Below are 273936 nucleotides of genomic sequence, written 5' to 3' on the forward strand. Positions count from 1 at the left end.
TATAATCAAAATAAAAATAAAAATTATATCATCACACGAAAAAATGTAAAATTATAAATTTAGTTGTTTATCTTTTATTAAAATTATTTGATAAAAAGTTAACCATCTCATGTTATGCATATTCAACTTAATGAATGTATCAATTTATTGGTTGGCATCAACTATCTAATTCATTCTATTATATTTAACGTATAAGAGATTTCGAGATAATTAATAAGGCATTTCAAGTAATTATATTTAATCAATTTATATTTTAAAAAATTACATAGTTTAATTGAGAATTACACATTAAAATTTAACAATCTCTTTTAAAGATAGTTTGGTGGTACTTTGTATTTTGTTTGGTGCACGTGAAATAATATTTTTAATATTACTTAATTCAAAACATTAATGTACTAATTGAATATAACTTAAAGTGTATCAAATCATACTTTTTATTTTGCTCCCTATTATATTATAAATAATTCACTCCATATATATTTTTTATCTCAAAAACTATGTTTACTCAAACTACACTCCATGTCAAATATACAATATTACTTATGAAATACACAAATCAATAAAAAAATTCTCTAAAATCAAACACACAAACCCTTATCACTATAAGTTATTGTCGCTGTGTATACTGGTCATTGTCTACGTGTTTGCTTGTCACTGTCGTAGTTATATCTGCTCACATTATGCTGATGATTGATTGTTTTATTTAGTTGTTTTATACTTTTGATCGTATTTTCTAACTGCATGCACCTCAATCTCCAAATCTATTACAACCGTGGGCTTATTTTGATGACAAATCGGCTTATGCCAACGTTGAGATAGTTGTTGCGAATGAGATATGACGATGGTTGCTTGGACGAGATGGATCGCCAAATTTGGTGAGAAGATTTTGGTTCTCCAACACTTTGACAAATGAATTTCGCGATGGCTAGTAACATTGGATGTCTCGAAATCGAGTTGCCTTGCCACAAATTTAACTTGGCAAAGGTTTTGGTGACATGTAGGATACAACCTTACAAAAAATATCGTTTTGTTTTGAAAGGCTAAACAAACATGTAATTTATATAATATTACGGATGTTTGTCATTTATAACATATTTGTTAAATTTATTTAACCTTATCCAAACAAATCCTCATACGACTTCTTATATAACCTTTTATAAATAAATTTATCTGGTCCACTCCTCCAGATAAATTTATTTGATATTTTATATATAAACTTAAATTACCCACATGCTTCTTGTAGGATAATTAATGTCATTTAATACATTGTTTAATTTTAAATTTTTCTCTCTATATATTTTATTATATAATACAAATTCATCTAACAGATTTTTAAATTATTTTATTCAATTTTATATTTTATTATCTATTATGAAAATATGTTTTAACAAATTTTAATTATCAAGTTTAATTATTGTAATTCCTTCAATAATTATTTTTATTTTCTAAGTATTTTTATAAACTATTTTCAAACATGAATTTATAAAATAAAATAAAAATTTTAATTTTAAATTTTTGATAATTCACATTAATCATAAAACACTATTTTGATCATAAATTTGTTATTGACGCTAACATATAGTTTTGATTGAATTTAATAATATGGATATTTTGATAAAAAAAATAATTTATCTCAATATGTATCATATGTATTTAACAAATATATGAAAAAAAAGTATAATTCTTAATGAATTCGAAAAAATTAACAAATAGTCTGATATAAATATTAAAATTATTCTAAATGTTATCTTGATGATTCTATATTTTGATACAAAAAAATATTTAAATCTTATCTTGACACATTTTTACCTTGCTCATTTTAACAAAAGCTACCTTAGTATGTTAAATAAATGAGATAATGAGAAATTTAAGAAAAAAATATAATGTAACTTATTGTTGCAATCGAAACCTATCTAACATTAGAGAATGAGAGAAAAATCCCTTAATGTAAAAGAAAAATGATGGATAAGAGGAACTGAAGCAGAGAAAATGATGGATATAATAAATTTGGATAATATTTTGAGCAATTTTAAAGTTTAACTACATTATCTAACTATTAAGAAAAAATTAAATGAGATGAATAAAACGAGGCTAAATCTATATTTTTGTTAATAGGCTTTTATGTTTTTGTTCATGTGGTCATTTGAATATTTTGTTATATTAATTACATTTTTGAATATAATTTTTGAGTTAATTTAATGTTTATATTTTGATTATTTTTTATTTGACAATTTAAATTTTTTGTTATTATGATATCATCAATGCATCTGCATTTTCGACTCAATTTAAATTATTTACTTTTATATGTAAAAAAAAAAAGAAAGTGAAATGACAAAACACACATTATATTCTGGTTACGTCAAAGTATAATAATTATGTTAACTAGAAAATATAGATATAAGGATATAATCGAAATCGAAAAGTTCTTATTGCTATACGCAAAATAATTAAAATATAAAAATCAAACTAATTTAAAATTTAAATTTAAAAATATAATTAAAATAATAAAAAATTTAAATGATTATATAGAAAAAAATATGAAAGTAAAAGGAAAAAACATAGATGTGGCCAGATGGGACGAATAAAATGGAGTAAGGCAGGTGTAATTTTTAAAAATATAAGGGCATTTGCCCGATATTATGTTAAACCCCAAGGGAGGTGGTGTACGTAATTATGCCAAGAAATCAGACGGTGGTTTTGTGTTCACTGCTCGCCCTTCGGTGAGGCCACCGCTTCTTCCACCTTGAAGTTTGTTGCAGGAGTTTGGCGCAAGCGCGAGGACAAGGACTGAACGGCTTGGCTAGCTCGGAGGGTGCAGATCAACGAAGGAATCCGATAGCTACCTCCATTATTCTTCGCTAAAATGGGCCACAACAAGCCGAAGCGCTCTAGAAATTACCAATCACATCGAGGACAATCCAGTCGCAGCCGCGAAATTCCGAGGTAAAAAAAGGGGAAAAAAACACTGTTATTTGTCCTTATTCACGCGCACTCGAGTTAGAGATCGTTGTCTCAGTCCTTTCTGAACATCCGGGACTTTTCCAGGGACGACGAGGAGTCTCTTCCGGTTGAGCCAGGTAAAGGAGCCTTCACTGGTCACGCTAACACCGGTGCACCCGACTATTCGTGTTTGCGTTGACGGTGTTTGATATATTGCTTCAGTGGGAACCCGTTTGGTTTTAGGCACGTAATTGGTTTTCTCCTGATGCAGAAGCGGAGGAGGGGCAAGCGGTTCCCAAAATTCAGCTTGCAATGTGGGTAAGTACTTGTGTCGCAGTACGTGCGTGGTTGCTGCCTATTTTGATAAGTCAACTTCACCCGAATGTTTGATTATTTGTTTGTTTAAGGGAGTTAATCGAACTTTTGGGTTCCATCTGCATGGCTATCTAGTTGCTGAAGTTATAAAACACGAATTTCGTATAGTATTTGAAATGGAATTTTGAAAATTATTATGCTACAGCTTTCAATTTAACAAACAAGAAAAAAAAAATGCTGCAAGTCTTTCTTAGCAGCTAGGGAATGTTTCCAAATCTGTGGTCAAGAAAATGCGAATGCTTAGGTGATTGGTCCTGTAGATTTTTACTGTGAAAGGTTCTGTTACTGGATTGCTCTCTACGTACCTTCATTATTTCCTCTTTTTTTGCCCATATATTATGGCCTTTAAAGGCAATTTTTTGAGCCATGTCTAATTTACAAAATCCATTAGAAAAGAATTCCAAAGCCGGGATCCTGATTAGCATAGATTGTACATATAAACCTAATTTGTCTTACTTTTTATGAATTTATGAATGTAATTTGCATATTTTTCTTGGCTCAGGATTTTGGGCAATGTGATGCAAAAAAGTGCACCGGACGCAAGCTTTCAAGATTTGGTTTGTTGAAAGAAAGTATCTATCTTGACTTGGTTTTTTCTAATTGTATCTTGTATATGCACCCACGTCATTAATGGGTTTATCAATACACGCAGTCGTGTTGCTTTTGACCACGGGAGCTCTTCTATTGATTTTACTTGATTGGTAAAGAGGTATTCAACAGGAATGTAAGAGTTGCTTTGTAAAAATAGCTATTTATTTAAATCCCCAAGGGTTAGCTGGTGGTAAGAGGCTATAGTTACGTCATCTGCAACTAGGGTTCTAACCTTCATGGGAGCAAGTCTACACACAGATTTTTGTGTGTTACTTGGTATGCATGATTTGTGAGCTATCGTGCTTCCTCGATGAATTGACCCAATGCGCATCCAAGTGATAGTGGTCGCAGGTTATCATTGATAGCCAAAAAAAAAGAGCTATTTATGTGATTTAATTGGTTAGAATAGTGTTTCATAGCTCTCAACCTAAATACAGAATATGTATTTAGTCTACGACACATTGTAATGGCAAAAATTAGCAAGAGGCATCAATAGTTGATATATCTTTTACATAATACTATATGTCATTGGGTCTCCTTAGGTAATATTGGGATATTATTGTCACCAAGGTGTTAAGAGTCAAAGGGATAGATAGATACTAAAGCTCTCCAGAGGGGATAAGAAAAGAATTTTGCAAAGTGATAGTTGAAATCTAATCTTGTTGCAACTATGCTTCACTTATAGAATTCAGTAATTTATAGGAGTTTATTAGATTATGTGTAGATCATTCTTTCTTGATTGGGTATTTATTCTTGGATGCTAGGTCACATCCCTAGGTTGGTCCACCTTTATGGGAGTGTGATCACGGGAATGCTCCAAAATCTTTCTATTGGATCTCTTATGAGTCAAAGCCCCTTGAGTTGAGGGACAATACTTGAGATGAATCTCTTAGCTCGACAACCAAGCAACTTGAGTGGATGGTTCCAGGTTTTCTTCCTAGAAAGTCCTGAGGTGAAGACTACTTGTTGTGGATGCCATGCCCCGGCCTTGGATTCACTTAGTTGAAAAAAGGATCATGAAATTAGTTAGGTAGGCTTCATAGGGAAAAAGTCGCAGAAGTTGTGACACTAGGGTATTATTGGGAAGAGGCCGATGGGCTGTAAATTTGGGGTACCAAGTGTTGTGAGGAGGTCGTGACATTAGGGCAACAAAAGGAAAGGTATGTGCTGTGGGAACTTTGTTCATGATTACAAGAGGTAGACCTCAAATGGAGATCAGACTCCCTCATCCTAAGCTATGTTTTGCATTCCTGCTGGTAGGTTGATTTCTTACTTGTTAACCCCACCCCATGCGAGGGAGGGACTAGTGGCCAGGTGCATGTACCTTACAGTCTGATTATTTGGCACTCTAAACTTTTTGTTCTTTGGCCACATTTTATCTGACCATTCGATTTTTATGTCAATTAGGGACTACATAAGGGCATGGCCATTTGATAAAATTCTTGATTGTGCTTTGGGATTTTACTATCTCATAAAATGCTGGGCTCACTTCTCCATATCTAAAGGTATAGGTGCTTGCTCATATAATTAATATATTTGACACTAATTTAATAAGGGATGAATTTTTCACTTGTAACTTGTATATAAAGTGTTATAGTAAAAAAACAAAGGTTTGATTTTTTAATTATGGAGCTTGTATTAACATTTATAGTCTTCAGTTTTTGTTTCTAAACCATTCCACTTTTCTAATGGTCTTTTTGCTTTGTCAGAGTTAAGATGGAGAAGGAATGTGTATTTTCTTGTTCTTCTTTTGCTTTTCTTTTTTTCCCCTTTTATTTTCTTTTTTCACTGTCTAGAACAGCGGCCATCAGAAAGGGTTTGAAGGATAATCTACTAGAGCTTAAAAAAGTACTGAGAAGTTTATTTAGATTGATTCTGGGGGCCTGTAATCCTAAGGACAATAAGGAGGAATACATGCATTGAACCTGAAAATTTGCTGGTATCTTTTCCCAATAGTTTTGAAGAATATGTATTCTCTTAATGAAGCAAAGGGCCTGTTGAGGATATTGAAATTTTTTGATGGTCTACTTTATTATGAACTTGACAGTGTTAGAATGCTATAACGACTGACTAGTAGCAATACCCCAGAAACGACTCTTTGCCAGATCAATTTTCTGCAACATTTTTTGATTTCTTATGGCTAAAAAAATGTGGTACCTATGCTAGACTACCAACTACCATATCAGGGCAGGATTAAAGTGGCCTTGCCATCACTGTTCTCTTGGATATTGTCTCATTTATGTTAATTTGGCAATCTTCAGTTGTTTACAAAGATCTCAACAAGATCAATAATTGATGGCAGTGCTTAATTTCTAAATAATTGGTTTTTGCCAATTTTAATTTGCTAATCTAAGGGGCAATAGTTTCAAGTCTGAGATAATCAGTAGGTTCTTGGTTGTGAAAATGAAGATGCTTTTTTGCATTAGAAATGTCAGCAATAGCAACTATACAATATTTTGATAATTTCTGCGATTCATTTTTTATATTTTTCTGCACGTTGTTGACTTGCTGAATACTAAATGTAACGGTTAGCTTGCAGGAGTTGCGCATCAATAATGGTTTTGGAGGGATTGTGTTGAGGTATTTATATAAGAATTCTCTTGGGTTGCTTCTTATGTTTTTGCTTTATCATTTTATTTAATTGCTAAGAATTATTGATCCATGTGATTCTTAGAAATAAAAGAATGGTACGCTGACAGGAAAAAATAACAGAAACTAAAGAACTCTACTCTTTTCTGTAAATTAAATCCCCGCCATGTTTTCTTCATGCAAATTGTAATGAGTTTCACTTCCATCTACTATTGAATTTAAGTGGAGGACAATGGGTTTGTCTGTCTTATGTTTCTTCTTCATACCAGTATCCCAAAACCTTAAGAAAACTGGAATGCTTTTGACCTGTTAACTATTCATTTAGTGGATGACTATGTGTTCATTCCTTTGTCCTATGTTTCTTCTTTCCCATTCCCGAAACTTCAGAAAATTGAAATGGTTTAGGCCTGTTAACAGTCTGCTCGAACATAATTCTCTCTATAAACTAAAAAAGGAAGAATTTCACAAAGGAACAGAAGTATCCAATTGGATGAGCATTAAGCCTTGACAGATTGAGTTCACTAATTGAGCTAATAGATTAATTATTATGAATAATAAGAATGTGCATATGGGAGATATTAATGTCTTCAGGTTTACTATTGTTTTGACTGCACTCTTCTCATGTCTCAACCACTATCCTTTCTTATTCATTTTTTCAATTTACTCTTTTTTATTCATGTTGTCAGTCCTGCTGGAAAACAATGCATCTCAAAGGAAGATTATATTCTAGTGAAGAGAAAAGGTTTAGCTGTTGTGGATTGCTCATGGGCGCGCTTAGATGATGTACCTTTCATGAAGCTGCGTTGTGCTGCTCCACGTCTTTGTATGGGCTTCAAACAATCCACTCCTATCAGTAGTCTTATTTACACTTGCGCACTTATGTTCTTTTTACACATTTTATTAGCTCAAATTCCTTATATTGTCTCCTAGAAATATGCATCAGTGAATTTGTTTGGTTTAATTAAATTCTTGTCATGTAACATTGGAAGTAAGCATAGTTATGGTCGTATCTCACTAATAGAATTTGCAAAAATGAATTTTGTCAGTGCTTAAGCTGACCAGCATTGCTTTGTTTTTAACATTATTGCGTCCTCCTTTTGCAAGCCACTTATGAAAGACTCCAGAAACAAATTCAATGTTTTCCTAGTGATAGATATCATTATGAATGCTTGCCTTTGATCTACAAGAAAGGCTAGCTTCAAGTTTTTATGTCAGGGAAAAGAATAACTCTTTTGCAGTTGAAACTATATAGTTCTTGATGGAACATTGGAGCATTTCTGTATTTGGTGTGTGAACAGAGACATTGGAAGGAAAACTAACATATCATAGTTCCAAACTGTAGATCTTAAAAAAGAATAGGTAGGGTGTGAATGCATGAAACAATTAATATTTGAATGTGGTCCTTTGGACATTGGCTGCATTAAAGATGTAAACTAGTGGATCCTTTATCTTGACAAGCCTTTTACACTTGAGATTGAGACTTAAGCATCAAGTGAGATGTTTAAGGAATATTAGATGGGATTGGATATGAATATTGACCATGAGCGTGTGACTTGGCTTCACACTTATGCCAACATGATTAGCAATAGACATTATGATTTTCATGACGTGTACTTATCATAGCAGGAGGATTGCATTTTGTTATCTTATTGTCAATTTTGTGATTTTGTTTGTTGCTAAGGTGCAAAGCCTGGAAATCCAACTTTTCTATCAAGACATTTAAGTGACTAGACAATGCACAAATTGGCTGTTTTCCTGTTACTTTCCCAGTTAATGTACATGTACTTCAACAATATATTATTTTTGTTTAGCGATTTTCTGGCTCATACTTGTTACTTCGAGTGTTTTTCAATTGGTTTGACTATTGAAAACTGAAACTAACAAAACATGTGGAGGTGCAGTGCCATGGTTAGTTGCGGCAAATCCAGTAAATTATGGTCGACCATGTGAGCTGTCTTGTGTTGAGGCTTTATCTGCAGCATTATTGATATGGTACCATAATTTTATACCCTTTTAACCATTTGTATCCAAGTTTTTCTTGAACTTCATTTGATATATGAAGTTCCCAATTGGATGTTAAGTACCAAACCATGGCATAAGTTGGGCATGGCATGCTTAAATGTTTTATTTGGCAGATGCTCCTTCCATAGTTGCATTCTACTGAAACAAGAAGCAGATTCTCAGTTGCTAGAATTCTGATGTGCATCAGCCTGTTGCATTTCTGTGTAACATCAATATAATGGATGGAATAGAATAACCATGTGAGGCATGAAATTTTGCACAAATATGTCATTTTACTCCCAAGAGATGGAGAAAATAATTGTGAAACTTCAGCAACTCAGTGATATATATGTGCTCTGTCCTGCTATTTGTTGCATAGACAAATCTGACATGGAGTCTAATTCAGTTGATTTGTGTGTCCAAGTCCATCAATGTAGACAGGCCCAACTTGCTTGCATTCATCCATATATCTGCATGAATGTTTAGATCATAATCTTTTCACGACTGTCATATTTTCATTCAGAACTCCCCCTCCCCACTCTCTCATGCATATGCATTCACAAGGACATACATATATATTTTTTTTCCTATTTTTCATCTCTAGATAGAATGCATAAAAATATTCTATACTGACATCATATTTAGATTGGCTTGTCCATTTATTATGCATAATCTCCTGACTTCTAAGTTTGAAAATACCGTGTTGAACTTGTGGGTTAAGAATCATCCTTGTTATTGGAGCTGTTCCTCATTAGTGATGCATTCCTTACACATATTAACAGTGGGGAGGAGGATACAGCAAATTTATTACTTAACAAGTTCAAGTGGGGTCATGCTTTCTTGTCCCTTAACAGGTAATCTATACTTTCTCTATAACCATAAATCTCTGATTCTTTGACCTATTAGTTGGTTAACCTATTATTTGTTGGTTAGGGGTGAGTGTACAATCTTGTTGTACATGGAGCACGTTAAACATTTGTCAACCATCTAGCAGAGTAAAAACACCTGGGTGGAAATCCCCTCTTCTTTTGGAGGGTTCAGTTTGATGATTCAATTTATGATATGCACAGGATAGGCTATTTAAAACAAAGTCAAAAGACGGATAATTTGAAACCATAGATTAGTTCAACAATCAATATATGATTTCTTTGCTGAGACAGTCAAATGTTCCCTTATGCAAGTATTAGACGCAAGCTGCTCCCAGGAACAGGTTTCAGATATATGCTGCTTTTGAAACCTTTTCATGGTTAACTGTTGCATTGTTCAACTAATATGCAGGGAACTTCTGAAGGCATACTCAAAATGTGAAAACAGTGCTGATATTATTTCAGTTCAGAATGACTGGCTCTCACAACAAGGTCGATTCACTAGAAACCTTCCTTCAGTTGCTGAAGGTACTTATCTGTTGTCATAAGAAAAACTCCCTTTTTATATATGATTCGTCTTTGATGTTACAGTTTGTAACTGTGTTTATCCCACCCCAAAGTATAGCCATCTTCTTGATCACTGGCATAAGCTTATTTTCTATTGGAATTCTACCCACCATTTTCCATCCTCTCAGTGTATTGCTGTACTCCTTTAAAGAACTTAATACATTGCCTCCCTGGGGTTTACTGTCTAAGCTAGGAAAATGCAAGTGCTGAGTTTTTTTTTTTTATTTGGGGGGGGTCGGCTTACCCTAAGCTTTCACATGTTAAATCACATGGTTGCCAATCATGTGTTTTCTATTGGAGAAATGCAACATAGTTGAGTTAAGGATGGTGCTCAATCCTCCCCAAAAAATGAAAATGGAGGAGGCCTGACATGTTAACAAGTATCTTGATTTCCTGCAAAAACAGGTCCTAATGCAGCATCTCAAAGTGAAGATCAGGACTCTTGCTATGATTCTGAAGATGGACTTCCACCGCTTGAAAAGAATTTGAATCATCTGAACTTGGAGGAAAGTGAAGAAGAAAGTGACTGAGAAGGAACTGTATTAGTCTTGTGGTAAGAAACATCAGAATTGCATTAATTTTGGTTCATTTTCCTCATGGATGTAAAGGTATCACAGCCTATTATACCTGGAAAAATGTTTTTCTGAGCGTGCTAAACTCTCCACTTTGCAATAGTCAAGAGAATGTCATAATTTATTCAGCTTATTATACTTTTTTTTATAAAGAAACTATTTTTATAACCTTGAAATGCGTATATAGGATCGTAACCCTTGCAATATTGTGGCATAATGGTCGAAATGCCTAGATGTCGATGCAGTTTACCTCTTCAGCCTTGCTTTAGGCTATATTTCATGACATGTTAAGAGTAGAGTGGTCATGGAGTAGATTGGTTTGGGCTTTATATAGACCTATTTTAAGGTTTATGGTAATGTTTAGTTCAATTCAACATATGGTGAGGTCCAGTCCATAAATTCAATGGTTTAGCCCAGATTTGATATGATATCAATTGGGTCTGAAACCTATTTATAAAGTTGTGTAGTTTGTATTTAATCCATAATAAAATATTAAATTGCATCTAGTATGTACCTAATATATAAAAATATATAGATATATAGAAATAAATGGAAACATGAAAGGACCAAATTTAAACCTATGATACTTTATGAGTGTTATTTTATTTTTTTCAAAATAATTTTTATTTCTCAATCCTTAAAATTACTTTATTTGTCAATATGTTCTTATGTTGCTTGCATTAATTCATTTTTAGGTTTTAGTAGAAACAAAGATGTTGATTATCTATCTTGTCTTTGGCTCTACCCACCTAACCTTGTTGTCAACCATCGTCTTTGTCAATCCCACATTTCTTACAAACCCTCTTCGGCCTAATCTCTTGTTTTCTCACTCATTTGCATTCTAATGTCGATCATTGAAGAAAGAAGTTGTGGCAGATATGGTGGTTGACAACGTGTAGAGAATAAATGGATAATTTGGATATTTTAGAGTACGTGTATTGTACATTCTAACTCAATTTTAGCGAGGTGTACAATTGATTTAAAAATGTATGATCTAATAGTGTAATCAAAACAACAAAATGTTCGAATTGCCATATGAAAAAAATATTAAAGTATAATAATTAAATTTTAAGTTTGGCCTATATATATATTTGTGTTTGCATGTGTATGTATATATATAAATGAGTACATATATGTATATGTATAAGTGTGTAGGTATATTTATTTATATTAAAGGGGTAGCATGTGTTATACACATGTAAAAATATAAAATTTTAAATAAAAATTTATTGGGTAACATTTAACTAGTATAAATTATTTTTAATTTTTTTAAAAACAATACTTAAAAAAAATAAGTTTTAGTATAGTTTTATAGTTATTTGACAAATTACTTACTAGTTTAAAATGTTATATATTTATATATATTATGCATTTATAAATTTATTTATAGATATATATATATATATAAAGATGTCTGGATGAAAATAAACAATTTATTCACTGTAGTGTAAATAAAAAACGACGACTTACAAATTTTTAGTTGGTAAGTTATTTTATATTATTTGGTGTTGTTATCAATATATAATAATAAATTTGTAACTATGGGAAAGTTTCATTTTTGAGTCTTTAATCTTTAAGAGAACTGCAAAAAAAAAGACAATTAAGAGTATATGGTGTCTTGTGTGGGTCTTCCAATTGTTAAGTCAATCTCATATGAAAAATAGAGAAATATTTATGTTAAAGTTTTTGCATATCTTAATTGAAGGGATGATCTCTTATTTATAAAGATTGATACTGTTAGATAAATGAATATATGAGTTATTCGGGATTGCTTATTACAAATCTCCAAGTAAAAATTTCAGAGGTTATTTGATTTATTCTTATTGTATTGTACCTTAAGATAAACTTCTAATAATGTCTCTTAGAGGCACCCTAAATAATCTACTAAGACTGCTTTCTCAAGAAGATTTCTTAAACCTATTTCTTTAGACTTATTTCTCTTGTGTCTACTTTAGACTTGGATCCATTTTGTTTAATATTTATAATGATATTCTATATTAATATTTTATATATTTGTATTGATATGGTAAGTGCATACAAAATATTTATACAAAATGACTTGGCTAGGAATATTTGCGAGAGATTTGGTCGAAGAGTTTGCGAGTGATTCTTAACTCGGATGACCTTTAGCCCGAGTAGCTTTTAACCCGGATGACCTTTAGCTTAAGTGACCTTTAAGATTGAGATCAAATGACCATTAACTTGAATTAAGATCGAGATTGAGTGACCTCACTTGAAAGCCTTTATCAATGTTTTCGAGAAACTTTCTCAATAATTTACTAGTCAATCAACAACTTTTATTTGAAAGATTATCGCATGACAATTATTCTTATATTATTGTCTACAAATTAGGAAAATGATTTGAAATACTTGTCGAAGATCGTAGGGTTTCTTTTTATCTGTTAATTTTCTCATTTCTATAAATAGAATAACTCTCTTCCAAGGCAAGGTTAGCTTACAACCTTGTTGAAAACTATAAAATTTCACATTGACCATGCGACTAATTTAAGTATTGAAAGCTTTGTAAATGAATGTACTTGCCCTCATTAATTGATTTATTTTTGTTTCTTATTAGAAAGTCATTCACATCTAACTCATCTGTGAAAGGTCATTCGCTATCTTATCAAGATATTCTCATATACAAATAAATTTATTATTATATTTTGATAATAATAAAAACAATTAATATACGCAAAAAAATGATAAAATTAGTCAAAAAAAAATATGAACATTTCTCAATTCTTGTAGGACAACAAATTTTATTTAAGAAAAGTACCCACCAATATAATACGTGAATTTTTAAAATGAAATTTTCTAAATTTCAAGTTATTATCAAACTAAATTAGGTGATTGGAAAATAATATTTCAATTAAGCGGTATTAGTTGATATTAAAGTATAGTTGAAGGGGTTTTCGCGTAATTAACCAAAACATAAAAATCAAAAATTCCTGAACGTCTGTCATTTCTCCCTTTCGAGAAGCGCACACATTAAACGATTTTCTCTCGCTTTCTTCTCTGCCAAACACCTCTAAGAAGGAGCCCCCGTAGGGTTTACAGAGAATCTCCGCGAACTTTGTCTCTTTCGCGTAATTTGCCGCCTCAAAATCCTCCTCGGTTCGATGCTTCTGTAATTCCCTCCCTGTGTCCTCACCTTGTCCCGGTTCGTTTCGCCCTCTGGTGGTCGGTGCTAGGGTTCCGCGTAAATGCAGTTGTTGAGTTCTCTTTTCACATCTCAGGCATTGCTTGGGTCTCAGCAATTGCTCAATTTGGAACTTACATGTTCTTGTTTCCGTTACTGAAGTAGGGTTTATAGATCGAAATATTGATAAACCGGGCTGGAGATTGGATTGTTTGAGTTGGTTTGATTTAGGGTGTTCTCCCTACCCGTCATTCTCTTTTTGTTCCTTTTTGGTGGGATGAATAGCGTGTTCAGCGAGCAGATACTTGCGGACAAGCTTTCAAAGCTCAACAGCACTCAGCAATGCATCGAGAGTATCCTTCTCCTCTGTTTTTTCCTCAATTTGTTTTGCCATGTTTCCGTGTGTTTTCTTTTCTGCGCATGCTTTTGAATTATTTATCTGGTGGAGTTGCAAATGTAATTGAATTTTATATCTTTTGTATCCAATGGAATTGGTTTAATTTTAAGAAAATACGCTGTCTTGAATATACTGTACTGATTAATACCATGCCACATCCCATATGTGGTCGAAATTTTTTCTAGCCTTTCTGCTGGGCGTCATTTGGTGAGTTTTTATCAATTTAGCAACATGCTGAAAATGGAAAAATTCATAATTTATTGTTACAGTGATGTGAAACCTTTGAGTTTTTTATCCCGTGCATTTCAATCTTCTGAGTTTTGTGCTGCTTCCTGGTTCCTGCTGCCATATTGGCTATCATTCTGGTCAAATGGAAATGATGACATTATGTGACAGCAGTTATGGAATTGGGTAAGCGCGCCTCTGATTTGATGAAGTTCTACTAAAGTGGTGAATTCTCTTTAATTTGTGATTTTTCTGCGAGCTCCGTGATATGCCAATTTCAAATCTTCTTTTTCTTTCTTACTTGTTCATGCCAATTTCCAGTCTTCTTTAAGCATCAGGCGTTCTCTCTTCATTGAAAGTCAAATTTATTTAAATTAGTGTAGACAGAACAGGAGGACGGGAGGCTATTATTCTTACTGATTTGACTTGTGAGACAACCTGCTTCTATTTAATGGTTTGGTTTTTTACGAACATTATGTAGGTTCTAGTTTTGGTGGATGAAACAAAAGAAGGAGTGAACACTAAGCTTGAGTTGTGGAGAAACAATTTAGAATCTAAGGGATTTAAATTAAGTAGAAAGAAAACATAATATATGGAATGCAAATTTAGTAAAAATGCAAGAGTGGATGATGTTATAATAAAATTAGAAGACCAAATCTTACAAAGAAAAGACCATTTTTGATATTTGGGATCAGTGATTCAAAAAGATGGAGAAATCTACGAGGATGTCGCACATAGAATTAAGGCAGGTTGGCTAAAATGGAGAAATGCATCGGGGGTGTTATGTGATGGTAAAATCTCATTAAAATTGAAAGGAAAATTTTATAGGACAGCTATAAGACCAGTCTTGCTGTATGGCTCAGAATGTTGGGCAGTTAAATACCAGCATGAGCAAAAGACGAGTGTAGCGGAGATGAGGATGTTAAGATAGATGTGTGGACATACAAGAAATGATAAAATTAGAAATGAAGTTATTCGTAATAAGGTAGGAGTAGTGCCAATCGAGGAGAAGATGAGAGAGACTAGACTAAGATGGTTTGGTCATGTGAGAAGGAGACTAAGAGATGCTCCTGTGAGGAGAGTTGATGAAATGGAATAATTAGTCACAAAAAGAGGTAGAGGTAGACCCAAGAAGACTTTGGGAGAGACATTAAAATTTGATATGAAATATATGGAGCTGGATATGTTGTTGTTGTTGTTATGCAGGTTCTAGTTTTATTATTTCTTAAAACAAATGCATTGCAAAATCAGCCTAATCTAAGTTCTTTTAATTCTAAATAAACCGTACTGCTATGTTGACCCATACTGCTATAGTTCTGAAGTTCTATTTAGGTCTGCTATTGGTATTGATGTTACTCCTATTGCTCTTTTTTTCCCAATTGGTTACCATCCTTTTAGAGAGATATGTGAACAACTAAACCACTTAGTATCTTGCGTGATGGAACAGTATATAGTTGGCATGTTATTGTTTGTTATCTTGACTCATGTTATTAGCATTATCGCATTGGTGTATTTTTCATCGGAGCAAGGCCGAGCTAGTTGTTGCAACATGGGAAAAACAGTTCCATAGTTCACAAATGGTTCAAAAAGTTCCACTTCTGTATCTTGCAAACGACATCCTACAGAATAGCAAGCGTAAAGGAAATGAATTTGTTAGTGAATTTTGGAAGGTTCTTCCAGCAGCAATCAAAGATGTTATTGAGAAAGGTGATGATGACGGGAAAAATGTGGTGTCCAGATTGGTATGCTCTCATACATTTTCTTTGCTTTTGATGAATTTGATTTGGTAGTGTTTTCTGCTCCCTGTTGTTCTTAGTTTTCATTTTTGTACTTTTGTTCTTGAAATATTAATTGTTTCCAGTCATGGGGCACATAAAGCACTGGTTTCTTATTAGTGTTCTGATATTCTGATGTTAGATTAATGAAATCCATCTTGCTTGCCTATCCTCTGTCTGTAGATTAGTGTTTTTGATCTATTAAAATTAATGTTTTCTTGGGATCTTGAAATGTATTAACTACTACATTTTTCCATCTTACCCTTGTCATTCTCACTTATACATTTTTCCATCTCTCTCTCTCTCTCTCAGATTAGGTTTCACTATTTTGATTCTTCTGTTAAGTGCTTAGATCTCTTACTTTCTGTGAAGAAAGATGTCTTATCCATTATAAATTTCTTTTTTGCTTTTTAAAAGAAGTTCATGTTTCTTACAAAGAAGTTTCAAAATTTTAATTTGTAAAATGTAGGTCATAAGATGGCATTGTTTTCTGGGAACATAGAGCAAATTAATTAGATGTAATGTTTTGGTACTTGATAGGTTGCTATTTGGGAAGAAAGGAGAGTTTTTGGATCCCGTGCAAGGAACCTTAAAGATATAATGCTCAAAGAAGAATTACCTCCACCCTTGGAGTTTGGCAGGAAACGTTCTCGATCTATCAAAATTGTAAAGAGGGATTCACGCTCCATTAAAATGGTGAGAAGCATAAAAAGGGTTTTATGCTTCTTGAAATTTTCTTCTCTTGTTTAAATGATTTCAGGCTTTCATTTCTGTAGATGTCCTTATTTAAATCCAAATATCTGCATTCTTTCATTTTAATGCTTATGTTGCCTATGTGATTACTGTTGAAACCAGAAATTGACAATTGGAGGCACAGCAGAAAAAATAGTTTCTGCATTTCACTTGGTACTCAGTGAACATGCAAGTGAGGATGAAGAGACAAGGAAATGTAAGTCATCTGTACATCGCATAAGGAAGATGGAGGAAGATGTTGATCTGGCCTGTAGCAAAGGTAGGTTGTGAGCAGCTTTCAGCCAGCATTATATATATGTACACACACAAACACAAGTTTATGAAATATAGGGTATGTGTCTTTAAATGCTAAATCAATGTAACATCATACCTTGCACATTAGAGAATGAATCCCACATGTCAGCCTCTGTAAGGGAAATGGCATGGCGGGAGACAGTAGTTGTGACACCTGTTTGTTGCCAACAAACTGGTGTGTCTGATGAACTGGCATCTGGCCAGGGCTCAAATTGCGCTCTTGTTAACTGTCCGGTAGCTTAAGTGTCAAGGAGGATATCATTGCATGATGAATAAGCCATTCACCTCTAACCCCTATAGGAGGTACTAGGATCTTAAAGGTTGTTTAACATATGCAGTCATACTGGATCTAGTGGCTTGTTGGTTTAGGACAGAGATTATGCTATGGGCTACCACCAAACAGCTTTTAGCTGCCTTACGTTTAACTTTAAGAGAGAGACTGCTGTTATTTGAATAATTTATTTATCCGATTAGGAACAGGCGGACTAGTTCTGAAGGCAGGGCTAATCCTAGCTAGATTATAATACCATCTTTTGTAAGTTGGAGGCTTTGGTTCCCATATGAGTAGTCACATTCATCAATGCATAGCCTTTTGATCCCTCTCTCTCTTGTTAGACCGCTCTGTAGTTCAGTTGTTCCACTCATAATCTCTGGTCCTGATTTGATTAGCTTCTCATTAACCCATCCACCATCTAAATTATGATTGCTAAGTGCCTGCAAAGAATACTTTTATTATTCTTGTTTATGATTCTGCTACTAACAATGTTTATGTTTACTTTGGTTGGTCTCCATGTTTGGGTGTCTAATGTGCAATTTATTTGTTATTCAGCTAAAGATCCAAAAAGGAAGACTTTGTCCAAAGAATTAGAGGAGGAAAAAGATGTTTTGAAACAGTGCATGGAGAAGTTTAAGACAGTTGAAGCAAATAGGTTAGCCCTGGTATCCCAATTACGAGAAGCATTGCATGAACAGGTATTTGCCATCTCTTTATCCATTATTGTTTTACTATGTTTACTGGCTATTGGTTTGTATTCTATGTATAGAGAAAAAAAGTGTTAACCTGTTCAATTTTGGAAATCATAACTTTCTGTAATTATTTTTGTTGATATTTTCAAAACTTTCAGGAATCAGAACTGGAGAATATCCGCACTCAGACGCAGGTATATATTCTGCAATTTTATTCTTTACCAGTTTCGCCTGTTTTCTGGATACCTCGTATCCTGCTTTTAAATGCAGTTGTACTTGAGTTGTACTGGAATCCTCCTTTATGTGGATTTACCTTGTTTCAGCAGGAGGTTATTCTTTATTTATTTTATTTTTATTTGTTTAGTTATATTTAGTATTTGAGTTTATTAGGTTTTGGGAACTTTTTTTAGTATATTTGCTTTAATGTGACTAGCATGCAGCTTTTGAAATAGATGGATGGCTCGGATTAGAAGGATTCCTTTGTTATGAAGGGCTAGGATTTAATTTGCTGTAACGCTAGTATAGATAGTCTTTTAAGAACTTTGTAGGCAGAAGTTTTGCTCTAGTTCTACTTTTGAGGTTTTCTTAAATCCTAATTTTAAGATCTTCATTCTAGATTTGATCTTTTGCTGTTTTTGCACAATTTTGCACTTGTTTTTACTGATTCCTCCTCACATTCAGTATCATTTATAGCTTTTGAAATATTTGCCCGATTCTTTTTGATATTGAAAAATCAAATATTTTGCCTTTTCTAATTGCTGATAATGCATGCTTTGCTGGCAAGCAGTTAACAACTTTATGAATGTTGGGGAAAAATATCTTCTCATTTATGTTGGTAGCTCCATAAATGGGATTTATTTCTTGAAGTTTGTGAAAGTAAATATTCAAAATGGAAAGATATAAATAGACTTTCTAGATTTTGAAATAAAATCACTAGGTCTATTTATGATTTGCCCACAGGCATAACAACCATCGGCATGGATTTCATGGGAAATATGCTGTTTTGGTTATGTTGAGTTTATGTAATATACACCCATCTTGTTGTTGGATAGCCAATAAACCTGCTTTTGTAGAATGAATTGGATATTTTTTAACATGGATTGTAAACATAAGCCTCTTTTTTTTTTTTTGTTTGGGGGGGGGGGGGGGGGGAGGTGTAATTCTCAAGGCTCTATATTGCTTGAATATAGTAAAAAATGAGCTAAGGCACCATTGTATTGGCACTTGATTGTAGTACTAAATTTGCAAGGTTTCGAATGTTCACAATGAATGTAAAGATTAGTAGTTTAGGATTGGATTATTAAGTACTAAAACTTTAACAATAAAATCCATGGAGGTACTTTTAAAATGAGATATTTGATGCAAAATTTTATGAGGATAGTAAAGGTAATTGTTGAGTTGTATATAGAGATAACACTTGTGTGTGTATTCTAGACTTAGGGTTAGCCTTATGTCATGCTTATGTCATGGCTTATGTTATGACATATGAATGATTTTGTATAAATAGGTGTATACTCTATTAGTTAAGATATGCAAGAAATTTCCAATCTCTCTAAGTTTTACATGGTATCAGAGCTAGCATAGAAACCTTAGTTGTATCCTCCATTTCCAGCGGTGCCTTCTTTCCTGCTGTGTAATCCTTCCAGCGGAGCCTTTCTTTGGAGCTTGCTCTGCCACCACCATCTCCTTGCTCTCTCAATTCTTCAGGCAGCCAGTCACCGCCACTGCCATCTCTTGCCGGCTCAAATCCGCTGCTCCTGCAACAACAACAGTGAACTCCTTTGCCATCCGCCATTGCTAGATCCGTTGCCATGTGTAATCGTTGCTAAATCTGCTTCCACATCGCCAGCGCTGTTGTTCTTCCAACATCGCCAGCGCTGTTGTTCTTCCAACATCGCCAGCGCTGTTGTTCTTCCAACATCGCCGTCATTGTCCAAATCTTGCCACCGTCGCCATCGTCGCTCGAGTTGCTGACGATCGCCGTTGCCTACCGCACCGCCTTGCTACCGCCACTCGAGTTGCCAACGACTGCCGTTGCCTACGGCCTACCGCGCCGCCTCCAGCATATTGGGCCGGCCATAATCGGATTTTCTTCTCCTTTTGCACCAATTCATCCTCTTCTTGGTCAATGACTTCAGATCTGTCACCACTTCAGCCGCCTCTAGCTCCTCACCGTTGGATCTGCTTGGACCGCTCTTGCTGCCTCCTTCATTACACAGATCTCCAGCCACTCCTCCTCCTCCAGATCTGTCTCTAAATTTCAGATTTGCCAATAGGTGCGATTATTTCAATTTGGCCTTGCAATCTAGATCTATTTTGACCCAACCAAGTGTGTTCCATTTCAGATCTGTTTAGCCTAGATCTGACCCAACCAAGTGTGATCCATTTTATATCTGTTTAGCTTAGATCTGACCCAACAAACCGGATTTGTTTAGCCTAGATCTGATAGATCCATTTCAGATTTCTTTAGCCTAGATCTGACCCAACAAACCGGATCTATTTAGCCTACATCCGACAGATCCATTTCAGATCTATTTAACTTAGATTCGACAGATTTTCCATTAAACATGTCAAGACCCAGTAAATCCAGTTCCTTCTTTGATATCTTGTCTCCCTCTCCAGCCATAGCTACTAAAAAGTTAATGGGTAGTTCAAATTATCTCTCTTGGTCTAAGGCTGTTGAATTATGGTGTATATGTCAAGGTTTAGATGATCATCTGACTACCAGGTTTGAGGATGTGACCATCGACAAAACTGCGTGGGTGAAACCTAATGCTTTGTTATGCAGTCTCATGTGGCAATCAATTGATCCCTCTTTTCACCCAATCTATACTAACTATACCACCTGTTGTGAGTTATGGAGTCAGGTAAAGGCTCTTTATACAAATGACATCATCCAATGCCTGTATTTAGTGGTATCTAATTTGATTAATTTGAGACAACATGGTATGACTCTTCCCGATTTCCTTGGTCAGATGGCTTTACTTAAGGCTGAGTATAACTATCTTCTTCCCGCCGGTAAGATTACTGCAGAAGATCTTGCTTAGAGATACAAGTTCTTCATGGTATGTACCCTTGCTGCCATTGGTCCCGAACTTGCTCCGGTTCGTGACTAGATTCTTGCCAGCCCCAATGTCCCTACAATGGATGAAGTGTATTCTCATCTTCTTCAGGTTTCCTCTGTTCCTTCAGTGCCTACCTCTTCCACCAACAATAATTCAGTTATGGCTTTGCATATTCAGAATCGTGGAGAACAGGGAGGGGGTCGTGGTAGTAATCGATGCAACCGCTCAAGTGTGACTTTTGTCACAAGTTGGGGCATACTAAGGAACATTGTTATAAGTTGCATGGTTGCTTTCCTTGTGCGAATGTTGCTTCTGTTGATAGTTCTCGATCTGAATCTTTTGCTGGACATCATCAAATTCCTTACTTCTTAATGGGGATGACTGTATCGAGTATCTCAAGTATAAGACATCCCAGCAGTCATCATCCACAATTGCCTTTATCGCCCACTCTAGTGACTCCATCGCCTTTTCTCGCTTAGTCATCCTTTTTTTTAACTTTTTCCCTCCTTCTGAGTGCCATCCCATTTCCGAGGCCATCCCTATTCCATATAGTCCTGTTGTTCCCTCGTCTATCCCATTATAGGTCTATCATCGACGTTCTCTGCTTATGTCACATGATGGTCTTACTGATGTCCTTGCGCATCCTCCCGCTTCCCCTCTTACACGAATGACTCCTGTTGCCTCACCTCCCACTCCAGCATCTCCACCTATCGTGACTCTACCTTTCGAGGATCAATTTCCCATTGCCCTTCGGAAAGGTACTCGTTTTACACACAATTCTCATCTAATTTATAATTTTCTTAGTTATCACTGCCCGTCTTCTCCTTACAATGCTTTTCTTTCGTCCCTATCCTCTGTTTTTGTTCCCAAAACAGTTAACGAGACACTTTCTAATTCGGGGTGGTGACAAGCAATGGTAGAAGAGATGACTGCTTTACATTCCAATGGTACTTGAGATTTGGTTCCATTACCCCCAGGTAAATCTCTTGTTGGATGTTGATGGATCTATGCTGTCAAAGTTGGTCCTGATGGGCACATTGATCGACTTAAGGTTCGTTTGGTAGCAAAAAGGTTCACTCAAGTGTATGGTCTTGACTATGGTGATTCCTTTTCCCCGACGATTAAAATGTCTTATGTGCGTTTGTTTATCTCTATAGCCGTTCTGCGCCACTAGCTGTTGTATCAACTAGACATTAAGAATGCCTTCCTACATGGTGAACTTCAGGAAGAGATTTATATGGAGCAACCTCCTGGGTTTGCTGCTCAGGGGGAGTCTGGTTTGGCTTGTAAACTTCGACGCTCACTATATGGGTTAAAACAGTCTCCGCGAGCCTAGTTTGGTCACTTTAGTACTATTATTTAGAAAGTTGGTATGACTCGTAGTAAGTTTGATCATTCGGTTTTCTACAAACACACATCACAGGGAAATTGTATATACTTGATTGTTTATGTGGATGATATTGTCATTACAGGTGATGATCAAGATGGTATTGCTCAACTAAAGAGATATCTTTTCCATAATTTCTAGACCAAAGACTTGGGGTTGCTTAAGTACTTTCTTGTCATAGAAGTTGCCTAGTCTAGCTTTGGTATAGTCATCTCTTAGCGAAAGTATGTGTTAGACATTTTGGAAGAAACTAGGATGCTTGATTGTAAACCTATAGATTCTCCTATGGATCTTAATGTAAAGCTTTTACCACGATAGGGGGAGCCTCTTGTAGATCCTGGGAAATATCGCAGGCTAGTTGGAAAACTTAATTATCTAATTATCACTCGGCTTGGCATTTCTTTCTTTGTTATGTTGTCAGTCAGTTTCTAAAGTTTCCTTGTGATAGCTGACTGCACTCTCACCCTGCAATTAAAACACAATAAAAACAAATCATAATAAAACTTTTATATTTTTTTTATTTTCGTGAGAGGTTTATACTCGCCAGTGTACGAGTGCAGTTGTAGTCCAAATTTAAATTTATATTTTCTGGATGAATCCAGGTCGTCCACTGAGAGATTTATTTATGGCAAAAGAAAAAGAATGTCACACACACGCACACGCACATGCACACGCACACGCATTTGAACAAATTGGCAACAAGGTTTTTTATGGGATTTTTTTTAGACAACAGATACTAGAAAATAAAGTAAGACAGAAATTGAAATAAACATTAAACGTAAAAATATAAATTTGGATAGTGCTTGAGTTAAGACAATTTCAGTACCAACCCGTTGATTCCCAAATTTTAGCATAAAAGATTAGCAACATTAATTTAATTTCAGATATGAGGGTTTGTTATTAAATGCAATTAGAGATGATGATAGTTCTAGGTTAAGCAATCCCCATACATGATATGCGGGATTCTAATTTAAGCAACCACTATAAATTCAATTGCAATTAATACACAAAACAACTAAATTAATTATCCGGGTTTGGGTATGATAGCGTTTCCAGTTCTAGTAACTCTCATACATGGCATGAAAGCTCTAAGTTAGGCTTATGCTCCAATCCAAACCTAGTGATTTTTCAATAATTAATACACACTCATACTGAAATTTAAATTAATGTTACTTATTTAAAGTGCAGCTTTCTTTGGGAATCATTGGCGTTGGACACTGTCCTTGCCTTAACCCAAGATTAGATTTAGCTACTCATCTTTATTTGAAAGTTAATTGACAGGAATTTAAATGACGTAATTTAAATAACAGAATTTAAATGACAGGAATTAAAATAGTAAAAACTAACCGGCCATTTAGGCGGTGGATAATTAAAAGACAAGAATTAAAATTACAGAAATTTAAAGGCATAAACTAACCGGTCATTTAGGCGGTGAATAATTAAAAGACAAGAATTAAAATTGCAGGAATTTAAAGGCATAAACTAACCGGCCATTTAGGCGGTGAATAATTAAAAGACAATAAATGACATAAGAATTTAAAAGAAGAAAGGAAGTAAGTAAGATCACAAGAGAGAATACTAAAGAAAAGGGGAAAGAACAAGAACAATTCTCAAAGAGAGAATTATAAGGAAACAACTAAACTTTAATTCAAGAATAATAATCACACTTACAAATGCAATCAAGTGAGCTATTTATAGGCCACAAGATGCAATACAAACCACACAATTTCAATTATTCAATTAGACATAATTATATCTAATGGGCACTCACACACTTAAAGTTAAATGGATTTTAGCTATAATACACACCTAATATTAAATAGATTTTAGCTAAAATACATACCTAATAAAACACTCATAAAGTTAAATGGATTTTAGCTATAATATCCACCTAATAGTTAAATGGATTTTAGCTAAAAAAACACACCTAATAAAGCTCTCACATAAAAAATAAAAATAGATTTCTATAAATTGGTTTTTTAATCTTCATTAGGATTAAAAATAATTCTTGGGCCTTCTCCAAATAATATCTTCCATGGGTTGCTCAAATTGGGCCTTAATTCTTCATGGGGTTGAATTCTTCATGGATTTGAATTCTTCATGGACTTTAAGTCTTCATGGGTTTGAATTCTTCATGCCTAAAAAAAAATAATTTAATGTTATTAATAAATTATATATTATATATATGTATTACACATGGCACATATATATATATTAGATTATATTATATATATATATTACATGCATGCATATAATGATGTATATGTATTATATATAATTTTATATATTATTATTATTAAATTTTACTTTAAAATTTCATTTCATTCATTTTTCAATTTAAACTTGCATATAACCATAAAATATATATTAATATATTATTTAAACCATTTTTAAGATCAAAAGAAGGGTATAATTATAACAAAATTTTTACAAAATTAACCACTAATCAATAGCTCCAGGGAAATGACTATTGTATGAGGACGGAGGTTATACTTAGGTAATCGGATATTCAGATGCTGATTGGGCTAGTTCTCCATTTGATAGACGATTTAATTCAGGATATTGTGTTCTGGTTGAAGGGAACCTACCCTAGTATCTTGGAAAAACAAAAACAGGATGTTGTTGCTAGGTCAAGTGCAGAAGCAGAATATCGTATTATGGTCTTGGCAACATGTGAACTTATCTAATTGAAACAATTGCTTTAGGAACTCAAGTTTGGAGAAATATCACAGATGAGATTAATTTGCGATAATCAAGTTGTGTTACATATTGCCTCCAATCTAGTCTTTCGTGAGAGGACCAAACACATCGAGATAGATTGGCACTTTATTCGAGAAAAGATTTTATCTGATTGTATTACCACAGTTTTTGTCAATTCAAATGATTAGTTAGCAGGTGTCTTTACTAAATCTCTCAGAGATCATCGAATTGGGTATATATGTAACAAGCTTGGTGCATATGATATATATGCGCTAGCTTGAAGGGGAGTGTTGAGTTGTATGTAGAGATAACACGTGTGTATTCTAGACTTAGGGTTAGCCTTATATCATGCTTATGTCATGACATATGAATGATTTTGTACAAATAGGTGTATGTTCTATTAGTTAAGATATGCAAGAAATTTCCACTCTCTCTAAGTTTTACTGTAATGTCATGACGATTATTATAGATACAACTTTAAAGGATAAGGCAGTGGATGTGAAGAGGATGGGAGTTTGATTTATTGTAGTTAAACGTTCTAAAAGAAAACACTTTGAATGTTGTTAGTGTGTATACACCACAAGTATTGAAAAAGAGATAAAAGGAAGACTTTTTGAGAAGGTGTAAAAGGTTTGTTGTAAGGAATTCATAGAGATAAGATGACTTGAATGGTTATGTGGATAGAAAGTGGATAGGTATAGATATGTGTATAGAGGTCATGACTTTAGAGAGAGAAAAAAATGAAGGAAAAGTTATTTTGAATTTCATTATGGTATACTATCTCATCATAAAGAAGAGTAAGCTTTTAGTGAAGGAGGTGTAGAAAATAGGTTTTAGTAAGGAGGAGGAGGACAGGTTACATTTGGTTGGACAAAATGGTTTTGAAGGGAAAGGGAAAAGGAATGAAATAGAATGACTATTCCATTCCATTGCCATGTTTGTTATGGGCAGGATTGGAATGATCATTCCATTCAATTGTTATGTTTGGTATGCCTTGATTTTGATGGAATAGAATGGTAAAAATAATCAATTGACAAGAATGTATTTTTACATTATAAAAATGATATTTAATTCTAAAAAATATGTAATTATTGAATGTGTTAAACAAATAATCAAAAAGAGGTATGGTTTGTGTTGGCTCTAGTGATGGAAGAGAGGTGGTGGGTTGCAATGGTGCAAGTGGCAAAGGAGAGAGGGGTAGTTAGCGATGGTCTCGACGGTAGATGAAGGTTGGTTTGTGGTGGTTTTGGGCCAAATCTAGTTGGGAGGATGTAATCCTAGATTTCACATCATTAATTCAAACATTCAACCCCCAAAAATACACAGATAGTACTCCACTCACGATACAATAAGTAAACACATAATAGATTGAACAAGAAAAAGTAAACAACAGTATAAACTATACACACAAAGACATAGAAGTTTATCTTGGTTCAGTTCCCTTGGCGGAAACCTACATCTAGATTGCCTTAGGCCTCTTTTCTACTATCTTGAATCACAAGAACGATTACATGCACTGTAGAACACTCTCTCACTGCCCTATATCCAGGCGATACAGAGTTAACTCGAGATTACAAAGCACTTGACAACTTTTCTCTCACATATCACATACTCGCATAACTCTCTCAAGATAGAATGAAGATAGAATGAAAACAGAATGATTTGGGAAAAGAAAAGACCTCTTGACCCCCTATTTATAAAACATAAGGGGCGGACCAAAAAAGACATGACCGGCCATTACAATAGGGCCATTACAACTGACCAACATTCTAAAAGAAACAACCAGGTAAATACCGAATACATCCCTGACATAAATGCCTTCCTGAGACTTTTTAGCTAATCTAATACAAATGTTTCAACAAAATTTTCCACCCATTTGAGTTAGATTAGGCTTCCTTAAGACTTCACGACTATTTGCACCCTCCCATACTACCATGCTACTCCTGCAATCAACATTTGGAATAATCTGCTGTATCTTCATGCAATGCCTTGCTTTGCGATAGGTATAGCTTTAGTAAACATGTCAACTGCATTCTCTTCACCTAAAACTTTGGTTAGAAATACATCTTGCTTTTCAATTATTTCCCTAATGAAGTGGTGACTAACATTTATATGCTTAGTCCTTTCATGATGTGCCTGATTTTTAGACAAATGAATGGCATTTTGACTATCACACATCAAAGTTGCCTTTGACATCTATCCCTAAGAGCTCACTAACTAGACCCTTAAGCCACATAGCTTCCGATATAGTTATGTATTCTACTTCGGTAGTAGATAATGTCACCACATGTTGGAGACTAGACTTCCAACTGATTGTAGAGTTTCACAACTTAAACACATACCTTGATGTGGATCTCCTCTTATCTAAATCAACAGCATAATCTACATCCGAGAACCCTAGGATACTAGCTTTGTCTCCTATATTAGCTCCACCATAAGACAAGACATTCTTAGATGATTCCTTTAGGTATCTAAATACCCACTTCACTGCATTCCAGTGGGATTTTCCTGGATTTGCCATAAACCGACTTACTACACTCATTACATGAGCTAAGTCGGGCCGAGTGCATACCATACCATACATTAAACTTCCCACAGCACTCGAGAATGGAATATTTTCCATTTCCTTCCTACTTTCCTCATCCTTTGAGGATTGATCCAAGGACAACTTAAAATTAGAGGCAAATGGCACATTCACAACCTTAGCATTTGCCATTCCAAACCTAGATAACAACTTTGCTAGATAGTATTTCTGAGCTAGGAAAATTCTCCTTCGTTGTTTGTCTCTAGAGATTTTTATTCCTAGAATTTTATTTGCTTCACCTAGTTCCTTCATCTCAAATTCAGATTTAAGTCTTAGCTTTAATAGCTGGATCTCTTGCTCGGATTGACTTGCTATGAGCATGTCATCCACATAGAGAAGCAAATATATAGAGATGCTAGGTGAGACATGTTTAAAGTAAGCACAACAATTATTGGAACTTCTAAGATACCCTTGCTTCAACATGACAGTATCAAATTTCCTATACCATTGTCTTGGAGACTGCTTAAGCTCATAAAGGGATTTCTTAGCAAACACACCTTCTCCACCTTTCCTTTAGCCTCAAAGCCTTTAGGCTGGTCCATTAAAATTCTCTCATCAAAGTCTCCATGAAGGAAGGCTGTTATTATATCCATTTGCTCCAATTTTAGGTTTAAATGAGCAGTGATGGCCAACAACACTCTTATTGAGGTATGTCTCACAACAGGTGAGAAAAACTCATTGAAATCTATTCCTGGTATTTGGGTAAAACCCTTTGCAATCAACCTAGCCTTGTACCTAGGTTTAGGGTTGTTTCCAGCATCTTCCTTAATTTTATACAATCATTTACAACTCACTATACGTTGTCCTTTAGGCCTATCAATCAGATCCCAAGTCTGGTTCCTCCTAAGGGATGCTATTTCAGATTTCATGGCTTCTATCCACTTTTCAGTGTCTCTAGAGAGCACTGCCTCTTTATAGGTGAAGGGTTCATCTCCTACACTTTCTAATGCACTATTAAGGGCATATGCTACTAAATATGAGTAGCCAAATCGTTGGGGAGGCCTTCGGGTCCTAGGCTGCCTATCCCATGCTACACTATATCTAGAAGGGTTTGGCTGGTCCCCTAGGCTAGAGTATGCGTCACTTCCTCCTTTACTCTCCTGATATTGAGTTGAGTCTTGGTCCTGACCTCCTTCTTGGACCTGTTCATTCAGGTCCTGATCATTTCTAGATATTTCTTGGGTATTATCAACCCCTATTCCAGAAATTTCCACATCTATGGTCTTTCCCTTTTCCTCTAAATCATGTGGGGTTTTCTTATTTCCTAATTTCATGGTAGTACTTTCATCAAATGTCATATCTCTTGTGACTATTGTTCTAGGCCCTACAGGTTCAAGGTTCCACAGCTTATAGCCTTTTACACCTGTGGGATAACCAATGAACAAGCATTTCTTGGCTCTAGGTTCAAGCTTGCCTTGCTTCACGTGAGCATAGGCTAAGCACCCAAACACTCTAAGGTGATTTAGACTTGGTTTATGACCTGTCCACCTTTCATAGGGGGGGGGGGGGGGGGGGGGTTTAAAGTCGATGGTTGCTGATGGAGATCTATTTATCACATGGGCAACTGTCGAGACTACCTCTCCCCAAAATGATTTTGATAAATTTGCATGGAAAAGCATGCACCTAACCCTTTCTAATAGGGTAGGAATTCATTCTTTCGGCTAACCCATTTTGTTTAGGGTTTCTTGGAGCAGTCAAGTGTCTTATAATCCCACTATCCTTACACATTTGGTTGAACTTCCTATTACAAAATTTGAGCCCATTATCAATTCTTATTGCCTTAACAGATCTGCTCTTTTGGTTTTCTACCATTATTTTTCATGTCCTAAAAGCTTCAAAGGTATTATCCTTAGATTTTAAGATATAAACCCATAACATTAGAGAGAGATCATCAATAATTGATAGGAAATACCGAGAGCCTCTATGGGTTAAGGTTTGGGCTGACCCCCACAAATCTGAGTGAATATAGTCTAGGGGTGATTTGGATGTGTGTATAGCTGTTTTATTAAACTTTATTTCGGTAGCTTTGCCATAAATGCAGGATTCACACTGACCAGTCCATGCCTTAAAATTCCTTTTTGGCAAGTTCTTTGAGCCCTTGCTCGCTTATGTGTGACATTCTTAAATGCCATAGCCTTGCCTGATTTTGGATGTTGTTGCTTACTGTTGCAGCTTCACCACTTAAGGTAGTTGCTTGCAGAAGGTTTATACCATTATGTAGCACTGCCTTTATGCACACTAATGATCCTTTTGATATTTTCAAGACTCCACCCTTATCCTTAAATTTTAGGCCATTCCTATCCAACTCACCAAGAGAAATCAGTTTTCTCTTAAGTTCTGGAACATATCTCACTGCAGTGAGGGTTCTATAGGATCCATCATGCATTTTTAATCTTACATCACTCCTAGGACCTTACACTCATGGTCATTGCCTAGCAAGACCTTTCCCTCATTTATTTCTTGGTAATTTTGCAGCCAATTCTTCTTAGGGGTCATATGAAATGAGCAACCATAATCCCTAACCCACTCATTACTTTCTGCTCTTTCAGAAACTACCAATGCATTAACACTGTCGTACCCTAGTTCACACACATTCACACACCCTTCTACGCTCTCCTTATCGGATAGGTCTTTCTCTTTCTTAGGGCAGTGTCTTTTAATGTGTCATTCTTCATGGCAATAGTAACATAGTATGAGATTCTTTCTTGTCCTAGACTTAGATTGTGATTTTCCTCTACCTCAGGGTCTCTTCTCATGCTTCTAGACCTTACTAATAGGACATCTCTGTCACAAACCCAAATGTGACAATGTAATCCGCCCTCTAATTTAATATGAATTAGAGAGGTTAGTCGGAGATGTTAGAAGAAGACGAAGCAAGTAAGAGAGAGAGATTAGAGAGGGAGGAAGAAAAGAGAGAACAAAGTGAAGATGACAGAGAAGAATAGAATCTATTTATGATATTTCATACTGTTACCAGCTGAGTCTAGGGGTATATAAACCTCTAGCAGGGGCGTTGCCACAACAGATCCCACCCCTAATAATAAACTCTCGTCTTTTTTCCTAGGCCCTTTTACACGTGAACCTCCCCTTAAAATATCCTATTCCCTTACAGGTGTAATATCCAAACTAATACCAATGCATAAAGTAAATAAAACATAACAATATAACATAAAGGAAATGGCTAAAAAGATAGTTTAAATCTGCCAATAAACGGTCGATGTCATGCCAAGACCATAATGTGTGACAATCTCCAGGAGTGGGTTTTCCATCCTTAAACCTCAATTCTTTTGAGTTAAGAGCACGAATTATGTCATCTAAGGACAACTTTTCCCAGCCATGTTTTAGTATGTTTACAAAAGTCTTGCATGACCTAGGTAATGAGTGAAGTAGAACTAGGGCCTTATCCTCATCAGCGTATTTTGCATCTATGTTCTCAAGATCTAAGCAAAGTTTGTTAAATTCATCTATATGATCTTGAAGTTTTTGATGATCATGCATTTTAAATGTAAAAAACTTGGCTTTAAGGTAGAGACGGCTGGACAGGGTCTTCTTTAGGTATAGGCTCTCTAATTTCTTCCAAATTTCTTTTGCTGTCTTCATCTTGGATACTTCCCGGAGAACTTTGTCATCAAGACTCAATATTAGAGTGTTGAAGGCCTTCTTGGTGATCTCCTACTTTTGTTCTGCTATGAGGGTCTTTGACATCTCCTTCTCCTCTTTTAATACCTTCTCAAGGCCAAGATTGCTGAGGAGGGCTTCCATCTTAATCTTCCAGGAGGCAAAGTCATTGTTCTCGTCAAACTTTTCTACATCATACCTTGATGAAGTTGACACCATTTCTTTCTACTAGAATTCGTCTCCTTCCCTTGAGTTTTTGAACGGTAGAGACGCCTCGCTCTGATACCAAATTGTAATCCCAGATTCCGCCTCACTAATTCAAACATTCAACCCTCAAGAATACACAACCAATACTCCACTCACGGTACAATAAGTAAACAGATAACAGATAGAACAAGAAAAAGAAAAAAAACAATATAAACTATACACACAAAGACACAGAAGTTTATTTTGGTTCAGTTCCCTTGGCAGAAACCTATATCCAGATTGCCTCAAGCCTTTTCTCCATTATCTTGAATCACAAGAACGATTACATGCACTGTAGAACACTCTCTCACAGCCCTATACACAGGCGATATAGAGTTAACTCGAGATTACAAAGCACTCAACAACTTTTCTCTCACACTGAACATACTCGCATAGCTTTCTCAAGATAGAATGAGAACAGAATGATCTAGAAAAAAGAAAATACCCCCCAACCCCCTATTTATAGAACATAAGGGGCGGATCAAACAAGATATGATCAGCTGTTACAACTGACCAACATTTTAGAAGAAACAACCAAGTAAATACCAAATACACCCCTGACATAATGCCCTCCCAAGACTCTTTAGCTAATCTAATACAAATGTTTGAGCAGAGGAGAAGGATGGTTGTAGTGGTTTTTAGCTAGATCTAGTTGGGAAGAGATGGATGGTGGCGGTTGCCGACAACGGAAGAGGGGGGCTGGGCCTTGGTGGTTTTCAACCAGATCTGTTGGGGAGGAGAAAAAAGGTCATAGTGGTTTTTGGTGATCTACAACGACAGAAGAGAGAGGGGGGTTGGTGTCGATGGTAGAGGAGAAGGGTGGTGTTGGTGACAAAGGAAAGGTGTCTTTCAGAGAGTAGAAATGTATGGTAGGCCTTATGGTGGAAAAAAAGTGGTTTTTTCTGTTATAATTAGATTATATTAAGAATTTGTACCTAGTCTTTACCTATTTGCTTTATTTGTGGATGATCTCACTAGGCACATTCAAGAAGAAGTTCCTAGTTGTGTTTTATTTGCAGATGACATTGTCTTGATACATTATACAAAAGAAAGCATGAATACTGAACTCAAATTGTGGAACATGTAAGTTTACTAAAAATGTGAATGATGTATTTTTTTTTTTTTGGTAAGTGAATATGTGGATGATGTTAAAGGGAGATTTGAAGATCAAATCATTTTAAGAAAAAATTAATTCTGTTATTTCATGTCCATCATTCAAAAAAGAAGATTATTGAGGATATTACTCACTGAATTAAGGTAGGATAATTAAAATGACGAAATGCTTTTAGTGTTTATGTGATTATAAGCTTGATAGGAAATGTGACCCTTTTTTTTTATTTATTTGGACAATATTTTCAGCATTTTGTGTTACTTAGATTTGATTAGATTACTATTTAGTGAGATTTGGTATTTAGAAAAATTTGCTATTAGAAAGACTTAATTAGGTTTTATGATTTGTCTTTAGCCTATAAATAGGACTTACAGATGCAATCAGGATATTATTTGGTGTGATGGTGTTAATTACCATTCTGTTCAAGAAATCGTTTTGGGCTGTTCATGATAACTCGTTACATGGAATTTTATTCCTTAAAGTTTGCATGAGTAAAGATTTAGAAGTGAATAGCTTAAAATGGACTTTCCTATCTTTCAAATGAAATTACTGGGGTCTATTTTTAAGTTAATTATGGCATAATATAAAGTGGCCTGGATTTCATGGGAAATATGCTGTTATGGACATGCTCAGTTAATGTAATGTACATCAATATGGTTGCTAGATAACCTACAAACCTGCTATTGCAGAATGAACCAGAATTGCAGTGAATAACTATAATACTAATTTTAGATAACTGAAAATGTCATTGTTATTAATCAATCGATGAGAAAAAGGATTTTGGGCAAGAGTTCTTAAACTGAGTCCATATGATAATGGCTGTTTGATTCATTACCTGTCTTTTTGTTTTTTCAGATAAATACATTCTCATGTTCTTTTTAACCAGAACTTAGCACTATATTGGGATCTTAGATTATGAAGGGCAGAAAAGGAAAGGAGAAAAAATAGAAAAGAAAATGAAGTACTAAATAAATCTTTTATATGTTTTGGTGAGATAGGAAAATGACAAGTTTTTCACTAACCCAAAAAAAAAATAAAATTGAACGACATTAGCAAATGCAGATGGGCATCAGTGCTGGGTTGGGTTTGTGCTAGTTGCTTCATTCCATTGATACATCAAAGATCCAATCATAATAATATTTTTTTTTCCATAATTCTAATATCTTGAATCTGAGTTTGATGCTAATATATTAGGTTTTTCTTTTCCAGGTGGCACAGGCTCAGATAGAGGAAATCAGCAACATGCAAAAGTATCTTGATGATGAAAATTATGTTGGATCTTTGAAACAAGTAACTGTGATCCCAACATCTGTGCATGTGAATTCTAATGGTGTAGAAGTTCCCAAGAAGACAGCTGCAGACATTGCAGCTGAGGTTGCTGACAAGCTTGCAGCTTCCAGTTCTTCTCAATATATTATGTCTTCAGTTCTATCCACATTTGCGGCTGAAGAGGCCAAAAATGCTGGGCTGACAAAGTCTTCCTCATCATCTGCTACTTTCCCTCCTATGCATGCTCATTCTGTCAGTAGCACGCCAACACGGCCAACAACTGCACCACCAATCAACACATATCAATCAATTTTGGTGTCACAGCCAACTTTGCAAAGTCAACCTGTTACCTCTCTGACACAATACCATATGCTTCCTAACCCTTCATCCCAGCAGTATCTGCCACCATCAGGTGGAATTGTGAATTCATATGCCTATGGGAACGTCCCAGCCTTGCCACCAGTGCGACCCCCATCTCACATTGTCAGTCCTGTGTTGAATCAGCAACAGTTGCAGATGACCCAGCCACAGCCACTAAATTTTGCTCAGCAGCCATCAGTATTGCCTCAACAGCGGTTGATGCCATTACCTCAGCAACAACAGCAGCCTCCAAGTTTCCACCCCATGGGCTTTATTCAGCCACCTGGAATGGTTTACTATGGTCACCCCAACCAACCTCATTAAACATTCTTATAGGTATGCATTTGAATTAGAATATGAGGTCAGGAGATCAACTCCCTGGGAAAGTTTGTAATCTTTGTTTGTTCACATTTTGCGTTGCTTGATTAGATGGGAAGAGGTTTGAAAATAACTATACCAGTGTACATGCATGTGGGTAGAAATGGATAATACGAATGAGGGTAAGAGTTCAGTGAATGAGTCCATCATCTCTTGTTGTCCGTTCTTTTGTTTTTCTTGATTATAACTACACCTCTAAATTAATGCTTTTTAGAGAAATTTTGTAGTTAACCAGTGAAACCAGTTAATGCAACATTTCTTTATTGGATGGTTCTCAGATGTCGTTCTAGAATCAATTTTCCATTTCACATTAAAAACTGAACCTGCTTGTATACATCTATCCTTGTTCTGAAACAGATGTTTCATATCTTCTATTCCTGCAGATATATTCAGAAAGTTACACGTGTAAAGGACTATTGGTTGCCATTGACATCACATTTCATCATATTTTTGTGTTCTTGCGTGATGTCTCCATCAATCTATTTGGTAGTATGAGGTAGCATTGTGCGTTGGTGCTAAAGCTGGAACCATGGATGAAATTTGAGGCTGTTTTGGAGGTAAGAAGTTTTTCTGGCTAAGGCTAAGCCATGCTGCCCTCACTTCAAATTACCATCCATTCACTCTCTTCAGCATCAGAAGCATTATTGTGCTTCTGTTGATTGGTAAAATGCTTAATGCTGCTGTTCAAACTGGGCAGTCTAATTGCTTGACTTGGACTGATTAAATTGCATTTTTTTCTGTGTTTTGGCTAAGCATGCATATATATGTATGTATATATATATGTAAACACATGGAATCACACAGGACTTAGTTTTGTTGTGGGAGATGTTCAAACTTGAACAGGAAGACCCTTATACATTTCTATGTTACACACACACACGGGCTGGTGCTTCCACACTTGCATACAGGGGGAGAAGATTTTTTTTTGTTTTGGGGGGTGGGGGGGCTCATTATATTCAGTTTGATCCTACAAGCTAATAGGTATTTTGGATCGTATGAAAAATTAATAGGTACTTGATCTTTCCTGTGAGTGGTGGCTAGCGGAAGGCTCATTTGAGATAGTCCTTAGAGAGAAACTAGCAAACTCTGGTGCTTCAGAGTTGAACTAAACTAATCTGCCATTGAGCTTGACATTTTTGTTTACAATCTTAGATGCTTTATACTTGCGATAATAGAAGATACTGAATATGCTGCATTTGCATTGGACAGCCTCTATAATTCCCCTAGCTTACCATGTATGCACTTTTCATGCAAATGCTTTACACAGAAGGATGAACATTTCCAAGCTCACGCTTGGGCTTGGTTTTCTGCCCCCTGAGGCGGGGCTAAAGTTTATTAGGTTGTTGGCAACGGTCTTGGAAGCAAACAAATCCAGCCTTTTACCATCAGGGCCTGAAGCTTTCGCCTGCTGCTGTGGACGAAGAGTTACTTCCTGAACACGAGAACTTTTGTAAGTTACTTACAGACTTTTAACCAACTTCTAGACAGCTTGATTTTATTATTTTTCCTGTTGGGTCTCCATATGTAGTACTACTGAATCTTCTGGCCATCCGTTCTCTGTGTCCCCGGCAGCAGTGCAAACCCTGTGTGCTCTAGCAGAATGCGATCCAATCATGGCCTATGAGCACGCCAAAAAGCAATGCCTAATCATGGCCAAGTCTCTCTTTCTGTCTCTGCCTGCCGGTGGCTGTGATTCAAGTATTTGTGCCGCAAAGCCATGAAAAGCAAGCCTAGTGTTACCATATGAATGTGTATATTTATGACACAGTTTCAGGTAAACTTGTTCGAAGGGATTAGATATGTCACTCTGTTTAACTATTGTCTGCTTATCTTGGATAAATTATAGTTGATTTGGTGGAGGAATATTAAAGTATTGGGTAATCCGCGTATTATGTTTGGATGGAGAATTAGTAATCCTGGTAAGGTTCCCTTGCTTGAACTGAGTCTTGATTTTACGATTCACTCCGACAGTATCATACATCGTGTCAATGCAAAGGAAATGAATGCATTTTCATACTATTCAATAAAGATAATTATGTTTATCAATTTCACTTATTCTAATGGATATTACAAAGTTTGCTCATGTATGATGACATGATTCGGATCTAATCATAGAAGAGATTATCTTCAAACGAACCTCCTGATTCAACACCAGTCAGTTCAAATCTTTATATTGTTTCACTTAAGTTTCATCCTGGTCATGGATAGATCGCTGTGGTTGGGGTAACATAGAAATCGTAAAGTGGTGTTTTTGCTTAGTTGTAAACTACAACTAGGATCATCTAGGATGGGCAAGTTAAAAGTATTATATTAGACTGTTAGAAATACTTTTTTTAATTATTTTAAATAACATAAGTTTGGCTATGGTGATATAATTTGATTCATATTTAATGTAAGAGTTCATGAGTTTAAATTTTGTTCACTTGTTAAGTTTTTATTGATAAACGGCTCTAGTGGCTAGGCCCAAGTTTAGTAAACTACTCAACTCAAGTTGGCACATGCGGGTGCATAATGAAGTTGACTTCTACTATTGAAAAATAACCATCCAAATGCCCCACATAAATTATAGTGGTTAGGTCATGATAAATTGAAATTTGTATCAATAGATTGTGGATTTGATTTTTTATCTTATGCAATGAGACAAATTTTTTTTCTGTAATTTACCTCTTCTGTTGAAATTGAAATCGAAAGCACGAACAACGAAAAATTGTGCAAATATGGTAATTTCAAGAATCATCCAAAATGGGATTTGACATAAGTAGGGTGTACGGAAGCTATGATGCACGAAAACGGCTCAGAGGCGTCGTTTTGGCATTTTCAAACCGTTTCCCGTTTCGAAAATGCAAAGACGACCCGAAACGATTTTCAAGCCATTTCTGTAAATTGTGAAACGTTTCGGGAGTAGTTTCGCAATTTACATAAACATGTGGGAAATGTGTTTCCCATTGGAAATGCATTTCCAACGACCACCAATAAGCTCACCTGCAATGAGGAAGACAATGGTCACCGAGAGGCGAGGCGAGATATGGAGTGTGCGGCGATAGTCGGCGGTGAGGCAAGAGATGGAGTGTATAGCGGTAGTCGGCGACGAGGGTGAGAAGCGAGCGACAGTGGCAAAGATGCGTCGATTGAAGGTAAGGGTGAGAGTAAGAGACTCGTCGATGGCGGAGAAGCGAGCAATGATGGCAAAGACGCATTAACTATGAGAGATGCGAGATCGAAGGTGATGGTAAGGGCAAGAGACTCGTCGATGGCAAGAGAGGCTGCGACGATGGAAGAGACGTGTCGACCGTGAAAAGCGAGAGAGGCGAAGACGGTGGCAGAGACGGATGAAGCGGCGGCGGTTGGCCATTGTCAGCGAGTGCACTGAAATGCAATTTAAGGTTTATAAAATTAAACTTAATATTATTTATAGTATATAAATTATAAATTAATTTCACAAACACCCATGTATTTTTTAAAATTACAGTTTACCCTGTGTTTTCTTTTCCTAACTTTTTAAAAAAATACTATTTCTACGTTTCCATTTCGAAATATTTTCCGTTTTTGTTTTCGTGCAACATAATAGGGAAGTTTTCAAGAATGGAATATACAATACTAGCCAAAGCACCTCTATGTAAATGAATGTTTCTTAAAAAATAAATAATAAGAATAATAGATATATTTTTATAAATTAAAAAAAATATTTGAATTATAAATTGAAAAAAATTATCAAGAAAGTTTTAACTATAAAGGGGTGATAGTTTTAGATATTTTAAATTCCTAAAATATTAACAAAATTTATTAATTTGTTATAAAAATTAGTATAAATTTTGAGTGACATAAATAACTCAATAAAGATATAGTTATATTTATTTAATTAAAAGACTGAATTTAAAGGAGCTTTAATTCATTGGAGTTTAGGCTGAAAAGGGTGAAATAATTTTTAGAAAATATTTTTACGGAGATAAAAAAAAATAAAGAATAAAATATAATATTAATTAAAAATATTCGAAATGAGTTGGAGAAGATAGAAATGATGAGAGAGATGCGTGTGGGTAAGAAAGTAAACCCTAAAGCCGAAGCCTAGGGCGCCGCCTCGCGAGGTTCGATCACGACTCTGCGCAAGCAATGGCGAAGAAGGGGAAAGGGAAGGTGAAGAAGCAAAAGCCGGTGACGAGGCAACCACAAGGTAACGTCAAAATCGTCAAGAAGAAACTCAGGAAGAAGAAGAAGCCTCAGAAATACCAAGTTCCAGTCCCAACCAAAGACACCGCGATTCCCATTCAGACCGATTCGGACGAAGACGATGATTCCTCCTCCGGCGAGACCGAGCCCGAGAAGATCCAGAAGCTTCTCGAGCCCTACACCAAGGACCAGCTCATCGACTTCCTCGTCGGCGCCGCCGTGTCCGACACTTCCCTCTTCACGCGCCTCCGCGATGCCGCGGATTGTGACGTATCCCATCGCAAGATCTTCGTGTATGGCCTCGCGTGGGACACAACGCGCGAAACCCTAGTCTCCGCCTTCGAGTCCTACGGCGAGATCGAGGACTGCAACGTCGTCTTCGACCGGGTCACAGGCAAGGCCAAGGGCTACGGCTTCGTCCAGTTCAAGACGAGGCGGGAAGCGACCAAGGCGTTGAAGCAGCCGAGGAAGAAGATCGGGAATCGGGTCGCGTCGTGCCAGTTGGCGTCTATTGGTCCGGTGGCGCCGCCGCCGATCCAGGACACAGGCGGTCGGAAGATTTACGTGAGCAACGTTCAGGCTGATGTAGATCCGGAGAGGTTGAGGGCTTTTTTCGCAAAATTTGGAGAAATCGAGACCGGTCCCCTGGGATTCGATATGCAAACAGGTAAGTCCCGTGGTTTTGCATTGTTTGTGTACAAGAAACAGGAAGCAGCGAGGAAGGCAATTCAGGATCCGTACAAGATGTTTGAGGGTCACCAGTTGCACTGCCAGATGGCGATTGAAGGGAAGAATAAGTCTGGAGGTGCGGCATCCGTGACAACAGCGGTGCAACAGGTGCAGCCTCCGATGATGGCAGCGGCGCAGAATTTGGCTCTGTTCAATCAGAACCCCGGTTTAGTGTATGGTGGATTTCTTGCGAATCCAAATGCTGGTATGCTCGCTGGGGGGATGATAAATCCGATTTCGGCTGGTTTGGGCCGAGGGTTCGTTGGTTCGAGTCAGGTGGGGCAAGTTGTGGGTAGCGCTGGTGGGTCCTATCCATTAAGTAGTGCGACTATGGGTTTAGGGGGTTATAGTGCACCTGGGTCGCAAGGTTTGGGTAATTTAGGTGCGACTCAATCCGTACTTGGCGTGTATGGGTCAAGTGCTACACCAACGCAACAGGGCCTGCAGCACGCGTACCCGAGCTCACAAATTGGACAGATGCCATCAGTTAGAGCTCCTGGTGCTGGTGGGTCTTTCAGTGGGTACCCAACACATATGCGGTACGATCTGATTGCCGTTTGCTCTTTCTATTTCTTTGTTTGTTATCCGGAATTTATGTTTTACGCATTTTTTCTGTTGTTTTTGATAGCTATAGATTATATTGAATTCTTATTGGTTTTCATACATTTTTTTTTTAATTTCTGCATATAATTTTTGTTCACTTTTGAATTTTAGATTTTATGATAACGAATGTAAACATTTGATATTTCCTGATTTTGGTGGGTGAGCCTTGGTTGTTCTAAGGTTTACCCCATTATTTTTGGAAGGTTGTGGGGTTGTGAATCATGGAAACAGCCTTTGGTTGAGTAGGGGTAGGATGCCTTTTCCAACCATTGCAAATTGGGAAGCCTCATGCACTGAGAATGCCCTTCATTTTCCTGATTTTAATTGTTTATGAACTATGTAATTCTACAGGTGCATGATGCTTTGTACGTTCTGTGTGTTTTTTGTCATCTGTAATTTTGATCTTACCTATTATTTTGACCAAAGGTTTGAGAGACCCCGAGTTTATACTTAGTTATGCTGAAATTGATTAGTTAAATGAGATTCTGTTTTTCTTTTAACTTTTCTTTGGATGCTTAGTTTGACCATCTGAACATGGATCCTGCTACTTTAGAGCTACCTATTCTGATATGTAAGTTGAGTTGCGCACATGAGGGCCCGAATGGTTTTTCTTTAATTTCTTCTTCCCTGGAGAATGCCATGTCCAGTATGTAATGATGATTATTTGAGTGTTGAATTTATATTTGGGATATGGAACTATACCTTGTCTTTGTACAAAAGGTGATTTGGCTCTTTAAAATTATTCGTTACATGTGAATTTCTCTCCTGGAAGTAAAACTTTCTCAGTTTAGGTCGTATTTCTTTATCTCATATTCCAATAAATCTTTGCCCATTGTTGGTCAAAGGTGCAAGGTGCATTGAGGCGGAAAGTGCTTGGGGCCTAGGCAAGGGGTGGGATGCCAGGCATGAGCTTCTTGCATGTGAGGTGCATATATATTAGTTGAAACGGAAAAAAGAGAAGTTATACACTTAAATACGTATTTGTTGAGAATAAAAAGAAACAAAAGAATTGAAGAGAAATTGGAAGCAACACAAAAACACAAAGGATGCAGCACTGTGCACGAACAGAAAAATCAAAACAAAACAACAACAGCTGCAAAATAGGTTACGGGAGGATATTCACCTGCCTCTGACAAGCAAGGCAGGTGACCTGAGCATAATCTCACTCGCCTACATGTGCTCCCTTTATGTTGGCATGCGAGGTTCAAGTGCTTCTGAATGCCTGCTTGTGAGAGCTCCAGCTGCCATTCAACGATCTACGTGCATATAGATCACTGGCAGCCTTATCTCTTTCTGATCTACATGTATATACATACATATTGACAGAAAGGATTCCAAGATTTTCACTTAAAAAAGAAGACTTTGGTTTGTCCAAGATTCTCTCTCTCTCTCTCTCTCTCATGACATCGCGGACCTTCCTCTTAAAAAGGTAAAGGAGATCTTTTGACTTCCCATAAAAAGCTGAGACATTCTTTTTGTATTCCGGGTTTTCTTAATTCTTCCAGGGTTTAAAGTCTTTCAGCATAAGGAGCATGGTTTGTAACATAGCTTGAGGTGCACGCCTTATGTTTTAGAGCACCTTTTGAAGGGTGCTGCGACTTGGCCTCAGCTACCTTTGACAACTGTCTTTGCCCCATGAAATAAGCTGAATTCTTGAAAGCTTACTTGTGAATTTATTGAATCTGAAGGGAGATATTTATACAAGGCAAAATATCTACTCTTATCTCCTAGAAAATAGGACCAAATTCAAATTTAGATAGCAGTAACTAATATTCAAAACATACTGGCCTTTATCTTCTGGTTTCAAGCTTGAACCTCTCCCTTGAATCTTAGAGCTTTATCCTATCTTCTAGGCTTCCTTATCTTTTAAATCTTTATCTTATCCAACCATCTTATCTTTCCTTTTCAAACTTGAACACCCAATCTCGTCCAACACCCCACAATACCCAATTTAAATTACTGTGTGTCATATAATCTTCTATATCCTTTTTTAGTTAATATAGGGTATTAGAATCATTAAGGGGAGGCTGCTCATGTGCAATCGGATGGGAAAAGAAAAACAATACAGCAACAATGGGAAATGGAAACCAGTGGTACCAAAAGGGCAGCCTAAACAGACATGGAATACAAAAGAGAGATATAAACCATTGCCACTAAAAAGCTGTACTAAGAAGCCAATAACAGCAATTGAAGAACCAAAAGGTAAGGTTATATTAAAAAATGATAAATATCTAGTTGCATAATCAATGCATGTATCAAAAGAGTAAATAAGAGGCTTTTGATAAAAGGCTAACTATATCACTACTGAGGTGGTAATCTAGTTGTAGGTAGTAAATGTTGGTGAGTTTGGAGCCTTGATTTCAACTCCAGTGAACCTCAGTTCCTTCCCCTAAGTCGTAAGTGATCCTCCACACTGCTTTGTTAGTGTTTAGAGGGTGAAGGGGCTAATGACACCGCTTTGGAAGCGTAGTGGTATTGTTGGACCCATGGACAGCATTTGGTGTTGACCAACTCTATGAATTATAGAACATGGTTGCTTGATGCATCATGGCTAACCTCATAGGTGGAACAAGAAGTTGGGCAAGATTGGTCAACACACATGTTCTCCCTTGGAGGTCTAGTCTTACCCTTTTTATCAAGCAAAAAGAGTGGGGCAACGAGTTGGGTAGGATTTGTCAGCACGCATGGTGTTGCTTGGCCATTCTGTTTTATCCTTTTTAACACCACCACCACCACCAACATATCCAATCTTTATTCCACTATATGGGGTCAGCTACATGAATTCTAGACTTCCATGTATTTATGTCTTTTGTCATATCTTCATTTAGGCCCACACACTTCATATCAAACTTTAATGTTTCTCCCAAAGTCTTCTTGGATTTGCCTCTACCTCTTTTTTTGACTTATTGTTCCATTTCATCAACTCTCCTCACAAAAGCGTCTCTTGGTCTTCTTCTCACATGACCAAACCATCTTAGTCTAGTCTCTCTCATCTTTTCCTTGATTGGCACTACTCTTACCTTATTACGAATAACCTCATTTCTAATTTTATCTTTTCTTGTATGGTCGCACATCCATCTTAGCATCCTCATCTCCGCTACGCTCGTCTTTTGCTCATGTTGGTATTTGACTGCCCAACATTCTAAGCCATACAACAAAACTGTCTTATAGCTGTTCTGTAGAATTTTCCTTTCAGTTTTAATGGGATTTTATCGTCACATAACACTCCTGAATTTCTCCATCTTTTTGAATCAATGATTCCAAATATCTAAAATGGTCTTTTCTTTGTATGATTTGGTCCTCCAATTTTATTATAATATCCTCCACTTTGCATTCTTACTAAATTTACATTCCATATATTTTGTTTTCCTTCTACTTAATTTAAATCCCTTAGATTCTAAATTGTTTCTCCACAATTCAAGCTTAGTGTTCACTCCCTCTTTTGTTTCATCCATCAACACTATGTCATCTACAAATAGCATACACCATGGCATCTCTGTCTGAATGTGTTTAGTGAGTTCATCCATTATTAAAACAAATAATTATGGACTTAGTGCAGAACCTTGATGCAGTCCCATATCGGTGATGGCATACCACGATGTTTATCTTATCTGCATCGTGGATGTCATGAAAGTTAGGTAAAACCTTGCAACATTTTGTAATGCCCTTCCATGAGGCAACCCTATTAAAGCTTTTGACCTCCTTGCTTCATCCCCCCAAAACTTACTCACCTGTGCATCCTACCACACACAAGGTTAATTTGATTCCTGCTGTCATTGGTTTTAGTGGATGGTCATACTGCAGCATGGTTATAATTTTTACTGATCTAATGGCTTGACACCTTTCTCCACTTTTGATTTTTTTTTTTTTTTTAATTTCAACCAGCACTTGCCAATGCTCTATAGTATTGCTTCATTACCTGTTTGCTCTTCTTTTTTTTTTTTATTGAATCTTTTACATCTCTATGGCTTTTACATCTCTATGGCCTGATAAATTCTTGTAATTTATTTGGCAGTGAGCACTTTAAAAGGATACTTGAAGCTGCTCCCATGTTATTATTTGCCCCCAAAAGTCCCCTTGTTGAATTTCTTTATGCAAGAACTTACTATAAAACATGGGTCAGAACCTGTACCACAGATTATTTATAATCGCCTATTATGTGACCTGTAACTAGTGTGTTAAGTGATTAAATTATTCATCCTTTAAGAAACACAAGTTTGCTGTCTAACTTGAAAGTCCTACTCCATTGAGATAATCTTTTCATTTATATTCAATTCCTCTCATGCAGCTGATTTAGAATTTTGTTGTTACCCTTTACATACATCGGCTCCTTACTTGCAGATGAAATGCAGCTCAGCTTGTTGAACGTGTTCACTATTGGAGAATGTTATCTATGGCATACTCTAGGCTAACTGCATGGTACTGGACGTTGCAATTTCAGAGAGAAACTTTCAAGTGATTTATTTTTGTAATTCTTAGTTCCTACTGAGCAAGCTTAATGATAGCTTGGCTGACAGTCTGTCATTAGCCTCCTCGTATGGGTTTGAAGATATTTTGGATGTTCTTTATGATATTTTGATCTTTCTTAATTTTAGATACTCTTTTTTTTTTTTTAAATTAAGTTGGTTATTTTCCTTTCAAAAGGTGAGCTTTATGTCTGCTGATGTATTTTGCTTCCTCTGGCATCCCCCTTTCTCCTTCTAGTATATATATGTGTACAATATGGTCTTGCTCTTTGATTATCACAGAGGAATTTCGTTTTCCATTTGATATTCATTATTTCTCTTTCTGGATTTCATGTTTTATTGTTTTGTTTGCATCAGGCACAGCTTTTTTAATTTATATTTTTCTGAAGTACTTGTTTTTTAATGTATTTTTATTATTATTAGTTCTGAAAATGAAATTTTCCATATTTACAGGATACAACTTTCTTGGTGATCCATTTTTATTGCTTTGCTAACTGAACTGTTAGGTTACTGGACGGTTTTGAATGCTTTTCTGTTGAGATGTTTTGGTTGTGAAAAATTCATATGATTCCATCAACTCCCATGTGCCCATCTTGCTTTTATGCGGCAAGTGATTTTCTAAAGAGAGCACTTCATGTTTCAGGCTTATCTCTTGTGCTTTAATTGCCACAGATGGCTTTACTATCAGTAATACTATTAGTTTCTACTTTAATTACTACTAAAGTTATTTTATTTAAAATCAAATAATTGATGCTCATTTTAAATGCTAATGGTAGTTTCGATGTTCACAGGATACTACGTGCGATACTATTAGTTTAATCATATTTTTTGGTGTCCGCTGCAAATCATGCTTGCAGCCTGGCCATTTGATATATGGATGACTGATTATGTGTAAAAGAAAATGCAAAGAAGAGCCATAGTAGTAGTTAGTTATGGAATTCTTCTCGAGTGAACTAAAATTCCTACTACTTAAGGTTGATAAATAGTGTGCTACATGGCTTTTTTTTTAAAGAGAATCTACCACCTTTTTTGTTTTGGTTTAAAAAAAATAATTTCTAGTTATAAGTTATATCCATGTCTTCTATATTGTGATTATACTGAAATTGTTGTTGGTGAATTTTGGAGCTGTATACATTCTTTGGTAGCAACCGTAGCATACTGTTGTGGCATAATTACTGAAGCTTCACAATATTTACTTGTTTACCTAATTTTACTTTTTTCTAATCAAAAGAACGTAGCTGGCATTTGTTTGTTTAATAAATAATTAAATACAATTCAGATATGCTTGGGCAGTTGGGTTAATATTTGGTACTTATTGCTTCTTTCTGACTAGTAAGGCATCTTGCATCTCTTTTAGATATCTTTGCATATATTTATCTTTTTATATATCCTAAAGGTTAATGGGCATTTTAGGGATAGTTGTTTTGGATCAATTTCAATCCGTTCTTTTTATTCTTTTGACATTTATTTCTCTTCTTTGCTTTCTTTTGATCCCAAGGATTGATCAAAGTGGAGGTATGGGAGAGTCCTTTTATGATGTTGATGCATTTTCAATGGCTTACAGAAATGAATTGGTATTAAATTGTTTCCTTGATTTTAAAGATATAGGCTGGGCTATTTTTGGAGTGCTTAGAAGTTTAAGGTTTTCAAGTGTCTGACCTCTAGTTCTTTTAGACGTGTGCTGACAGATTGTTTTTAGAGGATAAGAGGCAATCAAATATGATAATCGTGCATCCAAGTCATATTGGTGAAAAGGGAACTTTCGGTATATATATACTGGTCATACATTTTATGGGATTAGTCAACAGATAATCTCATACTGAATTGCTGTGCCAACAAAGTGGTAGTGGTTGTGGAGCACTACGAGTCTTAGAAGTTCAAGGTTTTTTTTTTTAGGTTATTGTTGGGATGTGCGTGGAAGTCATGAACTCAGCATTACAAGTGTGATCTCCCCTTGCTTTTTGCCGAGGAAGGAAGGCAGTCAAGTGCTTCTGTTACGCTCATATTGGCATTGGCTTTGCCTTATTAAAGGTGACTTAATGTGCATTATCTATTGATAGTGTGACTTTTTTGTATTTCAATATATATTAAGCGTTCTGCACATTGTTTTAGATACAAGTGCATAAAGAATGCTCACATGTAGCCGAGCAGGTATTGATCTATTCCAAAAAAGTTTGTGTACGACTTTGTCTATTTGTCATGTATGTGCTCATGTTGATAAATTTAAAGATTATTGTTAAGTCATGCTGATATTGACTACCGTCACCTTAATGCCTTAATTCTGTGACCATCATTCCGTTTTTATGTGGCTGAGTGGTAGAAAAAGAATTACAATTTCAGATTGAAATGTTTCATAGAGAATAAGAAAGATGTCAGTACATTGTATATAGATATTGATGTCCATCAGTTAAATTGTCTCGGAGGCCTTTGTTTATTCACATTGTAAAGTTTATGAGGAGAATCTTTTGTGGTAATAGGATTTCAGGTGTCCTGCATTCAATGTGGTGTCTGCAGTTTTTGGGTATATTATTATGACATGGCTATGTTATATTGTTGAAGAGTTGACAGCGTTTCTTGCTAGTACAGAGGTCTAGTGACAGTGCATGATAAATCGGAATTTTGCTACTTGGGAGGCATCTGCTTCTCTCCTTCAATTAGCAACATGTGAAGGGTAAGCTTCTCCTGCCTCAGCACCTGCTAGTCTGGAAGCGCTATTTCTTAACATTACCGTTTGGGTTCATATCTTTGATTTTGTTCAAAAAATACATTGCTAAAGTTGATTTTTATTTTTTAAGTTGTACTTCAAAACTCCTAGAAAAGCAGGAAAGTCTCATCCTAATTGATAAAGTTGAACAATGTTCAACATTAAATCATGTTTATATTTAGTTTCCATTTAATTTATCTATGGAGGTTAGGAATATTCTCTCTTTTGTTGTGATAAAATTGTATTTCGACAAAGAAAAAGAAAACGATTTATTCTTAATGAGCGGAAGCCTCAACCTATAATGGTGAGATGACGCTTGGTATGTTGTTAACTGACTGACTAGTGTTGTAAGTTTGATTGGATAAGGTAAAATGGGCAGATGACATTGTTCATATCCGAGGATGGATTCATCAGAGGTAAACACTTTCTCCCCTTTAATTTGGGTTCTTTTATTAGCTTTATATTTTGATTTAATTCATAAAATTTAGATTAAACATCAGAATGAATCATTTTGATTTTGAATGGGTTCTTTCACGTGGAATATTTTTTCCATGAAAGAAATGCGAGCTGCATCAAATTTTAATATGATATTTCTGTCAGGAACTCAGCAACAAGAACTCTTCCTATTAAACATGGAGCATTAGGAATTCAAGTGTAGGTGGCTTGTAATTAGATTGTGATACCACATTAGCATGAGAACATGGTATCACTATTGCATTTAAGTATTTTCCCAACCTGAAGGGAAGTGAGACAGTTAAAATGTGAGATTGAACTCAGAAGCACATTGCCACTATTATGGATATAAACCCCCAATATTTAAAATACTATTGGAGGTTCCAAACAATATAATATCATATTTATATTTAATAATGACCGGGCGAGGTCATTATAAGATCAAGCAATTTCCCAGTAATGTTGCCGAAAAACATTTTGTTGACTTGTTGTAAAAAAAGGTTTCAAATGCTCATTCCATTTTCTATTTTCAATATCTTCCAACTCCATTGTTCACATAAAATGAGTCAATTAGCCGTCTAAAGGAGAGTTACCCTCCCTAAAAACACCGCGATATACAAAGCATCATTTTAATTCCGGTGAAAGGTTATAGTATCGTGCCTTCCTTAGTATTAAGTTACTATAGTGTTTTTTATTTTATTTTTTTTCGGATGGAAGAAAGGATCGTAGAAACTTAATCTTAGGAAGGCAGGATAGAATCTTGATCATCTCCAGGTAAATTCTAAATTTGAATATCTTTTATGAAAAGTCTAACTCTTTCTTCAAGGGCCTTTGCAGCTAAGGGAATACCGCCACACTTCTCACTTCCTTCCCGATGGCCACGAGATTTGGACTTTATTCATTTTTTGGGTCCAAATTTGGGTTTACTTAAATAACCAGCAATCATCTTTTAGCAAATGTGACAAACAATGAGGTGGAAGTGTCGCGTAATCAGTGCAACATTTTTTGGACAAGTAATAATGACGGAAGTTCCTCTAGATCCATATCCATTTTGATTATCAATTCACACATTGTCTAACGTAATCACGTATATTTCTCCCTTCAATTGAAAGTCCCTGTTGTCTAGCAATTCTATCAAATTTCTTTTTATCTGTTTAATTTTCTTCCTAATTTTGTAATAAAACATGAGGTTTTGTTCTCTTTGCTGTTTTAAACTTATTTTGAATTTTTAGTTTTTCGAACACTAAAAGCCTTTTTTTTTTTTTTTATAAACGTATTTTAAAAAATAAAAAAAAAATTATAAAAAAAATTCAAAATAACATTCGTTATTTTGAGTTTTCAATCCAAACTAACTAAAAACACCCAAAGTATTGAAAATACAAAAAACTCCAGCCCTGCCCCGCACTCGCCCCTACCCCCACTTGCACAGACCCATATCTCTCATCTATCTCCTATATTCTCTTCATTTTGTTTTCCTTTTCTAGCCATCGACAATCACTGCCATCGTCGTCGATTGCACCCCCTATCGCTACCGTGACTAATGTCATTGACCCATCCCCCATCGCCACCATGACCAGTGCTTTTGACTAGTCTCTATCTCCATCGAGACCATTGCCATCAATCGCCCCCTAGCTAGTTGTTGGTTTTGTCTACTCTTTCATCTCTTCTCTTTACTCTTGCTAAATTTAAGGAAATTTGACCGTTGAATCTTTTTGATTTTTGGGTATGTAGATCGATGGGCCATTGGGGGTCAAGTGGTTGCCTCTAATCGGCGGTGGTCGCCAGCGTCGGAGAAGATGTAGGGCGTCAGAGAAGAAGAAAAAGAAAAGAGAAGAAAAAAAAGAGGGGGAGAAAAGATAGAAAAAGAAAAGGGAAAAAATAATTAAAAAATTATTATTAAATAAAATTATATATTTATTTAAAAATTTAAAAATATAATATATTTATATTATAATTAAAAATATAAAATAACGTATGTTATATTATTAAGTGTATAATTTAATATAAATTATTATTAAGATGTATATTAATAATTTATTAAATAAAATATCATAATAATTAAAAAAATAGTTTTTAAAATTTTAAAATAAATGTGTTTTTTAATTTTTTTTTTTTTGTTTTGAAGAACAGTTTTTTAGAATGGTAAAAAAAATATATTTTAAAAAATTTAAAACCGACATTCAAAAATGAAACTCGTAGAGAATGCCATCGAAGTTTTTTTTATCCATTTTTGCAATGCTTTGTCATTTCCCTACTTTTGTTGAGCATCTTCAAGTATTGCTAGGATGGTACGTGGATGAAAGCTCCTTGGTCTCCTCCTCTCCCAAAACTAACCACAGCCCCTCCTCCTTGTATTAAGGACTTCAATTTCTCAAGCGCCACAAAAAACAATTTGTGGAAGCCACAGCGGCTCTCTAAAATGTTCAATTCAAGTTGGGTTCGAAATTGCATGCGCTTGGATAGTGAATGACCGAAAAACTTCTCCCATGAGATTATGTTTCAAGGGAATTATTACATACATTTGAAGCACTTTCTTGCTTGCATGTACATTTCAGTTTTTGCCCCCAAAACTTGCAGGACTTGAGAATACGAGCACCAAGAAGCGTGACTCTTTCTGGTGCTCGTATTCTCAATTACGTCAGATGAGGTATATCGCAAGTGTGAAATTTTATCTCATTACTTAAGATGTGAATTGAACTCATGACTCATCGAATTAACACTGACATATAACTTGTCTAATTGCTCAACCTATACCTTCGTCTCTTACTTATATTTATGCTTGGGTTATATCCTTCATTCACCTTTTCCTTTCTTGTTTAATTTATTTATATAAAATATATATATATAGCTTATAGTATTCTCTGTAACTAAAATGGATACAAGTAATTATAAGATTGAGAAAATAAGTTCTATTACTTAAAGGAGATAAATATTAAAAAGATTATCTGCACTGTAACCAATTTCCGCTCAAGGGACATTCCCAAACTCTAATAAAGCAATTTGAGCCTATAATTTTATTCAGCTGAAGGGAAATTCAAAGTTTTTTTACAATAGAAGACTTCAGTGCCGCCATAGGAAATCAGCACATTTATTTATCATCTCAATAAAAATCACGCATCGGGTTAGGCCAAATTAACTCCCTTTATGTAATTAAGTTGGCATGCTTCTACTCTTGTCCAATAGAAGTATAAATTAAATTAAAATATTAATTAAATATTTATGAGTTAGTTGGTTACGAGTTGTGGCGGTGTCTACTCGAATGTCTCTCTGTTGAGATGATCACCCTTGCATGGTTTTTAATGTTCATGCTCTCAATTACGTTAGGTGAGATAAATTATAGGTGTGAGGTTTTATCTCACTGCGCAAAACGAGGATCGAACTCACGATCCATTGAATTAACACTAGCATATCGTTTGTATGACAACTTGACCTATGTTTTGGGGCTCGAATATCTCTTCTCTTTGGGACCAAAGGTGAACTCTCTCACCTTAATGGTCCCCGCAGCTTAACCTCAAAATTTTTGCAAGAGAGATTAATCACAGAACTCAATAACAAGATTCGAACATGGAATCCTTGACTATATAACGGCCAAAGTTCAGGACTTTTTGAGAGACCAATTCGTATATGATCTTAATCATGTGCTATACCTGTGGGGCTCAGATCTCTCTTCTCTTAGTCCATATCTGTGAGGACTGAGGAGAAAGGTTTTTTATTCTTGCTCAAAGTGAATTAAATTTGTGAGATATTTATATTATATGTTAAAATTGCATCCTTTAAGTCTCAATGCCCCTTACTGGACTTGTATTTGGTTGAAAAATTTTAAATTCCCTCTCAATCCCCATCCCGTCATCTTGGAAGAGGAATCCTCAAACTTGCCCCTATTGCGCTTAACTAGGTTAATTAGGATTGACTTGCCTCGAAGTAGGGTGGGTGTTGGTTGAGGATTTTTTTTCCCAGTCCATACTTGCCCAACTAGTAGGAGAAAATTTTGGGTACATTCTCTGCTTCAAAGGGATTGGATTAATGGGATACCTACAGGCTGGGCAAAATAAATGCCATCCCCGGCCTGTATTTTCGCTGGGACCCTTAAACTTGCCTTGTTTCCCAAAATTAGGTCAGCTTAGTTTTGGCCTTGTCTCAATTAGGGCGAGTTGAGGTCTATTTGTCTCATGCAGTGTGAACAAGTTTTGATATGTGCAATGTGCTGTGTAAGTAAGACCTGAAAAGATTACAGTTTATAATTTTTTCCTACAAAGTGCTCAAGCAACAAAAAAAATCTAAATAGAATTTACTGATTCTTTCTTTTAGTTTCTTTTAATTTCTATTCCCTCTACAAATAACACTGAATACAACACCGAATGGTGTCTTATATTTTACAGTTTTTATTTCTTAATTTTTTAAAGCTTTTTAGTTGTCATTTTTATAAAAAAATTGGAAAAGGCTTTTAAATGTTGGAAATAGGAAAAGCTAGTTTATAATTTAGAAAATTGGAAACAAAGATTTTTCTTTTCAAATTTAGTTCATTTGTTGACAGTAACATTTTACAGAACTCTATTTTCAAGGCGGAGCGCAATTCTTTATGTGTTTAATAGCATTTAATTAAAAATAAAAATATTTATCAACTTATATGAAAACAAAAATAATCTCTCCTAAACGAAATTTTTTATAAAAAAAAAGATAAAAACATGTTTTAATAAAATTTAATTTTATAAAAAATATATTATATCAAGATGAAATTTAACTCCTTAGATGTAATATTTTTCATGTTATCAAACACACCTTATGATCAAAGCATTTTTGGAGAGTTAAAAAAGACCTTTCAAACTTGCCCCAACAGATGGTAGCCAAATGCATGGCATACGTTTACATGGTTCAAACATTTGCAATCTAAGTTATCTAATCATGCAAAGGACATTTGATAATTACTAGATGTTATCCTAAGACAGCCGCCTCCTAATAAACCAAATAACGTACACTTAAAACACAAAGTCAAATAGGTCTATGCGTTACTGTAACATGAGCTTCCAGTACTCCCTCCTCTTAATTCTTCTTCCTCTTCCTGGGGGGCTGAAGTGCTTCTTCATCTTCGTCTTCATCCTCATCCTCGTTCTCAGGTTGATCTTCCTCTGCTTTTTCCTCCTCTTCCTCTTCCTCCTCGCCCTCCTCCTCCTCCTCCTCCTCCTCCTCGTCATCATCATCATCATCATCATTGTTGCCATCCTCGTCATCTTGCTCATCCTCTTCATCATCTTCTTCATCACCATTCTCTTCTGCTCCACCGGCTCCACCACGGCCTTTGCCCGAGTTGCTTTTATTGTTGCCAACATCCTGTTCCTCTTCAGGTCCATCCTCTCCCCCTTCTTCTCCAAAGCCACCATCACCATCGTTATCATCATCCTCTTCTCCGTCGTCGTCTTCATCGTCATCTCCCTCGGCATCTAATGGCTTGGAATGGCACCGAGCATGATGCCCCCTTTCAATCCCACGGATGATGCTGGGTACCCCAAACAAATCCTGAAACCATTTTACAGGGGCACATTACTTGGGTCAAGCAGAGTAATCAATCAGTTAGAAATAACACTCTTTAAAGCAAGTTTGAGCCACTAAAATTCTTCAAAGAGCATCTCTTTCCCAGCACGCTCCCAATGGCTGGAAAACAATCTGATTGACATTTCTGATGCAGTTCAATGAGGTGGATACTTGTTCTAAAGATAAGCACAAGATAAAAATTGTCCCAGTTAGTAAAGCAGAGATTGAAAACTAGATATGACGTATGGGCCCCACTCAGAAGCTTATATAAGCTGTTTTGGGTAAGATAAGTGGGTATAACACGCTATCCGGGAGTAGTGGGGGTAGTATAAACTAGGTATGTAATACCACTAGCTTGGGTTATATACTCTCATTTTAGCCCCCACCAGACAAGGTTATATACGTGATTTTTAACCTTCCATTCATTTTTATTTATGGTCGCATTTTTATTCATATCATAGCCATAGCTAAGGGAACCAAACATGAATTACTTAAATAATAATCAATGAACAATCGAGTAATAATTAAAATTTTCCACCCAAAGCATCAAAAGTTTCTAACATCAGCACACGGATAACCTAACCCAGTGTTCGGAACTAGGAATTTTCAACAAAAAGAGAAGGGAACAACTTACGTACATATATTTTTACATCCAAGTTAGATATATATATGTGTGGGTGTGAGATGCATGTTTATATTTGCATGACTGTATATATATATACAGCAAAAGGGCGATTTGTTTAATGTTCCAAACGGGACCCACCATATCGCACTAACCGTCCAGCCATTCAAATCCTTGAAAGAATAAATCCGGTCAGGGAAGATGTTACGCTAAATTGGGCCCAGTGCGCACCCATAGCGTAAATTAGCAAGATACACCAATCGCGCTACACGGAACCCGACAGGGGTGGGACCATTCGATTCGTCGATCCGGCCCTAGATTCCGCATAAGCGCAAATGCAAGGGCGGTTCGCGAGCAGCGCATTTTAGTGGACGCCGGAAAACATGCAAACCGGAGTTACGAGGACAACAGTAAATCGAGAACATCAAACAGTCGTAGAGACTAAAGTCCATTCAATTACCGTCTCAAAACGCCAAATAGTTCACGAAAATTACGATTAAAACACAAAACAAGATCGATAATTCGATAGCATTATAGAATCTTAATTAATTCTTTAATTCAAAAAAATTATGAAAACAAGAAGGCGAAAATCCAGATAAGGAACGAAGTAACCAAAATCCAAAGCGAAGGGGAACTTACTTTCGAAAGGTGCGCTTTGAGAAGAGCCGAGACCAACATAGCGGCCAAGGCTTCAACGGCGCACGTTAGCACAGGACGGGAAACGAGGCCAGAGTAACTCTCCATTTGTACGGCACTCAGCAACCTGCAAACACAGACGCCAAGAGAACGCTTATCTCTGTATGAGAGAAAATGACGAAGCAGTGAAAAAAATAGTAAAATCACACATGCGCGCACACAAAGTAGGCGGTGGTTGAAGTAGAAGAAGACAAGAAATTACTTTTTTGACGCGAAAATAGACCAACGAGGTGAAATTTTCCCGGACAGTGCAAGAAGACACAAAGTTCGCAGGAAAATCACTCAAAACTTGCTGAAAAAAAGGCAGAGACTCGAACAAATCAAGCATAAACAGGTAAAAATAAGGCCGAAAAGCAGAAAAACCGCAAGCATAGCCAGTAATATCTAGATTTAGCTGCAAATCGCCAGAATATTCACAGAGAGAGCAGGAAACGTCAAAGATCGGTCAAATAGACGATAAAAATTCAGAGTGATGAGCCAATCGAGAGAATCACGAAAGAGAAAACATACCACTTGTACAGATCCGGGCTCGGATGAAGCAGATCTGAAAGTTCCGGGGGGCTAAAACCTCGGGAGACAGAGATCAGAGGAGGCATTCATTGTGGACCGTCCGATCGAGTCGCAGAGACCGAGACACGGATATAATCAAAGAGGAGACAAAGAAAGGAGGGGCGGGGTGGGGGTTCGGCAGGGCAGGGTGTTACTGAGAGAGCTGCCCGTTTATTCATGGGCAGTCGGGCAGCAAGAAAAATATCGTGGGCTGCCATGTGATCTTCTAAGGGCCCATTATTAAGCCTCGGGCCTTCATCTTGGGCCTTATATTAGGCTGGGCTATTCTTTATGCCATATCACACTGTTCCTTTGCATAATCTGGGCCCAGCCCACTAGTAATCTTCTATACATTCATAATTTAATTTTCCTTAATCTTTTATACAACCAATGTGGTAACTTAGACTAAAATAGAAGACAATCGTTGTGTTCTTAACTATTTGAATTTTTATTTTTATCGAAAGGAAAATGATAATTACAAAGTAAGTGGATGTTAATTACACATATTTTGATGCACTAAATATCATCGACCGGTCATATTTTTATGAGCATAACATTACACATATTAATGATATACGAAATAGCTACAAATTGAGACATATTTAGATTAGAGTAAATTTCAAGCAATATTTTTTATAAAAAGCTCTCACTTCTTAATATTTTGGTGATATCTTGTGTATTTATATTGATATGACACATAAAATAAGACAATAATATAAAAATATACTATAAATATCAAACTTAAGTGGTCTAAATAATATTTTTGTTCTAAATATGACTTTGAAAATTCTTGGTCAAATCCATATTTTTGTTCTTATACTTTCACGTTTTTTTTTTTGTAGCTATTCAAACTTTTTGTTATTTAGATTATACTCCGAACTTGATTTTCTAATCAATTTAACCCTTATATTTTAATATTTTTTTTCGTGTACCTACTTGAACTTTTTACTATTTCGATTATATTTTAAAACTTATATTTTCAAGTCAATTTAATCTTATATTTTTTTATATAAAAAAAGATAAAATGAGATAATAAAATATACATTGTACTCTATTAACGTCAAAATATAAGAGTTAAATTGATTAAAAAATATAAGTTCAGGAGTATAATTGAAATAATAAAAATTGTCATAAAAAAAGTCAAAAGTATATTGAGTTAAATTAAATCAAAATTGTAGGTACATAAATATAATTAAAATAACAAAAAAAAATTAAATAATCACATAAAAAATATATAAATTTGAACAAAATTATTCTTTAGTAAAGAAAATGTCTAATTTAACCTAGAAGAAATTGTTGTCTTAGGAGTTTACTCCTCCATCCCAATACCTTGGGATGACAGACTTATGGTTGTCCATTCATAGTGGCAACCCACCCACTAGACAAGTGAATAAAACACCCACAAAAATGGAGCAACAGTAATAATAATGTTATTATTGCTTGAGCCACCTACTCTAAGCTACTAATCTGTTGACTTCTCTCTCCTTCTCTCCTCTCATCTCACCTTCCAACACCTACACAATCAATACAAAGTGTATTAACATTTTCCCTTAATTAAGAGAAGAAGAAATGTCATTTTTCCTTTTAATACGTGAAAAAAAACCCTTTAATATGATCTCACAATACGAGAAATATTTTTCCTTAATAATATCAAAAATTACGTTCAATATGACCTCACAATAACTAAATAATGACTTTTTATAATCTATAGTGAATCTAAAAAAAAATACCCCAAATGGGTTAAAACAATTTCGCTTAGTTTGCTAAAATACTAATTGTATCGTATGAAAAGTTTACTTGCAATAATTGAAATAATTCTTTAAAGTTTTAGGGTGTGTTTGATTGTATTACTTAGAATTTAATTTTAGATAATGATTGTTTAGAAAATAAAAATCATTCCAGCCATTTGAAAAATAAATTTCATGGAAAAAAACTTTAAATACTTATACTGTACACATATTTTTCATAAAAAAAATTTAAAGTATTTGATTATTTTCATAAAAAATATGTGTAATAATTACATATTTTTTATGATAAATGTGTGCAATCAAACACACTCTTAATTTAATTAAATGAAAATCAATCGCTCAATTATAATCATGAAATTACCAAAACTAACTCAAACAAACAAAACACACACACACACACACACATATATATATATATTATGTCTAAAATTCACTATCAATTAATTCTTCAATTCCAATTTAAATTGGAAATAATTGAATTATTTTGGATTATAATTTGATATATCTATTGTTTTATTTTTTATTTAATAAAACTATCCCTTGACAAAAAAAAAATTATGAGCTTACTAAGACCCCGTTTATTGCAGCTTAATTAAATAAATTATAACTTTTAATTTCTTAAATTATAGTTTCTAAAACTTAGAATAAGTTGTGAACTTGTTTGTTACAACTTCTCAGAAGTTGTAGTTAAACAGTTGTGGTGTTTGATACCATAAGCTGTAAAATAACTTATTTTTGTATAATTGTCCATAATATCCTTAATAATTATAGAATAATAATTTAAAAATTAATTAGTGTATATGTATAAGTTTCAAGTGTTATAAATAAATTAATTAGTGTATAGAGAGAAAGGGAGATGGTGAGAGAGAATAAAAGATCTGGAAATGGATATGGCGGTGGAGAAGAGAGACCCTTGATTGCGTAGACAGAAGAGTAATTATTTGTTAAAAACAGGGACAAAATTGTCAAAAAAATGTAACTGTTTAATTAGAAGTTGTAGAAGCTGGGGTACCCAGTTTTGAAAAGGCCAGCTTCTACCATTTTTAAAAGCCAGTGGAAGCCATAAGGTAGAATTTAAAAAGTTAAAACAAACATTATATACTCACTTTTTTTTAAATTAGAAGCTAAAAGTTACAATTTTTAAGCTATAACAAAGAGGCCCTAAGTATGTAAGTCATCTCGTCTCTTTTTACGAATAAAGGTATACAAAAGTCTGGTTTAATTAAAATAATTAAATTAAACCAATCGAAATTATAAGTTCAGTTCAATTTCATCTGAGGGTCGATTTGGTTCAATTTTTAAATTTAACAATTTTGATTCAGTTCGGTTATTGTATTAAAAAAATCAAAATAACCAAATCGATTAAAATTTTCAATTTTGGAGGGTTTTTTTAGTTTGTTCAGCTTTTGAGAATTTTTGGTTTGTTTGGTTTACATTTTTTTTTTCAGTATATTCAATTTTTTCATATTTATTTGATCAATTTAGTTTAATTTTTTTACATAATTTTAATTTATTTAATTTTAACATTTACCTCAACCTATCAATCCATATGAAAAAAAAAAAACAACCTGGAAATATCAAACTTTTTATATTATATAAAATTATTATTATAAATATCATAAGACTTTCTTCTCTTAAACCCGATAAATAAATAAAAAAATCTAGAGTGGATGAGATGGCTCCACCTGGCCATTACGTAACTCCTTTCGTCATATCCACAATGACCTAATTATGCCAATTTTTTGTACTTTAAGGCCTTATCTTTGGATATTCCTCTCTTCTGGATAACCCATGCTTTATATTATTAATGCCCTGTTTGGTAGGCGTTGCTTTTAAGTTTCCCTTTAACAACAAAAAAATTAATATTTTTACATTATTTTTTTTATTATGGGTCCTCAGCCAGTCTTTGACTTCACACATCCCACCCTATTCTATCTATATCAATCTAAAGTGTACGGATATGTGAGTCGTGAATTGAAGTTTGAGAGTCTGATCATTCAAAACAGATACAGATCATCACAAATTACATGGAAGTAAACTCGAACTAAGGATCTTGCGATAACTCAAGTTTTTAAATATATGCAGTAGACTATCTACGCTAACCTGAGAGATTCGTTTTTATTTTTTCCTTTTCTCTTTATTTAGACTTCGACAAAAATGATTTTTCTTATGTGTAATTTTTTCATGATACTTTAATAGCTACCTACTTTTATCGTATTAACAATTAATTACTCAAAATCTTATGATACGATATATTTTTGTAATTATAAATTAATATGATAAGATTTTAATTTTTCAACCAGCATATATACAAAAAGTCATACCATTTAAAGTATTTATTGTATAAAGAATTATGGTTGGAGGAGGATAAAGAAAAGCAAACTAAGTGAAGAAATTATTCTGTGGGCATGATTATGACTTTGTTTACCAAGTTGTCATAGAAAATAATTAGGTGGGTCCATCCTAATTAATTAAAATAATCAAAATCGAAGCAAGAAATTTGGGAATCCAATTCATCAGTTGGACCACTCGTTCGTGCTAAAATTGAGATGGGACGGGTTTAAGATTTTGAGTTTAGGATTGAAAATGTTATCTTGATTTGATATAAAATATAAGATGTTTATATAAAACATTATTATAAGAGTTTAAATAATATTTTTATTCCTTTAAACACACAATAAATAGTAAATTTTGTAAAAATTAATTATGACGCTTGAGTGGTTGCACGAGTTATCGACGCAACTCCTAAACACAAAACGTGGATGGAAACGATATAAAAAATTGAAAGGGAAAGCCAAAAACAAACTATAACTATTGAGCTATTCGAGGAGACACACAAAATATTCTAGAAAAATTAGTAATAAAAATGCTAATATATTTTATATATTTAGTTTGTTTATAGTTTAGTTTATTTTAATGTATTTTTTATTCGGTCTTATCACTGATAAATGTAATTTTTTTGTTAGTACAATCTCTTCATTTAATCATTAAGACATTAAAAACTCACACAAGTGTTATCAAATACTTTCAAACTTAAATTTAGAAGTGCGACTCTCAAATAATAAAAACGAAAAAGAAGCTAATTGGCCTAAGCCATATATTTGACCTAATAAAAATATCATTTAAACACTTATTTATGATATTTTCATAATATATATATATATATTAATATATTATATTTTATGTCATATTAATATAAATATAGAAAATATGAAGTGTTTTAAGTAACATTTGCCATGTCCTAATATATAATGGAAATGGAACAGTTGGGCAACTTGCAATGGCTGGAGGCATCCATGGCCCTATGGGGTGCCCAATAGTCAAAGCTCTACCAACCTTTAATTTGGAAGAATACAACCCTCCAAAGTTACTCTATTAAACAACCTTTTTTGATGCTTCTTTTTTGTTTTTTAGCTGTTGTTTTCAACTTTAAAGGGCAGTAAAGCAGCAGGGAAACTGATAATTTCTTTTTTGTTTGGGTTTTAATGTCTAAATTAGGTTAGACAGTATAAAGGATCACTTAATTTTGTACTAAGATAGAAAAATGTCAATGAACTTTAATTTGTACTAAAAAAATCACCTCAAACTTTAATTTAGCATATAATTATATAATTATGGTCAATTATCGTTAAAAAATGCTAACGGCATATTGACGTGGTTAATAATATGAATAGTTAAATAGTACAAATAGTCACTAAATTTTGTACTAAAATAAAATAACGTCAGCATTTTATTACTTTTTTTAATAGTGATTAATGGTTATTATGAAATTATATATTAAATTAAAATTTAGTGACGTTTTTAATCTTAATACAAAATTTAGTAAACATTTATATTATTTAGTTGTCTGAGTTATACTTATCTTTATTTACTTAATTAATTAATTATTTAACAACCCAATTCAATCGTACTTCAACTATTTACTCATAACATTTTTATGAAAAAATATTGAATATTTTGTTAAAGTTTTAGTTAATTGAAAAGAGTACAAATTTGTAGTTCACTTTCCACCTATATATTTGATGGGATTATTAAATTAACTATGAATTAATTCTAAGATGACGCATGGACCAATTAAGAAATGGCGTATGAACCAATTTAAAGGTAACGTGTGGACTAATCTCGAGACGTTTATTTGGAGGACATCTAGATTGTTATCTGTAGTCATATCCTTCTCTAATTTCTAAAAATATGGTTTTCAAAATGGCTCTACAGTATGGAGTTGACATCACTCCTAAACCGTATCACGAGGTCACATCCCAAGTAAAAGTTATAAAAAAAATATGTTTAGGCTACTTTATCTCAGGGGTCTTGGGAGTTTTTTGAATCTAATGTACTCGTTATTATGCTAATTATACTCATTCCCTGTAATATCGAATATTAACTTGATTCTTAGAGTCTATTTAGGGGGTTAATAATTTTAATGGGAAATCTTTTCTCTTGATGGGAGTTGTTCACAAGTATGACTAAGAGTGTGTGAGTAAAATAAAAAAAAATAAAAAAAAATAAAAATATTGTCCTTTTATTTTCAAAATTTTGAAATGTTTTGAAGGCGAAAACAAGTAATCAAACACTATTTTATTGTTTTTGATGTTAAAATAGTGAAAACAAAAATCGTAAACTATAAATGAAAATTCAATTGAATATACTCAATTTGTTTAATATCAATAGAAAATTTGATGATTAACGACAAATACTAAGTTAACACAATTTAAAAAATTTAACTCCTCAAGTGATAGGAAAAAAAAGGTACTAATTGAACATTAACATATAATACATAAACTAAATTGACTTTTTAACCTAATAACAATTATAAAGCGTTATAAATATATTAATACTTAACCTTTAGAGTAACTAGAAAACTATTAACTTTGAACAAACCACTAGATATAATTAATCAATCACCACGACAACAATAATAACTATGTTCTAGTTTCGTTAGGTGGGATGGTTACACAACTTCCCCTTGTAAGTCATTTTTATCTATTAATTGTATTTTTATTTTAAAAAATGTGCATGTGAAGTTAGTATTTTTTTCAATTCTTACAAAATAATGAATTTTGAGTTGATTTAATATCATTATTCATACTTCTAATATTAAAAAACACTGCTTCTTCTCATTGTTTGAGGTAATTGATATCGAATGTAAAAATGTTAAAAAACACTACTTCTCATTATCCACCATGATGGTAGTTCGGAGGAGTTGCTAATGCTAATAAGGTCAGGGAGTCCATTTCAAAACCGTCTAGTATTTTTTGTATTTTTGGGTTTTGTTTGATTCTCATACATTACTAATTAAGTTTAAGTTAATGAGAGGTTGATAATTTATCAATTCTTTAAATAATTATTATGTCGAACCATCTTAACGAATCTAAACACAAGCAAGACGATAAATTAAATTTTTTTTAGATGATAAATTAAATTTGTTTTAATTATATTTATGGATTTGTAATTTTATCTAATTTTTTTAATTTTAGTAATTAGGTCTAAATCGATTTAATTAGGTGTAATTTTATTCAATATGTAAAATCAATTTTGTGAAAGTATATTCATTCTAATTTATCATATTAAGTATCATATGATAATAATATTTATAAAACTCATTTAGTTATATTTTTTTTTAACTTATGTGTACATATATGTTTTATACATATTATTATTACATGACACTTGACATGTTAAATTAATATAAATATATTTATTATACTTAATTTAGCCAATTTATACATAATTAGTAAATTTTAAAAATTAAATAAAATTATAAGTTTGTAAAAAATTTGAATTATTTTCATTATCAACCCTTTTTTTAATTTATAATCATAATTATAATCAATTTTAATTTATGCGCTACAAAGAATGACTACTAACGCCGGTCCCTGTCGGTCCCGAAATTCGCTTCCGCCACTCCATTTCCCGGGAACCCAACACCACGGATAAAATACCCCCGTCACGCGCCACCATCACGCGTGGACTTCAATCGCCGCCATAGCTCCGATTCGCCTCCGCTTCTGCACCGTCGGCCACCGCGAGTGTCCGGAAACCACCGCATTCTCCACCGCCGGGGAGCGGTGTCAAATGAAATCGCCGTAACACGGCGGTGCCGAAGTGTACGGGCCCATGGACTCGCAAGTTTACGAGTATGGAAATGACCTGGTGCGCATATTCAAAATCTCGTTGTTTATCGTAGTGGAAAACGTGACGACACTGTGAATCTCTTCGACTGTAGCTCACGATAACCCCTCGCATACAACAAAACCAGCATAACATCAAACAATATATAATACTCTATAGCAAGTGTGAATATGTTTGTGCATAAAAAATACAACTATTTGTGTGTGTATATATGTATGTATATGATATAGAAATATATATTTGTATATACAACCTGTTGGTGTATCTTCGTTGAACCGTGTATCTACATGGATTATGGGTTCCTGTAAATTTACTTCATCACATAAATAATTTCCGTTTTTTCAAATATGTTGTGTTAGCTTTCAATGATTCTCTGGTATCAAAGAATACGTGCTAGGTTATTGTGAAGTGCAGGGTTTCCGTTTCGTGTTTGGAGTGCTGGAAATTGAGGCCAGAAGTTTCTCAGAGCGACTTGGAAGGTTCGATTTCTGTTTCTTTGATTTTTCCTCTTTGGTTGTCAAGTAATTTTCAGATGAAAATAAAGGGGCAGAAGACAGGAAATTTGAGAATCAGACTTGACCTTAGCAGATTCTTTCTTACTGGGTTTAATTTATTATCTTGTTATGTGTTTGTTTCGATTTATATTTATGGAAATTTTGTTTTGAAGAATGAAACAGGTGTATGAATTATAAGATAGCCACCTTCTTCTGTTTTTCCTTTTCTTTTCCTCTTTTTAGTTTCAGCTTCTATGTGATGAATTGAACTTGTTGGAGATTATTTATTGCTTGTTACATGCTTAATTAGCTGATGCTACTTGAGGTAAAGAGCCATGAATTTAATGAAGAGAAAGCAACAAAAACAAAACAGATGAAACAGAAAGTCATGAAAACATGGTATGTTGAGAGAGGAGGTTTGTCAAGAACACTCCCTCGAGGTAATAGACTAAAGAAGTTAAGACCCTTCCATCCGTGCATCCTGGATTTAAGGCGAAGCTCTCTATGGGCTGAGGTATGACCAACAGTAATTCGCATTTTAGACACTTCGTTGATCTTGTTTTTAACTTATTGGTTTGTTGTTTCTGATTTTCATGTGAAAGCAAACCTCTCATTAAAGTCTACAATCTATTTGAGCATATTACTTGGAATGTTTATTCAGTTTCATTTCTTCTACTTTTGCTCAGGATTTTTCACTTGTTCCTTCCTCTGCAGTCCTTCAATCAGTCCCAGTAGCATAGCGATATTTCTATACATATTTCTGCTTAAACATCTAGTCATTCTTATGCATGACAGAGACTAGAGGGAAATTTTAAGGTTGGCCTTGAAAAGTAAAAGAACTAGCCAGACATTGGGTATATATTGAATTTGTAGAAAAATTAGGAAGACACAGTTTCTTGTTTTTCAATTTTTTGTTCATCATCAGGCTGTGGACAATGATGCTTGATTGAATTGCATGTAGTGGTATTCAGAGACCTTTGCTGTGATAATTTATGATTTTAGCGATTGAAGTTATTCCAGATGCCACTGCCACCATCATCTTTATCATGTTTATCATATACTGTTTGTTTATGTCCATAAGCGTGTCTGACATGGACGAACCATGTAAGCTCAAGATTATAGGCATGCATTTTCATTTGCATTTGTTTTGTTAGTGCGCCACTGTCATAGCCACATTAACCTGGAAACTCGAACCAGTTTTTGGTTTATTATTTACATTTCCACTGCAAGGAGTAGGAAGGGAAGTGAGTACAAGAATAACCTTTGGGAGTTGTCAGAAGTAATACAAAATTGAGCAATGGGTAATATACTACTAGTTTCCTTTTTGAAATGTGCTGTTTGGACAAATGTAGCTTTCATGGATGGATGCCTCTACACTGTCACAGCCTTCGGGGGGGAGAAACACATGTGCATTATGGACACGAGTTGTTTGTCCTTAATTTATGTGTTTAGTAGAGGAAGACCGAAGAGAACTTGGTGGTAAATTCTTAAGCATTGCACGGGAAATAATGGTCTTACCAAAAATATGATTATGGATAGAGATGATTAGTGAGCTAGAGTCCATGTAGCTACACCTAGTGGGATTAAGCCTTGATGTGCTGTTTTTTTTTTTTTCATTTGCAAGGTAAATAGTTTGTACCCACTTCCCTGTTTCTTAACACTGTTTTCTTTATTTATTTTGTGTTCTTCTTTGGTAAATCCAGTCAGAAGAAATCTTTTATTTGGTTTGGAAGGACCTAAGACAAAAGGCCTTCCCCTTGGGGCACATGTGCTGGGTGGGGGATCCAGTGCACAATGCAGCCTTACCCCATGGGTGCATGGACTGTTTTCTGTGGCTTGAATCCATGAGTCAGGTCACAACAGAGAATCTTTATCGCTGCTTCAAGGTCATACTTAAAAGGACCTAAGATGTGTTAACAGACTTAGAAATTGGTCCTTTTCAGTTTCATTAAGTGGGGTTAGTAATTGGTTATCCTGTTGTTATGAATTACTTTAAGTTTTAATTCCTAGTAAATCTTGTCTTCATCAAAAGTTATAATCAGATCACTGCAAGATCTGCTCCATGTTATCATGACGTTTTAATCTTTTGGCACTGGATTGGTTTTGTTGGCATGTAATTTGTACATGTTGCACCTTCTTCTGCTTGTTTCCATATAAAATGTTTGACTTCATTATGATTTGTTTCCAGCACAAAGTTTATTTTGTTGTTGACCCCCATGACGAGGAATGTTTGCTTTCCTCTGATTGAAGTAATCTGAGATCCATATCAAAATATATTGGAAGTTTGATTCTGCAGAACTGTGAGGAGTGTAAAATGTTCTGAGTCCTCTGTTTTACCCCTAGCTTGCTGATTTGAAGTTTATTTCTCTATCTTGCATCTCAGTTTCTCACCTTCTTAATCTTTATATTAGCCTATCAAGTTAAGAATATATGTGTTTTTGATTTTCCATTTGGATCACTTATAATTTTCATACATCTGATTATAGTATTAAATGAGTCCTTATTGAGTTGCATCCTTTTCCAGTTCCAAGAGCATGAATTCTCCAACCACTCAGTTTGTCACATCGGAAAGGATGAGTATGTATGACCCAATCCACCAGATTTGCACATGGGAAGACTTCAAAGGTAATGTCTGCCCAAATGCACCTGGATCTATGGTTGTGGAGGTGGACATGAAATTAGACAACCAGGTGCATATTGGACTTCTGTGTACCCGGGGTTTTCAATTTGTGCCTTATACTTGTGCCTGTATGCTGAACTTTCATTATGGGTTGATGCTTCTAGTCAGAAAGCTCGTCACATGAACCACTTGGACCTTCAAACAAGTTGGACCAAGGAGCAACTAAACTTACTAATAAGGTAAAAGCATTTCACCTAAATTGCTTATCCTGCTTCCCATTTACTAATATCTATTTTAGTATTTCGTCTTTTGTTCTATTTTTCAATGTCCATTTTAAAGCTAATGATTTTCCAGTCTAGGATTACTGTCTGTAGATTGGTAAGTGCCTTCTAACCATGATAGCTTAGGAATTTTAGTCTAATGCTCTCTGTCTTTTTCTCCTACTTATTCTCCATATTAATTCTTCAATATCTCTACATCAGGTCTATCTTTTTTTCCCCTGATGACTCAATTTTCTGCTCTTTGCAACTGTGAGAGTGATTGGGAGAGAAAACTTGAGAGATTAGCCTCCCAATTCTATTATTTATAGGATAATTGCAATCAATGATGGAGCTAATCATGGAGATAATTACTGATATGGGGATAATTACAGACTAGCTAATTACCCTAATTATCATCTAATCGTCAGTTGACTATATACACATTCTATACATGGAAGAGAATAAATCTCATAGCAACAAAAGGACTTGTGACCACTATCATTTCTTTATTCATGCATGTACATATGTTGCCGAGCTGACCCGCACTTTCCCGTCTTCTTTCTCAGCTAGGTCCTCGAACTTCTAATAAAAAAGAAAACCAGGACAGTGCCTTCTGCTTCTTGAAATGGAAAGTTGAAATAAAAATCAAAGAAAATGACACTTGTCCCCTACTTGATGGCAAAGATTTTGTTGAGAATGTTTTTTGAATTCTTAATAGATAATGAACTCAAGTGGCTTTATAGTGGAACTCAGCTCAACCACAGCTGTGCCTAGAAATGCTAGCACAGAGCCAGTCACAGTTGCATGGTCTGTATTTCAACCTTTTTAATTGTGACAAAAAAAAAGGTAAAAAGAAGAGAAAGAACTTAGAGTTGGCACCTACATATGTGGTTGTTTGCTGCTAAGTCATCCTTTCAATCCTCCACATTGTAAATTGGGTAGTCAAAAACATTGATCCCCTAATTTGATTATTATTCTTGACTTGACTTATTGTTCTAAAAAGTCAAATATCCAAATGAAAGACAAAAAATTGAAAGTAAAATCTTAAAGCATGATGGTTGTTTGTTGATTTTCTATTTCATTGCTTATCAGAAACACAAAACATTGAAAGTTTGTTGCTTTAGAATATTAAATGACCACATTACTCTTAACCTTCTCCTTATAAATTATCTGAGTCTTGAAGAGCCATATTAATTGAGACATCTTTATATTTCTCTTTGTTATTTATGTAATTTCATTAATGTTAACTCAATAAAACTGTGCTTAGCTTCATGGACATAATCTTGTTTCATTTTGTAATCGTAATCTTAGTTTTATCTTTGAGAGGCTTTTTGCATCTATACTTGTTAAGACAATTGTTGCAAGAACTAGACTGGACCAAGTGGTCAAACTGGTTCAATTGAACCATCAGGGCATTGGTTTACAAAACTAGTTTCTTGCGATCAAACTTTTTGTTTGACTTCTTCAAAATATTAAAAATTAGAGTTTATTGAGGCTTGAACCCCAGATCCCTTACCTTGTATGGTACCGTCCAGTGCCTTTTGTGAAATAAAGATTACAAAATTGTTATATTTAGCAATGATATTATCATTTTGAAGAAAACACCCTCAATTTACAATCTTGTTGAAGCACTAGCTAAACCAATGAACTGATAACTTGACAAATGTGATGTCCTGTTTGGATTTGACAACCATCATTAAGAATAAACAAATCTGGTTGCCTTGAGTTTATATTCATTTAACCCTGAACAAACCCTAAGCAAACCTGGACTGCAGCTTCTAGGAGAACCGAGTTGGAAGAAACAGCCAAACTCCTTCAATTGTATTCATGCGAGACTGCCTATTTATTCAGGTTTACTCTATGTTGCTAACCCTATTGTACAAGAGATAGAATCCTAACTAAACTTAAATATGTTACAGATATACAACTACTTAAAGATAGGCTAACTAGAGTACATTATCTTTATTATTTGTTGCATATTATCTCTTATAATATCAGCTCCTATAATTTCTCCTATTATCTAGGAGCTCTTCCTTAATCTCTTGGGACTTCAATCTTCCTTATCCTTATCTTCAGCTAGCTCCGTGTGGCCGTGTCTCTTCCATAAGCTATCTTTATCATAAGATAGCTTGTTATCTCATCATCTCGGATTTCCAACATACCCAATCGAAAGTAGAGGAAGATCTGATTTTTATATCCAATTCAAAACACAAATAACTCATGATTTTTGACCAATCCCTCCTCTATAAATACTGTCCCATTATCTGTGCATTATAAAGAATTATCAAAGTGATTAGAGGATTGGGTGTGCTGGGGTTTTGGGCTTGAAAGTTTCTCTTCTGTAAACCCATTATCCACATGCTGATTTCTGCATGTCTTTTATTTGGATCCTTTGTGGGTTACCAAATTTATTCTGTTCTGATCTTTTCGTAACACCTATTGTTATGGAAGTGTGAGGATGTACTGATATTTGTTCACTAATTGTGAAGTTTTCCCTTTTTCTTTTCACAAACTTCTAGTACCCTATTTCCAACTTCCATATTTAAGTTTCTTTCTTTCTGGAATTTTTGCTAGAAGTAAATAGGCAGACCTAAATTTACTTATTAATTTACAGGTACTCAGACGTCTTGCACAAAATCGGGAGGCTGCTCGCAAAAGCCGTCTGCGGAAAAAGGTAGGTAGGAAGTGTACTTTAAACCAGATTCCTGTGCATGGTCATGTCAGCATTGTTGCAATTCTCGTTGGTTTTACATCATTGAGACCTTAGGACATGAACCCCAGCTGAATACTGTATTATAGGCTTATGTTCAGCAGTTGGAAACGAGTCGCTTGAAATTATTTCAATTGGAAGAAGAGCTTGAACGAGCTAGACATCAGGTAAGAAAAATATTTGTTTAAAATGCATTTATCGACTGATTAAGAAGATTCTTTCTTTGTATTCTATTATTTGAAGAACCTTGTAAAGAAACATAGAAATGATTCATTGCAGGGTCTGCATATTGGTGGTGGATTAAATGCTAATCATCTGGGATGCTCTGGAAGTGTGAACTCAGGTTTGTAGGTTGATGTGGCTCCTCCTCCATCTTTGGCTTGAAGCTTTACATTGGCTCTTCCATCTTTAGTTTGAAGCTTTACATTCAAATGTTGCAGGGACCTAAAATGTTGCACGTCTTATGTATGATCTATCATTTGTTTAGTAGATGACAGTGAAAGCATTAGGTTTCCCATCCCCCTCTCTTCCTGATAAGTAGAAGCAGTCAATGGATTTGCTATTTCTTGTATTCTAGTGATATGGTATTTTAAAGATATCAAATTATATCAGTTAGATGTTTCATAATTGCAACTTGTGGTATCATATGTGTTTTGCTGAGACATTCTATAAAGTTGATATTCATTTTGTAATGAAAGGTATATATCTTTCAGATACTCTCTTTATTGTATGAGCTGGATAATTTTCTACTGCAACATATTTGTGCTTAGATGCCCACACTTTGTCCCTTTAATGAGCTAACTTGATAACTTTTAATGACAACTACATCACGGATTAGACACAAACAATTTACTAGGAAGCTTGGCCATCACCTGCGCACCAATTAAAGCGCCATTGGACCCATGAAAGTATCCTTTTTTGACTAATACACATGGCCTTGGTTTAATCAAGTTGAAGAGGAGCCATAAATGAAACTGAATTAAGCAAGAGATCAATTACCTAGAATTCAATCCAGTACATGGTATACAAGAAGAGTAGTTTTAGTCTTTCTTATCTATGAAATATCATATAGTTACTGGCATTCCAAGATTCCTTTCCCCATCTAGAGGTGTTATTGCATGGTAGGAGTAAGAGTGTTAAGATCCTTAATTTTGAAGAATCTTGTCTTTCGTCTTTCACTCATTGAAAATCAACCCAGAAATTAACTGAACTTGCATTATATAAGAAAGATTACAGAGTTCACTTAAGAACATAGACATCAAAAGACTGAATCCTCATATTTCTCCTGTGACATGAATCTATTTGAATCCTCTTATTTTACACAATGTTCTTCCACATCAACTCCTTGGTGTTCTTCACATACCCCTGAAGTCCGCCAAACAGTTTGGCCAATGACTTGAATAATCTTTGTTCTAAGGACTTTTGATGAGACAGTCTTAGGATTTCATAGCCTTTATTATGTGAAAACAAAAGAAGTTCTAGCTCTCAAGGATCTTGAAAATCTAATTGCCCTTATGTAGTTGGACCAAATCTTGAAATAAGATCTTTCCAAAATTATTTGAAATTTCCAACAGGTGCTAGAATGCCCTTTCCTGTGATGTAGTTTGCAGAGGTGTTAGAATTGCCTATCCAACACCTTTTTAGTAGTGCCATCTATCTTGGGCAACTCACTATCTTAATGCTAGGCTCTGGAACACCCTTCTCATCCTCTTTTCAATGTTGAATGCTAACATGCCTATGTGCTCGGAACTAATTTTAGATCTTATTCAAGCACAACTCAGCCAATTACTTAGTTGATTGCACCCATAATAACTCATCTGAATCATTAAATTACAAGAATTTAACCCATTTTTGAGAAGGATGAACTTAGGACATTCTTTTGGCGAACCAAATAATTCTCAGCAAACAAGAATGTTAGCTATTTGAAGGAGCCTTAAATTTGCTGGAGATTTCAGAGTTAGTCTGAAATCAAATTTATGCATGGGAGTTGGGACTAGTCCAAACTAGTCCTGTCTGGTGGTGTTTAAAAGATTTTTCTATTATTAAACTTTCCAATCAATTTAACTTTGAAGAGTGATTGTATGTTCTAATTCTGAGAATACTTTAAGTCTTAACTATTATTATGTGAAAAAGCAGTCATAAAATTCCTATTTTTTTAATGTTTCCATTAAATAATCACACTCATAGCTTTGCCCCTTAACATTAGTCATATCTATTTATAGCTTCTTTTTTTTTTTTTTTCAGTTTTAATCCTTTTGAAACCTTGCAAATCTGTTTGCCTCCACAACAAAAACATTAGTGACCTAAATGTACATGGCAAAGACGTAAAATATGTTCTTATAATGGTTATGTTTTGCTTATTTGATTCTTGGCAAATGATTTCACTTGGTTTTAGATATGAACCATTGATAGATGAAATGATCAGAAATGTGCACTGCTGTGCTGAGGCCCCTTGCTTTGAGCATCAAAATAGATATCTTGACTGTCTTCACCTGACCAAGAACGTACATCCATAAAGCTGATGGGCATGCATAATGTCGACTGAAACTTATCCTTTGCCTTTTGGATTAACATAGATATTTTGTGTGTTCTATGTGGCACTGAATTTCTTTTCCATCCGTGTGTGTTACTTTGGTCTACCAGTCTTTCAAGTGGTTGTATCCTGCAATTGTCTCCTTTAAAATATCTTTGCAGGCATTGGTGCTTTTGATATGGAGTATGGACACTGGGTGGAAGAACAAAATAGACAAACTTGTGAATTAAAGAATGCTTTGAGTTCTGATATTGCTGAGATAGAGCTTCGCTTCCTGGTTGATGGTTGCATGAAACACTATTCTGATCTCTTCCGCATCAAAGCAAATGCTGCAAAGGCTGACGTCTTTTACATTATGTCTGGCATGTGGAAGACATCTACTGAACGCTTTTTCTTCTGGATTGGAGGCTTTCGTCCTTCAGAGGTTCTAAAGGTGATGCATGGTTTAGTTAAATAGAAAAATCAACAATTTTCTACTGTATACAGAAACAAAGAAGTTGAACTTGGTGGAATTTCTTTATCTTTTCCTTCTTTTTTTTTTGAAAAAGATTTATGCCATTTTATTGATGCTAGAGACTTGGTCTATTATCTATGCCTGAAAGTTGCTTAAATAGAACATAACAACTGAAAACTGAGTTTCTCTTATGATAGAACTCCCTCAATTTTGATTGTATTCTACAGTATGACAGTAGGACTTTTCTCTATTACAGCAAATTACAGTAGCAAAACTGAAACAATTACACCCCAAGGAAAAAAATATGCTAATCGGCCAATTTGAGGGGGCCTCTTCTCTCCTTGACAATCTCCAAATTTTCCACACAGTCTCTCTCCTCCTCCCTCCCCTTTTATACCTATTCCTCATTCCGTTTCAGCCACGTGAATGAATATTTCCCTCTAACCAACTTCTGACTCTTTTGCATCTAAATCAATTTCTTTGGTTGCCCCTATTGTTCCCCTCCTTTTACGACTTTGATAGGTGTGACTAATGGGAGTCCTAACAATACTCCCGCCCACAAGTTTCATCTTGTCCTCAAGGTGAAATTCAGGAAACTGATGCAAAATCTGATGATAGGGTTCCCAGGAGGTGGCTTCTAGGGGTGGCAACCCCTTCCATTGTATAAGAACCTCAAGGCTCCATAGATTCTTTCCATTTCCCACTTAGCTGTTAACTGGTCGGGAAATTCGGTCGTTTCCCGCACCGCTCCTTCCACTTTGCGAAGCTGGGAGACATGGAATACGGGGTGGATTGCACAAGAACGTGGTAGAGACAGCTTGTAAGCCACCTTTCCGATCCTTTTCTCCACTGCAAAAGGCCCGTAGAACTTAGGTGACAGCTTCTTGTTTACCTGAGTAGCCAATGTCTTCTGCCTGTAAGGGTGAATTTTAACATAAATCAGATTACCCACCTTGAATTTCACATCCCTCCTCCTTTTATCTGTCCTTTCCTTCATCCTTTCTTGCACTCGCAACAGTTGGGACGACAACTCTTCCAAAACAGAATCCCGCTCCAACAACTGTTGTTCAATTATCAAAACAGTAGTGGTGCCCTTCTCAAACCTCAATAGTGGGGGAGGTTCACACCCATAGACTATCTGGAATAGAGTCAATCTAGAAGAAACATGGAAGGAAGTGTTATACCAATATTCTGCCCATGGAAGCCAGCTGTACCATGGCTCAGGCTTGGAGGAGAAGCAACGAAGGTACGTCTCCAAGGTGCGATTTAAGACCTTCGTTTGGCCATCGGACTAAGGATGGTAGGATGTGCTTCTATTCAATTGAGTGCCTTGCAGCCTGAATAATTCTTCCCAAAATTGGCTAACAAAAATTCTATCTCTATCGGAAACAATAGAATTTGGAACCCCATGTAACCATACAATCTCCTTCACAAAAATCCCCACAGCACTAGCCACTGTAAAAAGGTGTTTTAAGGCAATAAAATGTTCATATTTACTTAGTCGATCCACTACCACCAAGATAGTATCCATCCCTGCTGACTTGGGTAACCTTTCGACAAAATCCATGGACACGTCTTCCCAAACCCAACTAGGAATTGGAAGTGGCTGCAGCAACCCACCGGGTGATAGAGCCTCATATTTATTCTGCTAGCACACATAGCATTGCTGGACATATTGCTAAATGTCCTACTTCATCCCCACCCAATACACATTGGCGGCTATCTTCTTATAAGTCTTGAGAAACTCGAAATGACCCCCAACCGGTCCATCATACTCTTCCTTCAACATTAATGGAATTAAAGTAGACCTTTTAGGAAGATACAACCTGCTTTTGAATAGCAAATGACCATCCACCAACACAAAGTTGGGTTTGCTAGAAGGATTCGTCTGTACTTCTCTAACAATTTGCTGGAGTGTCTCATCTCCTTCCACCTCTTTTTTAGTTGGTCTAGCTACAATATTCGGGGAATGGAGAGGGCCATTAACGTGGTGGGGGAATGGAGGTGTGAGAGAGCATTAGCTGCTCGGTTCTCTAATCCAAGACGATATTGAATCTCAAAATCGTATCCCATCAACTTCATGATCCATTTTTGACACTCTGGACTGACCACCCATTGCTCCATAACAAATTTAAGGCTTTGTTGATCAGTCCTAATAACAAACTTATGCCTGAGTAGATAATGCCGCCACTTCCTCACTGTAAATACTATCGCCATCAATTCTCTCTCATACACCGACCTATTTCAACCAGTGGGATTTAGGGAGTGGCTAAAAAAGGCAATTGGCTGTTGTTCCTGCATCAAGATTGCCCCTAATCCATGCCCAGAACATCGGTCTCAACAATGAATTCCCTCGAAAAATCCAGCAAAGCCAACACGGGCAAATCGATCATTGCCTTTTTAAGGGATTGAAAAGCTTGCTTTGCTAATTCATCCCAAAAGAAATTACCCTTCTGGAGGCAGTCTGTTAATGGCCATGCCAACTGTCCGTAATCCTTTACAAATCTCCGATAATACCCCATAAGGCCCAAGAACCCTTGAAGTTCACGCAAGGATTTAGGGTTGGGCCACTCCATAATTGCCTTAACTTTAGAGCTATTCGCAACCACCCCTTCTTGAGAAATGACATGCCCCAAATATTCAATCTCTCGCTGCCCAAACTGACACTTCTTCGCATTAGTATACAGTCGGTGAATTGCTAGGAGCCCCAACACACACCTTAAATGTTCCCTGTGTTCGACCATGTCCTTACTGTAAACCAAAATGTCATTAAAAAACACCAAAACGAAGTGCCTCAAATGCTCCTTAAAGACCTCATTCATCAAAGATTGGAACGTGGCGGGGGCATTTGTTAACCTAAACGACATAACCAAAAATTCATAATGTCCCTCATGTGTGTGAAAAGCAGTCTTAGGAATGTCATTAGGTGCTATTCGTATCTAATGATACCTCGATTTCAAGTCTAACTTGGAGAAAACAACAACCCCATTCAATTCATCCAATAATTCTTTAATAACTGGAATTGGAAATCTATTCGGGAATTGCTACCTTGTTTAAAACTCTGAAGTCAACGCAAAATCTCCAACTTCCATCATTCTTCTTAACTAGCAACATTGGGCTAGAAAAAGGACTCACACTCGGCCTGATAAGCCCTGCTGCCAACATCTCTCGAACTAGCCTCTCAATCTTATTTTTTTGAAGGTGGGGGCATCGATAGGGACGTACATTCACCGGAGGCACTCCCGGTTGCAACGTAATCATGTGGTCCTGCCTCCTGTGTGGGGGAAGCCCACACAACTCCTCAAACACATGCTCAAACTTTGCTAGCAGCTCCTGCAAGTTGCCTGGGACTGCCCCTCTCGCTTTCTTTTCCTTGGCAGTTAAACTCCCCAACTCCAATTGCACCCCTTCTCCATTCTCTCTAAACGCCTTCATCATCGACTTCAACGTTACCAAGGTTTTACTGAGGTTGGGATCCCCGTGCAATGTTATGGTAGCTCCCCTCGTTCTAAACTTCATAACTAATTAGCCCCAATCCACTTGTGTCTCCTTGAGTGTGGCCAACCACTTCATTCCGAGGATTACGTCTGACCTTCCCAGCTCCAATGGTAGGAAATCCTCCACTACTTCCACATTTTGCAGAGTTAAGGTTACCCCCTTACACACTCCGGCCCCCTGAATAGCCATGCTCGACCACATGATCATGCCATAACCTTTTGTTTGTGTCCGGACCAGTCGCAATTTTTGCACCAATTCAGATGCTATAAAGTTATGGAAAGCCCCTTGTCAATTAAGACCGCCACCTCCTGGCCCTCTATTTCCCCCTTGATCTTCATGGTCTGTGGAGGGGTTAATCCCACTACTGAGTTTATGGACAGCTCCACTACTTCCCCCGTTTTGATCGTGTCACCTTCCTCCCCTGTATTCTCCCTTGTTTCAGCTCCTTCTATATCTTCCTCTTCCTCTTGCCTTTCTTCCTCGTAAATTACCATCACCTGCAACTCTTTGTTCTTGCATTTGTGCCCAATCGTATATTTCTCATCACAACGAAAACGCAACCCCTTAGCTCGTTTGGCTTGTAGTTCACTCTCACTTAGTTGTTTAAACAAGGGGTTGCTCCACTTACCGACATTCGGAGGCCGGTGAGAGGGCCCGGGTCTGGTGGTTGCTGATCTGGGTGACACCACCGGGGGAGGTGAGACCACTACTCGCTGGAGGTTGGCGACCGGGGTTGTAGGGGCCTGTGCTTTGTTTGGGCTGGGACCGAAATGGCTCCCTCGAACCACCAAATTCCTCTCCTCAATTCGTTGGGCAAGGTCCATCATCTGCTCCAGCCCAATCAGTCTCAACACCCTCATCTCCGCCCGTGTGTTGGGTCTCAACCCATTTATAAAGTGTCCCTCCAGCAACGCCTCTGGCATGTCCTCGAGCGGTGAAGCCAGCATCTCGAAGTAGAGGTGATAGTCCTTAACGTACCCTTACTGCCAGAGCACAAGGAATCGCTCCTCCACCGTGCCTTCTTACGTGGGCCGAAACCTATTCCTCATCATCGCTTTAAGCTCCTCCCAACTCCTTACATGTTGCCTTCACTACTCCCACTGGAACCAAGCAAGAGAAGCTCCTTCAAAGCAGAGAGCAACGGAGTCTTAACTTCTCCACATCTGACAACTAATTCACAGAGAAGTACCGCTCGGCCCGAAACACCTAACCGTCTAAGTCGTCTCCTTCAAACACGGGCATCTCCAGGCATCGACTCCTTCCTTCCGACCCCCCCATAGCTCTTGTACCCACTGTTGTCTTCCCTGTTCCGATTCCCTAGTTTAGGCGTGGCCTCCCTAGTGAGGGATGAACATGTCGATAGGTTCTCGCCAGACGATTTCCCCTTCCTTTCTCTTGGTCCTCCCATCTCTCCATCGACAGGATAAATTGTTCCATCATCGTTGCTGTGAGAAAACAATTATGAGAGAAAAACCTAAGAGATTAGTCTCTTAGTGTGTTATTTATAATAGGCACAATGAGCCTAATAACCTACGGGCTTAGCCTATGGACTTAGCCTAATTACACATAGTTATAACAAATAAATAAATAAATAAAAACACTAACAACAATATGCAATATATCTAATTATACTAATAATTCTAATACTCCCCCTCAAGCTGGAGCATAGATATTATATGCACCAAGCTTCTTATAGGTATATTCTATTCGAGGACTGTTTAGAGACTTGGTGAAGATATCGACAAGTTAATCACTGGAGTTAACAAACTCTGTAACAATAACACATTCAACCAGCTTTTCTCTAATAAAGTGACATTCGATTTCAATATGCTTAGTCTGCTCATGGAATACTGGATTGGAAGCAATGTGCAAGACAGCCTGATTATCACAAACAAGCTTCATAGGAGACACTTTAGAAAATTTGAGTTCCTCCAGGAGTTGCTTAAGCCAGATGAGCTCACAAGTTGCATTAGCCATAGCCTGATACTTTGCCTCTGTACTGGATCTAGTTACTACATTCTGTTTTTTACTTTTTTCAAGAAATCAGATTTCCTCCCACAAGAGCACAATATCCAGAGGTCAACTGACAATCAGAAGGAGAGCCGGGCCAATCTGCATTTGCATAACAACAAATATCTATGTGTCCCTTACCCTCATAGAGTAGCCCTTTACCCGGTGCTTGTTTGATATATCTCAAAATCCGGATAACAGCATCCCAGTGAGAATCACATGGAGAATTGAGAAACTGACTCACCACACTCACAACAAAAACAATGTTAGGACGAGTGACTGTGAGATAGTTCAGTTTGCCTACCAATCTTCTATACCTTCCAGGATCTGAGTAAGACTCCCCCTATCCTGGCAAGAGTTTGACATTTGGGTCTATTGGGGTGTCAATCGGTTTGCAATTCACCATACCAGTTTCTTCTCAGATGTCAAGTGCATACTTCCTTTGAGAGATTGAGATCCCATCTCTTGATTGAGCAACTTCAATACCTAAAAAATACCGGAGTTTGCCTAGGTCTTTAGTCTAAAAGTGTTGATGGAGATGTTCCTTTAGATTATGTATACCAACCTGATCGTTCCCTATGATAACAATGTCATCTACATAAACAATGAGGTAGATACATAAAGAAGAAGAATATCGATAGAAAACTGAATGATCGGCTTCACTTTGAGTGAGACCAAAGGCTTGAACCACAGTGCTGAACCTGCTGAACCATACTCGTGGAGATTGTTTCAGGCCATAGAGAGACTTCTTGAGTTTGCAGACTAAATTGGACTCCCCCTGAGCAACAAAACCAGGTGGTTGCTTCATATAAACCTCCTCTTGCAAATCATTGCGAAGAAAGGCATTCTTAATGTCCAATTGATAGAGCGGCCAATGACGCGTGTCAGCCATAGAGAGAAATAGGCGAACAAAGGCCATTTTAGCAATTGGAGAGAAGGTATCACTGTAATCCAGTCCATAGATCTGTGTAAAGCCTTTGACAACCAAATGGGCTTTAAGACGTTCCACCTGTCCGTCGAGGCCCACTTTAGGGGTGAACACCCATCGACAACCAACAAGAGTCTTTCCTGGTGGCAAAGGCACCAAATCCTAAGTGCCAGTAGAATGCAAAGCACCCATCTCATCTAACATAGCCTGACGCCAACTAGGATGGGACATGGCTTCACCTGTGGTTTTAGGAATAGAAACAGAAGAAAGGCTTGAAACAAAAGCACTATAAGCAGGTGACAAACGGTCATAACACAAAAAATTATAAAGAGGATGTGGATTGCAAGTAGACCGTGTACCTTTGCAGAGTGCAATATGAAAGCTGTTGGGCTGAGGATCCATGGCAGGAGTGACCACTGACAGAGAGAGTGAGTCAGGAGAGTCGCAGTCAAAAGGAATACCAGTGCCAGGAGTAGGATGAGGACGACGGTGATAAGTAAGGAGTGGAGGAGTTGGGGAGTGTGGGCCGAAAGATGGAAGTGAAGGGTCCATCGAGGAAGAGATAGACGAATATGATAAGGGCAACGGAAGAGAAGGAATAGGCAATACTTGGTCAAGACGCTGTGAATCAAGCTGAACAGCCGAGAAGAAGGACTGTTATTCAAAGAATGTGACATCAACAGACATAAGATAGCGGTTCAACTTAGGAGAGTAACACTTATAGCCTTTCTGCAACCGGGAGTAACCGAGGAAAATATACTTGAGGGATTTGGTAGCAAGTTTATCCTGTCCCAGTGAAAAGGAATGCACAAAACAGATACATCCAAATACACGAAAGGGAACAGAATAAAGGGACTGGGAGGGGAACAAAAGAGAGTGAGAAATGTTGTCCTTTAACACTGAAGATGGCATGCGATTGATCAGATAACATGCAGTAAGAACATCTCCCTAGAATTTGGTGGGAAGATTGGCATGTAAAAGTAGTGTTTGTGCAGTTTTAATGAGATGGCGATTTTTATGCTCGGCAACATCATTTTGTTGAGGTGTATAAGGACAAGAGGATTGATGCAGAATGCCACGAGTAGTCATAAAAGTAGTAAATTGAGAAGAAAATTGAATTTAAAGATAAAGACGAAGTGGGTGTGGTTTGGCCTATCCCTTTAACTGCAGTTTTGGTGCCATAAGCCAGGGTAACTGTAGGCAAGGTATCAGAATAAGTAAGTGAAGAGAAAAGAAGTTCATTACTACACATATGATCAGTGGTGCTAGAATCTATAATCCAAGGACTAAGAGATGGGCTTTTAGCAACGCAAGCAACATGATTACCAGGATGAGACTGTTGGGTGGCCTGAAACTTCAAAAAAACATCATACTCAGCTGCAAACACAAGTATCAACTGTGAACCCGGTGTAGATTGGGCAGAACTAGGATCACTCTGGAATGCATGAGCTGCACTGGGAGATGATGTAGGCGGAGCAGCGGGCCGACCATGTTTCTTCCAACACATGTCCTCAAGATGCCCCAATTTCTTACAAAAGGTACACTGTGGACGTGTCCGATTATTATTACGGCCTCTATTTCCTCTTGAGTGAGAAGCCTGAGACACAAGAGCTGAAGATTTGGCTGGAGGAACAACATGAGAAGAAGAGGACATACCATGTGCACCGGTCATGTTCAACAACCTTTTAAAAGAGTCTTTCATGGTAGGATTAGTGGAGTTGGTTAGGATTTGATGCCTGATGGCGTCAAATTCTGGGTTTAGACCGGAAAGAGCAATAACCATAAAAAATTTCTCTTTTTGAGCAACCTGTTCGGTCTTGGTCATAGTAATGGGAAGAAGAGCATCAAATTCTTGCATGAGAGCCCAAACCTGTCCCAAATAAGATTCCATGGACGACTCTTGCTTCAAATTCTTGATATTAGAGACCACAGTGTATAAATACTGGATGTCATTTGTATAACATTCTTCAGCTTCCTTCCACACGTCAACACAAGTTTCAAATGGCCGAAAGAGCTGCATGATGGATGGATCAATGGACTGTCATAGGAGACTGCATAATTGGGCATCAACTTGTTCCCATCTAGCCCGATTGGCTTCTGGCACACTTTCAGCCTTTGTGGGTAAGATGATCGACTTGGCCTTGCCTTTTAAACCACATTTTGATAGAGGCTGCCCATGAGAGATAATTGACAGACCCTATCAACTTGACAGTGGTGATATTGGTTGTTCCGAAATTGGAGACAGTAAAGGACTGAGAGGCAGCAGGGGCAACAGGTGCAGTTGCGGGATTAGCATCAATAGAAATTGCGTCACTGAGGTTAGACATAGCAAGGATTTGACACCGGAAATAGGCCTAGGGAAGGGAGGCAAGTTGATCTGGAGAAGCCGGGAGAAAATGGCCGGTGGACGCGCCTTCACGCACCGGATCATGGGAGCTCTGGTAGTTGCAATTTTCTAGCGGCAACTCAGCTTGAAGGCGGCGAACCCTAGGGTGGGGTTGGTTCTAGCAAACGACGGCCGGACAATGATGTTCTGGCGTGAACAGTGACGGTGAAGGAAAACTAGGGTTTTTTTTTTTTTTTTTTTTTTTAGCGTGAACAGTGACGGTGAAGAAAGAAAACTAGGGTTTTTAGGCCGTTGGAAAAAGATACACAGCGGTGGCTAGGGTTTTTCTCACCGGTGGCTCTAATACCATGTGAGAAAACAATTATGAAAGAAAAACCTAAGAGATTAGTCTCTTAGTGTGTTATTTATAATAGGCACAATGGGCCTAATAACCTACGGGCTTAGCTTATGGACTTAGCCTAATTACACATAGTTATAACAAATAAATAAATAAATAAAAACACTAACAACAATATGCAATATATCTAATTATACTAACAATTCTATTAGTTGCCATGTTTTTCTCTATGTTCTGCACCCTTTGGAACTCCTTTTTCATCTATTCCAATCCTATTTGCAAACCCTCCATCTTCCCTTCAATCTTCTGTTGATAACTCTCCGTTCTTCCCTCCAATTCCCCCACTCTCTCAAAGATGGTCACCCCCATGGATCGTTGCTCTGATACCAAAATGATAGAACTCCCTCCATTTTGATTGTATTCCACAGTATGACAATAGGAATTTTCTCTATTACAACGAATTACAATACCAAAACTAAAACAATTACACCCCAAGGAAAAAATATGCTAATCGACTAATTCGAGAGGGTCTTTTCTCTCCCCGACAATCTCCAGATTTTCCACACTCTCTCTCTCTCCTGCTCCCTCCCTTTTTATACCTATTCCTCATTCTATTTTAGCCATGTGAATGAATATTCCCCTCTAACCAACTTCTGACTCTTTTGCCCCTGAATCAATTTCCTTGGTTGCCCCTATTGTTCCCCTCCTTTTACACCTTTGATAGGTGTGACTAATGAGAGTCCTAACATCTTACCTCACTAACTAAGAATTGATGTGCATACATCCAAATATACACGTGTATATATACATTCTATTAACAATATGGCAATACTCAAATCTAAACTAAACCGGTATGCCTATGGTGACTTCCAACTGATTTTGATTGTTAAATAGATCATTTATTGAAAATGAGATAAATGGGAACAATGACAAATAAAAGATTCATTCACTTAATAAATTGTATATTGAGTTTCTTTTCTTGATAGAAAGGCAGTGATTTATTTATAAGAAGAAAAGCTACAAGAAAACATAGCAAACAGATTCCCGAGACAGAACATTCACCCAGGAACAGAACATCCCCAAAAGATGGAAAAAAAAATACAATCCTACCAGATGATTGATTGGGGAATCAACAGAAGAAGAAAAATGGATAATCTAACAGAACCTGTCTTCAGGGGCCAGAAGAAATGAATAACTGTGAGCCAGCATAAGGAAAAGTTGAGTCAAATCCCTTATTCCATTCCACCATCCTCATGATTGTCAGGTGGAAGAAATCCAACCCAGAACTATCAGCTCCTTCAAACACGACATGATTTCTTTCCAATCAAATTGTCCATAGCTCTATAGAAAATCATAACCAGAACTTCATTAAAAAGTAGGCTGCCCAGACATTTGTTATTTTTTCTGCTTCTTTAATATCCTCTTCAGGTTCAACTTCATTGAATTTTAGTGTTCAGTCTCAAGCAATTTTAGATAGACCTTTCTCATAACATATTGTGGACATATGCTGCTTCTACCTAAATTTATTCGAGTCACTGAATTTGTCAGTATAATCTAGAATAAGAGTAGCCTGAATTTAGTTGTGTCTGATTGTAGTGGTGATGAATAATCTTAATTTATATAATTGGTTTGCCTGGATTCCCATCTTGATAATTGACAGTTCTACGACCAATGATCTTGTACATGCTCTTTCCAATCTGTCTACTTATTCCATTTTTATTACAGTTTAATTTACTACTTCAATTACTGTAGCACTGATCAATATGTAATCCGCTTTTATCCATTTTATGCACCTCTTACTTTGTTTCCTTTCTGGTCTTTTTGCTAATTTACTTTGATTCCTTTTTGTCTTTGGATTTATTTCCGTTTCTTTCTCCCAGGTTATTTGTAGTTGATATTCTTCTTTGTATATTTTTCAGAGAGTTCCTCAGTGCAAGTCCTGGTCAATATATAACTTGTGTTTCTAATCCCTTACATTCTAAGCAACATGTCAACTTTTACTTTACTATGTTTCCTTTCCATTTTTTCCGCAGATACAGTCTCCATGTTTATAATTAATATTCTTCTTCATATACCTTCAGGTAGTTCTGTTTCATGAACCTACATCTCTTTAATGTTTTCCCTGTTATACTCTCTCATCTCAAACGTAATGTGTACCTTGGGAACTCTTTGAAACCATCATCCTGTTATAGTAGCTTATTCACGATTGTTTGCTTTGGTCTCTACAGATAGGTGCATTAGTTATTACACAAGAAATTTGTTCACAACATGACTAATACTTTCTTAGAAGTGTACGTGCTTCTTCAGTTTTCATGCCTATTATAATTTTCTCTTTACATTTCCATTTTTTTTTCTTCTGTGATTTTTTTAAGAGGGGGAGGGAGGGGGGCTATCCAAGCTGACTACTAGGACCTGTATACATAGTGGCATTTTCTGTTTTGCATTCCTGCTGTAACTTGTAAGTTATATATTGAAAAGCTGACCATATCAATATGGGGTTCATGATGTGTACGTTTGATAGAATTTTCTTTGGGAGAAAGGTCGGAGATGGATATGGTAGTGTATCTCCACCTTGAAGACTGTTGGTAATGAGACTCTAGGTCTACCACTCAAGATTCAAGGATCCACATGTTTGACTGATGAGACACTAACAGACTTCTAGAGATCTGAGGCAGAGAGATCATCCATCTTATTGCAGTACTCATTTTGTTGATGGAGGCTCTATCGTGATGATCAAGACTGCACAGGAATTATATGCTGCACTGTTATATTGGTGGGGAAGCACAGGTGGTTCTTATTTGGTGCTTTCTTGTCTTCCAAGGATGATACCGTTATCTTGTTTGGGTCTAAGCTGGATATGTTAAGACATCTTTGGTGTGTGTTAGTGTTTTTTGTGACACCCAAAGAACTCCCTAGTGTGGGAGAGTAACTAGAAGTAGCTGAGTATGGAGGAAGTTGGGGACAAGCTTTCAAATAAGGCTAATCTCTGAATTTGAGCTGGGACATGGGAGAGAAAAGGGAGGGTTGGGGGTTCATGAGTGCCTACTGAATGCCTATAAATAACAGCTGAGGGATGGGTTGAAGCATCGCTAATCGAAGCAAAGTCAGAAGAGATTTGAGAGAGAGATCTGTGAAGAGAGAAGGAAGCCGCAGCAAGTCAGAAGAATAAAATCAAAAAGAAGAAGGAGAACCAGAAGAAGAAGAAGAGCTTACCGGAGCTTTGCTGGTGACAAATAAGAGGTAACAGACATCCTCTCAAGTTCAGTTTTCTTTGAAGCCCTTCTACAAATCCCCTTTGGCTGCCCACCTTTCCTTCTCAAGTGATGGCCATTGCTTTCTTTGGCACGTTCAGACTAGAACAATGCCCCTGACCTTCTCTGATTGCCATCGGCAAGCATTCAGCCTGTCAAACCAGATTTTTTTTTTTTAAATTAACACTATTATTGTTTTTATTTTTCATTTAGTATCAAAATATAGTTTTTACCAAACAAGCATTGGATGCTATCTGAAGCTGGGTCAAGCCAGACCTGCTGGTCGAAGCAATGAGTCTAGGCCAAGGAGCAACCTGGTGGTTGAACCAATGGGTTTCAGCTAACAATTAACAATTTTTTTGTGCTAAGTGTTGTGAAGGATAGTATAGCGGTCAATCTCAGACCTGCTAGTTCAACCAGTGGGTCTAGGCCAAGGATAGGCCCCCTAGTTCAACCAATAAGTCTCTCCTTAATCAAGAGCCTCTGGTTCGACCAGCAAGTTTTTCTTGGCCCAAGTTCTAGTAGTATCCAATGCTTGTTTGGTAAAAAATTATATTTTGATGCTAAATCAATAATTAAAAAATATATAATGTTAATTTTAAAAAAAATACCAACACAAGGGTTTGGTCATGGTTGAAAGAGAGGGAGGCCCAAAGTGTGACATCCCAGAAATTATAGAAGTTCAGAAATAAATTGGAATAATGTTTAATAATGGAATATGAGGGTTTGGAGATCAAGAATAAGTTTTGAAGGTACAATGATAAAAGTGACCCTAAGGGAAAGATGGTCATTTTACACCCTTAGAAATCATATGTGACCAAAATGTCCAGAGGAACCATAGAACACTTTAATAATGCCCGAAAATCAAGTTGGATATAATTTGAAGCTTAGAAATGCCCGAAATAAGAAGAGTCTAAAAGTGTGATAAAAAGCCTAAGGGTAGAGCCGCGAGATTAGGAAGTTCACTTTGAGGCTGAATTTAAATGGAAAATTAAAAAAAAAAAAAATCCAAAAGTTGATGGTTGATAGACCTGAAGTAGGTGTATGCCAAATGGTGTGAATTTTGGAGGTCTTTCGATCGGTTTAAGAATAGGCAAGAGTTGAGAAAAATCAGGAGCTGGCTGCTAGATGCAGCAATCATTTTAGCCTATCTCCATTCTCCAAGACCCTAGGGGTTAGGTTGGCGTTCCAAACCAAATCCATACTCCTTTCTTCTCTAAACTCTCCACAATACATCTTTAGACTTCTATCATGTCATGACCCAAGGACATAGTAGTAATTAGATAATAGATGAAATTCTTTTAGTTGCATTGTAGTTGTAGCGGTTCGTATCTAAAAGACAACTGCCTTCAGCTGTATTGATTTGAATATTTAGCAGCCCTATTGGCACCAAACCTTAGGTATCGGATCAATATATAAGGCTGATCCAATCTAATTCAAGGCAGACAAGACTATTATTGAATGAAATCTGATTTCAAACTCTCTCAATTTCCCTTTCTTTCTCTTGGTTCTCCCTAATCTCTCACTGTTTCTGTTCTTCCCTAATTTTCCTCCCATTGCTTCTGATCTATCTTCCCCATTTCCTTCCAATTATCTCTTAAACCCTAGGTTGAGCCATAGGTACATGACATATCACTACGATTTACCTTGTGTCTCTAGGCATGATTTCTTCATAGGCCACGACACCTTGCTTAGCTTTTCGGTTCTGTAGTGGTGGGCATTGAGGATCAGTTGAGGCTCTGTTGGCTAGTGTATGTAAAACCAACTCTCTTTTTTTTCCTTGGTGGTGCTTTTGAAGATTCTATCACTGTTAAAGGGATTTTGAATTTGGTCTGAAACAGACCAATTTTTATGCTTCAAAATGTGGGTTTCCAAGTTAAGCTTCATACCAAGAAACCCTGTTTCCTCCACTGCCATGCTGACCATCATAGAGAAGCCTGCAAGGGAGTGGAAGAGAGGAGCTTCTTGGGGTCAGTCTAGTGCATGTGCAAGGGGAAGTGGAAGAGAGCAAAGACCTGTTGGAGATGTGGAGTCAGATTCGATTTATGACACCTACACAGAGCCAGTACGAGGGTCCCACTGCCCGACCAGCAAGGTCAAGGGGGCAACACCCCTTGCTGGGGCTTGGGGGCTGAGCCCCCAAGACCTAAACAGGCTCAAATTAAGAGTTTTATTTTTGTTCTAGTCTTCGTATATAAATACGTGGATATAATTCTTGTAATCATAACATTCTCAAATAGTGAAAAAACACCTAGTGCAGCCGTGGACGTAGGCATTCTTTGATGAACCGTGTAAATTTGATCTATTGTGTGTGATTTTGTTCCAAGTTTTCTTTATCGCTTGATTTGTTCCCTAACAAGGCCTCCAAGAACAAAAGTCCATGAATTGCTGTTTGGGGTTTTTGCTCGTAAATAGACACCCAAGATTCTTAAAATGTGACAACATGGTTTGGCTTGTTACAACCTTCCCCTTTATGCACTTGCGTTCTGGAAGGAAGCCCTTTATCAATCACGGAAATGGAACAAATGACCACAATGAATCATAGACCTTAGGCCACAGTGTCACCAAGCCCACATGATTCTAATGTGATTTATGACATCATTGAAACTCACCAAAAAGGATTATTCCAGAGCTAACAATTAGCTTCTTTTTCCTTTTATACTCAAGATTTGCAACATACAACTTCTAATTACACAATACCAAAATAGGTCAGGTTCATAATACATCAACACAGATTTTTTAGCTGCCACATGAACCAGTTATAGTATGCCATTTATTCTCCTCCATTTAGGTTCGCATGCCAGAAGTGAATATTTTCCTTTCAAAAGTTTGTTATCTTACAGAATTTGTTGATATCTTAAGAATACCACCGACTAAGCATGATCAGTTCTTGATTCTCCTTTTCTTGAATTCTGGGGCACAAATTGTTCTTTTGAGTATAGAACTGTGCCCTCTGATAAATCTATCACTACAGGTTATTCTGCGCCAGCTGGACCTGGCAGGCCAACAATTTGGGGATATGTATAACCTAAGACAATCTTGTCAGCAAGCAGAAGATGCTCTTTCACAAGGAATGGATAAACTCCAGCACATAATTGCGGAGACTCTGGCAGCTGGTCAACTTGGTGAAGGAAGTTACCACCCACAGGTGAATATGGCAATGGAGAAGTTGGAAGCACTGGTGAGCTTTGTGAATCAGGTATTAGCATTATGTTTCCTCACTAAATCTGTTATAAGTATATTTCTCTCTCATATTAGTTTATGCTTTGTCTGAATCATTGTCCTTGTCCTTTTTTATTTTCCTCATCAAGTGTACCATATATGCATGTCTCTGTGTTGTGAGAGAGTATATCTGAGTCCTCACTTGATATCAGTAGAACTATTAATTGACAATGCAGTTTGATCCTGAAATATTGTGTTAGAAAGTTTAATATGCATTGTTCTTTCTGTTCCTCATAGTATAAGCTTTTAAGATTAGTAGTAACTTAACATCGTATCAGAGTTCTGGATTGAAGTTTTGTTATTTGTGTTTACTTCCCATTGTTGATGTTCGTCATGTTCTCTCTCTCTCCCCCCCCCCCCTCTCTGATGGTGCACTTTTAAATTTAGTCCATTCACATTCAACCTGGTTGCATGTAAGGGAGAGAGTCAGATAACTTCATATACATTGTTGGCCTCATTCCCGATAGCTTAAGCTTTTAGGACAAGTGGTGACTTAACGCTGCACAATCTAAAGCATCACTAATAATAGGTAGAAATGTACTCCATCAGAAGGCAGCTGTAACTGCAACTGGTAGATATGACTTATGAGATGGATTTTGAAGCACAAAACTGGGAGAATTTTACCAGGGTAGCATCAACATCAGCTGCCTTACAGGTGACAATTGCTACTGAAACGTTGTTAATCGCATACTTGTTCTTGCGAGTCTGGAATTCCATATTTGAATGTTCAAAATGGCATGAAATTTTAGAACTTAAAGGATTGTGCTTAACCTTGACAACTAGAGAAGTGGCAGAGTCTTATGTGGAATGCTAATTACTTGAAGCAGGTCATTGAAACATATTCTTGTTCATACAGTTAAACCTTGTTATGTGGGTCCATCATCAAATTCCAAACAAAGCAACTAGTTTATATGCCATTTGATATTAGAGAGTGAGTTTTGCATTACTACACCTTTATGTAGGTTTCACAATTATGGTTGTGAGGTTCCATAATCGGTTACAAGTTGGAGAATATCTAGATAGAAAAATTAAACGTTGGGAATATTATATATACCCCTATGCACACGTATTATGTCTTCAACGTTATAGATTATGCCATATATACACACATATATGTTCATAAAATCAGCATACAGATTTACTTTATCATTTAAGAGCATCAATGAGATTGGAACCTCCACCTTCTGAACATTTACTGGCACATTGAAGTGTCTTGATGTTCTTCCTTCTCAAAACAGGCTGACCATATTCGCCAGGAGACCCTGCAACAGATGTCTCGCATCCTAGCCACCCGCGAAGCAGCACAAGGCCTGCTTGCCTTGGGCGAGTACTGTCAGCGCCTTCGAGCCTTGAGTTCCATTTGGGCTACCCGCCCACGAGAACCTGCCTAGTCATAACACAAGCTGGATGCAAATTTTAGGGATATACAATCACCAGCAGAAACCTTGCTTCAGCTGCCAAGTCCACCTCTTGCTAGCCTGCGATGCAAATATGTGACAAAACCCCAGCTGCTGTCATTTTTTGAGCAGCCTCCCACAAATGAGAAGTTGTAGATATGATATGAATGATGAATGACTGTTTTATCAAGAGGAAGACTGTGATGACTGCATTAATCTTCAGGGTTTGTACATGATGCTGTCTTGTTGAAGGCAGATTTCTTGGTTGGAACTTATCATCGATGGTGTAAATTATCAAAAACCGTCTTTAGAAAGCAGAGGGGCATGCTTTGATCCTTAACAATTAATGTGGGTGATGAGTTTTTAGTCTATGTAATTGCTTTTCACCTAAAGGTTCTATATCATATGGTTTACAGATGGATTTAAGCAAGAGGATGAATAACTTTATCAACAAGGTCTTGGTAAAATATAAATATGTATATGAATATTATTGATTTGTGGGTTCTCTAGTGATGGTTCATAACTTTAGGTGGATGTTACCAACATATGTAATTGTCATTGTGGAGTTGGGAACTTCATTTAGCACATGGCATTCTGGAATTATTGCTGGAGTTGCAAGTTTTACATATGCTCATATTATGGTTTATTATTATTGCTATAATGGCATTATTGTAAGTTTTCATATGTTCATTTCATTTTGCACATAACTTTGTTATGTGGACACATAATTTTTATTTTTTGCATGATATTTACATAATTTTAATAGAAAAATTTTACACAAGAGAAAAATTTTGCACATAACTCTAGAAGTGAATGTATATCTCAATCTCTTCAAGAGAAAAAGAGAGTAAATTAGAGTAGATTTGGAAGTGAAAGAGATAACAATGATCTCGATGATAAGAAAAAAAAATGATATAATAGAAGAGTGTTGGCTAATAATTAGTAGTCTCGATATAGTCTTGTTATGGAGATAAGGCGATGGAGGTAGTGAAAAGGAGAGTCAATAATGGTTTGTGATAAGATGGTATTTGTGATGGTCAATAATTTTTCTTATTATAATGAAAATAAATAAAATAAAAAAAATTATGAGAATGGGAGAGGAGAAAGAGGTTGATAATTGTAAAAAATATAACAAAGAAAGAAAAAAAAATCACTACAAATCTATATAAAAATAAAAATAAAAAAATCTTTTTGAAAAATCTCTGTAAAAATAAAAAAAATGTGTTGAAAATTCAAATATAAAAAACCCAAACTATAAAATAGAAGAATACAAGTGTTCAAATTTAAAAACCGTTGCTTGGTCGGTCTCCCGCCTGAGGTTCAGCATCCAAGATCACTGGTTCACATGTAAAAACCCACAACCGCCTCCCACCACCGTCCCCTTTCCCTTCGCGAACCCACCATCCCCCAGTCCTTCCGTCTTCCTTCTTTGACGTCAGGCCGCCATTGTCGCCTCCGCCTTCTCTGCATTTTCCGACGACCGGCCATCACCTCGCCAGACACTGCCTCTCCTCCACCATCCATCCGTCCGACCACTGGTAAGGTTTCCGGAGACCTTAAAACTTCCAATACACACACACACACACGCACATAGGGTTTTCCGAAAATTGAAAGTTAGATCTACTAAGAACAACCGTTAGATGATTTTTGGGTTTGTGGGTCACAAGGCCAATGCGAGTCCGATGGTCGGTTCCGATCGTAGGAATCTGCCGTGGACGGTGACGGTGATGCTGTCCCTGAAACAGGATATTCCGACAAAAGTTAATTAACATCACCGGCTCCGATCATCGGAATCAGCGACCGGTGTTGGCCGACGGCGACATTATATCCGAAAATTAATTTTTAGATCTAGGCAAATCGGACCGTTGTATTGCTTTAAATTTTGGATATGTTAATCACCTCGACCGGGGGAATCCGATGAGTGGTTCTGATCACCGGACCACAGGCCAGCAGTTAAGTTTTTTTCGTTCGATTTTCTGGTGGGCCAGTTTGAGAAATTATGTTTGGGCCCTAAAGGTTATATAAAATATGTGTTGACCTGTTAAATTATAAAAATAATGAATTTGATCTTTTAGTTATAAAATTTCAGAATGACCCTTAAGTTTTGAAAATATGAATGGGCCTCTAAGTTTCTAAAATTTGCAAAAAGGGACTGGATCTTTCTAAAATTTACAACAAAGAACGGGACTTGGTAGAAAAGGATAGTTGAGTGGACTCAGAGGCGGTTGAAAGGTTAGGACATCACTATCTATACCTTCTTCCTTTAGCCCCAAATTTTCCATCCTACACTAATGATATAGTATTATGCTCATTTAAAATGTACTATGGTAGCATTCATGTCTTTCTTGTAGCATGTCTGTTTGCATTCTCTCTTAATAGGCATGGCATATCTTATACTCGCGAGTCCACAAGACTCAACTTTCTCCCCCCAACATTTTTCAGGGAGTTTGTTACCGGTATAGCTGGTCATTTGGTAAGGATCTCTGGTAATCCTGTCCTCAGCTGCTTGTTGGATAGACACATTCTGTGGGGGCACACACACTGAATCCTCTGTTTGTATAAGGTATGATCGTCTCCGTTATTTGGGGATTTGTTATTAAGATCCTGGTGTATTTACTGTATTCTGATTTCTGTTTTGGTTGATGGACTTCCCACCTTATTTTTGATGTAATTTGTATTGGTGGATGGGTTTTCCACCGCATTTCTGTCGTATACGTATCTGATATTTGTCATAGATTCCTTAGTAAAGGATGTTTTTCTGTCTAATTTCTACATCTGTGGCTTACTAATTCTGAGATGGGTCCCCTCTATCCTGGAATTAGTGCCAGCCATGGGCCCGCCAAAAACTGGGTCGTGACATCACATTCCTCCAACAGTTTGCTCTCTCGCTGTCATCCATTTCTTGAAGCTACTTCTTTGATTGCAATTCAATTTGGCCACCAAAACCAACCAAAGAGTATCATGGCACGTCCTTTTGGGGTTTCCATTTTGGATTTGTATCTGCTTAGATGTTTATTTGATTTTGATTTAGTTTGCTTTTTCCTCTGAATGATCTGAACTTGTTTGCTTCAGTTTTGCCCCAACTTCCAAGTATTTCAATTTTTGTATGGTGGAAAACTAGCATTTTGGAAAAATAATTTTCTCTGCATTCAACACTGCTTTTCAGATTTGCTGCAGAAAATGAAAATTGAAAACAAATCGATCACTTGCTTCGACATCAGTGGGCTAATTTCAGTTCAAGTCTCTTCATTCTTGTTTCCCATCATCAGTTAGGTAATTACAAAATAGGGACATCTTTACACTACATGATTACCATATCTCTTTAGGCGACATTAGAATAATTTTAACTATTCTCCATTTGATGTCTATGTGAATGCTTCCGCCTCAGGTCAGGGTGTCCAGGTTTTGAGGATGTATCTCTATCAGTCTTAACTCGGACATAGACAACTTTCTGACAGAAGCAGCAACTTGAATTAGGTCTTTCTGGATTAGTCCGTCATTTTGAATGGCAAAACGAAGAGTGAAGAAAGCTGTTAAACAATCTGCCCCATCTACCTCGAGTAACACGGATTGTGCTGCTTTGAAGGTTCTTTCAGATGAAAAGAAAGATGGCTCATTTAGAGACCATGAAGGTATGCATTTAATTGTGTGTTTATCCTGATCTACTTATGGTTTGATGCCAATATCCAATACCTATCTGTCTTGGTTTCCAAACTTTCTCTTCTTCATCCAAATGAGGCAGAAATTTGGACTGACTTTTTATTAGAAGGTGATAGAATTATTAAGTTTTTACATAAAATAGCTAAAGCCCAAGAAGATTTAATCATATGATAAGCTTTGAGTGGGAGCTCGTTTGTAAAAAGAAAGATATTTAGGTTGGGGTGGTTGATTTTATTCTAATCTCTCCTTGAAAGAGGAGTTAGAGACTATTTGTTTTGGTTCAGATTTTAAAGTTAGGAGGCTTTCTCCAAGGAGGAAATTAAGGGCCTTGAAGAATTTAAATGGTGACAAGTCTGATGGCTTCTCTATCATTCTTTCAGAAAGTCTGGGAGTTTGGTGGAAGGTGAGGTCAATTTATGAATTCTGTCATTCTAATTTTTTCTCGAAAGAGTTTAAATGCCACTTTTGCTGTCTTGTTTGGCAAAATGGAGGTGTTGAGAGTAAAAATAACAATGTAAAGGATAACCTTACCCCCCCCATCCCCCCTTCTCTATCTATATATCTACAAGCTCATTCATTGGATGAGATGGTGATTAGCAATTTAACCTGATATGAGAGCATGAAGAAGTATTGAGTTAAAACCTCACCCAACCCTATAATATACAAGTATTAAGATTACCCCTCTCCCTACAAGCTTAGGTTGTTAGGTGAGGAGGTGCTGTGATGGTGTTGCCAAATCGGCAAAGGAGATTTTCGCCCCATTAGCCTTGTGGCTAGTATTTATGAAATTTTGGCCAAAATAATGTAATGCTTTATTTTTATGTTATTTTGGTTGGTGGGGGGGAAGAATACAAATAAATAATATAATGCTTTATTTAATGCTTTGGTTAGTAATGAGTGGGTAGGGTCTCATCTAGAGGAGAACAATCTGGTTTTATTTGTAAATTAGATATTAAGAAAGCTTATGGCCATGTTTCTTGGATATCTTATATTCATTTTAGTCAAAATTGGGTTTGGTTGTAAGTGGAGATCCTGACAAGTGTTGCATCTCATTGTCTAGGTTTTGTCTTAGTTGATGATATTTGTAAAGGTGTTTTTTAATTGTTCCAGAGGCTTAGGCAAGGCTACCCCATCTCCCTTGGTTATGGAGGCGCTTAGTAGCATTGCAAAGCCAAGAATTTAGGATGGTTTAGGCAGAGCCGGCCCTATAGTAAGGCCAGCAAGGCGGCCGCTTGGGGCCCCCAAATTAGGAGGGCCCCAAATTTTAAAAATTTGTTATTTATATATATTTTTATTTTTTAATAATAAATATTTTATTAAAAAATTAAATACAGAACACAATTTGATAAAAATATCAATGATGATAAAACAAAATCTGTTGAAAATTCCTTTAGAGTTTATTATTTTATGTACACAATTGATCAAGTCATTTCTTCACTTTGAAATATGTTTTGAGTAATTTGGAATATATGAAAAAGTTCTATGCAATTTTAAGAAATTAAAATCAATGGATGAAGATGTTTTAAAAGGATATTGTTTGAATCTTAAAAATGTTCTTAAATTTGATGGACTTTCTGATATAGATGGTTTAGATTTATTTTTAGAATTAAGAGTGTTAAGAGAAACTTTTTAAAAGGAAAAAAATGGTACATTAAAAATTCTTCACTACATCAAAATAGTTGATTATTTTCCAAATGCATATATTGTTGCTTATAGAATATTATTCACAATTCCAATTTCAGTGGCTTGTGCTATAAAAAAATTTCAAAATTGAAATTGATAAAGTCATATTTGAGGTCAACTATATCACAAGAAATATTAAATAGATTAGTTATATTATCCATTGAACATGGTTTATTTGATAAACTTAATTATGGAGATTTAATCAACGATTTTGTATCTCAAAAAGCAAGAAAAATTAATTTTACATAAAACTGAGTATAGTTCAACGCATATTTGTGGAATAAAATTTGCTCATTATTGGTGAACTTTACCTTTTTAATGTTATCAATTTAATGCTTTATTTTGTTTTCTTCTATAGGAAAATCAGGAATGTATAGTTTTTTACTCAAGTTGCACTAATCTTCTTAGAGTTTCAAGAAAAAATTAGTTTTATTTTTTCTTTGTTTATTGTAGTAGGTTGTTTAGCATTTTTTAATCTTTGAGATATTATATTTTAGTTAAAAATTCACTATCATTAAGAAATTATTAGATTTTGTAGTTGATTGAACTTTAATTTTTTTTTTAATTTAATGAAATGATAAAATTTTTTAGGAAAAAAATATATTATTTATTTTTTTATAAAAAAATTAATACTCTTAAGAAGGCCTCGATAAATTTTTTAGCCTAAAGCCCCCAGATTGTTTAGCATTTTTTAATCTCTATGATATTATATTTTAGTAAAAAATTCACTATCATCAAGAAATTATCAGATTTTGTAGTTGATTGAACTTCAACTTTTTTTTTAATTTAATGAAATGATAAATTTTTTTAGTAAAAATATATGTTATTTATTTTTTTATAAAAAAATTAATACTCTTAAGAAGGCCTCGATAAATTTTTTCGCTTAGAGCCCCCAGATTGGTTGGGCCGGCTCTGGGTTTAGGTGTCTTAAGGCTGCTTTAGAAGTGGTTCTGGCCTCAAGGTTTCACGTCTTCTTTTTGCTGATGATACTATAATGTTTTTGGGACCCTAGCTTGTAGTCTCTCAAATTTCTTGGGGACATCCTTTTTAAGATGTTTCCCATCATTATTTAGTGTTGTGAGGGATAAGAACATCTTTGTTGTGGGATGTTTCTCTTTTAGGTCAGGTAACTTACTTTGTCCCCTTTCTTGATTCCTTTACTGCTATGGGTCTGTGTGGTTGGGCTTGTCCAGCAGGACTTTGACTCAGGTAGAATGTTATCATCTCTTTCTGCAACATGTGGCATATTTGGCACAAAAGAAATTTGAGTTTTTCTGAAGGGGCTGGGAGTATGGAAAATGTTGTCACCTTAAAGGAAACATTCTCATTTCTCATAATTGGTGCTTAGGGAGGATTCTTTTTCATCTCTTTAGTCTTTCTTCAATTTGTTGATGATCTTTTTGCTGTATAAGTTTTTTGTCTCTCTTTCGAACAGGGTTGCCTCCCATGTAGAAGTTATTTCTTAATGCATTTTTCTTATTAAAAAAAAAAACAAACTGACTGTACTTATATGAGCTTTGAAAGGGGATTGTAGAGTGATAAAAAATATGAAGACCCCTTCTTAAAAGCAGGCCAATTTGTAAAGTTCACTCTTTCAGACTTTAAGCTCTGTATGGGTTTTCTCTATAAACCCACAATATAACATCTCATGCAGAAATTTACGACCTATTGAATTCTGGTACAGAGCATACTTGTTACCTTCAGCTTTTACTTCCATCTGTTTCTCTTACTTTAAAATAATAACTTGCAAACAGTTACGTAAGGAAACTGTGCAAAATTGCTATTAGGCAATTTGGAATTTCTAGAACTGTTATTTGAAGTGTGGATATATGTGAAAATGTCTTTCCCAGGGTGATGCTTTAAACTGCTGATTATTATCAGCACCCCCAAAACATACAATTTTATTGGCTAAACCCATTTGCAGTAGTTCTTCATAGTGCCTTCCTTGAAGTTGTGGTTCCAAACCACAAGTTTAGTTTAAACGTATTCTGAAATGAAAACTTCATGGCTCCATAAGCCCTTAAATTCCTGTAAAACCTTGAAATCATGGTTCAGAATCCTCATTTTACTTTAAAGTTGTAGTTCAGAACCAAGTTTTACTTGATACATTGGTTTTGGGAGATGAGTTTTGGAGGTTTGAATTTACAAGACTGGTCTGGGAATAGAACTTTTTCGTGTCCAGCAACCACTAAGATCAAGTTGATACTCTTGATTTGTTCAACAGGTATAGGAAATATTGCCAAACAGAATTCTTAATCTAGAAATAAACAAAAATAATGTCACTAGGACTGGTAATTCCTACATCAGCTCCTCTAAGCCCAACTTAGATCAAGTTCATTCTTCAAATTTTAGATGCTTTCTTTGACTTAAATTCTCTTGAACTTTTTATGGACTGCATCAAGTTGTCCCTCATTTCATATTGTGGATTCCTATTCTTTTACAGTGGAGCGTCGAAGTGCTGCTATCAGGGCTATTCGTGATGTGGAGATTGATCATTTGATGACTGGGTTGCGTTTGCTTCGATCATATTTCAACAAGGAACAACTGCAAACTCCTGTGCTGCAATTTTTTAATGAAAACCTACCAAATCTGTCAGTTATAATAAATGGAAAAGATGGACAGCACGAAGTGCAGTGGAAGGATAAAGATGGTAACTTATCAACGAGCCAAGCTGATGGAAGAAATGTGCATGCTTCCCTTCTACATCGGATGTCCATAGCTTATCCGGATTTCTCCGCTGCAATGCGACCCTTTGGTGGCTTTGAATTTTCAAACAAAGCAGGTAGTGCTAATATCTTTGATCCATCTGAAATTTGATTTCCTTCAATTGTGTCTTATATGACCCTTTCATTGGTGACAGGGAAGGCAAGCCTCCTTGATGCTGAGATTTTGCAGATCAGGGATTCTGTATGTTATATGATACCTTTCTCTCTCATATTTGGGCCCTTTTTCTTTGTTCTTGTTGAACACATCCTTTTTCTGAGATGTTGCCAGGTGGATGATAAGATGATTAACAGCAGTATTATCAAACAGTTACCTGCTATAACTACAAATTAATTAGTGAAGTTCTTGAGTTTATGCTTTCTTGGGCTAACATGTTCCATGTCTCTTTGAATTGTCATTTAAATCATTTATCTGTATCTCTAGGAAGTGCAGATGTAGAAAAAATATGGTCTAATTTTGTACTCTATTTAAGTTCTTCTTTGTTTTGTAGGTCTTGCATGAGCCATCTGATACTCACATGTTTGGTCTGCAAGATGCTCTCAGAACTCCTGGGGTTTGTAGCTCTGATTCTAGCTGTTCTTTTCATCTATGCCTTGTTATTTATTACATCTAGAATTATACAGTTAGTATATAGAATATCAAACTCAAAATTCATGTTTCATTCGGGATGAAGTGTAGATGGGTCAACCAACTTACTTTTACTGTATGATTGAGTTTGAAAGTTCAATTTATTTTATCCCACTTCAGACTCTTGAGTATTGCCCATAGGGATACAATTGCGTTGATAGCATGCTTAATCTCATTACGCTGAATGATTTGATTAGAATCGAAAGTTGCTTCTGACGTTGTTCATCCGAAATTCAGGAATCAAGAGCCTCTCAAACATCCTAGTTAGGGGAAGACTAGGAAACCTCTCCACCTCATAAATAACCTGCCAATTTCTAAACAAATTTGCCAAACCTTCCTTCGTAAGCCACGCATTTGCAGACTTGAAAGGAGGACATGACGTATTACCACTACAATTTAGTAGGATGGGATTATGGTCCAACAGTACCCTAGGCAACACGGACTTATTCACATCAAGACAATGCTTCTATCAATTAGGAGAAATCAGAAAACAATCTAAGCGAGACATCAAAAGAACCTTCATGTATCTAACCCACGGGAAGCAATGCCCTTGCAAAGACAATTCATTGAGCTCTTTACTTGCCATGAGATGAGAAAACTGTAGCTCTACTAATACTGACACACGTTAATGTCTTGTGTGGGAATCTCATGACATGAACCCCCACCCCACCCAGACGCGCACGCAAATTGATGCACACCTGCGCAACACCAAAAGACAGGCCAGAAAATTCCACCCATATTATCGTTTTATTGACATCACTATTAGGACCATAAATTGTCGAGAAAACCCAAACGAAGCTATCCTCCATGTTTCTGAACAGGCAGGACACAGAAAAGGAACCCGAGGGTCTTTGATATCAATCTCAAGTCCCAAAATAACAAGATACCAGCAGCTATACTCTCTGCATTAAGTGCTCCCAATCAACCGAAAGAGCACCCAACAAGCTTCTTACCATTTCCAATGGAATGGAATATAGCTTTGTGTCTTGGTGAATCGAACCACCCTTCCACTTCCTAACCAGACATTCTAACCACCAATCTCCTACTTGGGACATTAGGATCCCTACATTAAACCACTAATCTCTTACTTGTGCCATTAGGATCCCTAAAATTCCAAGAATAATATAGATCTCCCTCTTTCTTACCCAGGTAAGCACTACTACTCCTAGTTGACAGATCATTCAAGCATTTCCAGAGTCGCAGCTTTTGCAGCAGCTGCTTTCTCCTTAGACTTCCTTTTTCCACAATTTTCTTATCCCTGATCCAAACAAGGCAAAAGGTTAACAAAAAGGTCAGGCAGAATGTCATGCATGTTGTTTTTTTCATGTCACTGGAATTTCACATGAATACACATTACTTTAATCTGATTCCCCCCTCCCCCTGCAGGATTATGAAATTGGGGATAGAAGGATCTGTCATCTGTGTATTCAATGTCAATGCTTTCCTAAAATCAAAATAAGATTTTCACTTAGATGCAGAGGAATCAATGAAAGAAAGATAAAAATGTTTCCTAACTAACCAGTGATGCAAATAGATTTAGGAAATGCACTTGCCAAATTTAATAGGTCAATCACACACTGCCTAAGTCTGTAAAGTAGATATCCCGTGTTTTCTTGGATGCCAAAGATGTGTGTAGCTTTGTATATGCTTTGTGCTGCATTTGTACTGGAAATATTTTAGCTCGAATTGTAATTGCAGGTCACTAGTCATAGGATGTCTGTTGGAATGACTCCCAAAACTCTAAGGCTTCCAAAGCCGGGTGAGATGCTTTTATCTGTCCATGGTTCCCCTCTTGGCGTCTACAAGGAAGACAACATGGAAGCTATACACGGTATGTTTCAATTCTAGTTGAGATCCTGCACCAGCTTCTATTGTTTTATGCTTACATGAGGGACAATATATGCTCATTCTAGAATTGTTGCTCATCACCACTGTTCCAATTTGCTAACTCTTGATTGCAGAGTCCGAAGAGGGTTGAACTGCTACTAGTTCAGTCGTCGAAGTTTCTAGAGGGCTTGCCAAACCAAGGCTGCTTGCAATACCCATTTTCCATCTGTAACTGGAATTAACATGTATTGAGGCTTATGTGAACCAGGCTAACTTCTAGTTAGACTCTTGAGTTTTGAAGAAAGCATATTATTATTATTTTTTTTTATGATTATAAGAAACAACTTATATTTGTCTCTGTATCTTTAAGTTGCAAGTGTTTTAAATATTTTTTTTTTCTTTTCGAAGTTTTAGTATGCATCTCAATTTTGATTTGAGTCTTAACGAGAATCTCATTTCACAAGAATATATTTCAATCTCAATTGGAATTTCACTTAACGGGAATCTCACTTTATGAGATTAAAACAAATAATTTTTGTTTACTATTCAAGTAAAAAAGTAAGCGTGATAGCATATTCCATGTATCACCGCTATATGCATGCATACAAGTGGTAGTGATTGGTTTAATTTAGGTGCATGGAAATCTATTTATTGCAGTAAATTGAAAACCTGAAAATTATCAATTTAATCATAAGAACAAAAAGAAAATATAATTGAATATATAATTATGGATTACCCATTGCATGAATAAGCATAATATCAAAAGAATATTTAAGAAAATAAAACATAATAAAAAAATATTATAATTTTATTCACATTATGAAGAATATGATCGTTAACGAACTAGAGCTCGTATGATTAATTTCATCTAGTGATATTAAAATTTGATATATTATAATATATTGGCATATTGAATGTCAATATAATTTTCAAAGTATATATATATAATGCAAAGTTAATGTGGATTAAAAGAGACAACCAACAGCAAATTTAACTCCCAATTAAATCCTTCACACATTTACTGAATCCTTAAATCTCATGGTCAGGTTCTTTTTCATACAACTAATGCAACAAATTAAATCCCTTCTCTCTCTCTGGGGGCTAAACCCTCATCAATTCATAAGCAGAAACCACACATCATATTCCTCCACTTTGAAGAAAGATGAAGTCTTCTGCAGTAGTTCTTCTACTCCTCATGCTTCTCATGTCGTTAACTAATGGTGAGAATGTACCCACAATTAGTTTTTGTTTTCCTTTTTAGATATTTTTGCTTCAAATTTTTATTTTTTTTTATTAATAAAATGAAAGTATCATTGTTTATCCGGTGACAGGAAAAAACTATAAATTAACAGTGATATGCAAGAAGGAGATGAGGTCCCAACCACCTTTCCCTTGTGTTCAGAAGAATTGCGATCGCTTCTGTACAACAGCAGTAGTTATGACAACAACAACAATGATATGGGGAAAGTGCACGATCAGCAACCGATATATTTGCCAGTGTTTCTACATCTGTTACAAAGAGCTTCCATTTTCACCTCAATTGAAATCTCAGCAAGATAAAATCACTTCTTCATCGTTGTCTTCTTCTACCCATCTTTGAATTTTATTTTATCACTCTGAGTATTTTCTCACCTTTTAATTTCTTGAAAGGTTTTTAAAGTCAATGCAGGATATTTGAGAATCCATATTAGTTAATTAATATGCATACTAAGTATTAGTAGGGTTAGCATTAATTATTTAATGTTAAAAGAGTTTGATTATAATTTTATTAATTAATACTTAAACGCACAAACGCCATATATGATTCACAAGTTCAAATAAAATTGGTTAAACGAAGAACATAACACAATATTTTATCAAGGGTAAATTTTGCAAACTATTCTTGAAATTTATCTAAATTATATTAATCATTCATGCCTTTTCAAAAATTGCACCAACTTCCCTTACCATTAAACGACACATATCTCGTACCAATACTAGTGCCATATCATGTCAACAATAATAGAATTATTAAAAATGTAGAATTCATCTCTGACTAGACTCTCCCAACATCGACTGCAACAAGCAACGTGGCTCTAGAACTTTTTACCAATGGATTTCATTTTTTGTAATTAAAGGGATAAATTAGAAAAAATAGTTAATTTTAACTTAATTTAATGAAAACTAATGTTGCTTGTAATAAATGGGATGTCAATATAATTAACTTTGTTACTCTATTTAGGAGACACTATGTGGTAAGCTTTATGTTAGATCCAAAATAAATTAATTACTAACTTTTTACGTAGTTTCAATTCTAAACTTAATCTTTAATTTTATGGGTATGTCCTATGCTTTTAAAATCTAAATAATTTACTCAAAACCTTTATAAAATAAAATGCTTTAAATTATACTTTGACCCCCCATGTGACAGAATGTTGTTTATAAACATCCCTCGTAATTTGCTTTTAATATTTTAGATTCCAATGATTAAAAAAAGAAAAAAACAACCCAAAGTCTATTTTACTCAACCCTTCTCCTATATCAATACTTAAAATTAGAATAGAAAGAACACAACCAATAATAAAAGCAAAAGCTTTGATAGATGCACTCAATCCACAGACTGGGTTTTCAGTAAATAAGACATTAACCTAATATAATGCAAGTGTACCTCAGCAAGAGTACAAATATCTAAATTACTTATTCTCAAAAGGTTGTCCATCTCTGCATGTGTAGTCAAGCATATTTAAGCGAGTGTGTGTGTGTGTGTGTGTGTGTGTGTGAGAGAGAGAGAGAGAGAGAGAGAGAGAAGCCATCCTCTTGATGGGCGAGCTGCTTGCCATGGAATCAGGAGACAGGTCAAATGAAGCTCAGAATCGAATCAATCTTCTGTGCAACAAGTTACTGCTTGTACATAAGAGACTGCAACAACTCTCAGTCTTGCTTTGAAGATTTCAAATCCAAAGTTCAATTAAGCTTCCTACACTCACTCCCACTCTTTCTTCTCACTAGCTACTACCACTCCACTCTCATTATTCTCTGCATTTCTCCTTGCAGAACAAAACCAGGCTCAATGAAACCATCAGCTCTCTCCCTATTCTCTCTCTTCTTCTTCTTCTTCTTCTTCTTCTTCTTCTTCAGCTTGGTCCAAGCTGAGGGTGATACAAACACACTGCTGGTGGGCTCTGCAACTTCACTAGATGCGGTAACTCTCTCTCTCTCTCTCTCTCTCCCCCAACGTTATCAGGATATCATCGTCGTTACAGGAGATATTTGGTACTTGACTGCAGGAAAGAGCAGAATGTAGCAAAGAGAGGGCTAATTGCAGAGAAGGCAATGGGGATGAACAGATGTCTTTTGAGAATGAGGACTATATCTACACTCAGTCCCTTCCCTAGATAATATTTTGTGTGTCGTGACTAAGTTTTGGGTTCTCAAACTCAATAATATGTGCTCTGATTATGATACAGCTTGTTCAATCTCCTCATATTGATGTGCTCTAATATTACGGGTAATGTTATTATACAAACAGAATTTTGATAGACCACCGATTCACTGGACATACCAAAGGCGTCCAAGAAATCAGGGATAATTTTGGAATTAGGAAGATGAGCTGTTAGATGAGGGGTAGACTAGGAATTGCAAGGTTGTGTAACAACCTGCATGTGCGGATTCCAATTCCGTTAGAGAAGAAGGAATAAAAGAGAGGTGCTGGTGGTGAGCATGGGGTGTGAAGAATTTTCCAGAAGTAGGAGAGATCAAGGGCCTCTTGAATTGCTCTGTTTTCTTTTCTTCTTGGGCTGTAATCGGTTAGGACTTTTGCTTATTGAATCAAGTATTCTTACAATTCTTAGAATTCTATCATTTTGGTATCAGAGCATTGCGATCCCAATGGTGAACTTAACGGATCGAGTGGGAGATTTAGAGAAGGGGTTAGATAGTGTACAACTAGGCGTGGACGCTATGAAGAGTGAATCGAATGCCATGAGAAGTGAGATTCGATCGATGGAGAAGAACGTTGCTTCCTTGTTGGAACAGTTCGAATGGATGAGAGCGAGATGGGAGGAGCAACAACGAGAAAGGAAGAACAAGGAGAAGTGGGGAGAACAATCACCGGGGGTAGGTGACTCGGAGGCGACGCCCGAGGCGGGTGGGAGGCGGAGGGGGTTGAGGGTGGCTTGCGATTAGAATCTCGCGGACGCCGGCTGGAAATGCCGCTCTTCGATGGAGGTGACCCAGATGGCTGGATTTTCAAAGCCAAGCGGTACTTCACGGTGAATGGGCTGACTGATATAGAGAAGGTGGATACAGTAGCTGTATGTTTGGAAGGACCTGCCCTCTCGTGGTTTCAGTGGGAAGAAAAAAGGCGGAGAATGAGGACTTGGGAGGATTTCAAGCTGTTGTTGCGAAACCGATTCCGACCCACTCAAGAAGGGTCGGTAGAAGAGTGATTTTTAGCTCTTCGGCAGAGGGGGTCTGTCTCGGACTACCGTCAAAGCTTTGAGGCACTCGCATCGCCTTTGGAGAATCTGCCAAAAGCGATGCTAGAAGGGCACTTCATCAACGGTCTCAATCCGGAGATCAGGGCTGAGTTGAGGGTGTTGAGGCCAAGGTGTTTGGAGCAAATGATGGACTTGGCGCAACGAATAGAGGAGAGGAACCTGGTGCTCTGGGGAAATGTAGCTGGACCGGTTTCGAATAGAGGTCAGTCCGCTTCACTCGCTATCCAAATTACCAGCGTGGGGGACCTCAGCTCCAAGCGCAACCTGCTCCTAAATCTGTGGCAGCAAATTCTCCCTATCCATTTCGACCCCAAAACAGTGGGAGGGTGAGCAACCAGCCTTGGAAACGGCTTAGTGAGGCCGAATGGAAGTCCAAGCGAGATAAGGGTTTGTGTTTTAGGTGTGACGAGAAGTATACGATCGACCACAAGTGTAAGAACAAAGAGTTGCAGGTGATGATGATTTATGATGAAGAAGTAGGGGAGAAGGAGCAGTGGGTAGAGGATGGAGATGCCAACCATTGCCTCAGCCAAAAAAGGGAGAAAGTAGGGGAACCAGTCCAAGGGGGTGAGGTTATTGAGCTGTCTATGAATTCTGTAGTAGGATTGACAGCACCTCAGACGATGAAGTTAAAAGGGGAGATAGAGCAACAGCCAGTTGTGGTCCTGATTGATGGAGGAGCAACCCATAACTTTATTTCTGTGGAGCTGGTGCAGCTGTTGGACCTAAGTAGGGAGGAAACAGCCGGCTATGGTGTGATTATGGGGACGGGAATGGCAGTTCAAGGGGCTGGAATTTGCAAGCGGGTGAAGCTTCAGCTCCAAAACTTGCAGATTGTGGAAGATTTCTTACCTTTAGAGCTGGGAAGCTCGGATGTGATTCTGGGAATGAAATGGCTAGCAGCGGTAGGTAAGATGAATGTGGATTGGAAGACTCTCACAATGAAGTTTCAGGTAGGAGACATGGCTGTAACGTTGCAGGGGGATCCTAGCCTGAGCAAGACCTTGGTATCCTTAAAGGCTATGGTGAAAGCATTTAAGGAGGAGGGGGAAGGAATGCTGCTGGAATTGGATACATTGGCAGCTGAAATTAAGGAAGATCCGAGGGCAGTTCCAGAACTCTTAAGGGGCGCATTGGCTGAATTTAGAGGGGTGTTTATTGCTGAGGAAGGGCTGCCACCAAGCAGGGATAGAGACCATGCCATAAACCTCATTCCGGGATCATCTCCGGTGAGTGTAAGACCCTATCGTTATCCTTATTTACAAAAGAATGAGATTGAGAAGTTGATGGGAGAGATGTTGGCCGCGGGGATCATTCAACCCAGCTCCAGCCCATTTTCTAGCCCAGTATTATTGGTCAAGAAGAAGGATGGGGGGTGGCGCTTTTGTGTCGATTATAGGGCCTTGAACAAGGTAACGGTTCCAAACAAATTTCTCATTCCGGTAATAGATGAGTTACTTGATGAATTGCATGGTGCTAGGGTTTTTTCCAAACTTGACTTAAAATCTGGTTACCACCAAATTCGGGTTAGGCCCGAGGATGTCCCGAAGACAGCATTCAGGACTCATGAAGGACATTATGAGTTCCTAGTGATGCCTTTTGGATTGATGAACGCTCCGGCTACTTTCCAAGCGTTGATGAATGAAATTTTCAGAGATTATTTGAGGCGTTTTGTGTTGATGTTTTTCGATGATATCTTGGTGTACAACAGCAGCTTGGAGCAGCATGAACAGCACCTAAGATGTGTGTTAAGGGTGTTAGCGGACAACCAACTGGTGGCCAACAGCAAAAAGTGTGTGTTTAGGCAGCTGGAAATTGAGTATTTGGGCCATGTTATTTCTTATTTGGGAGTTTCAGCTGATAGCAACAAGGTGCAAGCGATGATAGATTGGCCTACTCCAACAACGGTCAAGGAATTGAAGGGATTTCTTGGGCTTACAGGGTACTACAGACGCTTTGCGAGAGACTATGGTAAGCTTGCTCGGCCTCTAACTGATAAATTAAAAAAAAACAACTTCTTGTGGGATGCGGTTGCTGAAGAGGCCTTCCAACAACTCAAGGCTAAAATGGTATCCTTACCCGTTTTAGCCTTACCCGATTTTGAGAAGCCTTTCACCATCGAAGTTGATGCCTCGGGGCATGGAATGGGGGCGGTTTTGATGCAAGAGCAGAGGCCGATCGCTTATTTCAGCCAAGCGTTCAGTCAGTTGGGGAGTAAGAAATCTGTTTATGAACGAGAACTCATGGCCATAGTGTTTGCTGTAAAAAAATGGAGGCACTACTTGTTAGGCAGAAAATTTTTAATTAAAACGGATCAAAAGAGCCTCAAGTTCTTGATGGAGCAACGGGAGGTAAGTCCGGAATATTTGAAATGGATAGTGAAGTTGATGGGTTACCAATTTGAGATACATTACCGGGCTGGAATGGAGAATAAAGCGGCTGATGGGCTATCCAGAATCTACCACACAGCAACTTTGATGGCTTTGACAGTGCCTAGAGTGGTCCATTTGGAGCAGGTGGCAAGTGAGGTAAACAATGATGCAGGGCTGCAAAAGATTATCCAAGAATTACAAGCTGACCCCTCCTCCCATCCTAATTTTCAGCTAGTGGACAAGCACCTCATCTACAAGGGACGACTTTACTTACCCAAGGGATCCGCACTAATTCCGTTGATGCTCCAAGAAGGGCATGATGGGAGCATGGGAGGTCATTCGGGGTTTTTAAAAACTTACAAAAGGGTGGCGGCGAATGTCTATTGGCCAGGTATGAAGAAGGATGTGCATCGATATGTAAGTGAATGTTCGACTTGTCAACAAAACAAGTATATAACCTTGTCACCGGGGGGACTGTTACGGCCACTACCAATTCCTAACCAGATTTGGGACGATATCGCCATGGACTTTATTGAAGGACTTCCAAAATCTAACAAGGTAGACTCAATCTTGGTTGTGGTGGATCGACTTAGCAAATATGGGCATTTTATTGGACTTAAACATCCATTTACAGCTGGGGAGGTGGCTGGAACTTTTATCAAGGAGGTGGTAAGGCTCCATGGGGTTCCTAGGTCCATTGTGTCGGACAGAGACAAAATTTTTATGAGCAGATTTTGGGAGGAGATCTTTAGGCTGCAGGGCACCAAACTCAAAAGAAGTACAGCTTATCATCCACAAACGGATGGGCAAACCGAGGTACTCAACCGGACTTTGGAAACCTACTTGAGATGTTTTGCTTCTTCCAAACCAAAGGCCTGGTTCACTTGGTTACCATGGGCTGAATTATGGTACAATACTTCCTATCACACAGCTGCTAAATTAACTCCCTTCCAAGTGGTGTATGAGAGGGAACCGCCTCCCTTAGTGAGGTTTGAGAAGGGAACTACCCCCGTCTCGATGGTGGAGCAGCAGATGATTGAAAGGGATGAGGTCCTAGATGACTTGAAGGTGCAACTTTAGAGAGCACAAGCCATAATGAAGAAGAGAGCAGATGGGGGAAGAAGGGATGTGAAGTTCCAGGTAGGCGACTTAGTGTATCTGAAATTAAGACCGTATCGGCAAAGATCTTTGGCTGCCCATGCAAATGAGAAGCTAGCGGCCCGCTATTATGGCCCGTTTGAGATTGAGAAGGAGGTAGGCCCTGTGGCTTACCAGCTAAAATTGCCACCGCATTGTCAAATCCACCCAACATTTCACGTCTCCCAACTACGGGAGGCTAAGGGGGCAATGAAGGCCACGAGGGAGCTGCCTGCACAGCTTACTAAAGATCTGGAAATGGTGGTGGAACCCTCAGCGGTGCTAGGAGTGCGTTCGGGGAATGGTAGGGGCCTGCAAGGAGCAGAAGTGCTGATTCAGTGGAAGGGCCTGCCACCATTGGAAGCTACTTGGGAGCCCTACTCAATGATCCAGCAGCAGTTTCCATTCTTCCACCTTGAGGACAAGGTGAAAGTTGGGGGAGGGAGTATTGATAGACCACCGATTCACTGGACATACCAAAGGCGTCCATGAAATCAGGGATAATTTTGGAATTAGGAAGATGAGCTGTTAGATGAGGGGTAGAGTAGGAATTGCAAGGTTGTGTAACAACCTGCATGTGCGGATTCCAATTCCGTTAGAGAAGAAGGAATAAAAGAGAGGTGCTGGTGGTGAGCATGGGGTGTGAAGAATTTTCCAGAAGTAGGAGAGATCAAGGGCCTCTCGAATTGCTCTGTTTTCTTTTCTTCTTGGGCTGTAATTGGTTGGGACTTTTGCTTATTGAATCAAGTATTCTTACAATTCTTAGAATTCTATCAAATTTCTATATAAAAAGACAAAATGCTTCAATATTCATGCATTCCAAAAGGAAAACAAAAAACTGACAAAGGACTGTCTAATAACAAAAATGTGACGCTCTATCGTCCAGCAAGAGCTTAAATACTTCACTTCGACGAAGTGACATTGCAGACTAAGTAGATATTTTCATTAGATCTCTCTTTAAATTCCTCTTTTTAAGCTGGTTTATTTTCTACTACCATATTTAAGGTATGCCTAACTTTGGTTGTGGATTCCTATGATCTACAGCTGGTATCAAGCCCGGACAAAGGAGATTTGTGTTAAGTAACTGACAGCCAACATAAAACCTGTCAAATCAAATATAACATAAAATTCTACATATTACGGCATGCCTCCTTGAGAAAAGTAAATACACAAATAAAGGCTAGTAGTTTCATAAAATTGGATTCCAAACATTAGCAACTCAACAGCAATTACATTTGAGTTTCTAAGAAGTCAAAGCAGTGTTTGGTTGACCACAGCATGTGGTAGTATCCTAAAAGGACAGAAGATTTTGTCATCAAAATGAAACTAAAATTTATAAGATACCATTCTTCCGACACATCCCTTGGCTGCTGTGGATGTTCAGCCAGGCATGGCTAACAAAGTCTTTGGTCTTACCTTGATGCAGCTAACATGATACTACAGATCCAGATCAATATCTGTCCAGCATAAGTGACATATAAGAGTATTGATGGGCAGCAAGTTTTTCATGTCAATATATAAGGAAAGGTTAGAGCACCATTGTTCTCATTTCATTTCAATATTGTGTTTGCATTTTCAAAAATTTAACAAAAATTGTGTTCACCTTGTGTCTATATTACATTTCCTAAGAATTGTTCTCAAAACAAGGCTCCAAACTGAAGGCGCAAAAGACTTAAATCTCTTACAAAAAAAACATGGAGACTGAACCAGAAAAGAGATCTAGTTTGCTATTAGCAAGCTAAATTTGTGATAATAAAAACACAATTGGACATAAACAAGTATCTGATACAAGGAGAACATTCAGTTTTTTCATCTAAGCATCTGAAAAATAGTTAATCACTACATATAATTTCCCAGAAAATCTATTATTGACAGTTACAAGAATCCTACCTCCTAAAAGCGGGTTGGAAACCACCAAATTCTACTATGGTCTAATCATTCACTAGACGAAAAGAAAAGAGGGAACTGAAAAAAAATATATATATATATATATATGCTCTGGCAGATGAACTCGTTTGAAGAATATTGCAGTAAAGCGATGAAAATTTTATGTTGCCTAACCTATCTACATAGTTAGATTAGTGAATAAACATGATAAGACCATAAAACACTATACAACAACGGAGGCCAGATATATGGCCTTACCACAACCAGGGTGTTTTGCCTGAATTTAAAACTTGGCATCAAGCTCTTGCAGCCAGGGGGTTTATGTTGCAATCATGAGCTGGTCTCTCAATATCTATCCAGATTGAGTTGGCAAAAGTACTGCACAAATGCAACAGAATATAAGATGTGGAATACAAATTTTGACAGCAAAGAAATAATAATAAATCAATAAATAAATTAAGGACCTGATAAGCTCTTCAAATTTACACATCAATGCCTAGGTATGGTTTCTCTTTTATTGATAAATATTAAGGATTCATTAGAAAGGGGCATAAGCCCAGAACAGAGAAAACAGAAAAAGAAAAATAGAGAGCCAAAGAGGATGAACCAACCCTCCCATTTTCTCAAGAGCTATCATAGGCTTAATTAATAAGGCCATCCAAAGGAACCGCCAAACAATTGTGGAAGTCCTTTAGCACATTTGTTAACCAGTTTAAAACTTCAGACTAACACCAAGCCTACCAACAGAGAAAGTCTCCATGTCAAAGACTCAACCTCAGTCACTCATTGGTCGTTTCTCCTATCAAACTCCTAACAAAACACCTGCAACTCCGTCCTCAAGATTGAACAAAGGGATAGTACACTGTGGAGGCATGCAGCCTTTGGACTCCATACAGTGAGAAGAGCCCACTAGCTTAGTTGATAACATGTCATCCATTCAGTACTTGCAAATTTTTGCAGTACCATAGTTAACTGATTGCTAATCATGTAAGAAAAATAATCATAAACTACTTTGACCATGCTAAGAAAATGATGCAAGTTTGATACATGAAATGGTAAAAGCACTTTTGTAAAAGAAAACTCAAAATGGGAAATAGCATGTGAAGGATCAGGGCAATTCTTCCAAGAACAATAACAGCCACAAGAATACATAACATGTTAGAATATGCCAAGGTTTATAGTTTTGAAGTTCAGAAGCCTAAAGGCGGGATTAGATGCAGTCTATACCTAAAAATTTTGTATCTTAATCTCCCATTTCATTTTCTTGAAAATATGTGTCAGGACCTAATAAGCCTCTCACCTATGTCCCAGAATAGATGTGTGCAACTCATTTATGCTCAAAGAAGAGTCATTCTATTCTAAAGGTTTACAGTCTGATAGTTGACAGCTATGTTAAAACTATTCTGCAAGACAAATACAAAATGGCAAAACCACTGGTCATGATAAAGAACCATGCAGCACAAACAGGGGATCACATAAAAAGGGTTGTCATTCCATATTATGTCTCATGTTGCTCATAGAAACAAAGCTTCTAGTTTTGACCAATTGGTGTTTAGAGGAGGACATATAGACACTGTCAATTGAGCTTTCACCTAGTCAAATTATCTTCCTAATTTTTGAAGGCTGGACTTAAATTCCTAAAAGACCCGCTGAGTTAATAAAATTATTGCAAGCCGTTGCCATTAACTCGCTCCAGGGAATTTTTTCTTTTATGGATGCAGATGGTCCTGGAGTCGTTCATTTCTCAAGTTGGCTGCAAAGAGAAGGAGAAAAAACTGAGAACGTCATTGCTGCCAGAAGACTACTTCCAGCTACCATGTCCTACAAAAGGGGATGCCAAAGTAGTCTCCATCACCTTTTACAGCATATATTTGGGCATATTCAATTAAGAACTACGTGTGTAAGGATAATAATGCAAAGCAAAATGATACATCTTTACTACAAAACTCAGGATGTTTGATCTTAAAGAATGGATATCCTAACTCTACAATGTGTAACCCCATATGGAACAACACGGGAATAGAAGTCCTGACACTTAAATTGGGAGACATCAGCTATAACAGGAGCGTGTAGTATATTTGGTTCCTGTGGGTGTTCCGTTGGAGTCCATGCTCCATAAAATCATTGGACCTTTTTCTTTTTATTATTTATTTTGAGAAGTAAACAAACAAACACTTTACTTACCAGTAATTTAAGCAGTTCCTGTTATCAATCTCTCACGCTGATCTAACTTTTTAACCTTAAGAATGCCAAAAAGAACTTGGAAGCCAAAAACAGCACAGAACGCATATGCCACCATAGAAGGAACCTGATAAGTGATAACAAAGCCACTTGAGTCAAGAGGTTACTGGAAGCTAAGGACAAAACAGACTAGAATAAACAGAACAACCAAGTTTAATTGTGGCAACAGATCATTCAAACAGAATAGAAAAAACAGCATACCCGAATTGAGTTGAGATACAAAATTGTTGCAAGGTTAACTAGAGTTCCAGCAGCTACTGCCTGTTGATTAGTTCAAAAGAGGATTTTAAAATGGATGAAATTTCCTGCTCAACCAACAAAGTGCAATTCTTTTTTTTTTTCTCGTCATACACTATAAAAGATTTAAAGTAACCGAAAAATAAAAGGGTGTCCACAGCGCACGAGGCTCCCGCTTTGTGGGGGTGGGGGTTCAATTATAATTTTCAATAATCATATTCATTGAAACAGTTTCTCAATATTATGCCAGCTATAGAATTTTTCATATTAAAAGCTAACAGAACTTACACTTCCTATCGTCTTTTGAACAGCTGCAACACGCTGGAAAGCCCTCTCAGACTCCAAAGCTCGAACTCGGAGCTTTAAATCACCTTGCTCCTGTAGAATCACATGCATTATGGACAGCAATATAGCGTGCAAAAATGATGAGAATTACAAACGCTATTCTACCGCAAGAAATATTTAATGAAACAAAAGAGAGCTTGATCACTACCAATCGTTGAATAATTTGAGCAAGCTTTTCAACTCTATCAGCTTGTCTAAATAAGTTGTAAAATGCACGAGATTGACGGTCCCATCTCTTCCTGAAGTCCTGAAATATTCATAAGATAAAGTGTCAGGGGGAATAATGACATTACAGTTGTACAAAATCCTGACAAAGAGAGAATATTTATCAAACTTGCCTTTAAGATAACTTCAACACCAGCTTCGCGAAACCTGAGTAACTCTAGGGCATAACTACACCATATAGATGCAATCCTCATCAGCAATACAAAATGACAACTAACCCCAACAGCTGAGAGTTCAAATGAAACACTTCAGAAGGATCGTGACCGCTTGAAATAAACTTACGGTTTAGCAATCTCTGTAATATCAAACCGTGGGTCAAGGCCTTTCCCAATGCCATCCAAGACTGCAGGAACCAGAGTATCTTCAAGTTATTGTTGCAACTACAACACAACATAGAGCAATGATTTGGCCAGACTTTGGGCAATACCTGAAAATGCTCTAACAACAAAAGTGAAAGTGGCAGGAAATCTGAAGGGTTGATCTGCTGCAATAGCCAACAAATCTTCTCCTGTTAAGAGAATGAAACGGCCATGAGTAAAAGACAGCCTGATTGGTAACAAGCAGGATAAAAGAGCAATAGACACCATAACTAGACCAACAGCTGTGAGTAGCAAACATGTTCCCTCTGATAAGGACCAGGAGAAAAGAGCAAGAGACAGCATAATAGAGCCAAAACTGAGTTTTTCCGAAACAAGTAATCTGAGTCTGGAAACTCCAAACTTCCTTAAAATAAAGCACATCAAATAACTCAGGCTAAGCAATGTGAAGAGTTGAAGTCCCACCACTGCTATTATTGTTGCCCACTTGGAACTAAGACAGATTTTTCATTTACCTATTGAACAACACGAAAGATTTCTTCCTCTTAACTTCAAAAGGTATGCACAACTCCTTTCAACTTTAGATTAGATGACAAAGTGAGGTTTCTGTTCAGATTTGTAATAAGGAAATCATACAGAATATAAAGACAAAGTAAGCAAATGTATGGACTCGTTGCAACACGGCAGTACTTTGTCAATAAATGTATAAGTTGAATTTCATGAATCAAGCAGTTTAAACCATCTGCAACTTTATCAAAAGATTAGCATGCAGAAATTACCTATTGCTGCTAAACGCTGCTTCTTTTTCTCTATCTTCTCCTCCCTGCTCAATGGTTTCTTAAATCCAAGTTCTGCCATTGCCATCTCTCTCTCTTTTCTTTGTGCTGCTAAACGTTCTTCAAAGCTGCAAAAGTAGATTATCAGATTATTTGGTCTTAGAATTATTCTTCTTTTGCTTTCTTCTTTTAATTTTTTTCTCTTTTTCTTTTTCTTTTTTTTTTTTTTTGGGGGGGGGGGGGGGGGGGGGGTGGAGTTGGAAAAAACTACACTTAAGGTCAACAAGTCTAGTCAAATTTCAAAAAAAGCGAATGTTCCACACTGAAACTGAGCTAGCAAGGTCAATCTATGCCAAAACAACAATCCAACTCCCACACTCTGTATCTTCCAGAGACCAACTCTACAACTCAAAACCAATAACTTCTACTGTCCATGTAAAATAAAAAAAGTATACAAAAGTGAAATCCCCACAAATAATGAGCGGATAATCTAATATTAGCTACACATAGTTAAAGTCAAAAGCATGCTTAAAGCCTCTCTCACAAGCTCCAAAAATAGCCAAACATAGTTTCTGTAAAATTTCCTCTTGCATTGAAAACCAAACCGAAGATGGATGGAATATGCATTAGATTAAACAGCCTTAGAACTAAGGTGCAATGTAATGCCATGCCATGGAAGAAGAACAAGGCAGGGAACATCCCACTTATTGTTGGTAGCTAAGAAATGATACACAGAGCTAACAGCCAACCATCAGGCAAGCTGCCACTTGAAGATCAAAAGGAATCTTGGGAGTTTTGTTCAACTTGTGAAGCACCTGTTAAGGAAGAATTGTGCTGTTCGTCTAACAGCTGTCATATCCCCAGTAGGCACAAGAACACCCATCCGAATCATTGCTTGAAGAACCTACATGAAAATTTAGCAGACACTGAAACGTAAATCACAGCTGAAATGAAGATTGCCTATGTCATTCAAATAATGTGATCAACTTCATTAAACCAAAATTCAGCCAACTGGAAATCATTGTATTCAACAAAGCAATTACCTTATCTGGATCCTTTTCATAAACTCCATAAAATGTCTCCAGCAGCCCCTCTCTTATATTTGGGCTTATACTGCCAAAGCCAAACAGAGTATTCATTGAAAGGAAATTACCACAATGGAGCATAGAATTTATTTGTAGAGAGGTGGCATGGAGTGTCTAGAAAAATAACCTTCCCATCATTCCAAAATCATAAAAGATCAGTCTTCCTCCGTTAACATCATCAACAGCTATATTCCCAGGATGCTGCAGAGAAAATTAAGCATCAGACCAGCTCTGCAAGAATAATCAAGAGAGAATCGGCTAACAATATGAAACTTATAATGTTAATTACGTAGCATACTAACAAGACATTAACATAGTTTATTTAAAACTAGCTGATACATAGTTTGGAACAGAAACATATTTGACGCCAACACCTCACAAATATGTCCCAAAATTTAAATATAAATATCCATTAATTGGACATCAGCATATCTTGCATTCTGCAATATAACCAAATCCAACAATCCTTTTAAGGAAATTTGAAATTATAGATGGAAATGTTGCTTTAAATGTGTATCAGAATTATGAAACAGGGCTCAGAATTAGCCAGTTGGCCCACATTCAGAAGGTGTGGGATGACAGTGCAGGCCTATAATATCAGGATGGGCCTGAGCAGATATCTTAGGCCCGACCGATATTGTGGTCACAGGGTTAATTAGCAAGAATACCGGTTCCAAGAGATTATGATTTCACTTGGTGCCCGTGTCCCTCACATGTGGTCATGAAAGCTGCCTCCAAATTCCAATAATAGATCCCTGCCCAAGCATCATGTGAGGATCACTCTATCTGCCTGTATAGCTTGGCCAAGGTCAAATGTATAGTTATGGCTAATTTGGGTCTTCCCCAGCCGTAGCACAGATAGGAGTTGCTAAAGACAAATTTTGGCATAGAATTTTCCTGGTCACCTTCTCCTTACCTTTTTAGTTAGCAAAGAAAAAAAAAAGTTTTGTGGTTCAGGATTCAGGAGAGAGTTTAAGCAGCCAGACTGGAAAATTGATATGATATGCCTAACACTTCCAATGTGCCCTTTTTTAATGTTATGTTACTCTGTTCTTGGATAAAGAGATATTTGCAAACAAATCTTGTGAAAAGGATAAGTTTATAGCCTTCAAATATGAATTTTTCAAACTTATTTCAATTTTAAATGGATAATTAGGGGCTTATTTTAGTAAATGTTCAAATAAATTTTATCTGTGGCTCAAAATATGAATTTTTCATAATCGTTTTGAATTTAAATGGGTAAGTGGGACCCATTTATTGACCCATTTCCATCCCTATTGCGCAGATTATTACTAGCCAATTACATATATTATGTAGAAGGCTGGCCCTCACACACATTCACTCTCAGTTATGATGACAAAAAATTAGGAAGGGAATAGCAGTAATATACATTGTAAAGCATCAAACTTGTTATGTTCTATGTTCTACATTATGAAATACTTCCTAGAAATTGAATGTATCATCAGAGGTTCCAAAATTATCCAATTACTCGGTTTTCTGGTATCCCCATCCACGTTGCTTAGAATTTAACAATGTAAATCATCTAAGAGAGAATTTAAGTTGTAGACCAGTGGTCTTAAAAGGTTTAACCGTTGAAACAAAATACAAGACATCTATGCCAATCTCAAAGAAATTTCTAACACTAGCGATGCATTAAGAAATAAATATGAAAAGATTTCTTATTCTAGAATTAAAACAATTAACAACTCTCTTTTATGAAAGTTAAAATTCATGGTAGCTTATAGGATATGACCCGTCATAGCAAAGCTCTTGTTGGCTTCATGAGCAGTTAATATGTTAAAGGACAGCTCAGATATGTCCAGTAAGAAAGGCTACAGATGTGAGCAACTTCTAGCCTCAAATCATACCACTACCGCACATGTATTCATCTTCATATAAACTAGTACACACATGTTAGTAAAATTGCACCTGAAATCAGCTCCATTTTTAATCAACAAATAAGTCATATAGTAAACCATAAAAACTGAATGATTCTATTTGAAAGACCTGCTCTAGCAATAAGAAAGAAAAAACAAAATTAGAAAAACTCACTGGATCAGCATGGAAGAATCCATGAGACAGGATCTGTTCCAAGTAAGATTCAACAGCATACCGTCCCAATCTGGGGAGTGAAACATCAACATTAAACTCATTTACGCAATAGGAAAAGGAAACATCGCATATTAAGAATTCAAAAGATAAGGATCAATGCTAGATGATTAAGTGAAAATGAATAGCAGAATATTGGATTTACCTTTTACGATCGACACCCAACTCATCTAATGCTTGTATTCTGTTTATTTTGATCCCAGGGACATACTCCATAGTGAGAACCTAACAGCAAAGGAAAACCTATTCAAGCAAGGTGATCACACAAAAAATGCAAATATTCACTCGCCATGTTTTTGTTATTACTGAAAGTTTAAACCTGTGGTGTGGTGTATTCCCAATATATTGTTGGGACTTTCACATAATCCATGTTTCTGAAGTTATCTGAAAATAGTTCTGCATTGGCAGCTTCCTTGGTGTAATCAATCTCCTGAAACATGATTGATGCTACCAATCAACAGTATACCATCAAACTGAAAACTATTCACTACTACATAGAGTTGAAAAATAAATTAAGATTGAGAAATAACAAAATATTTGAGCATATCCCTATGGTATAAAAACTAAAGGACAAATAGTAAAATATATTACCCTTGGAACAATTGAGATCAAATAGGGCCTACTTACAGCACAATAGCAGTATTATCCCCCTTCCATCCCCACACCAAGGGACAGGCTAATCCAACAATAATCTTTTTATCTACTTTTATCATATTCTCATTCATAATTGGCCTTTCACATTCTGAAGAACCAATATTACTGTCAAATTACAGTCGTGACGCTATTTTCTGTTTGGTTTAAATGCACTAACCCCCCCCCCCCCCCCAACACACACACACACTCTCACTCTCTCTTCTATCTATATATATGTATCCATTACTTCTAATTATTTGCAATTCAACTAAAATCAGAGACAATGCTACACTACACCTAAGAGTTAGTTTGCACATGAATTCTGAAATCTTTTCTTACATGTCTAGCAATAACAAGAAGCTACATCTTAGAATAAGACAAATACGCAGAATCTTTTTTTCTATATTAACCTTATGAAACTCAAAATCTAACCATTTTTAAGACCGAAAATAATTTTGACAATTGAAAACTGTTTTTTGGGCCACTTAGTTTGGCAAAGTCGTTTGTTTCATTTCTTTGAAAATGCAAATAGAAATGGCATATGGCTGCTTGTTTTCAATTTCAAAATTTTTGAAAACAAGGAATAGGTGTTTTCACAGCTTTCCTTTCATTTTCATTTTCTTCCCTTCCTCCACCTCCTCATTGCTGGCAACCAAGGTCACCAGAAAATCGCCTAAGGGGTCAGCTACTGCCTTTCTTTAGCAATCACCAATCACTGGTGATTCTGATGGGTGTCGAAGTTGGCAACTCCCATAGGAATCATTGGCATGTTAGTGACTCATCGAAGGAGTTTCCAATGACTCCATTCGGCAACAATGGAAAAGGTTGCTAGAAAAAAATAATAAAAATAAAAAAATCAAACACAAACTGAAAATAACCATAGCTGTCAAAGATTAAGTTTTTATTTCTTAAATGAAAATTAAAACAGAACAAAAAAAATTAAATGAAAACTGAAAGCGCTGCTGTATGACCCCTAAAATAAAACCAAAAATTGATATTTTCTTATCCTATTACCTTGTTTTTTTTCATAAGTATTGTATTAAATCGATTGAGGAAAATAATACTCAAAGGCCTACATTCACACCAGCTATTGGATCAAAAATTAATTCCATCCTCATTCCCACCAGATAATCAATATGCTTAACAAAATCACCCCAGCCTCAAATAATACCCTTCCAAGCACCATAACCAAAGGGGCCCCTAATGTTCCCACTGGACCACCCTCCCTGCAAAATACCACATTTTCCTATTATAAATCTCCTCCAAATGTTATTGTCCTTAGATGAAAACCTTCAAATCCACTTACCAATAAGGCTCTGCTGAAACATATCAAGTTTCTAACACCTAGACCACCTTCTAGCAGTAGATAACAAAACCTCTCCCAAGCAAATATGTAAAACTCGAATTCGTCCTTGAGACCACCCCTCAAAAGGAAACCTCTCTGAAGCTTCTCAATTCCATTGGCAACTCACTGCTAAGGAGTGTTACTCTGCCTGCTTTTGCTAGATACTATCTTTTCCATAAAGCAACTACATTGTCCCAACCCAATTTGATTTAAATGAAGGCCTACTAAGCATTCCCAAATAAGAAAGGGGTCAATACGCTGACTCTACACCCCAAAGACAGGACTAAATCCTCCACTCACTCAACCTCCCCACAGGGATTACCTCACTGTTCATCAGGTTAATCCATAAACTGAGACAAAAAGTAAAATGGATCTTACAATTCTCAGTTCTCTCTGAACCCCACAAAATAAAATGATATCATCCACAAATACCAAGTGGGATGCTAAAGCCTCTCATCCATCGTCATAATCTTTCCACCTTTTGGACCACAAAACCAAAAACCTCAGCACCAAGATCACCAAAAACTGGGTAAAGAATCCCTTGCCTCAAAACCATAGTGCTATTCAACAAAGATCTAGGCACTCAATTAACTAAGGTGAACTTAATAGTGAACGCACAAAAATTAATACATGTTCACCAGTTATTCCCCCAACAAAGGCATTCTAGGTTCCCGAAACTACTCCCTTCACCAATTAAACCAGAAGCTAACATCTTAGTTAAAATCTTATACACCCTTCCAACTAGACTAGTATTTTTAAAAATTTTGAACTCCTCTGATTCACTTTCTTTAAGAACAAGTTTATAAATGAAGCATTAAGACTCCTCTTGACCAGCCCTATCCCATAAAAGGCCTAAATGGATGCCAAACATCTTTCCCTGCTATACTCCAGGATTTTTGGAAAATGCCCTGAAAGCCATCAAAGCCCAGAGCTTTATTCTCTTCAAGACTTTCAGTGCACCCAACACCTCATCTTCCAAGAAAGGTCCCTCAAAACACAACTTTTAAGTCTTCCAGGATGGTCTTAAAGGCTAATTCATTAAGACCCAGTCATCACTCCTCTTTCTCAAAAAGGATCTGACAGAAATTCACAATTTTCTTAGGCATGTCATCTTCTTTCCTTATTAAAACCCATTAACCATTAACCATTAACTCCTATATGGTTAAATCACTAATGAGAATGGTCCACCCACTTCCCCTTTCAAGTCATCTTCCTATAAACATCACTCTCTAAGAGCACGGCATGCCCCTCTTTTTGGTTGAAAATTTGATTCTCGCCCAAAATCATATCAATTCTGACTCTCATGTAATGGAAAATATTTTATTACACTTTTTTAAGATCTTCTTTTTGCATATACAACATCCTAGCTAAAATAGAATTGTAGGAACCCCTAACTCATAACATTCCACCAACCCCTGATGGCCTCAACAAAACCCTGCTCCCTTATCCACATATTCTCAACAATTAGAACTTTAAAAAACTTGTCCTTGTATACTTTTAAAAAGTAAAAGATTCCATTTATTAAAAAGGATTTTTCACAATGCTCACAGGCATAATGCTATTAGCATAACCTAAAACCTATACTGGGAGAACAAGGTATCAATAAACTTAATTGTCTTTTACTAAGCTCAAGTCTTGAAAAAAAGGCATGAAGGGAGACTGTTACCTGGTACAAAACACTTGCACATTCATCATAGATAGCAACCCAATCCCTTTTTGCACCATCTGACTTGGGATCAACCTTCTGAAGATATTCTGCTATCACCTTGAATAATCAAGTCAACAAAGAATTAATGCATAATTGCAATATAAAAGAATTAATGCTTTCCACAAAGAATCATGCAAAATGGTTTTATTTTACTTTTATTTTCAGTTGATTAAGGCATTCTAGGTCTAAGAAGAAGAGATTTTTGTGGGGAGCAGATGCTATTGTTGCTATTGCCCAATGTCTGAAAGGACATAAAGCATGATAAGGAAAGTTTGGAGCTAAAGAAGACACAATCAACCCTTAATACACAAAAACAAACTCCGACGAACAAGGCATTGAGAAAAAAGCCCCAATTTCAAGTGAACTTCAAACTAACCCTCAGATTTTTCAGATCAATATCAAAAAGATCCTTCAGACCAGGCCTTTGTACTTTAATAACAACTTCCTGCCCATTCAATTTTGCACAGTGGACCTGACCTGCACAAGCAAACAGCCAACGGCACTTCGTTTCAATCAGATTACAAAAACACAGCCTAGAATATCTCAGATAATTGAATGAGTTTGTTACAGATACAGCTCCAGTGTAATCAAGATTTACCAAGACTAGCAGCTGCTATTGGCTCATAATCAAACTGCTCAAATATGTCATTTATGGGGGCTCCAAGCTCTTCTTCAACTATAGATATAGCTGTGTCAGATGGGAAAGGAGGAACTTGATCCTGCATAGAAACGGGGGATAGTTACTGAGGTTGGAAAGCACCAAGACAACATCTATATCACCAAACAATGCTTCAGGGAAAGAAAACAACAAAAACCAACGGAACACAGATAGATATGGATCATGGACACGTGACCATGAGGACACCTTTGCAATACATCCTTCAGAAAATTGAGGACATCATAAAAATGTATATTATGTGAAATAACTATTTCTTCATTTCTTTTCCATTATGAATACATTCTAGCAACTCTGTCAATAATTAAGTTGACAATGTTGGGTTACAAAGTTCTTGAAATTAAAAAGTAGAGAAGGAATAATAGATATAGATTTACATTATTTTTTTAACTTATAATTGATTTCAATTTTTTTCAACTTGTAATATGAATGTAATTTGTTTAAGCAAAGAACACACATGTTCTTATTACAGGCATGGGTGTCTTCATAATGCCCAAGAAGTGTCCAGTTGTAATTAAAAGATAAAAGGACAAGTTTGGATGAGAATTTGATACATATTTGAAAGTGTCAGCCACATGTCAAAGTCTGACACAAGAAGTCACCTTCTTAGAAGTATCCATGCTTAGATAAAACAAGGACATAGTCAATACACAAGACTCCCACCACTGCAGGGTCTAGAATGGGTTAGATAACGCACCATCATAGTCAAATGAAACATAAAGAGAACTGCACCGTTAATGCGTACATTCTTTACTTGAGATGTAATAGTCTTCATCTAGATGAAGGAACTTAAGGAAAATATTGCATAACCATGTATGTGATGAAACACACAATTTATTTTTCAGGAATATCATTTGCCCCTATATGTTTTGCAACATTTTATCATTTAGCAATTACCTATTTTTCTCACTGTAATTCTTATATGTTCCCAACAATGTTTCTCCATGCTGGATTCTTCTCTACTGTAGCTTTCTCAGTAAGTATTTTCTTAATTGAGAAATAAATAAGAGAATAGAGCCTCTATCCTACTGCTTAACCTAAATTTCTTAAACAGAGTGGATAGATCATAAGTTCATAATATGTCATATGCATGACCAAAATAATAAAAGAACATTGAGAAAAAAATAACCACGAAGAATAAATAACCACAAAGAACAATAGAATGGCAGAGTTTGAAGGCTTTTTGAAGATTCACAGGATTGAAGACAACAAAGAGAACTTCTCATTTCGAAATAACAAGCAGTAGTATTACTGAAGAAAAAATATATATGGCAAGCACCACCTAAGAAGTAGTACATGCTGAAGCAGGAGCCAGGACACACCAAGATGTTCATGCTGGAAAGCTACTAAAAGGCTATATAAACCATACAGCATGATAACCCATTTTTACATGACAAGTGACATGTAAAACAAGATACGCATTTCACTTTTGGCTATATTCATTCTTAAGAAAAGGAAGCTGTAAAGGATACAAGTATTGAAGCATAGAATAGACCAGTGACAATTGATCATGTTTCTAGTCCAGTAATTTTGACCTGAAGTTCTGACAATTGATCGACATATTCTTGAGGAAGAATGTCCACCCTTGTGGAGAACTGCTGCCCAATTTTGATGAATGTCGGACCTAATCTCAAAATATTTTCCTTCAACCACTTGGCAAGGACTTTCCGCCTTTGGACTTTCTTCTCTTCAGTCATCCCACCTGCATATTAAAGTCTTTTGATTAATATATTGAGCAAGAAAAAGAAAAAAAAATCTTGCTTGCAATTTGTCACCCGTACAGGCTTTTAGAAAATTAGCAACAATTGAAACAACAACATCAAAAGCTAAATCCACTATACTCATAATAGTCTTACAATTTTGTTGCAGACCAATTCCTGAAACAGAAAACAAAGAAAAGAAATACTACCTTTTTGGGGGCTCTTATGTCATTTTTGTTCAAGATGAATTGACTCATTGATTACTTGGTACTGGAGAAGGTCTATAACGCTGAAGGTATGAAAATATATTTTTTTCTTTTCTATTCATTATTTTTCTGTCTATCATTACTAAACAGTCCATAAATTCCCCTTATTCCATAAGATCAATCATTTTATTTTATGTGGTTATCTAAAAAACAAAAATCATTTCATTTTATGCTTCAACTTCCTTTCGCCATTACCCTCATGTGAATAATACCTGGCTCAATGTAGAGTTTATACAAGACCTTTAAATAGAGAGGTTATTTGACCAGACATTTGTTTTCTTCAATTTCCAAAATATTCAACAAGAAACAACTATTTACAGGTTATGTAGCTGCTCTAATGCACTGATAATCCTCTAATTGGGGATTGCAATACAACCAATTACAGATGATGAGATTCACCATGAACAAAAGTTAACTTTTTCTCAAAACAGTTAATTAGATCAGACACTTCTAAATTATATGATTAAAAAAACAGCACATCAAGCTTTTATCCCACCATGTGAAATTGGCTACATGAATTCTAACTCGCCAATCACTTCTATCTATGGCCTTATCTTGTCAGAGGTACTTGTATACTTAAAAAATAATAAACAACTCTTGGATGGTTACATGGGATAGCTGTCTGACGAAATTAGCAATCTAACTACCATAAAGAGATATGAACAATTACCAAAATTGATCGTTTGTTCAATTGTATCAAGAATCCCACTTTCATACAAGTGACATACCTCGATAAGAAAATTTCTGATTGCTCAACCAAGTCCTAAAGATAAAAGTTAAAACAAATCCCCAAATCTCCAAAGTCCTTTGAATTGTTGAATAGGTTTTGAATCTACTCCAGCGGCCACCAGGGGCAACAGATACCTGTTATAATCACATTCACATTTAGTAACAATAATTTGATATACAAAATCAATACTCAAATTTTCAGACATATGCATTCATAGATTTTCAGTCACATAAGAAAAGTCAGATCCATGCAAGCATAACCATGCAGTCTTGGGGGACTTAAAGATATCTATCTGCCTGTGAAAAGGTATAAATAAGAATAAGGCCAAAAGTGGAATTCTAACAACAAATGCTTGGGATCTCATGTAATAAATTTTAGCATTTGATCTATTTAGTTTTATCTAATATGTTTCTCATAATATTTATGATTTTATATATTGTTATCGGCAATAGACATCAAAAGTTGTTCAGGTAATCAGTGGGACACAGGTCATCGTATAACTGTAAAAACCCAAATCCTTGCAGAAATAGAAATATACTACACTAAAACCATGTATGAATAGAATATATACTTTACCAAATCCATGTTGGCATTGGTGCACCTTGATCTAACCCCAGCTAGTAGGAGCATTGCTAATTCCATGTGTCAGCCAACACACATGGATTAATTATTTACTTTGACACAAGCATGGTCAATGGTGGAATTGTTGTATAGATTCATTCTGCTTAGCGTCCCATGAAATTGAAATTATTGGTTTGTTTATCAGCTGCAAAAATGGAAAAGAATTTTATCTGAAAAGAACAGAATTTTCTTGAAACAATATTTTATTGTTTTAAAATGAAAAAAAAAAACTATAGTTTTCTTGATGATTCCAGGAAAGAAGCATTATTGTATAAAAACTCATGTATATAACTTCTTGACTACGTCATAATATACATTGTCTATTCACTGAGTTTTGACTCATTCCTGTTCAGCCTCACATCCGACCCATCAGACAATTTAAGCAGTTCAGTCCAATTTAGTTCAGTTTAGCTTAGCAGTTTTGTTTTGGTAGGCCTCACATTCGTTCTTGTGGGCATTAATTATTTTCTTAGATTTAATATTCTTAGTAGTTTGCTTTGGCTACTATAGGCAGGATTGTACGAACACTGATTCAGTTTATTATCATGGAGTTGATTTTGTTATGGTTCAGTATATTTGTTAGTGTTTGTTATTGTTATGATATGGTATAGAGGTTTGCTTGACCCTCAGGCCTATGGTTCATCAAGGGTTATGCGTCGGTCATAGGCCCCCTTTCAGTTCATGATAACAGTCCACTCCCTTTTCTAGGTCAATATATGTTATTTTTACATTATTTTAAGTTTTTATCAAGTCCATAATATTTGAGGTGGTAGAAGTTCATTAATTTCCATATTCTTAAGTCTTAACAATCGTAGGGTACCCTCCCAAGAAGAACAAGAAGGTTTACTTTATATCTCCCTTATGCTCGGTTCAGTGCATACATTGTGAAAGCAATTCGTTTCATTAACATATAGGATATTGCGGTATAGGATGAAGTGCCTTTTACTATAAATTGGATCATGATTTGATGAGCAAAAGTAAATAAGCCTTTACTGCTGTATAACAGAACAAAGCGAATAATTCCCTTCCCCTGCCATCATCCATTTTACTCAAGAGAAAGAATTGAGTCTTGATAATACACAACACTTCCACCTCCAACACCAACAAAAATTTGGAACCCTTCAGCTTGTCTTAATAATATCAATTGAACGATCTAAGCTGGGTCACTCCAACTTTGACAGCTATATATATATATTTGCTATAAAAAATAAAATCACTCAAATCTATAGTCAATCTAATCTTCTTTTTCCACATAATTACCTCAAAATCCAAAGAGATATTCAAAATGCGTGGCTAAATGCTTAGACAATTGCTTTCACATGTCCAAAGAGGGTAAAAAAATACACAAAACAACAAAAATGAGAGGGAAAAAAAAAACCTTGATCTCTCAAATAAATGGGACCAAAATGAAAACGAATATAATGCAAAACTTCAAAAGCACATAGCATTCTTTACCTCTATCTGCTCTTTCCCAACCCGCTTAAACCACGCCTCCTCCTGTCCAATCTCCTCTATAGTTCTCTTCTTCCCAGCCGCCGCCGCCGCCGTGGTCTCCGATTCCACGACAACTTCCGCGATTCCCGCTGCGGCGCCGTTCCCGTTCACGTACTTCACCAAGCTACCGTTGCTCGCCCCATTCTGACTCTCGACCACTCCAATACCCCCATTAGCCATCCCATTGCGACCATAAACACTCCCATTACCATTAAGCTCTATCTCCTCAACTACGGCTTCTTCTCCCTGAACTCGAGCTCGGAGAAGAAGGCGAGGCCTGGTGCGCCTCGAGAGTGCAATCCTGGACAGAGAGACTCGGAATTTGCGGGCAGAGTCTGGCCGGAGAAATAGAAGCTCGGGTGATGAACGGGCAGATAGAGAAGCAGCCGCCATTTTCAAACTAACTGGCCGGTACTATTCAATTCAGAATTTCAAACCCTAACTCTGAGCTCAAATTTCATCCTTCGGAGAGCGAGCGAGTGAGAGGAGAGAGTGAAGGGAGCTGAAGCGAGGCGGACACGGTTGGAGAGTCGATGATGATCGATCAGAGGTTCGACTACCGCCGCTTTAGGGGAAAAAAAATAAATAAAATAAATGAAAGGGGTGGCGACAGGGGCGCCACGTGGCGAAAAGGTAGGATATCGTGGGGGGAAGATCCGGCGCTTCTGATTGGCCGATAAAAGGCTCCCAGAGATGTTCTGGTCCACGTTGAATTTTGTCGGCTTGTGGGTTAAGGTGGTGTCTGTGTCTTGACGGCTGTCTGTCAGCTTACGTGTCAACCAGCGCATACTCTCATTGCAAGAAACACTTTTTCTAGGCAATCGCCTGCGCTATCTTCATAAACTGGGTTTTAACGAGGTTGATAGATTGCTTATTAGTTCATTAATTAATCTAGATTTCCAAATTTATATTATTTTTATTTATTAAATTAAGAGACGTCTAGTTGGTTATTGAAAATTTAGTAAAAAATAATGTCATTTCTTATATTTTAGTTGGTTTAATTATTTTAATTTTTTTTAATATAAATACTAAATTAAATCGAAACAATTGAAAGAATCAAAATGTTGTTCACCCAAATAAACAATTCTTATACTAGATTAGATATTATTTATTTTTATAATTCTCATAATATAATTCTATCACAATTATAATTGACTTAGATATCAAAATATTGATTTAAATGGGCTATGAGCATCTTACCTATCTTTGTGATTGTCAAAATTTGAATTCCAAAAAAGGGAAAGTAAATAAATTATGATCGGCTATAATTTAAGTTTACAAATATGCAAAATTTTAACCAAATCATATATATAAAAGAAGAAATTGTAAATGTTTAATTTTATATTGTGAACCAATCCGTGTGGCCTATAGGTGAAAGCAAGGAACAGGACCTAAGGTGAATAAAACAAATGCAGAGGGTAGAAATGGAAATACGGGCTGGTGGTATTGGTTTGGGGATGTAAGAGGAACAAAGTTAAGGCCCAATCACATCTTCTATCTTTTACAATTGGCCAGAAGGCCCAATACAGATTGATAACTGGGCTTTTACATTTCACCCAACAGAACCCACAATTTGGATGCCTTTTTCTTATCAGTCTCAATTGTAATTTATTCTAATAAAAAATAAATAAGCCATGTTAATTGGTGAAAAATAAATCATTTATGCTATGTTATGGTATTATGAAATCATATTAATAAATTATTTTTTAAAATACCTTTTATATATATTAGTTATTAATAAAATAAAATTTAACTACATTAATAAGTGATGATAGGATATCTAGTTTGTGAGGAACAAAAAAAAGTGTAAGCCCACATCAACCCATATTTAATTTAAGAGCCCAACGAAATGAACCCTGGAAGGGTAGGCCTACTAAAAACCCAATCCAAGTTTATCTAAGTAGGGAGTGTGGGCTAGGCCCAAGCCCATGTCTATAGCTGGCTCACAAATTCACCTAAAGGATTAAATTTAACCATTTATATGGGCATTATCTTGATCTCTGTTAGTCAACCTATATAAAGGTGCAATATTTTAAGATTAAAGTATGATATATTACACCTCAATTATATGATTATTGTGTCATTTTTAAGTATAGTAACTAATTTGAACGTTGAATAATCTATTAGGGGACTAAGTACCATCTTATTTTTATAACTTTAGATAAGTCTAAATTGAAGAATTATTATAATTAAGTCAAAATAAAAAATAACACAAATTGAGAGATAATTGACGACAAAATCCTATTCAATGAGATTTGAACTCCTATCATCTAAATAATAATTGATCTATTAAATAACTTAACTATTCATAGGCTTGATAAATTTTTATTTATAATTATTTTAAACAAAATTACACATATTTACACCACCACCCTATAGTGTAATAATAAGATAGAATGTCTTTACGGGCATGACTTAGTGGTAAAGCATGTGAAGTTTCACATGGAGTATCAATGATCAAATTATTGTAATGACATTTATCTCATATAGATGTGTAAACTGAATATCCTATTTTATGTGTGTATAGACTATGACCGTATTTAAGTTTACCCGATAAACAAATTAAGGGGATTGCCATCTGTTTCCCAAACTAATCGGGCAAACTCAGAACCTGGGTTATAAAAAAAAAATTAAAGTGAAAGGACTCGTAAAATGATTAGACATGTAACGTTGCAGGATCATTAGCTAACAGCACGTTTCGTAAAGAAAAGGGCCGTGACATGGGCCCACCCCGCCATGGAGTGATTTGGGCCGGGCCCGGTTCATTTTGCAGCACGCCAGACAGGGCCCCACTCGCTGCCGTCGTTCGCCCACACTAACAGTGATCTATTTTGTCCGTCGATGTCAACGCCGAATTCCACGTCACCTTTATCATGCCACGTCATCTTTGCCCCCCCCCCAGTTAAAATATTCAATCATTATTTAATTTAATACATAAATAAACTTAATAGACATAGTGAAAATTATATTAACCATCTCTTAATTTGACATAATTAGGGCACCATTCTTTTAGTTTGAAAAATTATGAACGTTTTTATACTTAATTTATTTCCCCTTTCTTTATGTAGTTAATTTTTTTTAAATACTATTGGTGGTCGAATAATTATAACTCACCAATCTTGAAGCTTTATTCGTTATTAAAAATTAAAATAACAAAATCAATATTTTTACTCATTTATTTTAATATTTTTTTTGTGTGACAATTCAAATATTTTATTATTTTAATTATACTCCATCACTTGATTTTCAAATCAATAACCTTTGTACTTTTATAATTTTTTCACGTTGCAATACGAATTTTTTGTTATTTTGTTTATACCCCTATATTTATATTTTTGAATCAATTTAATTCATGTATAAAAAATAAATGTAAAGTGAGATGACAAAATACACGTCATACTCAATTCCTATTAAAATACAAAATTTAAATTAACTAAAAAATATAGGTCTAGAGGTGTAATTTAAATAATAAAATATTTGAATTATTACATAAAAATATCAAAATATATGAGTTAAATTGAATCGAAAATATAGACTTATAATATAATAAAAAATTCAAATAACCAGACGAAAACAATGTAAAGCTTTTTATATGGCTATTAGCCATAACAAGTTTTAAATCGTGAATAAAGTTTTTATAATTTTTTTATAATAAAATAATGATTTTTGTAATTATACCAAACTTTAGAGGTTTTAAACTGTGAAGAAAGTTTTATAATTTTCTTATAATAAAATAATAATTTTTGTAATTATACCAAACTTTAGAGGTTTTAAATCAGGAAGGAAGTTTTTATAATCTTCTTATAATAAATGAATGATTTTTGTAATTATACCAAACTTTAGAGTTAATTAGTGCAATTAACTTTAACATTTGAAATTATGGTGGGAAGGATATGTAGTAAAAGTAAGTTAATAAATACAAAAATAGGAATATCATTTGTACACTCAACTTTAATACTTAAGATTACACTTTGCATTGGTATGGCATAAATTATAATATATCAATGCACAAGTGTTCAACACTAATGATTGTCGATACAAAATGCAAATAATTGGGATACAAAATGCAAATAATTGGGATAATCGTTCTTGTGCGGCATTTGTCACTTGTGTCTTTAATTTCGATAAAGAAGATAAATAGTAAGTGTAAGACTTTATCTTACTGCATAGGGCGAAAATTGAATTCACGACTCAACGATATGAACCCAACATATCATTTGCTTGACCACTCGACTTATGTCTTGAGAGCAATAAGATACTTACTTTAACTCTTGAAATTCATGCCTTTATATATGTAAATTATATCGCTGATAGAATATCACAATCATGTCTTGTGAATAGTCATATATGGTCTTAATGAATGATTATGAACATGCTAAGGGGGTGTTTGTTAATCAATATAAGAGGGAAAAATGTCAAATATGGAAAGCATTCTAGATGTTTCGTCTTTCCAACGTGTTTGTTAAGCTTATCTAACCATTTTTGGAAAAACCCTCACGTGACCTCTTATCTTCCAATTTCAAGATAAATTTATTCAACCTCCTATATTGGATAAATTTATATAACTTTTTCAAGATAAGACTCAATTACTTATATGCCCCTTGTAGGATAGTTAATGCCATTTAATATATTTTAAAAATTTAAATTTATTTAAAAAACTTATTTATGTATGTCTTATAATTAATATTATTTAATAAATTTTTTAATTATTATATGTTTTGACAATTTTTAAAATTTAAATGACATTATTCATTTCATTGATTTTTAAAATTTAAATTCCTTTCTCTTTATATATTTTATTAACTAATATAATTCCTTTAACTAATTTTTAAATTATTTTATTTAATTTTATATTTTATTATCTATTATAAAAATATGTTTTGGCCATTTTTAATTATTTAGGTAGAATTATTGTAATTCTAATAATAATTATTTTTATTTTTCAACTCCTTTTTAATTTATTTTTGAACATGAATTTATAAAATAAAATATTATTTTTTTAATTTTAATTCTGTTGACAATTCATATTAATCATAAAATACTATTTTAATCATAAATTTGGTAATAGGGATATTCTGGTAAAAAAACTCTTATCTTGGTGCTTATCATATGCATTAACAAACACATAAAAAGAAAAAAATACAATTATCAATGAATTCTAAAAAATTTAACAAATACTCTGATAAAAATCTTAGAATACTTTTTAATCTTATATTGATCATTCCATATCTTGATCTAGAATACATTATAATCTTATCTTGATATTTTTTATCTTGTCCATTTTAACAAATACCCCTAAACGAATAGTTGAATTTGGACTCATGAGCAAATCTTGACGAGAATTAATCATTTGGCCTTATTATTTCATTTGAGCTTAGCATCCTGTCAATTTAAAAATTAATTTTGGATATAACTTGGTGATATCACTAACTTTGATTTAAATTTGAGATATTCTTAGTCACGTGAGTATTTTAATATTTTTTAATAATTTTTTTTAAAATTAAGATGCCCCAACATAAAATACGTTCCAAACATATTATATGATCATTTACTCGTAACGCTTTTAATAATATTAAAAATATAACATATGAGTGTCAAAATAACACTTTTGAATAAATAAACAACAACTAGAGCTTTCCCGTTCAAACGTGAGTCCGAACACTATGATGAGGACTTTGACCGTATCCCAGTTGGCGACTGTGGGCCCCGCCTATTCGATCGTTTGACCACAACGTTAAAAGTGCAAGCCAAGCCATGAATGAGCATTATGAAATGGAACTCTTCACAGAGAGAGGGAGAGAGAAAGAGAGAGAGAGAGAGAGAGGGCGCGTGCAGTGAGTGCATGGAAACACCAAAAAGGTTGCAGAGCAATAAAGAAAGCAAAAAGGGGAACCAAAATCTATCCAGCCAGACAGAAAGTTTAGGAGCGGAAGCGAAGAATCTACGGAGCAATCCACTGGTTCTGGCAATACGAGGAGATCGCCGCTTGATTCCAATTCGAGCGGTGTAAGCTCCGCTGAAAATGGCGGAGCTTTTGGCAGCATTCCTCCTCAGCTAGGGTTTTTGGGGAGGTTTGAAGTGACGCATCCGGTTTTTGCTACTGGTGGATCGGCAGGGGGGGGGGGGGGGGAGGGGTGTGGAGATTGAAGAAGTAGATGAGAGGTAGAGAGAGGAAAGGCGGCGATGGAGCGAGCAATCGCTGTTTCGGTTCTTGTGTCGTTGCTAATGGCGTTTCATCCCCTGAAGATGATCTCTGCTAATATGGAAGGTCTGTACTCAGCTCAAGTGTTCGTTCTTCGTTCTCTGTTTTCTCGCCATTTTTGTGTATTTATCTTTGTTCGATGTGTATGTGCTTCCGAGATGTACAAATTGCTGGATTAGTGGCTTTTTCCTTTCTGTTTCATTTAGTGAACAGAACTTCGAAGTTAGTTTGATTGTTGTGATGTCCCATCCTTGGGAATCCTAGAAGGTGGATGAGACTGGCATTTGGCGGTATTTGAATGTGAAACATATGGTCATTTTCTTCTTCCAAATCCAAACGTAGCCTAAGTAATTTATTGAGAGCAATATTTACTGTATAGAACATTGGCCTATCGAGGAAACTTGTCTTATTTGCGGAAATTTTTTGTATCATATCTGCCAGTAATTTCCTTTTGACTTGACTGGTATATATCATGGTTACTCTCTCATATATAGCCCAGGGTACAAAAAACACGCAGTCTTGTGTTGAGATGGTGAAAGATAAATATATAGTCGAAGCAACCAGCACTCCTTTGCTCAGATGGGATAGTTAAGTGCCTATACTGTAACATGTCTGCAATGCGGGGATTATTCTTGATGTGATAAAGATGGCTACATAGATCTATTTTAAAAATTAATTCGACCAAGATCATCTTTCTGCAGCATGACATATCTACATGAATACAAGTGCTCGTACATGGATATTCCAAGTCCATGGGCGCCTGAATCTTCTACCCGAGGGTTGTAACAGAATCCTTCTTTGTTTTGAATTACCATATGAATGCGTTAGTTTCTTACATATTCAGCTATGCCCATATGCTTCTCATGGCCCCTTTTTAAATTTGTCTTCTTGATGTATTACCGTTTAATTTATCCTTTTTCAGTTAGTCTTCTTTTACCTTTTAATTTATTAAGAACAATTCCTTTATTAATGTTTTTTATTGTCCTTACAGCAGCTGATGCTTGTTGCTTGTTTCCATGAGCAGGTGATGCTTTGCATAGCCTAAGATCCAACTTAGAAGATCCTAACAGTGTTCTACAAAGTTGGGATCCCACCCTTGTGAATCCTTGCACATGGTTTCATGTTACGTGCAACAATGAAAACAGTGTTATAAGAGTGTAGGTACCTTCTTGCTTAATTCCCCCCCTCCCCTCTTCTCTTTCTTGATGATGGTTATGTACATTGCAAAAATTATTACTTCCTACGTAACTTTATCCTAGTTGCTAACTGATGCATTGGATAATGTTTATTGTGTTATGATCAGTGATCTCGGAAATGCAGAACTGTCTGGTCAATTGGTCCCTCAGCTTGGCCAGCTGAAAAATTTGCAGTACCTGTAAGTATTATAAATCTGCATTAAAGTTGATTGTCTTGGATAGCTTTTTTGCATTTTCACTTTTAAGAGCTCCATTCTGTCTACTATTTATGATGTCTTTTATGTTTTTGCTGTGGTGTTTACATTCAATTTTTGTTTCTCCATGCTAGGAAAATAGTTTAATCTACTGATGTTCCTGAACAGAATGCATTCTAGTAATAATGTTAAATAGAAAATTCTGAATGAATAAAAATAGTTTATTATCTTTTATGTTTGAGCCACTACTCTTGTTAACAGTAGGTTTTCTTAATCTAGCTGCTTGATTGTTGTTTCTGTGTGTGTGTGAAAACCCTAATGGCCTTCTCATATCCAACATAAATCTTGTGAATCCAGATATGCAACATAAATAAGGGATTGTTGGCAAGTGTTTATGTTTCATCTGCTTGGTTTCTAGTATCTAGATCTGTCTGGAGTTTCTGCACCTATATGTCCAACTACTTTGTTTGGGATTTTTGTTCTCACATAGGGTGGTCAGTAGTTATGACTCTTGTATCATATAACATACTGTTCTTTCTATAGTTATGGTAAGTAGCAGAATTGGGTTGTTTTGGCATTACCATTTCTGATTTATTGCTGCAAATGATACATATTTGCAAAATTATGTGTATTTACTTGCAGAAGTTGATGTACATTATATGGCGACTCTTTTGCAGAGCTGGTTCAACAATTAAGAAACATATCAAACACAGTGTATATCCAGAAAGACTCAATGAAGAAATTCATCCTCCATTACATGTCCATCGAATGTTCTAATTGACCTTGTTTATTTAAATAAATCAATAAAAATGATATTAGTCTAACAATGTACATATATTTTTTTTGTCTTTTAAAGCAACTAGATACAGAAAGATAATTTGAAATAGAACACTAAATACCTCTAGAAATGGGTGAATTATCCTGGTACAGCTGCTGCAGACTAACATTCAATGATAACAAAAATGAGCCTTATTTTCTTCCTGGTTTTGGCTGATACTTTTGTTCTAGTTGTTCAGGTGTGGGATTACCAATTTATGAGTTGCTCTTCCCTTTAGGAATGTATATTCAATGTGAGTATAGATTTCATGGACTTGCCGTTAGTCATCCTTTCTTATTATCTATTCAACAGTTGGATTACATGAAGCTCTTGAAATGTGATGCCAGTGGAAAAAGGTATTTGCCCAGGGGTCTAGGTGTATTCTTAAAGGATTTGATTTTCCTCCCCCAGGGAAAAACAATGGGCCTTGCACCTGTTCCTTCAACAATCATATCCTGGATCCAAAATAACACAAAGGCTTATTGTTGCTTCCCAGAAGTATTCACAGACCTGGAAGAGCCTGTGAACAGACCAATGACTTATTTTTAGTGACGAGCTCATGTTTTTACATGCAAACTTATAAACTAAACATTTACCAGGCCTTTACCCAATACCTGTCATAAAATTTGAGCCTAAATTTTTTTTTTTTTTTTACCTTGCTTTACATTAGTTTGGGCTTACTACATATGCAAGACTGCTTTGTGCTTTCCTCCCACGTTAAAATATGAAGGCTTTTGCTGTTGACAGTGGACCAAATCATTTTAAGATGATATAATCTCTTGTATTGAAGTTAAAATTAAACAATAACAAAAAGGACTTAATTTTTGGTTTGATTAATGCAGCTTATCCCTCACTTATGTCCCAGATTCCTGTTTTAAGGTGTATGTTTACCATTTGAACTTTGAAGCTTAGTCCAACTGTATGCCTTATACGAACTTCTGGCACAACAAAGTGAATAATGCTGATATGATCATGTGATAAAGATGGCTGGTTTTAGATGCAAAATTTGATAACTAGAATTAAAGTACTTGTTACATATTATTATTTTTTATCTTACATTTTCATTGTAACCTTTTGCAGTATTGGTTGCCTTTTCTTTGCAGAAAATCTTAAATCCAATTTCATGTGACAGGGAGCTTTATAGCAACAAAATCACTGGACCAATTCCTAGTGATATTGGGAATTTGACAAATTTGGTGAGCTTGGATCTGTACTTGAACAGTTTCACTGGTCCTATACCTGACTCACTGGGCAAGCTGACAAAACTGAGATTCCTGTATGCATGCCTATCCTTCATCCTTCTTTGATTACTAATAAAATAAAATTAACTCAGAGAGCAGGCATATAATTTAGCACTCAATTGCTCGATTATCCCATTCTTTTTCCTGTGTCTAACAAACAAATTATTCATAATCCTACAGAATTTCACGGTACTCATAATCCCACCTATTATCCTATGGTCTTCTTAATCCTCCAAATCAATCCTTCCAAACAAGTGTACCATGTGTTGTCGTTGGCATGGGGGATCATATCAAGGTCATAAAATATATACAGATATGGGAATTCTTGGGGATGCTTTGCTTAGTTTCCATATTCTCATGCTATGTGTCTCCAAGCGAATTTGTCAATATCTGCTACTTGAAGTCATTCTAGTTATTGAACTTGCCATTGTCTTCTCTGTGCAAGGATAGCCGGCTCAACAACAACAGCCTGTCTGGTAACATCCCAATGTCCCTGACTAATATAACAGCATTGCAAGTACTGTAAGTACCTGGATGCAATCTCTTTTTGCTGAAATTTTGCTTTTTTCCACTATTACAGTGTGTCTGTCTTTTCCCCCATCAGCAAATTTGTTTACAATTATATGATGAATCTCCTAACGTTGTGGATTGCAGTGATTTGTCAAATAATCATTTATCAGGACCTGTCCCAGACAATGGTTCATTTTCATTGTTCACTCCCATCAGGTTTTTCTCTTAGAAATTTTTTGTTAAACATTGTGAACTTGTATGAGAAATGTGAAATACCACATTATTCTTTTAATTGTTTACCATCTGCAGTTTTGCTAATAACTTAAATCTATGTGGACCTGTTACTGGGAAGCCTTGCCCTGGATCTCCACCATTTGCCCCTCCTCCTCCATTTGTTCAACCAACAATTTCTTCTCCAGGTAATGGCTCTTACCATGGCTGATTCTACTTGTTTTTACCGAGTGAATTGTGACTTTTTATATAATAAATTGTCTATAATAAAATGCATCAAAAGGGATGCAACTGAGGCTTAAAAAATTCATAAAACCATATGCTGCCTTATATTTGTTGATAAAATCCAAAAAATTATTAAATTGAGTTGAACCTGACCAATGGGGAGCCAAACAACATAACTGAAATTGGTTTTTAATCTATAAGTTAATGCACAGATATCTTAGGTTCTATCAACCCTCTCTCCAAACTATGCAAAAGAGGAATAGATTTTGTTGGAATTCCATATATTTGTTAAATAGTATTATGGTAGTGTCATGTTGGAGTATAATGTGCATGTTTTGTTGTTTTTTGATTTTTGAGAGAAGTTAATCTTTAATATTTGTTTTTCAATGGCATTTCAGGAGGGTATAGTGCTACTGGAGCAATTGCTGGAGGTGTAGCTGCTGGTGCTGCCTTATTATTTGCTGCCCCTGCCATTGGATTTGCATGGTGGCGGCGAAGGAAACCTCAAGAATATTTCTTTGATGTACCTGGTGTGTGCTTTTAACTCAAAAAAATAGATTAAATGGACCATTTGGATGGGTAATTTTTTACTCCGTGTATTCCTCAGCCGAAGAGGATCCAGAAGTCCAATTGGGACAGCTCAAGAGGTTTTCTTTGAGAGAATTGCATGTTGCAACTGATGGCTTTAGCAACAAAAACATTCTTGGAAGGGGTGGATTTGGTAAGGTGTACAGGGGACGTCTTGCTGATGGTTCTCTAGTGGCAGTGAAAAGACTTAAAGAGGAACGAACGCCAGGAGGGGAGTTGCAGTTCCAAACAGAAGTGGAAATGATCAGCATGGCTGTGCATCGAAATCTTTTGCGACTACGTGGGTTTTGCATGACACCGTCAGAGCGAATACTTGTTTATCCTTACATGGCAAATGGAAGTGTTGTGTCATGTTTGAGAGGTATTACTTGTTGCCTTTCTCTGTGCTTTCAGGCTAAATTTTATATTTGTAGTAAAGGCTTCCCTTGGTATTCCAAGTAAAAAAATTATCTTTGGAAGCTCCTATCCAGTAAACTCTCTGAAGAATACTCATTGTTCTACCAATTATATTACGGGGAAGATAATAAAAATGGTTATGCTACTACTTTGAGCCTTACTTACCAACATGCTTGTTCTGTAATGACTTTCTTTTTTAATCAAGTGGCGCATGGGGATTCTATTGCTGTTGATTATTTATGGCCTCTTCTTTACTATATGATGCACCACTTGGATGGTCTAGCCTCTCTAACTCTGCATTCATGCTGGGTACACTGCCTCTGATTGTGGTATATCACATAAATTTTAATCAAATGAATCTTTTATGATATCTACCCACGTACGAACTATGATTTAGTTCTTAGTTTTGTGATACACCTGCACTGTGACTGTGACATAACCTTTTGTGTAATTTACTGTAGAACGCCAACCATCTGAACCACCACTTGATTGGCCAACCAGGAAGAGAATTGCACTGGGATCTGCAAGAGGGCTTTCTTATTTGCATGATCACTGTGACCCAAAGATCATTCATCGTGATGTGAAAGCAGCAAACATTTTGTTGGATGAGGAATTTGAGGCTGTTGTTGGTGATTTTGGATTGGCTAAACTAATGGATTATAAAGATACCCATGTTACAACTGCAGTACGTGGCACCATTGGACATATAGCTCCTGAATATCTGTCTACAGGAAAATCATCAGAGAAGACTGATGTATTTGGTTATGGAATTATGTTGTTAGAACTCATCACAGGACAAAGGGCATTTGACCTTTCTCGGCTAGCAAACGATGATGATGTTATGCTGCTAGACTGGGTATTGCTTCATTATTTTTCTTATGCTGTCTCATGCGCATGCTGTTTTTCTATGGTTTTGATTATTCAATTTTCAAATTTGTTTGGGTTATCTTAAAGCTAATACATGTCCTTTTGCAAGAATTGTTCTTTTGAAGATGATAAATAGGAGTACAAATTACCTTCCCCCTGGCCCCATCTTCTCTTGTCAAAACTCTATTCTTTCTCATCCCAAAATTTGTAATATCTGATAATTTTTCTTAAAAGGAGAACTAGGAATTTTGGTTCTTTTCATAACGAACTGTAGTATTTTCAGCTTTTGCATTCCAAAATTGTAAAATCTGTAGGATATAATATATCCATGTGATAACTAGTGGCCAAGATCTCAAATATCCTATTTCCAGTTTCCTGCTATTTGTAGTTAATTTCTGTGTTAGTACTTTTAGTTCTTACCTGCAGCTCTATTTTTGCTCTTTTGTTTTTTTTTTTTTTTGCCAGGTAAACCTGCAACTTTTCACTTTGACTGTCTTTAGGCCATTGTAAACACATTTTTGCAATTTTTTCTCAGGTTAAAGGTCTCTTAAAAGAGAAAAAGCTAGAAATGCTAGTAGATCCAGATTTGCAGAACAATTATATTGAAGCTGAAGTTCAGCAGCTAATCCAAGTAGCCCTACTCTGCACCCAAGGATCTCCAATGGATCGGCCTAAGATGTCTGAGGTTGTCAGAATGCTTGAAGGTGATGGTTTGGCTGAAAAATGGGAGGAATGGCAGAAGGTGGAGGTAGTCCGCCAGGAGGTTGAACTGACTGCACCTCGAAGTTCTGAATGGATTCTTGACTCAACTAACAATCTCCATGCTGTTGAGCTGTCTGGACCAAGATGACTTAGATAATGAAATTATTCACATTTATTTATTTTTCCTTGTGGTGCACTTGGCATTCTCCTGTGAGCCCGAAGTGTATTCAGCTTGTATTAATTAGGATTTGTGCATATGCATCTTCTTGTGACAAATGAGCTCGCATTTCTTAATGATGTTGTAATGTTTCAGAGTTTGTGCAGTCTGTAATTTTCAACTTTTGTAGCTGCTTGGTCAATCTAGAGAATCAGAAGAAGCATATCCGTGTATCTCATGTTTTATGCACCCTTATTGGTCTGTATTCTTTACAGTGTTCATATTCTAGGATCAAGATATTGCCGATGTATTCATTTTGACAAAGCATTCTGATTCTCTTGAAGGGCATAGTTCTGTTTTTGAGAAATAAAAGGGCAGTTCTACGTTGTCAATTCTCACAGGTTGTCTTCCCGGGGCATTCTTCTACCTATTGATCCAAGTCATCGATCATCTCCCAGGACACTCTCCCGCCAAAAAACTTCGTTGCTTCAGGTAAGGATTCTTTCTTTCATTTAAGTTGTGATCATGACATGGTTCTCAGGTGGACTTGGGCTACATCATTGTAGTTGCTCTTTGAGGTTTTCTTTCTAATTCTTTTGGTGTGTTTTTGGAATACTGATATTTCTTATGTGCTTTCCATGTTGTATTTCTATGTAATCAAGACATGTCTCTTGGCAGTTTGGTTAGAAACATTTGTTGCATAAAATAGAGTCAGCATGATCTGTTGGTTATAGCAAAAGAATGCTTTTGTCTTTGTAGTTGAGAGAGAGCTCATGTTTGGGCATTGCATGGCTAAACAGCCCTTTCAACAGTTAGAATTAAGTTGTGAATTTATGATCTCATTTTTATATGAACATATGAGTTCATATTTAACTTTTTTAAAGGAAAAAAGAAAGGTATGAAGGGACTCAAAATATACTTTCCTTGCCAATTCTTGATATTCAATTGCGGATTATTCTTGGTAGTATAATCAATCCCTTCACGTAAGCCTCTAGATCATGTAACATGAGATCATTCTAGGAATGGAGGGGCTTAATAAATTTTAATTTTTTTTACCCCTTTTTCAATCGCTGCTCTGCCTTTTGATTTTATAGAAAAGATATACATATAAAGCTGTGAAGTCTTAATCTCATTATGTGGATTGACTACATATCATATCTAGGGTTTGCAAACCATTTTTTATTTGTAGCCTTATCTAGTTGACTTTTGCAAGATACTTATATCATATCTAGGGTCTCCCACAAGGCTTTCAATTTATTATTTATTTTTATTTTATTTTTTTTAACTAAGGACTTGTTTAATTTGATTTACCTTTCTCACATGAATTTTAATTATGGTTTGTAAATTTTAATTTCAATAAGTGAAATTTAGAATAATGAATCATATAATTATATGCTTATTTGCATAGATCGATGTGTGAGTTCTCTTGAGTTGTGTTCAAACAAATATTAATTACTGTGCCTCATAAGTTAATGCTTGTACTAGGTGAGCAGTCTCTTTTGTTTGGATGCTTTTTCTTACCAAGATTCCATATTTTTAAGCTTTTCCATCTACATTATATATATATATATAGAGAGAGAGAGAGAGAGAGAGAGAGAGAGAGAGAGAGAGATCAGTATGCCTCCTTCAGCAAGATGATCCAATAATTAATTAATCTAATTCTAAGTTGGTCCTGGAAGCTCCCAGCTATGTCAAACCCTAGTTCCTGATATTATGAGTGATTGGAGCAAAACCCATAAAAATACCAAACTTGTAAGTTGGATTCCACTTCCAAAATTTCTATTTGGTTAAGAGACGCATCAATTTACTGACCCCCAAAGTTTTGAACATGGTTGAAGTTTCTAGGAGTGCCATATTTTGGGTGCAGACTCATCTTTATTAGAGGTTATCAAAATGTGGTATGACATGACATCTTCTTCGAAACTTGTCAATCATTTTAATAACATCATTGATGCAGCTAGTTACCGGTAATAAGATTAAGAATTGATATGCATTTGATGTTGTTGAGAGTTGGGAACCTAAGGCATCACTTGTTATACTCTTATAAGCATAGATTTTTGTTTATTAGATAATTTTTAACGATCAAATTAGTACTTAAAATTTAAGAAACGAATAAGAGAAAAAAATAACGAGCAAGTAAAGTTATTCTTCGCTGTCTTACCTCTAGAGAATATAAAATTTATTTAATTTGACTTAAAATAGTCCGAGCATGATTTTTATTTAATTTATGAGTGATTCATGGCCATAGTCTAAGCAGTATTTGACATAGAGAGATACAGTGATATGCTGCATTATATTAGGAGGGGCATGTGTCATATTGGGATTGGTCCACTTATTTTCTTGGTTTTTGACCAACTTAATCACCCCGTGAATTGAAAAAATAGACTATTTTGGTTAAAGTTTTAGAATGACAAGAACATAGAGGAGATTAAAAAAACAAATTGAGATTCCTTCTCTACTGGTATGGATTTAAGGTTGAGAATGAGCAATACATCTGAACCAAACAGTACGAGGGGGATGGGAAATGAGTGGTTGCCTCTCCATTGAAGTCCAATCAACACTCAGCTCCCAGCTATAAAGACTCAATTATCCAATCGCTTTTGATCACAACACTATTAGGTCATATGTTCCATTATTAACTTCAATGTGGTTGGCACTATGCCACTTCATGCTTCACTATTTAGAAGACAAATTAGTAAAGGGTAAAGTCATACTTAGTCCTTTTTTAACTTTTTCAATTTAACTATTTTGCTCTCTGGACTTTAAAAGTGGCCTATCAACCCACTTTCTATTTAAGGCCTATTAAACACTTCAAAATTTAAAATCACGTATATGATACGCATATTTATTTAATATTAATATAATTTTTTAATAAATAATTATGTATAATTTATTAATATTAATAATAAAAATTTATCATTTAGACATCAACATATATATTTATATTGTATTAATATAAAATTTTAATAAATAAAAATATATAATTTATTAATATATAAAATTTTATTAGACATCAATATATTTGTATTGTATTAATAATAAAATAATAATTTATAATTTATTAATATATATCATATTAATATAAAATTTAATATTAAATAAATGTGTATGTCACATATGTGCAATCTAGAGGTGATTTTGAATTTTGAAGTGTTTAATAGGCTTTAAATGGAAAGTTGAGGGAGCTAATAACCCCTTCTCAAATTTAGGGGGCAAAATGGTTAAATTGGAAAAACTGGAGGCAAAATGATTAAATTGGAAAAACTAGAGGGACTAAATATGACTTTAGCCAATTAGTAATTGCACGTAGGCATGCACGAATTTAAGGGATCTCTGGCTATTGAATAATCTTTAATATGAATTTATCTCACTCTCTCTAAAAATCTACAGTCTTCTTATTTTATAATTTTAAAAAGAATGAATAGACTCATCGCGAGTCAAAACTCAAGAGATTTACCTTTTTATATAGACATAAGCAATTGAGCAATATTGCACAAAAATAGGTTCAAACTCTCGACTTCATAATATCCCAACCTCTTGAGTGCGTGTAGTGTACTATTTGTGTTATTCCAAAGAGTTATTCAAATAATATTTTTAAATTATGATATATAATAGTTATTATTTTTTATAGAACTATATATTGATTACTATATCTCAAGTATTTTCTTTTGTTATTTTTGAAATTAAGGCTTAGACCACTAGAAAAAGAGTAATGTTGATCATTGCTCTAAAGGTAGTGATCAAGTAATAATAAATGTATTTTATTTTTTGATAATGTGTATTTATTGTATTGTATTTTTAATATTTCAACAATTTCATTAGTTGGTTAAATAGTTCGAAAGACAATGTATTTATTATTAATTAATAATATTATTTAAATATTAAAATTAAAATATAATAAGTATATATTATTTGAAAATAATATCAAAATAAATATTAAAATTAAGTATTTTAAGTAACATTTTATTGTTTTTAGGTCAAACGGCCTTCCCGCTCTTTCAATTATTTCTCCTTAATTCTGTCGCAAGGTACCTAAAAAGCTTTAAAACCCCAAGAAGCTGCCCCCTCCTTAGCTGCAACTCTCTCTCTCTCTCTCTCCTCGTCGTCGTCTTCTTCCCCGGCCGACAATGACCAGAAAAAGATGTCAAACGGGAAGCCCATCATCATATATAACAAATTCAGCAGCAGTGGTGGACAACGACGACGACGGCTCCTCCAAAGAGCAGTTAGATCGGTTCCTCCCCATCGCCAACGTCAGCCGAATCATGAAGAAGTCGCTGCCCGGCAATGCCAAAATCTCCAAGGAAGGGAAAGAGACGGTGCAGGAATGCGTGTCTGAGTTCATCAGCTTCATCACCGGCGAGGCTTCCGACAAGTGCCAGCGGGAGAAGCGGAAGACCATCAACGGCGACGACCTTCTCTGGGCCATGACTACCCTTGGCTTCGACAACTATCTTGCCCCCTTGAAGCTCTATCTCAACAAGTACAGGGAGACCGAGGGGGAGAGGAGCTCCTCCTACACGCCCAGCCGCCATGTCCATGTCGCCCCCGGATACCAGCACCAGAACAATATTTCCGGCGGCTTATCAGTCAATAATCTTCAGGGTCGACGTTTCATGGACGACGATAATAGTATTGATGCTATAAAGAGCTATGGGAATGGTAATTGTAATTGTAATGGTAATGGAGATTATCATCTGGTAAGTAGCAGTACCACTACTGGTGCTTTAATTTGATGATCATATGGGCATGGTGGCCCATGAGCTTTGGAGCTCAAAGAACTGCTAAGATGGCTACGGCAGCTCATCATCTTCATCATGGGGTTGAGTGATAACTAGCTAGGGATGATACTAATAATATCAAGAGTCCTATATATATATTTGCTATATAATAGGAGAACACTTGAAATCGATTATCTATAAGATATATACGTGCCTCTAAGCAACTGATCAAAAAAACATATATTATTTGAACTGGAGACATCAAGTTTAGAATGCAATTTTGTTCACCCTCCTTTAATGGGGGTAACGCCCCGTTACCCCCCCGGTCAATTTTTGGGGCCCCGTCTCTCTCATTTCCTCTTCTTCTCCAGCAAATTCTCTTGTCTCTCTCACAGCCGCCTTGTCTCTCGTTATCTTATCGCCTCTCGTTTGCTGCTGACTGTTGTTGTATTCTCCCTCGCCGACCACCACAGAGAAAGAGAATGCAGCGGCAACAAGATAAAAGAGAAATTGCGAAAAATATATTGTTCAACATAAAGAGAAATTACGAAAAATATTCCTCAACTCTCCTGAAAGTCTATTTAAATGGTTAAATGTGCGACATATCAATTAAGATAAAAGTGAATCACAATTAACATTGTTTAAACACAGAAAAGAAAATAGATAAAAGCGTTTAAGAGGTGAATGAATGAAATAGAAAAACATTTATAGTGAAAAGAGAGACTAAAAAACTTTATGAAAAATTCTTAAACATAACATAAAATATATTAACCTTAAAAAGATAAGAGCAGTAAATATCGACCACTGAAAATCTAAAATTATTGTTGTTATAAGACAAACCCTATTGGATTGTCAATATATATTTATAGAGAGTATATATTAAGAGACAAACATATACTCCCCTTAACATCTAAATGTGTACAATTGTTCTGGCATTCATGAGGATTAACGAGAGAGAAGCGAATTCAGGTGTTACAAAAGTGTTGTATTTTTCTGGGCAATAAAGAGAAAATATAAATAAAAAATGAAGTAAATGAAATAAAAATGACCAAAGAGAGATTAAACTAAAGAGAAAATACTAATTCCCAGCAAATGAAGCCGCCTAATCGACTGGAAGGCTCTCACCAATAATCATTTGTATCCTACAAGTACATTCCACATTACAGAAGCAGGCAGGCAGGCAGGCAGGCCACCTAATTTGTCAATTGTTTCTTTCCTTTTCTCTTTCCGCCATTCCAAGACTCACCAAAAATGAAGAAGCTCGTGGCTGGCCTGTCATTCCCTCAACACAAATATTTGGCATCTAGGGTTTAGCTTCTTGTGGCACAGCCAAAACGAGCTGAAGATACAAGCTGCTTACAACTATCTGCATCTTAACCATCTATGATCTATCTCCGCTCACATAACTTTATGGGCTTTTCCGTAATACCTGTTTATGAAGGGAGACTGCAAAGCAAACACCAAAAACAACCAGAAAAAGGCTCGAGGGATTAGCATCTGGTGCCATGGCAGTAGCGCGCCGCCAAAACAAGTGTTTAGGGGCGTGTCAACCAATTAAAGATTAATAATTGCATTTAACTCATAATAATTCCTTTTAATTGAAAAGTTGATGCAAATGCAGCAAGGGAAAAAGGAATAAAGGCTGACATCTAATTGGAGTGGAGGCGGAGGCCCACAGAATGGAAAGATTCCTCCTCTTTTTATAGTTCCTCCTACTACATGGTAGCAAAATTCACCAACCGGGAGCATAAAATGCCGGTGTATTCTCATCTGTAATATTTATGGGAAAACATCATATCAAAACAAGAGGTCCGGTAGCAGGTATGCTGGCCCTCGCTTGAATCAAATAATAGAGAGAGATCATTGACTACTACCCTGATGGTGTCAAATCAATATCCTAAAGCCTCATAACTTTTTAAAACCCTAGCCGGAGTCGACCTATAAATCTTATATAGGTCCTCAACCAAAAATGCCTCAAAAAAATTTAAGCCCTCCTTTTATGCATTTTTAGCAATTCCTTACAGAATTTACCACAAAATATTGTACATAAACCCTCTAAAGCCAAGTTGGCTCTCTTAATTAAACAGTGCATGAACTACTATAAAACATCAAAAATAAATTATTACAAAATTTGTGTCTTATTTTGCAATATTTGATGTAAATAACTGGGCCCCAATTAAGTTGTCATCTCTGTAACTTAGCATCAACAAACAAACTCCATTTAGTTCATTCCACAGCTCAGCGCGATCAGCTTTTCAAACTCACTTCACAAGCTATCTTGGCTTGTCTTCCTCTAAATGAAAATTTGATTTGATAACAAATTTCCATAACCCTTGTAACCCAATCATCAAGAAACTACATGGATCATATATACCTTCTGTCATACCCCTGTTGTAATACCCAAGAAATTTGGATTATTTGAAAATAAGCGATTTATTAGAAAAATAAAATTTCGAAGAAGATTGGTATCTAAATAGCCTGAAAAACTGACCGAATTGACTGCAGGGAGTGCCCTGGAGCCGAGATGCCAAAGGAAAATGATATAGCCGTGATGTGTATTTCGAAGCATGATTTATGGCATCGGAAGAAATAAGGTCGGGAATAATTTTCGGTATAGTTAAAATGCAACTGCCAATTAGGCTGCAATACCGAATTGTTATAGACGACTTCTGGGAAATCAATGGAAACTTGAGGGGGCTTCGATTTTTCATAAGGAACAACCCTTCAGAGGTTTCAGGAAAAAACGCAAGGGTTTAGGGCCAAAACAAAGATTCGGGCCTAAGTGCAATTTTTTGAAATTACCAGAGGGAGGCCGAAACGACATTTTCTTGAAATCTTCGGGGGTCAAATGAATGATTTAAGACTTGAGGGGCTTTGTAAAATGGGCCAAAGGAAGAAAGTCAAAATTTTAGGGGTCAAAGTGTAATTTCAAGAAAAGCTCTAAAGCATCCATGGCTAACCAACCTTCCAATCGCCGAAATTACCCATGAGAGACCCAAGGCAGTGGCTGGGGGGCCTTTGGGCAAGGCCAAGACAAGCTTCTTGGCCAACAAATGGCCAAAATGGCGTTAAAATCAGGCTAACTTTCAGCCGAAAGTGGCCGAAAGTTTAGCCACTGAAATGGCAAGATTGGAACTCTTTCGGTGAATTTTGGACTTGTTAAGGGCAAAAGGGAACATTAGAGGCCTTGAATGGAGCGAGATCCGTCATTTAGGGTCCCAAAATCGCCTATAAATAGAAGTATTTAGAGATGCCAAAATATAGAAGAAATTTAAACTCTCAGATTCGAGAGTTTGTGAATAAATTGGGAGAATCAGATAAGGAGCTTTTGTTGCCCATATCCTAAGCTTCATTTCTGTGCAATTTGAGCCATTTTGGTTGAGAGATGAGTGAGATCAGAAGGCTCGTCGGAAAAACGAGCTTCGCCGGAAAATCGTGTTGAGCAGTCAAAAAATGGCTTAAATCGACCGATTTTAAGCTATTATCCTGTAAAAGGTAAAGAGAGGAAGGGGTAGGTTCAAACGGGGGGCAAAACGGAGTTCGAAAGAGGGAGAAATCGCGAAAAAACCAGGCGAGGCGTGCCAGTCCGGCAAACTGCCCAAGGTAGAAGACACCGGCGCGTGTAACACACGCGCTCAGCAGCAGGTGCACGTGGCAACAGCTTCAGGTGGTGCGTGGGGGCGCGTGCAGAATCAAAAAATCTTGAATTTTTTTTGTAAAATCTTCTAAAATCGAGATCTAGGCCCCTGTGCAATTAGTTTTGAATTTGAGCTTCCTGCTGTCTCGATTTTAGCATCAAAGAGTCTCGTTTTGCGTGAAAACGCAACATCCAGATAATTTCAGTATTTTTTCCTTGAAGTTCATAGTTTATTATGAATTGTTGTGGAATTAGATTTGAGAAAATAGTCTCGATGGTATTTATTGGGATTCTTAGAAGGAAAAATGGAAGAAAATGAAGGAAAATAGGAAGAAATTGAAATATTAAGATATTTAGTGATTAAATATCATTTTTATGGTTGAGGTGATCAAGATGATGTGATTGCTGCGACTTTTGAGAGTTGGCACGAAAATTGAGGTCGGGCACGCATATCGAGGCGATGCGCGCTTTTCAAGGTGTCTTGATCTTTAGGGCAAATGTGAGTTTTTCCTATCTATATGATATGATTGTTTATTATGCATGATATTTATGAAAGATATGATTGCTTATATATGCATAATATTTACGAAAGATATGATTCATTTTGTCATATTACATGAAAAATCGTGATAATTGCATGACATGATGTTATTGTCATATTGATGTTTGTGCATGGGAATGAGATGTCGCCCCCAGAGTGTAGCCGTAATTCTCATAGGGCAATAATGGAATAACATTAGGCTTGTCCTGCAGAGGTTCAGGATTTGCCTACGATTCTGTGCCGGACTGGTGGGCCTGAGAAATTATATTAAGGGCAAATGTTGTTCATGTTATTGCATCATGCATTCGTATATATGTTTTTTTGGATCCTCACTAGAAGTTTTATCTTCTAATGGGTTATGCCCCTGGAACATTCAACGTTCCAGTTTAGACCTGCAGCTTAGGCAATGAGCAAGTTAAGATGAGACGGCACGTGATGGCGTGGCTAATGGATTCAGCAAGCTGACTCGGATATGTTTTAGTTGATGCTTTATTGATGATTAGTCTTGTTAGCATATTATGGAATCTCCATGTATTTTATAATATGATGTAATATGTGGTACGAATTTTCTATGATATAAAATAAGGTGAATTCAGGTATGTACCATATCAGGTTTCGATTTTAAGCTTCCGTATTTATGATGATTACCTGTCTTAGCTTATTGATTCTTGTTTAGTATGGTGGGAAGGTAAAACGGAATTGTCGGGAAATGGTTTATATTGAAAAAAAAAAAAAATCCTGAAATTCCTAAGTTATTTAACGCTCCAAAAACGGGGCGTTACACCTGTCCTACTTTGGGTGTCCCATCCACAAGATAGTGTAGCATGGTCACGACCACCCACCCAATGCGATCAACTTGAAGCATGGAGTAAGAGTAACCCTGACCAGTGTGTGGACTTCGAGAGTTAGTGGTCAACCTTCAAGTTGGGAGTTTGGAACTCCGCTTGGTGTTTTGAACCTTCCCTTCAGAGTTTGCATTCTTATCGACCTCCTGACTTCACTGTGTGCTTTCCAAGCTATGCCCCGTGTTTTTTGTTTACTCGGTCCCTCAGTCAACCGATCAACCCAGTTTCCTCACTGTTGCGAGTAAGCTTCCTATAGTCAATTATCTCCTTCGACAATTGATCCTTCAATCGACTATCCTTCTACATAGTCAAGGTGCCTTGGCTACTAGATTGGTCAGTCAATTTCACAGTAGATTACCTTCTCCGTAGTCAATCTCTAGCTCCCAGCTAGCCCACATCTGACTGTGGCCCGACCTAGCTCACCCTCCAGGCCCCTCTGGTGCTTAACACAGACACAATCGACTCTTACCATCAACTATAGCCTATTTTTCTTCACTTGGTCGGCTCCTCATTTTGAATTCTAGCTAGTCCCATGCCCCCTCTGTTCCATGCTACTTCTTATCAAATAACATAAGTTGTGCGAGTCTTTAAATCTAAGTAACTAAATCAACATGGGGTTTTTGTATACAAACCAAAATGTCCAAACACAAGTGCATAACTATAACGTGCTTCTTGTATGAACATGTAGCACACTTATCAGGCTTTAGTACATTTCTTCAAAATGAGGAAATCTTCAAAATTCATTAGTAGCTCTCCAGTTTCCCTTGCAAGTCTTCCTTTCTCTCTATGAGGCCTTCCACTTGCTGGGTCTATGTCAACGATTGAAGTTTAAAGTTTGAATAGTTGGCGATTGAATAGAAGAGGATAAGGAGTCGAGAAGATAAGAACTAAAACTTTGTTTGTTTTAAGTTTTTAATCTCCTATGTAAATCAATAAATTATAAAACTATTGTTGTAACATAGTCCTACTAATTAGGATTGTAATATGTTCCTAGTTTTTAGGAAAATTATTAGGAGCTCTCTTGTATATATAGATTAGCTTACACACAGAATGAAATGAAGGAATTCTATTATCTTTAAAGTTCCTTTTTGACATGGTATCAGAGCCAACCTTCTAAGGGGGCTCCTTTTCGGCCTTCATTGCCCTTTTTTTCTCTAAGGCCTCCATTGCCTCTTTTCTTCACCCGATAAGCCCTATTTAGTTCTTTTTTTCTCACCCGATCTTTGATCATCTATTCCTTCACCCGATAGGATGTCTAGTGCCTCTAACACTAATCCTATGTCAGAGACAGTTGAAACCAGCAGCACCACAAAAGTTCCATTTGCTGGAATTGGCAGTACATGCAATGGAGGAGAGTTGCAAAATCTCCAGGCAGCCTACCGGTTGAGTGGGAAAAATTATTTGAAGTGGTCCCAACTGATCCATACTTTTCACAAGGGAGGAAAAGGGAAACTAAGTCATCTCTTGGGGACTAGTCCTAAGGAGGAAGATCCTATGCTTGCAGCATGGGATGAGGATGATTCCTTGTGATGTCATGGCTATGGAATTCAATGATACCAGAGATAAGTGATATGGTGATATTTTTAACAACTACTAAAGATATATGGGAGGCAGTCAAACTCACCTATTCCAAGGTGAAAGATGCTACACAGATCTAGGAAGGACCAGGATTGTTGCCACCAAACAAGGGGTAAGATCTATCACTGAGTATGCCAATACACTGCAAACTTTATGGCAAGAATTGGATCATTACCAATACCTAAAGATGAAATGCAGTGAAGATGCAACATTACAAAAACGGTTTGTGGAGAAAGAAAGAACCTATGATTTCTTGGTTGGATTTAATATGGAGTTTGATGCAGTAAGAGTTCAAGTTCTTGGTAAGGAGGATTTACCCCCTCTAAATGAAGTAATCTCTATAATCCAAGCTGAAGAAGGGAGAAGGGGAATGATGCTGGACAACTCTCTGATAGAGAGATCAACACTAGTGTCACTAAAGGCTCTTAATAGGGGTCCTAAAGAGGAGAAGGTGGCTGGGAATAGAGATTCTCTATGGTATACCTTTTGTAAAAAACCTAGGCATACCATGAAGAGGTACTAGAATTTACACGGAAAACCATCCAAAGGAGGGTAGCTGGGGGCCAAAGCCAAGCCTATATGGCTAGCAGCAAAACAAAAAGGATCAAAATAGGGAGAAGGCTTGGATCTCAACCGGGTAGAAATCAAGAAGCTAAGGAATTTTCTAGAATCTCTTGACAAGAAAGAAAAAGGTACATGTTCTCTTGCATTTACAAGTATTTCCTCTCATTCTCTTACCCTACATGCTTTGAGAATAACTCAACCTAACTCTTGGATCCTAGACTCTTGGACAATAGATCATATGACCCTCTTTCCCATTATTTCATTACTTATAGTTACAGCCCTTGTTCAAGTTCCAAGAAAATAACCATGGCAGATGGGTCCGTAACCACCATTGTCGGCCAATGAAATATCATTCTCAATGAATATCTTACACTCAAGAATATTTTCCATGTCCCTAAACTATTCACTAACCTTATTTCCATTCAAAAGTTAGTCCTAGACAACAATTGCAGTGCTAACTTTTATCCTACTTTTAGTGAAATTCAGGGACAGGAATCAAAGAAGATGATTGGGCTTGCTAAGTCTAGGGTTGGCCTATACTATCTTGAGGGACCAAATGTGCAGAAGAAAAAGGAAAAGGTGAATTCTGTGTCATGTTGGGTGCAATCTAGTAGAGATCAAATTCGGTTACATCATTATCGTCTTGGTCACCCCTTAGTTTTCACTCTTAGAGTCATGTTTCCAGTTTTATTTAAGGGTCTTGATGTTAAAAAAATTTTAGTGTTCAGTTTGTGAATTTGCTAAACATAAGAGGGTGACTTATCCTTCATCAAATAAAAGAACTTCTGTTCCATTCTCTCTCATTCATGGTGATGTTTGGAGCCTTGCAACCGTTCCCAATATTTCTGGGGCACAATGGTTTATAGTGTTTGTGGATGATTGCACTTGAGTAAAGTGGTTATTTCTTATGAAAAATAAATCTGAAGTGAAACACTATTTTTCCTAACTTCTATAACATGATTAGTACTCAATTTGGAGTGAAAATCAAGAGACTAAGATCTGATAATGTCAAAGATTTCTTTAACCAATCCCTATCAAATTTTTTCCAACAAAAAGTGATTATCCATGAGTCCTCTTGTCCCTATACTCAACAAAATGGGGTGGCCGAGAGAAAAAATTGGCATCTATTGGCTATTACTAGAGCACTCCTTTTCCACCACCATGCTCCTAAACACTATTGGGGAGAAGTAATTCTAATTGCCACATCCCTTATCAATCGGTTGCCTTCCCAAACTCTTGACTCTCTCATCCCTATTCAACTCCTAACCAAACACTTCCCTGACATTCATATCCCTAGTTGTTGGAAACCAAAAATTTTTTAGTGTATATCATTTGTCCATGTTCATAATCCTCATAGAGGCAAATTAGACCCTCGAGCTCTAAAATGCATCTTCATTGGATACTCCTCTACCCAAAAAGGCTATAGATGTTACCATCCCCCTTCAAAAAATTTGTGTCTAATGTGGAAAACATGCCTTATTTTGACCATTCTCATAATAGCCAAACAGTCACAGACAGAGATCAATTTTCATCTCTACTTGACTTGGATTTTTCTTATTCTGGTCCGGTTAATTTTAAGGATTCATCAAATATGACTCAAGAGGAGCCCACTTCGAGTACTCCTCCCCTAGAGGTCTATTCAAGACGGAAGCAGCTAGTTTCTAGCCCTATGCATGTCCAAGAATCCAATTCATCTCTTGAACCTGCTGCTACTACTAGCATTGATAGCTCCATTGAAATCTCATTAGGTAAATCTCCTATTGATCCCTTTGTATCTATAACCAAACTTATTGAACTTGTAAGTGAGCCTCAAATCTCTCAAAGTGACCTTGAATGGCCTATTGCCCTTAGAAAAGGCACTAGGACCTGTACCAAGCATCTGTTGCATCTGTTTCTGTAACTTTTTGGGTTTTTGTAACTTTAAACTTCAATCGTTGACACTCCCCCTCAAGATTGAGAATGGATATCATCCATTCCAAGCTTGCTAGTCATCCTCTAATACACGGCTGTGGGTAACCCTTTAGTTAGAATATTTGCAAGTTGTCATGACCCTAGGGTTTAGCTAGGGTCTTAGAAGGAATTGGAAGGAATTCGGGGAAGAACAGAGAAGAATTGAAGGGGGAGATTGAACAAAATTAGGGAGGAAGTAGGGAGAAATGAGAGGGAGAATGGAAGACAATTCTAGAGAGAAATCAATTCTTGTTTATCAATTCAAAACATAATCCTCTCCTCTTACAATTGGCCTTTTTATAGGCGTAGCTAGCTTCTTAACTAATTTCTAACAGCACCCATGTGCTCCTAACAAACAGCTAAATATTCCTAACAAACTATTATACCTCATTACAATAATACCCCCTAACTATAATTATAACTCAATTACAGCTTTGCCCCTATAATATCCAAGGGTCATGACAAGAATCTCCCTAATGCACCTTATCAGTCACACACACTTGTGCATGCACGTGCACACACAGATAATTGCTTGTTCATTTAATCCCCCAGGTTAAAGGCAGACGTGAGACAATTCTCCTGCTTCCAGAATGAACGCAACAATTGACTCTTTGATTGACTATTGGCTCCAACAAATCAACTCCTCAGATGGTCGAGCTCCACAGTTGACTTATGGTTGGTTGCCAATCCCATTAGAGGACAATCAATTCCTAAGTCAAATACCTACAGCCAACCCTCTTAAATTGACTATTGATTGATCCTTGGCCCTTCTTCCAACTTACTTCTTACTTAGATCCCCAAGTGAAATACAGGATGTTACACATTCCCTCAAAGCAAATAAATAAACCAAACAAATTCATGTATGAAAGTAAACCAAGAAGTGTTTGGAGGTCCTCCCTCAATGGGCATATGTCATTCTAGGCCCTAATCTTGACCTATCAAGTCTCAAAATGAGAAACTTTTACTCTGGGGATATTTGGCAGTTGGCAGGAGTACTGAAATATCCAAGAGGATTACATTTCAAGCTACATATTGAATATTCTGATTCCTATAACACTGAGAACTTAATGCCCTTTTTCTTTTCATTTTCAGGATGGAACTACTAAATTTCATGCTCTTCATTAGATATAAACGTGACCATATTCATGTTTCAAACTAGCATTGGCATTAGTCCTATGATAAAAAAACAAAGTTGCATATTTTTAATAGTTATCGGTTCATTATCTATCCATAGGACAACCTGCCCTGTTCCTACCTACCATTGGCATCAGATGGAGTATTGTTCTTGTTCATGTTACTTTTTGTTATGAATATCTAGATGAATTGACACATGCATATTTATGTCTCGAACTTCTAAAAACTATAGCAACACATTTACCTTTCTTTCTAAATGTGCCAATACATCTATTATTGGCATGGCCATTCTCTTATATGAACCTTATATATCAGCAAATGTTCAACTACACGAGCAAAATTTTGATTCTAAAGGTTTTAAGACTCACAAATTGTTTGTCTGAAATAGTTGCTATAATAGTTTAACGAGGAAAGAATAAAATACGCCCTCCTAACTTAATCAAGATCTTGTTATTAAGTTTTATCATATTGATAATTTATCAGATTAACTTGGTAATAACTTACTGTTTTCCTATAACATTGGCAACCAATAAGCTATAAGTATATAATGTCTGAAGATTCAACTAACCACAAAGCAAGCATTACCCTTTATGATGAAAAAAATAGTAATTCCTTTTATCTTGAGGTGGGAATCATGAGACTCTGCATATGTATGCAATGGTGGTGATATGTTCCCTACAAAAAAAAAAAGAATGCGTGCTTGACAAAACTAAGGTCCATATCTTTTGATAATACTTTATACACCCTTTTTGTACCAATAAGAAAAAACTGTAAATGCCAAGACCACATCATAAGGCTTGATGATGTATGAAGCAAAACCAATTGAACAAGTCAGTTGAACAAGACAGAGAAAAGTTGGTTGAAATTTACCTTAACATTGGATACATCAGGAGAATCAGGTGTTGAGACCGGATAGAACTTGTAAAACTGCATATTTTGGAATGCTGCCTTTGTTTCATCACTCATTTCTTCTAGCGCTTTCTTCCTTGCTTCCCTTGCCTAAAAGAAAGAATCGCAACAGCATAAAAATGCACAGATCGAAACATTATATTGAAATGCTATAATCATAAACAGAGCTTCTGCCAAAGAATACCTCACGATTGGCTTTTTTTGCCTCTCGAACCTTCTCTTTCACAAAATCCTGTGAAGGAAAAGAAGTAATCGGCTCATTGCAGGTATAGATTGTAGTTTCAGAGTATGGAAATATCAATTACTATTATTTAGTGAAGTTCACCTTGAAAGCATCTTTTTGATCTTCAGACAACTCTTCCTCTTCAATGAGCTTATCAGTGAATTCCTGAAGATCAACAACAGCTTGCAGACTCAGTACTAAACTAAGAGGAGCTTGTTTTATTTGTGGTTATACCACATCTTGAACATAACATGCCTACAAACATATCATCAACTAGTACACAGTTTAGCATTTTAATAATGCAAAAAAGTAAAAAAACAGAAAAGAGGTCCAAATCTGAAAAGGAAGAAAAGCAGATCTATCATTGACTGGTACATGGACACCAAGACAGATAACTGATACTGTGATATGATTATCATATCCAACTAAATACATCTGAGTGTGTTAATAGTAAGTGGCTCACGTTAAAAAAATAAGTACTTTACCAACCAGACATTGCCCTTTGCTTTCAATTTTATTGACTAAAAGGTGCACTAAAATGCAAATGTTATAAAGTCATGCATACCTCAAGTTCGTCAAGTTCCCAATCAAATTCACAGAATACCTGTAGGAAGTAAAACAAAAGAGAAGCCTTCTTACAAATACGAATGAGCACAACTGCTTGGTAAACCTCATTTGAGACTGCAATATGCCAGAGTAGGAAATCATCCTAAATCAACTTCCCAAGTAATGGTTTAAAGAAATTTATAGAATCATCCCACAAAATCTACAGGTATATAATATATATATATATATATATCCTTATATAGACATCAATTCTCCTAACAGCCAACAAATATTACCGGTTTTTGTTCAGCTGGAAATATGATTTCCACAATGGTGCTCTGTTCAAGCTCATCTTCCTTGAAGGGCTGATAGAAATCTGTTTAAAGGAGAGAATCTTGTCACATTACAACATTCCATAAGACAGAGCCAAAAGCAACAAAGAGACAATCAGCATAAACCAAAAGGCTAATGAAGTATTGTGATAAGATCAACCCCAAATAAAAAAATAGACAGTTCAAGGAATCAAAATGCTAGCTTTATGTTGTTTCAAAGTCATACCAACAAAGAAGATGCCCCCCCAAAAAATGAAATGACATATCCAAAAGTTAAGTAAACTTCAGACTACTTTACATCCTCAAATATTTTATTTTAATGAAAAGTTAAATGGAAACAAATCTTGTAACATATTCCCAACACGTGCTCAAATGACTTATTGCCTCAATATGTTTTGTAGAGTTTCAACAAATTTCATTATGTTTCACTGGAAATGCTAGAATTTAATTCTCCATTTTTTTTTTTGGTCAGTCACCAAGGAAATGGAAACATTCAGCCATTTTGACAGGAGATATTTTGTTCCTTGCATCTGGTATACTTTCCGTCAAAATATACAATTCCAACATTCACGTTTATTTGCAAAAAAAAGAGAGAGGTCACTAAACAAAGACTTATACAAGTGAACAGTATAATTAAAATTGTCATTGTATACAAGTGAACAGTATAATTAAAATTGCCATTGTATTATAACTGCTGTCCAGTTTGTTAATTGTCATGAATGTGGTTCTAAGATATAGTTGTTGAGGTTTGATTCATGCACACAATGTGAATATGACATGATGCTTTAGTTTGCACACTGGTTTCTATACTTGATCAATGGATATTTGCATGTTTATATTTGGAAGTTGGACTAGTTGGACAAAACTGTAGTCATGGCGGACCACATTTACTATTGTTAGCAAGGATTTGCTAACCCTGTTTAGAGAAATTATTTTATGCCTTGAAGGCACCACATTAGCAGAAAATATTGGTACCCTAAATCAATGATTTGTTGTCACATAATGTCTTCTGATCAAGAAAAATAATGATGTTAATATATTTACAAATTTAACCTTCTCACTAACATGTGGCAGGAAAGCATTAGTTTGGGACACCAAGATTTTCTGCTGATCCCCCAAGGCACAAAATAATTCTCCCCCTGGTGGACCAACAAATATGGCATGATGATATAAACTTAGTTGAAAGACACCAACACTCAACCTTTTGCCTGCCAGATATGATGTAGACTACTTGTCCACTCCCATGGTTTATCTTACTCGCGTTGTATACACATGTATCGCATTAGCTATTATCTTCTAACCCAATTTATTTTTGATCATTACACCTTATTTTGTGGCATTGAACTTGCATAACTTATCTTCCTAGGATCATAACATACTCTTATCAACTCACAATGTCTGTGGACTCACTTTGCATATTTTATCTTCTTTTTCAAATTCTTTTGTTATTTGTGAGAGACAGCACTGACTTTCCAATTAGTTATGCCAAATGGTAGGATGTCCTCCATGATCCGGGCTGTCTCCAGTGTTTTGTGGGCACACTTTGTGAATGTATATGATAGGGCATATGCACTTACAGGGATATTCTGTACCCGTGCATTTAGACACATTGATGTCCCTTCTTTGTCTTCTTTAACTTTGATTATGATGATGATGATGATAAGTGTATATGATGGCAGGGATTTGTCCATCCATAGATGATATTCTTTTGACTCCATATATATATAATATATATATATATATATCCAAAGGATATATCCAAATATTAGCATTAGGCACATGCTTGTACATGAGATGATATTATAGTAGGCAATTCATCCTATTCATGTACTGCCATAATTAGACTTATTGTGTGAGCTTTTCGGTTATTTATCCTATCCTATGTTACCACATGATTCATGTAGGGCCTTATCCAGTCATTCATCTGCTTAATCCTATCCATCAATAAGATCTATGGCAGGCTTGATAATCTTGTTGCAGGTCCCAAGCCTGCTTCGGTGTCAGCACCATCCATGAACCCCACACCAGTCATGACAGGGGAAGAAGACAACTGAGAGTATGTACAAAATTCAAGGACCACTGAGAGCATTGAAGTCCTCTGTATATTAGTTACCCAACTTCTAGTTATATAGTATTTCTGGAGGACATCTTCACATTGATTGACCAGTTCATATTGTAACAATTCTCTAAATGTTGAATATTAGAAACTCTAGTTAGTCATCAAATTAATTCAGATAACACTACATAATCATATGTCTTGTTTTGGATGGAGTATGAGTTATCTTGTTATTCAGACATTTCAAGATGCCGTGTTTGATCAGCTACATTAGTTGGTCTTAGAACTTAATTCAGGTAGGGTTTTGCCCACAACATGACTTATCCAAGATAAAGGAGCAAAAATCAGGAAAAGAAAATGAGAAACAGGCAGCAATCCTTTCAGGTGAAACAAAGAAGAAAACCAAAGCATAAAACTTCCAAAAATAAAGTTTCTGCTTGTAAAATCCCACAGATAAAGTTGCCCAAATATTTTTCTTTTTTTTGTTTGTTTTAGTTTTGATAGCTCAAACTATATGAAAAAAAAAAAAAAAAAAAAAAAAGAATGTAGGATTGCATCTATTATTTAGATCCCCGGGCATTGGAAGACAAATAGAACTCACAAGGTAAGCAGTACTCGAATTTCTTGACACGGTCCAACTTCAAATGTCTTAAACCAGCCCTGCAATAAACAATTCCATAGACATGAACAACAACAAAGTTATATCCTTCTACCCTCCACACACACACATGAACTACACCCCTAATCTGAAATTAGTTGAAGGGCAAGAAAGCCAGAGAGAGGAATCATCAAATAACATTTGAAAAGACAGAAGATGCTTCTATGTCAGAAATTAAAACAATGACACCAAATAGACAGCAAGATTCAGAGCCCACAAGCTACCTAAAGTGCCTCCAAGTGCATGGACAATATGCCATATGAAATAAGTATCCAAAAATACATAAATGATTTCCAAACACCTTGATTTCTCTACTAAAAAAAATGGAACTTCTGTTTGAAACAAAAACAGAACCAGAAAATAAAATTATTTTAGACAATATTACACCCAGTCAATATTTAAAATTACAAATATTACAATAAATGATTTTTTTGGTTGAAAATGATTTTTATAAAAGCAATTTTTACAAAAGTGATTCTCACAACAGCAAAAATTTCATGGCAATGCCAAACGAGCACATCTCCTTCCTCTTTCTTTATGCTATACCATTAGGATTTCCCATTTCTTTTCTAAACTACAAAATAAAAAAAATAAAGAAAAAGAGGAATTAGTTTTCAAGAGCTTCAACTCCAAACCAAAAGTTTACTCAGCAAAGGGTTTCATGTATTGTGGCATGTAGGAATAGGTATTTGATCCTTACCCATCTATATAATTTATATCCCACAAATCAAATTGTCAATCATAACAATACTATCCACACACACACAGCATATAGCGTGATGGGATGAAAATTAAACCCAATGAAAAAACAATTGAATATGCAAAATGGTCACCTATGACTTTGTTAGCCACCACATTGTGCCTAAGTTGGATACAATTTTCAAATCAATGAACTAATTGCTTTGTGGGTATTAACTAATCGGACTTCCTTTGCATGGGAATAGCATAAAATAGCTGAAAATCCCAACAAACCATGCGTATGAAGTATGAACAAATTCAAGGCAGAATGAAGAAAGAAAAAGAAGCCAAAAAAAAAAAAGGAAAATTGAAGATAGAAAAAGCAATTGTACCTTCTTTGTGTGCAGCTAAGAATAAAAATTTGTGATTTAAGTCTTTCAACTTGAGAATCTCTGTAGGACAAAAAAGTTGCATGATAACCACAGGTGGTTGACCAAAAAAATTGAGTGGTGTGAAATGCGATATTCCATGAGATGAAACAAGAAAAACTGGGAAAAAGGGAACTAAGTCAGGCTAGGCACCTATTTTCCAAGGGAATATACGGAACCCAATCCATCTTCATCTGCTTCATGGGCACAATTTCCTCTGCCTCCCTTTGAACGGAGTTAATCCCAATCTTATCTGATGGTGGAAAAGGAGACACAACCTGTTCAGCAAGACAAAGAACAAGAAAAACTTGTGGGTGACACTGAGCACCAAAAAAAAAAAAATTGTAGGTGGCTAAAGAAGTCCCAATATCTGCAATCATTTTGGTCACAGCCAAAAAGCATAAATACCTAAAAGTTCATTTTGGTAATATTCATACAAACGATAAGGTTCTGAAAATCCTGTTTTTTGAGATTCTAATATTCCAACTCAATAAAATATATCAAAAGCATGATAGCACAAACAGCTCCGGCCAATGAAAGCATATATTCATTCAATAGTTGTTGAAAAGAGCAATTTGCTATAGTGTTGGCACCCATATGGGGTTTAAGCAAGACATTCTATATCCAACATAAAAAGCTCAAGTACCTAAGTTCCATTTTTTGGGAGTGCATATTGCGTAAGCAGCAAAACAAATCATACCAACTCACAAGCACATGAACTTAGGAGGAGATAAGAGTTAAATGCCATGTAAATTTGACAAACATAGACAAAAGTCCAACTGTAGAACAACATAAAACATATAGAACAATAATTGAGAGTACCAATATTAACTGTGAGAAGAACTTAGGCCATTATATGCTTAAACAAATATCAGCAACTAATTATTGCAAGCATGGCCTAGTACTGCCATTAAAGTTCTCAAGCATAACACAAGAGCAACCAAATTACACTTTTTTTTCACCCTTCCAACAAAGGAAATATGATAGCAACTTACAGCAACTACAACAGGTATGCAGGTGACTTTTCCTTCACCCTTGAAAAAGACCAATTGAGCTGAAAAAGAACATCAAAGTGAAAAGGTGGAACATTAAAGTAAAGCAGAAAAGAGAAGGAAAAATTCCATTTATACTTCATAAACAACACTAGAAGTTATGTCAAACAAATTGATAGCCATATAATAACAGCTACTAATAATTACATATAACCACTATGATTACATCATACATATTAAGCACGTGTGCACATGCAAACAATCTCTCAGTACCTCTCATGTCCAGTTAAAAGCAATTTTTTCCTTTTCCTGGTCCCATTATCCAACATAGAGATACCAGATTGAACAGTTCTGAAGGGCCTTTTTAAATTATTGGCAACTGCTCTCCACTTCCTTACTCTTATGTCTTTCTCTTCTCTTCTCAAAATGTGAGCTCTTCAATTGAGCTCCTACTTTCTAACTTCATAGTCATATAGGACCAATAAAAATACTTCTAGATAAGAGCATATTGAACAACACGACTGCATCATTTCCTCAATTAGGAATATAACAAAACATAGCTTTGATATTGCAAAGACATAATGCATGACGTATATTAGAGTAAAGAGATGCAAGAAGTCCAAGTTCTGGTTGCCACTTACGCTCAGTACAGCCAAAAAGGTAGACTTTCTGCCCATGAAGTTCTCCACCCTCTTCAAATGCATTCTGGCCACAATAAACATCACTTAGCACTAAATAAGATTCTAAAATCTTTCTTCTTTTTACACTTATTTTAATTTAGCCATTCTTCTCTCAAGCTTTAGACGAGAGAACCAGCAAGGTTATAAACCATACTGAAATGAAAACATGACACTGATCATGCAACTCACTTCTAGATTTGAGAAATTCCACTTGTACTGATAGACCTGGTCTAACTGATCCCACTGATACACCAAAAAAATAACAACAATAACAATAAAATAAATAATTTATCAAGAAGCAAAGTAACAACTGTGAGTAATATGAGAAAGCAGCAGCAAAGCCAAACCTCAGTCCCAACTGGAAAAACCTGTTGCCACAAGTCCTCCTGTAAATATGGCACAACAGTTAACTATCAACCATTTTATTGCAGCAACGTACACCTAAAACAATGCTACTATCATGTCAACCGTAAACGTTCAACAGGAAGTAATGCTAATTAGGAAGCAACAGCTCCATAGTTCAGACAATTCAATAAACAGAAACAAACACTCCACGGTACCGATGCAGTTATTCAGGTTCACTGGATTCAAAATTTGGTGCGTGTAATCTCTACAAGTAATGTTTTGTTCATAATACAGAAAAAACAAAATCCAGAAACAGAAGCTCAATAAAGGCCATTTTTGGAACTGTTTACGAAGGAAATTGAATGAAATTACTCTTGCATAGACATTTGTATGCACAAATAATTTTATTTTTCCTTTCTTCTTTTATCATCCACTTGCTTCTTATTCTAAAAACCGACCAAAAAATGAATAAATTAAGCAATCCCAGCTTCAGTTTCTTCACCATCCGGGGCAGCCACCTCGTATCCTAACAAACCAAAGCAAGATGACTAAAAATTGCAAAGCAATTCCAGGCCCACGACGAGAACATTCAAAACACAATGGCACAAACTAAAGAAATCATATACTGATGCAAAGCTTTAGACTCGAACTGAAGAACAGTCCAGAGGACAACATCGAAAAGGGAGATTGATATGACCAGATTACGCTTGTCGGGGAAGAACTCGGGGTCGGATTGAGGCTTCGAAGCTTTGACTCCCTTGGCTCTTGCACCAGCTTTGCTCGAGTCTTTCCTCGTCTCCTCGGCGGGTTTGGAATCCTCTGGCTTGGTCCGCATTCTCTTGGTGCCCCTCCTCATCGCGATTGCCCAATTCGGCCCCAATTGGAGGGGAGATTAGGGTTTATACGAAGAGATGAGAGGAAGGGAATAATTACAGGAGCAGATGGAAAGAGAGAGAAGAGGGTGGGGTGGAGGGCTATATATGTTTATGTATATATATATATATATATAATAATAATCATCAGAGTTATATATAGCGGCTGGGGGAGCGTGGATTGTACGCGCGTGGATCGAACGCGGGTCTGTCCAAATTTGAAGAAGAAGAAGAAGACGAAGAGCGGATTGAGAGGCTGCTCCAAGTCAAACCTGCCAACGACCGACCCAACGAGGAATGGAACGGGAACCGCCTGAGAATGTGAATAAATAAATAGAAAAACAAAAAAAAATCATTTTTAAAAAAAATATATATATATATAATTATGAATTAACCATTTTAACCTTTTTTTTTTAACTTTTTTTTTTCTTTTCCGCAACCGAAATATCATTTTAGGGTTCCATGAAACTCGAGGCTTGGGTCAAGTGATAGGGTTGGCAACTAATGAAGAATTCTTTATTAATTTTTTTTTTAAGATACATCAATTATAAGATAATGTATAATTTTCGTTAAAACGTATCACGTGCTATGATTTTTTTATTCCATAAAATAAGTTATTTGTATCTTAAGAAATTCCGTAACCAATTTAAACGACACAAGACTAGTATTATTGAGAGTCGTCCAAAAGTTATAAAGAATATCATGTTAAAGATCTCGCCAATCTATTTTATCTTGAAGTATATAAATGATAACATTCTTTAGAGATAGAAAGAGAAATTTATGTATTTATTCGTCCTACTACTTTATTGCTCATTCTCCTAATTTCAAATGTCAACTTGATCGTTAAAGTTCATTTCAAGAGATAAAAATCTACTATTGTAAGAGTCTAACACTTAATATTTCAAATATTGATATCATAAGAAATTTCCAACTAATTGAATTTAAAAATTTAACGACAACTATGGACCTCGTTAGGAAAAAGTGATATATGTTTAACAAAGATTAAGAAAGTTTTTGTTATTTTTTATAACTTAGGGTATTTATGATTTTTATCAAATTTTAAGGTGTCATGTGTAATTTATTAAAATTGTATATAAAAAATTATTTATGTGAAATAAAACCAAATACTAGAAAACATAAACACTGTCTTGTGTGTATAAAAAATTATAACCAGCAGCCTTAATTAGTACTTAGATTTAAATCAAATCTTTATTTATTTTTAAAAATATAAAAATTAATCAAATTCATAGCCTAAATAAAATTATATTTTTCATTTGTCCATGTGGCGCCCCGTAATGTACCCTCTCCACATGATATTCAGTTCAATTTTCATATTAAAAAAATTAAAATAACTTGACCAACTGAAATCTTATTTTTATTAGAGTGATATCATTTATATTTGAGTATCGAGTAATATTATTTTTATTTGATTAATAATTTTTTAACTAAATAATATTTATGAATTAAAAATTACTTACAAAGATTAATTGAATAAAAATTATTCTTAATAGAATAATCTTTTTTTATTCGATTAATACTTATTTTTATTTAAATAACAAATTTTTTTAATCAAATAATATTTTTAACTTGAAATCTATTCATAAAAGTTAATTGAATAAAAAATATTCTTACTCTAATAATATTTATTTTTATTTTTTTCAAATTTTTAATTAAATATATTTTTTTTATATTTGTCCAATTTATTTCACATCACTTACGAATTCCAACAATTAAACCACTCATGGGCAGTGGCAAAGATAGATTAAGAGGTTATTTGGCTTAACGTTTTTTATTAGAGCCTTTAAGTTAGTTGGCAATTAATATAAAAGTTGTGTAGTGTTTAAGTTAATAACGAATTTGAATAAATATACTTTTAAACTATTTGTTAATAGTTATGTGTTTGGTTTGTAAAAGTTGATAAGCTATCAGAACTTGACAAAAATACTAAAATAGACATGATGTTAAATAATTAATTAAAAAGCATAAAAATATTGTTTTTGATAAAAAAAAATTATAAATTAATTTCTAATTAATAAAATACTTATAAGTACAAGTTAATAAATTATACATAATTATTTTAAAAAAATAATACATGTAATATCCAAGAAATTATGATTATTTGAAAATAAGCATTTTATTAGAAAAATAAAATTTCGGGAAATATTGGTATCTAAATAGCTAAAAAAATTGACCGAATTGACTATAGAGAGTGCTCTGGAGCCGAGATGCTAAAAAAAAATGATATGCAGTGATGAGTATTTCAAAGCATGATTTATGGCATAAAAAAAAAATCGAATCAGAAACGATTTTCGATACAACTAAAATACAGTTTCAATTTAGGCTGCAAAACCGAATTATCGTAGGGGGCTTCCGGGAAGTCAACGAAATCTTGAAAGGCTTTATATTCGGTATATAGGACAACCCTTCAGTGGTTTCAGGAAGAAACAAAAGGATTTACAGCCAAAATGAAAATTCGAGTCTAAGTGCAATTTCTTAATTTTACCGGAGGGATGTCGAAATGACATTTTTTCGGAATCTTCAGGGATGCAATGAAAAGTATAGAACTTGTAGGTCGCAATAGCACTATTGGAAAGCTCATGGGCTTCAAGAAAAGGACCAAAAGTTCAAAATAAGAATAAGTTGGGATCGAAATACAATTTTGCAAAATTGCACAAAGAGCAATTTTGCCACGGCCGACCAAACTTCCTCCACCACCTCCCATCACCGAATTCGGTGGCAAAATACTCGAGGAAAGTAGCCTAGGATGCTCTTGGGTCAAGCCTAGGCCAGCAATCAGCCTTGGCTTAGTTGGAAACGGCCAAACTTTCAGCAGAAAGAAATCAGATTTTTACCCACTGTAAATTGATTTTTGAGGCAACTTTCGATGGGTTTTGGACTCATTAAAGGCAAGATGAGACATCAGAGGCATTGGGTTGCTCGAGACTTGTCGTTTTGAGGTTTGAATTTGGATATAAATAGAGAATATGGTGGGCGAGGATTTTGCAATATTTTAACTTCAAATTGACCTCATTATTGAACAAATGAGGTACCAAACCATAGGCCTTTTGTTGCCCATGAGGTGAGGATCATTTCTAGAAAATTTGAGAAATTTTTAAGTTCATCTGAGGGGTGATCGGAGCTTTGCTAGAAAAATTGAATCTCGTCGGAGCGGGACTGATTTTTGCTAAGAATGAGGTCTTCCGGTGTTGTTCAAGCTCAAATTTGGCCAAGGTGATCGACTCAATGTAGGCTATCTTATGGTAGAGTCAGTTTAATTTTCCGGTGTGCCGGCGCCGGAGAAGATGACCGGAGGTAATTTTTATTATTTTTAAATATTAAAAATAAAAAAATAGAGTAAAAATAGAAATAAAAGGGTTAAAATTATGAAAAAAATGTCCATAAATACAAGAAAAATGAATAGTTTACGTTTATGAATTTTTATTTGAGAAATTTTATGAGAAAATAATTATTTAGAATTTTTGAAAAGAAAATTAATTAGAAAAAAATAGGAAGAGATTTTGAAAAATTCCCAAAAAATGTTTGAGATTAGAAATATTATTTTAGAAATTTTCATGAAGAAAAATTCAAGAAATTACTTGATTAGGTATTTATTTTAAATTTTGGAAAAAATTATGACTATGAAAAATAGAGAAAAAATAAGAAAAAGTCTGAAAAAAATTAGGTTATTGATTTTTCCTTGGAAATGATTGGCCAGGAAGTGTTTTGGCCAATGATCTTGACGATTTGCGTTATTTTCCAGGTTGACACGTAAATCGAGGCAGTGCACGTTTTTTGAGTTATTCCAAACTTCATGCTAAATGTGAGTAATTTTGTCCCGAGAACCTATTTATGACATGATTGCTTCATTATGCATGATATTTATTGAAATTATGATCATTTTGTCATATTGGATGGAAAGTCGTGATTTTTGCATGGCACGATATTATTGACATATTGATACTCGTGCATGGGATTAGGATGTTGCCCAGATAGTGTAGCCGTAATTTTCTAAAGGCAAATGATGGAACAACGTTAGGATTATCCTGAAAGTTGGTCGGAATTCTGCTTAGGGTTCCGTGCCGGGCTGGTGGGCCAGGGAAGTTACACTAGAGCATATGATTGTTTATGTTATTGTATCATGTTTCTAAACCCTCACTAGAAGATTCATCTTTTAATTGGGTTATGCCCCTGGAACATTCAAACGTTTCGGTTAGGATTTGCAACTATGACAAGGGGATGATTGATGATGTGGCCAATGGGTTTGACGAATTGTTCGGGTATATGCTCATTCGTGAGGATTCAGGATACGTCTTTAGCCATGGTTAGAAGATTATACTATATTGAAGATCATGTATAATTATGTATTTCTGAGGAATCGTCAGATTGTGCAAATAAGTCTCCATGTATTTAAGTATTTGATGATATGATGGTACAAATTCTTATGTTATGATTAAGTGAATTCAGTTATGTACCATATCAGGTTTCGATTTTAAGCTTCCGCATTTATGATGATTATCTGTCTTACCTTATTGATTCTTGTTTAATATATTGGGAAAGTAAAACGAGATTATCGGGAAATGGTTTATATTGAAAAAAAAAATATTCTTAAAATTCCTAAGTTATTTAACGCTCAGAAAAGTGAGGTGTTACAATACAATATTTTATATTTATTAATTTAGGTTTAGTGCATAAAAATAAAATTATAAAATTAAATTAGATTATTTAATTGATAATTAAATAAAATTAATAATTACAAAGGCATCAAATATTTCTTCAAAGCCATATTTGAACTTGAAATCAGAATCCAAGGAACTGGAAGTAGAATGAGGCAGCAACGGAAGCAGAGGTGGCAATGGCGTCACAAGGAGGAGATCCACTACCAACGACAACGGTGACGCCGGATCTAGAGAGGAAGTCCGATGTCTTGCGGCGGCGGATTTGGAGAAGAAAGAGGCGACAGATAATGGCAAGACTTGGATCTGGAACGAGGCTGCTTGCGGTGACCCAGCTGGATGAAGACGACAGTGACGACGGTATGGAGGAGAGGCGACAACTGAGGCGACGGTTATGGCAGAGCAGAGCTTTGGAAAAGATGATGGGAGAATAGAGCTTTGGGGAGAAGAAGGATCAACGTGTAAATATGGAAAATATTTGAGAGCATTTTGGTATTTTTCTTGATCAATCTAGTAGCGTTTTTGGGCAAAGCTGGGGGTACAAGCTTTTGTTAAACGTTGCTACAACAACATATACGTGAAATAGCTTTTACGCCTATTATTGATCACAAACACTTAACCATCAAACGCTATATAGCTTATCAGTTGCAAAATAGGTTATACACGGTCAAACCACTAAGCCAAACAGCCTCTAAGATGGAGCTTAATTAACCGACCATCGCAAGAGACACAACAGTCGTGTGAGAAGTGAACTTCCCTTTTGTTTTGGCAAGTGCCGGCCACATACACAAGCATCGCTAGTTTTAAGACGAGTAAGAGGAGTTGGTCTAGGCTCCTCTCCCAGTGCTTAGAGACAGTTGTGGAGGCCTTCTTGCAACCACCGTCAACTTGCCACCGCCGCCTCCTCTATGCTTGCTTTGAATTTCCACCTGCATTGCCATCATAACATATGTATAATATTATGCAAACATATCACTTTAGAGAGAGAGAGCGCATCGTGGTGGATCTTTGGAGTGGGTTGAGATGAAAGCAGTTGAAGAAAGCTCCGATGGCTTGGTAAAGAAGATAGCAACAGGGGTTGCAGTAGTTTGAATTATTATGAGATGTTTCACCTTCTTCTTATTCTCTTCTATTCTCATCCTCCTCCTACCCATCTATTGAGTTTTTGGGTCCTTTTCCATATGGAGAAGTTCAAAATTTAATTGGCCCATAAGCAAGAAACCCAAGGCCCTTAGGGATTTCTAAAATTTCAGTATAAAATGAGAATGGTGTCTAGGTGCGATAAATTTTAACAAAAAGAGGAGAGTTGGAGAAAAAGTGCGTGAAGTGTATAAATTTGATCAAGTGATCAATTAAGGCATCATTTGTGGTTCGATCTTGCTAATTTTTTATCAATTTGTAAAAGACATCTGGTTCTTCATTCTGACCGGTCAGATTAACGTTTTGAGATTTGTAACTTTGGTTATTGTTATCCAAACAGAGGGTTTGTTGTCTAAAATTTTCTAGATTGAAGAGTAGCAAACGATTTTTAATCATTTGTAAATTGAAGGGTCATCCGCGATCTAATTGGGTTGATTTTTGGTCAACAAACTAAAGACATCTAGAACTTCAACCTGGATAGTTGGACTGTTTATTTGACCTCTACAACTCTAGTTTTGCACTTTATAATAACTTAATTTTTGTGATATCTCTATAGTCTCTTTTTTGTGTTATGCTTTGAAATTATTCATGATAGCTAGTTGATTTGAGGTTGTGTACCTATTATTGTTATTGAACAATCACTTGTGGTTGCTTATTATTCATAGTAGAGTTTTGGAGTGAACCATTGAGTCTCGTGATTTTTACCCTTTCACATTAAAAGGGGTTTTCTACGTTAAAAATTACTTATCTTGTGCATTGATTGTTTTATTCTTGCTTAACTTATTTTTGTGCTTCATATATTGTGATATTTGCTCTGCTATTGTGTTCACTCCTCGTAAATTCACCCAAATAGGGAGAGCAAGTGAATTTTTGGTTCTTTTCTCTCTCTCCGATCACCATCTCATCCTCATGATCAGCTGAGAAACCCTTCATGCTTTGCTTGCTTAATTGGAGAGTACTGCTAAGTAGGGCAGTTAATGTAGAATAAACTCCATCTCTCTCTCTCTCTCTCTCTCTCTTTATATATATATATATTTGTGTGTTCGTGCCTTAAGTGTGTGTAAAAAATAATAAATAAAAATTTATTGTATGATATTAGGGCATGGAGTTACCCAAAGACTTAAATGAATTACATAAAATTTATGTACAAGTGGAGACATGGACAGACACAAGCTTTGAAAGATCAAGACTCTTTGTCTTGGGATAATCAAGAACCTCTAGAGGTACGTAGCATCAAATAAAGCCCAAACACTTGAGGAAAGCTTGTTTGGCTAATCCCAGATAGAAGCAGGGGTGGTGATAGTAAACTGATGAGGCATCATCCTCATCCTCATCATCATCATCATCATCATCATCAGCTAATATTGCATCCTCCTCGTCTCCTTCTCCTTTGTCTTCTTCTCTTCCCCCACTTCTCCTGCTCGTGCTTGTTCCAGCGTCGCCTTTGATGGCGTCCAGTTCCCTTGTCTGCAACTAATTTGTAAGCTCTTTCAATGGATTATGTACCAGAAGAAAGCACGAGAACAAACTTTTCCTGTTTGAAGATCATGCATACAGAGCGAGCGGCTTCATGTTCTAGCCCATTTTTTTACTATTCCAAGTGTTAAATTTGTCAGAATGTTCCTGTTTGAAGATCAGCTTATGGTCATATATGATCTTTTTTTGCTGTTTTTTCTATTCCAATTTAAAAAATATCAACACATGTATCCTATCAGAGTTCCAAAATTTATGGTTTGTCCATCCGTTTATATCTCGGGTCAGCTTGTCATCTCGGATACATTCTTTAGGAAGAAGGGAAGATTATGGAGGATCTTGCTCATAGAATCAAGGTAGACGATTAAAGTAAACAAACGCATCTAACATTTTATCCACCTGTAGATTCGTTAAAAGGATTTTTTTTTCAAATGGCTTTAAGACTATCTTTGTTGTATGACTTGGAATGTTGGGTAGTTAAGTGCTAAGACGTGCAAAATATGAGTGTAATTGAGATGGGGATATTAAGGTAAATGTGCGGCATTATATGGATCAACCAATAACCAAAAAACAGAGAAGCGGATCTTCCCACAAGAAATTCTAAAGCTGCAACCATCACTTCTCTTATGAGTCGACTCTACTCAATATGAATCTAGAGCCGATACCTTTACCTTTACTGGATCTTTGCACCAATGTTCATCTATCCTACCATTCGATTTATTCACACACGTCAAGCATGAAGCGACCTGAAGATGAGGTTGGAGTGACACTTATTCAAGCTAAAATGTAAGAGTCATGATTAAGATGATTCGAACATGTGGAGAGAAGACTGATAGAAGCTTTTACGAGGCAAGTGAATGAAATAGAAGAATTTTGTAGCAGATAGGGTGTGAGAAACTTGTAAACATAACAAAGGAGATTCTAGCCTGACATAGTGTGATCAAAAGAGACCCATGTAAGTCTAGAATTCATCTAGTTGACCTCACCTAGTGAGAGATTAAGCATTGGGATTATTGCTGTATGCATATAAGTAATAAGTAGAATTCATTTTTCTACTTATTAATTTGCACCTCACCACAAATTATTGGATTACAATATCCTTCACTTCTTCAACAAAGCCATCTTAAATAAAAAATATTCAAATATTACTTATAGGACCAGGAAGGTTGCTCTTTATGACTAACAGTCATGTCTAAGTTGTGAAAACAACACTCTGTAGAGCTCCCCAGACCCTCACAACTGCAAAGCAGGGAACTTAGTGCGCATTGGGAACGCCTCGTTTATTATAAAGTCATCTATGTGATAGAAATAGGTTAGCAAGTTTGTCCATAGAAGGGAACTTTTCCAATGAAGAAACTTAAGTCGCAAGAGATCCAATGGGATTAGATAATGGGCTTCTTCCTGGTAAGTATAAAACAGTGATGATTGGGTCCAGATTGTCCTTGTTACAGATGAGGACAGAATAGGCTTCTTCCTGGTAAGTCCAGATTGACCCTGTAATTCCCAAGTCCTAACAAAGGGTTTCCTTACCCTCTTCCTAAATATCCTGTTTCAATCAACACAACAATGTTCATATATCTTTGTCTATGCAAGGTATGCTTAGACAGGAAATTTGGGGGAAAAGATGGTTCATGAACCACAGATAAAATTGTTGAATGTTGCTGTTCTGTTAGTTGTTCTTGTTTCACAGATGGGATAGTGCCATGGTGGGGTTAATATTGAGTGGATGGAACTAGTTAGATGATGATAATAGTCCACTCAATATAAAGCATCAAAGTTCCTAACAACTACCCTAATTCTTCCATCAACAAAGGGACAATTGAAGCTGCTCTAAGAATAATTTTTGATGTGTGATTCTATTGGTCTCTGGCTGATCAGAAAAGATGTGTCAATATCATTCAGGTTAAGGGTGTGCAATGGTTGATTTGGGCGATTTGGCTACTTTTTAAACTATAACCAACCTGCTACGTGTTTCTAACCACCCGAACCATAGCTTAGTGGTTTGGTTTGGGTGGTTTGAGGATGTAAGAAATATTGTCACTGAAGTTCAAAAATTAATACACACCCAGCAAAATTAAACCAATCTCATAAAATATCAAAAATCACAAAACACTTAAAAGTTCAAAATTGAAAAAATATGCCAATGCATCCAACACACTTCATTTCAAAGATTCAAATTAAAACTTTGTCCAGGTTTTTCTTTTTGGTTAAATGTGGTGTTGGGTTAGTGGCTGCTGAGGGGTTTTTTGAGCTTCAATTAAAGGGTGGGCAGTCAGTTTTATATATTGGTTTGCCGAACCATGAAACCAAAACCAACCGCCCATACTCAATTTTTCCTAAACCCCAAACTGCCACCGACCGCCCAGATCAAAATACCACGGTTTGGTGGTTTAGGTCAGTTTGATTTGGGCAGTTTGGCTTTTTTCTGCACACCCCTAGCTCAAGTGAACAGATTCAATGCTTTACCCACTAATAAATGCTCAAGTGTGTTTTGCAACTAAACCTTCCCTATAATTGCAGAAATGCTATACAAAATTCATGCTTCCACCCACCAAATTGAGGAGCATATGCAAACACTATTTGCAACCAAAAACTGTCATAAATTTGACTAGATTACCTCTAATCCAAAGTGAAAATGAAGGCCGATTTGACATCAAGGAAATGCTCAACCAATTAAGGGACCCCACAATTTTATAAAATATTCACAATATCCCATAGATTGGAGTCAATGTTTCTGAGGATTCAATGTTAAAAGACACCGCCCTTATGAAGATTTCAACAAAGGGAAGAACCAACTCCCAGTAGTGTACACATTTTTCTGCAAAAAAAGCTTTTACTTGCCTTTTAATCTAAACCAAAAGAGTCCATACTTACTGTTCTCCTCAATTTTCTAATCCTATTGTTTTCCTCTACTTTCCGTTTCTCTCAGACATTCATTGTTTGCCCCTCGCACTTGCTTTCATATCAGGAATCATATATAAGAAGAAACAATAAAAACCAGCAGATTTTCCAGATTTTCTTGGGAACCAAACAGGGGAAGAAGAAGAGAGAAATAGGTAAGCCATGACAAACCTTTGTGTTGGCAAATCGGGTGGTGGTGGTGGTGGTGGTGGAGGCCAGCAGAGGAGCAGAAGATGAAGCGGTGGAGGAAAGGTGGAGCCCAAAAGAGAAGAAGGTGAAGTGGAAGAATATAAGTATGAGGAGGAGAGTGACCAGGAGCTGGATCCAGATTAGCCATGGTGCCCTGTAGCTTCCATAAGCCAGTTCCTCCCCCCGATCAAACATTCCTTCTCAACAAAATCTATGCTTGCTTTCAGAATTCAGGAGAGAGAGAGAGAGAGAGTGGGCAAACATGTGTTTAAATAATATAATTGGTACCTTAATTTTATATATGTTCAATCCCTTAGCCTTAGGTGGAGCATAGACGATTCCTGTATTCGTTCGGAAGCCATATTATAAAATTGTAACTTCCATTCTATCTTACTACAAGACTGTGCATTCATTTGTGTTTGTTTTCAAGATTAGGCTTTCGGGCTCGTGCAGACTTTATTCTTATATCTAAATCGAGTCAAAATAGATCATAAATTTTAAAAAGAATCACGTTAGATGTACATCATGAGTTACACAAAAAGATATTATGACCAAAATATTTCTCATCTTCATGCGCTTCACGTGCCTTTATACGCCTCATGAGAGACATTTTTATCATTGATACACCTTTGTGTAATTTAAGGTATACACAAAACTGTACCAATAGCATTATTTTTTTAAAAAATATGAAACAATTTTGAGTAAAAAAAAAAAAAAAGTTTGTTAAGCAAAAAGAACTTTTTTTGGCCTGGACGGTTTCTAACAAAGAAAAAAAAACCTAGCCAATGAGTTTTTCTATCACTAGGTATATAACAACAGTTATTAACTGTGGCCAATAACATTCAAATAATTCTATTAGTTGATCAAATAATTATTGACTTTTCAATGATAAAAAAAATCACATATTACTTGTTCTTAGTATCCAAATAATATTTTTTATAAAGAAATGACTAATAAATTAATTCTTCAATTATTGGTCTCTCTCCGACCATATTTATATATTTATTATTTTCAACATCTAAATAATAGGGTTGGTTGATTAAATATTTTTATACATGAAATTTAGAATTAAATATTTTTATTAATGTTTGTTAAAATAAAGATATTTATTATAATAAATTATTTAATATTTCTCAACTATTGGGAATTGGATGATTGAGGGTTTGATTCAATTTGTCTCTATTGACGCAGCCAAACACATCCTTAATAAAAGATGCATAATCAATCTGTGGGCTCCACTGGCAAAAAATACAGGAAGTGAAAAACAAACTGAAGTCCTGACATTTTTTATTAAATACAACAAAGAATTAGAGGCAAAACTTTTTAGGTTGACTTCTTCTTCACTCATAAAATTGAAAATTATAAAACAATTTTCAATAACAGATTTATAACGACGAAAAAATAATTTTCGAATTTTTAAGAAATTATAAAATAAAAAATAGTTAGGACAGATGTTTATGTCTAGATCTTTTAATGCTTAAATCAATCATAAATAAAAAATAAAAAAATATTCAAATAATGTGTATAAAAATTCTTGTGTACCTGAAGATTAAAATGTCACTCTTATTTATAAAAATTGAAGTTGACAAATGATAGAGTATCTGTATTTTTCAAAATTTATTTGTTTTGACTTTTAAAGTATCCATTTCAAAAGTTAGTGCTTTGATCAATACCTCATTCAAAAGGGCTTTGATCAAGACATTTTCTAAGAATTTTATTTTTTGTATTTGTCACGTTGTATTTGGCTAGAACTCTTTTTTCATTTGTGATAATTTGGTTATAAAATCTGTGAATTTTTATTAATATGCACTTATTAGTGCAAAATTTGTATTTACAAAAGTAAGCATGAGAAGGGGACAAGTAATTAGATGATGATGTTGTAAATCATTATTTATGCACATTTTCTAGGCATCAAACTCGATCAAATCAAACTGTTCAATCTGAGGATCAACGACCTAATCAAAACTCATTAAATAATAATATTAATTAATTAATTAATTAATTTTTCATTTTATTAAGATTGCTAATTGATCAAATTAATCCCCCAATTACTTAATTAGTTAGCAACCACAACAAAGCCAACCCCTATCCACCATCACTTCCTCCTCCCCCCCGACCCCTCTCTCTCTCTCTCTCTCTCCCTCTCTCGTGCATGGCCATCTCCATTTCTCCTGGTTTTGAAGGTCCGGTAATGGCGGAGCCAACGCCCAGGGCCCCCGCGTCGCGGCCGTCATTTTCGTCTTCCACGTCGTCCACACCTCCAAAATCTTCTCCTCCTCCTCCTCCGCCGCCGCAACGGCCCGGCCTCCAACCGGCCCTGGTCGAGCCCTCCAACAAGAGCAAGAAACGCAAATCCTCCAAAGCCCTTCGCGTGTTTCGCTCGGTTTTCCGGTCCTTCCCCATCATAGCGCCAGCCCCCTGCAAGCTGGCCTCCCTCCCCGGCGGGTTCCTCCCCGACGTGCACCTCGCCGTCTCCCGGGACCGGATCACCGGCACGCTCTACGGCTACAGGAAAGGCAGAGTCAACCTCTCCCTGCAGGAGAACCCCCGGACACTCCCGACCGTCGTGATCGAGCTCGCCATGCAGACGAGCGCGTTGCAAAAGGAGATGAGCGCCGGAATGGTAGGTAATTCGTTCATTCAGAGCAATACGATTTTTCATATATGAACACAATATTAATTGTTTTGATCATTTTTTTTTTTTTTTTTTTGTGGTGGCGCGCGGCGGCGGCAGGTGAGGATTGCGTTGGAGAGCGAGAAGCGGGCGGAGAGGGAGAAGGCACTGCCGGTGCTGCAGGAGGCGGTGTGGACGATGTACTGCAACGGGAAGAAGAACGGGTACGGGGTGAAGAGGGAGGCGACGGAGGAGGACTTGCAGGTGATGGAGCTGCTGCGGGCGACGTCCATGGGCGCCGGAGTCCTGCCCGTAAAGTCTGACGTGGAGTCGGCAGACGGCGAGCTGGCATACATGCGGGCCCACTTCCAACACGTGGTGGGCTCCAAGGACTCCGAGACGCTCTACATGTTGAGCCCCGACAGCAACAGTGCCCCTGAACTGAGCATCTTCTTTGTCAGGATTTAATTACTTAAATTTCATAATCTCTTCTTCTTCTTCTTCTTCTTCAATTAATATATAATTAAATTAATGTATGGGCCGATTAGATAATCTAAGGTTTAGGAAAGAGGGCACATATAATCTAAGGTTCCCCTTCTATTTCTCTTTTCTTTAATTTATTTAATTGAATTTATATGTATGCATTAATTTGCTCTGTCAAGCCAAACTTAGCTGCTCAGTAAGAGGTGGAAATGTAAAAGAAGATGTGGGCATCTGTACTAATAATATTTTCTCTGTTCCATGGATGGTTTCTCTAGTGGTGCAGACAAACAATGGCGGAAGGTGTAAAAATGGCGTTTAGTGGCTAAAAGAAGAGACAAGAACATTACTTGGCAATTCAATCATCTTGGGCTCCAAAGAGGCTTCAATCATAGCGCAGCCTTCTCAATTGTCTCGATGCACTCAAACACGGTTGCCTTCCTTGACATTGCCGACATCAGGGCCTCATGGATGACCTTGTTATTTTTGAGGAGTGACCCAGCAAACAGAACCTGCGTTAGCATGATAATACCTTGTTGAAATCATTTAAAGTTTAGGGTTGATGGCTTAGTTGAGATTGCGGGAACTTGTTGTAAATAGGGATACGTAGTCGAAAAACTCACAGCCCATCTGGTAAGGTTCTGCTGCTGTTCTTTGCTAAGCTGCGGCTTGCTTCGGTTGATGAATCTCTGTGAAGGGAGAAGGAAATGTTAAAGCTTGAATGCGCAGAGAGATGCATATATATGTGGAAAGCTTGAGTTCAGGCTACTGGTGTTTGTTAACCTGAAGAGTGAAGAGATCAGCAGATTGGCCGACCACTTTATCAAATTGGAGACCTTCAGCTGCCAATCCAGCCATAGATACAACTGCCAACCTGAGAAAGGTAACTACAATTGATAATCTCTTTTAGATTCTCCAAGACTTAATTTTATCTGGATGTGAACACCACTCCTGGAGTAAAGATTTAAGTGATGTTTATGAGGCTGCCAATATGGCATTCCTGCTTAAACAGGTAACTTACAGATCTACCAATCTAGAAGCCCAGGCCGAAAAAGGGAAAATAAAAAAAGAAGAAAATACATTAAAATGACCAAGTGCCAAAAGGATACCACACTAGGGAATTTAATTTTTTTTTTGTTGATTAACCTAGGTATCCCGGGCTTCACCCAATTAGTCCCTAGGGGAGGTGGGCCTCACCCCAACCCACACTCCAAGTAAATCATGGTATAATCTCCATATAGTGCTTTCAGGGGATTTCGAACCAAAGACTTCAGGCATGTCCATACCTGTTCTTACCACTAGAGCCACCCATGGGGTGTAGGGAATTTAATTTTTGCCATTATGGAGAATGCACACAAAAGAGTGGTGAAGCCACAGAAATTATCTTTGCTTGCCAGTATGGAACTAAAAATGTGATGTCATAATGGTTAGTAAATCTTTCTGACCTGCAATTAGAAAGATATTTTAGTGAAACAATTACTGCATTCAAATTGCTAGGGTTGAGCTATGCAGGTCATTGCATGCTGCTTTTACTCTATCCATGGCTACCGACCATTATGTTTATGTTTTAGGGCATCATCCATTCTGTCAGTGCAGCAAACAACATTATTTTAGTTTTCCTCATCACAGTAAGCACCTTGGTATCTATAAAGCACGGACACTCCCTGGGGACTTAGGGACTGCTGTACCAGTGTTGCTGATATGTCGGACACTATGGCACACCTCCGATACATGTCAAACACACCCACATGACAAGTCCAACAATGTTTTAAAATTTTTTGAAAGGATATGGGAGGTACAATTCTTTTGTTTTTCCATGTCTTGATTGAATGCCCTTCACGCTTTTATTCTCAAGCATCACCTGGGTTGTAAGGGAGGAAGATAATTGAACAGTGAGGTGGTTGTTAATTAGATTAGAGTTATTCATTTGAAATTTCGGCTTACAAATTTTAAATGCATATTATGAGTTTGGAATATAGTTTTAATACTCTATTACGCTACTTTAAATATAAAAATTATTTTATCAATTGACATATTTTGAACGTGTCATGTCTACTTTTTTTAAAAACTATTGTGTGCCAATGTCTATATTTGTGTCTATGGTTTAAAAAGTATCGTGTGCCTGTGTTTGTATTCGTGTCTCTGCTTCATAGCTTGGTACTCTTTTGCACACCTCTAAGGTTGTAATAAGAGCCCAACACTAAGAATGTGTTCAAGAAGTTACTATAATAATATTAAAGCACACAACGTAGCACTATCAATTTAAACTAAGACCTGATACATTTCATCGTTACAAACTTGATGAATCGTACAATAAAGTAGTGATATAATGAACGATGCAGAGAAAAAAAGATGAAAATGACAAAGAAAGCACAATTTTGTACCTGTCTAGTTCCTTTGCATCAAGCTGTCCACTGTATATGAGCTTTTCCAGCTTTTCATCAATGAGATTTACATGCTCCTTTCCAATGTCCAAAGAATATCCCAGTATAGGAAGGCCAAGCAAGTAGCCAACTGAAATGATAGGGTTACTTTGTGTCAAACCATATGCGAGCCACCACCCCCCTTAGACAAAGATAAGGGCATCTCAAGTGCACAAGGCTCCCTCAATTGCAAGGGTTACACAAAAATCAGTGCCAATATTTGATTCTACAAAGAGGCAGCGTGGGTTCAAATCCCACAGGGAATGTTACAAGCCATTTTTTTCTTATTTACATTAGTTGTTTTGTCAGCCCAATTTAGATTGGGCTTTCCTTCTAACTATTTATAAAATTATAATAAATATAGATTATTTTAATGTAGATGTCGGCCCAAGTTACATGTTTAGTTATTGTTGGCAATGAAGCATCCAACGGCACTGTTTCACTCCTAATGACCCGGGCAGGAGGGTCAGCTGCAACAGTGCCATGTGGCACTGGAAGGCAACTCGGCAACCGCCCGAGTGTCCTTCATCTCGATCGTGCCCCTTGTCTCGTCCTTCTGAAATCTGAACCGTCGATGCTGCCTTTTATCTGGTGCAATCCGAGCTCTTCAAATGCATCATGCGACCCCTATTTATTTACTGTGCATCGGGATATGTAAGTGAACAGAAGAGAGAGAAAGAGAGTGTTGTTGTTAGGGTTCGAGGGGGGTCTTTCTCATTCCATGAATCAGACTCTCTTTGGCTCCTTCTGGGTTTTTTCTCTCTGATTCAAATAGGGTAAGCCTCTGATCTATTTCTTGTTATGATTTTGAGGCATTGTTGATAGAGAAATTGTCTCTGTAAATACGAGTGATTGTGAGGCTTGTATACAGTATGTTTGTAAACCCTATTTTTAACTCCGATAGTGCAGTGAGCTTTCCGTTACCGGAGCTCAACGTGGACGTAGCCCTTTCGGGTGAACCACGGTAAATCTCTCGTGTTCATTCTGCTTTCCAATTTTATTCATACTGTTTGTGGTGTATATTGTTTTTCGATTTCGACTCTGTTGTATGATAAGAAAAGGTTTTATATCAAAGATTCAGATTGTGTGTATGTTTGAGTTGCCTTCTGTTTGCGCAACAAGTGGTATCAGAGCCTTTTTTTTTTTCCTTTTGATACGCACTGGGTGAGTCCTTGATTATTTTCTAATCCATTCAGAGTCGAGTTAGGGTTGTTAGTCGCCTGGTTAATCCTATTTTTTAGCCTCTAAGGTTTTCTGAAAAGTCACGGTCAGTAGGTGTTTACTGTGCGTCTTTGTCAATATCTAGGGTTTCATTAGGATACCTTCGTGCAAGGCGAAGATGACAACAACCCGATTTGAAATCGGAACATTTGATGGAAAGGGGGATTTCGAGAGCTGGAAAAAGAAAATGAGAGTATTACTCTCTCATCACAAAGTGCTAATTGCACTTGAATCAGACGACATAAAATGGTCCACTGAGCAATCAACCAGGACCGATGAGATAAGGGAGGAGGCTTTCAACCTGATATTCCTCCATTTGGGGGATGCTGTTATCAGAAAGGTAGACAGTATGACTAACCCCCTTGACTTATGGAATAGACTTGAATCTTTGTATGCTGTTGTCTTTGCTCCTAACTTAGTTTATTTGAAAGGTAGGTATGCTATTCAATTTTAAAATGAATGCATCGAAATCTATAGATGATAATATAGATGAATTTACTAAACTTACTGTAATGTTAAGAGGGACTGACCAAGCCTTTGGTGATATTAGTGAGGCAATGATATTATTAAATTCATTACCTGATGATTACAATGTGGTTAAACATGTTTTACAGTACACTGGTATTGTGCCTACATTAGAACTTGTAATTTCTAGTATCAAGGCTAGGGAATTAGAACTTCACACCTCTAAAAAATCCGGTAACAACTTATTTGTAAAGGGAAAGTTTGAAAAGGGTCAAGGTAGCTTTAACCAAAATCAGAATAGGGGTACGGGGCATAAGGGAAAACAAAATGGCAAGAAGGGAAAACAAAAACAATCTAAATGGAAATGCTACCACTGTGGGAAAGAGGGTCATATCAAAAAATACTGTTATGATTTCATTAAGAAACAGAAACGAGGTGGAAATGTGACAGTAGCTACCAGTAACTCAAATGACTTGGCTGAAGTTTTAAATATCTCTTGTACATCTACTGTAAATGAATGGATTATGGATTCTAGATGCTCCTTTCACATGTGTCCAAACATAGATTGGTTTCAAAACTTTAGCCCTAAAGAAACTGGCATTGTTTTTATGGAAAATAATCATTCATGCAAAATTAAAGGTATAGGTGACATCTCTCTGAAACTACATGATAACAAAATTAGAATGTTAACTGATGTGAGATATGTACCTGGACTAAAACGAAACTTGATTTCTCTTGGCACCTTAGATGAATTAGGGTTTTCATATAAAGCTGAAAATGGTTTTCTGCATGTTCTTAAGAATGATGATCTTATTCTCTCTGGTACAAAGAAACATGGCTTATATGTGTTGAATGGTTACTGCCATATTCCATCTGTATGCATGGTCAAATCTGATAGAACAGATTTGTGGCACTTGAGACTTGGCCATATGAGCCAGAAAGGACTACAGGCACTGTCTAACCAAGGGTACCTTGGTCCAGTGTCTGCAGATGCCTTAGGCTTCTGTGAGCCTTGTACCCTAGGCAAGTAACACAGGCTGAGCTTCCCAAAGGGAACTCACCTGGCGAAGGTATGCCTAGAGTATTTGCACGCAGACCTTTGGGGCCCCTCCCAAGTTCCTTCACATGGAGGTAACAGGTACTTCTTGTCCATAATTGATGATTCTTCTAGGAAGGTGTGGATATTTTTGATGAAATCTAAGGATCAAACTCTAGAAAAATTTAAATTATGGAAAATTTTGATTGAAAATCAAATTGATAGAAAGATCAAAACACTAAGAACTGATAATGGATTGGAATTTTGTAATAGAGACTTTGATGAATTGTGTAAAGCTCATGGTATCCTTAGGCATAGAACAGTAAAAAACACCCCTCAACAAAATGGAGTTGCTGAGAGGATGAATAGAACCCTCTTAGAAAAGGTTAGATGCCTTTTGTTTACTGCTAGTATGTCTAAAACCTTTTGGGGAGAAGCCTTGTCTACTGTTGCCCACCTAGTGAATAGGACCCCCTCTACAGTTATAAATTTTAAGTGTCCTGAAGAGCAATGGACTGGGAGAAAATTGAACTTAGACTATCTAAGAGTGTTTGGTTGCGAGACTTATGCCCATCAATCAGTTGGAAAGTTAGACCCTAAGGCTATTAAATGTGTCTTTGTGGGATACCAAGAGGGAACCAAGGGTTATAGATTATGGGACAGAACTTCAGGTGGAGTTAAAATCATTATTAGCCGAGATGTAAAATTTAATGAATCAAATTTCCCATGCAAATCAGATAATAATGAAGATAACTCAACACCTAGTGAGCCTAGTGATATTGCTTTAGGCGGTAGCACCCAAATTGAGGTGGAGCAACAAGATTCTCCTGCCACTCCAACCCCAAATGACCCTCACACTCTTAGTGAGCCCTTAGACCAAGAAGAAACCTCTGATCAAGAAAGTGATCATGAGGCCCAAACTGATGATCCAGAAGTTGAGGAGTATGATTCTCCTCAACAAGACCTAAGTAATTATCAACTCACCAGAGACCGAGTGAGGAGGTCAATCAGGCCTCATGTTAGATATGCATATTCACTGGTATTCTGTGCTTTAGTTGCCAGAATGGATATGAGGAGCAGTGAGCCTACCTGCTATGAGGAGGCTGTCAGCTCCCATGACAGCATTAAGTGGAAACAGGCTATGGATGATGAAATGACCTCTTTAAGGGTCAATGAGACTTGAAAACTAGTTCCAAGACCTGATAAGCAAAAGTTAATTAAATGTAAATGGTTGTTTAAGCTTAAAGAAGGGATGTCTCCATCTGATCCTCTAAGATTTAAGGCAAGACTTGTAGCTAAAGGTTTTTCACAAAGAGAAGGAATAAATTACACTGAAATCTTTTCACCAGTAGTTAAATTCAAAACCATACGAATGATGCTTGCTGTTGTAGTGCAATTTGACTTAGAACTTGAACAAATGGATGTCAAAACTGTTTTTTTACATGGAGACATAGATGAGATAATTTACATGGAACAACCTCCTGGGTACATTGATAAAAATCATTCTGATCATGTCTGCTTACTTAAAAAATCATTGTATGGATTAAAACAATCTCCTAGGCAATGGTATAAAAAGTTTGATAATTTTGCTGCTGAGATTGGTTTTAATCGAAGTAAATATGACAGTTGCTTTTACTACATACTATCAGATGTCCCTGTATATCTCCTACTGTATGTTGATGATATCTTGATTATTAGCAAATCCAAGTCAAAGATCTGTGAGTTAAAGTCACTGTTAAACACTAACTTTGACATGAAAGACTTAGGACCAGCTAAGAAAATCCTAGGGATGATAGTAGAAAGAGATAGAAGCAAAAGAAAATTGAAAATACACCATCGTGATTACCTTCTTAAAATGGTTAAAAAAATTGGTATGGCCGAATGTAAAACTGTCAGTGTTCCCTTAGCTGGACATTTTATATTATCTAAAATTCAGTGTCCATCATCTGAATCAGAATCTCTAAAAATGGAAAATATACCATATACAAATGCAATAGGAACCATAATGTATTCCATGATAAGCACTAGGCCAGACCTAGCATATTCGATATCCCTATTAAGTAGGTTTATGTCCAATCCAGGAAAAACTCACTGGGAAGCCTTAAAATATGTATTAAAATACATTAATGGTTCTCTACATGTTGGCTTAAACTTTGAGAAAAGAAATGACACTCTTGACCTAGTAGGATATGTAGACTCAGACTTTGCAGAAGATAGGGACTCCCGTAAGTCCACCACAGCATATTTCTTCACATTGGGTGGCAACTGCTTTAGCTGGAAGTCCCAGTTACAGCCTTTAGTTGCTCTGTCTTCCACTGAAGCTGAGTATGTGGCGGTCACTGATGCTTTCAAAGAAGCTATCTGGCTTCAAGGTCTCTTAAGGGAAATCAGTCTTCTACAAGGTAAGGTCAAGGTATTTTCTGATAGCCAGAGTGCAATTCATTTATGTAAGAATCCTGTTTATCATGAAAGAACTAATCATGTTGATGTGAAATTTCATTTTGTGAGAAATCTGGTAAGTAATGGAACTATTGAAATCCTCAAAGTGCCTACAGAGGAAAATCCAGCAGATGTTGGGACAAAGGTAGTAACTGCAGCTAAGTTCAAGCACTGCTTGGGCTTACTGCATGTTGAAGTTGGTTAATCCAAACCAACCAGAGCAATGAAGGTAAGGGTAAGAGTTTACTGCACTTATTGGTTTTCTGTCCCTTGTATCGCTGATGCTTCAAGGTGGAGATTGTTGACAATGAAGCACCCAATGACACCGTTTCACTCCTAATGACTCGGGCAGGAGGGTCAGCTGCAACAGTGCCATGTGGCACTGGAAGGCAGCTCGGCAACCGCCCGGGTGTCCTTCATCTCGATCGTGCCCCTTGTCTCGTCCTTTTGAAATCTGAACCGTCGATGCTGCCTTTTATCTGGTGCAATCCGAGCCCTTCAAATGCATCGTGCGACCCCTATCTATTTACTGTGCATCGGGATATGTAAGTGAACAGAAGAGAGAGAGAGAGTGTGTTGTTGTTAGGGTTCGAGGGGGGTCTTTCTCATTCCATGAATCAAACTCTCTTTGGCTCCTTCTGGGTTTTTTCTCTCTAGTTCGAATAGGATAAGCCTCTGATCTATTTCTTGTTATGATTTTGAGGCATTGTTGATAGAGAAATTGTCTCTGTAAATATGAGTGATTGTGAGGCTTGTATACAGTGTGTTTGTAAACCCTATTTTTAACTCCGATAGTGCAGTGAGCTCTCCGTTATTGGAGCTCAACGTGGACGTAGTCCTTTTGGGTGAACCACGGTAAATCTCTCGTGTTCATTCTGCTTTCCAATTTTATTCATACTGTTTGTGATGTATATTGTTTTTCGATTTTGACTCTGTTGTATGATAAGAAAAGGTTTTATATCAAAGATTCAGATTGTGTGTATGTTTGGGTTGCCTTCTGTTTGCGCAACAGTTATCAAGCACTGTCATGTATTAAATAATTCCACTAGTCTAGTTTCAACGATTCTATGGTAAGCGAGAAAGCTTTAAGCCTCAGGGGTTATAACACTCTTTACTTTCCAAGGTTGAAGAGAAAGATTTGATCTATCAAGAGATTGGACTTTCTGGTTAGTTTTTCGTCACAATTTTCTATTTTACATGTTTTCACCCTCGTTTTCTTAATCTCTTCCAAGCTTAATCTTGAAGATTTATGTCTACTACATATTTGTCCCTTAGTCTTGAGACAAATTTATAGATATTTATTATGAGAACTCATACTGTAGATATGCATATACTTTTTTTTTTCCATTTTGATATTTGTTTTTTTTTTATCTCATTTCAAAATTCATTGACTAGAATCTTGTTTCCTTTAAACTTATTTCTTTCGATATAATTTTATTTGTTTCGTCGGCCCGAACCAAGGAATCCCTTAGATATGATGCAAAACGGATCTTGTTCTATCCTTGATCAAAAATTTTTTAATGAAAAATACAAATTGAAAAAAAAATTATCCGTGTATTTTTGTCCCCCACTGAACTAATTTTCTGAGTCTGCCTCTGTCTATGCCAGTGAACTGTAAGGGAAAATCCATCTGGGATTTTGTATGAAGAGGGGGAAAAAAAAAAGAAAGAAACTGGCAATGGCACTAATTCACATGATAATCAATGACTAATTCCTGGCATTATGAAAATTTTAATCACTTCACTTTCTCATTTTGTATAGAGGTACTGTATCCACTATCCTCCATTAAAGTGGCAACACTTTGGTAGTTGGAGGCGTTACTATATATAAGGCCTCAAGGAGTCATTAAGAATTTACCTTAAGCAATAAACCCTACCCTATTTCTTGGCATTTGAATTCCTTTAGTGATAGTTTGAAACTTGAAAAGCATGAAGTTAGGTGAATTCCATGAAAATGGACCTAAGCGCAAACATGCACATGCACATGCAGAAGTGCGCATGAATATGCATGAATGCCAACAACATCATATAGAAACTTTGGCATTTGACAATCCTGATGGTAATTTGAAACTTGAAAAGCACAAAGATATTCCATTGCACGTATGGAAACATAAGCACAACTATGCGCATGCCAAACCACAAGTACACATGGATGAACACATACAATTAGTGGTTTCCATTTCCAGTATGAAAACACACGCCCCTCTATATGTAATGTCATAATGGCTGAACAAAAAGAGCATCTGCCTCACGTATTCAAAAATATAAGTACATACTCATGTTATTTTGACAAACAATAATATAAAAGCAAAGACACATTTCATTTCTCATCATGTCACAGTAACTTCAGATGTTTTATATATGCACTACTCAGTATAGCTTGAACTTTGAATCTAAACAGAAAAATCACCTAAGAAATGAGCTGCTTCATGTCTAGCAATCCTCTCCTGGTAATCAGGAAAAAATGCTGAAAATCCACTAATGGCAGCTTGAAGAAGCCTACATCAAAGATCAAAGACTCATCTTTAGGACAAGGATTCATAAAGCCACTATATTTCCACATCTGTGCCTGTTTTCAACGAGTCACTACTCAATTTACAATTGTCCCAAGCTTATTAAAATAAAATTAACTATACATATAAAGGGCATCCCTATTGCACGAGAGTCCCCACTTGGCAAGGGGTTCGGGATGGTTGTTTTTGTATGCAATCTTACTCTAACTTTGCAAAGGAGCAACCATACCATTGCTCCACACACAACCCTCCATGTTTTTTTTTTTCCCCTGATTGAAAACCTCATGAGAAAATCATATGATGGAAAACATAAGACATCCAATTGGAAGTAAGAACTGATATACACTAAAGAGCACACCTAGGTGAGAAACATAAAAAAGTCAATTGCAAGGAAGCACTTAATAAATACCAAACAACATACCCAGGTGAAATACTTCCCACAGCCAGAACTATTAAAGAAATGCTCCCGATCAAGTATGGCAAAAAGAAGCCCCAATCCTGAGGGAAAGTTTAAAGTTAACCAAAAATGTAAACAGATGTAAGATGCCTCAATTTCTTCCCACTTTCTATCCAAAAAGTTGCATTCCAACAGAAGTTACAGAACAACAATATATGTTAGTGCAAAAAATATTTTTATTTGTTATCCTAGATAAATTAAACATGAATTTAGAACCTATACTCACAAAAGAAACAAAAAAATGAGGGAAGGGGGTATTGTTAAGGAATTCATCACTCAATGTGCATATTAAAAAGTGAATTTTGGTAATTGAACTCCAAAAAGAATTGTATGGGCTACTGCAGAGAAGCGTGTAGCTTGTGTGTTTTATACTTCTACTACCACTTCAAAACGTATCAGGAGTCACAGAACAGCCAATCGATGAGAAATGCATAAACAATGAAGCTTTGATTGTATAATTGACAGCTACAACTTGACTCTTAGGTTTTTATCCTGTAAACTTACAGAGCATCAAATAATAGGAAAAATAGATGTTCAGCACTCATCTCGCTTGCAACTAAAAGTTTTCAAACAGGCTGTCCAGGGCCTGCCACAGGCCTCTAGGTAGCCAAACAGGATAGGCCCAACTGGCCTTTTTTTTTTAATTGTTTAATATGTTGCTGCATATATGCAGCAGGGTGGGGGCAGGGCAGGCATAGCCCATGCTAGCAGATTATGACAGGCCGCAGGCTTCAAGGCCCTCTGCCCAGCATGACCTGGGGTGGTGTCACATTGTGCCAGACGCAGCCTGGCCCAGTTGACAGGGCCCACATCATTGGCCAAGGGGGGTGGTGGCAGGTGTTCCAGAGGCGGCCCGACGCACTTGACATCTCTACTCATTAACTATTAACTATAACATCTATTAACACTTCTAAAAAGGAAGCAACAATAACCTTATGCACCGATGGATTATACGTAAGATGTCATGAGAGCTGTAACTAGAGTTCCCAACAGCCCCAAGGTAGGATATGCTTTCACTTATATTCCTTGAAGCAGAAAGCCAAAGATGGAGTGCAAGAAAGTCTTACCAAAGATTACCCATTTCACAAACTTAAGGAGCACATGAACAAAAATAAAATTATGGTATGAAGTTTACAGTTTCTTGAACTCCTGTCCAGGTATCGTCTATATTAGGAAACATCATCTCCCTTGAAGAATTCTCTTGGCTAACCATGTTTAGAACAACTTTTTTAACATTAAAATTGAAAACTATCAAAGTAGTTTCAGTTTAGGTCAGGTCAAAATTTACAAGAAATTGATTCTGAGTATCCATTCTTGATCAGGGTAATGCGGAAGAAACTGCGAGGGTTCAAACGACAATATGTATGCATGCTCCCTAAGCAGAAATAAACAGTGATATGATCTTCAGTTCTGAAACATGCAGAGTTCTGGCAGACGAAACTAAGTATATCCAACCACAATGAGAAGAAATTTTGCGTATTTGCCGCATATCAAATTGGCATTCAGGACAACATTCCCTGTCTAGGGTTCCAATTGCATTGGAAGCCTTTCAATTGACAAATAGATAAACAGAGAGAGGATATATTATGAGAAATTACCCCTGGAAGCTGTCCGGCAAGAACACCCAGAAAGCTTGTTGTCCCTACCACTGTAAAGAGAAAAGCTGCCTGCATCACTAAATATAATCAAATCCACGGAGAAAATAATAGTTACCATTTATAGAATTATGAATCTAAGTTCTACAGAAAGACAAAAAATTGAGTGCAACTTACATCATTTCTAACACTCGGGATTGCAAGGTTTTCCGCATTTTTAATTCCAAGAGTTGTCAACTCCCTAAGAGAGGTCTGATGCATAATTGCATGATGTTATAACATATATTCACCTACCAATTAAATTGATAAATAATTTTCTAAAAGCAGTAAACAGATATACATTATTCATGTACATTTTATGCATAGTTTTGTAGATGTGGCAAATGTTTCAGTAGCACTTTCCCAGAACTTCACACTTGTTATGGAGACTGACCATACGACGTGAAACATATGGTTGAGAACTCCATTTTTTTGCCCAACCAACTTCACTCAGCCGATCAAGTGCTTCTTTGACAGCTTCACTGTCTTTCTGCAGCAAAAAAAAAAAGAGCCTATTTTAGCAAAATTAAATACAATTTTTACTTATATTACAATTCAGACTCATAAGAATGAAATTTCTAAAATTGCTAGCATACTTTTAGCAATGCGTTGCATGGCCCAATTGCAATGCAAAACAAGTTAGGGACACTACATCAGAGCTCAGATATATTGTTAAATTCACAAGGTTCACGAATGAATGTGAGTAAAAAAGTTAGACCGAGACCAAAGACTTAGGATTGGATAGTAGAATATTGGATTTTTTACAAGAGAATCTATGGAGGTGATAGATGTGATTATTGGGAGAAGAATCGATGTTATTTGTGTCTAAGAGATTAGATGGGTTGCTGAGAAAGATACTTGTGAAGTCAGGATGTAAGTGTTAATATTTACGGAAAGGACTACACGGGGAACGGAGTGGGGGATTCTTATGGATAAAACTTTAAAGAATGAGGTTTGGAGATGGGATTATTTTAGTTAAAGTTGTTCTAGGGGATGAGATTTTGAATGTGTCAATGCATATACACCCACAAATTGGATTGCGAGGAGAGAAAAACGCTAAATTTTGTTGCTAGGAATACCTAGAGGAGAAAAGATTATAGTAGGAGCTGATTTGAATGGTCAGTTTGGGCCATCTTCGTAAAAGAGGGGGCAATCAAGGAGAGATGGAAGGCGTAGAGAAACAATTGTCATGTTGGGGAATCTTAGTAACTCTGAAGAAGATAGGAATTACAGACATATAGGGAAACATTAAAAAATGAAGAACAGTAAAGCAGTTGTACCGGAAATATTCTCGTAGAAGCAAGGAATGCAAATGCATATATGGGAGAAGAAGAAATTATTTGGTTAACAAAATTATCTGATGTGATCCTTAAATAAAAAAGGAGAGAATTTTCGCGATTCAGGCATGCTATTTCCAAGAACTTCAAATCATCCAAACGAAACAAAGTTCATGCTAAGAAATCATTCGAGCACATTTATTGAAATAACTACGTGAAGGTATATATGCGTATCAACAGACCGGCAATAAGTTTGTAAATGAAACTAGAATGGCGAAATAATTCTGTAAAGATTAGTGAATGAAAGAGTAAGAAGAGAATTTAGAGAAAGAGAGAGAGAAACCTTGGCAATGGCGGATTCGAGAGTGGTGAAGTCGACTCCAGGAGCAGCGGAGGAAGCTCTGATCTGCCATTTCCTAGGGTTTGCGACGCCGTTCCGGTGAAATTCGAAGGCCGAGTGAGTAGGCTTAGGTAGAGGAACGGAGAACGCCACGGTGACGGGCATCGTCAACCTCTCTCTCTCTCTCTGGCCCGCGCGCGCGTTCGATCGACCGACCGTTGATGCGCCGATAAGTGATAAGGTTAGGCGGGAGGACTCTATATACCACTCCAAAGATGTGATTCTGATTTTTTTTTAAAGATATTTTTTATATATATATTTTTACTTTATTATAAAGTTAAAATAATTTGACAGACTTTTAGTTAGAAAAAGTAAAATTTTGATTTACTTAAAATAATTGAATTGAAACGCTCAAAATTACTAATTCGGTTTGATTTAACTTAAGGATTAGTTCAGTTTGATTTTTAAATTTGATATTTTTAATTATTTCAATTTTGTATTAAAATAATTGAATTAATTAAAATGTCAAAAATGACATTTTTTCATTTTTTCTGTGGTTTAGATTTTTTTATTTTTTTTTTCAATTGAATTTCATATTTGTTTAATTTTTGTATTTATTTGATGAATTTTGTTCAATTTTTAACAAAAATTTAGTTATTTTAATTTTAGTATTTCGATCGATTCAATTAACGAACCGACCAAATACTCACCCATTCATTTAGTATAGAATAAGTCTTCAATAATTATGATGGCAAAGATCCTCTATTAATATTGGGTTCTTAATTATTTTTTATTTTTGTATAATTAAAAACATATTTTCATATTATATTTATTTATGGAAGAACTTGATTGATTTATGACTGACCGTGATGTTAATATTATAATTATATTAAATAACCAACTCAATTATAAGAGTTTTAAGAATCCACTTGTGAATTTTAAAAATTTACTATAACACCCAATAGGTTTAAAAATTTATTGATTTCCCCAAACTTTGCCCAATTCAGAGAGAGAAAGAGAAGAGAAGCAACTCCCAAGAATGACCAGACTAAGTCTAATAAATAAGTTGGGTCTTAAGCTCAAGTCGTTTGACATTATTAATTTAATAAAAAATACTATTTAAACACTCACATTTTTAATAATTTTAAAATAATTATCATTAAAAATGTCACAACTAAACGCAGTACTTTAATAAAATTACATAATTATTTGAAAGGCTAATTATGAAAATAATCTATTTTTTCTTATAAATTTATATTTTATTCAGTTTTGACAATTAAGTTTAAATTAAACACTCAATTCCACACTTTTTGATCTTGCGAATATAAAAATAAAATATAGTAATACACAAATATTACCAAAAGCGCCGCAATTGAGTGTTCAAATCGTTTCCTATTATAGTTTATTACTCACATTACCTCTCTATTGCAACCTAATTTTGAATCGATTCGATAGATTCCAGAAACGAAAGCCCCAAAATCAACAGAATACCCTTTCAACAGAAGAAAAAGAAGCATCATCCTGGCTGGACCACAACCCACAAAGACATCATCATCAATGTTCCTAGCCATGCAATTTTACAATGGAAAACCATTACTAGACCATATATATAACACATGAAGTTGCTGCAGCGCCGCCTCCTCAAGCCTTCACGCAACAGTTGAAGTAGCTGAGAATGCCCCTCCTCGTCTGTCAACGAAAACAGTTAAAACAGCATTAGAGAGTTCTCATCTCATGATTGATTTGATGGGGTTGTTCAGACTGCGACGAAACGAAAAATATCGAGTAACCATGTTGTCTGTTTTTGCTGTGGTCACTCGACTAGAGGCCCGAGCATTAGTAGCATCGGGTAGATGGTTGATGGTTGTTCCTTCATGACTGAAAGGTTCGGTAATGAAAACTACTTATTTGCATAGAAAGAGTAAGGCTAGTGAGTCTCTCCTAACGCTTGCAAAGCGAGGACTTATCGGCAAAATGAAGAGTGGAGCCAAAACAGAGAACAAGAAAGAAAAGAAAAATACTGATCCACCCTACACCGCTATTATATATATATGTATGTATGTATGTATGCATGTATGTGTGTGTGTGTGTGTCTTAGAACGTCGATGGCATGTGCAGAGAAAGAGTGAAGGGTTTTCTATCAAAGAGAGAATGAAGCCAAAAAAGAAAAAATTCAATCAAAGCTCAATATTATATGGCCTAGAACATCCATTCCATGTGCACAACTTAATGCTTGCATGTGCCCAAGAATTTGCAGGTGTCCTAGACATATATTCCATTAGGCAACTTCTTCCTAATGTGGCCCTACAAAAATGCCTAAAAAAATATATTTGGCCCAAGAAAAATTCTTATTGCAAAGGGATTGTTTATCTTTTGGTTCTCATCAAATGCACATGCACAAAGCACACTCTTTTAATAATATGAGAAAGTATGGGCAAAGGGCAGTTGGCGATTTAACGAATCGTCCCAGATTCCTAGCATAATCTCATAGAAAGCTCTACTGTAGTAAATAATTTGGGTCTCATTACCAGAAGAGTATGGGTATTCCCTGCAAATTTAGGGATTGTTCGATTGGGGGATTGAGCTCAAAGTTTGTCATTTCGAACGAAAAGAGTTGCATAATAACGAAATGAAATTCTATTGTGGATAGCGTGAAAAATCATACTTGAAAGTGCTGAAATACAACTAATTTGATGCAAACTTTGTGCTAACTTTCTCATTGTCTTCAACCAGTAAGAGGTAACTACGTGCATCATCAGATGTACGACAAACCAGACACTCATGTTCCTTCAAAGAACTCCAAAACTATAACGCACAAAATGATTGCACGAACCATGGGATAAACTACCATAGAAGATAAGAGTAAGGACACAGGAAACTAAAGCAGCAAACTACATGGGTATCGACGAAGACGAACACTCAGAAAACCAAACTGGACTGGCCTCTTCGATTGAAAAACCAAGAACAGATCACAAACTGGTCTGGCAGGCAGCAAAAATCGGTCAAAGAAAGCTGGGCACTGAACTGTTGAACGAGCTTGATTCAACTAATCGAGTGTTTTATTTTTATTTTTACTTTTCTATTTTAGCTTTAGGTGTTAGAAAATCTGAGTCCTGTTGCTGCAGAAAGTTGACAGGATTCTGTCATGACACGATATAAAATACGATAGGAGGCATAGATGCCTATTTGCCAGCATGCTACAACCAAGCAATTGTCCCCACCGTCCTACCAACAAGAATCCCGCTATCTTCATTTTCTTTATTACGTCTACTACCTCATTAATGACTAGTAACTACTACTGCCCTTCGTGTATCCATTATATAGGGCATTAAATCAACAAAAGTAACAGATAGCTACCATCTTTCCAGCTGTCCCCAGTATTCTATCAAATTCTAATTGGAACAAGACTCGTATCAAATGAGCAGCAGCTAAGGGTCCATTTGGTTTTGCTGTTAGTTTTTATATGCTAGCTTTCAATGTCAATTATCAAAATTTTTGTGATCAGTTCCCATTTTCAGTTAGAATATTGAACACTAAAAACAAGCAACCCATCAAGCCTTACCGTGGGGGAATGGTTCTGGTGGTAATGTTGATGATCGTTGATTTCAGTGTTTGTGGCAGTAGTGGCCGAGGGGACGAGCTCTTCTTCATTTCCAAGACTGGCTCTTGACGGATCCCTCTTGTTCTGTTTCCTCATTTCTCTGATTTTTGAGAAATCCAGGGAGTAGTCCGGCAATGGCCCCTTTTGGTCCCATTCCCCAAACTGGGGAACTGATAGCCACGGTGCGTTCTTCTGCAACAAATAGAGATAACAGTCTTTTATTACCCCAAATCAAAGCTTCTTCCAATCCCCAAACCCATGCTTTTACCCATTCTCAGAAGTCAAAACTTGAAATTATTTCACTTCTTGCTCTTCCTTTTTGTTGTATGTATTTTCAAATCATATTAGCAGGATTGTCAAAACTCTTTTTTTTTACACTAAATAAAATTCAATTGTTGAATAGCCTACAACAGATCAAAGAAGGAAACTGACCACAAAAAATAAAAAATAAAAAATAAAATCAACCTTTATGTCTACGTTTTCAAAGGAAAGAGAATTGATAAATGTAGGAGGCTAATCATGGCGCCCGCTTAATTTGAAAACATCTCCCAAAACCAAAGAGAAAAAGTTAAAGATGACAGCTCTGACTGGTTCTCAATTTAAACAGGCAAAGCAATTGCTATTGACCATTTCAACAAGTATCTTTCCCAACAGAAGGAACCCAGCTACAGTACAGACCCAAAAGCACGACAACGACACCCAAATCCGCGAATCAAATCAAGAAAATGGCGGAAAAACAGCAATCGTGACATGAAAATAACGGAGCTACGATCACAGCAAAAGACTGCAGAAACCCATGAGAGTAAATCTAAGCTTCAAAACCATAACAGATGCTCTTGGAATTATGAAAAAACCCACAAAGACAAACAAACTGGTGCACGTTTTACGCATTCGCCCGGCATGAAAATGAACGGAAACTGATCCAATCCCTCCGTATTACCCAGAAAACACAGAGACGGGAAAAGAAGAAACGACATTAGCACAGCGAAAAATACCCAAAATCTCATGTTTGAAGGTTGAAAACTGAAGGCAGAAGCTAGCTAATGAAGTCAGAGAGGGATTCATAGGTACTTGATTTACCTCTTTGCGGTCTTCCATGGAACGAGAGATCAGATCTCCTTTAGAAATTCTCAAGGATCTGGTGGTGAGCGATGCTAGAAATTTGTTCAAACCACGCTAGACAATCCACAGACAGCAAGAGCAAGCGAGAGACAGAGAGAGAGCTATCTTCGCTTTATAAGGGAGGGAAGAGAGAGGCTGTGAGTACAGCCCGATCACAGCGCAGACGATAAGCTCTTACGCGTGTTCCGAAACCATGTTTAAGTATGATATTATTTAATCATTTGCTATAACACTTCAATTAATTATCGATTAAGTTCGTTTAATTGAGACTGTATCTAAGAGTATTCTAAAATAATAATATAAAATTGGGTCATGTTAATTACATCCTAACGGTAATGATTAAATTTTAATAAATATATTTATTTTTAGATAATGTATATTATTTTTAATTTTTATTAATTAATAATATATTTACGCAAAATTCATAATTTAATTCTTATACTTTCACTTTCTTTTTTCATGTGTTGACTTAAATTTATTATCATTTCAATTATACTCCTACCTAATACATTTTAGAGTAATTTAATCTTTATATTTTAATTTTTTTTTCATGTAATAACTCGAGTTTTTCCGTATTTTAACTATGGCTGTAAGCCATACATATATTTTCGAGTCAGTTGCACATCTCGCCTCTAATTGTATTTTTGTCATTTCAATTATAATTTTTAAGGTGTGTAATTGATATAAAAATACATAATTTAATAAAAAAATTAAGTAACCAAACAAAAAACCATAAAAATTCCAAAATAAAAATATAAGTGTGGTTATACATTTATCATTCATCAATAAAATTATTTTAAAACTAAAAATAATGCATTGGTTGAACCATTGTCTTTAAAAGCATTGCCCTATGGCAATGGTTTAAACATTAATGAGTGTACATTATTTTAAATATTCAAATAGTTTTATTAATTAATTAAATAATTTAAATATAAAATATATTTATTGGGTACTCTTTATTGTGGAGATTCTTATTGTTCGATTCTATGATTTTGACAAAAAAAATAAATTTGAGTCTGATCCACAGTGACTACATAGGAAATAGATTTAAACTTAAGGACTCGACTTGTCCACCGCTCTTTATTGACCACTGAAACAATTCTATGAGACAATAAAATATATTTATTGATGCATAACCACTAAGTCAAAGACATTATCTTTTTATAAAATCAAAAATGCTATTTAGACTATCATCATTTGTGACACTTTTAACGGAGTGAGTAACATTTTAGTTAAATTAAAATAATTAGGTATAATCTATTGAAATTATTGGTACAATTTAGTTCAAATTGTAAGTCGATTCGGTTCAATTTTTAAGTTTGACAATTTCAATTATTTTGATTCAATTTAATCTTTATATTTTTAATCAATTTTTTTGGTTTTTTTATTTTTAATTTATTCCATCAATTTTTTTATTTTTTTTATTTTTAATTTAAACACCTATTCAATTGGCTCGATTTAATTTTTAACACATATTCAATCTATTACCGAACCAGATTGTTCATCCCTAACTTTTAATAACTACACAATGTACTATATTAATGTGATATAAAATATAATATATAAATACATAAATATAATAAATAAATGTCTAAGTACCTTTGAAAACGATAAAGTTAGCCTCGATTATAAGGTCATAATCATCATGTGTCCTACGTATTCTCTAAATATGACAGCACACGTTTTTTGATGTAATTACGAAACAGCCACCAGGCCGCGACATGATTGCAGCGTGTTGCAGCGGCGTTCCTAGAATCGTCACTGTCCCACCATCCACGCGGTTGCTGGTTATTGCATGTGGTAAGTGCTTTCCATACAACAATAAATTTAGTTACACTCATAGAGTGTATCGTATATAATTTTTGAGAAATTTATAAAGAAAAAATTAGTTAAAAGCATAGATAAGCTATGTTGTACAAAAATATCTCATAAGAATCATTTTTTTATTTTTGAAATATTTTTTATTCTCATTTTGAATTCTATTTATACTTATTTTTTTTTAAAAATATACTTTTTACCGTTTATGTTTTCCGTTTTCGTTTCCGTATAATATAGTAGGTAAGTAAGTCTCCCACATGAATTCTTTCGATACTTAAATTAGTTTTGAATCTGAAGTGTAAAATGCAAAAAGTAAATAGAATTTTAATTTAAGTAGAGTTATGAGCATACATTTGTTATGGATAAATCTTTTATTTATAAAAGGGTGGAAACTAATAGGTGGAATGAGATCATAATCCTCAATAGGTATTTCGAGCTTTCTTTTAAATTTATAAGTGAAAATATCAGAGATAGAATTGACTTTGTCATTCATGATCTCACATAAATAATGTATGGAGATTAAGTTTCCTAGGGTTCGTAATCTTCTTAAAGAGTCTCTCGAGCGGTTAGAAGATAGACTTCCGAGTCTAAGTGGGCTACACAAAATTTTCAAATAGTAATTATCAAGTGACTTGTGAATTTTTGGAAAGATCTCTCAAATTAGTTATGCGACTCTCGAGTAAGATCATTTTGGTCTGAATCTCAATCACTTGGACTAGTATTCCTTTAGTTTCAATCATCTGATGATTTTATGTACATAGGACATGTTTTTGTAGATTTTTTTTTTTTTCAAAAGGCTTTTGATCATCTTTTTTTGAATTTGAATCCACTTTCTTAGACACGACAATAACTTTTCTCATTCTAAACATAAAAAATTAAAATAAAAAATAAATTCAATTAAATTTTATAAAATTCATTGATTCTAAACAAGGACAAAGATAATACGATAAATTAAATTAGAAAAGTCAAATAAAAACGTACAAGTATCAAACGATAATAATGAACAAAGACCCATTTTTTAATTCTTTGGAAGGATAAGATTGATCCAAACAGGGCTTTGTGACATCATCATCTCCTTATCAACTGAGAGACCCATTTTCTTTTTTTTTTTTAAATAAATAACACCAATCCAAACGTTTACTTGTCATTTTGGCTTACTTCTTTAACTAACAAATCAATTTAATTAAACCCCATTAAAATATAATTCAATGACTCCAAATGTTATATAATCAACCTAAAATATTAATTATCATTATTATCATTTTTAAATTGGAATTTTATTATAATTTATTTTTTTTAAAATTGTGTTAATAAAAATTTACACGATACACAATAATATAAAGTTAAGATCATTTAATATTAAAATTATTATTATCTAAATATAATAATAAATTTATAATTACGAATTAGTGTTGAGACTTGAGTCTATGTGAGATTTGTGAAAAATAAAACAATAAGAGGAATATTTCTATTGAAGAAATATAAATATAGTTTAAGTAGAGTTTTGATCCTATTTCTATTAAATAAATTATTTTTTATTTATAGATATTGAAAATGTCAGGCGAATAAACATTTAAATCTTTCAAAATTATTTGTTACATATCTTTAGACGAAGATCGTAAAGGCTAGTTAACGTATTTTTAAACTTCGAAAAATCTCTCGAAGGTATCGAGAAGAGACCCGAACAAATGTTTCCTAAAGTGCCCACTGAAAAGTCTTCCAATTCGGGCTTTGTTCTCTTGGGCCTATCGAGATCTATTTTCTTAAATACAACAAAAATTAACATAAATCTCACATTCAATTGATTTTGAAATCTATATTAATATATATTGATGATGGTTTTTGAGACCGATCACCACGTGCTACCTCTGCGACTGGACCTAGGGAATGGAACCTCGGATTTGGAGATGTCGGACCTCGGGTATAGGACCTGGAAGACAACGGAGTGGCGGAACTAGGGTTCCCCGGGGTGGACTCCGACGCTCAAATTAGTAGAATAAATGCAAGTAGTAGTAAATAAGAAAGCTGTAGAGCTTGAATATACCTGGCGAGAGTCCTTGTCTTTTATAGACAAACCCGTTTTGGGGTACCTGAGATGAGCGGGTACGACCCCAAGAATCCCGGTCAGGTTGGAACTGGTCTTGCGGTTCGGCCCGGATTTCCCGAGCTCCGCTCCGGAGTGTTGACTTGCCACGTGTCGGTCTCTCAGGTGATTCACGCGACAGGTGAGACTATCAGCGCGTAGGGGTATTCTAGTAATTTCAGTTGGTGCCACATCATATATCATGATATTTTGAACTTTAAAATTAAAAAAAAATATAACATAAATTAAAATAAAGCGACAAATTTCAAGAAATAAAAAATATAATTTACCCTCTGACAGTAACTGCATGACGCGTGGACGGAGCACGACCTTACGCTATCATGACACGTGTCGACAAAACGAGAGAATGGAATCAGCAACAGGAGGTTTGGGAACGGTGCTGGCACCATAGAACTTGCCTGGAATTGCCACGTGGTATTATCTCTATCTCCCTGCGCTCTTGTTTCTATGTCTCGTTGCCACAAATGTAAAATATCTCAAAATTACGAAATCGCCACATTGTTTTCGTTTCTTTTTACGTTAAACGCATACGCTATTTGTAATATTTATGTATTAATAAATTATATTTTGTGTTATATTAATATATACAAATTATAAAAATGTTATAAGTGAGTATTCAAATAATATTTTTTATTTCGTTAATATACACATTAGATGGCTTTTGGAAGTTATTATTTAAAATTTAAATTTTTTAAAATTATCATTTGTAAAGGCGAATAAAATTTCAGTTAAACTGAAATAACGTAACTGAATCGAATCGTTAGTTCGGTTCAATTCAATTTGTAGATGAGTTTGATTTGATTTCTAAATATGAGTTTTTTGATTTTTTTTGTTCAATTTTGTCTCTTTATTAAAAAAAATCAAAATAATCGAATTGATCAAAATATTATTTTTACTAGAATAATATTTTTTTAAATCAAGTAAATGTTCGATCTATTTGGTTTAAGCAAATTAGTTGGTTCAATAACTAAACCGAATGAATGCTCCCTCTAATTTCATATATATTAAAAATTTAAAAGTATTTTTCTCTTTTTTATATTTTTATTTTTTATTTTTTAAAAAACTAAAATTTATATAATCGCTTTCAAAAGAAAGATGAACGGTAGATATTAAGGTTGTCTCTAATAATTCGCCAAAACTCTTGGTAAGCCAAATTTTTAGTGAGAAGGACGATTGTGACATGCTCCAGCAGTGCTCGCCACCATATTTCTTACTTGTCATCCACATAGCAAACCTGAAAATCCTCGTTTTTTTTAGCTAGCTCGGAGTCCACAGCATCCCTCACCATTCCTTATCGCAATGATCATCGTTAGAGAAGAGGTATCGCCATTATCATTGTCAAATCATGAAGCTTCATTGGAGAAGAGGCATTGCCATTGCCTACGGTTAGAGAAGACCTTCTATGAGTTGTCATTGCCCACAATTAGAGAATATAGAAAGTCGTCATCACCCGCTGTCAAAGAGGGCAAAGCATTGCCATCACCCAAGGCTAAAGAAACGAATATACAAGATATGTCTTTGATTTCTATAACTGCATTTTTTGATTTCTCTTTTGGTTGTTGGATAAATTCAATCAGTCGATCACGACGATGATTAGATGGCTGCATTTCGGTTTTGGTTTCTAATTTTAGTTGTATTTGTGTTTTTTTAGCATATTTAGGCTATTGGTGTATTATTATTTTTTATTTAATTTGAATTGATTTGAGTATTAATTTAACATATTTGGGCTATTGGTAAAGTAAAATAAATTAGAATTGAAGCTTATTAATAAACAAATAAAATATGGAGACAAATAAAAAAGTTGAATAGGGAGTGCGGTTAGAGCAAACACAATTTTTGAGATAAAATAAAAATAGAGAGGGAATTGTTTATAATAATATAATAGAGACTGAGATAAAAAGTGTGATTGAAGATAGTTTAAAAGTTTCCCTAAATCCTAAGCTCCAACAAGAATCCCTATCACGCTATTTATTATATTAAAATTAATTCATTTCTTATTATGATTTTGTCTTGAAAATTATGTTTGTTTAACAATATTTCATATTCTTCTCTCTACTTCATTCCCTATTTCATTTATTTATTAATATAATTATATTTATTTTACTTTACATATAATTAATAATTAAATACACGAAATAATTAAATACACGAATATACAAAATTAATAATTAAATACACAAATGAATAATTAAATATACAAAATAATAATCAGATATATACATACACAAAATTAATAATTAAATATACACATATACAAAATTAATAATAAAATACACAAATACATAATATAACTCATCCAATACACAAAAATCACAAACTAGATTTGTGCTTGCTGCCGAACAACCCATTACTAAAAATCTTGCTCATTGTCATCGATAGATCTGTTGCTCGTCGTTGCCACCGCTTTTGTTGGTCGTCACCATTGTTGGATCTGATGGTCGTTGCTCCACTTGGTCCGTTGCTTGTCGCTGTCATGTCTACAATAGTTTTATTGTGTCTGTAACTTGTCGTTTTTTATTAATTTTTATCTCTATCGTGTTTAGTCATCATTTTTCAATATTGTGGGGAAGAGATAGTAGGACAAGCTTGGGCGAAATCGATTGCCAACTCTAACAACGATTTTGGGTTTTGACAAAATTTAAGCAAAATAATTTGGTGATGAAAAACACCATTGAGGTTTTCAAAATCGATTGGCTCGGTATTGATTTGGCTTGGCGAAAAGATTAACCACTTATTGGAGCCAGTGTCATATGCAGCCACATGTCATTCCCTCCAACCTTGTGGCTGAAAAAATTTTAATTTTCTCTTGGCTTTTATTTTAATTTTATTTTTTTATAAATAAAATAATATCACCCCACACAATATTTAGTCTTTTTGATTTTACTAAAAATGTCACATAATATTTTGAGACACATTAAATTAAAATTTATTTTAATTAAAAAATTAAATTATTTATTACTTAAAAAATTTAAAATCTCAAACATCTAAATTTCTGAATCGCTAATGTAAAAAATTATACAATTTTCTATTATTAATTACAAAATATAACATAATTAATCTTCATCATTTATTTTTATTGAATTCGATTCCACCACTCATTCATTTATATTCTTTGTTTGTGTCTCGAGATAATGATTTAAAATAATAATTTTTAATAATTAATATACGAAATATTAATGAGAATCAAACATTATATTTTTTAATTATTGAAGAAGTACAACAAATCAGTTAACTTATTTAAATACTATTAACTAGTAATGTTAGTAATGTATCACTTACGAAAATAAACGCGTTCATACGTGAGTTAACGTTTTGTTACAATACAAATTTAAAATAATAATTTTTACTAATTAAAATATTATTTTATATATTAAATATTAAACGTTATATTGTTTAATTATTGAAAAACACTTATATATTAAGTTTATTTTTTTATCATATTATTTTCTTTTTTTAAAAATGAAAGTATAGATTCGGCAGCTCCTCGTGGTCGTCCTCCTCCTTGTTTGTGGACTGGGAAGGGCCAGAGATGCAGAGATAGGGGAAGACAGTTTCTCTCGCACTCTGTTCTCAGAGTATCCGCAGCAGAGAAGCTTTATCGATCTTCATTGCTCTCTTTACAGAGCCCTATAATTTTCTCGCTGGGTGTTTTCTCAGCGTCTACATATTTTCCTGCAGTTTCTCGGCCACCAAACATGGACTTCGCAACCAAACTCCAATTCATCGATCTCCGCTCAGTGTTTCTCACCGGTTCCGCCCTTCTGGATGCTCGGAAACCTTGTCTCGGGCTTCGCCTCCGCCCAATTTCGGCAGATAACAATCATTCGATCAAAGCCAGCCCTTTTGTATGCTCTAGAAAGCCTAGAATTCCAGCTAAATTATCGGCTGTTGCTGTGGAAACGTCGGTCGCGGAGACCAGTGTTGTAGACGACGTTGAGTCGCTGCTTTCAGACAATTCGGTGGACGATGTTGGTTATAAGGGCGGGAACAAGAAATCAAATAGTGGCGCATCGAGTGTATCTTCGGGCGTTAGGCTAGAGAATGTGACCAAGAGCTATAAGGGCGTGACTGTATTGAAAGATGTGAGTTGGGAAGTGAAGAAAGGGGAAAAAGTGGGGTTGGTGGGAGTTAACGGCGCTGGGAAGACGACTCAAATGAGAATTATTGCCGGCCAAGAAGAACCGGATTCGGGAAATGTGATCAAGGCCAAACACAATATGAAAATTGCCTTTTTGAATCAAGAATTTGAGGTTTCGTTGAGTAGGACTGTTAAGGAGGAGTTGCTGAGCGCGTTTAAGGAGGAGATGGGGATTGCGGCCAAATTGGAGAAGGTGCAGAAGGCGATTGAGGGTTCAGTGGATGATTTGGAGTTGATGGGGAGGCTTTTGGATGAGTTTGATTTGCTTCAGAGGCGGGCACAGGCAGTGGATTTGGATGAGGTGGAAGTGAAGATCAGTAAGCTGATGCCTGAACTTGGTTTTGCCCCCGAGGATTCAGATAGGTTGGTGGCCTCGTTTAGTGGTGGGTGGCAAATGAGGATGTCACTTGGGAAGATTCTGCTTCAGGTATCATTGCCTTTGGATTGCTATTCAGTTTTGAAGTTTAGTTCATTTTGTGTTTGCTTGATGGGATTGTAATTTCCTGCTGACAACGTTGCAACAATTAGGTGTTGATATTTCAAAGCAAATAATATCTACATTCCTTGATAATTAACCCTTGAAAAACTTGACTGGAAATGAAATTTGTAGGCTTCTTGTGGTGCATGCCTAATACTGAATTAAGTATGGGAAACTTCTTTAAATACTGTAAGAGACATGTTTAGTGCACGAAAGGTGATGTGTGGCATTCAAGTGTGGTAGTAGACTACAGTTATTTTTGCAAACATGAAAAGAGAATCTTACTTTGACTACTACTTAGTGAAGAAAAACTAGGATAATGAAATTAAATCCCATCAGGTTTGGTTCCTGTACTTTATCCATAAAACGTAATCCACATTTAATTTGTGGAATTTACATGAAGTCACTTAGCATGTTTGGAACTTGGAAGATTGATAAAGAAGGTTTTTTATTTTATCTATATTTGCTCTAACCCTATTGCCAAGTCCTTCGTGCTTCAGCATCCTATTCCCAATAACAATATATACATAACATATCCAGCCTTTATCCCATTATGTGGGGTCAGCTACATAAATTCTAGACTTTCATGTATTTCTGTCTTTTGTCATATCTTCATTTAGATCCATACATTTCATATCAAACTTTAATGTCTCTCGCAAAGTTTTCTTGGCTCTGCCTCTACCTCTCAGCATCCTATTCCCAATGTTTTAGATTTTTTTTTTTCCTGGTGTTTTCATGTGGTCTCCATATTTTTATATGTACTTATGCTTTAACTTATGTGCATGTTCTGTGTTAATCTAGAACGAATAAACTGATATTCTACTTTATACTGCAGAATTGTTAGTACTGGTCTGGATACAGATATAGACAAATATTTAAACTGAATTTGTCTACAAACAGATTTACGCCTTATTCATGTTATTTATCCCCACAACTTTAAGATTTTAGTAGTTAACTAAATTCTGGACATGCTTCAGAATAGAAGGTGTTTTTGGTTGTTTGTTAACTGATTTGCTCATATGCAGGACCCAGATTTGTTACTATTGGATGAGCCTACTAATCATCTTGATCTTGACACTATTGAGTGGCTGGAAGGATATCTTAATAAGCAAGATGTGCCCATGGTCATCATCTCACATGACAGGGCTTTCCTTGACCAGCTCTGTACAAAAATCGTGGAAACTGACATGGGAGTAGCAAGGACATATGTGGGCAATTATTCAGAGTATGTTGTTGCAAAGGCAGCCTGGATTGAAGCTCAGTATACCGCATGGGAGAAACAACAAAAGGAAATTGAAAAGACAAAGGGCTTGATAAACAGACTAAGTGCAGGAGCAAATGCTGGCCGTGCATCTTCTGCTGGAAAGGTGTCTTAAAATCTTTGTATTGACTGAGTAGTCAATATACATTCTAATTCATTTTTCATCTTAAAACCATAGCAGGGACATCTCATTTGTCATAAATGTTCAACTTCTAAGATATCTAATAATACCAAGCCAACATATATTAATTAGTTTGTCACTTGTAAAATTCATCCTTTTGATTCATCAAGATAGAAACTTCCCATATATGCTAAGTATCAACAGGAAGACAGATGCATTGTTGTATATCAGGTCCTGCCAAGTGATATATCTGGTGTTGCATGTTTTAATGATACAAACTAATGCATTTGAATCATAATGTGTAATATGTTACACAGCACAGGTACACTATTGTGTTTAGGTGGTGACTGGTGAACTCCACTCTTTTTTTTTTTTCTCTGTGGGCTTTTGAGGAACATATAGTGGATACTCCTTCCTGAATCCTGATGCTCAATTCCGTACCTTGAAACTATAAATATTGTCAATAATTCTTGGGAACCTAAGAATAATTTATGTACACGTGGAACTTGGATTTGCTAGGGGAAAAGGACCAGGAAATGAAAGGAAAGTGAGAAAACCCAGTTCTTTTGTGTTTTCCCACCTTGAACAGATAGTCAAATCATAGATTGAGATCATGGCCAAGCATGTCCCATTTTCCTGAATTCAGGATTTGCTGCTGATATGCAGTATTTAGTTGCTGGCCTTATTATCTTAGCGTAGTGTTCCAATCCTGTTACTGTCTATATTCATATGGGAAGCTGCTTGGCAGGTATAATGGGGCCCCTGAGACTATTATGTGTTATATTCATTGAATGGGCCTTTATGTGTAGCCCGTAAATATTATTAACTCATTTGATGTTTTTAATGATTGAGGAATCACATACTGATACTTTGATATTGTGATTTTTATGCTCTGCTCTGTGCATTTTGTTCTCTGGTGGCTGTTCTTTGACTCTAAATCTGTGCATTTTATCTAGCATTATTATTTTAATTTTTATTTACTTTATGAAAACAGAAACTTGAAAAGCTTCAGGAAGAGGAACAGGTTGATAAGCCATTTATACGAAAGCAAATGAAGATTAGATTCCCTGAGCGTGGTAGAAGTGGAAGATCTGTTGTAACAATTAAGAATCTGGAATTTAGCTATGAAGATGAGGTAACTGATAATTTGAGCTCGGTAGCTTAATGAAGAAAATTTTAATTGTGGTGAGGTTTTCGTTTCTGATAACTATCTGCACAAAATTCTTTATCAGATTTTATTTAAGAAGGCTAATATTACGATTGAAAGGGGTGAGAAGATTGCAATTATTGGCCCAAATGGTTGTGGGAAGAGTACCTTGCTTAAACTTATTATGGGTATAGAGAAGTCAACAGGTGGCAAAGTGCTGCTTGGGGAACATAATGTTCTGCCAAATTATTTTGAGCAGAATCAGGTAAATTATTGTGGTCACCCTGAGCTGTTATGATTTCTTTGATCTTATGAGTAATCTGAAATTCGTTATCGCTGGCAGTTCCATTTTTGTGCATGCTGGTATTTCTCATTTAGGGTAAAATCATTCTATTGTCAGGCTGAGGCACTTGATCTGGATAAAACAGTGCTTGAGACTGTAGCAGAAGTTGCGAATGATTGGAGAATTGATGATGTAAAGGGTCTCCTAGGCCGTTGCAATTTCAAAGCTGACATGCTTGATAGGAAGGTTTCACTCTTGAGTGGTGGTGAGAAGGCAAGTACTTATTTATGTTTATATGTCCTTGTTCATAAAGTGTTCTGTTTGTACATCACAAGTCTTTTGTTGGACACAACTGTTGGTTTCTTATCTTTGATGAGGTATGTTTCTGGTCCAAGTTCTATCAAAATCTTGTTATGCCAATGGTTATTAATGCTTCTTTTGTTTTGTTAAGAATTATTTAATTGCCTTTGTTGTGAAGAATGATTATAGTTCTAGTTATTTGGTTGATGGTTAGCTTATAGGATTAGAATTAGAATTGAACATAAGAAATTCATGGCTCAACCATTTGGAGTTGGCTATATGACAATATCAGCGAAGCCAAAAAATAATTAGGGCGGGGGGGGGAAGAGATCCATTGACTGTTTAGGTAGAACTTTACTAGCCTTGTTGCTGGTGGAACATTTTTGGGGAGTTTAATTGAAGTATTTTGGCTGTCTTTGGATGGGACATAGACCTGAACAGATAAATGATGAAGTGATTTTTATTAACTCCATGGCTTAGTTCCTTATACCTGTCTTCTGTTGATTAATTATCTTGGCCATTTGGCATGCGCTTTGTTTCTTTATGATACTTATTCTTGTAAGTTAATGTTATCTAATTTTGGGAAAAATATAGAAGACAAGAAAGAAAATTTACCTGTTGACGGAGAATACATTAATCTAACAGTCATATACATTAAGCTATATTGTAGTTCTATGGGTGCTCCTTGTCACGCCCTGCGTGTGACACTACCGAAGGCAGCCACCAGTGGCCGAGAGAGGCACAGAGATATGTGCAGGAGGTGCACAAGGCCAAAGGCCGAAGACGCAAGAGGAACACGCTGCCAAAGTTGAGGGGCAACGAAGGTGAGAGGGAGTGCCATCGGGCACGCAAGCAGGCCGACGTCGAAGGAATGCACGGGAGGTTCGTTGAAGATTCTGAAAGTCTAGGGGACATGGTCGACTTGGCAACATCCGGAAAACTCCATGGTAGAGCCTTGAAGGAACTCTCTAGAGGGCTGAAGAGAATTGCAGAAGAATGGGGCATTCTAGAGAATTCCAAGGGAAGATTCTAGGGGCTTATTCTAGAGAGCTCCGTTGTAAATATCTAAGATATTTTGTATAGAGAATTCTAGAGGGTGATTGAAGGCCGTTGGATCAAGTTAATCCCCACCATCCATTCTAAGGAGGTGGACGGGTAAGGCCTTCATTTGTAACCATCAATCCAACAATCTAACACTCAAGAGTGGGAAAGCTAGAGAGCTAGAGTTAGGCACTTGGGTGAGGGCGGGTGAGGACTTATAGTCACAAGTGTTCTACGAGGGTCGTTGTAATTGTAAAGAGAGTTTTAATAGTATATTTCTCTCTACATTCGTCGGTTTTCCCTTCATTCTGCTTAGAAGCACTTGAGTAGTGCTTGTGTGAGGATCAGGCTGACTTAGCTAGTATCCATGGGGACAGATCAAGGAGCTAAGGCCACACGGAGCTTGCAAATTTCCAAGTCCGTGACATCCTGCTTGGAACAAGGTTTTATCATGTGGTTTATTTGAAAAGGGATTTGATCAACTGGCAAGTTACTTTTGATGAATTATGCATGTTCTGCTAGCTTTGATAGGGCTTGCAGATGGTGTTTTATATTTCTGTCTTTATGTTGTTATTGGGAATGGACTGCTGTTAACCTGACTTGCCTTTTGGATTTAGGCACGTCTTGCCTTCTGCAAGTTCATGGTAAAACCATCCACTTTGCTAGTTTTAGACGAACCAACCAATCACTTGGATATACCTTCCAAAGAGATGCTTGAGGTTGGTTTATGTTCCTTTGGTTTTTTTAACTAAGATATGTTTTAAGTATCAAATGTATGCTGACCCTTGATGTTCATTTGAACTCTTTGTCCTTATTAGGAAGCAATAAGAGAGTACAAGGGCACTGTCATTACTGTTTCACATGATCGGTACTTCATAAGACAAATAGTTAACCGGGTATTGGAAGTTAAGAATGGCAATCTACAAGACTATGCAGGCAATTACAATGTAAGTATTGTCATAATTTATTGATGGGACTTTCTACTTGCAATTTTGACCTTCTTTTCAAACTCGCTTCTGTTTTGTTGCAAATATAACCTTTTCTTTCTTTTTTTTTTTCCTTTTGTTTTTGGGGTGGTGGTTGGTGTGTTTCTTTTCTAGTGTATCCCAACTTCACTTTTTATTGTCCTTGCATGAAAATATATCATTGTAGTCTCGCAGGATTGTAATACAGACTGATGATAATAACTAATGACCAAGTAATAAGTTGGAAAACAATTTGAATGCTGCAGCCAGGCATGACTTTATTTGGATCATGCAAGATTTTCAAATGGCAGATTTTTTGTTTTTATTTTTATTTTTGCTAACTAATGGCAGATAATTTGAATTGCTGAACTTCTGGTTTCTTTTGGTAATTCATGTCATTCCCTGTTGTTGTTTTCATTGTCAACTGTATGGCAATCCTCTTTTATAATCTCTATCATCTAGTAACCATAATGATGAGGTAGTTTTTTATGATAACACATTTCACTTTCATATTAGGGGTACTACACTTGAGCGCAAGCTTTGGTAGCAATAGTAAGATCACTCTTTTGTGACCGGAAGATTATGGATTGGAGTTATGGAAATAGTCTTTTGGTAAAAAAGTAAGGGTAACACTTTGTACAAATACAACCTTCCCATGACCCTTGCAAAGCAGGATCCTTGTCTGCTTACGATGCCCTTTTTATTGGGGGTACAACACTTAGGGTTAATAATGATTTCTATGGTTATACTCATTTTCTTTTGGGGGGTTTGGGGGAGGGGGTAATAAGAAGGAAGCTTATCAGAGGTTGGGGATATATGGCACACTCCTTTCTATTTGTATATATAGTTGCAGTTGCATCTGCATCTGTGCTTGATCACCACCCTCTTGAATTTTTTTTTTCTTGAAATTGCTAAAACAATTTTTGAGGGCGACCCTTGGTAGCAAAAGTGATGTTGCTCCTTCATGACTAGAAAGGTAACTCAGAAACAACTGCCTCTTTGCAATGCAAAGGTAAGGCTGCTCATGAAATGACAGTCACCGAACCCTCGCTAAGCAAGGAGCTTCGTCCACTGGGGATGCCCTTTTTGCTAAAACCGAATTTTACATAACATCCACAAAATTAGATTCATCCACTGTTTCTTCTTGAAATTGTGTTAATTTTACATGCTCGTAACCACAAGCTTGACGGTGTTTCACAACACAAAGGAGGTGCTGCCTTCTTTATCACTATGACAATATGGGTTTATGCATCTCTTGTGAGCTCACCTACAAAAGTTTTGACACCAGAATTTAGGCTTAGATGCTAAGATATATAATTTTCGAGTATAAAAGCTTGTTTCTGACGATCCAAAATTACAGTATTATCTAGAGAAGAACATTGAAGCAAGGCAGAGAGAGCTTGAACGGGAGGCAGATCTTGAGGAGAAGTCTCCCAAAGCAAAAGCCAAATCAAAAATGTCAAAGGTATGTTACCTCTACTCATTTGATGGTAAATCTTTTTGCTAAGCCAATGAATGCTCCTAAGTTTCCTATTTTTATTTTCACACAGGCTGAGAGGGAAGCTCGTAAAAAACAGAAAATGCAGGCCTTCCAGAATGCCAAATCAAAATCGAAACCTCTGAAGAATGCTAAAAGATGGAAATGACCACCCAAGCTTCCTGCTCCTTACTACATCAAAGTGCTGATATCTTGTAGATTTCCACTTTGTTCAAATCCTAAACCTTAAGCCTTAAATGGTCGGATGGCTCACTCAGAGCGATACCTTGATTGTGTTTATGTATATAATGCATGCATAGAGATAGTTTAGCTGATTGCGATTAAATGGAAGCTTCACATGAAAATGTTCACTGCCCCGGGCATCATTTCAGCACAAGTTTCCTACCTACAGGCATCATTTCCACTTGTCATTAACATTGATTGTTTTGATTCAACGAGTTTTACGATGACTATCGGAGATTTGAAATTTGATCACATTACAGAAATGAATGATGGAATCATTTGGCGTTAGCATTGACAAAGGAAAAATTTTGGTTTAAATTACACTGTTTGCTTGAATAGCAATACATATGTTCAGTTGTTTAATACTGTAAAAAGGGTGTTTTTAAGAAGAAAAGCGTTTTTTGTGAGTTTTTAGCAATACAATTGCATCGATTATTCTTATATTTTGAAAAATGGCATGCTCTTTTCTTTGAGTTTTATAAACGTGCATTTGTTATTTTTTTTAAATTTCTAAAATATCCCTTTTACCATGTGATTGGCAATGCATCTTGATGTGACGGGCGAACCTGCGAGTTCAAACTTTCAATCCAAACTATTTGAAGAAAACCCAATAATTATATGTTCGAAAAGAAAAGAGAGAAAAAGAGACTTATGATCACACCATCTCCATCACTACCTATACTGTTGCCACCACCGTGGGAATCAACTAATGCAGCAAAAAGTTTCCAATAGATCACATTAGCATTTGATGATTTTTAAGATAAAAAATTAAACAAAGATTAAAAATTAAACACTATTGAAGAAGACGAGTCTAGGGTTGAGTCGAGATTCATAAGTCATAACTGATCCACTCAACCCATCCAACAGATTTCATCTCAACTATCCACGCTATTTCATCTTTGTTACCATCTTAATACATATCACTTATATTTGTTACCATCTTAATACATACCACTTATATAAAGGTATAATACTAAATGAATGAGGTAAAATATTTATTACTCTCTTATTATATCACTATTACATTATTTTCGAGTATAGTGATTGATTTAACTGTCGAATGATTCACATGAGACAAGATCTCACTTTTTTTTTTTATAAGAAGAGCTAGTTTAGTACATACTCAAGTTCAAAGATTGTCAAAACAATCCTATATCTAAAAAGTACAAAAATAAAGAATACAAACACATCGTGATGAAGCGAGTGGGTGGTCGGCGTTCCAATGGTCGTCATTTTGTTTCTCAGTAGAAAGTAAGCTAGTTCACAGGATTTTCTCAACATAATTTCTTCATCAAAATATGTTAACAGTAAGGTTCTCCCGTGGTACCAAATTTCATTTTTTAATTAGATATGTTGGGCAGCTTAAATTAGTAAAGTTTTGAAGGTCCCGATGTCTATCTTTCTATTTCCCCTTAGTTTTACATGTTACAACAATTATGTGTGTAATACATACATATCATATATACACAGATGCATACACGTATCATTTAACTAATCCCCAAATTGGAAAAATTGACTAGCCATTAGGGTATGATTCCAGTTGGTGTGGAGGAAAGTATTTTGATTTGATGACTACATTGTTGAGGTAGCAAATAGACATACATTCATGACATGCGTGTGGGGGAAAGAAGGAGCTTCAAATTTGCGTAAGTAAGGTGGTGGTTGAAGGTTTGAGTTTGCAATGATTTGATCAATTGAAGGAAAAGAGGTAAGAGGGAGGGTTGCTCATGTGAAGGGATTGAGATCATGGTGATGTAATTTGAGCATCGGATATGTCGTTTTTTTGTTAATTAAAGATGTGTGAGTTTTCGATCATTTAAAAAAATTAAACCAAATTAGATAAGAAAAATGAATCGAATTGGATAAAAAACAAACATTAGTTCTTTCGGTGACTCTCATGATTTCATTTTTTATTAAAAAATAATAATTTTTAATTTTTGGTCTGAATTGAAAACCAAATATACAAACATAAATCGAAGGGTATTTATAAACTTATGAAAAATAGTGGGATATATATTAAAAATTTCAAAAATCTTATCTAAAACCTTGCATCTATTCACTTGTAAATTATTATTAGTTAAATATATGTCACAATATTATTATTAGGCTAATGACTAGACTGCCCCTTCTAATATATTATTTAGTAAAAATTAAAATAACAATAATATTGAAGTTTCTAAAAGTTATTATCTTTTTTCTAGAGATTTCATTCTACAGAAATAGGAATAATTAATACAGAACAAGCACACAAAACAATAACAAAAAGCTAACACAACAAAAGAAAGCAATTCTTCTTCTAATCAGGGCCACCTCCTGGTCACCTTAACCTTCAAGCCATGGTTCATATACAGAATGATGGAAGTATTGGGCGCCACCGGGTGGCCCTCCACCACCTGAACGTTGTAATTGTGGATTATGGCCGCCGCCACGGCTTTCATCTCAGTGAAAGCCACGTCTTTGCCGAGACAAGTCCTTGGCCCGGCATTGAAAGCCAAGAACTTGTAGGACGGCTCGTGTTTGATGGTTCCTCCATCAGAAATCCATCTCTCCGGCCTGAATTCCGAGCAGTCCTGTCCCCATGTAAACTTCATTCTCCCCATTGCATAGAGAGAGAGTGCTATCTTCATCTGTGGGCGAACATGGTGGCCGCTTGGGAGGGTGTCCGGCTTTATAGACTCCTTGTGCTGGAATGGAACTGGTGGGTAGAGCCTTAGGGTCTCACAGAGAGCACTGTGGAGATAAACTAGCTTGCTCACCTCTTCCACTCTGAAAATCCTCCATTTTTCACCTTCCTTCTCTGGTATGACCGACTTCAGTTCTTCCCTAATCTTGGCTTGAACTTCTGGGTGGGTCGAAACTAGCCAAGTAAACCATGTTAGGGCTGAACTGGTGGTGTCTCGCCCGGCTATCATGAAATTAAGAATGGTGTCTCTTAAGAACTTGTCATCAAATTTCAACCCTTCTTTCATCATCTCATCTTCCTTCAAGTATGAAGTCAGAAGATCAAACCCTTCTTGTTCCTCAGAAGCAATTCCTTTCCTCAGTTCATCTCTCTTCATTGATATATATTTAGCTATCGTGTTGTCTAAGGTTTTAGAAGCCTCACTCAACTTCTTCTCGTGTCCAATCCCTAGCCAACTCTGTAGCTTCCAAATGGTTTCTGGCACCACGTGGCGAAGAAAGATTGCTTCCTCAGCTTCATCCATTGCCTTTGAGAATGGAACTTCGGGGAATTCAGATGACAAGCAGCCAGGATCATAGCCAGTGACAAGTATGCAAGTGGTATCGAAAGTGAATCTTTGGAACAAATCTTGCATGTCCAAAACCAGGCCTAGTTTGGACACATGCTCAAGAATTGGGACCAACCCTTTCTCCACCTTCTCATGGCTGGTCTTCACCAAGAAACGGTGGAAGGTCTGATGATTAATTAGAATTCGAGCCAGTTTTCTTTGGTTTGACCACAGATCCGTGTCAGAATTGAAAATCCCGTCTCCCAAAACCTCGAAAATCTTCAAGAACCGAGGCCCCTTGGGGAAATTTGCAAAGTTGGAGCTCATAATGTAGTGCACATTGGCCGGATCCGCAGTGGTTAACATGTCCATATTACAGAACCAAGGACCTTTGTGTAGGAAGGTGCCCCCAGTTTGAGCTACAAGAGTCGTGCAGCGCTCGTGAACTTGTTGGACATGGAGAAGAAGCTCCGGCAGCATTCCCACCAAAGGCCAGCTCATTGGAAGCCCATCACTAGTGCTTCTATAGTAGGAAACAAAGAGGAAGCATATAACTACTAGGAGGACCAATTCGTAGAACCCTAGAAGGGCCATTTGGGTTGCGGGTAGAGCCCTAAACTGAAGAAAAAGAATATCAACTGTAATTGAAGAGGACTGTGTGAAGAATATAGCCTTAACATCACATGCATATATATAGGGAGAATTTGAGGGTACTTGTTGCCTAAACTAGCTATTGCCACGCAAATGTTTGTTTTGATCATCATCGGCTCGATTCCTCTCTCTTCAACCTAAGAAATTAATTAATAATTCATTTGGCTAAGGACCAAAGCCCCAAGAACATTGAGCTATATATATAATATGTACATTGAGCTACCAACTACTAGCTGTAGCTTCTTCACTTGTTTGGGTTGTCCTTTTCTCAACTAGAAAAATGACGTGTCTAACGTAAAGATCAACACAAATGCCATTTGCACCAGCCGTACTGATGCTTCTTTCTTATAGATTCATTCGCACCGCTTGCACGTCTATGCTTTTTCTTGAGAACCAAACAGACCCGAGAAAATTCTTGAGGCGCGCAACCATACTTAATACGTTGATGACAATCCACCACCATTCACCAACCTAGCTAGCTAATTTGATCAAGGATTTTATGTATTTATTTCTTTGCTGACCTAATAGTTCTTAACTTACTTATTTTAGCTATCTCAACTTTAAATAATGCATACTGATACTTGTGCCCTTGATATCTGGTCAATTTTATTTTATGAATAAACAGTATCAACAATCAAAAAGTGCTTAATTTATAGTTTCGAGAGTGTAGTTCAACTAGTTAAGTTATGATAAGTTAGGATTCGCATTAATAAGTCGTGAATTTAATTTCTTTTTTTGTATAATGAGATAAAATTTTCACATGCGATTTACCTCTTCTACCAAAAATAATTTTAAATACTTAATTTATATATTTTATTTATAATAAAAGCTAATGGTCCAATACCTCATTAAAATAGAAAAATAAGATACCAAATAAGCGATCCCTTTTAATATCCATTACAAAATTGTTGCAAACTACAAAGTCTTATAGGCCCCCCAAAAAGAGCCCAAAAATAACACACACATATGAATTTACTATATATAACATATATATTGCTGTCATTTTTCTGCTATATATGGAGGATGTGATGCATTTGTGACGTCACAGCCTTGCAGTTAAATTGTTAGGAAAGAGGATGGTCAAACCTATATTTTTATATATTTTTTTGTATGATCACTCAAATATTTTATTATTTTAATTATATCTTTAAATTTATATTTTTTTAATTAATTTAACTTTTGTACTTTAATTCTTTTTGTGTGACAAGTTGAACTTTTGATTATTTCGATTACATATTTAAATTTGTATTTTCAAGTCAATTTACTCCATGTTCTTTGATCTTTTTTTTTATTTATTAATTTAAATTTTTTATTATTTTAATTACATTTTGGACTTATATTTTTAAGTCAATTTAAACTATATATTTTGACATAAATAGAGTGTAACGTATAATTTATCATATCACTTTATTTTTATGTTTACACATGATAAAAGTAAAGAGATTAAATTGACTTAAAAATGCATGTCTAGGAGTGTAATCGAAATAACAAAAAATTTAATTTGTCACAAAAAAAATAAAAATAAAAATACAAAGGTTAAATTGTGTCAAAAATTAAGTTTAGGGGTGTAATTAAAATAGTAAAAAATTTGAGTAATCATAAAGTCTGAAAGGTGATATTTGGCCAAAAGACGATATATATATATATATATATGTGTGTGTGTGTGTGTGTGTGTGTGTCTTTTTCACGTTGTTGGAATCAATTTGGTCCTTGCTTTAATCCTTATTAATTAATGAGATTAATTTGCTTGGAATTAACATTCAGCCATTAATGACTAGAAGAAGCTGATATTTGGCATTGCTTTGCATTATTCAGAAAGATGAGAAAGATTTATTATTAAATCCTCTATCTCCAATTATTAGCATCTCAATCAGCACTGCCACTGTTACAGAATGCTCAAACACAGTATTAGTACGATAATTAGGTGAGAAAATTAATTAAATTGTGAGAATGGGGGAAAGATTTAATGAATTAATTAGCTAGATAGAGGAGTTAGGTGAATTGGGATATACTCAGTCGAAGTTATATCTTCAAAATTCACGAGCTTGATTATTTTAAACTGGCTTTGAATCTATTAGATTGGGTAGAGATAGCATCGGGTTTAAATTTTTTGAAGATGTAGTGTTTTGGGATATTTTGCATTATTTTCGATACCTATGTGTTTAGTTATCTCGAGTTGGAGGAGAATTTGTTAAATCAAATCATAGATTTAGAGTTAATGAATAATCTAACAAACCAAATAGACATAGAAAACTTGTCAGAGAATATAGAGATGGTTATTGTCGACGTTCAATTTCAGCCGATCTCGATTCATTTTTTGGGCCGCGGTGAATAAGTCCAAGGTGTCAAGAAGAAGGAAACAAAGATCTCGGATGCGAATCGACACCATAATTTTTACGTGGTTTAGTCAGAATGATGCCTACTCCACGATCGTACTCTGATTATTCCTTCAGAATGGCGGTATTTGATTATTCTCTCTGTCCCTGCTCTTCATGATATCTACGATTCTTATTTATACTGAGCGACTTTTCCAATTTAGATAACATAAAGAAATACAATGATTGTATAATGGGAGACAAACAACCCTTATCGTCTATACAAAATCGGGAGTGAGATCCTCATTACGAGGGGCATGAGTTGTTGCAGATAAAGTGAATGAACCCTACCTCTGATTTCTCAGTAGTTTTACTACTTATGCGAGTTGATAGTTTTAGACCAGCGACCTGGGTGATACAGCGAACTGAGGGTTTTATAGCAAACCCGTTAGTCGATCGTCGAGAGCTCGCTAGGAGTTTTATCAGGAGCTCGCAAGGTGCTTGCTTTACGGGTTTCGGTGGTGTTTGGATTTTATTTGATGACGTCATCGGGGTCTTCCGAGTTCTGGGTGATTGGGCCGGCCCATTGGACTAAGCCTGGCCCATAAAGAAGTGATGCGGGAATAGCGTATAACAGTTATCTTTGAGAATTTTGAGCTTGAATGTCTCCGGCTATATATGTCGATAAACGAAGCTCGAATATTTGATATTAGGTTTCGGGAGTTAGATTTTTAAAACTTACCCTTTAAATCTAATTAAGCTGAACAAGATGATGTGTGTCATCTCTTGTCAAAAACAGACACATGAACAAGATGTGATTGGTTGATCTCTAGAGATAATTTAATTAATTTATTTCTTTGGATATTCCCCCCACCACTTCATAATCCAAAAGTTATAAAGAGAAATGTTATATCTATAAACAAGTATGATAAATAACTCTTATAAACTGAGATGACTTATATAAATTCATATAACGGTTCTACTCAATTCCTCATAATTTTTTATAAAATTAAGAGTAAATTATATGAAATCCCCTGCATTTAGAGTCATATGTAACTTACTCCGTGCTTTCAATTGCATAAAAAAAAACCCTTACACTTTTAAAATGTTCAATCAGTCACAATTTATTATTATTTTATATAATTTTATGTAATTTATTGGTTAATTAATGCAAATTTTTTTATTTTTTAATATATTAAAATTATGTATGTAGAATTATATATTTTGTACGTAGATTATTATACAAAATTATGTAAAATAATAACAAATTGTGACTGATTGCAATATTTTGAAAGTGTAAAGGATTTTTTTTGATGTAATTGAAAGTATATGGAATAAGTTGCACATGACCCTAAATACATGGAGTTTCATATAATTTACCCTAAAATTAACAATAAATCTACTTATTTTTGTTAATTTTAAATAAAATTATATATGCCATGTCAATTTATGACAATTATTTCTCGCTATAACATTTTTAAATTAAAATGATTGGATGCTTACACATAATTAAGTGGATTCCCATACGATTATATGAATTAATGACGAAACTATGCCAATTAGCACAATAATAGTCAATCCTTTCAAGCACAGAGAATTGAAGGTCTTGAAAAGATTTTAGAGATCGATCATAGGACAAGAAGAAGATCAACAAATTAACTTCCTAAATCACTAAATTATATATCCAATTATTAGTCGAAAACTAATTTGTAACTAAATTAATTAAAGCTCGTCATGTCTACCGGAATCCGATGCCGTCTCCATCATCTTCTCGGCTGTCTTGTGCACGGCTTCTCCGACGGCATCGGCCACCGACTTGGCTGATCCTCCGACAGTCTCCGCGCTCCTCTCGAAACTCTGCCTGGCTGCCTCTTTCATCCTCCCCCCGGCGCCGCCGCCACCTTCAGGCTCGGCTCCGTGCGTCTTCCTGAAACTATCGAACCCATATTCTAATTTTATTTTTTCTGGCTTAACAAGCCATCACTACCATATTACTCCATCTAAGTATACCCAAACATTTATATATATATATATATATATATATTAACAAATTTTAATGAGATTACAAACTCCGGAACTAATATTTTTAGATGAGGACCCTCCTTATAATAGATGCTAGATTGTTATTTAGTGGGTTTGAGTTGATGTCTTCTCCGGGAGGACTTCTCCCGGAGGATGTGCTGCCGTCTTTTTTAGCTAGGAAGGCTCACTCGAAGGCAAGGGCAGATTCAGAAATTTAGAACGTAGGGTCTGTAGAGGTAAAATAAGAGAAAAAGAATGAGAAGGCAGGAGCTGGTCTGTGACCTCCTCTTCTCCTTACACAGGGGCTGGTCTGCTACTTAAATAATTAATTTACATATATATATATATATATTTATGCAGGGACTGGGACTGGGGCTGGCACGGGCTGAAACCCAGTCCAGCCCTCCCTCATATCCGGCCCTACCCGAAGGAATGAACATGGAAGAAGAAGAAGAAGCTGTGTATGTGACACGCTGGAAGAAACTGAGAAGACTTTTAGAATCCCAATAAAATCTTTTAACTATTGTATTTATTTTCTGTTTAAGTTTTTGGCTATAAGTAGGCCTTGTATCAAAGCATTTAAAGGATTTCGGCAATATAAGAAACTCTTCCTCGTCATTAAATTTTGTAAACCCATGAATTACCTTTTCCTATCAGATTTGGGCTCGATTGAGAGAGAGAGAGAAGGGGGGGGCTTACTCAAGATCAGGGGGGAAAACTTGAGCCTGGAGTTGATAGACGAAGTATTTGAGTTTGTCCCAAGAGCTGAGAGAGGATCTGGCAACGAGTGAGTAGATGTCTCTGGCCATCTCAAGGGGAGATGGCTTCTCTTGTTGCTTTGGGGCCATGGATTGGCTTCCATGATCATCTCCCCTCACTGTGCCCGCAAATTCACGGGGCATCGCCGCCACCCACAAACCCAACACTAACAGCAGCGCCGCCGTCGTTCCTCCCCGGAACTTACCCATCGGTCGCCGGAGTTCACGATCATATGATTGGATCGATTTGGAGGTTTAGTTTTGGCAGTTATTCTTTCATGGCTTAATTAGTTAAAAGCAACTGGGACACGATCCATCTGAACAACCAAAACGTGGGGCTCGTATCTTGCTTCTAGGTTTCTTCGCATTTGAACAGTTCAAACCTCTCTGCATGCCTATGATCAGCGCATCCACTGCATGAAATCATCTTTTTATTCCTTTCTTTTTTTTTCCAAATCGATATTTTTATCTTATATTTTCAATTTTTTTTATGTAATTATCAGAACATTTATTATTTTAATTACACTATTATATAGATGTACCTAGCTATATCTTCGACTCAATTTAACCCTTATATATGAATATTTTTTTTTGTGTGGTAACTTGAACTTTTAATTATTTCGATTATACCCCTATACTTATATTTTTAAATCAATTTAATATATATACTTTTATGTGTAAAAAAAAGAGTAAAGTGATATGACAAAATACATATTACACTCTATTCACGTTAAAATATAATAGTTAAATTGATTTAAAAATATAAATTTAAATGTATAATTGAAATAATAAAAAATTTAAATAAACACGAAAAAAATATAAAAATGTAAAGAAAAAAAATATAAATATAATTTTTTTTCCTTAAAAACTTTTGATACATGCTTGTAAGGTAAATTAATTATATATCTCGTAAACTTTAATCTTTTTACTTAAAACATATCTTAAACTTTAAAATTTATCAAATTAGTTTATAAACTTTCAAAAATTAGCCATGACACTTTCATTGCTAACCTCATTAAATAAATTAACTACACAATCCTCTAAATTTGGACTTTTTGCTTATACACCCTTTGAACTTTATTTTTTTCATAAAAGTCCAGAAAACTTTTTGGAAAGGCCAAGACACCCCTACGGGGGAATGAAGTTAATTAAACTAATTTAAGGAGGTATTAGAGATCATTTTAACTTAATTTAGTTTAATTAACATTATTTTTTAAGGAATGGGTGTTTTAGCCATTTTCAAAAAGTTTAGTAATTGATTTAACGAAAAATAAAGTTCGTAAGTTGTCTAAGTTAAAATCTCAAAATTTAGGAGTTTACATTTAATTTATGTAACATCATTAATAACGAGGTATCTTACAACTAATTCAGGAAAATTTAAAGATATTTTTGAATAAAAAATTTTAAAAAAATGAAATAATAAAAAATACACATTGACAGGAGAAGTAATTTTGAAGAAAAAAAGTTTTAAAAAATAAAATAAAATTTGCAATAATCACCCTTAAAGTTTGATTAATTACCAAAACACCCTTACATTTCAAAAATAGCAATAATCTCTCTTGCTGCTAAATAAAACATCATCCTCTTTCCTATTTTCTCTTTTCATTTTTTTTAAAAAATAAAAAATAAAAAAAACAACCAACAACGACTATTATTGTGGTTGGTTCGTTGTTGGTTTGATGAAACTCGAATGAACATAGATTTGGGTTTTATTGAACCCATGTGTCGAATTTAGATGAGTTTGGGTTTGTCAAACCCAAAATAGAGAAAGAAAGGAGGGAAAAAATTTTACTGAGATGGTGGTGAAGGGAAAACGAAAAAAGATAAAAAAGAAAAATTAAAAATGAAGAAAGAGAAATAAGTTTTTGTGTAAGGGTATTTTAATTGTTTTTTAATATTTAACTAAAATTAATTAACGACACGAGACAAATTACATCAAAACATTAAATTTTAAAAATATTCATATTTTTTAAATTATTAAAATAATTATTGGGATGACCTCTCTGTGATCTCTGACGCTCGTGCCCCCGATTTTGATATTAAAATAATTCTTGCAACTATGGCGAACCTCATAGATACATCTATTTTTATAAATGGCCTAAAGTGCTGACTGTTGCTACTCGCGGGGCAACGACTCCCGCTTTTGAATGGGGACTCGCCTGGTCTGGTCTTGCTGTTGAGGCCGTGGTGATTGGACCTATGGCTTATTCTTAGAAATGGTGCGACGCTTCGGCCGAAGAAGCATGAGAAGGCAGGAACCTCCCGATTTCCACAATAATAAAAAAAAATCATTAATGTCGTGATATTTCACTTAAAAATATATTATATATTTGATTAAAATATATTAATCTATTATATATTTATAAAACATAAAACATCAATATATAAGAGTTCTATTATGTTATCTGCATTGAGTTTGTGGCACTACAAGAGTTTTGACTTTTTTCGGCGGTGAGAAAATCGCCGGGAAAAGTTAAAAAACTGCCGGTAAAAGTTTTACCGGCGGTTTTAATAACCGTTGGAAATACCTCCGTCGGAAATTCTTACCGGAGGATAAAAAACGCTGGAAAATATCTTTTACCGGCGGTTTTAATAAATCGCCGGTAAAAATAATAATACCGGCGGTTGTAGAACCGCCGGCAAATGAAATATTTTACCGACGGTTAAAAAACTTTTCCTGGTGGGTTAAAAGCGGCTTAGTAAAGTGATGAATATTTTTACCGGCGGTTTCAAAACCGCCGGTAAAAGTAAACCGCCAAAAAAAAAAAATTTAAAAACCTGTATATATTCATTATAAAAAAAAATATAAACCTGTATTGTAACAAAAAACCATGGCTGAACACATAGCAATTTGAACTCAGTAAAATGAAATACATAGCAAGCAGATAGTATTAAAACTAGAAATAGGTTGCCGATGCAATAAAATCAAAGCCAAAAGAATTAGGAACCACAGTGAAGTTCAATAGTGATGATAATAATTACCTCATTCAGAGTATCCAACTCTGAAATGGCCTCATCAAAAGCTTGCTTTGCAAGATGACAAGTCCTGACAGAAGCAGCTCATACATCAAATAAGACATTGACCAATTTGTACAGATTTCAATTAAATAGAATGCACTGCTAACCTGGTGAATTCATAATCTCATAATAAAAGACTGAGAAATTCAGGGCCAATCCCAATCGGATGGGATGTGTTGGAGGCAAATCAGCCTCTGCTGTAGCGGTAGCTGCTTGCAAGAACATTTAGTTAGAGAACATGAGAGAGAGAGAGAGAGAGAAAGAGAGAGCATCATTTTTCATGCCATGTCATTCAACAACTTTTAGCGTTTTATAAGTAAAAAAGAAAGGGGGGGGGACACAAAGAGCCACTGGAACCAGCCATATCTTAAATGGAAAACAAGCTGCATTTTGTAGCAAAAACCAGACACCAATTCCATACAATCAGCATTCAACATAATCCAGAGCGCTGAAAACCCAACTGTGAAAGAGCAAGGGGGAAGACAATCATAAACTGTAACATCCCGCTCGAGCGATAGGAAAAACTGGAACAACTTACCCTGATGGGCCTACACGAACTTCCCAGGGGGGTCACCCATCCTTGAATTGCCCCAAGTCAAGCACGCTTAACTTGGGAGTTCTTTGCCAACATTCAGCCCAAAAGGTATCCAGCTGGTGTTGTTTCCTTTCTTACACTATCCTCGATATATACTAACCTCTCTAGGCTCTCGGGGTATTACATTCTTCCCCCCTTAAGCGCATGACGTCCTCATCATGCGACCTTACAACTGGTCCCAGACCTTCTCCCCTTGGGGGCTGCCATCCTAGAAGCCTGCCAAAAGCCGCTCCTTGTACAGGCCCTCGAGCCCCGGCGCCACTCCTCGCCCTCATCGGACCGCTTTCGCCAAGGGTCAGCTCTGATACCACCTGTAACATCCCGTATCGAGCGATAGGAAGGATCGGAACAACTTACCCTGATGGGCCTACATGAACTTCCCAGGGGGGTCACCCATCCTTGGATTCCCCCAGGTTAAGCACGCTTAACTTGGGAGTTCTTTGCCAACATTCAGCCCAAAAGGTATCCAGCTGGTGTTGTTTCCTTTCTTACACTATCCTCGATATATACTAACCTTTCTAGGCTCTCCGGGTATTACATAAACAATGCTGAAAAAACAATGTTCCCAAAACACAATACCCAAAAACTAGTAGTGGAGCTGAAGCAACCCAAAAACTTCATTTAAACAGAAAGCAAAACAGCCAATCTGCTACATAGACACAATATCCACAATGCTTGATGAAGATAATAGTAATCCCTAATTTGAATAGGCTACACGAAGTCACAATCATAGACTTCTAATAAGTTTAACAATGTTCAAATGATCTCATAAGACAGTATTAACTTTATAGAATATTACAGGAAAAAAAAAACTTTATAGAACTCAGCACCAAAATTTTGGAATCTAGACCTATTTGATTTCATACTTATTAATGACAAGTCCAAAAATAAATGACTACTCTTTAATGTCCTTTTGAGTAGGCTGAGCATGGCATTGAACTAGTTACATTCCCTTCAATCTAATGATTCATTAATACATACTAGTGTTTCAAGTGTTTCAGGGCACTCTTCATACTGAATGGTAAACAGGTGATAATGCCAACAATAACCATAACAACAATCATAAGTTCTTAACAAATAAGTATTAATAGAAGTAATACTACTTTAGGCCTAACCAAGACAACACAATTTCAACCACTTCAACATTTTAATAAAGTCTAATAGTTTACCTAGTTAATAGAAAATCAATGGCAATGAATGTCCACAGAATCAATAGAACATGTGCATAAAAAATTAGCACATGTTTGAGGAGAGAGAAACATCTCAAATCAACCATAAGCTTACAATTTTCTTTAAACAAGATCAAAATAAAATAGTTTGCTGGCTCCAGGGAACACCTTAGGAGAGTGAGTCAGCAATGGACATCATTGGGATTAAGAAGCATCGAGTAATTCTATCTCTTCCTTCTTCTTTTTTAGTTATTATTATGGCCAAGACTCACATCTAATCGGTTTGAATACCCCAACACATAAAGGAGAGCCATAGGATGGGTGTGTGATAAAGGCTGGGTACCTACCACCCCTCGGCGCGGATAAACCACGGGTAAGATATTATAAATTTGAACATGAGTAAACAAAATTACAGAACAAACATATCTATTGACAAAATTATTGACAAGTCAAAGCCATCTGATTGCATAAAATGAAGAATAATCCATATAGGCATTCACAAAGCCTACGAGGCGCTATACAAACATTGGTGAAAGACACATTATGGTGAAAGACTTAATATCAGAAGCAATTCTAGCTCTGTCGAGAAGTATCTCAGCCAAAAACCCTGCCCTTCTGCTCTTAAAAATGTTAACAATAGTAACGCTATCTTTGGCAATAGGCGCCAGAAGGCATAGCATTATGACAACATTTTCAATTTTTACAATCGATTAATAAAAAAAAAACCCTAACCCCAATTCGGATAACGCCAATGCCTGAACAAAAATCAACACGTAATATTCACCCAAATAACTCAGATTCATAACATAAAGGCACGTATACGCGTGAATACACATAGAATTTCAGGGATTTGGAGGAGAATCTACCTGTTTCCGAAGGGAATCCCAAGAAGTGGTTGGATCCATGTTTGCGGAAGAAGAGAAAGGGAGCAACTGCGGATTCTTCTCCTTCCGGTTCCGAATCACGGCACAGCGCTTCGAATTGCAAGGAGCAGAACGAGATCGCCCAGTTCTCAAGAATTTCGAGAGAGGCGCTCTCGTTGGGGAAGAAACGAACCAGTCATCAAAGACCACGAATTTGCTACCATTATTAATCAATCAATAGACTAATTAATCTGGTTTACCCACCAGTAATGACACCAAAAAAAAAAAAAAAACAGTAGTAGTTGTTACCATACCAAATGGAGCAGCAGGTAGCAGCGATCAAGCGAGACGAGAGCGAGGGCAGTGAGTGAGCAAGAGCGATTGAGAGGCAGTCAGGTAGCGAGGGCAAGCGCGACTGAGAGTGAGCAAGCGAGGGCGAGAGCGACTGAGCGTGAGTGAGTGAGCGACATTCAACGGCGAGAATGAGCGAGAGAGACACAGCGAGGCTCGAGCGAGAGGAATTTTGGGGGTTAGGGTTTGCAGAGGGAAGTTTTGGAAGAGAAAGGGAGGAAAAGATTTGGGCGCGGGCGGGGGATTTTAGGGGATTTATATAAGTCATATCCCCGGCGGTTTCAAAACCGCCAGGGATTGGTCTAAATCACCAGCGATTTTTCAAACCGCTGGGAATGGGTCTATATTCCCAGCGATTTATAAAAACCGCCGGAGATATCTGTACCATAGCCAGCGGTTTTCAAAATCGCCGGTTATTGTGTTAAATCCCCGGCGGTTTTGTAAACCGCCGGGAATTGTAGTGTTTTCTCGACGATTTCTCAAACCGCCGGGAAAAATTCGCCGGCAATACCAATTTTTCTTGTAGTGTGGGGGTGAGACCCATGCCCGTCCTCTCATGTTTGCCCAATGTAGACATATGTTATATTGCTCGATCGGAGCAATATAATATATTTTTAATATATAAATACAAAATTATTATATTATTTGTATCAGATAACATAACGTTTGTCTGACGTAAACAAAAAGAAGGCATGGGCCCCACCTCTTTCACCCTTCTATATGCCCACATTGATCAAATCAAGAAAAGAATATTTCTTACTCTCAGGGCATAGGTCAAATGGTTGGATGAACAATATATCGATGTCAATTTGATAGGTTGTGAGTTTAATTCTCGTTTTATACAAGAATCAAAAGTCCAACTTTAAATTTATCTACTTTAACATAATCAAGGGAATAAATATCAAGAACTATACAAGAACAATCATCTCAATAAGAGAACATTTCAACATTATAATTAAAAATCACATCATATGCGATAATCATTAATCACGAGTTGGACATATATATATCTATAATAATCAATCATCTCATAAATGCAAAAGTTGGTTGGAAGATGGCAGTTATAACAGCTAGCATTAACAAAATTTAATGCAATGCAAAAATGAGGCAACGTGACACTTAAATTTGACTTCATTTAGATATTTAGTTATCATATTTTTATAAAATTTATATATTAATATATTATATTTTATAACACAATAATATACATTATGTGACCTGAAAAAAAAAATAGAAAAAAGAAAGAATAAAAGAAGAATCGACCGATAATGATATTTCCTTTTGCCTTTTTCTTTGTCTTTGACTGTAGTCCTTGCTTTGTTGACCCAAAATGAAGAATCGAGTCTTCTGTTGATCATCGTCGTATTGGTCTCGATTTTTTCTCTTTACTCTGATCGACGACTCACGAGTTGCAACCTACCTATCCTTTGCCTTTTTCAATCGGCGACGTGCGATTGATCTATCTTTCTTTTTCCTCTTTGTTTCGACTAGTGACCCGTGAGCCACAAACCATCCATCCCTCCATTTCTTCTTTGCTCCGACCAGCGACTTGCAATTGACCCACCATTCTCCATCCTCTTTGTTTCGACCGGTGACCCACAATCTATCTATTGGTGAGTTTGAAATCTGATAGTCGCTAAGTGTGATATTTTGTTACTTTGTTTCAGGTGTTTAATGACACCTCTATTACACACTTAATGCTAGCTAACTAGATAATTATATAGTTAATAGGTGTAAATTATAAATATTAAATATTTAATAGATCAGATTTACAATTTAGGAGATGATAGGCTTTTTATGTAAAGTTCGGGTGAGAAAATATGTGTTTGGGTATTTTTAAATGACTCATAATCTGCGGGCCATTAAATAAAAGTTTAAAATTTATGTAGCTAACTCACACTGCCATTTCATTTCATGGATAAATATTTGATATTTTTTTGTTTTTAAAAAAATGTAATTAAGCAAACATAAATTCAATATTTTTTGAATAATTGATTTTTATTTTTATATTAAAAAAATTAAAAATAAAAATAAAATCCTATGAAACATGGCCTTTGTGGAGGCCATGAACTCTTCATTGAGTGGTACTACACCTCATGAAGTGAACGTAAAGTGAACTTATGATCCATGAAAATTTGTTGGGAGTTCCATTTCAGTATTTTTGAAATGTTTTTATTTTTAAAATAAATGTTTTCAAATTATTTTTTTAATTTTAAAATTTTTTGTGGCTGTTTTATAATATTAAAAAATATTAAAAATACATTTCCAATTTAAAAACACATTTTCATCCATGAATTGAGATGAATTTTTTTAGTCTTTAATTCAAAATTTTATTTTTTTTCTAGAATTTGTTTGAATGTATTATAGAATTTATGTTTATTTTACATTGAATAATTATTTTTTTATATTAAAAAAATTATATTTATAAAAGATCTCTTTATTTTTTTTATTTACGTATTTTCTTCACATTTTTATTTTTTATTTTTTAAAAAAAAATAATATTTCTCTATTTTTATTTTGTATCGTATTTGTTTTTTTTATTTTTATTTTCATGTAATAAAAAAGTAAATCAATAAAAAAACGTGTCAAATTTATGTCCTTAAATAGCATTTCGAATTTATTTTAGTTACCTTCCCTACACATTACCCACTCAAATTTAATATTTAAAGTTGTGCCAGTAAAGTCGGTTTTTAAAATATCTTTTTCCATTTTTATTTACGTTTCTGGTATAATTTTTTATGATGAAGTTAATTTCAATGCAAGCGGCCAAGATGACAACAGTATATAATAAATTATTTATTTTTTAAATTTTACACTTTTATACACGTACAATATAAAGTCAATGAAAATCCATGATTGTGTCACTTGAATAATTAAATCTCGACCTATGTGTCTCTCTTGGGTGTAAAATGGTGAAATTCCTTATTTTAAAGGCCTTTCACATACTGTTTCATGTATGTGAGAGGGGTTAATCACGGTACATAACAGCACACCAAGTAGGAGGTACAATACATGGTGCCCACAAAGAGCCACCCCTATAGGAGGGTGAAACTCCCACACTACGGCTGTCATGACTCGAACCTATATCATTGGGTGTAATCTGCTACCTGAGAACCAACTGTATTACGCTCGTGAAGACGACCTATGTGTTTGTCTTGACAAGAGGTTTGGGCGTAGATTTAATGATTTGGGAAGAACTTTTTGCCAAGGATAATCTTAGATGAATAAACTAATGGACAACTCTAAGGAAATTACATATTTAACCCTTATTTGTAAAAGATAACTTTACTCTTAACCTCTCAGTCTCTCTTTCACTCTCATTTCTCACTCTCTCTTTAGAAACTCCATTATTGCAATTTATTTTCTTTCTTATACTTTCTCTCTTACCTCTTTTTGCTCGTTCTTGTCATCTGTAGCCATTGAAGCCCCCACCGATGACTCCATCTCTTTTTTTCTCTTTTTTTCTTTTTCTCATTCCTCTATCTCTCTTATTGTTTCTTGTCGTCGTTGCCACAAATGTAGTTGCCTACGCTGATGTCCGCCGCCATCAACGCAGCCGTCGATGCCTCCATCTTCTCTTTTTCTGGATCTTCTGTCGATTCTCTTCACCGTTCGTCGTTCGTCGTCTGTCTCCACTGTTCCAACTTTTCTTTCTCTGGATCTCTGTTAAACCAACATATATATAAATATATAATATATGATATTATATATTACTTGCATATTATTTATTTTCTTACCTATTTATATTAATTGTATAAATCTAAAATATGATATTATTGTTTTGTTTAACTTTAAATATGATTTTGATTTTTGTAAAATATAATATTAAGATTTTGTACAACTTTACATATAATTTTTGACCTTTCAATTCAAGCAACATAAGTAAATAATAACATAAAATGTATATAATTATTTATACATAAAAGAATTATAAAATACATAAAATTTTATGTTTTGCATGAATGATAAAGAAAAAAAATATAATTGGAATTATAAATTATGTAAACTTGTTATTTTGATCAAGTGGAGAATAGTGGACAAAGAAAAACAAATTTGTTTGATGCAACTCTCATAGACACATTTGGCTTTTCATGGTGTTCCTTTAACACCATTTTCTTATTTTTTTTTTACCTATTTTGTTAGTTTTAAAAATTTTAGCTTATAAGATATTGAAACTTTTAAGAGTATAGTTTGACTTACGATTTTTTAAAATTTATTTTGTAATTTTATTTTATTTTTTAAGTTATAAAATGCAAATCAAGTATAAACCATAATATTATAATATTTATTTTTAATAAAAAGATATATTCTTATATCCATCCCAATACAATTATATTTCTTTTGTTTATTATTCATACAAAATATAAAATTTTAAGTATTTTTTAATTATCTTATATACAAATAATAGTAAAAAAATATATTTTAACTCAAAATATATTATTTATTTTTATTCTTGTTTAATCTATATTTTTGTTTAAAAAATATGTATATTTAACCCAAGTTATATTCAAATACATTTTTAGTAAATATATTATATATTTATATATGTGTAATGGCCGAGAGAGAGATGAGAGATGGAGGTGTGGGTGGCGAATGACGGAGGCGGACGATAGAGACGTCGATAGAGATGGAGGTGGACTGTGATGGAGGATTCGAATTTGTCGGCGAGAATGAACAGAGAGAGAATAAGGCGAGAGAGGGGGAGATGGGGGCATTGGTGATGGAACGACGGAGATGGAAGATAGAGGTAAGAGAGCGGAAAGGAAAGAGTGAGGGGGTGGGGGGAGGAAGGATAAAAAGAGTACAAAGAAGAGGGCATGATTTTGGTTGGACATTCAAACATTTAAGTTTAATTTATTATAATATTTTGATATCAAAATATCACGAGAATGTAAAGTTATCTACCGAGTTGTCCAAGCTTTTGAGCTTGCAACAGTATCCTTTTGGCAAAATCTAATATATGGTCAAGTCAGATTCAGAGTTAGATCCGGAATCTCTACTCGAGCATGTATCCCCCACCCCTAGCTAGCGAGTTAGTCGGCCTTAATTAATAAGATTAACTTTCATCCGTACAGCTTGAAAAGGAAGCCGTGGAAGGCCAAGCCCAACCTCTGACCGATCATATGATCATGTATATATATATTAAGGGTCTCAACTGATCAATAAGATGAAGGGCAACTAGCTAGGCTGGGGAAATCCAATTCCGATATATTATTATTCTTGAGGAATACTATATTATGGCATTGCTGCACTACTATGAAATCCTTTTGGCATTCATGAGCTTTCTTTTGATTTTTCTTTTGGCCAACCAAGATGGGATTCCAGTAAACTGGCCAATTCTTGGGATGCTTCCGGGTCTTCTTATTCGGATCCATAGGATTCATAGTTGGATAGCTGAAATCTTGCCTAAAGTTGGGGGTACCTTTCTTCTCAAAGGTCCTTGGTTCACTTCCATGGAAGTGTTATGCACTGTTCTTCCTGCTGATGTCCACTACATCATGAGCTCCAACTTCTCCAACTTCCCCAAGGGTCCTCAGTTCAAGGAGATGTTCGACATATTGGGAGATGGGATTTTCAATTCCGACGGAGATGTATGGCAGGATCATCGGAAGGTTGGGCAGCTGTTCGTTAGTCACCTCAAGTTCCATAGGTTTTCCGGGAAGACCAGCCGGGATAAGGTCAAGAAAGGGCTGGTCCCGGTGCTTGATCATGCGTCCGACCTAGGCCTAGTTGTGGACTTGCAAGACGTGTTCCAAAGGCTCACCTTTGATACCACCTGCATGTTGGTCACTGGCTATGACCCTGGATGCTTATCTCCTGAACTCCCTCGAGTTCCATTTGCAGATGCCATGGATGATGCTGAGAGAGTCATATTGCTTCGCCATGTAGTGCCAGAAAGCATTTGGAAGTTGCAAAGATGGCTTGGGATTGGATCTGAGAAGAGACTCAAAGATGCTTGGGTAACACTTGATCATGTCATATTGAAGTATATAGCGAAGAAGAGAGAAGAACTGAGCAAAGGGATCAAATCACAAGAAGATCAAGAGGAAGGGGTTGATCTCTTGACATCATATCTAACTACAAAAGATGAGACAATCATGGGATCATTCAAGTGTGATGATAAGTTCTTGAGAGACACTACTCTGAGCTTCTTCATTGCAGGAAGGGACACTATCAGTTCAGCTCTCACATGGTTCATCTATCTGGTTTCAACCCACTGCTCTGTTGAAGCCAAAATCATAGATGAACTCAAATCAGTTGTCCCAGAAAAAGAACCCAACAAATGGAGGCTATTCACTTTAGAAGAGGTGAACAAGCTAGTGTATCTGCACAGTGCTATCTGCGAAGCTTTGAGGCTCTACCCACCCGTTCCATTCCAGCACAAGGCACCCCTAAGGCCGGACACACTTCCAAGTGGTCACAGTGTTCATCCGAAGACGAAGATATTGTTCTCTCTATATGCAATGGGGAGAATGAAGTTTATATGGGGAGAGGATTGCTCAGAATTCAAGCCAGAGAGATGGATCTCCGAGCAAGGAACAATCAAACACGAGCCATCATACAAGTTCTTGTCCTTCAATGCAGGGCCCAGAACTTGTATAGGCAAAGAACTGGCTTTCAACCAGATTAAGGTGGTGGCAGCAGCCATAATCTACAACTACCGTATTCGGGTGGCGGAGGGCCACCCTGTGACTCCTAACGTTTCCATAATTCTGTATATGAAACACGGTTTTAGGGTTAAAATCACCAAAAGATGGCTCGGAGTTGATAGTAGCTAGTGTTTGTCGATTTGAAAGTTTATTTTGTGTTAAATCTTGTTATTATTATTATTATTTTTTATAAAGGGTCTTATGGATGTACATGTATTGTCTTTATTTGTATTTATTTATAAAGATTGCGAGTACTATTAGGCGACCTCAAAGTCTTTAAGCATTATCTATCACGAATCCCTAAATAAAGGTTTTAGAGACTATTGAATGCATTCTCATCACATCACAGCAAACCGTGAAAAGACTCTTAAGAAAGTCTCTTGTCAGCGAGCACCCAAAAGTGATCGACTAATTCTAGCCCACAAATTTACTTTCCATAGTTCATTCCCCATCAAATTTTTTAATAATTTTAAAATTTTTATTTTACTACCACAACCTGCGTACAACTCTTTTTCTTCGACCACCAATCATCCTCTCGTCTACTTCTTTCTTTCCCATATAATATACACAGACAAGCGCGTACACACACATATATATATATACATGTGCAACGGCCATGACGATCGACTCACCACCATCAAAGATGCGCGCACACACTCTTACTCTCATTCTCTATGAGATGGTCACGAGATGGGTCAGCAATGTTGGCCGATCCACTGTGATCGGGGGGGTTCCAAGAGCCTTTGATGGGCATGGGTCGGGGACACACACACTTTATCTCATATCTACTTTTACTCACGACCAATCGCAATTTGGCCATCATCGTGGCTGATGGCAGCCACAATGCCACCATAGTCGTCGAGGGAAATCGCTGAACCCCGATATTCAGGAGGTCTCTAAACCCCAGGGTTTGGGGTTTTGACTCGAACCCCTGAACCCCAAGGTTTAGTGGTTCCCCGAATCCCATCACTTTGATCGTGGTGGGTCAACTGTCATGGCGGACCCACCTTGGCAATGGCAATGGGTCGGTCGCCATTACCGACCCACTTCACGATCATCGCACACGAAAAAAGAGAAAATATATGTGTGTGTGGGTCAGTCATGGTGTTGGTGGATTGATAACCATGGTCGTCGTGCGTGTGTGTATATATATATATATATGTATATATGTGTTATGGTGCGGAAGAGAAAGAGAGGTGAGGCGGCGATCGGTGGATGGAGGAGAGAGTGGGTTGTGGGGATAAAATAAAAATTTTAAAATTATTAAAAAATTTGATAGGGGTGTAGGTTGTGGAAAGTAAATTTGTATGTTGTGAATAGAATTTTTTAAAAAAATCATTAGAAGAATATTTTTTAAAGGTATTCAAATAAAATTATTATTTAAATACATCACATCAATAAGAAGAGATGTGGATGATATATATTACTATTGGTGGTCCATTTATTTATATTTTTATTTTGTAAAAAAAACCTTACGTCCAAATAAAAATAACTGTAAGGTAAGTGTAAAAATGAAAGAAAATTCGGAAGGAAACTGAGATGATAGGGGAAGAGCGACGCATTATCGTTAGTTTGTTGTCGGTTTGTCTTTACAGGCTGGAGCTCCGTCCCAGCTGCAGCTAGCTAGCACGCCCCCCCGCCCCCACCCACCATTAATCCCTCTCCTCTCCTCTCCTCTCCTCTCAGTACAGTTGCAGAAAGAGACACAACATCTCCTCTCAGTACAGTTGCAGAAACAGACACAACATCTGACCTTTCTTTGTCCACACCTAAATTCTGGTTCGTGTATTTTTAATTATTTTTTTTTTGTCTTCATTCGAATATATCTGTATTTTTTATTTAATTTAATTTTTATATTTTAACTTTTTTTATAATTTAAAATTTTTATTATTTTAATTATATATATGTAGTTATATTTTTAGTTAAACTTTTTATTATTTTAATTACATCTTTATATTTACATTTTTAAGTTAGTTTAAATTTTATATTTTAATTAATTGTTATATGATAATTCAAATTTTTCGTTATTTTAATTATATCTTTGAACTCCTACTTTTAAGTTAATTTAATTTAATTCTTATATTTTTATGTATAAAAAAAATATAAAATGAGAAAAGTGTATAGATTAAAGTACATAGATTAAAAAATACAGATAGATACAGTAGTGTAATTAAAATAAAAAAAAGCTTAAGTTGCTATATGAAAAAAAATATTAAAATATAAGATTAAATTGATTCAAAAATACGCATCTAATAATATAATTAAAATAACGAAAAATTCCAATGATTATATAAAAAAATGTCAAAGTATAAGAAAAAAAAAAATATAAATTTGGCCACTTGCTTTAGACCACATAAATGGGTACGTGTTAGCGGGGATTTGATATTTCCTATCCTAGGCAATGGTCATGGCATTGCTGGGCTGCTATGATATTCTTTTGGCCTTCATAAGCTTTGTTTTGATTTCTCTATTGCTGGGTAAAGGAAATGGGATCCCAAGAAACTGGCCGTTTGTTGGTATGCTTCCTGCTCTTCTTCTTCATGTCCATGAGATCCACAGTTGGTGCACTCAAATCCTAGCCCAAACTGGGGGTACCTTTCTCCTGAAAGGCCCTTGGTTCTCTTCCATGGACTTGCTCTGCACTGCTCAACCCGCCGATGTCCACTACATCATGAGCTCCAACTTCTCCAACTTCCCCAAGGGCCCTCAGTTTCTGGAGATCTTTGACGTCTTGGGAGATGGGATTTTCAATTCCGACGGAGAATCCTGGCATGATCAGAGGAAGGTTGCGCGATTGTTCATTAATGACTGCCGCTTCCATCGGTTTTCCAAGAAAACCTGCCGGCGAAAGGTTGAGACAGAGTTGGTCCCAATGCTTGATCGTGCCTCTAAACTAGGCTTAGTTGTGGACTTGCAAGAATGGTTTCAAAGGTTCACATTTGATACCTCTTGCATGTTGTTCACTGGCTATGACCCTGGTTATTTATCTTCTGAACTCCCTCAGGTTCCGTTCTCAAAGGCCTTGGATGACACCGAGGAAGCCCTATTGCTTCGCCACGCAGTGCCGAAAAGCATGTGGAAGTTGCAGAAATGGCTTGGGGTTGGACACGAGAAGAGACTCGATGATGCTTGGGAAACCCTTGACCGTGTCATATCTGAGTATATATTGATGAAGAGAGACGAATTGAGCAAAGGGATCAAATCACAAGAAGATCAAGAAGATGGAGTTGATCTCTTGACATCATATCTGATTGCAGAAGATGAGACAGTCATGGGATCATTAAAATGCGATGATAAGTTCTTAAGAGACACCATCCTAAATTTCCTTATTGCAGGAAGAGACACTACTAGTTCAGCACTCACATGGCTTATCTATCTGGTTTCAACCCACCCCTATGTTGAAGCCAAGATCAGAGAAGAACTGGAATCAATTGTGCCAACAGATGAAGCTAACAAATGGAGGCTATTCGAGGTAGAAGAGGTGAACAAGCTAGTGTATCTGCACGGTGCTATTTGCGAAGCTTTGAGGCTCTACCCCCCAGTCCCATTCCAACACAAGGCGTCTCTAAAGCCAGATATACTTCCAAGTGGTCACAGTGTTCATCCGAAGATGAAGATACTGTTCTCTCTATATGCAATGGGGAGAATGAAGTTTATATGGGGAGAGGATTGCTCAGAATTCAAGCCAGAGAGATGGATTTCTAAGCAAGGAACAGTCAAACATGAACCATCATACAAGTTCTTGTCTTTCAACGCAGGACCCAGAACTTGCATAGGCAAAGAAGCGGCCTTTAACCAAATAAAGGTGGTGGCGGCAACCATAATCCACAACTACCATGTTCGAGTGGTAGAACGCCACCCTGTGACTCTTAATGTTTCCATAATTCTCTATATGAAGCACGGATTAATGGTTAAACTGTCCAAAAGATGGGCCTAATATGATTGTTGCTTAGGAAGCTTATCTTGTGTTGTATGTTACCAATAATTAACTCATATTAACGAAGGTTTATCACCATCGAATTTTACAGTCTTATCTGTGGTGTGGCGATGAGATTCAAGGGACCACGGCCCATATAAAACCCAACTAATAGACCCAAATCAAGGCTAAGATTGGAGGTGGTCCAAACCAAGCCTATAAATACAAGAAGGTTCGTGTCGCGGCTGACAACCAAATACGAATCACAAGATATGGTAGCACCTAAGTGTTTCACAAGAGATCCAACGATATCGGATTAGCTCTTTTATGCCAATCTATTATAAATATTTATAATAGGCAATAGGCTCATCAGTGCTCACCATAGGCTTAAGCGATGCCGAAAGCCACAAACATTTATATATATATATTGTGAATTCAAAGACTTTCAATGCCTTTACAGTTCTACAATTTCTCTCGAGAAGAAACTAAGGAACAACAATATATTGCGAATGCTAAGCTGGGCATCGGACATAGACCACTCATCATACATTTGAAATACACGATACATAAACTAAGATAAGAGGCTTCGCAATGAATCAAAGAATGATTGGACCAGAGTTGCAAACAAATGAAGGAGGATTCTAAATGGCAACTGCAGGGCTTTCTTAGATCAGAATCATCAGACATTAATGTCGGTGCGCCTTGATCTGGTGCTGCTGAACTCCTGGGACCCTGCCGCCAAGGCAAATCTTGGGATTTTATAGTTGTCAGGCGTAGACATGGGCTGCTGTGGATAAAGTGTGGGAGGCGGGGTAAGATTGCGTTGAGCTGGAAGTGGAGGGAGAACATTATTGTACTTGTAAGGGTTACCGATTAAGCTGCACAAAACAGGAAAGCAATAAGTGGCAGTTTAGAAACAAAAATTTCAAAAGAGCAGCAGCTGCAATCCAATCACAAATGACCAAGCTTGCTGTTGCTACTAAGACTCGTAATATATCCAAGTCCTAAATTCCAAATCCCAGGTTGGAACCAATTTTGCCTGACAATACTAAAACCTGATATTTTAGGTTTTTCCCCACTCATTGGAATTGAAATGAATGTCCCTCAGCCATCCTGGATGATATTAACAGGCCACTAGATCATCCTATTTATGAGGTGCCTAAAACCTACAGAAGAACAAAGTCATAAACTTTCTCACATTCAGGTTCATTTTCATAACCATCAATTTTTATTTATGACTACCATGTCATTTCACATTTTAAAACTCACTTTCACCAATAAAGGAAAGAAATGATATTACACCTGTAAGTCTATTAAAAAAGGGTAAACAATTATGACTGAAATTCTTGGTCATGGTATCTGTTCATGTGACAAACAATGATCCAGAGCCAGAGGTTCTTTACCTCTTTTGTATGGTCTAGATGTGAGAAAATCAGAAAGAAGAGGACACTGACATATCAGTGTAGCCAAGAAAGAGACAAACTCAGCCATTGTAGAGTAGCGTGCTTGTTGTTGAAATACCTCAAGGATTGTCAATGTAATTTATCCACAAAAACAGGAAAAGGGTGCAAGTGTTATAAAGCTATTCGTATCCTGCCAAATTGAAACACACATCCATGGCATTCTACCGAAACAAATTCCAGATCTTGCCACACGTGGAGGCAAGGAAACTGCTAATCATTGTTGAGTTGTAACAATCACACAAAATCAACGTCCAGTTTAGGATGCACCACTAACTTTTTATCGAACAGCCATGAAAACAAAGAATTCAGCAAATCATACCTTGTATTCTTGTACAAATGATCTTCATCACTTATTTCACTTGGCTGCTGAAATGGGCTTTGAAGTGGTGGGGTAGACCACGGGTTTGATGCGGGAAGCTCATCTGAAAAATACCTCCTCCTTATCAACTGAGAAAAGGAGGGCTTGGTAAAATTAGTTTAGACCCTACATAAAAATCCAAACTTAAAAAAGGCATTTGGGAGCAAGAGTTCAGACCATACGAAAGAATTTCATCAATGCTTCTTTGTCATATCTTGCTTCTGTGGCAGCCTGTACATGTTAAACGGATAGGAAACTCTCAATGAGTTTTCCACACATAATATGTTTAGAAAAAACATAATGAATGTTTAGAACTATTCATTTTTTTTTTTTTCTGCCATCCCAAGACATTCAGGAAAACCTGTGACAGGAGCCATCTAAGATAGATTCATCAGCTCCTCCACTCTTAAAACCCATGGACCATATGGTGGACGATCACCCAAGCAATGCTGGATACTAGACTTAAACCTAAGACCTCAAATCTCAATGCAAATAGGACCACCAGTGGAGCTACCACCTTGGGTGGTACTTAACCTTCATGCATGCCATTGCATGCATGTTTTCTGAAAAGAAAACACTTACTCCATAAATCCTTGTATTCGTTTGTCCCCATTTATCATAATGTATATCATCTGCATTCTGCTCACTGATGTCTGTGCGACTCCTGTTGTTTTCTCATGTCTTCAATTTTTAGTGGGTCTTTTTGGGAATGTCTGCCCCTTATGTATAACAACCGATTTCTTTTGGTAGGTCCAGCCTATCAAATTGTGTACCTGTTCCATGTTCTATAGATGTTGGCTCCATTCTTGAAGTTAGGAGAATGATTTTTTACCTTTGATTTATTCCATATTTAAGTTACATTCATGATATTTAAGTTTAAATGTTGAAATTTGCCTGTTAGGATTGCTTGGCACCAGTGGGCCCATGATCCATCCAGGACATGCCAATCACGATTCCCAAATTTGGTTCATGACAGGATGAGGCTTTCGCTTATGTGGATCTTATCGGCAATCAAATTAAGAAAGCTCCACAGGACACTAAAACTCTCTTGCCCAACACCTATAGGGAATTTCTATCATGAAGTTATGCTTTTGGCCTAAAGAATACAAAAGTGATGTATGCTCCATAGAGGAAAGTTACAAAGTACACAACAAAAATTAACATAACAAGCCTTAAGTAGGTAATTTCATAAAAGTTTAAATTCTAACCGCTATAAGGCCTCCGGTGCCAGGAAAATTCTCAACCAAAGGAAGTTCCTCGCTTGAGCTTGAGGGAAGTAAACCCTGCCTCTCAACCCACTGGCGAGCAACATCAACAAGATTGCCACTGCTTCCTCTTGTGCCCTCTTTTGCTGTAATATCTGCTTTATTACCAATCACAATGTAAGGGACAGGAAGGCCACTAGGACCTCCAGATCCTAGAGGGGCAGAGAATGTCCCAGTTGATGCAATCTCTGCAGCCCACTTTTGCAAGCTTGTTTTTGTCCTTCTCTGAGATAGATCATGAACAAAGATAACGCCTGCATGTGAATTACAGGAAAGCAAGATAATTTAAGTAGTAAGTCTAAAATTTAATTATTATTATTTTTGGGGAGCGGGAATTCAGAAGAATATATATCAAAAGCTAAAGACGTAGTTGCAAGACACTGCCATTGAATCAGGAAGGCTGTGAAAGTACATAATTTCAACTCATTCATTACAGGGCACAAATTAGTTCACAATTCCCCCAACAAATATTAAATTTACTGAGTGTGTCAATAGGGGATTCAAAAAGAATGTTCAAATGCTAGAATCTAGATGCTCAGTTCTCACCGTTTATTTGTGAATAGAAGAGAGATCTGCAATCTTTATACCTCTCATGCCCAGAGATATCCCAAAGTTCAACAAAGAAATCCCTTTCACTGTCACCTTTCATGCTATTTGATGAAGAGCTACCAGAACCCCCATAAGTTGTGTACTTCATAGGAAAACAGCATAAATTTTAATGAGATTTGAATCTTTATCTGCACAAACAGAGGAAAGTTGAGCCATACCTTAACACCAACTGTACACCCAATGGTTTGAGGAGGATGAAGAATAGAAGAACCTTTTACAATCAAATGGACAAGAGAAGTTTTCCCAACTCCTACCAGGAGAATCAAAAAATAAATTTATATCAGGCATTACATTATTAGGATAAGTGATGCACTGAAACACTAGCCAGTATAAAGAATATTTTATTTTTAGCAAAATACAAAAAGCATCTACTGCTTTAGTGTTCCAATGTGAGGGAGGCGTGGAGGGTGTTCTCCTTCTAGAATTCATTAGCTCATGCCCAGCCCTTTGAATCTCTTTTGGATTGTTAGGGGAGAAGTTCTCCAACTCAAAGAAAAATTTCACTCCTCAATGCATCATGTTGACTGTTTAAAGGACAGATGGTAGAATTATTGATAGTGTGATAATTTAAAATTTTAATACATGATTAAAGATATATACAAAGGATTTTTTTAAACTCATTTTAAGCCTACTGTTTCTTAAAAATATTTTTATCATCTTGACCAACAAATTTTTAAACAGATGGTTGATCTAATATTGCTTTTCTTAACAAAAATAATCTATAAGTATAATATATTTAAAAATATGTTTTATTTTAAACCTAGATATTACTTCAAAACTATCAATTAATAATTGATACACTTTATATAGTCAGTGTTAGAATTATAATCAATTAAAAGGTATTTATTCCAAAAAATAAGTTTGATTATAGCATAAAAAAGATAGGGGCAATCAGTGTTAGAATTATAATCAATTAAAAGGTATTTATTCCAAAAAATAAGTTTGATTATAGCATAAAAAAGATAGGGGCAATTTTCAAATTGACCTACATTTCAAATTTTTGAATGGGGGCAATTTTGAAAAATAATTTAAACACTATACTTTGAGTGTATATTTTAGAAACTTGAGATGAGGGGGGGGGGGGGGGAATTTTTGAAAAATAATTTAAATACTACACCTTTTAGTGTATATTTTAGAAAGTTGAGCCCTCAGCTCAATGTGGCTCCACCACTGTTTGCATTTGCTGGTAATACATGGTTCCCCTCCTTCACAAGCATTTATTAATGAATATTTTGATTAAAAGGGCATTCCCAAGGCTCCCCATTTTGGGATGATCGTTTCTATATGCAACTTTCCCCTTGCCTTTTAGCAAAGAAACTGGTTCTACAACTTGAACTCATGCCCTTCCATATACAAAAAAGCAACATTATAGTTGCTACAGTGGCTCGCCCTAAAATTACAGAAGAGAAACATCCAATTTATGAAAATAAATTGAATTTTCCTCCATTCCTCTTCCACTTAGTCAAGGTTGAAGCAAAATCAAGCAACTTCATTTCAGATTCTTTTTTTTTCTTTTGATAAATAACTTCATCTCAGATTCATTAGGACCAAGCACAGAAAATTCAACTGAAATTTTCATGCTCTGAAAGGATGCAGAACAATTAACAAGACAAGTGTAAATTTATTTATTTTTTCGTTCTGGAAGGCCATATATAAGAATTTTGTTACCCAAATAATAGACATATTAGACTCTCAAAGGGATCAGCATGTGCACCCAGGAGATTGATTTGTAAAGCAAAGAAATGATAAGCCATGTGCAATAGGAAGCTCAAAGACTTCCATGGTACTAGGTTTTAGTCATTGTCCAAGAGTGTTGTAGTATGTCCAACTAGAATTTTTCTTTTGGCAAAACCACACATAGAGGACATGTGGCATCAGATAAACACCTGAAGTACACTTGAGGAAACATAGAAAGAAGCTCAATTTCAAAACAAGCATGGGTTTTTGGATGATCAGACCACTTGTTCTCTGTTTCCATGTATTGCTTGTTACCTAACTCACTTCCACTTGGGTTTGCATGCTTCTGCCACCTTTCTAATGTGGTGTGAACCAATTTTCTTTTTATTTTGTTGATAAGTAGTGAATACGATCTGTATGTAGCATGTATTTTAAGCTGCACTTCTACTTCTCTTTTGCCTGCTTTTGTCACCTTATAGTGAATTTTCCTCCAGTTGTCCAAGATATATGAATAAAGTGCATGTAAAGCTCCAATTTAACAAGATAGGAGCACAGTTACGCTGCTGGTTTTCCAGTGAATGAATACCACAAGGAATAATCTATATGGTTTTAAAGTTAGCAAATTTAAATACTAGATACCAAGAAGCATTGAAATGGATGTGGACATCAATATGGAAACAGAAATGGACTCAGTACACATCAACATAGAGAAACAAGGATATGGATATGATAGGGATACCAGGAGAAAAAGAAAAAAACATTTTCTATCGGCAATCTATGAACATAGTAACCAAAACTGGCTAAAATTACTGAAATAAGGACATAGATATGATAGGGATACCAGGGGGGGAAAAAAAATCTATTAGCAATATCTATGAACATAGTAACCGAAACCGAACTAAAAATTACTGAAAAAACACCCTAATCAACTATGAATATACCATTCAATCAATAACAAAGACAAATATAAAAACAATGTAGAAATACTACTACTATATGTAGATGCTATTCAATCCATAATGGTATAAGCATAAATCAGCAACAGGGAAAAAAAAAAGAAGCAACCATGTGGGCTACAAGTTATAATCAGGGCTCAATTTAAAATTTTAGTGTAGTTCCAGATTTCACCCTGAAATAAAATCTAAAAAGCCTATTGGCATCCTGACACGTCCAAGACTTGGCCAACCCCTGGACAACCCTGTCACGTCCAACCCATCATACACATATTCTAGCTGTGTCCAAAAACAAACTATAAAAAAGTGTATATCATTTCATTCGGCAAGTCCAAAATGTATCCTGGTGTATACCACACATATCCATAACTGTTACATCCCAAAAATTGAGAGGCACCCAAAATAAAGTGGTTATGCTCCCTAAGACAACATATATTACAAAATTCAACTAACCAAGAAATCTACTTCAAAGTCACAAATGAGTTATGAGCTCATAACCATATACTATGTTCAAAAGGGGGGATGAACACCTAGTCAAAAAAAAAAAAAACTACTTTCTTACAAGACAAAAGGATTGCTTATGTTGTAAGAGGACAGTAAAAGAGTAAGCTCCAAAAAAAAAAAAAAAAAACTAGGCAGTGGAATGAAGAGGTAAAGAAAAAATCAAAATCAAAACAGCTTGCTACAAGACTTTATATACATGCTATAACAAAGAAAACTTGAAAATGTAAATTTTGGCTGAAAAAGAAACAAAGAAGGTAACTGGTTAAGCAAAGGGAAAATTTTATGAAAATTTGTACCACCAACTTGAAGGTTTCTGCAAATTTATCAGATCACAGAACAGAAAAGGCGATATGAAAGATGTAAAGATATATATATATATATATATATGTTTGCTAAAGCAAGAGAAAGAAAAGTAGGTGATTTGAGCCAAGTAAAATTCACAAAAGATAAAAAATAAAATAAAAACACCGATAAATGACGGGGCGATCAAAGAGAGATAAAAAGAGTAATTCTCAAAGTTATTCAATGAAGGTGGAGAAACAAGTGTTATAGTGAGGCATTTGAATAACTCAAAGAAGATAGAAAGTACATGTTTACTACACGTATTTGTCTAAACAAAATCAAGCAAGCTATGAAAAGATAAAAATAATAAAGCAGTTAGACCAGCTAATATCCCGATAAGCATGGAAATGCATGGGAGAAGATGGTATTTCTTTATTAACAAAATTATTCAGAGATATTTACAAAAACTTACCTGAGTTTTTCCATACTATTAATTTTCCATTTAACTTACTATTAACCTAACGAAAACTTACCTAAGGTAGAGAAAAGTATTGACAAAGTTGCAGGTCTAAAAAAATCATTTGAGGTGTTTTAGGTATCAAAATGTCAACTAAAAGGGTTAGTTTTAAATACCTATACCTCTCAAATAATTTTTTCTAGACTTACAATTTTACCAACACTTTTCTCTAACTTTGAGAAGTGTGTTGACTATTTTTGCAGAATTTTCCTACATGAAAATCTAAACCTTAGGTAGGTCTCTATTAAGTTAAAAATTATTTCAATAGGTCTTTGTAAGGGCAATAGTAAGTTTAATAGAAAGTTAATATTATGGCAAACCTCAAGTATGGTTATTTAATTATCCCAATTATTTAATGTGATCCTTAAAACAAAAAAAGATGTTAGATGAGAGAAGAATGAGTTCTTTAGTGCCTAAAAATAAATTATACATTTAAAGTTGAGAAAATATAGAGGGATCAAGCCAATGAGTGATATTTTGAAACTTTGGGAGTAATTGAGGAAAGGTTAAGGAGAAAAACCAAGGTCTCCCAAAGCTGATTGATTCTATGCCTAGTAGGTCAACAATATAAGTTATCTATTTATTAAGATGTCTAATGGAAAGGTCTAGAGATATATAAAAAGATTTGCACATGGTACTTGTAGACTTGGAAACAACATGTGAAAGAGTTATTAAGGGCACGCATCATCAAGCAAAAACGTGAGCTCGAATTTGTGGAGAAGATACTAAGGCTTCTCAAATTAAAATTGGATGACACCAAGAATATGCATTGAGCCCTTACCTGTTTGCTCTTGTGATGGATGAATTCACCAAGCACATCCAAGAGAAATGTATTGATGTATGCTCTTGCAAATGATATTATCTTGTGGACGAGAAAAAAGAAAGCATGAATAATAAACTTGAACTATATATAAATATCTTAGTCAAAAGTTTTAAGTTGAGTAGGTCAAAAACTGAATATATGGCATGTAAGCTCAATAAAAGTATAAGTGTGGAATGGATGATGTCACTTGACATCAAGTTATCCCCGCAAAATATCAATTTAGATGTCTTAGATCAATTATTCAAAATATAAAAATAGATTATGGAGGATGATACTCATGGAATCAAAGTGGGAAGGTTAAAGTACAGAAGTACATTTAGTATCTTAGGCAATCATAAAATCAATTTAAAACTTTAAAAAGAAATTTTTATCAGCTAATTATAAAACCATTTTTGTTCTATGGCCCAAAAGCTTAAACACTTATGTACTAACATGTGCAAAATATAAGCATAACTAAGATGAAGATATTATAATAGATGTGCGGTTATAAAAGAAAAGACAAAATAATAAATGGATTACACATAACAACGTTAAAGTAGCACCTATTGAAGATAAAATGCAAGACAAGATTAAAATAATTTAGTACTTCTCTCTGACCGACGCACACATATGTGAGGTGAGAAGATGAAATGAAGTTTGTAGCAAAGAAAACTCCTTAAAGATGACGTAGGATATAATAGTTTCATAGAGGATACGGTCATGGATAGAGATAGTTGGAGGTTTAGGATTCATTTAGCTAACCCCACTTGATGGGATTAAGACTTGTAATTGTCGTCATTTTAGCATATGTTCCCGGACTATTCCCATGATCATCACCAAGATATGCAAATTGACATATACAAGAAGCATTTGTTATTCCTACCTTATGGACCATCAGTAGAATAGTAACATGAATATACATACTAAACAAGAATCACATGCCTTAATCCTACTAGATGGGTAATATATATACCAAAAATATGGATATAATTGATGCATACAAGGGTAGATATTCACCTCATTTTGGAGAAAAAATTTATATTATGAATTTAAGAGAGAATTTTTTTTTTTGTGAAAAAGAACATCAAGTTCTTGACCCTATAGATGGGCACATATATTTGCTACCCCCAATAAGTATGACATGCAATTGGCTAAAAAGAAACCTACAAAAGCAACAAAAAGAATAATAATGTATGAAAAAAATCAGCCCAAGCATTGATTTTCATACATCGGGGAATGAGAAACAGTCCTTCCCCTAAAGAATTCATGTAAACAACCCCACCAAGTGGGATAAGGCTTGTGATTGTTGTTGGGAAATGAGAAACAGTTGGTACAGGACGATGGAAATTTAATTTAGATGTCTTGAGTAGCACCTCTTTTTTTTCTTTCTTAGAATTTTTAGATGTCTCAAGTAGCTTTTTTTTTTTTTTTGGCTAGAATATTTAGATGTCTCAAGTAGCATATTTACTAGGAAATTTTTTTCCCGGGCTGTTTAGCCATCATCTTTTACGCTGTGCCATATTATGAATTGGAATATGATTTCATCCTTAAGATTTGGTGTCCTAACTTGCAGATAACAACAGCACTCTGAATCTGGTGGTTCACTGCACAGAGTTTCTCTTGACACATCAATCAAACAATTGGAACAATATCTTCAAAGAGGCAGTTCTCTCAGAATTCTGAAAGCATTAAAATTCCAAGCAAGTACTAACCCTCTGCCATATACCACCATATCAGAGAAATGTATTAATATTAATCCAGAGGTAGCAATGAAGCAATAAAAATATGTATCTATGTCACACTTCTCTAACCAAATATGAAAATGTTACCTAAAGCCAATTCAGAGTCTCAAACACTTCTTTTTGCACTTCCACCACCACCAAAACCTCTAAGTCTCCTAGAATTGATGGTGTCCTGCATCATTTCAGCATGAGACCATGCAAGAACTCATTGGTTGCATGATCAGTTCTTGGATGGACTACAACACAAACCGATTGCTGTGTTGCTGTAGCTGTAAGTATTACTTTGCTAAGATTCAACTAATTGATGTCTAATTGACCTGTAACTGAGGGTTTCTCCTTCCTCAAATATTGTCATACATTCTTGTGATTTCCCTATAACTTATGCAGTACTACCAATCATTATATTGGGTTTCACTGCTTGGCATATTTAAGCTCAGTAGAAACAATTAAAACCCAAAAAAAATGAAACAGATCAAATTGAACATACAAGACTACTAGGAACAAAAGGAAAAGGGAAAGAAAATACTACATCAATAAAATACCTGAATCTCCAACAACAAGAACTCGAACCTGTCCACAAGGCGGTCCACCACCATTCAGTTCTTTCTTCTCTTTCTCGCGTTCCCTCCGAAACATGTTTCGCTCCAAATTCGCCACCAAACCAAACAAACCCACAAAAGAAATTCCAAACTGGCCCCCGCTATAACATGAAGATCAAATCAGTTTTGTCCCGCGAAGAAGAGACAAATCCGTGAAACCCAACAACAGCTCTCAAAAATGGGTCCTCAAAAATTCAACCCAAGATCCATACCAGGATAAAAAGAGAAAAGAAAAAGAACAAGGCCAAGATCAAACTAGAAATTTTGAGAACCCAAAACGAAATATCCCTAAAGAAAACAACAAGACCCTCAATACCCAGTTCATAAAATCGATTCTCCAACGCAAAAATGCTAACGGATCTGATGATGAATCCTCAGATGGGTTTGCTCGGAATGCAATTCCAACACCAAAACTCGCCAAAAGAAAACAGGTGGCGTAATCAACAATAAGATCTGGGCCTTGCTCCAATATTCCGGTAGGCTATAGTAATATATTTGCGATATATCTGTTTGCGGTAATATTATATACAAATCTATGTACAAGTAGCCAGATCGACGAAAAGACAAGTGAACTGCAATCCAAGCTAAAGGTGCCAAACTCTGACGAGATGTTGCGGACAATTTAGTAAACTCTAGTTGCTGAGGAGAGCGAGGTCCGAGCACTTGAACGTGATCTTCACCAGCAGCAGTTGCAGCAAAGAGCTCCCGGAGATTGGAAATTTTAGTGTGGCTTCATATCACCACTGTGCTGCCAAAAGCTAATTGGATGCCTCAAGAGGTTTTGTGGGTGATTTTTGCGTTCCAACCTATCGGAAGTTATGAACTACTGAATCCACTCCAATTAAAATCTAAATATATATTCCACATTAGAAATTATCGGTGTTCATTCACTACAGACCGTACCGATTTACTCTTAATTGGTCTCGAACTTTTTTTTTATATTTTTAATATAAAAATTTTAAAAAATATTAATATAGCATGTAATAATAAGATAGGTGATTTATTCGCTTTTATATTACTTAAAAAAGCAATCCACGTCTAAAATATTTTATTCTACAATTCAAAAATCTCAAAAAATGATCATATCAAAAATATTATCCTATAATCTCAAAGAATGATTATATCGAGTATCTATCTACTTAATCGTTGAAGATTCGACTTATATAAAATGTAAAATTTTTATAAGTAACTCTATATGATAATTCAATTTGTACTAGTCCTTTTAAAATTTGTCTTAATTATTTCTCAAATAATAAATTAATTCTTCAAGACTGTGCTAAAAAATAAAAACATCCTCTTTATATGGAAAAATTTGTTATATGGAAATTATTTTTTCATGTAAAATAGTTAAACAAGCACAGGCCTTATTTTCTTTCCATCGAAACGATAAATAAGTTACTGACTCTTTGCTCATACGAGATCGCTAAGGGATTTCCAAACCTCCCCCTCAAATTAATAGAATAAGTAAATCTGGGTGAGAAACAATTTCATGTCAAAAAAAAGATGATTCATCTCGCTTTCTTTTGACAAATAATTTATTTTAGAATAAATAAAACTTATATCACATTATTATTTTGTTGACTCATTTTAATCGATAAAATAATAATTAAATATGAAACGTATGGTATATATAGAAGTCTAGTAAATGAATTATTAATGTGATAAATTAACAATTGAATTTATCAAATAGAGGTAAATGCACCTATTATTTTTTTCTTTTTATTTATTCATAATTTTTAAGAAATTTTATTTTATTTAAATTTACTCAAACTCCCTTGTGTGTTTGGGTTATTGGCCGAGTGGCACCTTATTTAAAATTATTTTTAGAAGTTCTAATAATTTAGTTTTTTGACACAGACACTAATTCAATTACTTACTTCATTAAATTAACTTAAATTATTTTAAATATTATTTTATTTAAAATAAATATTATTTAAATCATAATATCCAAATTAAATAAAAATAAAAATTAAAAAAAAAATTATCGTTGATAGGCTCCAGCTGGTGGCCAATATTCCTTTGGCCCTAGGTTCTAGTAAGTAGGAACCCACCACCAAAACCCATCGACAGTGAGCTTTTTCTAGTGATGGGTTCCAAAAGAATACCATCCAGACAGAGAAAGAGAGACAAGAAAAGGGGATAGGGGGAGAAGAATAAAAATATTTAGTAAAGAAGATAAATCAGATTTAAAAGAAAAAGAAGATTGAGAAGAAAAAAAACAGTAATTTATGAAAATAACAAAACAAGTGTAATTAATCTTTGTCACGATCAACATCGTTAGCTACCTTGCTATTCACCATCGTCTTTATTGATTGCATTTATCATTAGTTATCACTATTAACATTGACTCTATAAATGGCTTCAATGGTAAGAATAAGAGTTGGACATGTCTGAAATCTCAAATTTGAAATTTTCAAAAAATATTGTACGAAAATTATATTATGATTTATTTAGAGGTGGGTTGGGGTGATGTCCATCTCTCTTTAGAACTAGTTGGGCGAATCTCACAATAGCCCAAGTTTTTAAAAAAAAAATCATAGTAAATTCAAAATTTTAAAATTCTAATTCCCTCACCCTCTTAATTATTTTTAGGCAACAAAAATAATATTGATGAAGTAGTGATATAGTTTATTGATAATATATTAACGAAAATAATTATTATGCTATAAATATGTAAAATGACTAAAAAAGACACTAGAATATTAAATAGTTATTATGAAATTAATAGGATAATAGTTACAACAATAATTAGTTTATTAACAATTGAGTCTCATCAAACGTCGTTATGTTTTTCCTTTTTATAAAAATCATGAAGTCTCTTGTATTTACGTAAAAATAGTTTAACTCAATTTTGTTTATTAGAAGAGACGAGTCCTATTTTAAAAGGATAATAATTTCTTTAACAGATATGCACTTAAACTTTGTTTGTTTAAATAAAAAAAATTGTTTATTTTATAAAATAAATTTTATATGAAAATATGTTATACAAATTTTTTTTTCTCATTTTTCAATGATTTAATTTCATTTTAATTTAAAACAAATGAATTTTATCTTCAAATGCTTGAGAATTCTAGTTTTACTTTTTATATAAAATCTATATGTGGAAACAATAAGTTTTACTTATTTGTTGAAAAATATTTTATGTAAAATCTATTTTATATAAAAATATGTTTCATCTAAGTTTTCTTATACCATTCCATGTGAAAAAGAAATTGATATAAAAATAAAAAACCGCGAAAGGAGGATAACCTCAAAAAATTGATATAAAAATCAAACCAGCCATGAACGAAGCTAAAACTATAGATGGAAAGCATGGAAAAGGTGTTTGGATCACCCTAAACAGTTGTAGTAGTCCACAAGGCATATCAACCCATTTTTTATGCCTCATTTCCAAAAGGAGAAAAAAAAAGATTACAAATCAAAATAACTAAACCCATGAGCTAAACATAAAAAACATAGCGAGATCTCAATAAGCCATTGCCAAATGCACAAAATATTTCCTAAACCTTAAATCCAACAAAAACCAAAATACATACAACTACTTGGGCTCCATTTTTAGCCAAGCAAGGTCAAAGAAAAACAAAAGAAATCCATCTTCGTATGTATTTAACATTATTGAAGAAAAGATTGATCTTGAATCTACTCGATGATCGTTCTTTACAAACTAATTAATGTGAAGAATAGGGGCTTGGATCTTAAGTTCATTTCGTAAGGATGCATGCATGGAAAAATCTCTAATCAAAGGTTCATCATGAAAATCAAAATTGTGATTCTTAAAAGTCATTTTTTTTTTCCCCAAGGGATCCTTCAATGGATAACACCCAAAACCAACATAGTATTTGCAAAATGAGTTCCTATACCAAATTTGAGTTTCATCAAGGGAACTGGACATAGGCATCGTGAAGATTTCAAAAGATAGAGAACAAGGCAATATAAGATTGGGGTTAAGGTAGATTGTATGCACTGATAGGGAGTAAATTAGGTAAGAAGGTGAAAAACAATGGAAAAAGTGTTGGAAGATTAAACTTGATACATTAAACATTTATTTTGAGATGATGTATTTACATGGTTCATGTACCCACATAGTTCATTGCATTTTATCATTCATAGTATGTAGGTAATGTTATTAATTTGTTCATTGAATAATTTTGGATTTGTACAATGTATTGGGAGTCTCTTGTACCTTTAAAAGGTCTTGTGCTTGGATTATTTGGGTAAGCCAATTCAAGAGATCAAGTATCATTTCAAAAAATCTCTTGTGCTCTTTCTCTAGCTTTTCCTCCCAAAATTGTTTATTTCAAACAAAGTGGTATTAGTCTTTTTTCAAAATGAATAGTTATTTTCCCTTTGTTGTTCCCAAACTTACGGAAAAGAACTATAGACATTGGTGCATTTGCATGAAGGTGTTGTTTGGCTCACAAGAAGCATGATGTAATACTCAAAAATTTTGTAAATGAATGTTTTGGTGGAAATATAAATTTTCGTGGAAAATTGATATCGAAATATCTTAAATAGGTGACTGAATCAACTGCAGAGAGTACCATGGAGTTTAGATATCTAAGCAAAAGGTTATGTAGTCAACGAGAATCCTGAGATAAGATTTATGACAAAGAGAGAAATTTGATCAAAAACAGTTTTCGGTACAACTAAGTTGCAGTCTGAAAAATTGAATGGTTGTAAGGGACTTTCAAAAAGTCAACGAAACACAGAAGAGCTCCGATTTTACGTAAGGAACAACTTTGAAGTGATATCGGGACGAAACAAAGGTCCTGTGAGGACACTAGGGTAAAAATGTACCTATCGAGTAACTTGGAATTATTAATATTTGATTTTAAGTATCTCGATGATTATTAATTCGATATTTGAGGATTGTGCAAAGTCTAAAATGGGATTATGAAGTTAATTGTGAGGGTATGACCTTGGTTAATTATGAGGAGTAATGAGGTGAGTTGTTAAGTATGGGAAAAAGTGAGTTAGTAAAGTAATGATGGCATAAATTAATTAAAGGTATGGTGAGAAATAATGAGGAAATGTGTTAGGAATGAAAAAAGTGAGATGTATGGTTGTGGATTTGAAAAGTTATTCCATTCTAATTTTGGATCACTTTGAGGTCCAAGCCTATAAATAGGGGCATGTGGTTGTTCTCAAAACTATTCCATTTGAGATCCACTTGAGAGATTGAGGAGAGGGATTTGTGCTAGAGAAAGAGAAAAGAAATCTGCAAGAAGAAGAGAAGGAATTAGAGGAAAAGCGAAGGAGAACGGGCCTCATCGGAGTTCGTGCCAAACAGTTAGAAAAATGACGAGAAATCTAGGTCGTTTGCTATGAAACCGTAAATTTCAAAGATAAACCTTCAAGGTGAATGGTTTTATTACTAAAACTTGGTTTTATTGTGAGAGTTCCTAACCAAACCTTGGTTTTATTATGAGAATTTCTACTTTAAACATAGTTTATTATGGGTGGTTCGACCCTATACTTGATTTGATTTCATACAAATAGTTTAACCTGTGAATGGTTGGTTTCATGTGAGAGATTCGTTCCAAAATGTTTAATGCATGTGCATTGAATTTCTTGCCTTAAAATACATACATTAAAATGTTGATTTTATATGATGCATGTTGTGTGTTGTGCTATTGACATGTTTATGTGTTGTTCCATGTAGGAGGTGGGATGTCAACCTGGGATATAGCCCTTGAGAGATAGCACTAGGGATGTGTGCCAAGGAGTAATGTCCACTTGTTGCTAGGGCTAAGGCGGGTCCACAAGTGGCGGGGCTGAGAGTGGATACCACCCTAGGTTCCTTTGAGCGATAGCATTATTGTCAATGTGGACGTTGATTCTAGGGATAGTGCCGATGTGATCCTCTTGTGGCCAGGGTTGTGTTGTGTTGAGATCAAGAATGCTTTTGAGTAGGAGCATAAAGCCTAACATGATAGTAGGGTGATACTCGGGTTCATGCATTAAGGTTGTCTCTCTTAAGTATGATTGTGTTATGCCAATGTGTCGGTGTGGTTGTGTTGCTTTTAGAGATATTACATTTTTTTCGGTTAGGGTTAAGTGCTATGTGGGATTCTCTTGGGCTGGGACATGTCGAGATATGTCTGTTTTATTCATGATTTCGTATATATTCATGAAAATATTTTTGAACCCTCACTTAAATAATTCAACATCTAATTTTGGATTATGTTTCTGGAATATTCAAACGTTCCAAGTGAAAGCAACGATGACAAAGGAAAAAAAGTGATCGAGATGTAGCCGTTGATTACATAGGTGAGACCTCTAGCATATATTTTGATTATGTTTGAGATGTTTAGTTGTGTTGTTAAGGGATTAATCTCTATGTATTTTGTTTTGAAGATGTCATATCAAACAATGGTACGGTTTCTATATTATGAATAAAGGAATTTCGATTATGTATCATTTGAGGTTTCAATCTTAGTTTCGCATTTGAGAAGATAGAACTGGATTGTTAGGAATGATTTAGGTTGAGTGTATGTTGAAAAAAAAAAAAAATCATAAAATCTCATGTTAACGCACATTTAGAAAAAATGAGGTATTACACATGAGACGTTATTGAGAAAGGCTATGATGAAACAAAGAATGATTGAGCCTTAAGCCAAAAAAAAAAAGCCTTGCAAAAGAATGGCAAGTTAGATCAACACGCCTTTTCAATTATTCACATGGGCTTGGATGAAGCTATATTCAAGAAAGTTGCTTCAACAACAAAGCTTAAGGAAGCTTGGAAGATTCTTGAGAACAAATTTAAAGGAATTGACAAAGTGAAAAAGGTTCGTCTTCAAACTCTTTGCGGTGAATTTTAATCTCTTCAGATGAAGGAGTCTGAATCTATTTTTGACTACTTCAATAGAGTTTCCTCTATTTTCAATCAAATAAAGCAATATGGTGAAAAAATGAAGATATTCGTGTTATAGAAAAGATTCTTAAATCGTTTAACTCAAAACTTAAGTTTGTTGGTGTTGCCATTGAAAAGTCAAATGACTTAGATACCATGACCCTTGATCAACTTACGGGGTCCTTTCAAGCATATGAAGAGAGATTAAACAAAAAAGGAGAGTTTGTAACGTCCCGATCGAGCGATAGGAAGGACCGGAACAACTTACCCTGATGGGCCTACACGAACTTCCCAGGGGGGTCACCCATCCCTGGATTACCCTAGGTTAAGCACGCTTAACTTGGGAGTTCTTTGCCAACATTCAGCCCAAAAGGTATCCAGCTGGTGTTGTTTCCTTTCTTACACTATCCTCGATATATACTAACTTCTCTGGGCTCTCGGGGTATTACATTTTCCCCCCTTGAGCACATGACGTCCTCGTCATGCGACCTTACAACCGGTCCCAGATCTCCCCCCGATGCATGGCCGATGTGGGATTCGCCTAAGGTGCCTACACGCACCCCCCCTCAGGGACTCAGCTTCCTCGCTGAGGTTTGCCCCACCACCGCGCTCAGAGGCTCAGGGGTCGGCTCTGATACCATTTGTAACGTCCCGATCGAGCGATAGGAAGGACCGGAACAACTTACCCTGATGGGCCTACACGAACTTCCCAGGGGGGTCACCCATCCCTGGATTACCCTAGGTTAAGCACGCTTAACTTGGGAGTTCTTTGCCAACATTCAGCCCAAAAGGTATCCAGCTGGTGTTGTTTCCTTTCTTACACTATCCTCGATATATACTAACTTCTCTGGGCTCTCGGGGTATTACAGAGTTGGTGGCCGAAGTTTTACAAGTTAAGGTCTCTTTGAGAGATCAAGAGAAAGAGCAAGGACGATATCAAGGACAAGGTCAAAGTTGTAGCCAAGGTCGTGGTCGTGGTCGTGGTCGTGGACGTGGAGGAATTTTTGGTCTTAACCATGGCAGAAATAGAGGAGACCAAAATTCCAACAATGAAGAGTCAAACAATTAATCAAAAGGGCGTGAAAATTATGGCTCCAAGAAAGGTGATGGAAGAAGGTATAACAAATCCAATGTTCAATATTATACTTATTATAAATATAGCTACTATATATGCTTTTGATTGCAGGAATTCCACCACCAATAATGAAGAAAAAGTTGATTATGTTGAATTAAAAGAAAAGAAAGAATTATTGTTGTTGTTGGCAATGAAAAAAAGAATTATTGTTGTTGTTGGCAATGAAAAAAAGCATGGTACCTTGACATTAGCGTTGCCAATCACATGAGTTGCAACAAGGAGCTATTCTCAATTTTTAAAAGTTGGTGAAAGGCAACATTAAGATGATGTTCTAATCTGTGTTAAAAATTTAAGTTACCTTTTGATTTTTCAAGTTTATTATGTGTCTACTTTGAAGTCTAATATTTTAAGTTTGAAACAATTACTTGAGTTGGGCTATGATATTCACTTGAATAATCATTGTCTTGCTCTGAGAGATGATTCACACAATTTGATAGCAAAGGTAACCATGGAGAAGAATACAATGTTCAGATTAATCATCCAAAGTGTTTGAAGGCTTGTGTTGAAGATAATTCTTCGCTTTGGCACTTGAGATTTGGCCATCTAAATTTTGGTGGCTTGAAGGCTGTGGAGAATGAAGAATGGTGAATGGATTGCCCAAAATTAATTACCCCAACCAACTTTGTGAATGATATCTCTTTAGCAAGTAAACTAGGAAAAGTTTTCTAAACAAGGCCTATTTTAGAGCAACTAAACCACTTCAACTTGTTAGTGCGGATGTGTGCAGACTAATCCAATTATCATCATATGGTAAAGCTAATTATTTCTTTCTCTTTATTGATGATTTTTCTTGTAAGACTTGGGTTTATCTTTTGAAGGTAAAATGTGAAGTTTTTGGGGTGTTTCAAAAATTCAAAGCGCTTGTTGAGAAGGAAATTGGTTACTCCATCAAAGCTTTGATGATTGATTAGGGCAGAGAATTCACATCCAAAGAGTTTGAAAAATCTTGTGAGGTTAATGGAATCTTCTATTTCCTTAACATTAATCTAAGGTCCCCATAGCAGAGTGGTGTCGTGGAGCAGAAGAATAATACCATTCTCAACATGGTTTGAAGCATGCTTAAGAGCAAAAGTATGCCAAAATAGTATTGGGTTGAAGCATTTACATGTGCAGCGTATTTGTCTAATCTTTCTGCCTTAAGGTGTGTTTATGATATGACACCATAAGAAAGCTAGAGTAATAAGAAACCTAGTGTTTCTTACTTACGTGTATTTAAGAGTATAGCTTATATTCATGTTCCAGATGAGAAGAGATCAAAGCTTGATAAAAAAAAATAATAATAATAAGTTTGTCTTCATGATTCAAGCTCCAAAGGCTACAAGTTCTACAATCCCTTTAATGAGAATATTATCATTAGTAGAGATGTAGAGTTTGATGAAGAAAGCTCATGGGATTGGAATGTCCCTCAAAGTGAAGAATATATCATTTTTCCTTTGCAAGAAGGAGAATCTAGCCAAGAAATAAGGCAAGATGTTAGTACTCCACTTCACTTTCCTACTCCTTGTAGTTCTTTATCCCTCATGGTAGCTTTTCTGAAGGACTAAGGCATATAAGGAGTCTTGGTGAGATTTATGATCAAGAAATGAAGGTGACTGATAATTCAACTTTCTTTTGTTTCTTTACTGATATCGAGCCATTGAACTTTGAAAAGGCTATGCAAGAAAAGAAATGAAGATATGCAATGAATGAGGATACATTGGCAAGTAAGAAGAGTTTGTTAGGAGTGGATTGGGTTAAATAGAGTTTCTCTAATTTTTTCCAAAGTTCTTGAGTAGTATTATGTTTATCAACTTTGCGTAAAACTGAGTCAGACAAATGCAAAATAACATAAGTATATGCTATTTCACCACTTTCTTATTTTTCTTCTTTAGTGGTAGATTTATCAAAAAAAATTGCCAATAGCTTTTGAAACCTTTTGTTGAACCAAAATTCCTTTCACTTTCTGTTGCCAAATTATAAAATCACTTTTTCCATTAAACACACCTAACTCAAAGTAGTGTGTAGCCATTAGATGCACAAAACACACAAGTTGCAACAAGAAACAGATTCAAGACTACAAATACACACTACTTCTAGACCTTCTAGATACCAACATAAACTAATTCTTAGGCTAAGGAAGATGACTAATGCAAGTATGGTTTCAATGTGCAATTTTAACAGCAAATTAACAAAAAACAACAACCACACAGAGGATTAAATCACAGTTAATGAAGACAAGTAATCACATATATAACCCTAGTTCTACCAACACGTATTGGTTACCACCACAGGGTAACCCCCAACCTAATGGCCACCCCCACCCGATGGCCTGCTAGTTGCTAGAAATTTAAATTTGGGTTATGAAATTTCTAACCAAGCGGATTGACAAATCAGTCTGTAAATGAAAATGAGATATTGAAAAATTGACCACGTAGGAGTGACGTGCTCGTCAGTCTGAGCATGCTATTTGGAGTTGCAGTCGTCGGAGCTGCCATGCGTCGTTGCCAGACTCACCACGCACTGCCGCTACCGCTGTTGTTGAGTGACACGCACTGCATCTACTGGTGCGCCTCAACGTTGGGAAACCTACAGAGGGTCTCACGCGCCGAGATATGAACGGAGCATGGAGATCTAGGTTGATATTCAAATCTGGGTTACGTTTTCACTAAACATCCCAGATTTGAAATCGGTTAAGAAATTGTCAATTTCTTCCACCCACGAAGCAACCAAGGCTCTGATACCAGTTTGTAGGGTTTATACCTCGCAAAACAACCACAAGATCCAAACGTTAAGGTAAAGAAATATCAAGATCAATAAGTAAAAAATCAAAGAACATAAATTGAACAACAAAAACAGTAAATTCCTTGTTGATGCTTGACAATAGAGAAGAAGAATGTGGATTTGTAAGGCTCAGTGTTGATCAGGCTGACACCTACAAAAGGTAACCCAGAATCAGCTCCATGCATAACCTAAGAATTGCATTCAATCGACACCCAAAACTGCATCAATCATAAAACCCCCAACCGAGAATGACACACCCAGATAAGGACGAAGAAAACCCCACCAAGGAGAACACCCAAAGGCCACTAAGCTCTCTTCTCACTCTCGGCTCGTTCTCTCTTCTCGCATTCGTTCCTCATCCAACACACCCCCTATCTTCACCATATAAAGATAACCTCCCAAGAACCAGATAGAGATCTCCAAAGATGAGGATAACCATATGGTTATCCGATAGGTTGAGATAAGATAGGGGGAGAAATAAACTTACGTTGGAATTAACCAGAAGAATAGATGCATGCGACTATCTTCAATAGAATGAGGAAACTAGGTCAAGCTAAAGTATATATATGGTGGGCTTCGGGTAAGACATCGTGGGCTTAGACTACTGGGCTTAGTCCTTGGTTTGAGCAGTTGGGCCAAGCCTAGCTTTCCTTAAACACAAGGTAAATGTACTTAGGCCATCTTCTTATCGGGCCACCTATTTGTGGAATTGGACCTTTCTATAAAAAACTATCAATTCTGAGCCAAAGCCTATGATAGATAACTTACCCAACAATAACATCATCGCCTTGAACTTGTTGGGTATCACACCTCAACACAATCTATTATGACTCTTTCTACTTGTAAAGTTGAATATGTTTCAGTTGCATCATGTTTGGCTAAAGTGGTTGTTAGTGATACTTCACATGCCACAAGATGAAGCTACAACCATTTATGTTGATAACAAGTCACTTATTGCTTTGGGAAAGAATCTCATGTTCCATGATCAAAGCAAGCACACAGACACAAAGTTTTATTTCATGAGAGAATGTGTTGAGAAGACGGATATAGAGCTTAGTCATATGAAGACTCATGGTCAAGTTCGAGACATTTTCACTAAAGCACTAAGTTTGAAGATTTTGCAAGATTTCGTGCTTGGATTGGAATCACAAGAGGTAATCAAGATTTTTTTTTTTTTTTTTGGTGAACGGGGGGTTTGGAATCACAAGAGGTAATCAAGTTGGGGGGGGGGGGTGTGTTTGGAAGATTAAACTTGATACATTAAACATTTATTTTGAGATCATGTACCCACATAATTCATTGCATTTTATCATTCGTAATATGTAGGTGATGTTATTAATTAGTTTATTAAATTATTTTGGATTTATACAATGTATTGGAGATCAGTCTCTGGTTGGACGTTTCATGCATGCTTGACGTACGTTTTTATAATTTCTTAGTAATGTTATTTGTATATAGTGTTTTGACACTTATAAAATTATAAATATTTATTCAAGAAATTATCAATACTTCTTTGTAAATTATCAACTATACTTTGTAAAAATTATAAACACTTTAGAAATTATAAACAATTTTGTTATGTGTAAAAAGTGTTACAAATAGTTTTTTTAAAATAAAAAGTGTTTATAATTCTGAAAATTTAAAAATAATTATAATTTTAAAAAAGTAGATGATAATTTCATGAAAAAATATTTATAATTTTATGAATATCAATGTATTTCCAATAATTTGTAAAGATTCACACCACCAAATGGGCCAATAGGAGATCTGGCCCATAAAGTCATAATTATCCACTAGGATCTGGCCCATATATTTGGCCCATAAAGTCATAATTTATTTAATATTTTAAAAATAAATATTTTTTTTTATTTACAAGAAAGAATAATAATATAATAACATGAAAATAGATAAAAACACATTTTATACGGTAGTTATAACATTAACTTTAATCATTCTTGTAAGTCATTAATTTTATAGAATTTACATTACTTTTGGTCTCTTATTCTTTTCAATGAAAAATAGGAGAAAAAATATTTTATTTTTCATTAATTTCATTTTACTCCATTCCATTACTAACATTTTCTACAAACAAAGTCTACTCGAAAAGAAAAGATAAGAGACGACGAAATTTTTTTTCTTCGAATGAAGAAAAATAAAACAATTACAAATTAAAATATCTATATAAGACTCTATATATCCTCTATGTATATGATCATAAATCTAAAATATGTTAAAAAAAAACAATATTTGAATCCCATGATCAAGGATGTCAAGTTGTGATCATATATATATATATAGGTGACGTAGATATAGATATAGATCATGAAGGGGAGGTATAGGAATGGGAAGAGGAGGAAGAAGAAGGTTGGAGAGTGGAGGGGGGGTATCCAAGGGAGAAGGGGACGCTAGTGTTATTGTAGTAGACCGTGGATGGGCTCTCATGGTTGTGCATTCCCTCATATGTTGTTATCACATAGCTTGGGTCCTCCCTGTCCCTTTCCACCCTCTTCTTAACATTGCACCCTCCTGCTGAGCATTTGTAGTAGTTCCTGCAAATCCATGCACAGGTACACATTATTAATTATTAGCTTATCCATGCTAGCTAGCTGAAACATGTAATTAATTAGAAAAAGCTCAATGGTTAATTAACTTGAGGGGAAGTTAATTAGCTTGCATCATATATACATAATTGTTAATAACAATAATTAATCAGAGATGCAATATATATATATATATATGATACAACATCATAATTTTAAGAAAAAATATAAAGATGCCTTCCTCAAAAAAATCTTTAAAGACGACACGTAGTCAGAAATAATGTCTCAGAATTAAGTTAAAACTAAAGAACATTTTAAATTTTACGTATAACCTCGAAATGTAACTTGGGGGCATACCTGACCCGAAGAATTAGATTCAAGTCTAAATGTGGACTACCCCCAACCCATATCACCTCTCGCTAAGATCAACCTTTAAGTTTAAATTCAATCGTCCATGATCACATGGCATAATCATAATCATCCATCATGCTTGAATTTGATTGTCCACATAATTAACATGATTATGATTTTCTATCAACTGTATAATATGTCTGTATAAGATCATGAATTTAAAGAGTCATGTAATGAATTAATTATACCATCTTGCATCAATCTACCCCAAATCTTGTTACTAACTTAACAGTTAAAAGAGAAATAAATCTCAGTTCTTATTTTATAAGTCAAGCAACTTCTCGATAAACTAAGAATCAAGTAAAAACTAGCTGAGAACAAAACTTTCAAAAGAATCTAGAAGTGAGCGACTCCAACATTGACCATACAGTTAGGTGGACCCCTAACATTGATGAGTGATTAAAAAGGGTAGCTTGAAAGCCTTGTCCTTGTGGTCCTATATATATGAGCAAAGTTTTTATTGCATAATTTGGACTCCTTTATAAGAAGGATCGAATAGACAAGTATACGTTGTTTAATTAGTGTTCGTTAAGGAGATAAGGCTAATTATGAACCTTAAAACATTCCATTAATCATTAATTACATCGATCTCCCATTCCTTTGTGATGATGCCTCCTCTCTTTTCTTCCCTCTAATTAACATGCCCCAGTTTCTATCCAGAGCTTATTAATTATCAAATACACGTGTTTGTTTGATCATCCTTTCTGTATTTTTTTTGCTCTAATTAATATACCTTTCTACTAATTACACTCTTTAATTAAGTCTAGAATTCGAAGAGGGAGACAAAAACTACTCCTTTCTGATTAATAGGAGTTTGTGACTGAATTATAGATGGGATGGTTATAATAGTTAAGTATCAAATATACTTAATTATATTAGACAACAATATATCAAAAGCATTAATTATCACAACAATCATCTTAATAATTCATCCTATATTTGATCGCCTAGGATCAATCTAACTGTATATTTGGTGGCTGCACAGTCTATTAGTGAATTTATACAAGCACAACCCTTCTACTTTGAAAAGAGTGTATATATATACGTGTGTGTGCGCGCGCGCGCGCGCTTAATTATGAGCTTCTAATTTGACTCAAATGATTATAATTAGCAAAAGGGTTTCTTCTGAACCATTAATTCTTAATGATACATACATAAGAACTCAAGCTAATTAATTATATAGTTCTCATCAGGTGGGTCTTATATTGATCGATTAATCCACATATATAGTATATATATGATATATTGAACAATCTGTAGTGGGTATATCCCGTCAACTGTACATAGACAGATCAAAGCCCATCCAAACCTCAGAAAGCATCAAACTTGGCTTGTTTTGTCCACTCTCAAGTACTTCTCTCTCTCTATATATATATATATTCATGTACGGAGAGAGGGGACCACTATATAGCTAATTAGATGGATGAATTAATCCCATCTACTGTTATTTAATTAGGTAATTGATCATAAAGGGAAGTAAGAGTGAGTACGATCATCTACTGTTACGGAATATTAATTTAAGATGAGGTTAATTAATCACCTGGGGTTAGGGCTGTTCTTGACCATCTTCTTGCCGTACTTCCTCCATTTGAATCCGTCGTCCATGATCTCCAGCTCCGATTTCGTCTTGAAGGCAACCCTCATCGTCGACGACGGTGGCGACGACGACCCAGCTCCATGATCGGCTGCCGCCTTGCTTTTCTTCTCCCCATGTTCACTTCTCCATCTGCAGGCAAGCCAATTAAACACACCGATTGTACGTTATAATTAAATTTATACCCACTTAATTGGTAAATTTTACACATATATATGTACATCATGATGACTTACATGTTAGTAACACTTGAAGTGGAGTCGCCTGAGCCGGAGGCCATGACACTGGCATTGGGGGAGAAAGCCATCTCTTGCGGCGAGAGGTCTTCCTCTTCTTCTTCTTGGAGGAGGAGGTAGTCGGAGACCTGGAAGTCGAGATCGGGGCCGAGGAGATCAGCGTAGGGATTAGGGTTATGGTTAGCGTTTAGGCGGCAGCCATGGCTATCCATTGTTAGTGATGACCTGAGGCTGAGGGCTGTGGGGAGAGGATTGACAACCTAGGGCTTTTCAAGCGGCCATTAAATATATGCTTCTAGTGAGCTACTACTAGTCGTTCTTCTGCCGCCAGCTCCATGCTCCTTCCTGGAAGCCTTCCAGCGGAGGAGGCATACTATGAAGATGCCTCTCTCTCTCTCTCTCTCTCTCTCTCTCTTCCTGCCACGTGTCGCCTTGTTGACGAATGTAATTGTGTCATGCCCGTGACGTGTGCTGTCCGTCACCCCACTTTGGCGTTGGTGGCTTTTACATTCGCTCACCAATCAGATGATTTATGTCCACTCGATTCTGTGGTTCTAATTCATTAATTGGCAACCCCCCCCCCCCCCCCCCATCTCCTTTGTCTTCCTTGATTAATGCAACATTTAAAAGCTTAATTAATATATTAATTTTTTTAATTACTTATTAAAATATATATATCCACATCGATAATACTAAATATTATCCTAAATGCACTTTTTCTCAATTTTTAAATAAATTTATTAATTAATAATTAAAATATTTTAAAATACGAGACAATTTTCATTTTCTTCCTAAATTAATGCAATATTAAAAGACTTGATATATTAATTTTTAATTACTTATTAAAAAACATATATTGACATGGGTAATAAAAAATATTATCCCTAAATGCATTTTTCTACAATCTTTAAATTATTTTATTGATTAATGATTAAAATCTTTTAAAATATAGTGTACCTATGTATCATCGGCTTGTAGAATTGCTTAGAGACTACAAACAAAATACACTTATAGATCAAAATTTATCAATTACCCTTGGGGGTGTTTGGTGTGGGAAAAATTTTTAAATTTCTGAGATTCATGATTTTTGGAAATGCTGTTGGAAATCTTTAATTCCCAAGATATATGCAATTCTATATTTGGTTATATTTAAATATTCTCAAAAATATTGAGTATTCTTTTATGAGAATTTCACATTACTATATTTGATTTAAATATAACATTCTTGGGAATTCATATTCTTTTTTCAAAATTACCCTTATTTAATTTTTTATATAAAAATGATAATTTTTTTCTACTATATAAAATATTGAGACCCACAATATCTTTAGAAAGTCAAAAAAATATTATTTTTTTATACATTATGTATATATATATGCATGTGTATATATAATATATATACATAATATATATGTTTGTATGAATATGTATTTTAATATATATAATATTTTATAATAAATAATATAAATATATTATAATATATTTTTTATATTTAATATATAATATATAAATATATTACATATATATAATATATATAATATTTTTGTATGGGGTTATAAAAGAGTGAATGGTGCTTTAGTCTTTTTATTTATTAAAAACATTTCCAAATTCATGGGAAACTTAGATTCCTAACCCCCATGAAAATTTTTTTGTGGGAAAGTTATATATTTAAAAATCATTCTCGAGAATCCTATTTCTCAGAATTATTTTTATAAAAAAATTGTATCAAATATAGGAATACAGATTCCCAACCTAATATTTTCAAAAATCTTAAAATTTCTCTGATACCAAATGCCCCCTTAAAGCAACGATTCACATTACCCTATCTTTTAGCATCTCTAGGCATATTATCTTCATTAGTCTTGTTTGTTTTTTTAGCTTAATGCCCTCGTAATCTCTTTATCTTGATATTGAATATGCAAAAGATTTTACTAAGACAATGACAAGTAAAGCATTTGTAAGGCTTGTTTTGAAGATAAATGAAGGGTCAAATTAAGTAAAAATGTTATTTGGATATTTATTTATAATTTTTTTAGTGATACTCATACTTTAATATATTATATACTTATATTGATATTATATACAAATATTATTCAAAATGTGACAACTAAGTATTCAAATAATATAATTAAGAGTAAAAAAGAGGAATCTCATTTATGGGAAGGAACCTTGGTCTATAAGAAATCAACAGAGCAAAGATGAAGTGTCCAATGTGACAAGTGCTGTAGCAAAAGAATATTTAAATTATTCAAAAACAAAGAGAAAAGAGGACAATAAAGCTTCCAAGATAAGAACCAAGTAGGATCTATTTAGTTTTTAGGTTTGAAGATGGTAATTAATTTTTTAATTTTTTTAGAAATTATGATTATGATAGTGTCATATTAGTGTACCCTTGTCGGAGTTTGGGCCATGTCTTAGTCTCAGTGTGGCATATTTTAGGAAGAGAATAATTTTTTTTATAAAAAAATAAAAAATTAGGTTTAGGCTTCCTGCAAGAATGAATTAGAAGATTCAAATTTAAAGATAGCGATATTTACTAGCAACAAAATAATGGAGGCATTCAATCAATATAGATTGATTCAAATCTAATATAGCACCTATGAGTATATAAGAAATGTTTTGAATCGATTCAATCACAATTTCGAATATGAAATTTAAAGGGATCAAATAGGAAAAGATACTCTAAATCATAAAACTATAATCAAATCTACAATATCAACCAACATTTATCAAAAAAGAGTTAGAAGAAATGGTTTGATCCTAATTTTATTTTTATTTCTTAAACCAAAAGATCCATGAATCGGGATCTTGATACATATAGATGCAAAAGGTTCAATGGGAGCAAGAATTTTTAGGAGCATTTTATTTTTGAGTAGAAGAGTCATTTTCAAGCAGTGTTCAATCGAGTAGATCAATAAATTATTACAAACTTCACTCTAGTTTCCTATTAGTTTTAAGTGGTATGTGGAATATTTTAAAAAGAGAAATCTTGAACCTAAATCTCTAAAGAGATTAAAGAAAAGTTGTACTTATACCCAATTTTTTTTTTTAATTAGGCATGTGTTTTGTAAAAGAATATATATCATTGTTACATATTAAACTTGTAATATTTTGTAGCAAAAAAACAATCATACCATTATTATATACCAAAATTTTGCCTTTTTAAAAGGACATGCTATACAAACCCACTAATTATCATATACATAATATATAACAAGTGTGTTTCACTATTCTCTTTCTTTTTCCTTTTTGGGTAAAATTCATGATGTTGCCCTATTCAAAGACTCAAATGTGCTTTCATTAGGTTTGAAGTTAATTAGAACCTGCCAAACTCTCATAGTCCCACACTATCTCAGTCTTAAGCTTCCTAAGTAGAATTTTTTTCAAATTTTATCTATATATACATATGTAAGTGTGATAGAAAAAATAATTTTATTTTTATTTAAAAAAATTCTAATGTTTTATAAAAAAACTAAAAATATAATTATATCTATTTTCATATTTTCAATTTCGTACTCGTTTTCCTTTCTCAAGAGGGCGTTGTTCCTTTCTCAAGAAGGCGTTGGAGGGTCCTTGTGCATCGACAACCCTCCATGACTCTAGTTGGTGGATAGATAAGTAGAAATTTTTTCAATTCAAATTTTCTTTATATATACATATGTAAGTGTGATAGAAAAAATAATTTTATTTTTATTTAAAAAAAATCTAATATTTTATAAAAAAAAATTAAAAATATAATTATATCTGTTTTCACATTTTTCATTTCGTACTCGTTCCTTTCTCAAGAGGGCATTGGAGGGTCCTTGTGCATCAGCGACCCTTCAAGACTCTAGTTGGTGGATAGGATAAGAGAAGAAAATTTTATAAGAATTAAAATTAAAATAAAAAAAATTAAGCCTAATATATCAAGTAACATTTGCGTAGATATATACACAAGTTAGTTGTAAGGAATGGCATGAAAGGTGTTAAATGGGTCCCTCGTTTTAAATTAGGTTTAAAGTGAGTAGATATATACACAAGTTCGTTGTTTTTATTTAAATTTTTCGAATAAAGAAACTATTGATGTTGTCGCAAAAATTTAAAGAAAATTTATTCGATTTCTTATATGATTAGTTTGGAATGCCATTAGTTTATTACACTATTTGAGATTGGTACTCATCCTGTCGATGTCATCGACGAATATATTGTTGTAATTACACATTGTGTTGTGTTGGTTCTCCTTTAATGTAAAAAAGAAAAGAAGAAAGAGACTTGACGTGGAAAGGCTGAGGAGCAGACCATCAACATCGAAGGGACTGTATGAGCATGTGTGACGGGTAAAGAAAGGTCTTGAGAAAGTGCTAAGAAATGTCTTTGTGGTGATCAAAGTCTTGACTTCACCGAAGACTTCGTGTTGCCTTGCCGGCATTCCCTATTTTTACTTCATTATTTTATTGTCTTCGAAGCCACCAAGGAAGCTTCCTTCCTCCCAACCCTACTACACACGTGTGTCCACTAGCCAAGCCATGCTGATCAGTCAGTCTTAATTAATTAACTAGGCCATGTTTAGTCTAGTCTTGACCCACTGACCAGATTAGGCTTGGCATTGGCTCATTGTTTAGACCCATTCCCTCGGCTCGCTTTATTAGGTCACCTGGTAGCTTCGGTATTCTACTTAATTAGGTCTATCTAGACCTGATCGATTTAAGGGACTTTTACAAAACAATTATCTTATTCAACTAGAATTCTCTTTTTAAAGTTTAAAATATAAACTCGTGATTAGGGATTGCTTCCTATATACTAACAATCTTAATATACTTAGAATAAAATTCTTCTTCTCCTAAATCTTAAGAGGACAATCTCAAAAAATGTAACTCGTCTCCTTAAAAAAATTCAATCCTAAGGTAAAATCTCCATATTGCTATAAATAGAGGAGGATTTTTCTTTTCAGACAAGCACAGATTATCTTGGTTAAATTTGACTAAGATATTGGAGTGACTTTTTCGAATAGTCTTATACAATATTATCGTCTCTTTTTTTAAAAATTTATTTATTAAATGCAATCATTTAAACCTGAAATTTCCCATCATGGATCCAGTACAAATATGGCTTCTTCTTTTTTTTCTCTAAGTTTGCACAACATCAGTCATGGCACGGCAATGATTTGGACCGGACCATGAATTTGAAGTCGGTTACCGATTCTTATCCACTTTACCCGAATTTATTAAAATATTATAATAACATATATAAAGTAGGAATGAAAAAAAATAATATTATAATTAGGTAGTCCCTATTGGCAAATATATCTTTGACAAAGATAAAAGAAATAAAAAAAAAAAAAAAAAGAAGAAGCAAATTTAGTGATTAGTCGCAATCTACCTAGATTGCACAAAAATAAAAATAAAAAATTATTACGACACAAAATAGAGTGAGAAAATAAGATTGCTTTCTCTTTCTTGTTTTCAAGTTATTTTTAATTTTTGATTTTCTAAAATAATGAAAACACATTCTCTTTGTTGTTTTTAAAAATATATTTTTGAAACTAAAAAAATTATAAAGAAAACTCAAAATAACAAAAAGTTGTTTTGAGTATTTTTATTCAAAATAAACTCTAAACTAAAAACATATTTATTTATTCAGATTTTATTATTGTAATGAAAAAAAAATATTATAAAATTCATTAACTTTAAAATATATATATATTTTTAATAATATATTAATATTCAATATTTCTAATTTACTGAATAATCAAATTTATTGAATAAAATATTATTAAAAAAATATTTTTAAAATTTTAAAGAGAACGCGTTTTTTAATTTTCTATTTTGAGAAATAATTTTTTAAAATGACAAAGAGAATGCATTTTCAATTTTTTAAAAACAGATTACCAAAACAAAAAATTCAAAATGAATTCAAAACTCAAAATTGAAAATTAAAAAGTAAAGAAAACGCAGTCTAATATTCTTAAAAAGCATAAAACGTAAATATGAAAAAAAAGTATAAATAAAAAATATAAAGGTCTCTTTGAATATAATTTTTATATTATATAATATAAGTGAAGTTTTTTTCAAAAAAAAAAATCATCCATAAACTAGTTAGAGGGAGAATTTTTTCAGTTTTTGATATTTTGTGAAAGAAAATGTATTTTTAAATCAAAAACACAATTTTTATGTTTTCCTAATATTACAAAATAATTTTGAAGAGTTTTTTAAATTATAAAAACAGACCATAAACGTTTTTTTGATGTTTCTCAATGCATTGGTGCATAAAACGTTTTAAAAATGCTAAAACGACACCTTGAAGTGTTTTGGTAGATCATAGCTACCTACTTCATTTTAGTCCGTTATTAAAGATTAAATCTCCGATTAGCATAAATTCTACAATTTTTTGATTAACTATCATTAAATGTGCATGATTTATAAACTATTTGTATATTTAAAATATATTTAATACACGTTTGGAAAATATTTATTATAAATGTATGGTCATAAAAAATTTCATAATAATATTTATATACCCACTGCGTATGAAGGCGAGATGGGGGTGTGTGTTGACTTGTTTGTATTTGTGACCTGACTTCTTAAAAGTCAAAGTCAATTAACACCAAGTCATGACCACGTGATGCGGATCAGAATGTTAGATCACATTCGAGCTGAGAGTCATTCCCGGCCGATCCTGAGATTTTAGGGTCTTAAATAAATTTTATATATAGTCGTTTATATTTAAAAATAAAATTATATATAATGAATATAAATAAAAAAATTATTATATAGAAACATTTAAAATTATCAGAATAATAATTTAAAATTTATAATATTTTATTTTAAATTTACTCTTTTAACATTTTTAAATAAAAAATCGACAAATATTTTTTAGCAAATATAATAAATCAATTTAAATGTAAAAATTAATATAATATTAAATTCAAATGTAATTGAGTAACAATATAATCTAGTTAGATTTGATATTTGAATTGAAATTTATAAAACAAATTAATAAAAGAGTACAACCATGAAAAATAGAAGAAATTATTTACACTTTCTAGAATTTTCTATCGCCTACAAAACAACCCCTAGACCCATCACTACCAAAATTTTTGAAAACTTAGCGTGTACTTATTTTTTTTTTTAAAATAATTTTTTTGATGTCCTTTTTTTTTCTTTTTAACATTAAAATTTAGAATTAGAAGAAAAAATAATCAAATAGAATTTTTAATCTCAGATAATGAACTGAAAAATAGTACTTACCTAAACAAAATAAAGGCCTACAGTTAACGACGAGACAAGTAGCGACGATTGATTGGCTGGAGACAACAAAAGAGAGAGTATGTGAAAGAAATGAAGACAATGAGAGTTTCGAGTTTGGATTTTGGAGATTTGGGGTTTTAGTTAAGGGAAAGATGCGTATCTCTTGTCATTATTTTTTATTTTTTTAAAAAAATATTTAATTGTTAAATAAAGAATAAAATAATTTATAAAAATAATATTAATAATTATTTGATTGATAAAAATAAAATAATTTAAGATTATGATAATTGATAAAATAATTTAAATTATAACAATTCTTAAATAATTTAAATAATAATTTATGAACCTCCCTAAAATTATAAAAAAAAATAAAATTAGTTGGATGAAGGAGAGGCCCTGGGTGTCTATCTAGACAGGGCTAGCCCTGAAGTCATTCGTATAACAGAATATTCTTTAGACACCTTTCCCTTTCTCTTGGCTTGGTGGTCAACTCAAGTTTTGTGCCTAGCTCTATTTTGGCCTTACTTTTTTGTATTATAAATTTTAATTATTATATTTTTAATAATAAATATAATACAATAATATTTATAAGTACTACAAAAAAGACCATAGTGGAGTGTCTAAATAACACTTTGATTATAATTAAAGTATATTTTGACTCTAGAAAAAATATGAAAATACCCCCTCAACCCTTAAGTTATCTAAAGGTGTCACATCCCAAAATATTTAGACTTAAGTACGAGTATAACCTAACTCTGATATATGGCCTGTTTGTTATAGTTTAAAAGTTGTAACTTTTAGCTTCTATTTTCAAAAAAGTGGGTATGTAATGTTTGTTTTATCTTTTTGAATTCTAGCTTATAGCTTCTACTAACTTTTAAAAGGGGTAGAAGTTAGTTTTTTCAAAATTGGGGTATCCCAGCTTCTATAACTTCTAATTAAACAGTTATATTTTTTTGACAATTTTACCCTTGTTTTTAACAAAGAATTACTCTTCTATCCACTCAATCAAGAGTCTCTCTTCTCCACCGCTATCTCCATTTTCAAATCTCTTCTTCTCTCTCGTCATCTCCCTTTCTCTCTATACACTAATTAATTTTTTTATAACACTGGAAACTTATACATATACACTAATTAATTTTTAAATTATCATTCTATAACTATTAAGGGTATTATGGACAATTATATAAAAATAAATTATTTTACAACTTATAGTATCAAATACTACAACTGTTTAAGTACAACTTTTGAGAAGTTGTAACAAACAAGTTCACAACTTATTCTAAGTTTTAGAAATTATAATCTAAGAACTTAGAAGTTATAATTTCTTTAATCAAGCTGCAACAAACGAGCCATAAACTTGATCCACTTAACTAGATTCTTCTTGATCTAGAACCAAATCTTTATTTGTATAAATTAACTTATAAGTTATAATCTAACATTCCCATGATCCTCTCCACAATAAACCTATAGAGACACAAATTTCAAATTTTAAGAGATAAATACATTATTTATTTTGAATATTTACATGTTAATTATCAGATTCTACTTCAAACGTACCTAATTTTAAACAGGTTGAATGGCGACGGACTCCAAACCATGATTACTCAAACTTACTGGACGAGCCAAAATCCAGGGATAAAATCAGGAGGGATGGTGCCTGGAAGGGGGCAGTGGCACACAATAAGTTCAAGAAAAAAAGGAAAGGTTTAGATGTGGGATTAATGATGGAACATTTGATCTGAAATGAATGATGGATGACTGCACTTTGGGGTGGGGGGTTGCTGCGAGGAAGCTACCAAGCAGACAACGTGGGTCTCCCATTGGCCATAAGCATTTGTCATTTGATGCTAATTTGGGGGGCTGTTCTTAGCTCTTGACTGTCTTTATCATCTCCTTCCCCCCTTTTAATTTCAACTCAACGTGCTGTACTAATCAATGAAGATAGATGTATATGAAAGATTTAGTGTTGTTGGCTTGGCCACGAAGGATTTATGTTGACTTTTCTTTTCATTAGATTCCAATTTTTTATTTTTTTTTAAAAAAAGTAAATTTTAGATATTACCTTTCTAAATTTGTGTAAATTATATCGAATGTCATGCCCTCGTTTACTATTATACAATGATGATAATTTTTTTATTAAAACCCTCAAAATGCTTTATAATTAAAAAATAAAACAAAAATATTGGTAAATGCACTTATAATTAAGCGTATTTATCAAAAGTCTTTATTTAATTGTCACCCCACCCGTCAATCTAGGCTTGAGATGCGCACACTTTAACAAATTATTGCAACAAACCTGATTGTATATATGAAGTATATATATAATGTAAATGCAATACTTGGTCCAAAAAGTGAAATCGCTCACTTCGAGCGCCCTCCACACCTGATCTGACAGGACGTGGGGGGTTAATCATGGTAAGTTAGCCGGATGTAGTGGCTAGATCTGGGCTCACCGCGCACAAGAAGCCCTCCTCACTTTGGAAAGAGGTACCCCATACTGCTGCTTGCGAGACTCGATTCTCGATCTTAATTCAAAATTCACCATAAAAAATATTTTATGCCATTTTTTTGACCAATTAAGTTGCCCATGCCGACATGTAAGTGCAATATTTAATTGGAAGAAGGGGAAATGTTCAATTATGCATTAGGCTAGAAAAGTAACATCAATCAATCACACCATGTTCGCAAAAGGAGACAAATTAAGATTTTTGGAAAAATAAAATAAAATTCAACACATTCAATCACAATCACGTCCTTATCATTTCACAAATGTGACATTGAGATCATGGACTAAGATACAATAGACGTGACCTTTGTGGACATGATCCAGCGTAAATATTTAAAATTTTACATAAAATTTTAGGATTCAAATGCGACTTAAAAGATAAATTTATTATTGAAAGGTAGCAATAACGCATGAATTGTACCAAATGTCGAGTTCTAACTGTGTATAAATTGTTTCCACATTTAAATTTATCTAAAAAATGCATCAAAGGAAATGTTACCCACCCATGCATCAAGAGAAAAAGTCATCTGTTTTCAAAAATTAGTCAGACGAAACTCGAACACCCTAAATATATGTGTGTGTTGTGTTGTGTGTAAAATACATTAATGTAAATTGTCACTCTAAATGTTAAAATTGAGTGTCCAAGTAACATTTTCGAGATGAAATGAATACTTGTATAGTTAATTTTAATATTTAAAATAATGTCCGTGTATTAATGTATTATATTATATGTCATATCAATATAAATATATATTACATTAACGCAAAGTGGCACCCCAAATGTCATATTTGAGTGTCTAAACAGTATTTCTGCTTAAACAAATTATGTTGCCCACCATTTACTCTACTCTAGCTAGCTTCATATATTACCTTGATTGGCTCTCATGGACCTGTCTTTTAAGAATATGTTCTTGCTAACTTTACATGAGCATGGTCTAATTAAAGAGTAAATTATACCTAATATTTTGAGATTTAACATAAGGATGTGAACATTTTTGACTTATAAAAAAATGACAAAGATCTCTCTTATCATTTATAAATTGTGTGAATTAACTATTTTACACCTATTTTTAGTCATTTTCTTTAATTTTTCATCCCTAGCCAACAAATCAAACCCTAATGATGGAGATTGCTAGAAAAGATAGAACTATCACTAGTGACAAAGTTATCATCAAAGAAGTCCAACTCCAATCTCACTTTACACACACACACATATTTATTTTATTTATATTTTTTCCTATCTCTTCTCTCTTTCTTTCATCATTAAGTTTTACTTTGAGAGTCCAAAGTTTTGGGTTACTCTTGTATTTGCGTGTATAAGTATTCGATTCCTTTTTCATACAAACCTCACTAGTGAGGGGTTAACAAATTCTATCGTTAGCTGACATCTCTCTCTCAACCGGGGAATGCGGTGGGCAATTTGAAAGATTTGAAAAATATTTTTTAAATCAAACCACAATAAGAAACTTGTTTACTTTTTAAACCACAACTAACCCGTTAGCTATTTGCTTGAAACTATTCAAATCATAGCTCAACAATTTAAGTGATTTAAATTATAATATAGTAATTAGTAACAATTAATAAGGAAAAGAATAAAATATAGTAACAACGAGGTTTTTTATTTTTATTTTAAAATGAAAACTAAGAAAAGGAAATTAACCTAAAAATTATTGATTAAACCAATCTATCTAAGTGACTGATTAGCATGGTTGAAAGAGAAGTAAATTGATAAACCTCGCTATCTCTCATCTTTCTATCTCTCTCAAACTTAGAGGAAGGCAGATTTGGGTTTTTCTATCATCAATATATTACAAAAATTTAAAAGTCATTTTCTCACGACAAAGG

The 273936-nt window shown here is 35.5% G+C and overlaps 20 protein-coding genes and 1 long non-coding RNA gene across 54 annotated transcripts; 12 read left to right on the top strand and 9 right to left on the bottom strand.

The window, feature by feature from the left end:
- Positions 1–2680: 2680 nt before the first annotated feature.
- On the top strand, positions 2681–10641 carry LOC127800292 (uncharacterized). The gene is made up of 10 exons (XM_052334817.1): positions 2681–2943; positions 3046–3077; positions 3212–3258; positions 3818–3883; positions 6446–6486; positions 7182–7318; positions 8397–8487; positions 9279–9350; positions 9775–9890; positions 10335–10641. The coding sequence occupies exons 1-10, from the start codon at positions 2864–2866 to the stop codon at positions 10457–10459; spliced, it is 807 nt and encodes a 268-aa protein (XP_052190777.1). The 5' UTR covers positions 2681–2863; the 3' UTR covers positions 10460–10641.
- Positions 10642–13377: 2736 nt separating this feature from the next.
- On the top strand, positions 13378–36851 carry LOC127799992 (uncharacterized). Of its 4 annotated transcripts, XM_052334336.1 has the most exons (11): positions 13378–13993; positions 15757–16004; positions 16578–16733; positions 16893–17049; positions 17914–18056; positions 18209–18244; positions 33971–34726; positions 34820–34890; positions 35152–35325; positions 36036–36218; positions 36341–36851. In XM_052334336.1, exons 1-7 carry the CDS (start codon positions 13918–13920, stop codon positions 34712–34714), a joined length of 1560 nt encoding a protein of 519 aa, XP_052190296.1. In that variant the 5' UTR covers positions 13378–13917; the 3' UTR covers positions 34715–34726; positions 34820–34890; positions 35152–35325; positions 36036–36218; positions 36341–36851. The 4 variants fall into 4 exon arrangements, with proteins under 4 accessions (XP_052190296.1, XP_052190299.1, XP_052190295.1 ...); XM_052334339.1 differs by lacking the exon at positions 34820–34890 and having other exon boundaries at positions 13383–13993; positions 35978–36218; XM_052334335.1 differs by lacking the exon at positions 34820–34890 and having other exon boundaries at positions 13383–13993.
- Positions 36852–38784: 1933 nt separating this feature from the next.
- LOC127799993 (RNA-binding protein P-like) lies at positions 38785–48995 on the top strand. 18 transcript variants are annotated; one of them, XR_008022708.1, is made up of 5 exons: positions 38785–40203; positions 46630–46764; positions 46846–46884; positions 47320–47404; positions 47804–48995. XR_008022708.1 is itself a non-coding variant. In XM_052334340.1 (2 exons), exons 1-2 carry the CDS (start codon positions 38879–38881, stop codon positions 46658–46660), a joined length of 1356 nt encoding a protein of 451 aa, XP_052190300.1. In that variant the 5' UTR covers positions 38785–38878; the 3' UTR covers positions 46661–48995. The 18 variants fall into 18 exon arrangements, 2 of the variants coding, with proteins under 2 accessions (XP_052190300.1, XP_052190301.1); XR_008022700.1 differs by having other exon boundaries at positions 46630–47404; positions 47804–47853; positions 48038–48995; XR_008022707.1 differs by having other exon boundaries at positions 46630–46884; positions 47293–47404.
- Positions 48996–63023: 14028 nt separating this feature from the next.
- LOC127800793 (transcription factor TGA1) lies at positions 63024–89814 on the top strand. 3 transcript variants are annotated; one of them, XM_052335605.1, is made up of 10 exons: positions 63024–63187; positions 63581–63645; positions 66185–66350; positions 66445–66519; positions 69155–69214; positions 69340–69417; positions 69530–69593; positions 71945–72216; positions 87583–87807; positions 89069–89814. In XM_052335605.1, the coding sequence occupies exons 1-10, from the start codon at positions 63152–63154 to the stop codon at positions 89219–89221; spliced, it is 1194 nt and encodes a 397-aa protein (XP_052191565.1). In that variant the 5' UTR covers positions 63024–63151; the 3' UTR covers positions 89222–89814. The 3 variants fall into 3 exon arrangements, with proteins under 3 accessions (XP_052191565.1, XP_052191568.1, XP_052191566.1); XM_052335608.1 differs by having other exon boundaries at positions 63116–63187; positions 66185–66285; XM_052335606.1 differs by lacking the exon at positions 63024–63187 and having other exon boundaries at positions 63249–63645; positions 66185–66285.
- Positions 89815–90515: 701 nt separating this feature from the next.
- On the top strand, positions 90516–100110 carry LOC127800794 (uncharacterized). Of its 2 annotated transcripts, XM_052335609.1 has the most exons (9): positions 90516–90765; positions 91670–91790; positions 92394–92500; positions 92616–92859; positions 97014–97352; positions 97431–97477; positions 97785–97847; positions 99620–99752; positions 99883–100110. In XM_052335609.1, the coding sequence occupies exons 4-9, from the start codon at positions 92733–92735 to the stop codon at positions 99897–99899; spliced, it is 726 nt and encodes a 241-aa protein (XP_052191569.1). In that variant the 5' UTR covers positions 90516–90765; positions 91670–91790; positions 92394–92500; positions 92616–92732; the 3' UTR covers positions 99900–100110. The 2 variants fall into 2 exon arrangements, with proteins under 2 accessions (XP_052191569.1, XP_052191570.1); XM_052335610.1 differs by lacking the exon at positions 92394–92500.
- An 8828-nt stretch (positions 100111–108938) lies between these two features.
- LOC127799905 (protein ACTIVITY OF BC1 COMPLEX KINASE 8, chloroplastic) lies at positions 108939–126696 on the bottom strand. Of its 3 annotated transcripts, XR_008022670.1 has the most exons (22): positions 126092–126696; positions 124014–124149; positions 122855–123021; positions 121242–121362; positions 121020–121120; positions 120602–120700; positions 117277–117387; positions 117103–117182; positions 116901–116970; positions 114976–115049; positions 114807–114876; positions 114579–114667; positions 113767–113891; positions 113098–113178; positions 112953–113013; positions 112784–112838; positions 112591–112692; positions 112389–112475; positions 112065–112124; positions 111807–111930; positions 109881–110000; positions 108939–109192 (listed from the first exon to the last, which is right to left on the bottom strand). XR_008022670.1 is itself a non-coding variant. In XM_052334172.1 (21 exons), the coding sequence occupies exons 1-20, from the start codon at positions 126521–126523 to the stop codon at positions 111814–111816; spliced, it is 2238 nt and encodes a 745-aa protein (XP_052190132.1). In that variant the 5' UTR covers positions 126524–126696; the 3' UTR covers positions 109693–110000; positions 111807–111813. The 3 variants fall into 3 exon arrangements, 2 of the variants coding, with proteins under 2 accessions (XP_052190132.1, XP_052190133.1); XM_052334172.1 differs by lacking the exon at positions 108939–109192 and having other exon boundaries at positions 109693–110000; positions 112389–112478; positions 112594–112692; XM_052334173.1 differs by lacking the exon at positions 108939–109192 and having other exon boundaries at positions 109693–110000.
- Positions 126697–131916: 5220 nt separating this feature from the next.
- LOC127800804 (somatic embryogenesis receptor kinase 2-like) lies at positions 131917–139823 on the top strand. 4 transcript variants are annotated; one of them, XM_052335628.1, is made up of 11 exons: positions 131917–132398; positions 133357–133489; positions 133636–133707; positions 135672–135815; positions 136231–136302; positions 136435–136506; positions 136600–136709; positions 137145–137276; positions 137354–137695; positions 138192–138586; positions 139133–139823. In XM_052335628.1, exons 1-11 carry the CDS (start codon positions 132314–132316, stop codon positions 139445–139447), a joined length of 1872 nt encoding a protein of 623 aa, XP_052191588.1. In that variant the 5' UTR covers positions 131917–132313; the 3' UTR covers positions 139448–139823. The 4 variants fall into 4 exon arrangements, with proteins under 4 accessions (XP_052191588.1, XP_052191589.1, XP_052191591.1 ...); XM_052335629.1 differs by having other exon boundaries at positions 135672–135735; positions 136226–136302; XM_052335631.1 differs by lacking the exon at positions 131917–132398 and adding an exon at positions 135961–136075 and having other exon boundaries at positions 133422–133489; positions 135643–135815.
- Positions 139824–143561: 3738 nt separating this feature from the next.
- Positions 143562–144413, top strand: LOC127799542 (nuclear transcription factor Y subunit B-3-like). The gene has a single exon (XM_052333670.1). It carries the CDS (start codon positions 143584–143586, stop codon positions 144190–144192), a length of 609 nt encoding a protein of 202 aa, XP_052189630.1. The 5' UTR covers positions 143562–143583; the 3' UTR covers positions 144193–144413.
- Positions 144414–144995: 582 nt separating this feature from the next.
- Positions 144996–163399, bottom strand: LOC127799541 (protein HEAT INTOLERANT 4-like). Of its 3 annotated transcripts, none has more exons than XM_052333666.1 (14): positions 162971–163382; positions 162276–162314; positions 162118–162171; positions 161890–161953; positions 161252–161310; positions 160410–160534; positions 160221–160280; positions 159094–159152; positions 156401–156480; positions 156198–156239; positions 155661–155723; positions 155520–155567; positions 155297–155425; positions 144996–145623 (listed from the first exon to the last, which is right to left on the bottom strand). In XM_052333666.1, exons 1-14 carry the CDS (start codon positions 163127–163129, stop codon positions 145576–145578), a joined length of 1029 nt encoding a protein of 342 aa, XP_052189626.1. In that variant the 5' UTR covers positions 163130–163382; the 3' UTR covers positions 144996–145575. The 3 variants fall into 3 exon arrangements, with proteins under 3 accessions (XP_052189626.1, XP_052189627.1, XP_052189628.1); XM_052333667.1 differs by lacking the exon at positions 156198–156239 and adding an exon at positions 156124–156162 and having other exon boundaries at positions 162971–163356; XM_052333668.1 differs by lacking the exon at positions 144996–145623 and having other exon boundaries at positions 155325–155425; positions 156124–156239; positions 162971–163399.
- A 5130-nt stretch (positions 163400–168529) lies between these two features.
- LOC127798803 (uncharacterized) lies at positions 168530–173856 on the bottom strand. Of its 3 annotated transcripts, none has more exons than XM_052332411.1 (2): positions 173504–173856; positions 168530–168747 (listed from the first exon to the last, which is right to left on the bottom strand). In XM_052332411.1, the coding sequence occupies exons 1-2, from the start codon at positions 173714–173716 to the stop codon at positions 168646–168648; spliced, it is 315 nt and encodes a 104-aa protein (XP_052188371.1). In that variant the 5' UTR covers positions 173717–173856; the 3' UTR covers positions 168530–168645. The 3 variants fall into 3 exon arrangements, with proteins under 3 accessions (XP_052188371.1, XP_052188370.1, XP_052188369.1); XM_052332410.1 differs by lacking the exon at positions 168530–168747 and adding an exon at positions 170030–170425 and having other exon boundaries at positions 173504–173829; XM_052332409.1 differs by lacking the exon at positions 168530–168747 and adding an exon at positions 170030–170431 and having other exon boundaries at positions 173504–173829.
- Positions 173857–175702: 1846 nt separating this feature from the next.
- LOC127800685 (protein MIZU-KUSSEI 1-like) lies at positions 175703–176689 on the top strand. Its single transcript, XM_052335441.1, has 2 exons — positions 175703–176144; positions 176256–176689. Exons 1-2 carry the CDS (start codon positions 175713–175715, stop codon positions 176601–176603), a joined length of 780 nt encoding a protein of 259 aa, XP_052191401.1. The 5' UTR covers positions 175703–175712; the 3' UTR covers positions 176604–176689.
- Positions 176690–176828: 139 nt separating this feature from the next.
- Positions 176829–190649, bottom strand: LOC127800684 (uncharacterized). The gene is made up of 10 exons (XM_052335440.1): positions 190423–190649; positions 189197–189292; positions 188941–189015; positions 188767–188835; positions 187133–187209; positions 186609–186697; positions 179000–179129; positions 177399–177489; positions 177239–177304; positions 176829–177127 (listed from the first exon to the last, which is right to left on the bottom strand). The coding sequence occupies exons 1-10, from the start codon at positions 190582–190584 to the stop codon at positions 177005–177007; spliced, it is 978 nt and encodes a 325-aa protein (XP_052191400.1). The 5' UTR covers positions 190585–190649; the 3' UTR covers positions 176829–177004.
- A 1249-nt stretch (positions 190650–191898) lies between these two features.
- On the bottom strand, positions 191899–195287 carry LOC127800803 (uncharacterized). Its single transcript, XM_052335627.1, has 3 exons — positions 195101–195287; positions 193982–194212; positions 191899–192108 (listed from the first exon to the last, which is right to left on the bottom strand). The coding sequence occupies exons 1-3, from the start codon at positions 195116–195118 to the stop codon at positions 192061–192063; spliced, it is 297 nt and encodes a 98-aa protein (XP_052191587.1). The 5' UTR covers positions 195119–195287; the 3' UTR covers positions 191899–192060.
- Positions 195288–202555: 7268 nt separating this feature from the next.
- LOC127799923 (ABC transporter F family member 5-like) lies at positions 202556–210762 on the top strand. The gene is made up of 9 exons (XM_052334217.1): positions 202556–203629; positions 204706–205047; positions 206057–206197; positions 206295–206474; positions 206610–206765; positions 208451–208552; positions 208652–208780; positions 210159–210263; positions 210349–210762. Exons 1-9 carry the CDS (start codon positions 202760–202762, stop codon positions 210442–210444), a joined length of 2121 nt encoding a protein of 706 aa, XP_052190177.1. The 5' UTR covers positions 202556–202759; the 3' UTR covers positions 210445–210762.
- A 2056-nt stretch (positions 210763–212818) lies between these two features.
- On the bottom strand, positions 212819–214342 carry LOC127800653 (alkane hydroxylase MAH1-like). Its single transcript, XM_052335393.1, has one exon. It carries the CDS (start codon positions 214340–214342, stop codon positions 212819–212821), a length of 1524 nt encoding a protein of 507 aa, XP_052191353.1.
- A 4094-nt stretch (positions 214343–218436) lies between these two features.
- LOC127799868 (uncharacterized) lies at positions 218437–219704 on the bottom strand. The gene is made up of 2 exons (XM_052334084.1): positions 219436–219704; positions 218437–218647 (listed from the first exon to the last, which is right to left on the bottom strand). The coding sequence occupies exons 1-2, from the start codon at positions 219702–219704 to the stop codon at positions 218437–218439; spliced, it is 480 nt and encodes a 159-aa protein (XP_052190044.1).
- Positions 219705–230476: 10772 nt separating this feature from the next.
- On the top strand, positions 230477–232434 carry LOC127798875 (alkane hydroxylase MAH1-like). The gene has a single exon (XM_052332514.1). The coding sequence runs from the start codon at positions 230728–230730 to the stop codon at positions 232267–232269; it is 1542 nt and encodes a 513-aa protein (XP_052188474.1). The 5' UTR covers positions 230477–230727; the 3' UTR covers positions 232270–232434.
- Positions 232435–234501: 2067 nt separating this feature from the next.
- Positions 234502–236160, top strand: LOC127799340 (alkane hydroxylase MAH1-like). The gene has a single exon (XM_052333284.1). The coding sequence runs from the start codon at positions 234542–234544 to the stop codon at positions 236075–236077; it is 1536 nt and encodes a 511-aa protein (XP_052189244.1). The 5' UTR covers positions 234502–234541; the 3' UTR covers positions 236078–236160.
- Positions 236161–236443: 283 nt separating this feature from the next.
- LOC127799341 (small GTPase LIP1-like) lies at positions 236444–247659 on the bottom strand. 2 transcript variants are annotated; one of them, XM_052333285.1, is made up of 7 exons: positions 246771–247658; positions 239910–240001; positions 239689–239833; positions 239086–239396; positions 238055–238108; positions 237839–237966; positions 236444–236934 (listed from the first exon to the last, which is right to left on the bottom strand). In XM_052333285.1, the coding sequence occupies exons 1-7, from the start codon at positions 246862–246864 to the stop codon at positions 236736–236738; spliced, it is 1023 nt and encodes a 340-aa protein (XP_052189245.1). In that variant the 5' UTR covers positions 246865–247658; the 3' UTR covers positions 236444–236735. The 2 variants fall into 2 exon arrangements, with proteins under 2 accessions (XP_052189245.1, XP_052189246.1); XM_052333286.1 differs by lacking the exon at positions 239910–240001 and having other exon boundaries at positions 239689–239879; positions 246771–247659.
- On the top strand, positions 240452–240860 carry LOC127799342 (uncharacterized). The gene is made up of 2 exons (XR_008022602.1): positions 240452–240590; positions 240672–240860. It is a non-coding gene; the product is annotated as an uncharacterized LOC127799342 (long non-coding RNA).
- Positions 247660–259688: 12029 nt separating the features above from the next.
- Positions 259689–262696, bottom strand: LOC127798791 (probable WRKY transcription factor 51). Its single transcript, XM_052332394.1, has 3 exons — positions 262357–262696; positions 262067–262252; positions 259689–260124 (listed from the first exon to the last, which is right to left on the bottom strand). Exons 1-3 carry the CDS (start codon positions 262566–262568, stop codon positions 259896–259898), a joined length of 627 nt encoding a protein of 208 aa, XP_052188354.1. The 5' UTR covers positions 262569–262696; the 3' UTR covers positions 259689–259895.
- Positions 262697–273936: the final 11240 nt, after the last annotated feature.

The sequence above is a fragment of the Diospyros lotus genome, chromosome 4 (assembly GCF_014633365.1).
Source record: "Diospyros lotus cultivar Yz01 chromosome 4, ASM1463336v1, whole genome shotgun sequence".
NCBI classification, from domain to species: Eukaryota; Viridiplantae; Streptophyta; class Magnoliopsida; order Ericales; family Ebenaceae; genus Diospyros; species Diospyros lotus.

What these genes read in the sequence shown, in the direction of transcription:
- LOC127800292 (XM_052334817.1), top strand. Translation starts at nt 2,864, where the DNA reads ATGGGCCACAACAAGCCGAAGCGCTCTAGAAATTACCAATCACATCGA. An exon ending in GTCTCTTCCGGTTGAGCCAG is followed by an intron (nt 3,078 to 3,211) that starts GTAAAGGAGCCT and finishes CTCCTGATGCAG; the next exon opens with AAGCGGAGGAGGGGCAAGCG. An exon ending in CAAGATTTGGTTTGTTGAAA is followed by an intron (nt 3,884 to 6,445) that starts GAAAGTATCTAT and finishes GTTAGCTTGCAG; the next exon opens with GAGTTGCGCATCAATAATGG.
- LOC127799992 (XM_052334336.1), top strand. Translation starts at nt 13,918, where the DNA reads ATGAATAGCGTGTTCAGCGAGCAGATACTTGCGGACAAGCTTTCAAAG. An exon ending in CACTCAGCAATGCATCGAGA is followed by an intron (nt 13,994 to 15,756) that starts GTATCCTTCTCC and finishes TCATGTTATTAG; the next exon opens with CATTATCGCATTGGTGTATT. An exon ending in GAGAAGCATTGCATGAACAG is followed by an intron (nt 18,057 to 18,208) that starts GTATTTGCCATC and finishes CAAAACTTTCAG; the next exon opens with GAATCAGAACTGGAGAATAT.
- LOC127799993 (XM_052334340.1), top strand. Translation starts at nt 38,879, where the DNA reads ATGGCGAAGAAGGGGAAAGGGAAGGTGAAGAAGCAAAAGCCGGTGACG. An exon ending in GGGTACCCAACACATATGCG is followed by an intron (nt 40,204 to 46,629) that starts GTACGATCTGAT and finishes TTTTTTTTTTAG; the next exon opens with GTTATTGTTGGGATGTGCGT.
- LOC127800793 (XM_052335605.1), top strand. Translation starts at nt 63,152, where the DNA reads ATGGACTCGCAAGTTTACGAGTATGGAAATGACCTG. An exon ending in TTCTCAGAGCGACTTGGAAG is followed by an intron (nt 63,646 to 66,184) that starts GTTCGATTTCTG and finishes ATCCTTTTCCAG; the next exon opens with TTCCAAGAGCATGAATTCTC. An exon ending in TGGTGAGCTTTGTGAATCAG is followed by an intron (nt 87,808 to 89,068) that starts GTATTAGCATTA and finishes TTCTCAAAACAG; the next exon opens with GCTGACCATATTCGCCAGGA.
- LOC127800794 (XM_052335609.1), top strand. Translation starts at nt 92,733, where the DNA reads ATGGCAAAACGAAGAGTGAAGAAAGCTGTTAAACAATCTGCCCCATCT. An exon ending in CTCATTTAGAGACCATGAAG is followed by an intron (nt 92,860 to 97,013) that starts GTATGCATTTAA and finishes ATTCTTTTACAG; the next exon opens with TGGAGCGTCGAAGTGCTGCT. An exon ending in ATGCTCTCAGAACTCCTGGG is followed by an intron (nt 97,848 to 99,619) that starts GTTTGTAGCTCT and finishes TTGTAATTGCAG; the next exon opens with GTCACTAGTCATAGGATGTC.
- LOC127799905 (XM_052334172.1), bottom strand. Translation starts at nt 126,523, where the DNA reads ATGGCGGCTGCTTCTCTATCTGCCCGTTCATCACCCGAGCTTCTATTT. An exon ending in TTGGGTGTCGATCGTAAAAG is followed by an intron (nt 116,971 to 117,102) that starts GTAAATCCAATA and finishes TTCACTCCCCAG; the next exon opens with ATTGGGACGGTATGCTGTTG. An exon ending in CTCAAATTATTCAACGATTG is followed by an intron (nt 112,479 to 112,593) that starts GTAGTGATCAAG and finishes GTGATTCTACAG; the next exon opens with GAGCAAGGTGATTTAAAGCT.
- LOC127800804 (XM_052335628.1), top strand. Translation starts at nt 132,314, where the DNA reads ATGGAGCGAGCAATCGCTGTTTCGGTTCTTGTGTCGTTGCTAATGGCG. An exon ending in ACCAACAATTTCTTCTCCAG is followed by an intron (nt 136,710 to 137,144) that starts GTAATGGCTCTT and finishes ATGGCATTTCAG; the next exon opens with GAGGGTATAGTGCTACTGGA. An exon ending in ATGTTATGCTGCTAGACTGG is followed by an intron (nt 138,587 to 139,132) that starts GTATTGCTTCAT and finishes ATTTTTTCTCAG; the next exon opens with GTTAAAGGTCTCTTAAAAGA.
- LOC127799542 (XM_052333670.1), top strand. Translation starts at nt 143,584, where the DNA reads ATGACCAGAAAAAGATGTCAAACGGGAAGCCCATCATCATATATAACA.
- LOC127799541 (XM_052333666.1), bottom strand. Translation starts at nt 163,129, where the DNA reads ATGAGGAGGGGCACCAAGAGAATGCGGACCAAGCCAGAGGATTCCAAA. An exon ending in GGAATTTCTCAAATCTAGAA is followed by an intron (nt 161,954 to 162,117) that starts GTGAGTTGCATG and finishes TATTGTGGCCAG; the next exon opens with AATGCATTTGAAGAGGGTGG. An exon ending in TATATTCCCTTGGAAAATAG is followed by an intron (nt 160,281 to 160,409) that starts GTGCCTAGCCTG and finishes TTTGTCCTACAG; the next exon opens with AGATTCTCAAGTTGAAAGAC.
- LOC127798803 (XM_052332409.1), bottom strand. Translation starts at nt 173,716, where the DNA reads ATGTTTGATCGGGGGGAGGAACTGGCTTATGGAAGCTACAGGGCACCA. An exon ending in CCCGATTTGCCAACACAAAG is followed by an intron (nt 170,432 to 173,503) that starts GTTTGTCATGGC and finishes CTTACAAATTAG; the next exon opens with TTGCAGACAAGGGAACTGGA.
- LOC127800685 (XM_052335441.1), top strand. Translation starts at nt 175,713, where the DNA reads ATGGCGGAGCCAACGCCCAGGGCCCCCGCGTCGCGGCCGTCATTTTCG. An exon ending in AGGAGATGAGCGCCGGAATG is followed by an intron (nt 176,145 to 176,255) that starts GTAGGTAATTCG and finishes CGGCGGCGGCAG; the next exon opens with GTGAGGATTGCGTTGGAGAG.
- LOC127800684 (XM_052335440.1), bottom strand. Translation starts at nt 190,584, where the DNA reads ATGCCCGTCACCGTGGCGTTCTCCGTTCCTCTACCTAAGCCTACTCAC. An exon ending in TGAAGCAGCTCATTTCTTAG is followed by an intron (nt 179,130 to 186,608) that starts GTGATTTTTCTG and finishes CTATCATTTCAG; the next exon opens with TTGGCTACTTGCTTGGCCTT. An exon ending in AGAACCTTACCAGATGGGCT is followed by an intron (nt 177,128 to 177,238) that starts GTGAGTTTTTCG and finishes ATGCTAACGCAG; the next exon opens with GTTCTGTTTGCTGGGTCACT.
- LOC127800803 (XM_052335627.1), bottom strand. An exon ending in ACCAGAACCATTCCCCCACG is followed by an intron (nt 192,109 to 193,981) that starts GTAAGGCTTGAT and finishes TTTCGTTGACAG; the next exon opens with ACGAGGAGGGGCATTCTCAG.
- LOC127799923 (XM_052334217.1), top strand. Translation starts at nt 202,760, where the DNA reads ATGGACTTCGCAACCAAACTCCAATTCATCGATCTCCGCTCAGTGTTT. An exon ending in TCTTGAGTGGTGGTGAGAAG is followed by an intron (nt 206,766 to 208,450) that starts GCAAGTACTTAT and finishes TTTTGGATTTAG; the next exon opens with GCACGTCTTGCCTTCTGCAA. An exon ending in ACTATGCAGGCAATTACAAT is followed by an intron (nt 208,781 to 210,158) that starts GTAAGTATTGTC and finishes CCAAAATTACAG; the next exon opens with TATTATCTAGAGAAGAACAT.
- LOC127800653 (XM_052335393.1), bottom strand. Translation starts at nt 214,342, where the DNA reads ATGGCCCTTCTAGGGTTCTACGAATTGGTCCTCCTAGTAGTTATATGC.
- LOC127799868 (XM_052334084.1), bottom strand. Translation starts at nt 219,704, where the DNA reads ATGGGTAAGTTCCGGGGAGGAACGACGGCGGCGCTGCTGTTAGTGTTG. An exon ending in GTTTTCCCCCCTGATCTTGA is followed by an intron (nt 218,648 to 219,435) that starts GTAAGCCCCCCC and finishes TGGGTTCGATAG; the next exon opens with TTTCAGGAAGACGCACGGAG.
- LOC127798875 (XM_052332514.1), top strand. Translation starts at nt 230,728, where the DNA reads ATGGCATTGCTGCACTACTATGAAATCCTTTTGGCATTCATGAGCTTT.
- LOC127799340 (XM_052333284.1), top strand. Translation starts at nt 234,542, where the DNA reads ATGGTCATGGCATTGCTGGGCTGCTATGATATTCTTTTGGCCTTCATA.
- LOC127799341 (XM_052333285.1), bottom strand. Translation starts at nt 246,864, where the DNA reads ATGTTTCGGAGGGAACGCGAGAAAGAGAAGAAAGAACTGAATGGTGGT. An exon ending in CTTCTATTCACAAATAAACG is followed by an intron (nt 239,397 to 239,688) that starts GTGAGAACTGAG and finishes ATTCACATGCAG; the next exon opens with GCGTTATCTTTGTTCATGAT. An exon ending in GCACCGGAGGCCTTATAGCG is followed by an intron (nt 238,109 to 239,085) that starts GTTAGAATTTAA and finishes TAACATGTACAG; the next exon opens with GCTGCCACAGAAGCAAGATA.
- LOC127798791 (XM_052332394.1), bottom strand. Translation starts at nt 262,568, where the DNA reads ATGGATAGCCATGGCTGCCGCCTAAACGCTAACCATAACCCTAATCCC. An exon ending in ACTTCAAGTGTTACTAACAT is followed by an intron (nt 262,253 to 262,356) that starts GTAAGTCATCAT and finishes GCTTGCCTGCAG; the next exon opens with ATGGAGAAGTGAACATGGGG. An exon ending in AAGAACAGCCCTAACCCCAG is followed by an intron (nt 260,125 to 262,066) that starts GTGATTAATTAA and finishes ATGGATTTGCAG; the next exon opens with GAACTACTACAAATGCTCAG.